Source organism: Sparus aurata, chromosome 13 (assembly GCF_900880675.1).
Source record: "Sparus aurata chromosome 13, fSpaAur1.1, whole genome shotgun sequence".
NCBI lineage: Eukaryota > Metazoa > Chordata > Actinopteri > Spariformes > Sparidae > Sparus > Sparus aurata.
In genome coordinates, this window is record NC_044199.1 from 13,060,679 (window position 1) to 13,298,517 (window position 237,839).

A 237,839-nucleotide genomic window follows, 5' to 3' on the forward strand; every position below is an offset into this window, starting at 1 on the left:
TGCCTTTTCTTTCTAGTGATTCTTTATTTGCATGAATTACAGAGCATGGTTACTGAGGCAGAGGTCAAAGGTCGTGGATGGCACCCAGTTGGAAGTTGTTGAGGAAAAGGAGGAAAGCTGAGCGAGCCAAGGTTATTCAATCATTCCTGCTCTGCAAAAGTCCTAATGGACTCCATACCTCTCTCTACTTCATCCCCTCTCCTCTGTTTTCTCTCTCGATCTGTGTTTCTACAGTAGGCGACTGCAGCGGGAGAGCTGGTCCTGGTCCGACTGCCTGTCAGCCTGTTAGTCCGTGCGGATTGTCGGGATGTCAGCAGAAGCTCTCTCTGAGTTCAGGATAAGGTTTAGAGTCCTGACTTGCCTTTTTCGTCCTTTCATTTATCCTTCTGCATATAGTTTTGAAAGCTCACAATTTCTCCATTTACTACTCGACGACACCGCCCTCCCTCTCGCGCGCTCTCTCCTCTTTGCCTTCTTTATTCACGTCCGAGATGTGAGCCAAAGGTCTGACACAGATACCAAACTTAAGAAAACACTCGTGGCCCTCAATCAGGAAGGTTAAACCAACACTGCAGGCAGTGAGGAAAAGTAACATGACAACAAAACCACTTCTTTCCAGCCCTGCAAACAAAATCTGAGCTAAACTGAGCCCTTTAAAAGGGAAAATTTGTGATTGTGGTGGAGGTCCAACATGTTTCACATTACAAGCCCAATGCTGATTTAAGATTGATGGATTGATAGAGACAAGATTTTTCTCAGATGGAAAATTTTCTATATTCTGCGCTGAGCATTTTCAGCATTTTTAAAACACAACCGTTGGCTACTTATTTCCCCGTGGCTCTGCATATAACGTACAGACCTGATGTTTTCCCGCTATGTGTGGAGCATATCCCAAATCTCTGTAAGGAGGTGTAGGTCGCTGACCTCTCACTGTCAAGGAAACATCAGGCATTATCCTCTGCAGATTTTTCAAATAAAAACAATAACGGCAAGCTTTACTTGTGGGGTTACAACAGGCATTCCATCTGGATTATTCGTCTGCTACTCGCTCCTGAGCAAACTCTCACGCACGCAAGCTTTCATAATGGATTCAATAAGAGCAGAGCAAATCAGCAGAGACATCCGATCTCAGAGCATTCACTTATTGTTTTGCATTTTGGCCGTACACAGCGAAAACAATAGCAGAAAAGTCGTCGCTCAAAGTCACAGTGTTCTCTCCAAGTTCATTTTTAATTAATTTTCCAGTTTATTCTAATCTCCCATGACTTCTATCTGACAAGAATGTATTCATAGAAACACAATCCATGCATAATAAGCTTCCAGTAATGAAGGAGCTTGTTTTGTAGCAACTTCTGTTCACGCAGTTCTATTATGATTCCGACTGTAACTATTTGATTTATTCTCCCGCATTTGTAAACAGCTTCTGTCTTCCTAAACATGTACATTTTCTGGCATGTGCCCGTCAGCCTGGTGCAAGAGTCTCTCCATGAGACTGTCAGAAGTACATCTGTTTTATGATTTGGATTACAGTACATGTTCTTAGAGACAGTGGCAGTCAAAAGTTAGATAACCAGAGACGCAGCCAGTAGTTCACCCTGGAATCATCATTATTTCCCACCGACAAAAAGGTTGTGTTTTCTGTTTGATTGTTTTGTGGTTTGTTGGTTGGCTTGTTGGTTGGTCGGCTGGTTGCTTGGTTGCTTGGTGGGTTGCTTGCTTGGTCGGTTGCTTGGTTGGTTAGATGGCAGGTTTGTTGGCTTGTTGGTTGGTTGGTTGGCTCGTTGGCTGGTTGCTTGGTTGGTTGGTAGGTAGGTAGGGAATATTGAATGGAACTTGATGAAAAAAATCAGGTGTGTTTAGGTTGCTGGCATGAGCACAATTTGGTGCAGATCCTTAATCTGGGTGCCTTAAAGTACAGTGTGGTTAAGCAGTTATGGGTGGTTTCAACTTTAGAGTGATACAAGGCTCTTGAGTTTGATGTTGGATTAGGCTCTACTGAATTTTGGGCATTGGTGGAGCTATGCGCTCTACTGATTGCAATTCTAGTTGAACTTTGAATATCCAGTTCTTCAACATCAGACCACTCAGTGTAAGACACCGAGATGCCCTACATCAAACCACACAAAGCTTAACTTTGAAACTCTCTTACTTTGATGACTGCCCATTGTTCTGACAGCCCAGTATTCAGAAACCCGAATAGTCAGAAAAGAACCACCCAATGTCCCTTTGATTGGTTAAAGTACGTAGCTTGGTTAGAGTTTGTTTTAGATGGTTGGTTAGATGGTTTGGGTAGGAAAAAGAACGTCAGAGTAAATCAGAGGCACAGCAGGGGGTTAGGGTTAGGGTTTTTGTGGAATATGGGTGAAAGAAAAATAACATTGGGAATCACTTTCATGACATCCTTGTTGTGTGTTCATTTGCATTCAGATTTACTGTACCATTACAGCCATATTTGTCAAATGGAGCAGATGCCTTTTTGTTCCCTACGACTTTTTTTTTTTCCACATTATTCATGATTTCTCACTCCTTCGTCTGTCTTTCTCCAAACCGTGTCTCATGTGAGTTACATTCATATGCAGCTATTTTGCAGCAGTGATTTACATTCGATGGCTGCGTTCACTGTCAGCAGCAAGCAGTAGTCTGATATTCATACAACCAAGAGCAAGAGGGAGAAGGCTGCACAGGACTAAGTCAGTAACAGAGTTATTGACATTGTTCATGTGCTATGAACAATGGTTCAGATTTCCTTGTTATTTTTGATTAATCATGTTGTCTTTAACCAAAGCAAAACAACTCTAGACTGTCTAAAGTTATCGCAATATAATTGAAGTTCTTTGTTTGAAAATGAAACATTGATTCAATATAATATAGTACTTTAATGTGTCCTTTCTGTGTTGATTATGGAAACACTTATATATTGACGTATATATTTAGAAATTCTGAATATTGCTCATGCAACAAAATGAATAATTGTTGTTTTGACAAACTTTACAGATCAGAATGTGTTTCAGAACTTTTTCTCACTCGGTCTGCTTGTCTTTAACCAAAAAGATAATCCCAGCAAACCTCCTGTGGCTGATTGGACAAGAACTACTCCATCTCTCTGTCTGCAGTATGGACGAGTCTTATAGCTTCAGACAAGTCTTCCCAAAGTGGAGAAGTAAAACAGGGAATTAGGGAGTATTTACAGTAAGAGGGAGATCAGTTGTATGGAAGGTTTTGGACGAGAAGGGACGCGGCTCAGGCTTATCATTGAGACAAGCCAAATGCTTGTCGTCTCAGCTTAAAGCATTGGACTCCTTAAGTACTGTAGGCATGAAAAATGTGCACAACACTTTGTTTAGATTAAGTTGGAAAGAAAAAAGAATTGCTAAGCATGATGGCTTATATCCACATTATTTGCACTTAAATGAATTGACTTCAAGTTCAGTAGGATTTTTTTCGTTTTGACAGACACTCTTTGACAGAGCGGGAGCATCGCGCTCCTCTGAAAGTCTGAGTTGTCAGCTGAAGAGTGTGAACTGCTGGCTGGCGTTATAAAATATGAGCATTATGTTTCGTTTTGAGCCATGGAGCAAAATCTAACACTATTTTTTCTCTTTGAAAATTATAATATTATCTGCGTGGGTTACATGTAAAGACAGCAGTGTATTTTCTTTAAGTACTTTCCAAACTCCCAGCATGGAACACATTTAGTACAGCTAATGCTTATCTCAAGGGATTGGCCAGTAAAGCTATATTGATCTGCCAATTACAGCAAGAAGAAAAGGTTATCCTTACCATTAATGAATATGTTTAATGTTGCTATTAATTATTCATAAATGTTGCACAAATCACACCTTTTACCATAAACCATAGACACACATGCCATCTTCATTTTTCATCTTATCATTTCATAGCTTTCTGATTGATCAGCAACTGAAAAGACAACAGCTAACAGCTAATATTAGCATTAACGACTTCTTCTCTAACAGTACCGTTAGTAATTCACTCTGAAAAATAACCCACATCTTGGACACATTTATTTTAAAGAGGCTCAATGCAACAATTTGTAGTAATTTCCAGGTATGAGTCACTTTTTTATTGGCCAGATGTTGGACGATTTTGACGTGACGAGAAAAATAAGACCCTCTCCATCTCTCTCAGTTACCAATACAGACACTCTTGGATTGTGGGTTTCTTTTTTTGTGATTAGAATTATATTGAATTTTTGAACATTTACACCTTCTGGTTGGCAGTTCAAAACACTCTCATATGTAATGACATATGATAATATGATAATAACAGTGAAATAATCTAAGAAAAAATAAAGCAAACAAATGCAAACAAACAAATGAATAAAACAACATTTTAAATTATTTTTAAAAATGTATAAATTAGCACCGTGGTCTAATAATATTTACAGTACACCAATCATTTCTACTCTCCATAAATATCAAGAGTGTAAAACTATGCCCATGGAAAGTTTTTTACTTCAGGAACCATTCACATTACCTTTCTGCACATTTTTGAGTGCCTTGTCTCTGCTCTGCTAACAGGGAGCTAAAGTAGCTAAAGTTTAGAAATGGAGTTCACTAAGATAAACTAATGACTGGCTTCCAGTACAACACAGAAGTGAAGTTCCACAGGGCCCCTTTAAGTGACACAACCAATGTAATCAAGCTTGCAATGTAGCTAACTACCTGCCTTGCTGTCTTTTACCCCTTCACTTCAGAAATGTTCTGTTGGCTGTTGTCTCATTCTAGCTAATGGGTTAGCAAAAATGTTGTTTTACCTTGAAATATGGCCAAATTCCCTCTGGATTTCACTAACTGTAATCTTTTCAGTTGTTGATCAACCAGGAAGTGGTGAAATTATAAAGCTGTTCAACAGTTGGAAACAATTGAGCTCCCCACTCTGAGCAATTAGTGAAAAGGAAAATGGCCACCCTGTGAATAACAGTTGCTGCCATTTTGTTTCCTCTTTCTCATATTTTGTGTTGGTGGCAACAGTAGAATTGTTGACAATTCAATCAGACATTTGGGAGCCAATGGGATGGCTGGTCCACATCCAGTGAGTAGGTGTGGTCATGATTCATGGAAGCTAAACCCAGGCTAGGTCTGGCGAGTATTATCAAAGCCCCCGCAGTTCTTTGAACATTTTGTTTCCGTGTCACTCCTGTATTGATTAAGGTAAGACTGATGATGCACCGGAATGTGGCACCACCTTTAAGAAACACAGCAGGGAAACTGAGTAGTCCAGAGTGCTCATTATATAATAAATCATTACCGTAAATGGCAGCCAAGTGTTTCTTTGACAGGGCTGAGTCACTGCAGCTGTCAGTAGTAGTAGCAGCTGAGTCAGGATACTGTGGTTCCTGTGTTTGATTATAAGCCAGTGTCTCAGGGCTCCACATGTCTCCCATGGTGTCTCTCACAGGCTGTTTCTGTGAGTAAAATACAAAAAAAAAAAAAAAAAGAAAAAAAAAAAGGACAATCTGTTTTGGCCCACTTGAGTAATGAAACCACATTTCTTTTCTCTTGCACGGAAAGGAGTGAGAGAGGGAGCAGAGAGAGAGAGAAATCATATTAACAAGGTTTACGGTTTTGCGACTCCCAAAAATGTTGTTTTCTGGCTGATAAAAACCTGGCTCACTTTCCCTGATTTATAACGATGCTGAACTATAGCGTGAGGCTTATTCCACAGCCGCGTACGTGCCTGAAAGGTCAAACAACCAGAGTGGACTGTCCCCGTCGAAGTGGGTGGCAAGGCTGGAGATTAAATGAGTCAGATTTAAACGAGGTTGTTGTTTTTTTTCTTTTTAGCCTTATAATGAATGGTTAACCTCCGGAAGAATTGGTTTGGCTTCTTTACCGATGACAGCCGCAGACCCCGTAATAGAGATATCAGGCATAGCGAGCTGTGAATGATGAAGATTTACGGGGGCGCTGTGGATAACTTGGAGGTGTCCCCCATGGCTCCCACATTTCCTGTCATGTCCAGAGAGCAGACTCCCTCCGCAACCTGAGCATGAGAGTTCACTCTCATCACTGCCACCTCCCCTACTGTGTCCTCTGCTGTTGACTCCCTTTTTCCCCAGACTGATAGTTATAGAGATTTAGATAGATGCATCAGGGTATTGCACCTATCCAAAGCCCCTTTCCATCATACTTACAGTGCTCTGTCATTTTGAATTATATCTAGCGAGGAAAAACACAGCCTGAAACACTTGCTGATTGAGGAAAAACAAGAGTTATCTGAATCCGGTGGCAGACAAGGAAGGAAAAAAATGTTACAAGAAAAATTGAGGTATTTTTGGAAGTGACTGTGCTGCCGGCGATGTTCTGATCCATTCTTATCTCCTTCTGATTCACTGCAGTCGCTCAACACTGGTTGGTTTCTCTCAGCCCATAGTTTATTTTTTTAAATCTTCACGTAATGAAACACAGTACCGGTCAGTGCTCCAAGGTTTGTTTTCCAGCAGTGTCAGTGTGAAAGATGGCAGCACAGTAATTCTTTCCCTGGAAAAGACAGGGGAGATTTGGACACAGGTTTCGTTGGCTTAAGCATTTGTAGTGAAGCATAAATATGTCTTAGTGCCATGGGAGTGGACACACAGTGCTCAGAGGTCCATGTAGCTATTTTATACTTGATTAAACCATTTTGTAGGTCAGGCTGACACGGAGAAAATGGGAAGAATATTAATTTTCTCAGTTGACAAAGCAAATTCTTTCTCTGGAGGGAAACATTACTCTTTCACCTCATTAAACCCTTGTCCTCAACAAATCCTGTTTATTAAAAGGATTATTTAGTGTATTGATTTATGATGACAGTCCTGAGGCCTGTACGACGAAGCAGCTTCAACATACCCAGTCTGCCCAGGTTTTCCAGTTGATTGTGGATTTATCTGACGAACTACGTTTCAATCTCCATGGGATCTTGGTGATAATTCAACTTTCCAAGAGAACTGATTAGCAAGTATGTGGTGCTTTTCAAGTGTTGATCTGTAATCTGAAACATAACCGAAGCAGGTTAGGTGTGCAGCATAAAATACCATGATGATGTACCCGGTAAGAAGCGCACCACCATCATCGCAACCCGGAAAGCTCAGAGTTAGACTTGAAGTTACCTTGCTAACCACAAATCCTGCATTGGTATACAGGCCTCTGGTGTTAAGACATATTACAAAGTAGCACCTTTCAAATGGTGCAACTGAAGGAGTTGGTCCGTCAGTAGCAGTGTGTATTGATTCATGTTCAGATTTGGCCTGACATAATGTCAGTTTTCATGTACACACAAAGAGCCAAATCTGCTGTATTGAAAGGTCAGAGGTCTGAACCTGCGACTCTGAGACCCTGAGAGGATAACAGTTACTGACCTTCCGTGGTGACCCGCCCACAGAAAAACAGCGTGATCTTAAAAATCCATCGTCGTGGCCAAGAAAGGGCACCGTTTGTCTCTTGTATCCTTCGGTGTTTCCAGCTTTAAAGCAGCACTGACTTTCTCTGTTGGCCTCTTGACATTCCTTTAAGCTCTCTCTGCTCAGTGGTCGGAACACTCAGCACATGCGGTTACTATTTGTAGACATACAAGTAAATACAAACCACTATCTCCCCGAACATTTCAGACACACTGCAGGGGGGATTTTTGACAGGAGGCGAGTTTTGCTTTGGCTCTCTCGCCCCCCTCTTCCTCTCGCCTCTCCTGGCCCCCCTGCTGTGAGAATCGCCCAGGTTGTAAAGGATACGGTTTGTGGTTGTACATAGCTCAGATGAACTGAATTCCTGGCAGCGCGGCATGTCACTCGGAGGAACAGTAAGATGTCAAGGCCAGCGAGCCTTGAATGAAGGAGGGAGAGAGAGGCAGAGAAACGTGCCCAAGAGGTTGAGTGTTGGAATAAGATGGATGAGGTGCGAATTCCATTTCATTACAGAAGCTGCTCAGAGAGAAACTGTTTAGTTTTTTTTCTTCCTGCTTTTTTGACATAAAGAATTTTCTGCCTACTGTGACTTCTTTCCCACATCTGCAGGTAGCGAATGGCAGCTTTGTTTCAACATCATGCAATCTTAATCAGCTTTCAACGTTCGATGCAAGACGCAATGTATTCCACTGACTGATATTTGTGATGGCTGCAGTTTAAAGCTCTGACATGTTGAGAAATACGTGCTTTTTTTTGCTTCACTTATGTACAAACTACTCCAAACCAAAAAACACAAGCTATATAGTTTGTCTTTCAGCTTTGTTGTCTTCTCTACTGCTCCAGTGTTGGTAGTTATGTATGATCATTTCAAAACGCAGTGGATTTATAAGATGCTACACAACTCACAACCCCAGGTTTGTTGCTCATACTACACCCTGTTATATTTGGATAGGTACCACCCAGTAGTTAAAAACACTTACACATTAAGTTTTTAACTCATTAGTTTAGTTGAACTTTAAATGTCTGAATTCTTTGTCTGGAAAGATTGTTGCTCCACTTGTTCCCTACCCAGACGCTGCATCTTTTAAAAACGGTAGAAGTGCAGAGCAGCAGCTAAAACCAAGGCTGGCATCACGCTTACGCTGGCCTTTTGACACGGAAAAAATGATTGAGGGTGAGGGACAGTGTAATCCTCGGGGCAGCAGACGATGGGATTTGTGAGAAATGCATATCATGGGGTTGATGCTTGAACTGGATCCAAGTCTGCGGACCTTGTGAATAGTACACCGTGTGAAAAAGAGTTGGCCTGTATGAATAAAGACACGGCAACAGAAAATACTTTATTCTTGTGCTCCAGTGTTTTCCACTGAATAATGGGCAAATGGGGAGGCCGCTCACAAAAGAATGGCCCGTGCCATTAATCACTGGCTAAAAATAAAACTTGCACAAGCACAACTCTAAGTGATGGAGAAGGTGACCAAAACAGTGACTCTCCAGAGAGTACAGCCAGAGATGTTGAAAACAGCTTAATCATCCCTTACAATGTGTGTGTGTGTGTGTGTGTGTGTGTGTGTGTGTGTGTGTGTGTGTGCGGCTACACAATGCACATACAGTAAATGCGTGTTTCAGAGACCCAAACTTCCAGAGTAGGACAATCACTCATGGCCCAGCGTATGTGTGTTCAGAGAACCCAACAGCCGCTGATTGTACTTCATTTACAGCCGGCTATAAATACATATATGGATCTTTTTACAGTCAGCTCAAAACTGAAGGCCGACTCTGAGACACCCACGCACTCTTCACTCTCAGGCATCTTAAATGAATGGGAGTACGGCTCGCCTGTCAGATGGAGGATGCAGAAGGAGTACATATCGTAGATACTTGTTTTTCGGGATCTCTGCGCGCTGAGATCACGCACTTGGCTCGCACGCTTTGTGCAGCTCCGTGCCAGAGTGCGTTTTGCATTTACACAAAGATAAATACGAGGGTTGGTTATTTCCCCGACTCTGCTCGTCTGTGTCACGTTGCAGATGTTCATGTTGCAAACATCATTCTTGTCATCCGAAGGGGGGAAAAAAATAAACCGCCTCAGCATTGTAAGCTGTTACTGTAAGTTATTGTCCGGCAACACTGTCAACTGACCTCTCCTGAACCCTCGCTCGGCATTGTTTAGCTGAGCCAGACATCTTATTGTTTTTGCTTTTGTGCTTTCTCTCACGCTCGCCCTGTCACTGCAGAGGGTCTTTCCAGTACCACCCTGCTGACCTCACACGGCGAACTCTCACTTTGTTATGAAGCATTTCTCTCCCTGAGCATCTTTGCGCACATTGCAGGGAATCGCTCTAACGTCTGTGTGCCAGCGCTCGTACCTAAGTTCTTGTAAGCACAGGCAGGATTTGTGTGTATGTTCCTGCGTGTGGTTCGAAAACCTCGTGTTGAGGGCCCAGAAACACAGGTTGGAGAAAACTGGAACGGGCTCAGAAACAGCGAGCAGAGCAAACACGCGTCCAAGACTTCAAGTGGAAACTATTCCAGACGAGAGTCCCATCTGCTTTCACTTTAGAGTCTGAGTCCTAAACTAAATAAAGATCCCTCCTCAACACTTTTATTGCCCTTCTCTTTCTATCCATCCTTCTCTCTCGTCCGAGTCTTTCGCTGTATCTCCTATCACGATCATTGTTACTATGAGGGAACTTCTCACAGTTGACTTGAATGCGAGCATGCCATACTGTACCGGAATTTTTTTTTCAGTCGGTTGGGTTCAGGAAAACCTTTTGGCTTGGGTTAGAATAATTGCATCACCTTTGTAACTCCCATTCTGAATGTAAATACAGTATGTTGGGCACGTAGCTTAACGGCGTTAGAAGTTTAGTTACGGCATAATATGGTAAAATTGTGACATCATTAAATTTCCTGATCCGATAGCTACCTTAGACTTAGATTTCAAACTGGACACTAACATCGGTCTTCCTGTGCTAGTTCAGTCCAAACTTTTAGAGGGTGGCGCTTATGTAAATATAATATAAGCTGCTTTTCCAGTCAAAGTGATCATGCCCAGGTCACATGTGGCATCATTTTATTTTCATGTTCAAATTATAGTTCACGTGTTAGAATACCAAAGGAGCCATTTCAATTCTGGCACGGTTTTCCACAATGCTCTTAGCCTCGCACCTTCTTAGCCCCAGGATAAGAAGAGCTCTCGGCTAAGCTAACCCTAGAATAAAGATGTGCTGCGTGAGTAGCCCTTACGTTTTAAAAGAATGCCTGTCACATATGAATGATTGGAGAAAATGTAAATTTCAGGTGGACACTGAGGTGAGTTTTATGTGAGAAAAAGCCGATCGCTTGTGAAAATGTAAATTTCCCGCGTGACACTGTTTTCTGTTGACACGTTGAAATTTGCGTTCACATGTGAAAATATTCATTTGGACATGTGAAATAGAAAAGACTTGAGGGGCAATTCAAAGAAAGACATCTGCATTCTAAATTCTGTCACACTTCATTACATTCATTTCTTTATCCTCTGATCATCCTGCTTATTGAATAGTAAGTGATTGGCAAAATGATGGATTGTTCATCTTCGATTGTCAGTATTTGTGCATGTGTATTTTATGTCAGTAACGACAGCTTGCATTAGTAAGCACTCATTTTTAAATGTGATATGGGAAGAGAGGGGGGGAGCAATATAAGGATGCACTAAAAGACAGATGCCAAGAAACATCTGAATAGTCTGTTTGTTTGTTTTATGATGCATGAGTAATCGGGACATAGAAGGCATGTTTCATGTGACAAACACATTATTTACCATCCCTTTATTTAAGTGCCTTGAGGATCATTATGTGATTAAGCGAACTATTATTCTCCGAGGTTGCATCATGCAAAATGCTTGTCTCTGTGGCCAAGACGACATTTATCAAAGACACATTTGTTTTTTATCTTTGTACACTTCCCGGCAGCGCAAGCGGCCACGGAGTAGCACGGCAGCATTAAGTCTTCCAATCAATTCAGCACACAGAATTGCTGAGTGCAGGCCGGGCTCGCAGGGCACTACCATAATGAATACTCACCACACTAAACCAAGACCATCCGACTGAGTCAACACCACAATTTTGAGTCCCATTAAATCCTTGCAGGGCTGCAGCTCTAGTGCTGCTGGAGGTGGACCAAGAGCCGCTTGAATCCACGTTTAAGTGTCTGTGTATTCTACGTCAACCCTGGGAGCTCCTACACAGTGAATTATATCCATCTGCTAATTTCATTCCAGCGCGCTGCCTCTCCCTGCCTCTCGCTGCGTGGTACGGTTTGGATTGTCACACTCTGCAGCCAATGCAATCATTGGGCTAGCTCCCAGGCTACGGCCCGTAGCCAACGGAGGCCATGTTTTTGTTTGTCTAAACAAACACTGTCCATTTTTGATCTTAGGCTTGTTTGAGTTTCAAGCAGCAGACACCAAAGGGAGGGAGTGGAGCTGTTGGGCACTGAACAAAGACTTCTTCGTCCATACAAATAATTCATAAAATGAATAAAGCGCTCCTGAAGTCTGCGCGGGTCTGGGGCGACTTCAGCTGAACAAAGAGCTGATGATGAATCAGTGGTCGGCTGCCTGTCCCAAAGAGACATTTACTGTATATTTATGGGGAGGTAATTGTGTTTGCTGATGTGCCGTCTAACTGGCTGTCTCTGGCTAACAGGTCAGTGGAGGGCAGACTGCGTTCAGAGAGCGTCTGCCTACTAGCTGACCTCATGGAGTACACTGCCTCCCATCTAATTCTTCCCGTGGGACTCTAACCAGCCACACAGGGTGCATGAATAAGTCATGAAGTCTTTTTAGTCTGAGACGACGCTCCTCTGTGTGATTGCTATCCTTTACTTTCATTCTTGCGCATATTAATTCAGAAAGACAGCCTCGCTTCATTAAAGCGAAACCAGCCCCTGCCTCTGCGGTTCAGCGCCGGCTTTCGTTTAAGAGATGCACACTTGCCCTCCTCTTTCCCCTCTCCTCTATTTCTCCTTTGGGTCCAGTTGTGGTGAGGAGAGCGATTTATGCATATATTGATTTACTTGTTTGTGTGTTAGCACCGTGCGAGGGAGGAGGATTTCTCTGCGGGGTTCTCGATTGGCTGCAGTGAGCCCACATCTGGCCGGCGGAGTCGGATCAAATAGGTGAGCGAGTCCCCTCTGAGAAACACAGAAATGTGTCGCATGCAGTGACAAATGACGAGTGTGTATCAACGAAAGAAGAAAAAATGGTGAGAGTCTCCTGCCTTTTGCTTGTTGCTTTTTTGTCCCGTTTCTTTATTTGAATGAATTTAATTATCTTTGTCCTTCTGTGCTTTATATTTGAATCCTGGGGCCTAGCCTTCCCCCGGGGGATGAAGGTCTGCGTGATGCGGGTCGAGAGGTCAAAGGTCAAAATACAGAGTGCTTAAGAGGAGTGAGAAAGGCTTCAAGGATCTGCAATCTCAAGGAACATGATTGACTGTGAGAGAAAAGAAAACAAACTAATATGGTGACCTGATTTGACCAGATTTGTGTATAAAATGTGCAGAAAGTCAGAAAAAGCATTGAATACCTCACAGTTTAGACTGCAGCACTGACTGGAAATAAGAAATTCTGCTCCAGTACGTTCCTTTTTAATCATAAATCACCTTGAACATTTGTTTTTTTTCCTCTACATCACATACCAGAAAAGACCTCACATACCTCACTTCTGCCCTCACATATTGCTGCTCTCACTCTTCAGGATAATCTCTGCAAAAAAACCTGAGAATATCAGGGCATAATGAGGGACTACGGGGAGTTTGTTGGATTAGTGCTGGCTTGGAAATGTCTGCGATATCTCTGGCGCTTTGACAAACATAAAACAGATGCACATTCACTTTACAATCTGAATCCAGATCCTACACAGAGCAGATTTCCACACGAAAAAGAACAATTCACTGTTGGGTTTCCATCCAGAATAGACAAGGAGTGAGAAATGTATTTATTTAACCAGACTTTAGTGTCATATAAAGCTCTCCTGCTGTGTGGCCTTATTTGCATTTGTGCTGAACTCTCTGTCATCCTACAGATCAAATTCTGCATAAAACGACAAGCAGGCTGACAGTTTTGAGCGGATAGGTCAACGCTACCATTTCAGTGTAAAGTCCTGCCGTACATTGTTTAGAAAGCTTTGGTTCTCGTGACTCGTATTCTTTTCCGAACCATTTCAAGATAAAAAACAAAAAACAAAAACACATCAGCAAGATACAATCATACAAACAGAGAAAAACCTTCTTCTCTTATCCACTAAATCCAACTCAGTATCATATTTGCTCTTAAGCACAGTATAAGAATATACATGATTAAATGGCTTTTTCATGCTCTTATCTTTCAAAAACTCTCTTCATTTCACAGCAGATGCCATTATCTCTCTACACCGGAGATCCTGAGATGGCAGCCACCAATTGGTGATCATGAAGCAGTGTTGTGTCGGTCGCGAACGTGTCGTTCGTTCGAACGAATCTTTTGAGTGAACGAAGTGAGCGGAATCACTTCATGAACTGATTAGTTCCTTTCTCAGTTCAGTTGAGCTCCGCCGCGAGCATGCCGGCCGGGAGTGGGACTGCCGCGACTTACACAGAGAACTGTGAGGACGTGATTCACGTTCGCGCTGTGATTCGTTCATGATTCGCGAACCTACTGCACACAGAGAACTGTCGCTGAGGACGTGATTCTCGTTCACGTACTGTGCTGAAAGTGGCACTGTGTCACTCACTCACTCACTCACTCAGGGCAGAGGAGTTGATTCATGTTCAGAAACCGTACCGCTAAAATTAGCGCTGTGTTGCTAACATCCATGTAGCATCATGTTAAGTGATTTTACTGCACAGTAAAAGTTACTCACGTTTGCGAACGTGATTCATGTTCACGCTGATTCAGTGACAGCGCGAACGTGATTCACGTCCTCAACAGGTCGTTCACTAATGAGGGACGCCAGGACGTGAATCACGTTCGCGCTGTCACTCACTCATGATTCGCGTCGCTGAGGACGTGATTCTCGTTCACGTACTGTGCCGAAAGTGGCGCTGTATCACTCACTCACTCACTCAGGGCAGAGTAGTTGACTCACGTTCAGTAACCGTACTACTAAAATTAGCGCTGTGTTGCTAACATCCGTGTAGCATCACGTTAATTGATTTTACTGTGCACAGAGGACACTTTCACCATGTAATAATTTTAGTGCATGTATATCACTCAAAGCAGCGCTGCGTCTCCCGCGAATGATTGAGTACTATAGTCCGTGAACGCACCGTCCCTCAGTAAGTGAACGTGAACCTCAGGGCTGATTAATGAACTGAATGACCGATCGTTTGGCTGCTTATCAGTTCAGGGAGTTGGAGAGCACTGAACGATTCAGTGAATGAATCTTTTGAATGAATCATTTTAATGAACGGATTCTAGAGATTCAGTACAGTAAAAAGAACTGCCGTTCCCATCCCTATCATGAAGACAACTGACTCGCGCTCTCTTGCTTCTAATCTCTCGCCTGCCTCTGGATGATTGATGCACCGTGTAGCCAATGAGATTTCAAATCTAACGAGTGATATATAGTTTTTATCATAATAATAATCCTAAACTGAGTAGGCTGTTTTTGTTTTTTTTTATGCATAAAAGTTGTGTTAATAAGAAATTAAAGAACTGTAGTTAATTTTCATCCCTGTTATTCGCAGGCAGGCAGTATTTTGGATCACAAAGTTGCATTTTTTTTTTTTTTTACTTTTGCCAGGAGCATTGAATTTGTCTTATCTGGGCTTGGACCATGTAAAACATGCAAGACCCATTGAGTTTTCCAGCTAATAGGGGCAGTCGCAGGTCATCTGTAGGCTTATTTTTGCATTGAAATATTTTGTCAAGAAGATAAAAATAAATCGCTGTTTCAAACTCTTGTATATTAATACCCAAAGGCACTTACAGAGCTTCTGACAGCAAAACAAAAATCTTTCAAGAACCCAAAACCCAAGTCTATATTCCAAAATGGTTCAACATCAACTTTATTCTCTCTGGGCTAAACTGGGATAGATGTTTGGGATCATTTTAAATATATTTCATGGAATAAGAACAGGCTAAATAGAGATTTTTGGATCAAGCAAAAAGTAATATGAGCATGGCAGGCAGAAACGATAATGCAATAATCAATCACTGGTCACAAATCTGGCCTTCCTGACACGCAGCCAAAGCAAAAAAACACGGAGTCATCAGACATCTATTTTTGGTTGCAAATATTTTTGAGTGTGACTCAAAAGTATCAACACAACACAACCTGTTTTTCATATTCATGACATTCAGCCAGCCGGGAAAGGGAAAACTTGCATTGGCTGTTACTTGTGTTGAGTCTGTCATCGACAAATACATCACGTCGTGCGTGCTTGTGTCTCCCACGATGCACTTCTTCAAAAATCTGAAAAACAGGAGGACGAGGAGAGAGAACAGTTGATAAAGGATGAGGATCCCAGAGTTTTCCGACTCACAAACATCCGCTGATGGCTGATGATGTGCGAGAACAAGTGGAAGGGCCCCAAGAAACAAACATCCTTTCATTTACAGAGGAACGTTCGCGCTCGTCAGCCGATAAAACTTTTTCCGCGGCGGATGATTATGTGTATTCAAATTTTTCCCTTTTGGCCATTTGACACATTTCTGAGAATGACAGAAAGACGGAGAGAGAGGAAGAGTCCACAGAGGGGGTTTAAAAAGAGGACGCTGAAGTTTACTCGATTAAAATTCAGGATGAAGAAAAAAAAAACACTTCGCTGTATCTCAAAGCTGGCAGTCTAAATCTAGCTGAGCTTCAAGCAGTCCAAGGTATTAAAGTGGTTCTTAAGCTTCCACAGATGGATACACAATAGTAAGACCCTTTTTTTCTGGTTTACCCTATACTGTTGAGGTGGATGTGGACGGGGGCACATTTAACACTGAGCTGTGAAGGACAGATGTCTCAGAAACATCGGCAGGACTAAGATGAGCAGCTTTCGCAGTAAGCCACAATGAAAGGCTGTTCGAAGCTGCGCTCACCCAGAGTAAAGTTGAGGCTGTTTTGCTTCAACTTTTTCTTTCTGTAGTAGGATGAGGATTTGTAAGAGAATGCGGGGCTCACTCTGGTTTCCTGGCTAGTGTCGATTGGTTTCATCTCCACGGTTTATCCAGCGAACATCCCCTCTTTGTGGAGTTTTAGAGGAAGGAGAGGAGAGTAGGAAGTCTGAGCTTGAAGAAGAAACCACTCCCTCACAGTGAGACCTTTATGGCACGTGGAAGACGACGTTCGGACGGATATGGACTCAGACTAGGGGTGTCCAACACCCCAAAGTCACAAAATGGTGGTTTGAAGTTCGCTAATTATGACTAATCTGTGGAAACAAATGAATATACATGAAACAAATGCCACAAGTTGACTGTGACACAGGTCTTGATCAGCTGTGAATGACTACAACCCTGCACTCAGATGACACACTGCGGTTGCGCAATCATCCCGACGGCTGCCAGAATTCACTTTGTGGAGCTGCTCCGGTGTCTTCTCCTCCTTTTAGTCCTGCGCTAACCCGAGTTCACAGGTTTTCATAAACTCTCTAAACACACCGGGATTTAGTCCAGCCAGCAGCTCTGGGAGAGAAATAACACCAGGACCATATAAGGACATAATGTCTCCTGATCTGCAATCTCAAATGCAGCTGTGTGTGTGTGTGTATGTGTGTGTGTGTGTGTGAATTTGTACTTTTGAAGCAGTTTTAGACCTTGAGGGTGCGTGAGGACATTTTTGCCTGACTAGAGGCAGTTTTCAGGTCAAAGCGAGGCTCGAGTGTGAAGGTTAGAAACAGGATTATGTATCGGTTCAGGTCAAGTGACGGTGAAGGGTCATGTGGTTGCTATTGTTGGGTTTCAGGGCTGGGAAGAGAGAAGAGGCCAGGAGAAGGTATTTTTATGATGTCCTTGTTGTGTTTATTTTTCATGTCAACATATGCTGAATATTCTGACTGTATACTTTTGGCTGTTGCCAGATTATTCTGACAGTGAGAGTGATTAGAGAGCTGCTAAAGTAGATTATGTAAACACTAGGGATGCATTATTTGCAATTTATTGGCCGATAACGAAATTATAGCTAAGAAACTGTTCATCAAAGAAAAAGAAGAAAAAGAAAGAGAAGAAGGCGACAAGGAGAAGAGGAAGAACAAGAGGAAGAAGAAGAAGAAAGGGAAGGAGGCGAACAAGGAGAAGAACAAGAACAAGAAGGAGGAGCAGGAGGAGAAGATTAAGGAACAGAAGGAGAAGAAGGAGGCAAACAAGTAGCAGAAGAACAACAAGAACAAGAGGAAAGGAATGGAACAATCTACGCAATGACTGGAGTGCCAGACATGTTGTTGCCACTGTGTTTGTTCTATTATAGTTTTCGGAGGAACACAACAGGATGACAATTTGTTATACATGTTCCATAAGGGTTTGGGAGGAGGGAACACAACACAAAACATATTAAATGATCCATCTACTTAGCCTTACCCACACTTGTTGTGGCCTTCTTTTTAAATTCACACAAATGTGAAATTATCTTTCATCTTATCTTAAGTGGTTATCGGCTGAAAAAAAAATTCCATATGGTGCATCCCTCAGAAATATAAAATAAAACTTAAGCTACTCATTGAGATTAGTTTTTCCCCCTCAATCAGTGCAATATGTTTTCATCGCATACAATAATATATCAACTTTATTTTTTTATGAGACGCTATTTGAAATATCTTGTCTCTCTCCCAAATAAAACATTTGCGTAAATCCTCGGTCTCTGCATGAGTGCCCGAAAGGGAGTCAGTGCAAGCTCTCGTATCATTTCTCAATCTTTGCATTTTTACAACGTCACATGTGGTGCTCTCAATCCAAACGTGTTATATTGATGCCGTGATGTTCGAAAAATGCAACAATTTCTCATCTTTAGAAGCCTTTCTGGATCCCTCTGCAGCGCACTGCTCCTTTAAAGGAGTCCGGGGATGAAACATGGAATTGGGTTTGGAGGGAATACAAGAATGAGAGGAGGGGAAAACGGAGAAAGTGTAAAATCTGCAAGAAAGCAGGTGGGCCTGAGGGCCCACGTCTGACCTGTTAAAACTCTCGGCGGCCTACTGTGCCAAGTCTGACTCGCTTTCACTTCACGCTGGGGGTCACAAATGTGCTCGCCCTGAGTTTCACACAGGAGGAGAGGGACAGACGGAGGCAGACACAGCGACACAGACACAGAGGTCAACGGTTTTGAATCTCTGGAATGAGCTTGCCCCATTGTTGGCCTCTTATTTTAAAAGATTTGACGGGTAAGTTCATTTTGATGAGCAGTCTTATCCTCAGCAGAGAGGCTTAAGAAGCGGCTGTTTGGGTGGCGGCGGCCCCCTGCATGCCTAAATCCTTATAAGCTGTCTATAAATTAAACCCTCTTGAGGAATTCACTTCCAGGCGAGATTATATTTGAGGTCCCCCATGACAGGTAACTGAGTGAGCTGTCTGTTTCTATATGCTGCTGCACGGGTGCTGTGTATTTGTAGTTTTTGGCCAGTAAAGTGATGGATTTCTCTTCTTTAAGGTTTGTTGTTGACTCTCTGGACTGAATAATTTCAAAACCATTAACGGCATCCTGTGTCTGCGGACGGATGGCAGCTTCTCTCTCAACGGCAGCTCTGGGAGGCAGAGGTCAACAACTGGCTTTTTGCTTTATGCGCTATTTTCCCCGAGATTGTTGGCGCTGAAATCGGGAGGACGGAAGATGAGGAAAGTAAGGAGGAGCGGGAGAGGTTATTTGCTTACTTTTGCAGGTAGGGGAAGTCGGACGTGTCATTTTAAAGGGGTTTGTGAGGGGATGTTTGCTCACCCTCTTAATGGCTTAAAAGGACTGGAGGCATCTATCTTTCTCTCAGCGCAATTCAGGAGAGGGGGGGGAAGCCCAAGAGGAATGGACCAATTCCGCCCCGTGACTGATTGCACGAACTCCAACAGATATCCCCCCCAGCCTACACGGAAAAACACCATTATTAAAGTAAATATCACATCGGAATTCCCATTATGCCGACACCGAGGGGAGGATATAGTCCATATCAATAAAATTCCATAAAACCAGTTTACATTCGAATGCACTCACAAGAAGTGCAGGAGAATGGGATTTTCGTAGAACTTAACAAAACGCTCGGTCTTTACAAGTACTCATCGCACTGCAGTACAATGTCGCATGTGAGCAGACATCTTTTCTCACCCATCTCTTGCGACTGAGTTTGCGTGCATGTTGATACAAACTACACATTTACAGGATAACTGCAGTGCCAAAAAAGACTAAGATGTCTCTAGCGCAACACATATGGTCCAGAGGAATGTTGATGTGCATGTGTGTTGTGAGAGTGTCTGTGAAAAAGGAATGAAAGAAATGCCTGTGTGAAAAAAATACAAGATGGTAAAAGATGATGTCAGGAGACTGTGAATGCATCCGCATGCGCGTGCAGGGAAAAAGATCACCCTCTAAATCATTTTTGCCAGCCGTCGCTGACCGTGACCGGTGACAGCGGTCTGTCTATCAGGCCTCCCTCATGTGCACGGCGCCTGGCACCGGGGGCTGACAGTCTGATACACGAAGACCAAATGAAGCTGGGGGTCTCTGGGGGTGGCTGGGGAGGATCTTTCTGCACCTCCATGTCCAAACATCTGGCCTGCTGCATTGCTGCTACAGCTGCTGGTACAGAGGGGGTGACAGAGGTGAAGGGAGGGCAACAGCGGCGCATTCACTGGGACGAGAGATGCAGCTGTTTTGTGATTTGTTGCTTTGTTTTCCTGTGTGGATTGTGAAGGTTGAATATGCATTTGATAAGTGGTGCATTTATCCGGAGAAACGCAGGCTTCTTTGTCGTTATTTATGAGGACGTATGCAGTTGTAGTGCCTGTAATCACAGTGGACCTGTCAGCGGTCCGTTTGACATAAATTTGGACATTACCCCTAAAACACAAAAGCTCCAGCGAGGCTCGTATTGTGGCGTTGCCTTGTAAACAGACACATTCTTGGCGTGACGGGCACATTACTGAATGCAACTTTGGATATCGGATTAAATGTAGCCACGGCTCACAAAGGAGTATATCTTTGGACTGCCTGTACAGGAGTAAATGTTGACTTTAAGCTTAGTTGCCACTCTTTCTCCTTGCCAGATAATGTCCTACGGTTTTAATTATCCATCTTCTGTGATGTAGCCTCGGAGCGGCTACTCCTACTGTTGATGAGGTCATGTATTTTAACTTTGGCTGTGGGATGCCTCCAAGACGGAAAAACACAAGACTCTCGCAGAGCTTTATAGAAACACTTCACCCAGAAAGGGAATACGGTCATTATCTACTCATCCTCGAGCTGATGGAAAGTTGGGTGGAGGTTTTGTTGTCCGCAACACATTTTTGGAAACAGCTAGTGACTTGTTTTAAAACCTAAAAACACAAAGGAAGAAAAGTAACACCTTACAATAAGGGTACATTAATTAACAATAATTAATGCAGTCATAAACATTAATTAACAGTTAACTAATTTGTCTAGTAATGATTTACTAATACTGTTCATGTTAACAAAGGTATTCATTTATACTTGCTATAACATGCTAGTTGATACAGTAACACACATTGATTAACACTTAATTAATGCAATAATAAGCATCAAGTAACTGTTAACAAATATCTCATGTGGGTTACTTAGGGTTCTAACAAATAATGGTATACGGTTGATACAGATGTTGAATAACATGTTGCCTGTGTCATGAAGTTCACAGCTAATCCACTTTCATTAGCTTTTTGGATCATTAGCAGTAAACCGTTTGTTTATGTAAGTCTCTTATTCTACTTCATCATCCCAAAGATTTTCCTTAGCCTAACTTGCAAACTGTTGTGTATTGCTTAACCATAATTAACCATTCATTCACCGTCTTTGTCGCGCTAATTGTGAATTGGAAAACATGTAGTCCTTGAGTTGAGTTGAACCTAATAAATGCAGAATAGTGCTGATTAAGCATTAGTTAACCCCAATTAACCATTCGTTAACTCTCTCGGTGTCTCTTATTGTGACGTTGAAATCACGTATTCCAAAAATAACACTTTGTAAATGTATATTAATAATCTTTGTGTAAAGTATGACGGCTGTGGCTCAGAGGTAGAGGCATCATCTTGTTATCGGAAGGTCGGTGGTCTGATTCCCCTGGTCTGCACGTCGAAGTGTCCTTGGGCAAGATACTGAACCCCAAACTGCTCCTGATGTGCTGGTCGGCACCTTGCATGGCAGCCACCACCATCAGTGTGTATGAATGTATGTGTGAATTACTGTAAGTTGCTGTGGACAGGAGCGTTTGGTAAATGCCCTAAAATGTAAATGTAAGTTAATTTTCTCCTTTAGTAACACTCTATAAATGGAGGTGGAAAATGAGCCTTACTTAACCACAATTAACAATTTATTAACTCTCTTTGAGACACTTAGTGTGGAAACTTCAACCCAACCCAACTTTCCATCGGCATGGCGGTGAGTAGAGTAGAACTGAATTTCAATTTGGGGCAAACTGTTCCTAAGTTCCTAAGCTCTTATTCCTCAAGCATCTGTCCCATTGTTCATCTGCCCTATTTCTGTCTTCCTTCTCTTTTTTTCTTCCCTACAAGCATTTCCCCATCAGATCCAACTGACCAGCGTAATGGAAAGCTCCACGCCGAACCGGGCTGGAGTCGATGCACGTTGCCGTCAGCCTAATGGGTCTCTTAAGGCTGAATAGTGTAAATGTCACCGAGGAGCTCAGACAAGAGACCACAAAGAAGAAAAACCAAGAGTGCCAGCGTCTGAGTGTGTGTGTGAGTGTGTGTGTGTGTGTAGATAGGTGTGTGTGTGTGTGTGTGTGTATGTGTGTGTGAAAGGATTATATGAGAACAGAGCTGATCGGTGCTGCAGTCACAAGTGGATCATGCGTAGAAATATGGAGGTATGAGACATGAAGCAGTGTCACAATTTTTAACCCCTTCTCCACAAAAATGCACTTCAACTCATTCACTGGACTTTAATATGGTAGGTTTATCAGACCAGTTTGATCACAGTGGACTAGGAGTAAAGACATATTTTCAAGACAAAGACCAGCGTGGAATGTCTGTGGTAAAAAAAAAAGGTGTTTCCTCTTTCATTGTTAGTGGTCGACTGCATGTGACTGCCTCATAAACCCAGTGAACGCTCCGTGTTTTCTGCGGCGGCTTGTTTGATTACAGCCCATTTCCCCTCTCCCACAGCCCCACCAGGTGGCTGCCCGGCTCCCCTCCTCCGCTGTCATCCAAGCCCACGGTGATCCCGCGGCGCTCAAGTGTCCTGAGGGCCCCTGAGGTTAGTTTAGGGGCTTTTTCGGGCTCGCTGCGAAAATTGTGGGTTCGTTAGAAGACTTTCAAAGAACACTGGGATGTACAAAAGAGATCAAAGAGGTGCCTTTAAGATCCCCGATTTTGAAAAAGGACTCCTCAGACTACACAATATGTTGGAGGTCCACGAAACTCCCAAACACTGCATTGAAATATTGGTTTGAAAGGAGCCACCAGATATGAGTTATTTTTAGTCATCCTTTGTTGATCATGTCATTTTTTTCGCAACTCTGCAAATTCATTTTTTGTTTGTATCTTGCTCATGGAAAAAAAACTATCAGAAACGAATATTCTTTTTTTTTTATTGGCTTGAATGATCTATTCTGTGCCTGCTTATCATAAGATTGTATTTCTCTTCATTTTCACCGGACACAAGGCTACATGAGTTTATTAATCCGATAATTATGGCTGCTGGACAGATCTTTTTGAAGACAAATCATTTCAGTCAAAACAAAGCTAGTTTAGGAGAAGACTATTGACTCTCATTAACTCCAGATTAACTCCAGCCGGCGTACGTGTTTAGAGGATAGCTCTTTTTTATTTATTTTTTTCATATGCATTTTCTCCCCCACCTCCACTTTCATGATCGGGTCTACATGTATCCCCCGTTTCCTGCCGGGATTAGTGTGCCCGCTTTGATGTGGCTCATGTCCTGCGTAGTGTGTGTGGGCAGACCTCTCACTCCTGTGTGTGTGTGTGTGTGTGTGTGTGTGTGTGGCAGGGTTGAGGTGAAGGGGTACATGCAAGCTCCCCTTTTTACTCTGGCAGTGTTTAGATGTAGTGCGTGACCCTGGAGCGCACCATAAACCAGCAGATCCAGGAACAAATGCAGCTGTAAAACACCAATCTTGGCAACCGACACAAACACTTCTGATCACAGCTGGCTCTGTGTGTGTGTGTGTGTGTGCGCGTTTGTGTGTGTGTGTCCCATTATGCGAATGTACATTGTTCGCGTGGATTTTTTAACAAGCTACGCTGTGTTCTGCCAAGTGCAGGTAGCTTGTTTCAAAAACAAAATAAACTCAGGAAGCATTAATAACATCTCTGGCTCACATGGGACCATTGAATGCTTCCAAAATTGCAAAAGCCTCCGCATGAATTACTAATTCTACAGTGGGAGGGACCGACCTCAACAATATCATGTTCAACAGGCGTCCATATCAATACTTATCACGTGTGAGATTCATTAATGTTGTTAAGAAACATTATTATCAGACTGTCAGTTAAGGTTTAAAAGTAAAACACAGCTTTGGGTTAAGGCCCAAGTGTTCAGGCTTAAGATATCCTGTTGAAATAGTGTTTTGGTAATAGAGGGGAACCCATATGAATAGTACTTGAGTGAAAGTCTTAAAGTATCTGATATTTAATATATTTAATTATCAAAAGTCATTTTGTGCCAAAGAAATCCCATTTTTAAATGATCCGAATCAGTGTTTTTTTTTCATCCATTTATTTCCATTCCATTGCAGATAAAATAGATTAATCTGAAAATGTACATTTTGACTATATGCAAACTACCAAGAAACTTGAAACGACATTATGTAACTTTTTCACCGCAGCTTCAAAATCATGCTGATGGTACGGAATGGTGTCTCTGTCCCTGTCACTTGTGTCTGCACTGTGTAACTTCAGTGAGATGGTAGGATCACGGCGTTACATACATGTTAAACTTCAACGTACAAGTTTTCAACACATAACATTTTTATGACGTGATGAGTTTTGTTTGTAGTCAAGCACCTACGTTACTACTGACAAACTGTGACAGACCTGGGATTTGTATCTAAGACCACTCAGAAACTGCAGGGGGGGCACCAAATCCCACAGAAAGGCCAATTTCTACTAAATGTTGCTTGACATTGACGTTATTAAACAAACTTCATTGAGTAAAAAGTGGATATTTGCCTCCATAGGTAGTGCAATGGAGGAAAAAAGTAGTAGAAAATGGAAACACTCGATTGTACAGTTCGTGTTGAGCATGCATATTGGACAATTACGTGTATTACGTCGTCCATTTAAAGTTCAGCACAAATATTTAAGCTCCGTTATCAGTTATATCCAAAGTGTTATCTAAACTTTAGCTTTATATGTATGTAGCAGCATGAAAGCTCATTCTTTACCTTTAGAGTAGTTTAACAAAGGTCCACTCTCTGCCTTTACCAGAGATGGACTTTTGCTCAGGTTGTCATAGTAATATAGTAAATAGATGACGAATGAGCTGATGTGTCATTTGCTCCTGCAGATCGTTTGGCTCCAAGCAGGAAGAATGTGTGATGTAGTAGAAAACTCTGGAAAAAAAAGCTGCTGTCTTAGTGTATTTATCCCGTAGACTGTAGATGTCATTGTTATCTGGCTGTGTTCACGTTAAGGATTTGGTGCCATCATGAGGCCATCGTGACTTAGAGACTCTGACCGACTCAGCACTGCCATTGGGGAAGCAGGTGTGATGCAGTCGAAAACTCTGGAGTGAGCTGGGAGATGGGCTTTTGGTAACAGTTCTTTGTTAAACCACTGTTTCCAAGGTACGGAATAAACTTTCATTCAATTATTTTTTACATGGCGAACTTAAGATGTTTAAACCATATGAAATTCGACAAACCCGAAAATAAAATCACCAAAATATGTAGGATTATCTGTTTGAAATGTGTATCTAACTGTAAAAAAAACAACTTTTAGTCACTCGTCAGTGGAAATGGAAGGACAGGATTAACACTAAGGCCCCCATGAAAGCTCCTGTGCTAATATTATAGCTCTGCTATGCACACGCTTCACAAAAACAGCAGCACGACATCCTACAAGGAGAAAGGAAAAACCTTTAACGGCAGTGACCTGTAATATTTACCCAGGGTGACTCCTGAATGGCTCGCTCACAGCCACAGAGGGCCCCGCAAACCTCAGGGCACAGGCCTGTGTTTTCGTTGCTGCTGATGCAGAACAGATGAGAAGGACTTTTTTTTTGGGGGGGGGGGGGGGGGGGGCATTTTTTTAGGTTGCTATTGAAGACTGGAACACCTCCGCCTGCATTCGGTAGCTTCGTGGTTGGTCAAAATATTTAAACAGTGATATGACCTTAAATTGCGGAATAGAACATTTGTGTGCGCGTGTGGGTACTTCACAGCAATATGTCTACAGCTTTATTAGTGGCTCACACACAGCTTCAGCGGGAGGTCACACACTCTTTGTTTGAAAAGAGGTCGGTGTGTCTCTCCACACTGTAAACACTTCAATAGTCCATTAACAGCATTTCTGATTAGCTGATGAACAAAGGCAATCAAGGCCGGTGTGGTCGCTCAGACCATACATCAGTGTCATCCACTCAGGGCCTGGCGGTGATTGGCATGTTCATTAAGTGTCCTGTTTACAATAGGCTGAGAAGCCCACATGTGAAGCCCTAGAAAGGATGTTAGTCATCTCATCGATGATGAAGACGATCGCAAAGGCTGCTGTGGTCGACAGTCATCTTTCCCTCACAGAGATGATATCCAAGCTGATTTGCCTCATCAGCTTTTGAACTAATTTCTTTGATGATAAGAGCTGAAGCATCTTGTTAGTCCGCAGAGGCTTGTATTTGAAGTCTGCTCTTTGTGTATGTATACTATACTGCAGATGAGATTGTAAATTTGGCGGCATCTATGTTTGGGATTTGGTGCCATCATGAGGGCATTTCAGGTATAAAATGGACCAGAAATGCTTTTTATTGAGTGTTTAATGATTGTGCGGAAGGGGCGAAAATTGTGAATCGCAGCGATATTTCCCATTTGTGGAGAAAGTGTGTGTGTTGCCTGTGTTGTAAAAGTGTCTGCAGGAGACTTTCCCCTGCATGTGCGTGAGTCTTTGTGTGATTCAACAGGTGAGTCTGCTCACTAATGGCTGAGTAAGGAATAACATCCCCCGATTCCAGTAACTAGTCCTTCTTCGGCCAAACTCACGCTTCCTGTGGTCGCTGACTAAAGACATCAAAAAACTTTCTCCACCACTTTCTACCACCATGACATTTTACAGAAAAGTACGCACTGACCTCCTCTGCACCTCACGCTGCTAACTCTGCATTTTCCATGGAGGCAGTGACACGTCACTGCCCTTCCAGTACTCTGTGTTCCTGCTGTCCTCACATGTTTTCCCTCAAGTGCTGAATTTTCACGATGATTGTGAAGGACACCGTTCTGGAGTTTAATTGATGTGTGTTTTTCTACATGAATATGCAGTGAAATTCCTCCATATAGGACTAAACACAAACCCCAAAAAAGCAGCTATGAATTATGGTCCTTGATTTGTAAAATGCAGCTGTTTTTTTATGGCATATCTGTTTTTTAACATACCAACCTGCAATTGTGTGTTCTCTAGTTTTTCGGAGACAATAAATGCGATTAACTTGGATTTTGACACTCTCTGCACAGCAGCCCTGCATCAGCACCAGTTCCTAGTGTTCTTCTAGGATCGGCTTCTTTCCTTTTTTCTCACCTGTGCTTCCCCACCTCTCTCCATCTGCACCTCATCTCCTCGTCAGCTTTGTTTGCATTCAAGTCCAGTTTTCATTTCATTCTTCAGAGCCATCTTTTCTGCTCACTCGTTCCTTTGGTTTATTTTGAATAAAAGTTGTGCCATTGATCTTGCCCACTTGTCGTCTCTTGCATTTGGGTCCACCCTCTAGCTCTTTCAGCGACAACAGATGCCTTTTGTTTGGACATTTCTCATACCAAGGAATCTATGAATACTATTACTATTGCTATTCTGTCAAGTATCGCAGTCTCCATTATCATGCGTAGAACACATGTAACTAATATTTCCTATAGCATGTGTAGTGGAATACTTAATACTAATAATCTAGTGAAAATTATGAATAGAGATACACCACGTTATAAATGAATCACAGTCAGAAGAATTTGATCGTAGCTGGCAAATCGGGAGCGATAGTGTTTATCGCATAGACCAAGGTAATTATGGTTAACTAAAACTAAACCAAAAACCATAGGCATGAAAAATGTAAACTGAAATAAAAAATTAAGACTTTGAAAAAAAAAGGGAAAGTAACTCAATTAACATTGTTAACAAAAATAAAATAGAATAAAAACACTTTAGTTGTAGTCGTTTTGGCACTTTGGTCAAAAACCGCTAACACCCCGCGTCACTTACTGAGACTGACACATCTACGTGGCTCCTTAATTGTCTTTACAAATACCACTTCCTAAAAAGAAAACCAAAATTTATACATAGACTAATGACAAACAGCTGTAAAACTAGATAAAATCATTGAAACTAAATCAAAATAAAAAATTGAAAGTGAAATAAAAATGTGTTAAATATATAAACTGTAACTCTGCTGTGGGCTACAATCTGGGGTGGATCACACTCTACACACATATCTGCAGAAGCAGCAGCTGTGGCTCACGTGTTAGGTGTGATTATGTTTTTAATGTTTGCAAGATTTTAAACATTTTAGTTGTTTTTGTCAATCTATTTAGAGAAGAAGAAGAAATTGCATGACACCGCGCATGTTCACTGGGTCAGGTGGTGTGTTTTGTGGTGCCAGTCTACAACACTAACAGCTGGAAAGTCCATACGGCATTCAAACACACTTCCATCAGCAAAACGTTCCCATATGGCTTTTCATGCCCCCTCTAAAACATACCACGAGAGTTTCTTTTGGCTCAGCGCTTCTTTCGGCGTCCAATCTTATTCATTAATAAAATGTTCGGTCTTTCCCTTCCCACCTCCTTCCTCAGAATCTGAGTGACTGCAGAAGCTGTGTGACTCCCCTCAGCCCGCCAGTGTTTGTAGGACCTCTTCCAGCACTGCTGACATTGTTCATAGTGGTCCATTCATACTCGGGCGCAAAAGGTATACGCTTGATGTGCCCGTGTTATGTCTCTGTCATCAGTCACCTCGAGGCTGAATCAGACTGTGGTCATGAGCTGTAACATCCAACAAATATAATGCATTGTTCTCTGGCATGAGATCTGTATTATGACTGGGACAGAGGCATGTGTATAGTGGCTGTTACCATTCCTCCATTCAAACATGACAGATTTGCTTAAATTCCAAGCAAATGAAAGGATTCGAATGATTTAATATATGTCAGCATGTTCGTGACCTCAGGACAGAGTTTATGGACTATTAGAACTTGATATGTTTTAATTGTTGCCTTGTGTGTGATTTAGGGATCTTTACGGAATAGCTCAACAAACTGAAGGAAAAGCCTCAAGACGAAGAGCCCCAGCAGGAGATCACATACTTAAATGTACCCACAGGAGGGCAGTATTGAAGCTTTGTCATGCTTTAGCCACAGCCTGAGGTTTTTAAGTTAATGGCAGGATGTGGAAGACCAAATCACGCGTGATGGAGATAATGAATAAGCAACCTTAAAACACCACTGAAAACACGTTCAATTAGGGAAAAAAGGGAAAACAACTGAAACAAATTTTACAAATACATATGGGGAGTTATGTTTGATTATGTCCCCACTAATGTGTTTTCAAAACATTGCAATTATATGTTGCTATGTAAATAATATATGCATGTATCTAATTCTTGCGCAAAAGCATTTCCCCCTGCATACCCCCCTCTGCACTACACCGATTTCCCTATTCCCCATACAAGCTACTGTATGTAAATTATAAGCTGTCTCTTTGGGCTGGGATGGGCCGTTTACATGTTTGGTGCTATACAAAAGGCATTCTCTGCAGGCAGTACAGCTCTTTGTTGTTGCAGCATGCATTTAGGCCATTTTTGAGGAAACCTACAAATATACCAGATGGTGAAGAAGCAAGGCAAGGCACAGCAGATTTCTGCCACAATGATGATGATGATCATAAATGAATTCACACCTTTTGCCTGGGGGGTAAAACATGTGTGTACCAAAGACTAAGTCAGAATGCCCCTTTGCTGCATGTGTGCGTCACCCTCTCACTTAAAGCCCCCACAAATCATTTAAAAAGAGACATACTGTATACTATACTATACACTACTACATAGGGGGCAGGGTTCCTTGGAATAATACCTTTTTGTATACAACCTTTGGATTCAGGGAGGTCATTAGTCTTACCATGTCTGGAGGTACAATTTAAAGAGCGCCTAACTCACACTCACCTGAGTTAATGTGCAGCCACCAGCACCTGGCTGGACCCTGCACACATCACCTGCAGGATGCTCCCAAAGATGGGCTGCAGCCGAAAGATGGAAAATCCAAGAGCTCTCACTCAGCTACAATTGTTCCACTCCTTTTGAAACTGCTGAAGGTTGCCTGCACACACATAATTAACCGTGTTAAATATGTGTAGAAATCGATTGTTCACACTAGACTTTGTGTTTAAAAGTTCACTTATGATACTGTCAGTCACAATCGTTTTTTAGTAGCCGTGGCTTATGAATTATCCCTCAACGCATATATCATAAATGCAGTGGCGGGCAAATAAAACAGTTGCTAAGATAGTGCAGATTGTTTAGGCTACTAGTTATATTATAAACATATGCATTATAACTAAATACATGTAATATAAACACACAAAAAGGAACATTTTACAAGCTACTCTGAAATGGCAACTCTGAAGGTTAGCACTAGGTAGCACCGCGGCAGTTTTGCCCGAGTGATCCATCTTCTTGGAAATAGACGATCTTTGAGGGAGCGCGTCTGCAGAATGAATTCCTTGGTGTCGTCAGTTCCGTAAAGCGTTCCTCTTGGCATTAAAAAAGAAGATAGAGGATTATTTACGAGGAGTCAGAGGACAAACGCACCGAGAACAAGACTTTACCTGGCTGTGCCATTAATATATTCTCAAACAAGAGCACTAGGTTGTTTTCCACGGACAGTTTTTTCCTCGGACTGACAAAAGACACATCAGTCTGCACGAAGCCGCGCAGGAACTGGGATGCACTGCCGTTAGCCTGTTATTAGCTCGCTCGCTAGCTTCCCCGAACAGCCCTGTTTTTACGACGGGACCAAGCACACCGTAAGTCAAAGCGTTTGGAAACATTTCATCTTGTCTGGTTTAGGGATTTTTACGTGTCTACCTCTGTTAACAAGCCGGCCAGGCGGAGTAAACTCAGTGGGTTGTTTACCATTTGTTAACCTGTCTCCCCTTAACAGCTGCATGTGTGAACTAGAAGCAGGCCTTTTTCTAGAAAGCAAATTCTTCTTCTTCAGCTCGAAAAGCTGCTTCATTGTAGTAGACATTTTCAACCAGTAGTTATTAAGGTATGTTATTTTCCCGGCTTGAATAAACCCCACTATGTTGGGCAGATTGAACCCACCGTGGGGGGTGGGCTTCATCCAGCCCTGCCTGCCTGCTGTGGAGGCTGTTACACCTGTGCTGGTGCACCTGTCACGGCTCCCACGATGTTTAAATTGTGCAATTGGTTTCAAGTCAAACACTCTAGTCTGTCACTATAGAAGTAAACCATTATTCACCTTACCTCCCTTTAGGTGTGACAATAGATAAGAAAGTTCATTATCTCTGTTGTAGCACATTCAAGGCTGCTAAATGGATATTTGCAGTTATTTGGGAAGCTGATCATTCCTAATATCACAAGTGGTCAATAACTAAACACCCTGTTGCCTTTCACATTGACAATATACCACAACTACTCTAAGGCCTATTTCCAATGTAGATGTTATGTAAAGCAGCAAACTTGTGTGCTCAGACTTCAAGCGTTAGTCTCGTAAAAAGCTGAACTGAGTGCCTTGTACCGTAAGTGTAGAAACTCAGTTCAATAAGCAGATTTTTATCTGCATTTCCAGGGCATACAACTTAATCAGTTTTTGGTCAGGTAGGCTAATATGAAGAAGAGGTCAATCCTAAACTGTCTTAGAAGAGTGTTACTGTGTTGAGGATTGGGCAAGAGAAGCACAACTTCCATTGTCCAAAGTAAACAGAGATGTGTCACTCCTCAGGAAATGGATGGCCAACTGTGTGTTTGTGATTGCAGAGCCCTCCTAGATGAGGTCAGAGCAAATGTAAACAAACTGTGCGAGTACCTCCCTTCATCAGTGCCAGCAAGTCACTGCTATAAACCCGCCATATAGTTGGGTGCAGAGTCAGTCAGCCACGTGGAGCAAACATCAGAGGGACACCAACCTTTTTTTCTCTGTTTTTTTTTTTTTTTCAAGCTTGAATTAGCTTGCTTTATTTTTCTTCAATCATACACATTTACTACACATCCATTATTAGTTACATGCTGCATATAAGTGATGTCTTGTAACTCCTGCCATGTTTCCTGCTTTTCAGTGGTGCTTTAAAGTAAAACAACAGATTGAGATGACGCATCAAATACTAATAACTGATAATGTAAACATATACTAGTCTTGTTTAATTACCTTTTATCAGAATTTAATCTTAAATTAAGAACATAAGCTAATAATGATTATAACAACATATTCAGAATTACATTGTGAAGCCGTTGTTGAAAACATTACACATTTTTGAAAAGCAACAAACCAACGTTGATTCCTCTTGTAGCAGCCACTTACATAAATGTGCAAACATGTTACATTTACACCTCTCTTTCACCTAAAAGCAGCTTTAATAGTCTGAATAAAATCAACATACATTACTAATAACTATTGTTCCCAGGCCTTTTTATATTGGCCCTAAGAACAAAAGGCCACATAACACCCACAAGTGCAAAATGAATCACCCACTGTATTGTTGGCTTTTATATTTCTCCCTATGCAGCTCTGCTGTTGTACACGCAAGACTTTTATCAAGGTGTAACGTTTACCTGTTTAATCGACACCCTGATCTGCAGTGTGAAAACCAGGATAAACAACATATATTAGACATTCAATTTGGCCTTCATTTTGGCCTTGTCTCCCTCACACATGTATAAAACATTGGTGTTTGTGGGAGTGAATTGATTAAGCTCAGATTTCATTATTCCCCTCCAAGTCAAAAATAGGAGCTATATTACTGCTTGTCCAGCATTTTTCTTGTTGTTGCAAGTGTTCTGCATATACAAATGTATAACATGAATTGTGTGAATGTGGAGCAGACGAGCTTGCTCTTCCTCCTCTAGTCTGGGTTTTTTAGGGAGTGGACAGACTAAAATATGGAGCTGTAATCGAGCTGTAGAGTAGAGTGGCCACTTCAGTACGACAGCTCATTGTAGTGCCGCACAGGGTCCTTCAGAGAGGTGTGCTGTTTATATGCCGAGCGGTAGCCTTGCTCTTTGAAAACCACCCTACTCGCCTGTTGGTGGCAATTATATTCCCATCTGCCGAATAATGATTTGGTTGTTTTGACTAAACTGTTTGGTCTCTCCTCTTCAAAGCAGCATTTAGGCCTCACTGTTTTTCCATCCCTGCCTTTTTCGCTTGCAGGTGTCCGTTGTATCCACATTTCTTTCCTTTTTTTTGCTCTCGCAGACATAGTGCATTATGACAGACAGCATTATGAGTAAAGCAGCCACGATGGAGATTCCAATCAACAGTAATGGTGACACAGGGACACTACCAGAGGACGACAGCCTTGAACAGGTGGGTCAGGTCGGCAGCTGAATTTGTTGATGCGAAACATTTTGACACCAACCTGTGTTATTTACACATTTAAAGCTTTTTGGACTACACCTGGAAACAAGGTGCATTACAAGCTGACAGAAGAACATTAACATACCCAAATCCAAACTGCAGCTAAAAGAAGGGAGAACAGAGAATACAGAGTTCTTTAATTTCCTATTAATTTCCTTTACATTATGAAATCATTTTGATCATTTTTACTGTATAAAAGAAAAGCTCTGATTCTGAAAAGACATTGTTGACCCATTAAAGACTTCTATCAGTTTTAAGCACATGTTTCTTGTGATCTTATTGTGTGTTTTTTCTCTTAAGGAATTTCTAACAATAGCCTTAACTTCATGTATTCAGCGATGCATTCAGTGGAACTGTACTATCCCTAAAGGTTGTATCATTCACGTGAAGAGCACATGAAGAAAATCAAACCGACATACTTGTGCCGAGCTGATGTCATCACGCGGTATTTCTGGTGATAGGTGATGTGGGGTGTCAGTTGTTTGAAGTTGACATAGTGGTCACGGGTACAGTTCTCAGCCGTCACGAGATTAGCTAAGTGAGTTGGCTCATTTAATACCATTCTAACTGTTGCATCACTTTGCGGTAATATTTAGTACTTCTCAGCAAACACAGTCTGGAACACTGGCTGTGTGAATGTGGCCAGTCACTTGAGGTTTTCACTCACTCTGCTACTGTATATCTGTATTCAACTGCTCAGAGACAAATGCATTTTCATCCCTTGTTGTGGACATGAATATCCTCCTTCTGCCTGTGTTTAACTAGTGTTGTATTCCCTATTGTCAAACATTGCTAGACGTATGTTTGTCTGCTTGGTTAGAAATGAGGAAAAGGATCGTACTGGGGAATCAAGTGTTACAGACCATCTGTCTCTTTGTAAACTAGTTCTTCCCTTTTGCAGCTCATGTGGCCTCTTGTTCAGGATTGTAAGACACATCTCTGGTATATTTGATTTAACTGAAATAACAACTCAGATGTAGTTGCTGCTCGCCTGGTGGGGACTGTTCATTTAAGGAAGCGCCTCTTTCGAAGGCTCCAGTGAAGCTATTTTAACACTTTGTATCCACAGTTTTCAGGAGTGTCTCAGTCAGAGTCAGTTAGAACGAAATAACAATGGAGTTGAAGGGTAAGTTGTGAGGGACGGGTTGTTTACACTCCTTCGACCCAAGGCACTCCTCGTTGGTCAAACAGAAGATCCTGGATGAAGCACTGGCAGTTGATTTAGTTATTTGCTCACCAAACTATAAGTGGCTCCACTCATTAGTAAAACAAATTCATACCCTCTCACCAAGCATGCACAGTGAAGCAAGTATTCAACTGTTTGGTGCGGCTACCTCCAGTCTAATGTGTTCATGTAAGGAGTGTTTAGCTGCACCGTTTGGAGCTGAATATTACCCGGTTGTCATGGCAACTCTGCAATTAATCTGAAACTGGCTGTGCTTTGTCCTTGGGTGAAAGCCCTCTGAAATCAGATTGATATCTACTGTGCAGCGCTTTTAGTCAAAGCTGCAACAGTCCGTGACGCTCTTGCAGATAGAGATGAAGACTGACAGGTGAAGGAAGAGCAGGAGTCTGGTTTCAGATGTTGTTGCATTGTGATTGTGTCAGAGAGGGGAGGATGACTGGCAGCTTGACAGCGACAGAGATCGGATCGACTGCCAGCAGGATCCTGGCAGAAGCATCAGATGCTTCACTGGAGTCTGCTCAGTCAATCAACAGTGTTTCAAGATGTTTATGCTGTTAAACACAAGTTCTCAGATGTGATTACTTTATTAATTTGGAGATATCCCAGTTGTGTTTTTGTAGAATTGCAAAGCTGCTCGGTTATTTCAGAAATGGTGGTTTGTTCTGTTTACCAGTCTGTATCCATCATGTCACAGCTTTCTATACATGAACTGGCAAGAGATTTTTATAAGCCGTCCAAACCTCACTGTAAAGATACGACAACCACATTTTTTTATGATGACTTAAAGGTGCTTTAGTTTCCTTCGTCTCAGGCACCAGGCTCTGTGTCAACATGGCATATAAAGAGTATTCTGTGTCCGTGCTAGTTTTCTTCCTCATTGAACAGATGCCACAACATGAGGCAGATCTCTAAAAAAAGATGCACATGGAGCGAATGAAGGAGAAAATGTTGTTCAACAGGCCTTGTCCTTCTTTATAACTAGTTTGTGGTTGCTGGTTCACAGTCTCTGGTTACAATATCCCCAAATTAATGACTAAAATAGCTGATTATATTTTGGGCTCTCTGGTGTTTTTCTGTTCTTTCTGATTTATCTTTGTTAAAGTTACTTTAAATGTCTTTACATCATCTTGTAAATGATTGTCTGAATTTTTGCAGTGTTGCACTTGAATCAGTGTTCAGACAGTGATGGAAAAATATAATTGCAAAGCTGAAGTAAAATTTTCACACCCAGTGGATTAGATGATCTGCTTAAAACTTAACACAAAACAGTTAAATCCTGACCTGCTGTGATATCACTCATCACTGTTTTCCATCCTGCACCCCTGCTGTCTGTGGACATTACAATGATTTTTCTGGGATTTCTTTTACATCGTTCTATCTTGTTTCATGATTTCAGTCATGGATTTTTCTTATTTGTCTCCTTTCCTTTTCTATTTGTTTCTCCTTTTTTGTTGTCGTTCTCGTGTTTGTCGATGTCCCCTCCTCCATCTACGTGCAGGCTGCAAAACTGCAGTGGAGCTTAGATGAGAAGTTAGGGAGCTCCAGAGGCACCAGGGTGAGCAGGCCATTTGTGCATGTGTGTGTGTGTGTGTGTGTGTGTGTGTGTGTGTGTTTATGTTGGTGTGTAGTACTGCTCAGTGGTTTGACTGTGTGTGGCATTAAATTGCCTCGCATCACTACGTTGGTTTAAATGTCAGACATTTCATCTTTATGGCAAACCACTGTGCAGCTGGAGTTGTGCTGCCTGTTAACTTGACTCCTACTAACTCTAGATAGAAGGAATCTCTCATTCATATTTTGAGAGTAACCCCTCTGATTGTGTAGTATTGACAAAATAGCTGACAGCTAACACATCTCATGTAACAGTCTGTTTTCATTCAATTTTAAGATTGTGGTGAGCTAATCTAGCATAGATTCCGTGTGCACTTGGGTGATGTCTGAGTGTGATTCCGCTATTTTTGGGGGTGTTGGTTGACAGAGTAAACATGGTGTCATACTAATAATCATCCTGTCATACTACAGCTGGAACATTGGTGTTTTGATATCATGAAATGTAACTGTGTTTTGGCAAGGAGGTCAAGAGAGAGCTGACCATGACTATGAACAGATGAGGCCCTGAAGCAGAGCAGTATAGGGGTGGGAGAGAAAATTGATCTTTAGAAGCGTTGTTATTCTCTCTTCAAAATTGTTAAGACTGGGGCTGTACGTTCTAGAACTGCAACTTAAAATTAATTTCATTGTTGATGAATCTGTCGATTATTTTCTCAATTAATCGATTAGTGGTTTCATTTAAAAAATGTCGGGAAATGTTGAAAAAGGACAGTGCCTCCCTAAGGCCAAGATGACATCCTCAAATATCCTTTTTTTTTCTTACTTTTTTTTCTTTAACTTTATTATTTTTTAGGTTTATTGTGATTAGGAGTAAAACATTTGTATCTGTTGTTTAAAACTGTTTTCTGTTATGAATACATCTTAAAAACAATTAAAAGACTGATTTATTAATTATTAAATTATTATTTTAATAGTTGACAAGTTATTGATTAATCATCGCAGCTGTAATATGTTCCTTATGGATGAACCAATTGGCTGGTGAAATGTGACAACATGTGCGCCTGGTTTATATTCTAAGGTACGCTATTTCTTGAGTTTTGATGAGGATGACTGAGCAAGTAGATTAGAGAAGTTCAAGTTTCATCTTTTTTTTTTTTTAAGTTATGGATTATTAAATAAACAATGTTTTTAAAGTTGGATGTAGCCACACAGTGAAAAAAAATCCTTTATGGAAATCAAAAAGATTTAAAGCATCGATAATAGCTTTGTAATCACTTAGTGGCACTCTGAATTGGAATCAAATTGTGAGGTGCCTGCAGATTCCCACCACTTACACACATCCAAATAGTTTGTGTCATGCTGATTGTTTCCTCAGTGAATGATGTTAAGCAGCACAAATAACAGTAGTTGCATTGTTACCTCCTTTTGGTAGCATCAAGCATACTCTATGAGTTTACTTAGAAAGAAGGAAGCAGCCACCTCCCTTTTGGAGCTTGGAATTCCCTTATCACAATCTTACTGAGCATCTAAGCCCAAGGTTTCAGGAAGTAGCCTATATATTATAATCTTGTTTACATTTTACGATATGGATCTTTGCCCATAGTTCAGTCACTGTGCAAGTGTTTGTAGAGAATGAAAAAAGAGGCGTGTTCACGGCACAGGCAGGTTTTAATTCAAACCTGCTTATTGTAGGTTCATATAAGGTTTTGCAAAAGTGAGAAACCTGTTTCTGGATTTTCTTTTTATGAATACCTCACCAAAGAGCTGATACTTGAACAGCAAGATAAACAAAAGAAAACAGTGAGGTAGAATAAAGGCAAAACGCCCAAAGATGGATTGTGTGGCTTTTATCACATTTCACCTCATTATGCAGAGCTTTACGGAAGCTTTTGGTTATTTCAGAAGGAGAAAATAGTTTGCTGTAGCATTTCCTGTGGCATCGATCAGGACTGACTGTGTATAACGGCTGCTTTTGTGGTCCTCTTTCTTGGTCCAGTGTCCTTAGACAGGTTCACTATTAACTGGGCACTGAAGTGGTGTTTTCTGTCTTGACTTTATAAAACTTTATTGTTTTCCCTGTAGATAAGTGGTTGTAGTTAGACTGCCTTGTGTGTGCTCACTAACCTCTCTAACACAGTGGTGTTTGTCCCCCTCTAGTGACTGTCTTTAACTGACATTGTCTAAATTTAACACTCAAGTCATAATCTCCTGTCTATTGTGCATATCCCTACCCAAAACCCTCTATCCTTCCCTTTGTTCTTGTTTTTTTGTTTTTACTTTCCCCACTTTGCAGGATCTACAGCAGGTGATGGTATCAGGTCCCAATCTCAACGAGACTAGCATTGTATCCGGGGGTTATGGTGGAACAGCAGAGGGTATCATCCCCACCAGCTCAATCAAAGGTAGAGTCTTCCTTATTTTGTCTCTCTCTCCGATATATTGCGGGTCATCAGCTGTACTGTCACTGTCGCAGTTTGACTTCTTCTGTTGACTCTGTGCTGCGCCTCTGACTCAGGAGTTCATTTAGAGGACAAGTGTTTGATTACTGGGGCCTCCAATAATTCTTCCCATGAGATCATGCTGCAGTTAATTTTGCTGTAACTGGTGGCCAATTTCTGTGCTGATAAATCCCTAGCTTAGGCCTCCACTGTATCTGAAAATGGGCCTTAGTGGCTTATCTTCTATGTAGAGATATGGAAGAATGACCTGTCGTGCCAGATGGTCTGTTACACAAAACCAACTCAGAAGTCCCCCTTTCAGACTGTTTGGAAAAGGTTACGCACTTTCAACAAATACTTGACAGATGATTGTACGAACTATCTATCTGTCACTGTCTATCTCAGGACTAACTTCAGATTAATGAACCATATGACATAGTAGGAAAGCCCACCAGCGGAGCCAGTTGGTAAAACTAAGTTTAAACCGAAGCCAGACAAAAATAGCAAAAGCAATTTTTGCATGGAGATAAAGCTGCTAGTGCTGTTCTCTGCTCTGGTTTTGATTAAATATACTTTCCAGTTCTGATATAACAAATGTATTAGCATATCCACACATCTGTGTTATCATCACATAAAACCACCTGTGAGTACCAGTGTTTAGCGCAATAATAAGGCATTGGCTTGATTTATTACCAAACTGCATATTTGAAAAAAGAGATGGTTTGTTGCAGAATTAATATTTTGAGCCCTAAAACTCCTGATGTCTCACAGCTCTCCCCCCAAAACACAGCCCCTTCTTTATTTTAATGGTTTGAATACAGTATTGCCTTAGAAAAATGCCATAACTCACAGCCATCTTAAGGTTCCTGATATACTGTACCATTGCAACAGTACTGAAAGAGTCATCCATTATCATTTGTGTCAGTGTTTCTACTGTAAATGTCAGGCAGTGGTTTGAAGCCATATCACGTCAAGAATTCTTTCGTTGCCCGTCATCAAACACAGTTCCCCCCCATTAACCATTATAATGTTTCTTGGTCTTCTTTACCAGGCAAGATTATGCTGTTAAGTTAACAAAATAGCTTCATATTGAATGATTAATAAGTTCAGTACTCAGTGACCCATGGTTTCTTCCCCTGTTGTGTGATACTGAAGTCCCACTGAGGGATTAATGTACTTCTCTGTTTCAAAGCACTGACTTGAAGCTCTACACACAGTGTCAAAGGGAAATAACTCTCTTTGTTAATTATTTGAAACTAATATATCTGACTCTTTGTCCCGCTCTCTCTCTCAGGCCCTGCTGTGCGCTACAATGCAGAGTTTAACAAAAGGATCCCAGTTTCAGCATTAGGTGGCTCCTTAGACCTTAATATTATTAATAATGGAGAACTTGTAACCAAAATGAGACATCCAGTCTGTAAATATGGTTGAATTTAACTGGTAATTGAGAAGTTTTTCTCTACTACAATTCATATAATGTAGCTTTGAAATCCCTTCATTTTAATGGATAATTCTCACATGATGGATTTCTCATTTTGCAAAGATCTTTTTTTTTTTTTTACCAGCTTCTCTGTCCTTTTATCTTCACAAGATTTTCCCTTTAGCAGTTATGAGAAGGGCAGCACACTCACTTCTGCTTTCTGCCTTTGTTCTTGGACATATTGGGACTTTTTCTATTACAGCTTGTTTGTTTGTTTTTCTCTTTTTACAAATTATTCCTTTACTTTCTGGTTGGTTTCTCTTATAGTTTAAGCGTCCGTTAAGGAGCCTAAGCTGATTTTTTTTCCGTATAACTCACTAAACTGATCTCTGAACTCCATAGCAAAACTGAAACAATTTTAACGTTGATCACGGTGTGTATTTGTATCAGAAACTAGGTCAGATGTTCTTACGAGAGCCTTATTATGCGGGTCCTCATTTGTCTCATGTTCATCATTTCCATTTATTGTTATTTATCGAAAGGCTGATCCAAATGCTGCATTTCATACTGCCCCCATCTTCATCATTACTCATTTGTCTGCATTGTTCACTGAGTGTCATGCACTAAATGTTGTCTTTTCATCTTGTCTGTCTCTGTCCTCCACCTCCTTTCCCTCACCATTCCCTCCCACATCCTTCTCTTCTCTCTTTTGTCATCTTGCTTTTTTGCCTTTTATCTGAATCTCTCTGCTCCTCCCCACCATCTTCCTCCTATGTTATCATTCAATTTTTTTAATCTAAATAAAAACCCAATATAAATCCCATTCCCACTCCCTACCCTGATTCATACACACCCTTAAATATTCCTTCACCCACACCCGACAATCCATCCACTGTCACAGACCTGCGTATGAAGGCCAGACGAAGTAGCGTTCCCTCAAGCAGTTCTTTCACCTGCCATATAGCGAGCCAATCACATGAATACAAAGGTACTGGGAAGGGAAAGAGGGTGAGGTTGAAGGCTCCAATAGGCTCATCATTGAACAATCTTATTGCCAGTTTAGCAGCGACCCAATATATCCTTGAAGTCTACAGTATATTCACTCTTTAACACAGTCAATAAAAAGATTAGTTTTTTTATTTCTAAGTGTTTCCTTCTTTAGTGATTCTCTTCATTCTCCTGGTATTTAATCACTCGTATTTCTCTCCTGTGCATGTTTTACAGTGCTTTAAGGGCTTGCGGTGATAGCAGGGTAACAGACAGATTTCAGAAACTATTTTAAGCACAGTTGTGATGCACTAAAAGTAGTTAAGAGTTTTCTGTTTTCTGCCTTAGGTGCTTGTTTGCTCATGTTTATTTATTATGTTCTTGCGTTTCTACATTTGGGTCTTATCTCTCAGGTTCCAACATGCACCACAGCAGCAGCAGCTCGTCAATGACGGCAGAGGAATCGACCCGGGGTGTCGCTGTTGAAAAACTAGAGACGGTGAAGAAGTGGGGCATCAACACTTACAAGGTATCCGAAGCCAACCCCTTTTGTTCTTACGCTGTGTGATAAAATCACAGAGAGGACTTGCATTGTGTACTAATGTCCTCCGTGTCTTCCTTCATTGTTTCAGTGTACAAAACAAATGATCTCGGAACGTTTTGGTCGAGGTTCCCGGACTGTGGACCTGGAGCTGGAGGCCCAGATTGAGGTGTTGAGGGACACTAAAAGGAAATATGAGAGTGTGCTGCGATTGGCCAGAGCGCTGACCAACCACTTCTACAACATGGTGCAGACGCAGCATGCACTGGGTGACACCTTTGCTGATCTCAGTCAGAAATCTCCAGAGCTACGGGTGAGACCTCAAAATCTATATAAGTTAGTTATAGCGAGTGGTCATACTGGTTACGTTGATGTTGACAACCTTTTATTACATTAATACTTTTCTGTTGTTTTTGCCTTTGTAGGACGAGTTTGGCTACAATGCAGAGACTCAGAAGCTGCTGTGTAAGAATGGGGAGACTCTACTTGGTGCCATTAACTTCTTTGTGTCCAGCATCAACACACTGGTCAACAAGACCATGGAGGACACCTTGATGACAATCAAGTTGTATGAAAATGCCAGGTGAGGACCAGGTGCATCCGAGGAACTGGATTGAGACCCTTAAAACTTAAACACATTAATACTGATATTATCATGCAGATGCTCCTGATGTGTGTGTAGTTTTATTTATGATGTTTAGAATCATTATTCAGTCTTAATCTTTGAAATATACCAACCTTTTTCTTAAAGCCCCTAAACTTAGTTCCAAATTTCAAAATTTTCTCGATAACAATACATTTAACAATACACAAATTAACTTTTAGCATTTTGTGGATTTGGCTTGATCAAATTTGATTAAAAGTGACCAAACTACCTGCAGACATGACATTTTTTCAATGATGACATTTCACTTCCTTTCAAAAGCATCACAATACTAATTATAACTAAACTTTTGGAGGGAAAATTTACTATTTTCTTTCAATAAAGACTGAAACTTAAAACCTTTTCCCTCCCTCTTTCGTAAGCAGATTGGAGTTTGATGCCTACCGGTCAGACCTGGAGGAACTGAGTTTGGGTCCGAGGGACGCTGTAGCCATGGCTCGCATCGATGCTGCTCAGCAACAGTACCAGCTCCAGAAGGAAAAGTATGAACGCCTCCGCTCCGACGTCATCATTAAACTCAAGTTCCTGGAAGAGAATAAGGTTAGTGAGCATGGTCGGCTCAGGTGATCATCAGCCTTCACAGTGAAAAAAGCCTACATCGGGTAGAGATAAGCAAGTACTCTGCACCAGTATGTGTATCCGTTCAACTTACCAAATAATTTTTGAATTCGTACTCATGATGTGTGAGCTTAAAACTGAGTGGGTGGGACCTGAAATCAATATTGATTGATCAGAGGTCTTATATTTAGTATTTATTAGAAACTTATTTAGAGAACAGCCAGAGAATTGAGTTTCAGATCATTGTAGGAAAGAGAACCTTTTACAGAGCACATTTTTAGAAACTTGAATGAACTTAAGTAAACTACCCAGTGAGAATTTTCTAATCGACATCTTTTACTTGGATTACACTTGTACTAGAGTAAAAGAACATTATCTGTACTGGATACATGTATCAGCCCAGTACTAGCTTAACCCTTACAACCAGGTGTGACTTGACGTAGTCTCTAAGCTTCCCTGTTTCTCTGTAATTTAGGTGAAGGTGATGCATAAGCAGCTCCTCCTCTTCCATAACGCCATCTCGGCCTACTTCGCTGGCAACCAGCAGCAGCTGGAGCAGACGCTGAAGCAGTTCAACATAAAGTTGAGGCCCCCAGGGGCCGACAAGCCCTCCTGGTTAGAGGAGCAGTAAGAGGGTCTGCCGGACCTCCTGCAGCCTCCTTCTCAACCACCTTCACCTGTTACCTGTTGAAACCCCCTACTTACAGAGGACCACTACATAGGGATACACCTCCAGATGATTGGGCGGATGAAGATGAGAGATGAGTGTGTGGCTGGATTGGACAGATGAATTGCAGGGTATTAATGATGAATGGGCCTCAATGCAGCAGGAAAACAAGGCCAGTTTTATGAACAGTCTGGGGGCTTTTAGTGCCTCTTCCCAACACTCTTTTTTTCACTCTAACCCTCTCTTTGTGCTTTGTTCCCAGAGAAACTGTTCGTCTCTCCTTTCCCTCTCTCCTATTCAACTCAGCCTTCTATCTCAACACTATTTTGCTGTGTGAGCTTGTACTAGTCATCTTCATGGCCATTACCGTACTCCTCAAGTGCTCCCAGTGCTCTGAGTTCCTTCAATCCCGCGCCATGTTATTAACAGACAGATAAAACACACTCAAATGTGACCAAACGCTACATCAAAACTCTTCCAGACCTTATCGCTCTCCTAGTGTGCCTCCTTACATATGAGCTAATGTAATAAATGAACATGTGGCCTCGAGGGAAGAAGGATAAGTTAACTAAAAGATTTCAAACTTTACACAAAGGGGATTTGTATGGTACACTGGAAAGGAATGTTTAGACATTTCAAATCAATGTACATTTCAAATTAAGTACTGTTTCACTCTTGAAATGAATATTATATGATTGTTTGTAGCTTCTAAAGAAACACAATGATGTGTTTTAGTATAGTTTTTGCTTAATTTGACTGTTATCTATGTTTATTTTGTAATTATTCCACTTCTAGTCAGCTGTGTGTCTGATGCTTCAGACTGAAGGACAGTATACCGTTTGGACCAAGTGATCTGGTTTTTTCAACTGCAGTACTTGGTCTGTAATTATGAGAAATGATACAGTTTTCAGTCTTAACCTGAAAATTCTTTTGACTTCAATATGCAACAATCATTTTAAGGAACACTGCCACAGCTTCCCAAAGTCATACTGGTTGGGGTCTTCACTAATTTTTTTTTTTTTTTTCAATTTACCCAAAGAGACGTTTATTGGATGATGACCCTTGCTACGTTTTCATGTTTTTTTGTTTGTTTATTTTTAAAGGAACATTGCTTGTTCAATTTCAATGTAGACTGAGGAGACTTTGAAGGACCGTGTCAGTGGGTATGTCAGTCAGTTAAGATCCAACAAATTTGAATGGATTCACTCCATTATTTAATTGTTTAATTTGAAAGGAATTAATTACATGTTTGCATTGATGTATTGACATGTGTTTTTGTATTAAAGGGCACTTTGTAGTTTTTGGGAAGAAACTGAAACTCAGATTTTTTTTAATTTACATTAATGGGGTAGTAAAACAAGCTCAGAAGTATTTATTTTTTCTATGATTGAATAAAACAAGCTATTCTCAAGGAAATATGGTCCTCAGAACGCTGTTTGAGGCTAGAAAGATGGCAGGGTCCGCCAAACATAAACAAAGTTAAAAAGTATGAAGGGTCAGTTTGTTTATTCAGTCATTCAGGCATAAAAAAAACAGTCAATGAAGATTTTTCTCTTTCGATAAGAATTTCTTCTCCAAAACTACAAAGTGCACCTTTTTAAAGGTGCAATATGTAAGAAATGTATTTAAAAACAATGTATTGACGTTTTGACATTATGAAGTTGTTGTTTTGTGTTTTGCATTTTTAGCGTGCTAACCAACTAGCCCCAGTCCATCCTGGTCCAAAGCTGAAGTGAAAACGCAAACAGTTTCCTGTGGCTCCAAGCTCCAAGTTCAGACTGCTAGCTGCACAGCTAACTGAGCTAATGGCAGTTAGCAGTTTACTATGGTGATATGCCATCTCCTGTTTGTGGAGAGAGTGAATAATGAATTCAGCTGGGGGCCAATTCTTACATATTGTACCTTAACGTTTGTCTTTCTCAAGTTAAAAAGGACATATCGACGTAAAGGGTCATATCTTTAAAGCCCTCCTGAAACAGAATATGTGTGTCTTTGGTTACCTTTCTTCACACTGAAGATAACAGTAGCTGTCTAATATTACTAATCCAGATATTTTAACATAGAATCATGTAAATTAAGTTGGGGAATGGGAGACCACTAATGACTCATGATTTGTTTTATCTCCTCTAGTTGAAACATTGTCTTAGTATAATGGTAGTAAACAATCATCCGTTGTTGACATTTAAGAGGATGTCTTACAAAAAAATATCAGCGTGGTATTGCATCTGTAATGTTGAATTGTTATTCATCAGTGTATTTCTTACGTTCGTTATCTGTGGAATCAGCATACTGTACACAAAAAACATCTGGTTTGTGCAAATTACTCAATCTATGGGTATGGCATTGATACATTTTGCAGATGGACATGCCTCAGGATAACCAAATCTCTAACTGTTCTACTCCGAAACATGTATTGATAGAAAAGTGTTTTAGTTTCCCAGTGTAAACCCTCTGTGCAGTCAAGTGAAGATAATCCAGTATCATGATTGTTTTACCATGCTGAATTTCACTCATGTAACCGAAGGGAGAGCTCTATCAGTTATTGGTCCTTTGAGCTTCATGCGTCCTCTGTATTTGCATGGCAGGCAGCGATCCAAAGTACACGTGCAGATATGTGTGAATGCACTGATGCTCTACTCTTGGCCTTCTGCGTTCCAGCTCGCATGGACTGGCACATCGCCATGCTTATGATTTTCAAAAACCGGCTGAAGCAGAATCCAGGATGTGGATTGATTTAAATGCTGCACTTTTAAAGACGATTATAAAAACAAGTGGATTTGATGGAAGAAAATGGATTCTATGGTGTATTTGGCTTGTGTTTTCAGATTTTTCTCACGTGTGTCAGCATGTCAAATGGGTGTATTTTTATTCTGGCTGAAAGAAAGTCACTCGGAAAGATGTAAAATTGCAATTTTGCTGGCCAGCTCCTGGTCTGTTTGACCGCCACACAGCAATATTAACTAAATGTGACTCCTCTTTTTCCAAACCTGCCCCTTTGAAATTCCTAACCCCAACACCAAGATGAATGGCAATAGGATTTTTATTTTGACTCAAAGTTGTGAAACCTTCAGTAAAAATGGGAAAAAAAGCGTGATAAGAGTTTAAAGTCACTCTGCTAGCAGTCTTTACATTGTTGCCAAGAGAGAACCAAGATTTATAAAAGATTAGATGTTTTATTTGTGTACAATCAATGTTTTCTAGGCTGAGCTGGTGTGTTGTACTGTATGTATGAATGATTGCACATAATGGTATTTAAAGACGATAAATGGAGCCGTGTCATTGATTGATGTGATACTCTGCCTTCATTCCTCACTCAGATCCTGAAAAGTCCCACCCCACCCCGAGGGAACAAAATTAAAAGTACACATTTTCAAATGCTCTCTGGCTGTCTTTTTCTCTTTTGTTCCTCCATGTCATGATGTGTCGCACTGTAGGCCACTGGGATTTCTGTCGCATGAAGCAACCATCTCGATTCAGTCGGATAAAACTTTAAGCTTTTGATTACGATTGTACACAGATAACAGTTTTAACAGTTTTTTTTAACAGTTTTTATATCAACCATCATTATATGTGTCCCCTGTAAATAAATACCCTTGTTTTATTATCAAGACAACTGTCACAGGAAACGGGACAATAAATCAAGACATCGTTATTGTGATATGAGACTTGTTTTTGAGTTTAAAACTTGAGTTTAATTTCTAACCATTTTAACAAGTTTTGCTGCAAATTACAATTTTTTATATTTTTATTTTATTTTTATTTTTTGTTTACAGGTATTAGAATCAGTTGAAACTACGTCGATCACCAAATGGAAGCAAACAGTTACCCATCTTTTCCCTTGCCTCCTTCCTAAAGGGCGTCCCCCATACCTGGAAGCTGCTGCAAATTAAATGGGTTTTTTTTGCTAAGTTTGCACATCTATAAATATATGACCACTTTTTCCTCTGACCTTCTTCGTGTACAGAAATACATTTCATGGTACATGGTAGTGTTTTGAATAAAATAATTTGAGCAAAAGTGTAGAAGGTCTGTTTTTCCCATAATCTACCCCAACAGGATACATTACAAAATATAAATATTATATTTAAATAGAAAATAGAAAATATATATATATATATATAATTTAGTTTTTATTTTTTGTTTACAGGTATTAGAATCAGTTGAAACCACGTCGATCACCAAACGGAAGCCAACAGCAACCATCTTTTCCCTTGCCTCCTTCCTAAAGGGCGTCCCCCGTACCTGGAAGCTGACTTGATTGTGATTGGTGGAGGCGATCCCGTCACCTGTGACTGCTGCTGGTGAGGCAGGCTGACTGTGGGTGCTGTGCGGGAACACGAGGTCACATCTGAGTGAGGATCTAACCTGAGAGCTCGCCTACGTTTTCAAAACACGGTGAGTAACATTCATCTGTGTCACCGCCGTCCCATTTTTTGTTGCCGGACGATCGGTTCAGCGAGGGGATATTTTTTTTGGGAGGATGTAAGCCCTTCATTGAATGTAAAGAATTGGGAGCGAAACTCGGTTTGAAAAATGTCAAATTAATGATGCCGTGTTCGTCAGAAAGCGCACAAACATATTTTGACAGCACTTTCGGAGTCTCTCCCGTCAACATTAACAATCGGCATACAACATCCCATCACACAGGATGTGTTTCAGTATGAACGCAGTTAATTCCAGTTGATGCGCCTGTCATTTTCTGCAGCTTCCCTTACCGTAAATAAGCAGCAGATATCAGCGTCAAACGGTGTAGAAAGTTACGTTTGTCTGTCCATGTATTCTGCTTGCTGGATGCCATCTATGCCGAATACACCTCTTGGTTCTATTAAGTAATACAAGGTATAATTCAAGTTGTTTGGGGAATTAACATTTGCTGTAAAGAAGGAAATATTTAAAAACGAGACTTTCTTTATGGAGTTTCGTATTGCACCGACATACGGAACAACCATAATTATGGGAGAGGACATTTTATTTATATCTTAGATCGAGGAAGAGAAGAGGGCAAAACGACACTGAACATGTATTTCTATGAGTGAGGTGAGATAATACAATGTTGACAACCTTCAAAAAGTCTTTCAAAAGAATAACTGAATTGTAAAAGAAACTGATCAAGGAAATTCTTTGGTTAAATATTTAAATTACTGGATTTTTGACAGAGAAGTTAGGGCATTTTGCTGAAATCAAAGAGGCTTTGGGCAGACTTTTGAAGCACAACGTGATGTTTATAATGTTTTGTTGATTATGCAGTTCCATCACTTGGTTGTGATGTTGATATATGTTGAAACTGAATAGCCTCCATGGCTTTAACAGCGGCACGTGCCTCATACATCTGTGGCTGTCTGTTGACTGAAACACTGCATATTTCATAGATGTGTGTCTCTCTGTCTCCTCAGATCTGAGTGGCAGACACTGGGACACTTGCTCCTGTCACCTCCTGGATTTGAGACATACAGATGGAGGGAGTGCTTATTTTGAAATCTGCTTCGCTTCCCAACTGTTCTTCTTTACCTTCTCCGCCGGATGCTCGGGAAGATTCAGATCCCCAATCATCTTCGTCATCTTCCCCTGAGCCTACCGTCATGTGTGTTACCAATGTACCACCACCACCTCCTCCTCCTCCTCCTCCTCCACCTCCACCACCACCACCACCACCTCCACCTCTTCTTCTTCCTCCCCCTCCTTTTGACTCCCGTAGTGACCGGCGACGTTCCATGAAGAAACTGAACTGGGACACTATCCCCAGCCAGCGTGTGCTGGGCAAACTGAACGTCTGGACGTGTAAGCGGCAGCAGAGGGACCTCGTGCTGGATATTCGGAGCATGGAGGAGCTGTTCAGCCACGTTGACAAGCGGGCTTCGCTACGCAACTCGAGGGTCATGGGTCTGAAGTGTGATGGAACAGAGATTCCTCAGGAGCCTCAGGTAAACGGGTGAAGGCCGCACTCAGGCCATATTTGAAACTTTGTTAGATAACGGTGAAGGTTGAGTTCCAGTAACCGATACTGACCGTCCCAATGTTTGGTTGGCAAAGGGAAGTAATAAACACACAAATAGGAACTGCTTTTTAAAAGTTCCACACCAACCATGTCGTCACTGAGGAACTCGCTGAAGTGAAAACACGTCTGGGAGTGCTTGTGCTTCCTCAAACATTATGTGCAATGTACAACTGAATATAGACTAGTAGTGTTTTCCTTTTTTGCTCCTTTTGTCTTTAGGTGACGATCCTCGACTCGAAAAAGAGCATGAATATCGGGATCTTCCTCAAACATTTCAAGAGGTAAGGAGTGCCGAGCTTCAAGCTAAAAGACGGCAATACAGATGGAAATGAGCGATTCAGTGAAAGAGCACGTCAGATTTACAAACAAAAGAATGAAACACATTGACAAAACGACATGTCTGTCACGTCAAACGCAGAGTCAGAAAAACAGATCTTGACTCACGTCCACTGTGCCAGCCATTACAGCCGACAGCTCTTTTATCTCGGTGGACCATATTCAAATAAGTGGAAATGTCTTTTTAAACGTCATTTGAGAGCTCTCATTTGTAACATGGAGAACAAAACATTTGTTTTAACAAACATGACCGACTCTATTAATACTTAAATGATAACGTGACCTAATAATAGGTGAGGCTGAACAGAGCAGAGGTTAGGGAAGATACGTCCAGCAGAGACGTAGCCCTGCTTCTTCCTATGTAGCAGTCGTTTCCTTTTAAAAACTGCAGTCTCTAGTGTAGCAACAGGGGAACAACTGCCTGTTGGGTCCCCACTTAACCACTAACACAGTCGTTTGTGCTCGCCAGGGCTCAAGAACCAGTGATGGATAAGTGTTTCCTTTGCATCTCCCCTGTGCCCCTTCGGTTATGTGTCTTGAGTTACGACCAGTTCATTTCAAGTTCAAGGGGTCAGGTATCCTGAATACTGAATACTGATGGTACTTGCTAATGATTTTGCATTTTGTGGAAAATACAGAGAGGTGTTGTGAACTGTTTGCACTTTGCATCGCAGGCGAGTGTGTAGGACTGGTAGCGGGATGTCAGGAAGACACAGTTAGAGCCCGGTCAATATATCACTCAGCTGATGTTTGACTGTGAGAATATGATTCTTGGGGTATTTATCATCTTGATTTTGTGAGCTGGTTGTTAACAGAATTCTGTTTTAGATAGATTTTAACAAGTTAATAAAACAAAAACTGCAAAGGTTTGATGAGGGGGGACAAAAATAAGGGGTCTTTCAGACATCCAAACTGTGATACTACAAATGACAGTTGCGTTTAGTTGCCGAAAGTATCGAGGTATATTTTTTTTAGACGAGGTTTCGAGTTAAGTAGAGGGTTTAACCTACTTTACTCAACACTGGACTTTCTGTGTCGGAACCTTATCAAGATGATATCACCTTCAGCGCGCGGTTCACCCAGCTCCCCAATTTGAATACCAAATGACCTCCCAATGTGTGTCAACACCCAAGTACAGTGGTGATGTCTGCTTCGGCATCTTAGTCAAATTCAAGTTGCGTCAGTTTCATTGTGGTACTGACGAAAGCGCGCTTTCGATGATGCTGTGTGAAGGCTTTTTGACATTGGATGGGCACAAAAAAAAAAAAAACCTGTGACGTGCTGCCTGAATATCTCAACAGGCATTCAGGTTTTCCCCGCTACGTCAGAAGAGAGTTCCTGTAAAACACAACAGTGAAATGTAAAAAAATAAGTTAATTATAATTAAGACAAAGACCACATACATTGTTAGGGCAGCCCGCTGCACACATTTGCACAATGAAACTAAAATGTGTAACTTGCCACACTCTTTTGCAGCGGAAGACAACCATGAAGTTGCAACATCCAGTATCTAACAACTTTTTGAATGCAATAAGCCGCGAAATTCCTACAATTATTTTAATGACATCCATGTTTGGTCGTTGTCCGTCTTCAGGGTTTGACCTCGTGACTGCCGTGCTGTTCAGCAGCCACCTCTCTATTCTGAGCTGCACTGCAATGCATTGCACTTCAATACAACACCCTGGGGCCTTGCTCATATCAGTGAGTGGTCTGGAACCACATCATAGAATAGAAAAAATAAAGCAGCACATGATTGTAATTTGTTTTTTCACACTGCTCTGAAATGAGCGGAAAACCAGTGGCAGCCAGCAAGGTTGGAAAAACAAACGGCGTGACTTCATGTTCGATAAGTGGTGATGGTTGTAGCAGTGTTTCGGGCCGCACAAGTTGCCGCTTATGACTGCCGCTGTATTTTGTCTCCCTCTGCAGGCCAGTGGCGGAAATGGTGCAGGACATCAGTCAAGGGAACTGGCTCAGATTTGGGACGGGCAAACTCAAAGAGCTTTGCAAACTGCTGCCAGAAGAAAGTGAGGTGATGACAGCTCCAGTCTTCTCTGCTCATCTTTTTTTTTTACTTTGGTGTAGTATGCATTAAATAAGTTTAAGTGCCTTGGAATAAGAACTACCACAGCCTCCTGGGTTGTTTGTAGATACTACATGTTTCTCTATTTGAAAGAAAAAGATATTGGCCAGAAGGATCTGTTTGCTATCACTGTGTAAAAGTATATCGTGTCCATTTCTGCCAATGCTTCATATAGGTCAGTCATGCTACCTGCCCTGATGACCATCTGATACTCACACACCCCAGTTCCCCTTTTTTCTACAGTTTCATCCTGTAAAATCTACAGGAGGGAATGTTAACAAAACTGTGTCAATGCACAGGTGAAGCGGCTGCTGTCGTTCAGTGGGAACCTCTCCGAGTTAGCCGAGGCCGACCGGTTCATGGTGCAGTTGGTTAAAGTGCCGGGGTGAGTGTGGATATTTTTTCCAAAGGCCTTTCCCTTTTTGAAATTGAGTACGCCACCCTTTTTTTAGGCTGGTGAGCCACCTTGATGAAGGTAACATATGCTTTTAATTTTAGTCAAACTGAAGCTCACACGGATAATTTGCGCAGAATGAGAATATTTATGAAATATTTAATTCCACGTTCAAATATATATTTGACACATATTAACACTTCTTTTCGTGAACAGTGAACATGTGCATTCTTTGAGGAAATCTGCGCTGTGTGCATGATCTGACAGTTTTGAAGATTTGAACTCGTCTAAATCTATCTCGACTAATAACGGTCAATAAAACTGATAAAAGGACAACAGTTTGCTCCGTTGTGTTAATGTGTCCTTCTTCCAGCTATGAGGAACGTCTGAAAACGATGGTGCTGAGGGAAGAATTCTTTCCTCTTATGGAAGAGGTAAAGAGCTCTGTTGCTGTCATGACCAAAGGAGCTAATGGTAATGTTGCACATACGTCCACCAAAGCTTTTACAACCTCCAGTTCTCATTTTACAGTTATATAAAGGTTTTTTGTCTCCATCTTTTTTTCATTCTCTCCGCTCAGAGCTGTTGAACTGTGACGACCTCCACTCAGTAATTCGGCTGGTATTAAAAGCCGGGAATTACATGAACGCTGTTGGTATTTTTCTTTAAGAATTATGTTTTTTTCATGGCCTACATTGATGTCTTACATCTTGATACAAAGCCGCCCCAGGTGTTTTACTCTGCATGTCTTATACCGATGAAATGACTGTTGGAATATTTTTTCATTCAGGGTGGTTACAGCGCCAATGCCATTGGGTTCAGAATGGCCTCTCTGCTCAAGCTGGCAGACACAAAGGCTAACAAGCCTGGCATGAACCTCATGCACTATGTTGCCAAGGTGAGGAAGAGGAGGAGGAGGAGGAGGAGGAGGAGGAGGAGCCCTGGGACAGATGCTCACTGAATAAAATATTTCTGAAATCACTGAAACACCCCCCCCGCTATCATGATATGTCCTTGAACTGTTTTGTACCAGTTGTTCTCCTGCCTTACTCACTTTTGCTATACCTTCCTTTATCTCTCACCCACAGCAAGCAGAGGACATCGACGCAGAGTTGCTGACTTTTCCCAGCCAGCTTGAAAACATCGGGCCGGCGGCAAGGTATATATCACGAGTACCCTGCACTGCAAATAAGGGTAGCCAAAAAAAAAAGGAAAAAGGGAAAAAAACACTAAATTTGAGGAGAAAATTATTATTATTAACAAGAGAAATTATCTGTCCATGCAGCAAGTTAAATTTACTTGGCAAGAAATCTTGAAATAAGATTGTTAAATCTAAAAATAAGAAGGCCCTGATAAGTATTCTAAAGGGTTAAAATAAGCAGAAATGGCTGATTATTAGATCAAATTACTGGAAATCAAACTTCCTACAGCACAACAATAAGTGAAATATACTGAATATAAGCAAATAATTCTTGTTAAAAAAATGTTTTCTTAATTTTAGCAAATTAAGGCTCATCTTGAAATAAACCTAAATCCATATTAAAACTAAAACCAAAACCTTAAAACCAGTTCTTGTTCTTAGAATATACATGTTAACTGAATCACAACCAGGATGGCAAGTATGAGTACCGTCAACATTTATTAACGGCATATAATGACATTCACTGTACACCAGAAACAGTGGGTCAGGGTTGCTGCACACTTTTTATGTCAAATTTAAGACGATTGCTTTTTTTTAAGCAGGGTTAGGTACATGAGCTCATTGATTACACTTCATATTTTTCTATCATCTTCACAGTGTGTTTGTGCCAATAAAATATAGTCTTTGTGATATTATTGCCCATAGAAATGGGCGTGAGGATGTGTAATTGTATCATGAGTTGTGGTTGAGGTAGAGGTTTCTCTTCCATTTTGTGTGTACATGTGTTTTTAGAAGTCTGAGGCTTTCTATTTAATACATGATATTTTCAACAGATGCTTTATGTCTTATTCTTACATCAAGTAAATTGAGGTTGCTGCTGAATCTTAAAACAAGTTTTATTTTGGTGAGATTTTTGGAGAGAGCTAGAGCTAGAACTAAAATAGCTTATTTTAACATTTATTCACTCAATTTTAAGATTCCTGGACTAGTTGAGACAAAAAAGACATGTCCATGATCAATTTAAGATTATACCATTAATGCAAAGATTAAAAACAAGTAATCTAAGATTTTATATCTTGCATAATTACTAGCAGTGTGACAATCTAGCCGGATATTTCGCTCAGCGTGGTTTGGTTTTCTTCAATAACCACAGTGTCAGATGTTTTCATTTCTGATGTTGACTCTGGTCGAACAGTTTTGTAATGCCAATGACGTGATGCTGCTCGCCAACAGAATTTGCAAAGACGAGGTAATCACAGACTTTGAGAAAGAGATCAAGAAGATCGAGGAAGTGAAACTGTACAGCGGCAGACAGCCTGGCCTCTTACAACAAATGGAAACATTCCTCATGGTAAAGTTTCTCCCGTGTTGTTGGAAAAGCACAAAGACGAGCTGCTGAAATACTTTGTTTTCGGTTCTTCTTTATACGCTTTCATGTTGTCATTTTCTCAGAGGGCTGAGGCCAAGCTGGCCGATGTGGGGTCCCATCTCCAGGAGCTGAATGCTCTGAGCAACACTGTCGCTGAGTACTTCTGCGAAGACCCTGCTACCTTCAAACTGGAGGAGTGCTGCTCCATCTTTCATTCATTTTGCAAGCGGTTCGACACAGCTGTACGGGTAAGTATAGAGAGAATTATACTGTTGTTTTTTTAAATTGAAAGCAACCCTGTGTTCATGTCTGGAGGAAGGTCCACTTAAACTGGTCACCAGTTCATCACAGTGCCCATAGTTACATAGTGTTGCTTAAAAGGTCCAGGTGTGTAAGGTTGATGGGATCTACTGGCAGAAACGGAATATAACATTTATTATTATGTTTCCATTGGTGTGTAATCACCTGAAAATGAGAATCATTCGTTTCCCACACACACTGGACCCTGTATGGGGTACTCTGTCATGAGTTAGCACTTTCTTGCATCTGATATGTATCCTCTCCTTTACATGACTGTAGGAAAACAGAGAGCGGGAGGCAGCAGAGCAGAGGCGCCGGCGGTCGGAGAGCATGCGTATTTCAGTGAAACGACGCTCCACAGTGTCTTGCCCAGGACGCGTTCCTGATCAGGACTCGAGTTTGGAGTCTGCCTTGCACAGCTTTCTCTCCACCATTCCAGGGGGATTAACCCGATGCAAAAAGAACACGCTGCCTCCAGTCGAGGGATCCCCCTCTGAACGCAGATCTCTGATCACTCCATCAGTAGAAAAAACGGCGGCTACAACCCCTACTAGGCAAGAGAGGCCCGAGAAGAAGCAGCCCAAACTGCAGAAAGAGAATGAGCAGCTGGACAACGAGGGAGAAGCTGATAAGATGCGTGAGATAACTCGGAAGGTGCTCCGCTACCAAAGCAGTAGAAGCAGCCTGAATGGAACCACAGTCTCAGGCACGCCTCCTCGGTCAGAGAGAGAGCAGAACACACCAGCTACCCCAAGCACCCCTCAACCTAGAACCAGAGACCACTTCTTCCCGCACAATGGGGATGCAGGGTCCCCGTGGACTATCCTGAGTCCCTTGACCTGCTCCCAAAGAAACCAACTCCAACAAAACAGACAAGCTCACAGACGCAGACTATCCTCAATGTCTGCTGGAGATGACCCCGATGATGGAGTCTGGGAGAGTGACAAAGACAATCATCTCCCCACTTCCTCCAACCGGGACAATCAAACATCCCCATCTGTCGGTTCCGCCTCTCTACCCGAGTGCCCCAGTCAGAGAGCTGTGTCACAGGGTCCAATGCTCAGGTCGGTTTCCATGGATGAAACCAGGCCATCTCCAGCATCCCGCTTCCGGCTGGGACACTTGTTCCAGAGAAGCATATCCCAACGGTCATACTCCTATGGATCAAGGACGGAAAGTATGAGAGAGAAAAGAGCAGGAGTCTCTCATGTAGACGGGCAAGTGAGCACTTCAGGGTTTATATCCTTCTTCAGGCGCATCGGAGGCAGAAGTAGGCCTGGCAATGTGGAAGAACGAAACTTCAGAGGATCTAATACCTGATTAAAACTTTGTATTCAGACAGAGTCCGAACTTTGTCGTTTTTTTGTGTTTTAGATTAACATGTGTTTGTCTTTTTTTTACTGTTTTTTTCCTTCAATGGAACCAAGGCAAATGGGGACTTGCTTAGAACTGTAAAGGTTTGTGGGGGGTTAAACCATCTTTTTCTCTTTTTGTCTTTTTTTGTCTTTGTCTTGTCTTGTGCAATAAAGGGTGACTTTCTACCTTTTTTTAATTGTACATGTATATTAAATATGCTCTTCGTTCCTCTGGTTGAAATGACTCACTTATCCAACCCTTTCATGTTATCCTTGAAAGTCTGACTTGCACTCGTGTCTCATTAGTGCCGCCTGCTTAGTTTCCAGTACTTGCCTTTCACTCATCTATTATTTCTTTGTCCTGCCAGTCTGGCTGGAAGGCAGTTGATGGGGTGGCAGAGGATTTAGGGTATCAGTCAAGGCTAGGATTAGTATTAGGGTAAGGGTTTGAACATTTTTAGGATTTGGGTTTTAAGGTTATGGTTTTAATACTTTCAGGATTTTGGGTTTTAAGATTAGGGTTAGGGTTTGAACACCCAAATCTTGACTGTTGCTGAGGGTTATGGTCAGGATTAGGGTTCTAGGGTTAGGGTCCTAATACTTCTAGGATTTGGTTTTGAACACTGATAGAGTCAGGATTAGGATTTTAGTTATGGCAAGGGTTTGAATATTCTTAGGATTTGGGTTTTAAAGTTAGCGTTTGAACACTTTTAGGGTCAGGGTTAGGATGGTAAATAGGGTAAGGGTTTTAACGCTTGTATGGTTGTGGTTTGGATTTGGGATGTAGAAATGTAAAACATTTAAGATATGTACAACAAGACAACCTTGAAGACGAAAGAAATCACATTGAATTTTATTTAAAGGACAAACTCTTTGCTGCTGCTGTCCTTACAACAACTTTAAATAGGACACGTTACCGTTGGTGATCCCACAGTGGGTGTTGCTGGCCCTTCCTCTGGCCTCTAGTGGCTCTGTCCTTCCACCACTGTGCCACCCTGATGTCTCTGCTCAGCAGTGGCTGTGATTTCGAATGGGAAGAGGAGAAAGAGACATTCAGCTGTGTAACTTGGGCAACAGGGTTTGTTTACAGCCATTTCATTTGAGCCCTCGCAGTGTAATAATACTCTCTTGAACAAACTGCTCAATACAAGCTCCTTTCTGACTGTTCTGTTGTCCTCCCACATCCATCCCTCCCACTGGCAAGCGCTCAATAGGGACATTTTCAGTCGCCTGGCATTTCGAATCAACGGGGCTCGATGAATAGAAGAAAAGAGGGGAAAATATGGGCTGCTTTTTGACAATGAAAGTGAGATTTTTTTCACATAGTTATAAGCATGTAATCTGTCCTTGTTAGTTAAACACAATCTTAAAGTACAGCCTTGTGCACAAGCAGAGATAACAGCAGTCTGGAACTTGGGGCTGAGCACTGCGTCAGCAGCGACTGACCTGTTAGATGTAAAACGAGAGCTCTAGAATACAATCAGGCCATTGTGATACAACACTGTGTGCTGCTGAGGACCGTCTCATGTGAGTCAGCTCCTGAGGACTCGAGGTGACCCGCTGTCTCTCTCAGTCACCGGGGTTATGCTAATCAGCTGTGCGGTCACAGTCAGTGTGTCCGTGTTCCGGTGAAAGATGAGAAACGGGCATGAATAGAGAAGAGAAAGGCAGTGGGGTGGGGGAAAACTTGGACCAAGAGAGGGAGGGAGACTTGCAAGTTGTATTGTGGGAAAGCATTTAAGCAGAGAGCAAAGAAGAGCATGTGAGAGGACAGAGGAAGCCAGTGTCTCAAAGACAGAGGAAACACGGGAGGAAAATGAACAGGAGCTGAGCTCAATAGGATTTACAACAGTGACAATCCTGGATACTTTTTAAAGTGTGAACTGGCTGCCGCAGCGAAAAGGTAGATTCTTATTGTTTTCAAAGACCACCTGTGACCTATATTAGTAAACTTAGTAAACTCTTTCCATGGTTTTAGTCTGTGTGCATCTAAAAATGACCTAAAGCAAATTGTCTTTCAGGAAAAGGGTCTTGTTTCAAAAAGCAGGCCTGCCGAAATGTACCTCCCTGCTCCTTGGTATCACAACAGCAGACCACAGTGTGCTGTAAACTTAATCCACCATGACAGCCACAGTTGAGGAATTGGGCTGTTTAAGTGTTGTAATCAGATTTGTGGTTGGAGAGAATCCACTCGTGATGCGCTGAGAAATGTTGCCAAAGACGCATTTTAAATCACATTTTGGGTTTTCAGCCGACACTCCTAACTCCACTGAAGTGCGCAGCCTCTGTGATACACTCTGTGATACCACCCACAGACATTGTTGATATAGACATACATATATAGATAAAGACAGATAGATATAGAGCTAGACAGATAGATATAGACATAGACATAAACACATATAGACAGATAGATATAGACATAGGCAGATAGATAGATAAAGATATTGACTGATAGATACAGACATTGTTTATATCTATCTATCTATGTCTATGTCCATCTATCAGACATAGACATAGTCTAGATACATAGATTTAGACCTATATATATATAAATATAGACAGACAGATGTAGATATAGACAGATAGATATATAGACATTGACATAGATATATAGATATAGACAGATAGATATAGATATAGAAATAGATGGATATAGATTTAGACAGATGTAGATATAGATATAGAAGTAGATAGATATAGATGCAGAAATAGATGGATATAGATATAGACAGATACAGATATAGAACTAGATAGATATAGATACAGAAATAGATGGATATAGATTTAGACAGATGTAGATATAGATATAGATAGATATAAGATATACAAGATAAGTCTTGCTACATCAGGAGAAGTTTGGGGTTGGGGCAATATGTTGGCTGCAAATAGTGTTAGCAAAGATTTCTGCATTTGACGATTTGCGTCCAGATAACCAGCTGATCGCCAAAGCTTTCATTTCACTTGGTAATGAAATCAAAGATTTGACCCCGACGTGATTTGAACACGCAACCTTCTGATCTGGAGTCAGACGCGCTACCGTTGCGCCACGAGGTCTGGTGCCACATAGACAAACGACTGATTATACCGGTTGAGTCCGCTTCTGTCCATTCACTGACGCACACCAACTCCGTCCAAAAATACCACAGCGCAGGACATTTCTCAGTGCTCCTCTCAGATGTCAGGACATCATAATGTTCAATCTGTCTGCTAAGACAAGAGATTTTTTTTCTTCTTACAGCTCATTATCTTACTGAATTACATTTTAGCGTTTACACATTTCTAGAAACAAGACGAGCCAAAAGGTGAGATCACACTGCAGATTACACGCACAGTACACAAGAGGACAGACCCCAGCAGCAGGTCCGCTCAGGAAAATGTTAAGATGCTGCAGCAGGTGATGAGGCCCCCATTCAGTCACTAGATGGTGCAATTGAACAGAGGCTGTTTCTGATTTGGTCCACCAGCTTCTGTCATTCCATTTTTGAACTTCTTGCTTTTACATCCACAGAGACCCTCCACAGAATTATAGTCGGCCCTATACAACAGTTATTCTGACTCTCTTTCATGCCAGGGACCCTGGAACCGACACAAATAGACCATGTGGGCCCCTTTTATTGGCCCAGGGGTTAGGGGCCCCATCTGATGATAATAGATTTTAGATGTTTTTATCACTGCAAGTGTAAGAAATCTAAGACCGTGCATGCCTTTTATCATCGTGTCACTTCGAGACTCCAGGCCATAGCTGTGAAATGTGGACCGAAGTAATGCATCTTATGAAAGGAAGCGTGTGGCGCAGTTCATGTTCAAGAGGCTGTGAAATGAGTCCACGGTAGAGCGGACAAACAAAACTATTTACAGAATTCCTGTGTTCCTTACACTGAAATAAATCTGTGCAGTTTCTTTTTTTTTTGTAATTAAGATTCTTTCTGGTTTGCAGGTCTGTCTGTTAATCCATCCATCTCCTACACAGGCTGGATGAGGAGCATCTGGAGAATCTAGGACATTTACCTGCTAACCTTCACTCAGCCGGTTCATAGGAAAATGGACGGGTAAGTGTGCACACACACACACACACACACACACACACACACACACACACAGAGGATGTGAAAATCTGTTGTCTGACCCTGTTCATATACACAGGCAACATCACCAGTGCCTTCTGTAACATCTCCTCTTCTCACAGTCACGTGGTTTGTTGTCACTCAGGTGACATTACACATTCACTGTATTCATCATTCCCCTTGTAGACAGTCTAGCCATCTCCATGTTGATGTCCTTCCTGCTTCAGCTGTAGCCGCTCTGATTAGAATGCACGCTGTTTTCTGTCTACGCTGATGAGACGGGCTTGAGCACCGGGGAGCCGGAGCAGCACATTGATTAGCAGGGTAAATGTCACGCTGCTGCCAGCAAGGTGAACGGACGGCGAGGCTGTCAATACGCACGTCTTTCTCCACGCAATTGCTCTGATTTCACTGCTTTTAAGACATCGAAACGCCAGATTTGCTTCCCGTCAGTCGATAGATTTAGCAGGCAGCCTGGAACATGGGGGTCCGGTCTGAGATTTGTGTGTCGCGCCTCTGCAAGGAAAGAAGCCTCCTGACAGTGTTCACAGCGGTCAGACTGTAATGTTTGTGGTTTATCATCTGTGGTCGGCTTGGTGGAGCTGATTGTTTTAAGGTCACAGGAGCTCGACAGTAGCGGCCTAACTAGGCATGAAGACGCCTGCGCCTGTCTGTGTGCGTTTGTTTTATCACTGGACAACAGGAGAAAGCCTCAGGGCCACATTTAACCACTTACTTATTGAGTTTTCCGTCGTAATACGTGTTAATTAAACATCTAATTTACTAAGACAGTCCCTGGACTGAGCCTGGTACTGAACCCCCACGATGCACTCTGCCGGAGATTATATATCCTGTATGAGATCGCTAAGCTAAGAGAAGATAACATGGTAATCTTGATTACAAAACATTAACACTGACTCCATTTCGACTCCACCTATTGGACAAAATATTGCTCTGAAAATTATGATATTATAAAATTTCACATTTACTAATAATACTACTATTTTGGCTCTGGCTGTGGCTCAGTGGGTAGAGCAGGTCATCTAGTGATCAGAAGCTCATCAGTTCAAATCCCGGCTCCCCCTAGTTGCATGTCGAAGTGTCCTTGAGCAAGATACTAAACCCCAAATTGCTCTTGATGAGCAGTTGGCGCCTTGCATGGCAGCCTCCGTCATCAGTGTATGAATGTGTGTGTGAATGTGGCATGTGTTGTACAGCCCTTTGAGCTGTCGTTTGACTGGAAAAGCGCTATAAAAATGCAGACCATTTACCATTTTATTGATAACACATTAGGAGCAAACACGTACATGGTGAGCAAAAGGGAGACTAAAGATGCACAATATGTACATGAGGTACACACACTATGGTAAGTACAGCTAAACACACACTGAAATGCCTCAACTGCACAAGGAAAAATACGTTCTGTTCTGTTGAGCCTAATTGCTTCATTTTTGAGTCTAATAATAAGGTTTTTGCATCAAATGCGTGAAAAAATAACTTCTAACAACACGTATTCTCCTATCATTCGAACATTACCTTCCTCGAGTGACGCGCCCCTCGCAAAGGCCTCGCGCAAACGACGCCAAACTAGGCCTAGAAACAGAGCAAGACGTCTTAACACACCCAGTTTATACAGGCTCCCACACACACACCTCACCTACCCTCTTTCTGCCGTGACTAATACCCATCTGACCACATTCACAAGGGTTTTAGCCCGATTTTAAAATCCGCCATGATCTACCAGCAAGTCCCGCTCTCGTAAGTAGCACAGCAGCTAATAAAAGATTTCCGAGTGGAGACGGGGGGGGGGGGGGGGGGGGGGGGGGGGGGGCAGAAAGCTGCCACTACGTTTGAGTGGCGGTGTTACATTAAACCTTTTTATATCTAAAAGAGAAATGTTAACATTGACATCAGTTCTTATTTCTGAACAACAACAAGACCGGGGCCTCTTTAGGTCACCAGTGGTTTCGTATATTTAGGCCCGTTACCTGCAAATGGCTTCACGTTGCTGCTGAACATTTTCCCAAAGCATATAAGACATTTTCAACTGAGGCAACATGTAGCCTACTACAGTATGTACCATTTTATATAACTTTTAAGGCAAAACTATTTTTCTGCCAGTTTTACATTCAGGCCACAGACATTTATGAATGAATGCAATGACATTCAGCCAACTGGTCGTAAATGTTGTCAAATTACCGAAGTTAATATTCATTGTCAGTGAGTTCCATTTATATCAACAAGGGTTTATTTGTATATCACGCGGGGACAAGCTGCGTTAATAAGTGGGAAGTGCACATGTGGAGGAAAAACTCATTCATGCCATAGGCCATAAAATATGACCACAAATGGCAGATATAAACTTGACAATGAACAATGAAAAAGGGACAAACACAAATTGGATTGAAAATAACTTTACGGATAAATAGACTGTATTATAGTGTAATTAATTACATTATTTTGCTGTGTGTGTATATCAACAGTTTTCAACTGTTAACCGTTTTTAAATATATCACTACAGAGTTGAAAATTGTTCTTTTGTCCTTGTCCTTGGACTGTGGGCTCCTGTCAGCCTTTTATATATTGCTACGCCAGCAAAGTGATGAGTCAGACTTAGAGCTGAGTTTGCGCTGAAAAGAAACGATTGGCTAGGGAAGATTCAAAAGGCCGAAGAAAGACAAACAGTAGATTGAGGTTACACGTTTCACAACATTGTGACATGAAATCAAAGTGCTGTGAGACAGTTAATCTGAGGCCGCTTTGCGCTCTGGACCACCGGTGTGGAGGTATCGATTGAACCACGGTGTCTCTGCGTCACCTTTACTGCTCCAGCCATCACATTACAATATGCCCTCTCAGACTGCATTCAAATGAGCTTCGCATGAGCGGCAATCGCGACGAAGATGTGTGCTTTCCGAATGATTATGAGCACTCCAGATGATTCTTTTGCGAGGGTAAGTCTTGTAGTATTTCCTGTGCAGTTTCTCGAAATCACAGGAGATGGACGGACCTTTTCTCCCCTGTATAATATATATACTTGTCTTCATGCTGAGTCAAAAGCTCGTCTGTACCTTTTTTTTTCTAAACCTGCACCAGAGAGCAGCTTTTATGATTTTTCTGGTCAGGGATGAGAGGCAAAACTGGACTGTTTCAGAGAGAGAGAGGCAGAGAGAGAGAGAGAGAGCAGCCATCTGCATGTTCTGCTGCACTGGATGCAGTCTCCATGGCAACATGGTGCTCCCGCAGCAAAATCCTGGGAAGACGGTTTGGTCCCCACCCCCATGCGCATGCACACACTCGCCCATGCCTCCGCTCACAGGCAGCGCTGTTAACAGTTGTCCCTGTCCACACACACACCCTCCCTTTGCCACACAGGAGACGCAAACTTCACAACATCATTCTTACTCATCCATAACTTCCTCAGTTATTTCTCTGTCTTTTTCTTTGAAAAGCTCCACATTTGTCGTTTGAGTTACCGGCCGGCTTTGGTCATCTTTCTTTCTCTCTCTCGTTCCTCCCATTAGTCAACCTGCATCTACACTGTCTAAAGAGAAAGAGTGACTGGGCTGCTTTTCCCGTTCATCACACTGACTGACTGGTTCTCTCATGTGGAGCGTCATCGTTTTTTTCTTTTTCTTTTGTTTGATAGTTTCAGCTTACACACAGATCAAAAAAAAAAAGGGAGGGAAGACAAGAGAGGCAAGACAGACTGAGGGCAGCAATTAGAAAAAAAAAACATAGAAAAACCTCTGTCTCTTTGTTGCCATCTCCCCTTCACTCTGCTCGTCTCTCGCGCTATTGGTCAGTTCAGCCCCCTCCCATTTTCACACCAGCCAGTCAGCTCATACAATCTCTCTGTATCTCTTGCCTCCAAAGAGCCTCTCTCTCTTTCTCTCTCCCTCAGTCTCTTTCCCTCCCTCCAGCACACACATTCAAGCGTTAAAGCCGGATCACACTCGCTGACACACACACACACACACACGCCCTGCTCCTGCCTCCCCTCCCAGACTCTCTGCGTGAGGTGCTCTTTCTGCAATAACGATGTCGGGTTCTGTGGACGGATATGGTTCCCTGTGGAGGAGAGCGCGCTGAAACTTCCTCGCACCTCTCCCCTCATCTGTCAGGAACCTGCTGTAAGTACACCCTCCTCCCGTCCTCGCTCTTTCCCCCTGCCATCCCCAGCGCTCATTCCTTCATCCTCCACTTTATTCCCCATCTCACACCCTTGGTCCCCCTTGGCGGAGGGTGCCAGCCTTTCCCTCCTCTCGCGTCTCCCTCTCCCCTCCCACCTGGACTTCATCATGCACCCTATGCAGTCTTGTATGCCAACTAATGCCTGTGGGCCTGTGCTGGGTTTGGATCATGCAGCATAAACTGTAATTGTTTTCCTGCTTGTGAATGTTGGACGCGCTCTGTGGGGCTGACCTGGCTGTGATTATAGATGAGTGGAGAGATAGGCTGCAGCTATCTGTGCTGTTGAGGTGTTGTGGTGATGGGGGGGGGGGGGGGGAGACACTTGAAATTATGATCTGCAGCTTGATGCAGCACGTCTCTCACAAAGTACTGGTCGCGTTGAGTGTGTAACAAGAGCATTTAGACCATTTGATATCATTTAGTCCGCTTTATGTTACAGAAAACTCCATTCAACACCATGACAGCCCCGTGAAAAACCCTCCAAGGTCCATAGGTTCGGTGATTTCTGTCATTTCGAAGTGCATTCACTGCACGGATGAGCAAAATTCTGCAACCTGTCAGCCCCAGAGAAGACCTTCCAAAACTCCTTGGATAGTATCAATTATGCACTGACATCAAGCTTCGAGCAAGCTCTTACCTCATCTCTCACAGTTCCACTGTTTCACGGTACAGTCTCACACTCTAATCTGCCAACATACAGTGCGATGTGAGCAGAGACCTCAGGCTCGCGTTTTAAATAGGACGCCGACAAGACAAGACAAGAGGTGCGCACTCTTGTACATGTGTGCAGAAAAGCTGCTGGATGTTAAACAAGGACATTTATAAAGAAGAGAAAAAAAAGCGTTGAAATCATGATCCAGGGGCACCTCTGGTCGCTGTGGGGGGAAGTGGAGACTGGAATGTCCAGCTGGCATGGGAGGAATGTCACAGGATCTGCGCGGGAGGGGCGAGAGTCAGTCAGGCCGGGATGTAAACTGTAAACCACACACTCAATGATTAACTGATGAGTTGGTCGCCAATACTGTAACTGCTGGGATTTTCTGCCCCATTTGTGTCAGAACTGTCCCACACACACCACTCTGGCTTGTTTTTTCTCTTAAGATGTGGGTGTCATTGTTGGAGAGTCATCAGCACGCTTGGATTATCAGACAACTTGATGCACATCGGCCACTGTGTGCCAACTCAGCTCATGTTAGTTCTTCATTTTTTATTCCCTTGTCACAACATTGTGTTATGCTCTGGTTAGGTTTAGGCACAAAAAAACGCTTGGTTAGGTTGAGGAAAATATCACGTTTTTGCTCAAAATACCTGTTGTGGTCGCCGCAAACACAGCCGGAGATGTTCCGAGGTCTCGCTAAAAACACCCGGTTTCGTTTCGCCACAATCTTGACTGCAGCTGACCCGACTTCCTGTTTCTTTATGTTGCGACTTCACTTTTCTCTTGGATCAGGTTTTTGTTTTTTCTGTTGTGGCAATGCTATGCGCATGGCCCAGGTTAGGTTTAGAAAAAACATTGCCAAGATCATGTTTTGATTTAAAATACTTGTTTTGTTTCTACACAAACACAGCTGGAGCTAGCCCTACTTCCTGTCAATTCCTGTCTGGTCTGCGGCTAAAAATTGCCCCGAGGGTTTCCTTAAAATATCCTGTGGCGTCACCTTTACAAATGTTGGAACGCAGACTCGAACTGTGGTCACTGGCTTGCGGACCTTGTCCCTTTCCACCTCCTGATATGAAAGTCAGGCCATGAACATGTGATGCAAATGTTACATGACACGTTTTGTAGAAATGTCAATGTGGCACTAGGACAGATACAAATTTGTACATATCCGTGGTTTGCTGAAACGTTAACTGCTAACATCCATTAGCCACGTCACTGGGATGTTGGCGCAATTTAAAATGTTGCCTTCAAATGCTTTTTCACGTTAAACACACATTCTTTTTCATGACATCTTCCTGTAAGTGGATGCAATATAATAGTGGCATCCAGCACCGTGACAAATTACATGACACCAGCAGCAATAACCCCGTTTGGTTGTGACAGTTGTAAATTGTGTATCTGTGAGGGTTTGCCTCTCTCTTCGTCGTCCTCGCTGTCTCGATCAGCTCTAAGGTGATCATGTTGCCATGGGTAACAGCAGCAGGATTCCTCCTCCACTCTGCATGGTCAGGCAAAATATTTGTGCAAGTGTTAGTATAGATGTAAAAATGAATTTTCCTTTTATGCTGCTTTGATATGAGCCCATGAGAGAAACTTGTACTCTGGCACAAAAAACAAAAAGGAGCAGCTCCGACTCATTAGGTTTAAACTTTGTGAAGTCTGAAGAAAAGAAAGTCTAAAAGCTCGAGGAGTTCCTCTGGGAGATGTAACAGCATCGGCAGGGAACTCTGTACGAGTCTGGTCGGAAAAACACTCCGCTGTAAATGCTGTGAAGGCGACTATAGCGTTAATGACTTTTCTTTATTCTATTCTAGTTATTGATTTTTCCAAACATCCCAATCCAACTTTTCTGTACCATTGTATCTAACTGTCTTAAGTTCGCGGTCGTGTTGAAGTGACTGTAGTGATTACAGGCTTGTTTTTTCTTCCACGTTATGGTGTCAATCTCTATGCACATTGTGCTGTCATAGGTTGTGTTTTATGTGCTTCACGTTCAGCTTTGTGTGCACTTGCTTTAACGTTTCAGTTATGAAAGATTCCGCAGGCGCGGCTGCTGTCTGACTATAACGTCACTCGCCTCGTTGGTAACGAACGTGCCTGTATACGTGCAAACACAAACATGTGTGTTTACGTGTAGAATAAATATGCGAATGCATGTTTGCGCTCCGGCTGTGGGGCATTCAGGGTTTTCCAAAGCACGCTCAGCCATGTGGGGGGGGGGCCATGTGGTGAAAGCTTAGAGTCCGATGCTCAGAGATGCATGTGGATATATTTAGATGGATCCCTCGGGGGGGGCTCAGTAATAGCACTGGCCATATTGCGCCTTTTCTTTAGTATTTCATAGAGCGTCGGTGATGAAAGAATCTTGTTTTACCTTGTTTGGTCTGTTTTTTTTAAGTCAGTTAAACATTTTATTAAATGCTTTAGGGACTGATTTGCAACAACAAACAGGATAAATCTCAGTACAGGGCATGAAAATGGCTAAATGCACAATTAACTTATGGGCTCAGGTTATGGCTATGTATATTTCACATTTTAAATTCTTAATTCAATCATCTTTGTGCTCTTACCATATAATTTTTTTTTTTACATCAGTATTACGCATTTGAGAGAAATTTGCAAGAAGTTGGCATTTTTGGTCATATTCGTTCATCAGGGAGACACCCTCCTGCAATCCCGACCTTTGTGGTTTTATATAGATTTGCGTGTTGGCGATTCAATTTAATTAACTATGGTTTAAAGGCCCTAGGGGATGTTTAACATTGTATAGTATTTCCCTGGCCTGTGATAGTGGAGGAGGTAAGGCTATTGTTCTAAAGGATAGATTACTTACACTCACTGATCTGTTGGAACAGCACTATTGATGTTCCTGTGTTCAGTGTCTTGATCGTAATCCTTGAACCAGTCATGTGTTGGTTCATTACTTCCTAGAGGAGGCCCGCTGTCCCTCATGTTGGCACTGAATGTTCCTGTTAGCGTGGAATAATAGCATAAAATTGGGTTCTTGATCTCCAACCAACCCAGCTGCCAGAATGAACGTTTTGGCTTACCTGGTTTTATCTCTACAAACCCTGCTGGAAATTGTCCCGGTATCTTGTTAAAAACCACCAGTTTTTTCAGCTGCAAAGGTTTCAGCTGTGTCATAAAAACTACCTGGTTATGTCGGCGCTTTCAAATGTTGAAAGTCCACCTGGAGGAACAGAGGTCTCTTACTTGGCAGCTGTCTTGCTCAGGTGTCAGGCTAAAACATAATGTATTGTAGATGCTGCTATGATACAAATTAAACGTAGATATGTAACCTATAAGGCTATTTCAGTTGTTTCCTGTCCATTCCAGTGTTTAATATATGATTCCTGTGCATATAAAAGATCTAGAAACTCAAAAAAGGTCAAAGTCCGCACGTCACAGAAAACACTGCTCCTGATCAACGTGTCGTCAGTCATCTCGCCTTTCATTCCCTGACAATGTGACATCACACTATGTCACCATGTCACACACCGCTGCTCGTTTTGCACGTGAGAAATTCATTTCGTGCAGCTGCTCTGTTGTTGATAGCGGTGCTGGGTCAGGTGTGTGTCGGCTGACCAATAAGAGGACACTGGGTATTCAGATGCAGGGCCTTAAAGAGACAGGGGCTAAAACAGAGCGTTTCAGACAGAGGGGGAAAACAGTGCCGCGTAAAATGATGAACCTGGAATTGAGCATAATGTGTCTCCTTTAATGTATCTGGTTTGCAGAAATGAAAAGTGCAAAAATGATATCAGTAGGACTAGACATTAGAGAATCGAGACTGTGGTGATGGGCCTAAATTTGGCTGAATAAGTCACATCCCAAGCAAATATAATGTGATGTGTTTGAGGCGATGGCACAACAAGCAGCGCGTTTAAAAAATCCACAGGGCAAAGGAGGTTAAATAAACAGAAAACTTGTAATGTAGCCATGTGCCGTGGATTAACGATGATGTTTTGGAAAGCCCGAATGCCATTTTGGGATCAAATTAAAACCCACTTCCAATCAGCTTTAATCAAACCTCTTTAAATAAAAATAAACCCTGTCGCCGTGCTGCAATCTCAGCCGGGCTAAAGAAGAAAAATGCAACAGATTTCATACGAGAAGGCCCTGTAACTGAACTCAGTTTCTGTGTTTGGGCAAATCCTAATTTGCTCTCTGTGCGTCCATATTTTTCTTCCCACTAACATGCCTCTGTGGCAGTGAGTCTGAGCGTGCACCTGTGTGTCTGTGTTGTGTGTTCGTGTGTGCCTGCGTGCTGGAGTGTGAGCCGTGTATTAATATGTTGATTCAGGCGGTTCCTGTGACACATTCCTGCCCAGCTTGGCTGAGATCAGGCGAGCTGATAATTTTAGCCGCGCTTATGTCAGTCGGTCCCCGCTGTGTGAGGAGAAGGTAGCACTCCACGACGTTTGTCATCCACTACATCATCCTTGCCAGAGGACTATACGGACTGTGCGTTGTAATGTGTTAGTCAGCACACAGGCCTCCCTGCTTTTTTTTTTTTTTCCCCCTTCAGAGCAGCATTTCGGTGCTCCGTGCACACTGGATATAAGACAAACTGCACTGAATGTTGAATGACAAATGGTGGGTTTATTGTTAGGCAGGAGTGGCACCTTTCCCGCTAAAAAAACCACTACCCTTGCAAACAATATTTACTTTGTGTTGAGATCAGAGAGTTTTTTTAATCAACTCCAGGGTCATTTTGGGGCCTTGCTGGATTGGATTGCATTATATCAGAAGGAGTATCTTAAAGTGGTTTAGGACTCTGAGCTCTGCTGGTTCACGCGCAGAGGGTTGACGGATGTGCGAACCATAAATCTGCTGACCCATCGGCATGACGAACAAATGATGGAATTTCTAATCCCCTTAAGTAAATGAATTTCCACCCTGTTAGGAATACGAGCTGCAATGCACATTTACGATTCGACCAGGGCCTTTTTTTTTTTTCCTTTTTTTTTTCACAAGGCCTGATTAGAATGAGCAGCATGAGAAGAAAAAAAAAGAGCTGACTTTTTACACTGAGACATGATATTCTGCTCCTTGCAACTCCGGGGCATGTTACATAAAAACAAAAATGTATTTTATCTCTGACATCCTTCGCCATGTTTGATTTGTGTGTGTGTGTGTGTGTGTGTGTGTGTGTCTGTGTGGCTGTGTGGCTGTGATGTCAGAGTAATGTGAGCAAAAAAAACTGCTCATGGCTAAGACTTTTCTATTCTTCTGTTGAGATCGTTCTCTGAGTATTTGGCCGTATCTTTGACCTTTTTTTTTTTTCTTCTTCCTTTTTTTAACTCCCAAAAAAACACCCAGATGATGACAAACACCACCTTTCCCACACTCACACGAATAGATACGCCCCTCGCACGGAGACACGGAAGGTCTGTTAAACTTCACCCCACCTGAAACGCCATTGTGGTTGGGGGGGTTCTGTAACGCCCAGGCGACACGGAGCTGTTTATGTTAATATATGTTTAGCTCAGAGCGTCTATTCCCTCAGTTATTTAAAGAAACAAATTATTTCAGGATCAGCTCCCCTACCCTCTGGCACATGCTCCTCTTTCACTGAAATAATTCTCTCTGTTGGGTGAGCGAGAGGGTCGGCTAGGATAAGAAAGAGGGTGAAAAAAAAAAAAAAAATCTGTGCGTCATGTAATATTCCCTTTGAATGTATTTAACTGCTAAATGTTTGAATTTGCGCTGTAAACGGATTATGTGATCTGTATATTTTCCCCTGCTTCTGCTGTTGTTTACAGGCTTAGAACTGCCTGTGCAAAATTCTGTTTATGTTGAAAAACACAACAAATGATGAATTCCAGTGTCGAGTGTTTGATATTCATAATGCAGCACAAATGTGAGCAGAAAGAAAAAAGAGACTGCTGACTTTATTCCCCGCGAATTTGGTCCGATTTCAAGAGGTTGTGACAGTGTGAGAGTGTGAACACACTGGCTTTGCGTCAGGATGTGGAGGGGGGGGGACCGTGTCTCCTGATCTGAGCTGCCCGTGCATCCATTTCTCAAGGCTCAGTGGAGTCGCGCTGCTGTGGGGATGCGCGCCTTGATGTTATTCATGTAAGGCATCTCTTGATGAAGTTCTGTTTGCAGCAGAGTGGAAATGAGGAGAGATGAAATGCTTCACTGACCGCACAGAAACACTGCATTATGTCTGTGGTTTATCCCAGAGGTGTGAGACGAGAGTGGTGTGATTGAGATCTTAGTCCTTAAGAGTACTTAAGAGTTGCAATGATTGGTCGATGAATCTTTTGTGATCTAGTCAATTGAAAGGAAATGAAATGCCAACTAGTTTGATAATCGGCTAATCATTTAAGTGATCTTTCAAGCAAAAATGTGCTGATTTTCTGTGAGTCTTTGCTTTTGGACTGTTGGCTGGACAGAGGAGGCCATCTGAGGATGTCACACTTTGTGAATCTGGGAATTTTTCAAAAATTTTGGGGGCATTTTATAGACAAAACTGTGGCATTCATACTCAAAACAAATAGGGGGCGGCGTATCGCCAGAGTAACTGCTAACTTTTGCCAACTGTAGCTGCCATTAGAAAAGTTAGCTTAGTTAGCCTTGCAGCTAGCGGTTCAGACTGGACAGACGAGGGGCCAAGGGGGTGGTAGTGTTCTCACTGCTAGCACCGGAGCTTTGAGGCCAGGATGGGCTGGGGGAAGCTGGTTAGCACACGTACTCCAGTTGATCACTAAACCACAACACAAAAATGTTATTCCTTCACATTCTGATGATAATTTTAGTTAATTTGGAACGTTTTCAGCAAAAATCCTTACATATTACTATCACTATGACATCGTCGAGGTGATTTTCTCCAACTTCAGAAAACCCGCTCCAGAGCCACAGAGGACATTATATAACTGTATGCGCGGGGTGTACAGGGCTCATCGCGACAATTTAATTGGACTTCAAGCCTACGATCACTGAATTGCTCCTCAAATGATTTCTGTGACACACTTTTACTCCTTAGTTTAACTCTATCTTTACGTTTCTACACACGATTAATTTTTTTACTTTCCTTTTTTTTGTGACCTCGACGCTTTTAAACTCAAGCCTGTGTGTCGGTGCGCTCCTCCTCTGGTCTGTTTCGTTTGGATGTAAAGCATCGGTGTGGAGAGGAGCACTCGGCACACAATTTAGCCTCACACACCTGCTTCCCCCGAGGCCAGCTGCGGTGTAAAGACAGCTGGGGGAGCTGTTACGGCTTTTGAAAGGAAGCGCCAGTGTTTTCTTTTCAAACCATCAATCAATCAGCGATTTGCATGCACAGTAGACCTGCGTGTTTACTACGAGCTGCCAGCAATAAGCCTCTTCTTTACAGGAGCGCGTGCGTCGTCTCAGGTGTCTACACAGCCCCTTAATGTGTCTGTATGATGTGTTTGCTTATCTAGAAAGCTGACAGTCCTTAATAAAACACCAACGTTATAGAGGTCAGCCTTCTTGTTTCGCGCCGAACAGTGCATGCAATGTGTGCATCACATGTACTGGAGACAGGAACAATGTAAACGTGTACGTGTGCACCCTTCTCGAGTGTTTCAGAGTCATTACTATGCTGGTCATCTGAGGTTCCCTGCACCCTTTTCGCAGCGTGTGTGCAGCTCAGAGCACGTGCCTTGCCAGTGGTGTGAAGCGGATGAGAACTGATAGCTCTATATATAGAAGTATATGTATGTGGAGGCTTAAGACTGGACGGCGCAGGAGAAAAGGGAGGCTTGCTGAGCATACTAACGAGGGTTACGCATGCTGCTCCATACGTGTCGTCTATCTGGGTGTGTATTCCGCTCCTTCTGTTACGTTTTGCGGGGCCCAAATGAAGGTTTAAACCCCTCAGAGTGTGGGTGTTTTTGTGTGTGTGGTTGGTGCAAGGAGGACAGGCAAGAGGTGAGGTATAACGTAGACCGAAACAGCTCACTGACTAGGTGTGTGTGTGTGTGGGATGGTTTCATGCCCCAGAGCTGTCAGACTTCAGCATCATCATGGTATCCCCAAACTTTTTTCTCAATCATACCCTGTTACGCAAGGACCTTCTCGTCACTCGGTATGCTTGCGCTTGTCATCACCTTTTCCATGCTTTTCCCCTTCACTTTTCCCCAGTTCACCTTCTCTTACGCATACCAATCGTGAGGGTTTCAGAGCACGGCAGGCAGAGGCAGACGAGAGCTACATCGCTCATATAACCCAAGATCAAGCAAAAAGAGGCATCAGCGCGAGCGAGCGCAGCGGCACCCTTTACCATCGCCACTCGCTCTCGGCCTTGCAGAACCTTTTTCTTGTCACATTTCATTGCCGTGTGACTTCCACAAGGCGCACAACAGCACATGTAAAACCGGCCCGAGGTGGGTGTGGGATCTCTTGTTGGATATCCCGAAAACATCATTGTTATTAAAATCATTGCTGTTATTGTTCCGCCTCTTACTGGAGAGACCCTGGGGCAGAACGGTTACTTTCGCTTGTTGATGTTGCACAACAGTAAACTGCTGCACTGCGCTTGTTTGGACCTTTTTAAGTTCCTCTTCATTATATAGCATTATTTGGAGTTTGAGCCATATGTTGCTGGAGCCTTTTTTATTATTCCTATTTAGAATAAAAGGGTAAATTAAGGGGTAAGCCCCGGTAGGCCGGTTTGGTAGAGCATGTGCCCCATGTACAGAGGCTGTGTCACCTCTGCAGCGGTACAAATACCCTTTTTCTGCACGACATCCTCCCTCTTTCACCCCACTTCCTGTCTCTCTTAAGCAGTTCTATAAATAAAGCCATGAAACATCTCCCCCCAAAAAAGGCAACATTGTGTTGTGGTGATACAAACCTTTAAAGGAAAAGTTTATCCAAAAATGAACATAAGGTCGTTATCTACTCACTGCCACGCCGATGCAAGGGCGAGCCAAGTTTTTCGCGGTCCATGAAACATTTCTGGAGCTTCACAGCAAAACAGCGTTACAGCATTCTCCTAAACAATGAATGTGATTAGACGATGAGTGAATTTTAGAGTGAGCGTTTCCTTTAATATCGCAAAACATGTAACGTAACAGTTACAATTACATATTCATTTTCTGATCTGTGGCCTCTCGGTTCACATTATGCGCTTCAGTTTCGGGAGACTCATCGCGGGTGCCGCTGGTGGTCCATCCTTCCTCTCGTTTAATAACCGCAGGAGTCGTACATTGTGATAAAACTGTCGTTTCAGCAGAAAGCGCAGCGGTAAGCCAATAAGTGCTCACTGCAGGGATGACTACAGTCCTCTTCGGAGTGGCTGCCCACGCTGGAGCGCTGCATTTGGTATACTGGTTATGCCTTTCTCTCCGATCACTTTCTGTGGAGCACGTAAACAAGACATCCTTCAGACTGGCCGCTTCGACCTGCTTGTTTGTGAGTTATTAGCAAGTTTTCGAACCACAGTGGTCTTCTACTTAAAACAGTGGAAGTTGCTTAAGGGGCTGCTGCAATATAATACATGCAAAACACCGCCGCAAATGTCTGTACGGGGGAATCAAGAATGAATCCACTGCGGACAGCTACTGATACGCAATTCTCTGAGTGGTGTTTTCATCCCCTCTTATCCTTTTATGTCCTGTTACACCCACCGCAGCAGTGTGGCTCGGGACGATGGGATTTTTTGGAAAAGGTGCGCGTGGGCGTTGAGGAAGGAGAGCCGGAAGCGCGGGAGGGATGGAGGGAGGGAGGTAGGGAGGGAGGGCTGGACTCAATCCGCACAGATTAACTGTAGAGATTGATGTTTTTGTCAGAGGATCGTCACCTCCTGCTCCAGATTAAACTCTGACCACCTCCTACGAGACGGGGCGTTCAAGGGATTGGGTCCAACAGCGAAAAAACAACAAGAAATTTTGCTTCAAATTCAAAATGATAATCTCCTTTTTGGTATTAAGGGTGTTTTCTTAATCCATGCATGTGTGTAATTCGATACTATAATGCTGGATGGAGAGGCATATGCTACAAAACACTCATTTGGAGGTTTTTTCTTTTTAAAGGTGACATCATGAGTTATATAACTCTGTGCTTTGTTTGGCTTGCGTGTGTGTACTTGGCTGACAGAGAGGTGACGTAATTCTTCATAACTGTAACTGGAGGCCAAATGAGCCAAACCTTTTTGGATGATTGTCACCCGTCATCTGCCGCGTCTGATCGTTATCAGAGTGAACGCGTTGAATAATCAGGAAGAGAACGGCGGGGGGGGGGTGCTCTGTCCTTCCAGCCTTGACAGTTGTACTTTTCTTCTTCTTGTCTCTTTCAATCCTCACCTCTCGCTCCCTCTGGCCAGCACTGAATTGCTGGCCCATGACGCAATCCCTCATCCCTGCTATAGTTTAGGTTTCCCGGCCAATCGGAGCACGGCAGTAGGAGGGTACGCAGTCGGCTCGTGCTTGTAAACAGCAGAGGCGGTGGGAGGGACTTTAAATGTGCAGTGCCCGCCCTCTTGCTGTCATCACTGTTTGGCCTTTTTCAGCGTGTGGAAGAGGGAAAAAGCAAAAGAGAAGGGAAGGGGAAAAGGAAGAGTGGTCAGCGGGGCTGAGGTTGGGGGGGAAGTGGGCGTTTTCGTCTGTGAGTCAGGGTGTGCGCTGATTCTTTAACACTGCCATGGAGCCTTCAAGACTGGTCCACTCCACATTTCTGACAGTAGGTAGTCTTTCAGTCAACTCTCTCACTATCTTGTCCTGCATCTGTGCATGTTTGACTTTCAGCATGAGCTCAGCTGTTCACCAGAGAGGAGTGTGTGTGATTTTTTTTTAATTTTTTTTTTACGTTTGTCCAAGATCTTTTCTTTGTTGCTGAACAGGTGTGTGACGGTGAGCAGAGAATACAAGAGCCGCTCAAGTGTCTCTCTTTCCCTTTTTTACCTGCCCTCCTGTTGAACTGCAAAGAAGACATTTAATTTCCTGTCTTGCCTACTCCCTTCTTCTCTCCCCCCCCCACGTGTGTGTTATAGGAGATACACATGAGCTGCGGGGATCCTGTCGTACAGTAAAGCAAAAGCCGAGGGTTCCAGCGCTGAATGAGACAAAGAAAACTGTTACTTTTGTGCTCGGTAAAGCCGAGCAGTGAATGGACTCATTGTGCATTAGCTCCACGGGTGTTGAAACATGCTGCACACACAAACACACAAACAATTTAGATACACATGCAAACACTGTAATCCTGAGAGTTTGGGGAATTATCCAGGCTAAGGTCACCGGAAGCATAAACGCTGTTACTTCTGCACAGATAATAGTCAGGAGAATTATAACACATTTCATTTTGATGATTTAAGCTGACAGCTCTCTGCAGGATGCGTCCTCTCGTGAATCATTTTTCGGAAGCTTCCTGCAGTCCTGCCTGGGCTTGGTTTTTATCCCACCCTGCTGTCTTTAACTGCAGGGCCCCAAATTCAAAATCTGCACGTCCTCACTCGCTCACTTCTTTTTTCCTTTTTTTTTTGCATGTCAAGTTAGCCGGTCATGGTTACTTTACAGCGTCGACACTTTAGTATCGTGGCCTACTTAGGAGCTAAAGCGGGCATGAATGAAGTCGGGAAGCATTTCAAAACACAGTCTGTTGAATTCACCGTACTGTACACAAGCACACCAGCACCCTGCCGCTCATGTGCATACACGCATGACTGTCACGTGCGTCTGTTGTCCGTTGTATGCGCTTTAGGTTTCCGTCAACTTGATGGGAGAGCTGAAACAGACAAGAGAAAAAGACAAGCGCTTTGTTATTGGACTGTCATGCGTCAAAGGATAGGTTTAAGAAGTTTTTCCTGTTCATCCTGAGACTGTCGAGTGACTATTACATTTCAGGTGAAGTTTATTGTTTGAGTTGTCATTTTAGACAGTAAAGTTAATTGTTAAACTGTTAAAATAGCCTGCCTCCATTATATATTTTTAAGTGTTTGATAACCACATTTGAGGGATAGCTGAACAATACGTCGGCTGATATACTGACATTGGAATCTACAGTGCTGGAGCCATTGGTGATTTTAAAAAATCACGTTTGTTTGGTACAAATCCCGACAAATGTCACATCATCGTGACAGTTTTTTCGGCAAAAATCTCAATTGTGATGCAGACAACGGATCGCCAATCATATAGCAATGATAATGTCTGTCAAAATAATTGCAATCAGGTTTTATTTTATTTTTTTACCGCATCATGCTTACCTGGTCTATAAAATTCACATCTTCAGTTTCTGTCTTCTGTCATAAATAACGAAGAAAGGCAGCAAAGTAAAGCATTTGAAGGGGCGCTATGCAACATTTTGTATCAATTTACCCTAATGTTTGATGAATGTAGATTTCTTTGTGAAGGACTCGGGTCGGATTTTCAGTGAGGATGTGACTTTGTTCGCTGGAGGGCCTCGTCTCTGTGCCTCTCAACATGTAGAAACAACTTGCTTCCAGCGCAACACAACAGAAGTTCCACAGAGCCCCTTTAAGGCGCTTGAATTTTGCTCGAGACAATTATAAAAACTTTTGGTTATTAATTTTGTTTCAATAAATGTATTGACCAATAGCTGCAGTCGTCTCCAAATAGACGGGCTTGGAAGTTTTTTTTTCATCCAGTGTTTTGTGAAAGAATTCTTCGTTGGGATCTATCGGACTCCGGATTTTTCTTTTACTGTGATCCACTCAATGAAATATGTGTTTTAAAACATAACCAATGGTAAACAAATGGACCCAGGCACAGTCCTAAGATCCCTGGTCTTATTTTAGTTTCACTGTCATTGCCTCCTGGCCTTCCCACTAATGCACTGTCTAAATTTAGACAGACGTCATTCCACATGATATTAGTATCAGTGTGTTCTAGTACAGAAAGAAAATGACAGAGAACTGTGAGAACTGCACGCACATCCCGTGGTTGATCCCTCTTTAGTTCCACGCTCTATTGACAGACATTCAAGCCTCTTTTCATAAGAGACAACTGGATACTCTTGAAGTGCCAGTTTGTAAGCGCAGGGTTCTTAGAGAACAATGCACATTTAAATGTAAACAAAACATAAGCTACTTACCGGTAATCATTTCCATCAGACAACCTGCCTGACCCTAAGCACAGAGTGAATGTGACATGTCGGTCATTCTCATGGCTGACAGATTGAAAAGTGACCTGTACCCTACCAGTCCAGAGATTGTATGTCATTGGATCCTCTATGTGTGTGTGTGTGTGTGTGTGTGTCCAGTGGGCAACAACAGACAATAGGACATGAGCGGAGATGGGACATAGGGGATTGAGTGCTGCATGTAGTAGATCCTGCCGTGACAGATGTGCAGATAGGGGGGGTGGGGAGGGGGATGATTACCGGTGCCTGTTTTTTGTTCTCAAGTGTGTACGTGTGTGTTTGTGCGTGTTGGTGTCGGTGTGTGATTGTGCGTGTCTGTGTGTCCTTGTCATTGATTGGATTAAGTCCATAACTGCTGTATTTCTTAAGGCCAGCCATGTTTGTTTGAGACACATGCTGCTATCCGCTCATCCCCTGCAATTTGTATGAGCGTGTGAGCGCATGTCTGCGTCTGATACATGAATAATACAAGTGTTGACCCAGTGAGAATCTACAGTGCTGGAGCCAGTTAGCAACCAGAGATAAAAATGGCACTTGGGGTATTTAACCAAAGGTGACGATTTTAAGCCGCAGGGCCAGTGAGGCGTAACAAACACATGTTATCACAGCCACTTTAAAAAGACAGTGTGTCGATTTTGTCTTTCCATATTTAACACCACATCTTCCTACTACATTTACACATTTGACGCATACTGTAGCAGTGAAAGGATGCTGTAGTAGCATCTTTTTTACATACCACTGTAATTATTACACCAGATGTGTTTGGGCTGGCACTAATTAATGTGAAAGTGGGCCACACTGGAACCAGCATTGGTTTGTGTTGCTAGGCAGAATATCCATACCTTGCGAGCTGCTGTACTTCCATAACGGATGAGGTTATGTAACAGGGATCTTCTCAGTCCTGATCAACTCACAGTTTTTTGGTACTTATCCACTTGTGTCACTGACATGTATGCATTGGCATTCATTCAGTGTCTTAATCGAAATGTAAATATGTTTTCTAGATGAAGTTGAAATCAGTTTTGCATATTTTTTTAACACTTAAAGCAACATTATGTAACCTTTTAACTTGGCAACAGCATCAAGATCTTGTTGATGGTTCAGTGTCTTGTAACAGGGTGAATGGTGTGTCTGTCTCCGCCACTCCACCCTGCTGTCGCTTGTTTCTGCACTATGAACTTCAGTGAGAGAGTAGGATCACAGCGTTACATAATCTGTGTTTAAAGGCAATATGATCTCTTCTCTGAATATGAGCAAAAGAGTTTCCAACTGCTCAAATAAAATGCAGGACTATAACCTGTACTTTTTATATGCGTCAAGCATATTTTTCACCTATACGTCAAATTCTTCCGTTGAATATATACTGCATAATAATCTGTGTGTACGTAAATTACTGATTAGCCTTTTCATTACCAAATGCATTATTTTTGTCACATTTGATTTCTCCGCGTTGGCTGAACGACATGCAAATAAAGAAAAACATTTTCCGAATATTTTGACAGATATGGAGATACGAGTCGCGGCTTTAGTGTGAATGGTCATTTTCGCATTTCATTTTCACTGACAAACTGTCATAAACCATGATAACTTGAACGTAACGTGGGTCTGGAGAAGACTAGTTGTAGGCCCAGGCATCTCAGTACCACCACATTGCTTCATTTATAATGGTATGTTGGGGATACATTTTACCTTTATCACTCCTGCAGTTTCAATATTGCCCTTAACAATTATACAATTTTGATATATTTTCAATAAATTGTGAAGCCCAACTGTAGACAGTTTGCTCTGTTGGTAGATTACAGTGTGAACCAAAACAAAGTTTAGCAGCTCTGACACCTCACTAGTGACTTGTAAATATAAACAGAGTGACAAATATAAATAGAAGGAAACATAGACTCTACTCAGCAAATTCTGGTTTTAGTCAGACGTCTCTGTGTGGGTGTGTACTTGCTGCATAGTGAGGACTGAAACAAGTTTTCTAACCTGTAGAGTGAGGACATTTGGCAAAGTGGGGACCTCTTGAACGGTTTTCACAACTTCAGAGGGCTGTGTGAAGGTCAAGACTTGGTTTTAAGTGTCAGAATAGAATTGGGTCGCAGTGATGGCTATGGTGAGGGTTGGAGGCGTTTGGTTGTGATGTTTAAGGTTAAGGGCTAAGGAATGCCTTATGTTAATGGCGGTCCTCAAAAGCACATAAGTACAAGTATTTGTGTGTGGGTGTAAAGTTTGAGGAGTGTTTATTTTTAGAATGTTTTTGAGTACCTGTGAGGTCACTAAAGCCTGTGTGAATGCTTTATTGTGGATTTTCTTTTATTTTTCTGGTTTGGCATCAGCTAAGAAGTTAATTAAAAGCCAGGCACAAGGCTGTACTGGTTTGTCTACATCTGCTGCTGGCTGTACACTCAGGACTGTTACATGATTCTGTTTCACAAAGTTCTCTTTCAGCTGGCTTTTGTTTGGCATTAACACAGAAATTACAATGGGTGCGTTTTTTTTGCGCTAATCAAGGAATTAAACAGCTTTGTCAACTCCGGTTCCTGGTACCTCCTGTCGAAAGTTTGCTGAGCATTAATGGTCCTGAAAGTGACACTCTCAACAAAAGGTTTTATAGACAAAACACGGGCAAACATTCAACGCATTTTTTCTTTGTCTCTCCGCAGGTCAACCGCTGTCATTGTCCGTGGCTTTAAATGTCCTCTGCCATGGCGAAGCACGAGGCTGGGAGCACCAGCCCTGTGGTGCGTCAGATAGACAAGCAGTTTCTAGTCTGCAGCATCTGTCTGGATCACTACTGCAACCCCAAGGTCCTGCCCTGTCTGCACACCTTCTGCGAAAGGTAACTAACATTTGTGCTGTCAACTTCAGTGACAACTGGCAAAAGTCCTAATCACCTAGCGCTCCCCTCGAGCAAAACCTGACTCAAACCCAAGTCTCCACACGCCATCTGCTATGTAGCCTGGCCCCCGCAGACAAGGTGGGACAGCACGCTTTGTAAACGTAGCTCTTTCCCTACCAGTACTGATCCTCCTGTCCTATTACTGAAGAATTCTTGTCATATTTACATGTCTCCTAATAGAGGAACCTCATCTATTGCAAATCCCTTCCCTCAATTAAACAGCTCAGAGCACTTCTCCTCACTGGCTCCTGTGGATGAGTGCATTCCCCAGCATCAGGGACTGCAGGCTGAGAAAAGACTCATTGTTGGTAGACACAATCACAATGACTCAATCTACAGTTCCTCAGAAAGATGACTCCCCCTCAGGCGATTCTTAGTGGGGCCTTTCTGTGCCGAGCAGAGGAAGCTTTTGGAAAGCTTGTTAAAGGTTAGGGTGGGAGGATGGAGAATGACGATGGAGGTATGTTGGGAGGCACTTGGGATTATGCTACAGACTGGTTTACTTCTAAACCTACCATCAAACAAATATTTATGGAAGAGCCACACAGAGAATGCAATAAATCCTTTTTCCATGCAGTGTGAGGGGCATTTTGCCCACCGGAGGGCAAGTTTAATCCCCGGTTTAACTGGATGGCATGTGATGTGGAGCCCTGCTGAGGTGAACAGATTTTTGTCTGGAGCTATACATGATGTTGCCAGACAGATGTTTTAATACCGCATGGGTTGATGTAGTTTTAGGGGGTTTTAGGTCTGAGCTGGCAAACCCATGCTGGGCCTGGTCTGCTCGGTGATATTGTGTCTCTTTTAATTTTGCTCCCCCTGTCCTCTCCTGTAATTATCTGTCATTGGGCACGCAAACTTACAGTACAGCTGCTTCTTGATATCCTAATTGCGTGCACACTATTAAGGGATCAGGATCATGGGTTCGCTGTGGGTTATGTTACTCTTTAAAATCATGCCAAAACAAATGACATTTTCCTACAGTAGAGGCATGTTACGACTTGTTTTCTAAGTCGTGATCATGGGATCTTACTTAAGGATCAGTGTGCCACAAAAAAAAAAAAAAAAAATCACTTAATTGAGGTAATTGACTATCGATGAATTTGATTTGATTTCCTTTTTCCTCCTGTTATATATCATTGTGAAGTAAAATACTTTTTGTCTTTTTCAAGGAACACTCAAGTATGTTGTGTCTGTAATGGAGATAAAAACTCTTATTACACATTTTCAATATAGTTGATTTATTGGGAAAGCAGTGTGTCTTTTCTTGCGTTAATGCCATTTGAAATCTTTAAAAAGCAGCTTAGATGATGGTTTTCATTCCCATACAAATGAGTGACAGGGAAGAGCAAAGGAAACGATGCAGTGACTACACACTACATGACTTTGATATCAAATTTCTAACCATCAACCCAATGTTTAGCTTCTTCCACCATGTTTCAGTGTCATATGTCGGCAACTCATGCGCCAAAGTATATATAAGGGCAGTCTCTTATATTACCCAAGTCGAAAAAACGTTTCTTTTCTCCGATGATTCTGACAGTACATGAAGGCACAGTTACACTGTCAGCATAGGAGCTTTGGATTGTGAAGAGCGAGGGCTGGCAGGTTAGCATGCCAGCTTCAGTAGATATCGCTGCCACAATCCATAGAGGTTATAAAATCATACTGTTATTTCTTAATGTTGTCAGCTCAAATTCTTACATATTACACCTTTAAGGATTTGAACAAGGTGGTGTATGCATTTATGACATACATCTTTTGCATTGGCTGACTTTTTTACGTGTGTGACTCAACAACTTTTGTCCCCAGGCTGGCGCTCCACAAAATAAAATTATGGTTTCACATAAAAGCTGTGACAGCGTATTCAAGCAGTCGCAAATAAAGAGATAACTCACGCAGCGTTGAAAATAATCATTAGCTCTTGCCCCACCGGCGCCCTTTCCACCACGTACAGTAACTGTTTGAGCCCGTGCTCCCCAGCTGGTTGTGCGTCAGACAAAGCAACAGTAATGTATCCAGGCCTCAGAGCGCTTCGGTGGTGTTGACACAGCGGTAGGTAGACAGAGACTTTTGTCAAAGCCCTCCGTTGTTCTCAAAAGCTCACCACTGCAGTTTACCGAGGCTTGGTTGATGCTGGCCTGTGTGGTGTCATAAATTAAACAGAACGGTGTTAGCTCGCAGCCCGAGCAGCTGCCAGACATCCTTGTGTACAACGACAACAGAGGATTATCCCCGACACTGACCTCAGGTGTCTTGCGGCATTAACAAACAATATAGTGATAACAGAACGCCATTGCATCACGTGTTGGATGGCAGCCGGGCGGTAGGCCAGGAGTGCGGTGCAATCTGCATTATTGCAGCTGAACTTTTGCTGACTGCGGGTTTGGTTGTGGCTTGAGGGTGTCTCATGTTAAATAGATTGCCTCATGAGGGCAAATTTAACCTGCAGTGCATCCTCGTCCTGTAGAGGGTTCGGTGGGATGGATGTTCGACTGCTGCCAGCATGAGTCAGACCTCCTCAAGCATAAACAAAATATGCAGCACACAAACATATTCTACCTAAAGTCTTCTGTCTCTTTGAGTCTCTGTTAGGCAGACTATTTAGCCAGAGATTCACTCACTGAAAGAGGAAAAGTTGTGTTTTCTCCTGAGGCTGTGGGTCCCGCGTATTGACTGATTCACACTTTCCCAGAATTTGTTGTGACAGGAGCACTATTTAGGCACTGCCTCTCAATTATAGTGATAAGGTGACAGCTCTCTCCCTCTAGTGTCCCCCTCGCCTTCTATCTCTGCTTCATTGCTAAACTGGATGTGACTCAGGAAGATTGTATATACTAATTCCTGCTGTCCTCCTTCCAGTTGTCTCCAGAACTACATTCCCCCGGAGTCTCTGACGCTCTCGTGCCCGGTGTGTCGGCAGACGTCCATCCTGCCGGAGAAAGGAGTTTGTGCTCTGCAGAACAACTTCTTCATCACTAATCTCATGGAGGTGTGACTCTTGATATCAGTTTATTTATTTTCTTAAAACTTCAAGTCAGACATAAATTGCGTGGAATAAAAGACAGAATGCAGATAAAACCCAAACAAGGAAGCAAAGATTGCTTCAAACGATTACAGACAGAACTCAAGACGGAGAGTCTGTGAATGTTTTTGTGAGTACCACTCCTGGTGTAGAACAGAGGGAGGACATTTTTGTAGAATGAGGTAATTGTGGACAGTCTTTTATTCTTCAAGAGGCTTAAATGGAGGGTTATGTGGTTTCTGTCAGGCATGTAGGGCTGATGATTAGGGTAAGAACGGGGTAGATAAAATTACAACAAGGATGTTTGTCCGCGTCATGGAGAGAAAGAACGCAACAGCCACCTACAAGGAAATTCAGACAAAGAGAAAAGTATTTATGGGGCATAAAGGTTAAGACACATACCATATACTGTTATTGTAAAGTCCCCATCTCAGCCCTACTCACTCTCCCTTTGTTCCGTCACCATTCAGTTGTCCACTTTCAGTGGTATGCAAAACCGCTCCTACAAAAACGCATAAAAAGGGAACGTTCATTGAAACTTCCTCATTAAAAAAAGTTTCAACTGTTTTTCACCAGGTTCTCCAACGAGATCCGGAGTGCTCGCGGCCAGAGGCCTGCAGTGTCCTGGAGTCAGTCAGCGCTGCAGCTGCAGGGAAGCCCCTCTGCTGCCCAAACCATGAGGGAAAGGTGAGAAGTCTGCCTACCTCTTTTGGTTTTTTTAGCAATAACAAAAAAAACTGCCTGCAAAGCCCAGCAAGAGTGAACAAGCATTTTTGTCTCCCTCTGCAGGTGATGGAGTTCTACTGCGAATCGTGTGAGACAGCCATGTGTCTGGACTGCACGGAGGGCGAGCACCGGGAGCATGTGACTGTGCCTCTGCGGGACGTCGTCGAGCAGCACAAGGCCGTGCTGAAGACACAGCTGGATGCCATACGCAGCAGGTGGGGGCTTGGTACTTTGATGACGCTCTCAGAGTATTTGCTTCACATCAGGTGTTTAGAAGCTTCAACATTTGGCCTAGATTCGGCGTCGGCCATCAAAGACCGGGGTTGGGTGAAGTACTCAGATGCTTACGTACAAGAGTAATACCACCAGTGTTGAAACACTCTGTTACAGGACTTTTAACTTTCAAGACTTTTTTACATGCACAAGAACCTTTATAAAACACAAAAAGTTCTAATTTCTTTGTGTTGTGTTTTTTTTAAAACATTTCTCACATTGTGTCCTCTCGCAGGCTCCCTCAGCTGACAGCAGCCATCGAGCTGGTGAGTGAGATCTCTCGCCAGCTGAATGAGAGGAAGACCGAGGCGGTCGTGGAGATTACCAGTACGTTTGAAGAGCTGGAGCGGGCGCTGCATCAACGCAAGACGGCCCTCATCACGGACCTGGAGAACATCTGCAGCACTAAGCAGAAGGCTAGTTACGCTTCCACACGTTCACATTTACAGAACATGCACTCACTGTGTCAGGTGCACTTGCATCTTTGCACGCACGGGCATTTCAACAAACAGGTAGCGGAACATGACCTGCCGCATGTCTCACATTCCCGTCAACACACTTCTGCCGACCGACCTTAATGGTTTCGACTTCCTCGCCCTTCCCCTCTCCTCCCACTCTTGCTCTTTTGTGTCCCTTTCTTTCCCTTATCTTCCACTTACCTGAGTGCAGGTCCTGCAGGCTCAGCTCTCATCTCTCCTCCAGGGGAAGGAACACATCCAGAGCAGTTGCAGCTTTACGGAGCAGGCTCTCAGCCACGGGAGTGCTACTGAGGTGGGCTGGCAGACTAATATGTACCAGCAAGCTAACAAACAGGTTACAACACATGAGGGAGTCGGGTACTGAAAGTGTTCCAGCAGCGAAGCAGGATTTTAGCTCATCTTGCAAATGAACTGAATGTTATGACATAATAAGAGAATGGCTTACACCGTACAATACGTGTCTTCTTGCGAGTGCAGGTGCTGCTCGTCCAGAAGCAGATGAGTGAGCGGGTCACAGCGCTGGCCAGACACGAATTCCCAGTTAGACCACATCAGAATGCACACCTGGACTGTCAGGTACCCACCGTTGTTTATTCTGGTACATAAGATTTCTATCTAATAATCTCATGATGAAGTTGGTTCGCTGGGGTCCAATCGTTAGAGAGAGGAAAAAAATGATATTGACATCAAAGCAATTTATACATTATTTTCCAAAAGAATCTCATAATGACACCTTAGAGGGTTTCACAGGTATTTTTACACATGGGCCCCTTTTAAAGGGATCTAAGGAGCTAGGATCTAAATGACACATACAGTTTACAAGGTCAAAAAAATCAGTGCAATGGGTGCAGTAGATCGACCAGTAGCCCATTTTGTGGCAGCAGTGGCTAAACCTCTCTTAGTAATCATTGAAGGCAGTTGCGCCATCAGAGTAAGTAATTTTGCCACAAACATGCTCGGATTGTCGTCTCACAACATTATTGACAGGATCTCCACAGAGACAGACCTCTCGGTTGAAGATCAAGGTCCTTTCTGTTTAAACAGAAACAGTCATTAGACTGTCATTAGCTCTGTTAGCCACCAGACTCCTTTGATGAAAGCTGTAATTTTACATGGGAGTTCCCTTGATCAGTGAGACCAGAAGTTCTCAAAAGCAGAAATCTTAACCGAGACAAAATCTCATCACATGGGGTCCTTGGTCACATTTCTTGTCAGTTTTTGGGGTCCTTTGACGAGTACAAGTGTAAGAGAACCACTGAGTCAGACATTCAGAATAACAATCTCAGCTTTTCGGTGGCAGAAATAAATCTTCTAATGGACTTACTCCGACAGTTAAAGTTGCACTCGAGGATACTTTTCCTGTTTTGCCGATGCAGGCTCAGGCATGTACTGGACCAATTCCAAAACACATGAGTTATGTGTAAACACAGGTTTAAAAATATGTTATAACCCTATGTAATTGCAATATTCTCTCTCCTCTTAACTCTGTTTTGCAGTCCTTAGCTTATAATAGATGCTCGACTTTCTTCATCAGCTACAGGTGTGTCCCAGTGGGCAATGGAAACTGACGTATCGCGTGTGTGTTGTTTGCTCCAGGTGGAGACTGAAGGTCTGCGACGCTCCATCCAGAACCTGGGTGTTCTCCTCACCACAGCAGCTGTGGCTCACACCTCCGTCGCCACGGGAGAGGGCCTCCGCCACGCAGCGACCGGACAGCACCACACGATCACCGTGACGACAAAGGACAAAGTACCGTCTTCAAAATTATTTAGCTGCATATTTCAGTTCAAAGTTCATGTTTTTATTTTTTCATTGTGTTCTATTTCAAGAAGTCAGTTTTTTTTTTAAGGTGGTCAACAAGGCAATTAAATAGGATTATCACTATCAAAAACAAATGTGTCTGCAGCTTGTGGTGTGTGTGTGTGTGTGTGTGTGTAGGTGTGTGTGTGTGTGTAGAGGCTGCAGCTATGTGTTTTGTGGTTTTTATTGTCTTCATTTGGTCTGGAATTGAATCAATGACCTCTCTGCAGGATGGGGAGCTGGTGCGGACGGGAAATGCTATTTTAAAAGCAGAGATAACGTCTGCGGACGGGAGCCGCGCTGCAGAGACAGAGATAGCGGACAATAAGAACGGCACGTACGAGGTGGGCTACACGGTCCGCTCTGAGGGAGAGTACTCGTTCGCTCTTATGCTGTACGGCCAGCCGATACGCGGCAGCCCCTTCCGGCTGCGGGCGGTCAAGCCCTCGGATGTGCCGCAATCTCCGGACGACGTGAAGAGGAGGGTGAAGTCTCCCAGCGGGACAGGGGGCCACATACGGCAGAAGGCAGTGCGACGGCCTTCCAGCATGTACAGCACCACCAAGAAGAAGGAGAACCCCATCGAGGATGAGCTCATCTACAGAGTGGGTAAGAAAAGGGCCTCAAACAGGAGAAAAAGTCCAAATGCAATGTAGAATGTCACAGTGGCAAAAGCGCAAAACGTCCTCCATAAAGCAAGCCCATGGGTTGTTTCACATGTTTTTTTTAATTAAACTTCAAGATTGGCATCTTCTCCTTTAGGCATCTTCTGTTTTCATGTCATGCCAGTAGAACACAAATCAGCCTGCTGTCACCAGATAAAGGAGTTGACTTCCACAGAAAACACTGTATTCACAACCTACAGTATGCAAGCAGAAAATCAAAGGCTTGAAAACAAATGTGGACGTCTAACAGAGAGAATCTAGTAGCTGCCTACTTCCACAAGCCATAAATAAATGAAGGCGCAGCAACATTCTTAATTCGGAGGATTTCCTTCCTCAAACAGGTCTGTCAAGTCTTTGCGGTTCACGAACCCAAACGTTAATTTATCTGCCTTTTGAAGTCTTAAGTTGTTGTTGCAGTGCACATTGTGAGTATTTTAAGTCCATAACCACTGGTACGAGCCTTTAAGCACGAGTATTACGCACTGAGACAAGGGTGAAAATGTCAAAAGGCACATTTACTGACTGTGTTACGACTTATTTGCCAGGTACTCGCGGCAGAGAAAAAGGGGAGTTCACAAATCTGCAGGGAATCTCAGCCTCTAGTAACGGCAGAGTGGTGGTGGCCGACAGCAACAACCAGTGCATACAGGTGAGGTGCACACAAAGGGGCATTTCAGTGCACCCACGCACAGTCACGCAGGGTAAGACAATACTGCTGTAGTTCTGGATGAATTGCACTCGTAAAAGGGGCTCTCTGAACAAACTGGTTACAGGTATTCTCCAATGACGGCCAGTTCAAGATGCGCTTTGGGGTCAGAGGTCGGTCTCCGGGGCAGCTGCAGAGGCCGACGGGCGTCACTGTGGACATGAACGGTGACATCGTGGTGGCCGACTATGACAATCGATGGGTCAGCATCTTCTCCTCCGATGGGAAGTTTAAGGTGAGATCTCAAGTATTCCAGGGTAAAAATATCTTACTGCTCCTTTAGTACCTAAATAACAAAATATATTAAAAAGGGACATGCTGCACGCTGGTGTAAAAAGTCATTTCCTGCTAAAATCCTGCTTTGTCTTCCTCCCTCCCGCAGAACAAGATCGGTGCGGGCCGGCTCATGGGTCCCAAGGGTGTGGCCGTGGATAAAAATGGACACATTATCACTGTGGACAACAAGGCCTGCTGCGTCTTCATCTTTCAGTCCAACGGGAAGCTGGTGACTAAGTTTGGAGGCAGGGGGACGTCTGATAGGCAGTTTGCAGGTGAGCCTGAACAGACCACTTGTTGAAAGGGAGCTCACGATGACCCCCTCTCTCAACTGACTTCCACATAACATTTGCCATATTTTGCATAATGTTTCATCACACAAACCATCACATGAACCCTATATATAGTATTTTGGATTTTGTTTTATATTATTCTTGTATTTCAATGTCTCAACAGTTGTCTTCCTCAGTGACCACACCATTCAGCCCAGTGACGAACTGTGTGTGTGTGTGTGTGTGTCTCTCCACTTTTGTTTAGATAGAAAGAACAATAATGTGTGCTTGATCTTATAAGTCTGACTCTCTATCAATACATCCCATCACATGCTACAGTCTGTGAAAAAGTATAAGCCTGTAAACATTTCGCTGGATGCAAAAACCCCGGCGACACAGCGCCCCCTTGCTTCCACCCCCCCCCACACACTGCGCCTGTGCTGAGCGACCTACTCTATTTTCTTCTTTGCTTATCCTTTATCTCTGACTACCTATTTTTCTTTCTTTCTGTTTCTTCCTCCTGTGTTTTTTTTTTCAATCCAGACAAACTTGGCCCAAACTTTAATAAATCTGGCTCAGTGTTCAGTAAGTACTAAGTGTGGCCTTGCTGCAACCTTAATCCCACAGTGCGGTGCCCTCTGTCTAACCCGACTCCCTGATTATGTGTCTGACCTCCTTGACAACCCAGATTGTTGGATCGAGCTGTGCCTGTACATTAATAATCACAGATATGTTGTAATAATCACCTGCTATTACAATACTCAACATTTTGTCACGTTGTGCGTTGTGGGGTTTTTTGGGGGATGTAAATGGCGATTGAAATGATCAGCACGAATGATTGTCACTGCTCCGGCTCCAGTGCCATGAAACTAACCAAGACAATCAGTATTATTAGAGCTCAGCCAATAAGATTTCCTTTTCAACCCAAATTGCTGCCTGTGATTCATTTATTCTAACCGTCTACATCTGGGACAACAAGATATGCTGTTGGGGATTTTAGTGGTGTCTTTGACATTCTGAGGAAAAGGGGGAAACAGCTCAAGTTAAAGCATCTACTGCATGAATAGAATGGCGAAAAAAACAGAACTGCTAACCGTCTGATTTGAACAAGGTTTTGTAAACGCAGCTTTAGGCACCACTTGTTGTAATCTGTGTTTAAACGGTCTACTAACAGTGAAGGGAGCGGTGCAAACTACAGGAACGTGTTTCCGTTTCCGCAATAACCGTCCTCTCTGTCCTCGTCCAGGTCCGCACTTTGTCGCAGTGAACAACAAGAATGAAATTATCGTGACCGATTTTCACAATCACTCTGTGAAGGTAAGAGTATGCTGTATTCCTTCATAAGGATATACAGTCCATCCATTTTCTGCATTGTTTGGATCGAAGTGCGCAGCGACATTGTTGACAGAATATTTTCACTGACTTTCTGTCCCAGGTGTACAGTGCAGATGGAGAGTTCTTGTTCAAATTCGGCTCTCATGGGGAAGGCAACGGGCAGTTCAATGCTCCCACTGGTGTGGCTGTGGACGCCAACGGAAACATCATTGTAGCTGACTGGGGCAACAGCAGAATACAGGTGAGACAGGCTTTATTCAGCCTGCCTGCTGTCAACTTAACTTTGACGGCTCAAATTATTTAAAACTTCCCATAGTTTTTTTTTTAACAAGTTACTATGGGAACTATGGGAAGTGGCCGATACCGGTTGGATTACTGATAATGTCATATTTTTGTATTCTAAAAATGAAACGTGAACATGAACGTTAATGTTTTTTTCCTACTCCAGGTGTTTGACAGCACGGGCTCCTTCTTATCCTACATCAACACATCAGCAGACCCACTGTACGGTCCCCAGGGCCTCGCCCTCACCTCAGATGGACATGTGGCTGTTGCCGACTCCGGCAACCACTGCTTTAAGGTTTACAGATATCTGCAGTAGGCTGAGGGAAGACATCGCCAACACAACTCCTGCTTAGACAAATTAACATCACATATTGCTTTTGGATATAGAGCTGCGGTGTGCCAGCACACTTTACAGTGGTGCCAGGTTTCCACAAATCAATTTAGTCTGTATATACTTTTGAACATAATAACATTCAGAGCTTGAGACCAATACATTTGAGAAACATAAACAAACTCCAACCCCAACAATTTAAGTGTAAGTAATTCTTTTTTCTTTTTTTTTTTTTACATATAGATTAAATAAGCTAGGTATCCCAAAAATTACTGCAGGAGGTCCCATTAATTCTAGAAGACCATCCTGGTGAAATAAAGATTCAAAACGAAATTAAAGTTAAGCATCTAAGGAGTAAAAAACATGATTTTAACATTAGATATTTTCTTATTGGGTCACTCTTCTGTCCACCTCAAACCCTCAGTACCTTAAGTTTTTAACCACACTTGTAACAAGACGTTTCAGCTCTAGTCCTTAAAAGTGGGGCCTCAACAGTAGATAGTCTGCCAGTCTGACGCTGTTGATTTTTTTGAGGCGGCAACACAGATGGGCAGCTCTCCCAGCAACCAGCAAACAAAGCGAGACACAGGATGATGATGATGATGATGATGATGATGATGCTTTGTGATTGAACAATGCTCAGGCCTTTCATTGAACACCGTCGCATGTCCGTGTGTGCTCCAAAAAAAAGAAAAATGACCCCGCTGTCACTGCCTTCAATTTCTCATCAGTAAACACAATGCAGACAGGATTGTGTTGTTATGCTCATTCTGCACCTTATCAGTCTGAGAGGATTTTTTTTTCTTATTCTACTTTTGAATCACAACATGAGTGATATGCAAGTCTTTTTGGGGTTTTTTTTTGCGTCGGTACCCAAAGACAAGCGTCAAGAAGCACAACAGTTAGTGGACAGTTTTTTTAAAACCAGCTCTTAACATTAAGTTTGGTCCCTTCCAGCTCGTCTTTCTCTTCTTTCTTTCCAACCAAAACACGATTCTTATATCTGACCCCACTGGTTCTTGCACTTTTGTGTATTCACATCTGCCACCGTATGTACTTGTACATATGCATATTTAGGTGTATAGATGGATTCAGTGTCCATGTTCTTCCACTATAGAGCCTACGTATTCCAGCACTTAACCAATCAAGGATTTCAACACTGGAACATGGTAATATAGCGGAGGGTCATGCCAAGTAGTAGCCCGCTGAATGACATCAATGGAGCAAAGTTGTATACACATTATTTGCTGTGTTTTATTTTTTCAAAAGGACTTAATTTATTTTTTATTTTATTTTCTACATAATTTGTTCTACAAATTATTTTTCTAATTGGTGCATTTGAACTGTCTCCTCTTTGCCAAACGTCGTTGTACATAGGCCTTGTAACTCGTAGCACTGACAGCCGCTCTCTCTCTCTCTCTCTCTCGTTCGCCTCCTCCCACAAGCTCACACCAGTAACTTCTCCCTCTGCCAAAACGTATTGTTGTAAGTTGATGTTGAACATTGCACAAAATACAAATATTATAAGAGTTATATAGTTTGCAAGAGTAATATATGCCTCTGTGTATAGTTATCATTGAACATAATCAAAAAAAAAAAAGAAAAGTGTACTGTATATTGCAATCATATTCTTGTTGTAGCTGAGAAGCACCTTTATCATGGAGTTTTGTATTCACATGTCGGTTGAGTTCAGTGTTTTTGAAGGTTCCTCTGCACAGACGAACACCGGCGAACGTGCAGTGACGGCAAAGTTTCTCACCTGTGTTCTATGAATAAACTGTCCGATTGATCTGTAATTCGCTCCCTATTTCCGTCAGCATTTCCCATTTCATTGGAAAACTCTCTTTAATAATGACAGATTTGACTTTCTCCCCCCAATTTAATTTGTCCTCTGCCTTACTACTTTTGTTCTTTTATGTCTGCCTCTCATCCTGTATCTGACCCACTCATATCCGTGTGAAATAAAGGAAGCGCATATTAATGAAACACCACATCAACCATCTTGTGAAGCCTACTGTATACAACCAGAGGCGAGTCTTACAAGACGTAATCATTTATGTAATCATGGCAAAGGTATGATTGTAAATATTAAATAATGACACTATGAACTGTTGTGCAAATGATCTTTTTTGTGTAACAACGCTTTAATTAATGCATTCCTTTTTTTCTGCCGAGACGAGAATCTGAATATTCACCTGCCTTTTAAAGTAGATTAGCTTCTGAGTCCCACCTATCAAACCTTTTTGGGTTTTTTTTTTTGTGAAACGCCATTGCTCTCTAGTGGCTATTTGAAAAAACTGTCAAGTTAGCTGCAAACATGGTCAGTTATATGATGTAGAAATTTTTTTAAAAAGTAATGGGAACTCCACTGAATCAGCTTGTTCAAAAATGTCATTTTTTTTCAATTACAAAACACTCGAACGTGAGCAGCCACTTCAACTTACATCTTTGGTAGTAATAATGGTGACCTCATCTTTTTTAGTCATTTCAATCAGGAGAGACCGAGTGGCATGAATAAGTGTTTACTGCAGTATGCGCATCAGATGGGAGTCTTTTGCAATCAGGCCCCATTGTGAAGTCCATTTTATTTCAAGTGGGAGGGTGATCCTAGGCCTCAGTGTTGGTGATGGGATGGTTGTGATGGCTCAAGACCGGGAAACGATTCGGTGTAGGTGAATGGGCTGGAAGAAGGTCACACCGATTTTGCAGTGAAATGGCGGCTGACAGCAGCGAAGAGGAGGCACCAGTGGTTTTCGGAGAATTTACCATTACACATTGTCCCTGCACATACTGTGACTAGAAAGGTTGCCAAGCAAAATACAAAGCTAACAGAAATGGATGGACTAAGACATTGACAGTTTTTCACACATACTGGCAACTATTGGAACTTTTTCAGGTTGTTAATGTCTTTATGGAGGAAACAAACACTTGGACCCAAACCCAGAACATATACACGTCTCACAGAAACTCTAGTCAAATATATTTAGGGAGTGTAGGGAGTTGATTGGACCTCTCCCACAAAACCTCTGTTGTAGACCTGTAAAGAACATACAGTGCACATTCACACGCGAAGCAAAACTCATAGATACATTCAAACAGACGCAGGTAAGAGACGAGGAAAAAGGTGTTGACCACAAAACGCACAACGCTAGAAAAAATTCTCAAGGGTGATGACCCATATTACAGATAAATGGACATAAAATATACCCAGAACGTTTACTTGTTACACAGTAACTGCGTCAATTTTTTTTTTTTTTTATCTGTTTCATAGAGCTCTATAAGTTTCTCAGCCTCTGAAACTTGGTTTGAATGAGGAACTTAACACAAAAAACCCTTTTTAATGGGAAAAAACAGGGAAAAGGAGCAGAAAAGCAGAGAGTATGACAATTAAGAAAACTGTGAAAAATGTATCATGACACCTCCCTCGAGAGACCTCCTAAAACCCCATTAATGAGGAAAAAAATGGAGGGATAGTTTGGAAGACTTGCACAAGAGGGAACCTTCTGCCAAGGATTGAAGGCATCGTGACATTTGAAATAACAGAATTACAACAGCGAAATGGGGGAAGTAATGCAGATCACGACACCACTTTAAAGTGAGCAAAGATCAGCTTCCAACACCTGCATTAGTGAGCAAAGTTTGAAAGCTGCTTTGGGAAGATGGGCAAAAGAGAATGACCCTCTTCCAAGGTCTGCAGGTGCCTTGACATTAAAAATTTGAGAAACAACTCACAAAAAATCCTTAATTTGAAGCACCTAGCCATAAAATGGAAAGCTGTAACATGAGAATGACCCGAGTAAAGCTATACCACACAAACAGTATGTTACAAGAGCACAAAAACATAGCAAGTGAAGATAAATGAATCTTCACTCAACTTTCCATCGACATGGATGGGGGTGAGTAGAAGATTAAATAACTCAAGATTTTCATTTTTTGGATAAAACTTAACCATTCACTTCTAAAAAGAAAACCATCTGATGCTACATAGTTGAAATGAGAGAAAGAGACAGAGGGGGAAATTATGAGAAATTTCATGGTGTGTGCATGTGTGCGTTTGAAAAGAGAAGAAAGTGGCAAGATATGAAAACAGAGAGCAGCAGTTTAAAAAAGATGTCACATGGTTCAAATATAACACAACCCACTCAAAACAAGTTAGGGGTATTATCGAGATATGGGTGCATATAGGCATGTACATGGATATGCAATAAAAGTCATATGAAATGTGCCACAAAACACAAAATGGCAGTTCAGATATTTCACAGAATAATCAGGTGAAACAATAAACTGTCCCAATATCCCGAATTCCTTTTGAGCAGTGTAGTTTAGACTGAGCACGAAGGTCCCTACCTCTGGGGAGGTGATGCTCAGGATTTCACAGACAGGCTCGTTGAAGAGCGATGTGAAGTCCTGAAGTTTGTCCAATTCCTCCTGCTGTCACCTCTTTTTCGTTTCACCCACCGTTTTCCTCCGTGCCTTCCACTTGGCGGACAGCAGACGAGATAGAAGTCGGAGAAGTCGAACAACCGCTGAGCCAAACTAGCAAAAATACTAAAATGACAAAAAAGCTACTCCTGGCAGTCAGAAAATGCCCAAAAAGGCACCCTGTTTTTCCTCCTCAAGGGTTGTACACATCCCCGTGTGTCTCCGTAAAAAAGACAGGCGAGAAAAATCATCCAGCAAAAATATTTTTCAGTCAATCTTACTTTTTCTTCTCTCATTCCATTCAAAGGGATTTTTTACAGAGGAAATTCAAGTAATGTGCAATATTTATGAGGTAAAACTACAAACTCTTTTCCATAACTGGATAAACAAACTTCTCGGGCGAAAACTGAGGCCCCCAGTACACTGCCTGAAGCTAGATAGGTGGCAGGGTCCGCCAAATGTAAACAAAGTAAAACAGGTCCATTTGCTTATTCTTGATATACAGTCGTGAAAACATAAACAAATCATCGGTCAAGTCGAGAGTCTTAATGTTCCCAATATAGAGAAAGTACATTAGCTATTGAGTTCCTTGTCAAGCCTTTTCACATTAAACAAGCCTGCCCTCTAGTGGAGATCTGAAATACTGTCAGCTGCAAACATGGACTGCTCCAAGCTGTAGAGACTGAAGAAGTAATGGTCGTTTTAAATATATGAGTTGCTACAAAACACTGAAACATGAGTGGCCATTTCAACTTTTCACTTTCTTTGGTCAGTTTGTTTATTAAAAATAGTGACATTTTATAATTGACATCATTAATAAGTCACTGATCTATAGTTAATTGGGCTTTAGTCAATAGTTGACAAGCACTGAAATGCTTTATAAACCATGCTGTCTGTTGCAACTTCATGACAATTTAGATTAACCACACATCACTTATTAACCATTTACAAATGATTCTAAATATCCATTGGAACTGAACACAACTGATTAACAAATGTCTTATAAAGCATTTCATTGTCAACAGCAACTGCTACCTTAAGTTTGAGTAACAATAAGTTCACCATTAATTAATGGCGGTTATAAGTGTAAACATAAGACTCCGTCCTCCCTTTGCATGGTTTATGATTTTTGCAGTATAAACACTACTACAAAGACACTGAATATTACTGCAAAAACCTACTATTTTGCATCTTCATTTGAAATGTCAAGTCAGTATCCATCTTCTGAGACTGTAAACCAAATGAGTCATAAAAGACTGAGGCTCAAAATCTGTTGCGTAAGGTCACCATTAGAGTGTGTGCTCATTGAAATGCAGAGATGTTTTCCTGTCCTACACTGCGGGGACAGTGCTGCAGCTTGTAAAACATAGCTTCGATCCGTCTAATAAGTAGACATATCATTCATGTTCGTGTATTTGTATCACATTGTATGGTCGACTATTTATACGGCCCTTTGTTAACACTGCATCTCTGAAATGAGACTAGGAGAACGGTCACTACTGAGTCATTACCAAAGCAGGAGGAGGAGATGATGGAGAGAGCCGTTTTCTCACCTCCTCCTTAAATGTTCCCGCAGTAAGAAAACTGAATCATTAACGCCAAACTGTCTCAGATGGTTAAATGCGGATGCTGGACCAGAATAGCAAACAGGGAGCAAGTCCTCGCTGCAAAGACTCAGTTCCTTTTGTGATTCTGACAGGTATAATTTGGGACTTCAACAAAAAGCTACTCAACCATATCAAAAAAGGTTAAGAACTTGGTTTATAAATCACAAAAAAAATTTAGACCATCTCAAAACCAGTACATGGAAATGGTATAAGTTCAATATTTGGATGGTGTAAAGCATGTAAAAACCAAAAAAACGTAACGCCTACTTAAAGACAACACTGAGTTGGTTACAGTATGTCAATAATTCAAACCAAATTACAAGCCAGTAATACTCTGCTATAATAGCTGAAAAGAGAGGTAATAATGATGAGAAAAGTGGGTACAGCAAGTGGATAATAGTGGCATTAAGGGAAATAAAACACAAGTCTTTTTCCTCTTTTAATCTCACTGTAAAATCGGAGAAACACGAAGCACAGTTATAGCAGGTTTTTTTTTTCTTTTTCAGGGGGGGGGGGGGGGGTCACACTTAAGACGAAGCCCAAAAATTGCTAAGCTGAATACATTAACGGAATTTTGCAGGGAAAAAGTATGTATAGCTTTTCAATGAGGTATACAGTCTCAGACAAAACACATATCAGCAGATACGCAAAAGTTAACAGAGTTTAAGTCCAAACACAAGAACACCTTAGACGCCTAAAATTTTACAAAAAAAAAAAAAAGGAGCAACTTGAGCTTGGCTGCCGGGACCACCATTCTGTTAATAATAATCACTGCCCATGCTGTAAAATGCTTCTGCTGTGCTCCTTGGTACAAGATTTGAAAAGGAAAAAAGTAAATGCACGACCCTGTAAAAACAGTAGGCATCTTACTTGTGGGAACTGCACAACAAAAATTTAAATCTGTCAAGTTGATAACACTCAAATAAGAATGTTTTAAGCATGATTATGAAGGCAGAACAAAATATAATTGTCCTAATACACGTATTGTTTACATTCAAAAATCTAATAAAAACAGCATTGATTGTTTTAAAAAAATAAAATCCCCCTGGACAATCATAGCCCAAGCAGCACGAAGACCAACTCAGTTATTATCAAATCTAAAAGCAAGATTACTTAAAACAAAAGTTAAGAAAGTAATTGCAAAAAAGAAAAAAAAGGATGAGCATGTAACAGAATCATCATTCAGCTTTCAACAGGGTTTTGGTTGTTTAAGTCCACCTGGCTCTTGGCTGATAATGTTGGAGTCTTCTTTTATAAAAAAAAAAAAAAAAAAAAAAAAAAAAAAGTACATGACATCTACAATTTTACCCATCGAAAGACATGCCTGTCAGCTTTACCGTTAGCTTATTTGAAACTGTTCACTTTTTAAAATCTGCTTATTTCAGGCTAAAAATACCTGAACAAAGCCAAACGACATGATTTCATAGCTTCAGTATGACTGCATACATGAAATAAGGTTAAAATGTGAATATACAGGACGAAAAAGGAAAAACTGTAAATATATATATAATTTAAAATAAAAAGGTGACTTTAAAAAGGCTGAAGGTAAAATCATCTACACTGATGTTGACAAACAACCCCGAGCAAATTGTTCCTGGAACCATTTTCTGAGAGCCTAAATCCCAGTAAACCGGACAATTTCAGTCAAATAATCCCGATAATCAGCAATTACTGTCTGTTCTTCAGTCTTGAATTATTGAGGGAAACTAAACTGTCAACAGCTATCAATGTGATAACTATGTCATATGTCCTTCACATGTCCAGTGCTGGACTCTGCCCTGCAAAAACGTAGTTTATGTACAGTAGTATGGCATAGCAGTTGCTAATAAGATAAGAGCTGTATATGCTCTAATCAAGAAGAGCATCTGAGGCATCTGCATCCCAGCAGACACAGTGATATAAACAGCAAAGCACCTCACCTAACTCCCAGCCACAGTAGTCAGGGGTATAAGCCTACAGTGAGTGTGTCTAGGTTATAAGATACCAAATTTAAAATGTTCAACCTCAGAGACACCTGGTAAATCTTATCAATGTAACCCTTACTTTTAAGTAGTACCAGTAAGACCAACAAGAAACAGCTCAAATGCATACAATATACGACTCCAAGGGTCAACATCACCCTGGCAAACAGCCCCAGCTGTGAGATTAAACTCAGCTGAACAGTAAATCTGAACAACACTGGAATACATTAGTAAATTGAATCAAACCCATTAAAGCTCCATTTCTCAGTAATAGTGGCATATCTGCAGCCTGCTGCCAGGATCATTCTTCCCTGGGCTGAAGAAAGGGTAGACAGGTTCCTCGAAGCAGGTGTCAAACATGTACAGTCTCTTCATTGTCACGGCGTCGTAGAAACTGAGACGCCCGTTGTCGTAGTCCAGATACACGCCGACCCGAGGAGAGTTCCAATAGTCGGCAACAGGGATGCGCCCGTGCTCTCCGTTGGCATACAGCCGGTCCTGCAGACACAGGCTCCAGTACCCTGCGGAAGGAGTGAGGCTGACAAAGCCCTTCCTGTTGCTGCACTCAGTGGTGACTCCGAGGTACCAAACACCTTTGTCCCTCACATCCACCTCCCAGTAGTGCTGGCCACTGGCGTACTGGGCTGTGGCGAGGACACCGCAGAATCGGTTGAAGCGGGCAGGCAGGTCTGGCTCCTGGTTGCGAACACGGCCCTCCTCCACTTTTGTGTCAAAGTCTGAGATGAGCAGGTTTGGGTGAGCGGTGTCTGGGTCTAAGGTGAGGTTCTGAGGCACTAGAAGACAAACAGGGAGAAATTAGTTCACCTTGCTCATTGGGCTCAAGCTGATCAAGCATTTATTAAAAAAAAAAAAAAAAAAAAAAAAAAATCCAATTTGCAAATCTGCTAGTTCTCTTGGATGAAAATGTCAAACCAGAAAGAGCTGCACTTATTGTTCAGTGCTATAGTGCAATTAGGCTGACCGGCCAGCTTTTGTCAAAAATGTTTTAACACCGCCTCCCAGCCGATGATTGATCGAACTAATGTTATATGATTTGACTTCATTGATTTATCTGTGGCCGCCCACCACAATAACATAAAAATATGTGGCAGTCCATTTAAAAAAATTAAATCTCAAAAAAGTTATGTGAAACAAAGTAAAGCAATGGAGGTGTATATAGACCTATTATATGATATTATTTAATAATTTAAGAATGCGTGGGTGCACCTCCTTCCACATACACACCGCCCCCAACAGCACTCATGACTGCATCAGGATACTGCCGACAAAAACTCTTCCCTATATTGACAGCATGAGACTTCAAATGGCAGCACTATTTGTTCAATGCATGCCTCTGTAAGTAGAGTAAACTCACTGGTATGCAGCACATGCATCATCTTCTTCCACATAATAAGCTGGAAGGGCCCTGAGAAGTCTGTAAATTCAGTCTGACAGTTAACTGGCTCCAGAGATGTGAAAGGCTTGCAGTGGATGGCCCTGTGGAAGAAAAATGTTCAAAGTTTTTAAAGGCCAATTCCAAATTGGATTTTTAAGCAGTCTACATTAAATACATGGTAAGCTACTTACTCATTGAATGTCTCAGCAAGGCTCTGTTAGAGGAACAAAAGCATGTTTGATTACAGTTGAACAAACTTTATAGCATTCTTATAGTCTCAAGAGAACTTTGTTTACATACAGTCAGTGGTGGATTTAACATGCAATTCAAACACCAACATGTTAATGAAGCCTGAAGTTATGCCAATAGGGAGAGAGAAATGCCGAATACAAATGTTCCCATCTACCATTTGGCGATATTTTGAAAGAGAGCAATCAATGCATTACCATATAAACAACAACAACAACAGTAAAGGGTTATCTATACTGTAAAGCTCATACAGAAGCACAGTGTAGAGAGTTAAGTCACCTCTGTGAATCAGGAAGCTGACGTGTTGACTGACCTCAAAGCTAGTTTTCCCACCGATGTGGCTGTGGATATTAGATATAGCTTTGTCCACATCTGCTGCCTCCTTTTCCACAATCTTCAAGTTGTCGTCTATGACGGCCATATTAGCCACTTCCTCTGCGTCAAGGCTCTCGAGCAGGGAGTCCCTTTCATCAAGCAAAAACTGGACCATGGCACCGACATCCGCCTCTATCTTCTCCTTGAGTCTCTGTTTCTTCAGCTGGAGGACAGAGCGGTTCAGAGGATAAAGAATGAAGGATTTGATGAGAAGTGCCAATCGTGTGCATATTCAGTTTTAACATTTCAGTGCAAAAATCAGGGAAAATAGAAATGATTATCATTCGAACCAAAAATTCAGTAAATTAAGGCTTGGCCAACAAACAATGTTCACCAGCAAAAAAAAAAAAAAAAAAAAAAAGGCCACCTACCCTGACTTCATTCTTGGTGCGCTCATCAGCCGTTATAACTTTCACACATTGAGACTTCTGCCAGTTGAGCTCCATCAGCCTCAGTTTCAACTCCATCTGTAACAAAACATGTACATCAAGACACATGCACATGAGAAAACATAAAAAAAAAAAAGAAAAAAAAAAAAGACAAATATTCTAGATGTAGTGACTAGGCTGTGAAGCAAAGGTCATACCATCTCCAATCCCAAATGTGCACATACCAACACAGACGACTGCATCTAGACTTACCTTCATATCATTAACAACTTCTGGAACTGGTGCTACCTCATGGTGTCTGAAATATAAACAAATGGCCAGGCAGTTAGTGGTTTAAAGAACAATTTGTTCTACAAACCCAAAACACTCAAGTTCCCAGCCAAACAACAAGTATGTATCTGTGAGTCGAACAACCAGTGTCGAGTGCATTTCCTTCATCGCAAAACGTCTGAAAAGCAAAAATTAAGTTGCAGTGTTCTTCATTGGCATCTTTGCTGTTCAAGTACTACGTTTGTTAATGTCCTAACGCCTTCTGTGGAACCACCAACAGGATGTGAACTGTACAGTCAAGCTTGTGCGTTCTTATGCACAATACAAACAAAAGGGGGCCCACGCAGGGAAACACTGCCACCATTAAGTGGTAAAAACTCCACAGGGTACCACACAGGAGTAATTTTCCCAAGATGCATTTTAACAATTGTGGATGCATGATGATAACATGCGAGTAAAAAACACTCCATGTGGTCGGTTGCTTAGCAATCGGTTCACCCTTGACAAAATTTCCCCAGCCCTGACATTTGCCAAAACTCCTGGATTGTCCATGTGAATATGTTTATAGAGATATCAAAAAACCTCTGCCCTGGAAAATGCCTGGATCTTTAAAAATATTCTTCGCCCAATCACAGACAGCCACAGTGGCTGGCCTGCATTGTAGTGGAATGCAGTCAAGAACACATTTCTTAAACATGATAGTGAAAAGCCAAGGACAGTCAATAACATTGTGTCTAGATTCAACTGGGTTGAACGTATACTGTACATTATTGTAAAGTCAACTTTCTCTTTAAAAAAAAAGGAAAACATCTAGACTTAAGAGCATGCTCCCCCCTTTTTGATGTGAATGTCAGTAAATGGCAAGATTTATACAACGTCTACACCTACACAGAGATAGTTCAAGATGAAGCCGATTCTGGCTCCTGTGTTGTGTATCAAGCTGCATTCTGGCTGAGGATAAGTGATTTTAAGAGCAGATATGTATAGCAGACAAAAAGTGCAATGCAGTTGATTTCAGGAGGATTTTAAACCGACTTTACATGACCATTTGTTTTTAATACAATCTGGAAGTTTTACTAAAGGCAACAAATCAAGGCACAATGCGGTGATTAACTGTTGAGGTTTAGAGATTTTTAAGGAAAAAAAAAACCTCTACAGTTCATAATGCATGCAAGTATTGCCCAAATGAGGCATGTTTGTGCACCAACTCTCACATTAATATTTGGAATGACAAGGTCTACATTGGTACCCTGACCTAAGCAATCTCTATGACGAGTATTTACAACCGGTTCCGATTCTTAACGAGGTGTGCAATTGACCCAAAAGTTGGTACATTTTCCATTCTTGCATTAAAAAATAGGTGGGAACACGACCAACCTGTGTGCTCTGGATTCCCTGCAGACTACACAGATGGGCCTCTTGTCAGTCTGGCAGTACAGTTTCAGCTCTTCTCCGTGTTGGTCGCACTTTCCATCGACTTTAACGGGCTTAGTTTGTGCGGGACAAGAGCCCAGACAGTCCAGATCGTCCAGTTTGGCAACCAGGTTCTGCACCAGGTAGTTTTTGGTGAAGCTCCTCTTGCTGAACACCTGAGCGAACAAAGAAAGCAACGGAGAAAGGCGCAGGAACCTGCTTGTAACCGAGCCTAAAGTCAGCATTACACCGTTTACAGTTACGTTACGTTACTCGCTGAAATACAAAGTGAGGTCGCTGTTGTTAGCTAACGTAGCCGTCCTGCTGTTAATTTACCGTTAGCTAGTTATCATAGCAACGTTAGCCACAAAAAGGCACTGCGTAGCCAATGTCATTTTTTTCAAGGACCGTCCAAAGGCTTGTCAATACTGAATAAATTCACCAGCATACAATTCAAGGTGATATTGTCGCAAGTGAACCGATATAATTTTTTTGAAAAAAAAAAAAAAAAAAAAAAAAAAAAAAACCTGGTGGAAAACACAGACAACCTACATAAACTTACCGTGCGGCACTGGGGGCACTGATAACCGTAGTCTCCGCCATTTTCATCCCAGTGCATGCAGATGCAGAAGCGACAGAAATTGTGCCCGCATTTCAGTATGACCGGGTCTTTGAAGAAATCCAAACAAATGGCACACGTGAGCTCTTTCCGCAGGTCGTCTCCAGTTGCTCCAGCGGTAGCCATGTTGACAAGCCGAAAGCCGCGCAACACTTCCGCAGCTGGAAGTGGAAGTTGGAGGAGGAAGGAGGGAGGAAAGCGGCCTCATTTGTGGTGCGTCATATTCCCCCTTAACCAATCAGATTTCCCTCCTCCTCTCTCCCTCTGTCTCTCTATCTCTCGCTCTCTCTGTATTAAAGGCTTATAATCAGTAGTACTCGTGATAATTAACTCATGGGGAGGAAATACAAGTACAAATCAACTTGAAGCACTCTGTTCCTAAAAAAACAGTCCTGCATTGAAAATGGGTCATTCAATGGAAACGTCCATTTTTCTGTCCCCACCTTTCACAAAAAAATGACACAAATAAATCTAAATGATCATTTCCCCTTGTAGAGAAGTGAACAAATAAAGGATGGGTCTGAAAAAGACGGCCTTTTGTATTAATTGATGAAAATAGAGAAAAGCAGATTAAATCTGTTTCAGCCCAAAGATCAGCGCTCTGCACACCAGGGTGTTTCGGGGGAGTCTGTCAAAAGAGCTACAGAGGAAGTCACAGTGTATAGAACACTGTGACAATAAGACAAAAAAAGGGAGGTTCAGAGCGGAAGATGAGATGGCCTTGAAAATACCCCAGTACCTACACTGAACTGACATCCACACAGGTCTAGTAAATTAGCCAAGGTCACATCTCACCCCGTGTCAGATTGTAACCTACATAAATTCATGCCCAGGTCAGGCCTACCTCCCTTAAACCTTATACATTTTGTCGCAATCTGATAAAGAGAGAAGAGTATGTCTTTAAAAAACACTGTTATCTGTTTGATCAACAGGGCAACTGGAAATCTGGAGCCTCGCGCCCAAAATGTCTTGAATGATTGCGTGCCTGCACCTACGGGTAGCCGTGGTCTGACTATTTGTCAAGCCACCTCCTGTGTGGCACCAGTTCTGAGGACTGAGCACTCTGTCCGAAGGCTTTTGGGGGTTTAGTGCCTAGCTGACAAATTTTGTTTGGTCGTATCCTTTTAATGAACCTACTTTCTGATGGAGGAAGTGAAAAGGCTGTAAGGCAGAAGGTATATAAAGGGAGACAAGAGTGACATAAGAAACACCCTGTTTTCATCATAGAGCTTTTGCCTTTGTGACCAACAAATCCCCAGTTTGGTTTTTCACTTTTTGCATTATTCATAACGTCTAAAATGTCATGTCTTTTACATTCTGAAGACCATTGTGGTTCATTTTTGAATGTATGAGCTAAAATTGCAACTTTAATAAAACAATTAGGCTTTTAGTTTGTTGTTAGGGTTCGCAGGGGATATGTAGCTGCTCCCATTAATAAACCAGAAAACTCCCTCAGCTCACAGAGTTCCTTGAGTCTGACCCTTTAAAGTAGAACGTTCTTATTGTAAATTTAATGCTGTACAACCTATATTCCACACACTTTGTTGTTCACTTAGCAATAAGATATACTATTATTGATAAGCTCTGAAATGTGTGTTATAGGGACAGCTGGTGATTACAGAAGCCAGGCTGAACTAGTCTCCCTATACCTACAGCACATATAAAACAGATATGTAGTACCTCAACTTTTTTCAGCAAAGTCAGGTCTCGTGACCTTGAGGGCAAGTTTCATATCCATAACAAGGCTGACCATTAAAATGGAAATACTGGACCAACTGCTTTCCACGGGCAAAATGATCAAATATTAAAGGTCTTTGTTTTGATGTGCAAAGCCTGCCCATTTCCTGTCCGTGCATTATTTATTTTTCATTTATCCAAGAATGTACCGGGTCAAAACATGAGATTAGGATGTTGTTGCATTCCAGTTTCAAGCGAAGCCTGGTCATTTAGTCCAGTGGAGTCTTACGTCTCACTGAAATCCTCAGATCTCAGTCAATCAACAACAACCATTAAGCAACAATATTTATTCTTAAATACATATACATAAAAACCCATTCATAAAAAGACACAAACTGAATATCAAGTTTGATTGTTTGTGCTAAAATTGTCATACACATGGGGGTAACTGGCTGTGGGGTTTACATTACATTGCATAGCTCGGATTGGCATGTGGGGGATGTGGCTCAAAAAGTGCATTCAATGTCAGATATGGTGTTATTTTCAAATTCATCAGGGCCAAAAGAAAAAAAAAAAAAAAAAGCCCCAGCCCGGGCGTCAGCATGACGTTCCTCGCTGAGTTGCACATCAGCTGATGTTCGTTACATTAGCTCGCCCTGATAAATACTGGAAATAATTACACAATGATGACTGACGACACCATATTAAGACAAATATTTAGGAAACACTGATCTCAGCATGTTGTATATCCAAAGCAGAGTAAGACACAGGTTTAACAACACATGTAAACAAGAAATTCCACCAGTGATATCAACATAAACGAGACGGCAAGATTATATCAAATGCTTTCAAACGTAACATCTCCCCGTGGTGACATACGGATTTGTAAGCAGCTATTTTGTTTGCATCCTTTGTTCTGGAAAAAAAAGACGACTCAGAAGAACACTGAAATCCCACACAGCACTAGTGACAAATAAAGCTTACAGGAACATAATGTGAGAAGAATACGGGGTCACTGGATCATTGGATGTGAGTACAGTATTTGTTGCATGTTCACAGCACCACACTTATTAGCAGTGTAACACAGAGGTGAAAAAAAAGTGGCTCTGCAGAGACTCGCTGCAGTCCACAGTAGTAAATTGTGTTACGACTCACAGTCCATTCGCCGTAAAAGAAAGAACTCCTGAGATGAGTGTCTTTACACACACATACCTTTAACCAGTGTTGCTTAAAAAAAATGCATCATTTTGCTTTGAGTGTTGATAAAATATCACAGGAATACACAGTGGAGCGACGACACTGCGAGGGTGGATAGCAGTACAAACATTGTGGTGATACATGACAACGTAAATAACCGAGATACAAAAATACAACCAATATTAGGAAAAAAAAAAAAAAAACAACGGGGGAAAAAACCCAAACTCAGCAGCAACAGACATGCTCAGTACATCCAGGAAAACATTCCTCATCATATGGGATACAAAGTAAAGAAGAGCAGACACAGTGAATGAATAAAAGGATGAGCCGGTATATCTATTTAAATTCTGACAGCAGTGGTGTTCATCTCCTGTACTCTGGTAAGTGAGCTCTGAAGGTTGATTAGAAACCAGTGGGGTTTACTTTTTTCATTACGCGTCGTGAAATCCAGATTGACTGTCTCAGCAAGTATCCCCAGACAAAATCGAAGGCCTGAAGGCACACTTCGTCTCCCAATGAGTACCTAATGTGGCGCAGTCTTAAAGGTTCAGTGTGCAGGATTTAGTGGCATCTGGGGGCGTGTTTGCAGAATGCAACAAACTGATCACCCCTTGTCCCCTGTCACCCCTACTGCTAAAAAAAAGGTGAAAACAGCTAAAGGTCCTCTGTAGAGCCAGTGTTTGGTTTGTCCATTCTGGGCTATTGTAGACTCATGGCAGTGCAACATAGCAGACTTTGTGGAAGAGGGCCTGCTCCCTCTGTCGATGTAAAAGGCTCATTCTAAGGGAACAAAAGCACTTCAGTTCTTAGCTTTGACGGGATTTTACACTTAAAGAAAACATGTAAATGCCCCCAAATCCTGCACTCTGGACCTTTAAATATTTTTTGGGTTCAACATTTATAAAAGCGCCAATGTCAACTGTTAAATCCCGAGTATTTTCCTTAATAATATTATCCTGGCAATGGATGAAAAGCAGGTGATTTGGGCAATTAGAGTGGAAATGATTTTGCATCCATAATGAAATAAGTTCTTGTACTATGTTGCACAATATCTGACCGCAGATGGTCTTGTTACTAATAATATTTTTGAGAGACAGTATGTCAGAAGTGCCAGTAAAGGTTCGACCGACACCGGGGCAGGTTGATAACATCTGTGATTCTGTATGTACCCAAGATACACCCAGACTACTCGAGATAAATCCAAGACTTGGCCTGTGTGACACTTGCTTTATGAGAAATATGCTCTCCGTGACCGGGACTGTCCTGAAGGGATATAGCTGCTTCAGGCACTTTAACACCACAAAGCCAGTGTAAGAGGGAAAGGAAATACCACGTTACTAGCAGCACAAGGTGGAATGTTTAGTGGAGACAGCGCACAGGACTGGCGTGCTATTTCCTGTTGCAGTGATCAAGGTACGTAAATGATACGGTAGAAACCCCCCCCCACTAACAAGCACACGCACACACTTAATAACGCATATGATCAATCTCAGATTTTTGGTGTTATGAAAGTAATTCAATACCAGTTTTAAAAAAAAGGTTTTACAAAAGCCCCCACATCTTCATCCCTTTGTCCATCTGTCCATCCACGCATCCATCGCTCAGACCTCTGAGCTGTTGTGGCAGTCTTGCATCCTCACCACCAACATGGGCTCTGTGCTGACGGACCCTTTCACCACTTCCTGGACCCCCTCGCTCCATCCCTCCTTCCCATCCTTCTGTCTGGATCTCAGCACCAGGATAATGGTGACAATAATGAGGATGGTCAGCAGCAGCCCAACCAGCGCCCCCACCACAGTCACCAGACCCTCCTCCTCCACCACTGCGTTCAGCTCGCTAGGTTCCAGCCCATTGGTAAGCAACTCATTTGCCCCCCCGGCCCGGCGCTTGGTGCGGTCCAGAGCGATGTGCATGATGTTGGTGCCGCGGTTGTTGTCTGCTCCGATATCCTCAGCGACCTGTGAGACTTCATCGCCAGCTGACCTCCTGGCACGGTGACCCTTGCCACTCGATGGGGCCAAGGCGAGCTCGTTGCCTGTGGCAACAATGGAGTGGTACTCTAGGCTGCGCTTTCCGATGCCTCTGTTTGCATTCTCTTTGGAGCGCACCGTGTAAATGGTGTGCATGTACCACTCACGTCCTGCAGCAACCTGAGGAAATCACAAAAGTATGAATATCTTGCAATTATTTGTTCTCCAAATTGAGTACATCTGGCGAAAAAGAATACATTTTTGATGAGTTGGGACCTGAGGGCGCTAAACTGACTCATTAATAGACTTTGGATTCTTGGCAAAAAATGCATCTTACCAAACTGGAATTGACTGAATTTTTGTGATGATTAAAAATACAGTAAGAAGTAATCAGTCATCGGGGATTAAATAACATTAAAGCTTAATGTCTCATTTCCATTTTGGCCCTCCGGCACACAACAAAGGGCACAAAATAACATGAGAAAAAAAAACAACATGGAGCGAAACATGGCGCATTGATGGAGTGGCATGTTCCAGGGTCTCTCCATATAGCTGTAAAGCTGTTTGGATTTGCAACTGTAACCCACAATAACACAACAAAGCTTTCTGAGGTTCGATATATTCAGTGGCAGTTACTGACAACTCTGCTGCTGGTTCACAATTAACAGTCATTGGCTACGAGGAGCAGTTAGAGATACAATACCTGGAACATGGCCGTGGAGTCCAACCTAAATCCATCAGACCCCGGCTGTCTGACGAGGGGCAAGGCCGATGGATCGTCCACTGCCAGCGCAGCGTTGAAACTGACATCACCGAACGTGCGTGCCTGGGTCTCCGGCTGAGCTTTGTCCTGGTGAGGTGTGTCACATTGCGGAAAATCAAGGACAATTATTTTACTGTGTTGACTGCATTTACTGAAATCGCAGTTATCGTCCAAAAACCTGAGCAAACTCACAAGAATCTTGAATCTGTAGAGCAATGACGGGGAGTCAGCCAGGCAGCCAAATTCAAACTTGGTGGGGTTGTACTTTGGGACATATCCGTCGGCACCGGTGCAGAGGAACACCTTCTCTATGCTACAGAAGAAAGAGTCTCCCAGGTTCTGCACAGGATCCACCATAACACGACCATAGATTGTATCACCTGAGATGAGAGGAGAAAACATTATATTGATAAATCCTAGAAGGACAGGGTAACGTACGTGCCCAGACAGGCGGTTTTGTACGTTTTAGCCAATGAACTACAAGTCTGCATGTTTATACCATACCGTTGCTAATCAATTTATTTTCTGCCTTCCATGTCAAGACAAAAAGTACCAACTTCACATCAATGTTTGCGGTACTGGTTGTCTTACATACCACCTTTTAAATGACCACCCCAAGATTTTCTGTAGCCCGTGGCGATGGCTATATTTCTCCGTACGTAGATTTTCATATCGTCGCGCTTTACGACATCGAGATCAGTAATGTAGCTAATGTGATATAAGCGTCTACGACTCCTGGTGAAGTCTTTTAAATCGTCACTGTACAGGATAAAAAAGTCTTGAAGTCTGGCAAAAGGGGAACTCACCCTCAGAAAAGGAAATATCACTCTCCTGTCCGAAACCCATGGAGCCATCAGAGAGCCACAAGCTCCTCTTGGACAGCAAGAACATCTGAGTGTTCAGACTGAACTCCACTGCCACGGGGTCGCTCACCTACAGAACAGTATAAGGAAAGACATCCAGTAACAAGGAAACACTCCGCTACTGGATCTTAAGGGTCAAACAAAAGGTCGCCTTACCTGCTGGAATCTGATGTCTAAGTCGAAGGTGACCGGTTCTCTGGGACTGCAAACAGGCGGAATGGCGTATTCCATATTCTGGGCTGTCGTACAGGGGATCAGCTTCACTGTGTAGGTGCCAGAGTAGTCCCTCACCTGAACGGAGCAGAAGCGGCGGACGCTCAAACGGCAGTTGAGCACACAGACGTACAAATGCAGATGTTTTAGTGTGTGCGTTCACACTTACAGCAAAGTCGGAGGTGAAGGTCCACTGCTGGACCGGCTGGTTGTAGGTGGGCTCGCTCCTCATTAAGGTGAGGTTGAAGGTCAGGCCGGGGTGGTCCACGCTCATCACCATGGACGACATGGAGGGAGCTTGGTAACAGAGAGGGAGAAGTTGATCACTCACATGTCTACATGTGATGGTGATACCCGCTGAGGATTATTACGACTGATCTCACCAGCTCTCTTTATTCTGCCTCCGGAGTGAGACTCCACAAACAGGCCCCTGAAGCGAGCCTTCGTGCGGAAGTTCACCACCAGACGTCCCTGTTCATTGATGCGCATACTGGTCGGATACAAAGCACCTGAAAAAACACACACACACACACACACACACAAACCCACCGGATTCAACACGAGCAGTTTTGATTTATTATTCATGTTCATTTCTCTCCTCTCGGGAACTTACCCTGGAGCTCAGCCTGCGGGGGGCTGCCGATGCCATCCGTCCAGAGAATGGCAGTGTCGTACACGAAGGTGAGGCGCAGCTCTGACTGCAGGTCAAAGTGCTGCCAGCCGCCGGTTCCCACGGGGGAGTGGAACACGTAGGACACATAAAGAGGCACGCGCAGGGTCACGTAGGACTGGACCAGGTTAAGCACCTGTGAGGATGAAACGGTTTGTTTTAAGCTCGTGAGGTGTCTGGATGGCAACACATTCTGATTTTTGAATTTACTTAGTGTAGATTAAATGATGACTTTCAACTGGTGAAGGCTAAAGGTTAGTAGACGGCAGGCCATCATAAAGTACTAAAACCTGAAGTTGGCCCCCACCAAATGGTGGGAGATGCCCAAACGTTTATGTTCCCATAGAGGGATGGGGAACCCATCTGGGTCATTTTGGGGACAAGACCTACAGTTGACCGCAGCCAGGTCAGATGAGTTAGGGGAGAAGAGTAGAGAAACAGGTCAACTCCTCTTTTAGGCTATTGGATAATATGCCAAATGACCAATTAGAAGAAGTGGGTGTTTACTGGGAAAGGGGCTCTAAAGGCTGGTGCAGGGAAAGAAATGGGGGGTGGCACTTGGAAAACCTCCTAAGAGCAAAAGGCTGAGGTTTTGAGGGAGCAGAGGGCAGAGCATTTTTTGGCATTGTTTTGTCCACAGATTTGATAATATCAGAACACGGCCGCTTCTGATCAGGACTCAAGGCGCTAGATTTTGTTTCAATAAAGATTGCTTCTTCATTCCACCCGCCTTGACTCCGCAGACTCCTTTTATGATCAAACTACACGCCGACACCTTAAAGAAGAGAAGCCCAGAAACCACACTCATTATGTACTCAGAAAATAAAAAGCATTGATGGGGTGAAATAGTCATTTACTTGATATTATGATGGAAGCTGTAAGCTCAGTATACAGAGCAACAACGGTCTTATCCTGTCAGATTAAGGGGTGACTGCAGGTCGATAAGCTATAATAAGTACTGAGAAGATGTAACAGATGAACACATTGTTCTCCTCCACAAGGTGCTTGAACTCTTCCACTCCTACTCAGTGTTGTCAAAGATGAAGAGAAGTCTTCTCGTGTTGTACACGACAAACCGCAGTGGGCAGTGATGTAGGCTTGTATTGTTCTCCTATCATGAATTTAGTTTGTTTTAATTTTCGAAAGTATTTCAAAAAGTCGATTATTGGTGCTGACCATCACTGAAGCACACGCCTTATCGACAAAATAAGCACACACCACGATTTGGTAAGCTTTTTCAATACGGCACAACGGAAGTCAATGGACGGATCGGTTTTCATTGATTTCACACAAAATGTGGTCAGTGACTGTGTGACTTTTGAGTTGTTGACCAAAAAAAAGTAAAAGTAATTACCCTTAGTTACTTTTACAACAACGTAATGTATAACTTGATGCAATTATTTTCCTTATGGAGGTTGAAGGTTTAAGTTCCTCCAGCCGCATGATCATGACTCATCCCTCTTGGATAAAATGAAAGCTGGACGTCTGACCATTTGTGCAGAGGATTCTTTCGCGGCTGTGTTGCAGAGAGAATTCCATTTGTTGTAATGGAATCTTGGTTCATAATAAATGAATGAATGAATGAATTAAGTGACTGAATAGATAAAATCACACATAAATAAATATATTTCAAAGACAATAATGACACATTTTAATGCTACCTGCTGCTGCTGGTTTTATGGTCATCGTCTTATGAGTGGCAAAGCGTTGTCAGGAAAATCGTGATTGATTGGTTGACTCTGAAATGTGTATCCTGGATGAGAGATGAACTGCATGCCAGTAAATATAACTGTTTGAACAGGTTTTAGTGAAGTTAACCCGGCGTAGAGAAATGTGGGTACGCAACTGCACAAGTCTTCCCATGTCGTCTTAGTGGTAGCTCCAAAAAGCAGCCACCAGGTGTTGCTGTTCGCCAACATTACTTGAACAGTCTTGTGCCAACACAAGTTTGACAAAGCCAGAGAGTTTGTCTTAAAAACAGATTGAAAAAGGCACCGAATTATGTTTGTTTTCCTTTGAAGTGAAGACAACTGTCGATTTTTATAATTATCAAACTGAATTCTAGGCCGGAGATTAACAGGCAAGGGAATCTGAGAAAAGCAATTTGGCAGAAGATGTTTTTTGTCAGCCGTTTTTCATCACTTGAACACACATATTGTGACATCCAAACTCATTTCCTGAAATAACTTTCAAGCACCCCGCATTACGGGTCTTGTGATATATATTTGCAAACAGAGAGCATCTCCGCTGAACTCCTGCGATTCGCTGCACACACAGCTGAAATCCACCCAATCCATCTCAGCGGCTGTGAGGTCTCAGTAGAGTAAGTTGTAGAAATTGCTGAATCAGCATCCAAATGAGAAATCAAATGACTGGTGGCTGAGAGAAAAACTCAGCTCTAGGGTATGAGCCATATTTTTACTATAATAAAATAAACCTATACCAGAACTGAGTAAATATTCACAGATTAAAACGATCATTTACATTTTTCAACTGAGTTCGACTTTCCAATTACTGCATAAACTCTCCAGACATAAAAAAATAACGTTACAGTCAGAAGAACATTTTTTAACATTAATGTGGTCTTTTGTACTTCGGAGGTAGCTGAATTGTTTAATTCCTTTTGTGCTTTTTGATATGTGCACTCTGGTGCCGCTGCAAGGTTCTGACAGCTCCTTTTTTTCTTGTGACAGTCGTAAAAAAAAAAAAAAAAAAGAAAAAAGAAACTCGCCATAACCTACGTGACAGTGTGACAGTGATGTCCCCTAACGAAGTGGACTTGAGGTCTTGCGGATGACGGGCGTTGTGTGCAACTGTGTGCAAGCCGTTCTCACTGTGACCGGGGGACAAGTAAATTAATCCTTTACTTCTGCTTCTCCATCCCCTTCGCTCTCATACGCACACAAAAAAAACCTGCCGCACACACACACACACACACACACACACACACACACACACACAGTCAGCGGTCCGATTGCCAACAAGAAGTACCCGGATCAAAGGCTGGAGGAACACAAAAGAACAGCGGGACACGAGTGGAAGAGCAAGGGGTCGGTCTACGGAGCCACAATAACAACAAGGAGCATGAGAATACTGCGGCTCTGTACAGTAGACAACACAAACAGCATTTTCGACATCAGCTGGAATGATGCAACGACGGCAAACAGCTACTGGCAGTTGTTAGCGTCTAACTGACAGGCGGACATTACATTTAACGGCACACTCTGACTCTTCTCTGGTGAGCTCAGCTGTCATACCACCAAGTCGGTTAAAGGAAAACTGAGAAACCCGCCTGATAGAGAACTAAGATTTCCGTTCCAAACCTTGACAGGATGTAGGTGTGCTCAAGATATCAAAGAATGAAAGCGACTCTTCCTTTCAGGACTTCACACATTTCTTGTTAATCTAAGCTTTAATGCTCAGCGCTGATAGCGCCGGTGAGCATTAAGGGGCCGGCTGACAGGTTTGGCAGTGCTTTTGTTTTGAGTGCGTGCGTTTCCGCGTGTGTGCGTGTGTGTGCACACACTAAAAATCTGTCAATCACAGAGCTGGCAAACACACACACACACATACACACAAACAAGCCGATGAATGAGATGTAAAACGCTGGCAAACAGACACGGTGCCGTTCTGTCTGTGCGAGCCCCTCGTTCAGAGGGCTGTAAACGGACTGGTGGACACACACACACACACACACACACCCAAACAGATGTACATACAAACCCTAGATTGGAATTTATGCACTGTGGACATATGCACACAGAAACGCACAAAAAAAGACAAACACACGCACCTGTCCGTCAGTCCCTATGGTGCCTCCGCAGTCGGTGAGCAGCTCAGACATGTGGTAGTAGCTGGTGAACTCCCACAGGCAGGCCTCCAGGTTCAGGTTCCTGTAGAAGCGCAGTGTGCTGTTCCCCCGCAGAGAGCCGCTGAACTGATAGGGCGCCGCGTCCCCCATGCTTTCGGGGCTGCGCGTGGAAGCGGTGATGAAGCTGTGACCTGTGGTGACCTCGTTGTAGTCGAGCAGGTTGGAGCAGCGGTGGTTGCCGACCCGCGTTCCGTCGGGGCTGAGAGTCAGTTCGAAGTTCATGAGCGGGCGGGTGGAGATCACCGGGAGCATGCCTGCGGGGCGAGAAGAAGAGGACGACGTGATTCCAGCTGTGTCCGACTACCTTTGATACCGAGATGAATTATTATTATTCCAAAAACATGGGGGGGAAGAAACCGTTGAGAGGTAAAGAGAAAAGCAGGGGAGCAAGGGAAAAAAAAGGAAGAAGGAGACCTGGAGGAGACGAGGAGGAAGGAAACTGATTAAAAATCAAGCAGGGAATGTTAAGTGGGGGGGGGGGTTTGCTGGAGGGTTTCTAGCGGGGGTTCGATGCAACGTGGTGAGATCTATATTCTGGCTGTCATGCTCCTGAGGATCCCCAGACGTGAATATTACACACACTACATTACACTTCACTTCATCTGTGGTACGAGCCCTGCCTCCAGCGCCTACCTACCATCTATGTGAGGCATGGTGACAGTCACTTTGATGAGGTTGGGGTGTTTCGGGTCTTCTGCTCCAGTGTAGCGCAGCTTGGCAGAGAAAGGCTCGGCGCCGACGGTCCCCATCTTGCGTGGTTGACACATACCTTTATACGACAGAGAGATACTGAACTCAGGGACAGGCCGGAAGCAAAAAAAAAGACACACCGAGTGTCCCTACAGTTGATTATAAAGCAACCAATCCACCTGAAGTTATACCGTATTACACAGTTAAATACATATTTCTCATGACTCCCCCGGACGATTACTGAGTGAGGTAGCAATTTCCACATTTCCAAGAATACCTTGTGACCACCCTGAGAGAGTGTGCCTGGTGCATTCAAAATGTGTAGGTGGAGTGAGCGCGGTAGAAGTGATAACATGGCAATGGCAAACGACTGAGCTTTTACTTCGTCATTTGAGAAAAGTGTGAGTCCCTGACTCTTTATTAAAGTAATTAGCTCGAGCGTCATTTGATTATGAAATGAAAATGGGGCCTCTGCCTTTTCTTATAATGTTGTGAATTGCTAAATGGTCTACAAAGTCTTTTTGTTGGTCTTTCAGTCCGAGGCCCTGACACTTAATGTCCCCAGCTGAGAGTAATGAAGTACATTTACTCAAGTATTGTATTTAAAGCGTAACATCAACAATTTCACACATTAAAGTGTGTTTACAGGTCTTGTGGAGTATATCGCATATCCGCATATCGGAATAAGTTGCGTGAAATCTGACACATTGCCTCCAGTGATGTCACTCAGTGGCTAAATAGCATTGTGGGTAATGTAGGAAGAAGAAATGTCATGTCTCTGGTTTCGCTGTGTCAATGTGGATCATTTGCTTTTTTAAGTGTCCATAATCAGTCCAAAGGTGCAATGCCAGACCAGAAACTGCTTTTCAAAACCTGGTGCCTACATGACACACGGTGCAACTAAACCATCAGGTGACATCATTGGAAGCACTTTGTCAGATTACAGGCAGCTTCCTCTGGACCCACAAAAGGCTTTAAACTGCTTGTTTCACACATGCAGTTGCAATCCCCTGGACCGTTGCCACACTGGAATTACCCAATAAGAGCAAAATGGATGAATTCCAGCCTATAATACTTGAATGCAGGTCTGTTACTAAATTGAGTACTTTTTACATTGTGGCATTGTTGCAGGGTCTGAATACCATTCCACCACATTTTGTATCACTGAATTTAGTCTTAGTCTTACACAGCATCATCGATACCTGTTTTCCAGTGATTTAGGTGTATTTTTCCTATATTGCTGTGCAGCTGTACCCGACAGTAGGTACTCTTCGTTCAGAAGTACCACTTATGATGCCAGTGAATAGCCTCATTGCTACAAGGGGACCAAAGCTCCATTTAATTCCTCCTCAAGAAACCTGGCAACATATGACACAGAAATGGCTGCTCATTCATTCATTGTTCTGTCCTCACCTTCCTCCCGGCTGACGGTGACAATGGGGCTGCTGAGCTCTAAGCCCTCGTCCCCGTTAGAATTAACAGCCCTGGCAGCGCATTGGACCCTGGAGCCTGCCTGGAAGTAGACTGAGTCCAATGTGATCATCTTGGAGGATGTAAAGAAGGTGTCAAAGTCCACCTCCCTCATGGGACTGGTGACGCCATCGGGGCCAGCCGGGGCGCTGATGAGCCAGCGGTAGCGGGTCAGGGTATTGTTGATGTGCTCGCTGACACAGATAGAGCCTGTCTTGTCGTAGTCTGGGTATTTTGTGTTGCAAGCCTAGAGGACGGAAAAGGAAGGGAGCAGGAGTGGGTGGGTGGGTGGGCAGGGACAGCAGAGAGATGGGAAAAGATACAGCAGATGCCAGAGGACAAAAGGAGAGAGAGGAGCAGAATACAAAAACGACTCAGTGACTGTTGCCAAGGACATCCAGATGTTTCAGGGCGTCAAGCTTTCGTATTTAAGATCTTAGATTTGCTTTTTTAGAATTAAATAAATAGGGAGCTGGGATTGAGCTGCGAGCTTTTGACGGGTAGTCCGTGAATATCCTTTTTATACCTGTTGACACTGAGTCTCCTGCTGCAGCGCTCGCCCCTTTTTTACGATTTTGACAAGACAACTTAATTTTGTCTGTTTCGGACACACACACACGCAGAGACAAACAAATAAACGGACACAGCCGCACACGGCAGTCGACTGAGAGGCAAATGTCTTAACACATCAAGAATATCCATGTGTCTCACCAAGCCTGTAGTGTGGCCTGCTAAACTGTGTGACACATCTTTTAAGGGTGGACCGACCATCTCCGGAAGGACATCTTAACTTTGGCTGAAGAAAAAGTATGGGTCCTGAGGGGGTTACAATGTGCCCTTCACTCCCAGAGGATGTGGGTCCTGATTAGGTCCTGCCTCCTCATTACAGAGAAATCCCACACATTGAACCCAGTGGTCCGTCGAGTGTGCTGCTTTTGTACAGGAAGAAATTGAATTTCAAAGATATTTCCTGAGCCCCTCGAGTGCCTGGATATCATCTTAAAGATATACTATTTCAGGATTTCCCTTAATTCCCTCTCAATCATCACTTTTGACCCAGTAGAACTGTGTGGTGGAGTCTGTATCTAAAGAGACCCTCCCCTATGCCTGTACTATCTTATTCTCTTACTATTTTACCGTATTTGGTGGCGTCTCTGGGTCTCAGCCATTCTGGAGGAAGATGGTTGATCTTTGAGTTTCATTCCCAGTTGTCAATCACCAAAACTTTGGGCTGTTGGATTGCCACCCCAACCAATAGGGGAAGAAGAAAACTGTATGTACTGTTTTCTTTAAACCAATCACAATCGCCTTGCATGGTGCTAAACATGCAGCAACGGTACCCCTGCAGAATACCATCCAAGGGGGGGTCTTTATTGCACATGGGAAAGCGAGCCCTGGCATTAACATGGAACAATCCACGGCAAAACAAAAGGTAACAGTTGCTGTTTTCTTTAGGTGTGTGCCATTGGCGACCAGGTTAGGCTAACTAACCATTTTCAGCATGTCATGTCAAGTCTGACTCACGCGATGTAGACTGTGGGTACAATGGCTCATTTATGCTTAGATTCGTACATGGATAATAAGGGTCCTACACAACCAAGAAGTTTAAACCATGGCGGATATTTGAAAGTACTGGAAATTACACTCATCGTCGGGTTCTCTCATTGGTAATATTGGTCCGTCCACATGTCGGTTTTTCCTTTTTTTCTTTGAACAGATTTTGCAATTTCGCTGCCATGGCTCGCCTCCCCACCTGCAAAACAAGTTCCCCTTACACTCCTCTATTTGCCTCAACCCAAGACAACTGTGAGTGGTTTTCGAGAAATACAGGGCGTTGGCAAGCCACCAACCCCAAAAGCTTTGGTAAACGATGATCTGGGAATGGAGCTAAACAAGAGAAATCCTACATAGTGTGCCTTTTAAGTTTGACTCACGGTGACACAGATGACGGGGTAGCCAGCCGGTGGGTGGAGATTATCAGATGTCCTGGAGACTTCGTCGTAGTGGAGCAGCGACACCACGTGAGGCAGGGAGGGGAAGGTGACATCAGCCATGCTGTTGGTCTCCTCAATGTAGACGATCACTTTGGTTACCTGTTCCAATAAAGGAGGCGAGAGCACTAATGAGGCGTGGCAGCAAAACGATTAAACTCCTCACAGAGCTAGATGTGTTTACAGTCTCACAGTCACGGCTCATTCTTGGCTTTCCTAGTCACCAGTCCCTCTCATTTCTCCCATGCTGCCTCTTTCTCCTCTGCATGCTGTTTTGTTTTCATAAGTGATCTATTATTTATCGAGAAGTGTTTTCATCGCTTTTTCGGCTGCAACTACAGTAAAGTGCTGCTGTTCTCAGGGCCAGGACACCCTTGTAAAAGAGATCCCTGATCTCAGAGGGAATGACCTGGATAAATTTGGGTCAAGTCTGAAATAAAAAAAGCTATTCATCTCATAATTTTTTCAACAAGCTGACCTTCCATGAAGGGGATCTTGTGCGATTGTTTTGCGATGATTAGACATGAACACATTCCTGACCTGAGTCTCGGCCACCATGTTTTCATCAGGCTTCAGGTGGAGGGTAAAGGCTTCCCTCATCTCTCTGACACCGTCGAAGAGCACCTCCACCTCCACCACATGCTCCTTATCCCCCTGTTTGAACTCAATGTCTGGACACACAAACACACACGTGGCAAAAATGTGATCACATGTTTATACAACACACAATAAACCTTCAAAGAGATCAACATTGGAACAAGTGCAATGTATCGATGATTGATGAACTTTTGTCAGGTGGGAAAAAAAATAAAAGTCAGGTAACATTCAGGCCAAGTTTCTGTCTTTTTTGTGCTGAATTGAGTTTTCCATAAAAAGAAATGAAAGAGGCCTCACCGGTTCACACAAATCATGTTTTATTGCTTCAGAGGAATATATCACTTAGCTAAAAAGCATTGCAGGTTTCCATTTGCATAGTGTTAAAGGTGGCTTTATCTCCTTGCGAGATAAGTAACAGAGCTTTGCATTGGAAATGTGCTGCGCTGAGAAAATATTGGGCAAGAATGAGAAATTCAATGCTGTGTGATTCGAAACTGCTGGGAAATTGCCACTATTTGAACGGTGGGTGGGCAGGTATGATTTGAATAGACTGAAAGTATTCGCATAAATATTTCAAGCCTTGATGAAGCCAAGGAAGGTTCACTGCCCTAAAAGCTGGGTGGATAGAAAGGGAAGATTTCACCCTGCTGACAAAGCATGAAAAATACTGAAATTCAATTAAAAATTACATGACCCTCCACTGGACTATTGCAGAAATTACCTTTCCCCATTTGGGATGAAATTAGAAATCAATGACCCTCACCCAGATAAATCCCCATGCCTGCTTTCATTAATTTCAAATTCCGTTGGGGAGCCTTGTTTCAAAACCTCTCCTTAGCTGACACAAACACTTAACAGAAAGATATCAAAGGATATCTGAAGGCCAGTAATAGAGTAAAGGTAACGTGTCATGCTGAGTGTTTGACCAAAGGTGGTTCTATTTTATGAGGAAGGACATGAATTCAACATTTTTACAAAACATTACGTAACTCTTTTCACCTTAAAATAACAGCTTGAAAATCGTTTTGATGGTACAGTGTCTCGTAATAGGGTGAATGGTGTCGCTGTCTCAGCCACTCTGCCCTCCATTACTTGTCTCTGCACTATGTAAGTTCATACTATGTTACATACATGTTTACTTTGAGGTAGACACACATACACATACAATTGTTATGATGTCATGAGTTTCGTTGGTAGTCAGCGCGTACGTCACGTCTGACAAACTGTTACAGAGCTGGGATTTGTATTCACGACAATGGTGTGGCACTCAACAACTCTGGGGGGCGCCAAATCTCACAAAGTGCCAATTTCTACATAATGTTACTTTACTGTGGCGTGGTCAGTTCTTGGAAGTTACACGTTACACTGTTAAGGAGAAAAGGTTTTTTTTTTGTCTTTTTGGTTATCTTACTTATCACAGCTTTAAAAGGGTAACTAGTAATCTGTAAACTATTACGTTTCAAAAACCTACCCAAAACTGGCCATGTTTAAAAGATTTAAGTAGCCTGTATGTAACAATAAACTGCTACGATGTACCTGTAACCCTGAGAGCCATATGAGGACATGTGTATGTTTACCTTGAGACACGGGGTAGTAGTCCTCTCCTGAGATCGCTGACCCGTCCTTGGTGTGAACACGGACCACTGACACCTTTGATGTGTCACCCACTCGCACCAAGGGGATCCTCACAGTTGCCACGGCGCCGGCCTCCTTCGGTTCACTAACGCTGAACTTGGTCTCAGAAAAACGGATGATGGGTTCTGTGGAGCACAGGAAAGGAAGAAAAAATGTAGCACAGCGCAAACACACTGACCTTTAAATATCACTTCCTTAATAATCACTGCTGACGACGATTATGAATTAACGCCGAAGCTGCTAAAGTATTCAGACAAATAAGAAGCTGGATTAACTACTTTTTTTCCCACATCTGTCTCCCGCCTCTTCATCACACTTACTGTCAGCCGTGTCCTTGATTTTCACTAGGGTCTCGTTCGGAGCTCCCACTGATGCGCCAAACTGTGAGTTGCTCTTCGGGTTCCCTAAGACCAGACGCAGCTCTTCTCCTTCCTCGTACAGTGTGTCATCAACCAGTGACAGAACACACGGCTTCTCTGCCTCGCCTGGAGCGCACAGTGAGATGGTGATGACGGGGCATGTCAAAAAATGTAAGTGGAAGAGAGGATAGAATAAATTCCACAATAATTCTTTTTTTTTTTCTTTACTTTACACAGCACATAACATCTTATTTATATATTTTTTTGTCTCTCTTTGTTCTGCTCCGCCAGAGTGTTTGGAAGCTGTTTGCACGCGACAGCTCAGTGGGTAATGTGTGGAACATCGTGCAAGCGCCTGCAATGTCTGCAAGGCACTATTGACTTTGCAAAAATAGTGTGACCAAAAACTGTTTTGGAGCTGTTTATTGCATTAAAAAGGTGTAAAGGTGTCAACAATGAAGACAGAAGGTAAATTTTTTTTAAACACACGAGAGAGAGAAAACATGTGTTATGTGAGCACTGAACCACCTGGTAGGAAGGTGATGATAGATGCATCCGTGTTTGGTCGCTCATCAAAGTCGGAGGCGACCTCGGCAGAGCCCTGACGGGTGTAGCAGCGAACGGTAGATTTGTGTCTGATGTCGCCGCTGCGGTACACGGTCACTGTGATCTGGCCGTCGCTCTCCTCTCCGGTGTACACTGGCTCGCGGAACTGGACCTTGGGCACTGTCAGGATAATTCCGGAGGGTTTAATGGTCGCATACAGTACGACAAAGGGAATAATCATGTCTCCCTTGCTGTCTGGGCTGAGTTTTATCTGGCTGAATGGGTTTTTTAAAAAGCCAATCAAATAACATAGCTGTCGGAAGCGATTTCTGACCGAAAAATCGGTGATTAATGTTTTGAAACTGAATACATGGTGACAGAAAAGTGACGGATAAATTGTTGTGTTATGTTTAGCTGCCACAACAAGCTAGAAAAACACTGCAGCCGTCGGCCCTTTTCAACACTTAAGGAAGTTATATTTGGTAATTACAATAATCCGGATTCACACATAAGACGTTGTCGTCGTTGTTTTTTCTTTACCAAATCTTGTGGTATATCATCCCAAAAATGTCAAGAGTTTTCATTAAAAGCAACAAAAATGGGAATCTGCTCATATAACTGAAGAAAAAGGTCATATTTGTTGCTCAAAACTAAATAACCCACCTCACTAACATCCTAAGCTGATAAAATAAACAGTAAAAAACCAACAGGTAAAATTAGATCACATCACTTACAGTCAGACACGGAGTCATTAATGAAAACTTTAGCCTTCCCAGGTTCCCCCAGGATGCCGTTCACTGGCATACGCAGGACAAGCTCAAAGCTCTCAGTCCCCTCCAGCTCCGGCTGTCCCAGGTCATCCAGAATGGTGACCCTGAACGTCTGCATGCTGACGCCCGGGGCGAAGTCCAGGTTACGACTGATGCCCACGTAGTCGATGCCAGCTGCAGGAAGGACAGAGGGCAGGATGACGTTGAGTACTGAGGGCCAGCGGATGATTAATCCTTTGGAATCAAGCAAAAGCAACAGCTGACCGTGCGACTCGGAGCTCACCTTCTGCAGAGACGGGCTCAGCTTTGCGAGAGCGGACAGTGATGGTGCCAGTCTTGGACAGATCGGTTCCAGTCCTCCACACTTTGACCTCTAGATATCCATCGCTCTCATCTACATGATACTCTACTTCTCCTAAGTAAAACACTGGAGCTAGAGAGCAAAGAAATCAAAAAAGGAACAATTAAATACACGGTAAGTAACTTCTGCTGCTAGGGTTCTCTCAATAAAACAAAGTACGCAATGGTTATTTGTACATGTGCAATAAGCAAGAATTCTAGTTTAAAACATTCTAAAATGAACAAAAATTATCAACAAAATGTCAAGAAATAACAATTGCGACGTTCTCACTGAGCTAACCATGCACATATTAAGATACCTGGATACAGCACTGGACACGGACCCCATTTTTTCCGAATATACTCAGCTATTCCGCATTCTGGGGTCCATAGAGCGTGTGCACTACAGGCCGACCGACGTTTGGCCACACAGAAACTGGCCTCAAAGCTCGGCGCTCTTCCTGGGGATTCGGAGCTAACTAGCTAACAGCAGCTCCTGTAAGTAGAAGTTATGTGTTTGAAATTTGACTTTTCGTCAGGTGGCCAAGTCTTACATACTGCACCTTTAATTTCATGCAGAACTGTTACATCGTATATATAACTACATGTAGATGCTTGTTCTTTGTTGATGCCATTTTAACTGCTCCGACACCCTGCCGTGAATTTCACGACTATCTAGAACATTAAATATTCTGCGAGCTCACACTGATCGGTACACGTTTGGGAACTGGTCGCCGTTTTAGTCTCATGTTGCCCTCTGCGCCTGACAACTCTAATTAATGAAATCCAACCTCATCTGACCCACCTCTTGAGCAGGGCTCATATTTGTGGCCGTGTTCCCTTACTTTTTTGTTTAGTGTTAATGTTACTTGTCTCCTCTCGTTACGCGTGCACCTGCGGTAGCATTAGGGCAGTCAGCAGCCACCCGCAGCCTGACATGATTCGCTTGTAAAAACCAGCAGCCGGACGCGGGGGTCAAACAGCGACAGCCCATTAGTCTGAAGTTAAACTGCAGGGAGGCGTGACCTTTCAACCCTTCCTGGCCTTTCATCCCACCTCATTGTTACCATTCTTCTGACAGGAAACACTAACTACTTTCAACAGAAAAGGGGATGCTGTTAGCCCTGAAAAACAAGGTCTCTGTGAGTGTGTGTGTGTGTGTGTGTCTCTTTCGCTGAATGTGGCATAGTGAGATGGTAAGACAGAGAGAGAAAGAGGCCCCCTAGATGGCTCAAAGGCTTGTTTGAACTGGCATTGTTTCCTGAGGCAGCAAAGTGGAGGCAGTCCAATGTGTATTTGACAGCTTCATCTGTCTCACCCCTCCCTCCCCCCACCCTCCCGACCGTCAAGTCCAAAAAAAAAACCAAATACTGACAGAATAAAAGTTTTGGTGTGTCTGTTTTAAGCTGCCACTCTCTTTTAACTCTGCTTCTTTCTTATATCCTGGCACATAATCCAAAAATAGCAGGCGTGTTATAATTTTTTTGTGTCATGATCAAAGACTTGCAGCAGTCCGGAGATATTTTCCTTTCCTTATTCATTCACATGACTGATATATACATATACATATATATATATATATATATATATATATATATATATATATATATATATATATATATATATATATTGTATATGTGCTTTCATATTTTATTTATGTACTTTAACTGGGCTGGATAACAAAGGCTAAGAACATAGCATAACTGAAGGAAAGAGAAAATTTACTGCGGTTACAGTTTTGACTCTCAACCGAACTCGAGTAAGTGACAGCCCAGGGCAAATCTATTCAGCGAGTATCACAGATCAAATGCAGCCTGAAGTCCTCCCTCTGCATCCAAAGACTTTTTTCTCAATGCATCTATCAGTCTTTTCTAGCATATGTTCCCCCCTCCTACACACTCACTCCACCTAACAGATGCAGCGCTGGTTTGTAATGCAAATAGAATTTGCGCATTTGCACAAAGCCGGAGTAAAAGGAAAAAATTACAGATTGTGTAGGTGGGAAAAACAAATGGTTTAAAAAAAAAACATTGAGGGAGCTGAGAAGTGTGTTGTTTTGGCAGGATTATAATTGCATTAATAATACGCTACGATAATAGTAGGGGAACATGTAGCAGGTGTGTTAAAAACTTCTGCTAATATACACGTCTGCATTCACACATGTCCCGACAGCGCCCGGGGACAAACAGATTCTTGACATCGCGAGGGGGACGTTGAGTGATGTCTGATGAGTGAAAAACAGCGTCCTCTCTAACCCCTCCGGGGCCACGCCTGCGGTTTAGCACTCTGAAGCATGTGTGAGGTCTGGGGAAGGTGTAAAGCCAAATTGTGATAATTACTACGTGCGGGCAACTGTAGCCATTTGTGTGTCACTGCGCCTTTAAGTACAGTTTACAGAGCATTCTCAGCTGTCCTGTGGGGCAGGAAAAGAAAATATCACCCTGAGCCCGTGGTGCTGCGTAAACTTTCATACAAAAACATACAGATAAGGAACTGGGCTATGAGTAAGAAGAGACACGGCGAGGGAATCATTGTTTTTTCATGCATTGGTCAATGTCTTTGTTCTGTAGTCGATAGAAAAACGTCACTCATGCACGTTCAGGTCTTCTGACTCAGAATTCTGTTCTGTAAATTTGAGCATATTGGTGCATTTGAATTGAATGGCCTCATGTACATAGTAAACATTCACACACATTCACATTCACAATCAACGGCAGAGGTTTCGTGGTGATATCTACTATCCTATTCACCAATTATGTTCTGAAATGAATGAGATTTTACCTTAAAGCTTTTACGTCCTCCGAACAAGTTGGGCTTTCATCTGTGTCTGATTGTTTGTTGGTTTGTCAGCGAGGGTTACACAAAAACTACTTAACGGATTGCTGCAAAAACATGGATGGATGATGAGCCTCAGCCCAGAGTAGACCCCATTAACGTTTGGTGCCGACCACATAAGGGGATGGATCCAGGAATAGTTTCTCAGGGAGTAATGCACAGATCTCGATGACAAAAATCCAATCTATTTATGCGATTGGTATCTATGAGTGAGTACAATTTGATGCAGATCCAAATCAAAATCCAGATCTAGCAGATTTAAATGCGTCTACCGAATGCCATTCTGACTTAAATTTCTTTCCTGAGCCAGAATTTCCACTTCAGTAGCAATTACGCTCATGCATCAAACTTTCCAGTTTTATCCCAATCTATATTCTGAAGGTTTCTAAGGAGGGGTTTGCTCATATATCATTCATCGCCTCATTTACAGAGCATTTTATTCGTGACATGTCGAAAAACATTGATTTCTCATGGCTGTTGACAGTATTTTCTGATTTATGGAGTGAAAAACAGTAGCCAAAATTCCCTCTGCAGAAAGTTTCGATTCTGAAATGTGAAATAGAAGTTTGCACCTGGCTTTACTGAAGGTTTAGAATTATTTTCTCAAAATATATGCACATCTTTTTTAAAGAGTCCCCAGTCAAACAGGATTGGAATGATAATCTAAGTTGCGTTGATGTTGGTAAGCTTCCCACGAATGGGTAAAATGGATGGATTTTTGTTTCACTGGATGGTGATGTGCGAAAACGTATTCATTTTCCTGTCCTTTTCAAATTAAATTTGTATGCTGCATGTAACAGGAGGCCAAATTAAGGGAGAAAATGAAAGAAACGTTTTTGCTGCCCGTAAGCTAATTCAGGATATGTGGTGGAAGATGCCAGGTATGCATAATATACAATTTAAATATTTTGGTTTCAGTATGTCATGTGTTGCCTATACAATGACCGCTCTAATCTACCTCCCGAGGTGAGAGTAAACCCACTTTCAATCAACAGCGGGTACAGAATGTACAAATGAGCAACAATCGAGCAAATCCGCCCGCTTTGGGGAGTGTAACCAAGAGCAAAGCTGCCCCTAACATTGAAATGAAGGACGGGACTTTCAAGAAATACTCTGAGCTAATCTACAATTCTACAAACTCAGCTGCGGCCATATGCACCAGGGCTGAGAGGGCCTGAGTCGTCCTCTCTCCTCAGCGGGGCAGAAGGAGATGACAACACTCACTTTGAGTCAGACTGTGCAGCCATGCGGCGCGCAACACTCAGGGAGACAGGTACTGTAGACTTTAATCTGATAAAGCACTAAATCTAGCAGACACCCCTGGGTCTTTTTTTCCATCCAAAGTGAGCATGCGTGTGTGTGTGTGAGGGAGAGTAAGTGGTAGCGGCGGTGAAATAGATGGAAGAACAGCAAACTGAACTTGACTTTGACCTGGGGGAAGGAAAAATGGGGCTAGAGAGAGCACCAGCAGTCACACGAGTGCTTTTCTCACCACTTCACTTTTGCAGACTTTCGAGGTTCAGACATTACCTCGGCCCGCGCACGCGCATAAACACACGCGGGCACAGGTGGCCGCGCGACACAAGCGCACAGGGGGCGTCGCAACTCTCTTTTTCGCCCGTTCTCCTGGGTGAGTTCGGTTGGCGCCGAAGCGAAGGAAGCCGCGGCGTGAGTGGCTGGGTGCAGGTATTAGAGCACTGTCAGACACAGTATTATCCTCCGGGAGGCAAAAAAAAATGACACATCGTCTCTCACTGGAGCCGGGCGTTCACAAACACATTTCCATTCCTTTGAACTCAGCACCACGTATGAAAGCCTTCTGACAATTTATGAACAATCAGACTGCGTGTCATGTTTGCTGTAAACTAGCCCCGAGACGCATCCACACACACGCACACACACACACGCATTCAATTTGGCACAATTTCCTGTATCCCTAAATGAGTTCCTCGGTAGTAAGTCGTCATTGTTTTATTTATTCCAGTCTGCAGTTCAGTTTTGGCATTAGCATGACAGCCGCTCTCTCACACTATTCTTTTCCGCTTTAAACAATTCAGGACTGAATGAAGGCGCTGACAAAAAGGAGGACTCTGACAGGAGAATGATCAAATGTCTGTGAAAGAGTTCTTACTTTTTCGAAGATTTTTATCCGAACTTGGGAAATACAGCCTGGCCCACATACAACGAAACATGTGTTGCTGAAGGCTGAGCTAGTATTTTGATGATAACAAGATCCTCCATACTCAGCTGCTACCTTATTAACCAATGCAATATTGTTCTTTTTCTGGTGTACCGGGCGTAATGAGTCTGTTTTACCTATTTCCAATCTGAAGAAGGCACTCCGAGGTAAAAGCCTCCGGTGGAATAAGCAGTCAGATCTTTCCTGTAAAAGGTAACACCACCAACATATCAATGTGCATTTACAGGTCTTGAGAAATAGTACTGCATAGGTGAAAAAGTACTGTAAAGCTTTGTGTAGCTTCAGAGGAAGCTGCATGTAATCTGATAAAATTTGCATTGTGGGTAATGTAGCTGCCATATTGTGAGAAGCAGTCCTATAACACTATTGTAGTTTTAAAAAAAAAGATCAAAATCTAATCAAATCCTGGTGCCTACTTTTCACACAATGCAATCAGCAGCTGAGCCAGAAAAAAAACTTATATATTACTTTTTTTGGAGTACTCCCAAACACCTGTAAACACACATTATAATGTGCAAAATTGGTGGAGTTAACGTTTAAGTAAAAGTAGCAATACCACACTGTAGAAGTACCTTTTTACAAGTCTATTTGTCTACATAAAAGTCTTCGATAAGACCTTTAAGTTATCAAATAGATGAGTTAACTGAGTCAAGAGTATGTGGAGATGTAATGGAGTATATTAAAACCCAACTAAATTATGTACATTAAAATTGTACCTGAGCACAGTGAAGGCTTTAAATATTACTTGTCTCCTTGCTTTCCCCTAGAGTGCCTGAAAAAACCTTTTCCTCCTCTGTTCTGTAAAGTTATTTTGGATGGCAACCAACTGCAGATGCTACGGCATATGACGAGTAATGAAGTAAATTTCCACTTGTAGAAATAGAAAAACAAAAACAAAACATCCATATGGAGCGGCGTGCTCGGTGAAAACAAGTCATTCACACCCAGTTGAAATAGATGTAGGTCAACCAGATCTTGTTTTTTTTTGTTCATATATCTTTCTCAGAACTCGTCATAGAATATTGGCAAGCGCTGTGGGGCTTAAAGTCTTACTCTGAGTCTAGTCGCAGACAGCCAGGGCATAGTCTACAGTTTGCATTTTCCTAGTAAAGACGCCAGAATGGTGGGTGAGCTTAGAAAGTCTGTACGATGAATTCCACAGTGGATATAAGAACAGGGAAGAATTCCTTGGCGTTGTCTATATGGCCTTGACGCAGAGCTGCGTCGCTGGTGTTTGACAAGCGCTCCCTTGAAAAACTTTTACTGTAACAGTCTATAGCATGGAAAGCCGGAGCGGAGACATTCAATTTCACTAAGTCTACAAAGAAAATCAATGCTGAGTATGAATGAAAATGTTAGTGAGGGCCTGCAGATTGGAATAGGTATTTCCCAGCAGGCCTCTCCTTCCCCCTGATGAATCCTCTATGCATTTCTCTGCCTTTCATGAGGATGTAATCTGTTCTGTCCATGTGATGCTCTAACAGGATGAAAGCAGACCAGGGGGACATGAGTTGATAATGTAGTCCCACCGGACTGCCGCGTGAGTCTCAATTGTAATTAAAACCTGCCTGACTGACAGCGAGACGGGACTTTGATTCCATCTGTCTGCTGGCGGGCGTGCCGTCTTTGTTAAGGTGTTTCCTCGCATCCCGTGTGCCTCCACGGCTGGGAAAAAGTTGTAAACAGGCTTAATTGAGAGATCTTTTCGCGATATAGAACCACTGATGACAATTTCGGAAACGGCAGAACGTCTGGCACTGTGAATTCCCCGCCGCCCCTTACCGTCATCCATATCTTCCAAGATGTTGACCTTCGTCGTGGGGTAGTGCCTTCCCAGGCGGCCCCCGACAGGCAGGGACAGGGTGACGTTGAAGCTCTCGTCTCCCTCGTACAGGGAGTCGTCGATGATCATCACGCGGCACTGCTTCTCCCTCTCGCCCTTGTCGAAGCGAAGGATGCTGCCGTGCTCCTCCGGGCGGGAGATGTAATCCGAGTAGGACAGGACGGTGGTTGGGATCGTACCTGTGGCGGAACCTTTGAGAGGGAACAGGTGAGGACAGCGAAACATACGTTTTAAAATGTGCTACTTATCAAAAGCACGTGTGCGTAAGGAGGCGTCAGAAAACTCGAGCCCTCCGTAAAATACGTGACAGTTTCCCATCTCTTATTTTAGGAATGCTACGTGATCAGCCTCGGCTAATTTGTTTCCCTACAATGGATCGGCTTCCCCTCCATTGAATCTCGTTCACACCGCTAATGCAGCCATTACCGTTTGTGTGAAAATGTAAGCTTTAATTACAGTAGGACCGTCACATGAGTCAGCGGATTAGTTTTAATGCCAGGACGCCATGGGAACGGACCACCCCCACAGGTCTCCTCAAAATCAAACCCCGCGGTAGCCACTACAGTCTCCTGGCATTTAACAACAGTGCCTTCATTAGAGGCTTATCAGTTTGTGCATTACGCCCTCGTGTTTGTCTAAATCTGTTCCCTGGCATTTATCTGCACGAGGATACGCGCACACATTGTCACTCTCACCTGCTCGGAGAATGAAAAGCAATTTGAGCGTCGGCTGGGTGGCCTCGGTGGGGGTTGTATTCTCGGCAGCGCCGACGCTACTGAACGATCACAGAAACATCATGGGAGTACTACAGGCGGCGGTGTGTCTACATAATCCTCTTACTCTTACTTTGATCAGAACGGTGACACTATTCTATAGGCCACACAGGCTGCCAAATAGCAAAGAATTGAGTGACTACACTGACAGGAGGATTGGACTGTGAGGAAAAAGAAGGCACGGCTACAAATCGCCAACGCCACGGACAGCGCCATGGACTTATCAATACACAGCGTAATTAAAGCTACTGATATTTCAGAGCCATGGTCGGAGCCATTGATTCTAACAAATCTATGGCCCCCGTCTATGGATCAATGACTAACATGTACAACTAGACGACAACCTTGCCCCTGCACGAAGGGAGGGGGGGAGGAGATGCCAGATTAACAAGGTTGAGGCTTTTTGGTCGTTTTGCTAACAAGGGCGATAACCCCCCCAGCACATCTCCCCCTCAAATCGCCTTTTGGATAAGCATTAGCATTAAAACGATATGTTTGCCGCAGATTCCAGTTAGCTGTTCTCACTTTGCATAACCTATGTCACGTTTTAATTCAGCGCATGTGGTCAAACGTTGTTCAATAAAAAAAAAAAACATTCACCGTCAGATGTGAACAGCCTGGCCAGCAAAGGCAGCAGGCAGGCATAGGCACACTGAGGGTTAACAGGTTAGATGAGGTGAAAAGAGGCTAGTCCATACCCTGCTGCGTGTAGCAGACCACCATGAGCTCCTGGCTGATGTCTCCACTGCGGTGCACCGGGATGAAAAGCTCTCCCACATCTTCCTCCACTGAGTGGATCTGTTCCGGGAAGAACACCGTCGACTCTGTTTGGAAGAGAGGCGAGAGCAAGCAGAGGGAGTCAGAGGGGGTAAAAATAAAAAATAAAAAGGGTAATGACATGTATAACAATCTGCAAAAATCCACAGTACATTAGGCCATCCACGGCTGCGACAGGCTTTTGTTCCTGCTCTGCATTAGCGAGTCGCAGCTGACATTTTTAATTTTTTTTATTCATTCAGATCCACTGAAATGGGTCCTGTGGCGTGCTTATTCATATTCGAAAATAACTCCATATCACGGTTTTTCAGTTTGATGCAACCAGAGGTGCTCTTCAGAAGAGACCCCCTCAGGAAGTTTTTCTCACTGCCTGGTGTGTCGCAGACAATTACACATGCAAGCTCCTCAGAGCGAGTCAGCTGGGAGCTTCAACATATCGACGACTCCTCTGTACTCCAAAGGGTCAGCCAGACCATCCCTTGTATTTTTCTTTTTCTCTCTTTTTCCACCTCCTCTTTCTCTCCGTCTCTGAGAGGAGTTTGTGATTGAGGGAGGGACTGAGAGCCAGTGAAAGCACCATCTATCAAAGCGAGGAACTTACTGGCATTACAGAAACAATAAGTGTTGGAGCTACTTTCCACAGACGCACAGGGACCAATAAAAATACTAAAAGAGTGGACTGCGCTTTCGGCTCGTCCCAGATCTTCTCGCGACTTTGTTCCCCCGCCCTCCCGCGCGCTCTCTCTCTTTTTTGCGTGAATGATGGGAACCTCAAAACACTTGTGGCTTTGCTTGTGCAACAAGGACTTGCATTAAAACGGCATGTGGCGGCGCGGCGATAAATAGGCGACAACCAGACAGATTTGGATGCCCGACTCAACACCCAGCGTAAAAAGAAAAAAGGGAATCAACACCTGAGATGACTCTTCGGGATGAAGTCATCAACATAAGACAATCTTACGCACCGCGGGGAGCCAAACATTTCTCTTCTTGCACGGCAACGCTCCCTAAATGGTTCTCTCTCCTCTCAATCTTCTCCCCTTCTCCTCCAGCACTCTTTTCTGTCACTGCCCACAATCTGTCACTCCCCGGGGGGGTACAAGGGACTCATAGCAGGGGATTGGGGTCCACTGCTTACCTATTACACACGCGTGCACACACACACACGCACACACACACACACACACGTCGCTATACCTTGATTTTCTTCTCCCTCTCCCTGCACATACACCGCACACCTCCTTTCCTCGCAGCACTATCGCATTTCACCTGACACTTCGCTCTCCTAGTGCCTCTGAATCCACACAAGATTCAGAAAAAGCAAATTTTTTTCAGCCAAGTGGGTCAAGTTCACCCTCCTGGAGGAAAACACAAGAGTCGTTTTAAAACATTCATGGAGGGGGGGGGGGGGGGACAACACACGTGCTCTTACAGACGGTGTTAAAATAAAGTATAGTTTGCACCTGATCTTGCTGGGGGTTCCTTGGCAAAAACAATACAAAAATCTGTTTGGCTTTTATGTTTATGCCTAGAACTTCTCCATTATTGATGGTAATTTCATGAATATTCGATGGAACAGTTTCTACTCTCTGCTTGTTGTTCCGATAGCTGTGCATCTCACTCAAAACACCAGCTTGTGAAACCGGTTACGCCTCCCTTAAAATAAATAAATAAACTGTAGATGTAAAACAAACAGGCCTCTGGAAACCTACAGCGGACGGCATTATCTAACCAAACACGGCGCAACGGCGACCTCGCAGGACATGGTCCCCTATTTGTCGCAACCCGCCCCCACGCCAGTAAGGAGAATTTTTACATCTTAACTGAGACAAAGCTTTTATAATTACACAGAGATGCGCTTGAATGCAGCTGGCCTCGAGATTCCAGCAGGGGGGAAAAAAATTACAATGACAAGACAGACCACAGTTCATCATTTTGCAAATGACCTTGGTGCAAAATGCAAGAAAAGTAAAAGCTCCGCTGATGTATAGCATCCCCGCTGTAGAGGAAGTAAGAGAGACATCGCTGTAGCGAGATGCCGGGGCCGCTCGCAGCAAACACTCAGACAGCGGGCTGCCACCTTCATCTTTAGTCAGCACTGTGCATGGATTATATATGAAAGCGAGCCATAAAGTTTTGCAGGAGGAATGCTGGGCTATCAACACTCTGTAATTACACAGAGTTTGTGTCTTCTGCAGTACTTTAAGTGGGTGTACCACAGGCAAGCCAACGCCGAAGAAGAAGCCCGTGCCCTTGTTAATAATCAAAGTTGCAACAGGCCAACAGAGAATGATAGTTCAGCGTACACATTTTTACAACTAAGACAAGAAGAAAACAATAAAGAAGAGCTCCGGGCACCGAGGGACCGTCCATGCTGTTAGAACCAACTCAGCTTATTACGCTCGCCTTAATTCTGGAACGCTTTTTGGTTGAAGCTTGGCGATCCTCTCGCCGCTTCTCTCGAGCCATTAGCCCAGCTGACACGTCCCCCGGGGAGGGGGAATCTCCCGGCTAACCAGGAGACCCGACAAAGCCAGTTTTCATCATTAGAGAGCGAAAGCGGGAGTACAGCTAACACCACAATCATAGCCAGAGCCCCATTAGAGTACAGAGTGGCACATCTCTGTCACATTAGACAAATCCCCCGGAGATGACAGAAAACAAAACAGCCCCTGCCCTCCGCACACACACCATAATTAACCCACAGGGGAGGATGGATTGAAGAGCGAGAATGTGAGGGGGAGAGCGCACGCAAGAGAGACAGATCAAGACCGAGTGGAAAAGAGAGAGAGAGAGAGACAGAAAGAGAGAGAGAGAGAGAGAGAAGATACATAAGAGGGGGAGAGCAATGAGAGCAGCTGTTGCGTGTCACCATAATGGAGGTTTCAGTGTTTCCATCTTTGTTGCACATCTATAATTACATAAAAGTTGCACCGAGCAGCGGAGTAATGCATACCACAACAACAACAAAAAAAAAAAAGTGCAGGGGAGTAAGTCTGGCCCTGATTGAGCGGAGCAGCCAGCCTGTCGCGCTGCTCAATATTCCATTAACATTTCAATTTGCAGGCGCAGGCACAGGTGAAAAAAAAATGGCCGATTACAAACTATTCATGAGAGAAAAAGCAAAAGAAGTTTCAATTCTTAACCATTAGAGTTTGCCTAATGTTTACCATCAGAATCACTCCAATGATTGTCTTCCATTTGTCCGATGATTACAGGCCAAGACAGTGATCGCACTTTTTTTTTTTTTTTTTTTTTAAAGAAATAAGCATTCTCCTCAGCACTTCTGGCACTGTAAAAAAAAAACAACATTATCATTAATCTCTACCGGCCGACATGTCAGAACTGAGTTTCCACTCCTTTTGCCAGAGGGCAGATTTGACATGACTCTATCTACTGTAGTCCGTGTTTATATTGACTATTGCTCAGCCTCTTTGTGCCAAGCTGACTGATGCCTCACACAACAAATGTGAAATGTGGTAAAGGGTGATGTATTTTTCATCGCTTTGTAACAGGAATAGCCTACTTGAGTGGCAGCTGGAACATGGGCCATGTGCATTATGAAGGCATTCGCAGTAGCTGCAGTCTTATGTTTCCCTGTCAAGTGAGTAAAGCAAACAGATCTGCTTTCTATAGGTTCTATTAACCTGTGTGTTCAATCCCCCTGGCTGACTGTCAGCGGAGATTGCGTTTTAATATCATTTTCTATCAATGGATTTCACATTGAAAAGAGACAGTAAACTGAGCCAAAATATATTCATGATGAGTTCTTTCCTCAAACAATAATCTTTTTTTTTTACAATCTTTGTCAATCTAGTTCCTCATGTTGACGTGTTGAGATGAGATGGAACACTTTGTATTCTCCATCTGTACTCAACATTTAGAGAACGATCTCTTCCGGGACACCAAAACCCTCTGAATTATCTGACTAAGTTTAAGATTTTGTAGCTGTGGAAGAAAAACACCTCCATCATATTGCGACCACCACAATTACTCAGATCTTTTACTATGCAAAGTCCCTCTCCTGTCAAAAAATGCGTGTGCAGAGTTTGACACTCGAAGGCTGTTTTTTACGTTCACCACGCCAGAAATGACTCAACATATCAATCACTTATAAAATGTAGCTCAACTCAACAAGTCTATTCATAAGGGTAACTTTCACTTTCACCGAAGTAATGTTTCAGCAAAATATCTTTATCTAATATCTTTACTTTTACCCAAGTATGGTTTTTGGATACTTTTGACAAGACTGTGGTATTCAGTGTATAAATTATTTAGATAAGTGCATAAATTGTTACTGAAGTAAAAGCAGTGTTAGAATCTTAATGTACTCAAAGTAATGCCCTTTTCAAATTCATATATTTTAACTGGATTATGACGACCGCTGCATTAATGTGTCTGCACGACTCAAATGTTACAGCTGGCAGGGGGAAAGCTAAACATGTTGCTACGCTAGTGGCTAGTGCTAGTAGCTAAATCTACAATATTATATCACAATCTTTTTGTGGATTATATTTCATATTTATAATTTAAATCTTTAAAGTAACTTTTAACTTTAACTGTCAGTTAAATGTAAGAAAAATGTTTTATACCCTTAAACAGAGCTGTAAAAGGTCATACTTTAGTAAAATATATTATGTTATTGTTAAAGTGTGTGAAATTAAATGTATTTCAGTATCAAAAGTTAAAGTAAATTAAGCATACTATTTCAATTTATGCATATAGCTGCTGTATACACTGGGTCAACCAATGATCAGCCTGGTAGATATATTTAGCATATCTTCTGATCATCTGGATCAGTGTTTCTTTATTCCGATTTGGCAATAAAATAAATGAATTCGAAAATGCACTACTTGGGATCTGATGCGGCGTGCAATCTGCAAAGTAACCAGTAACTAAAAATATCAAACGAATGTAGTGGAGTTCAAGTTCAAAAGTAGCATAAAATGGAAATACTCAGGTAAAGTGCAAGTGCATCACAATTATACTTGTACTTGAGTAAACCTACTCAGTTAAATTCCATCGCTGCATAATGTAGCCTAAAGTAGATAATGCAGTACTGACCGTCACTCGGATCCAGGATCTCAACTGTTGCTGTGGAAGGGAACTCCATCACTCCCATCACCGGCTCGGACAGCAGAATCTGGAATGTCTCGGCCTGCTCGTACTTCCCGTCGGTCAGTATCCGAACCCGCCACGTGGCTCTGGTCTGGCCCGGGTTGAACTGGACCTGCCTCTGGGACTTGCCCTTGTAATCCTCGTCCATCTTCGCGCTGCCGTCCTCGGTGCCGATGCCTGTGGAGACGGAGACATTGGCAGACGTGAGGATAAAATAAAAATGATGAAAAAAAGGGGGATGGAGAGCGGGCCGGGTGATTGCAAAAACGAGACGGAGAGGAGGAAGAAGAGGAGCCGAAACAAAGAAAGCGACCATGAAAGGGGGGTGACAGGCAGGAGAGAAACAGATGAAAAACAGATTAGATATTCACACCCTTTAATGTTGTTCGGAGAGTGGTGCGAAAACGAGCGCTGCGTCTATTTTTCTTCACTGATCACTAACAGAGCCTGAGGAATGTGTGAAATGAATTTGTGACTGAAGCGTTTAAATAAGCATATTCCACCTCACTGAGATGGATTAGCTCCCATGATTATTTCCCGAGGGTGAGGTCTGCATCCGTGTGTGTCTCTGTGCGTGTGTGTGTGTGCATGTGTGTGTGTGTGTGTGCACCACCTTCTTTTCTCTTCAAGTGTCTCTTTCATTAATAATAGCCCTTTCATGTGAATCCACTTTACAACAATCCATCCAACATTCATGCTCATCGATACACCTCCTTCAAAGTCGGGGAGCTTTACTGGTGCCACTGGGTTTTACATCAAACACACATCAAGGAAGCCCAGGTGGCAGGAGCCATACAATAATGCATTACATCTGGAAATACGCTGCTCATATTCCTTTGTCTACACTCACGGTGCCCCGCGAGAAACAAGCTGAGTGGAGCAACGCGCCGGGGCCGACACACGGGGCTGCAAATGAAAAAAGGATTTGTTGTTGTCTTTATTCTGACGGGGAGAAAGAGAATGTGACAAACGCATGCAGATGAGACCGGTTACATTAGATCAAACATGCAGTGAGATCTGAGAGGTGAGCGCTTGTATGCAACAATATGAGCTGAAAATCATCGTAGGAAAGGAAAGGAACACACCTTTTTTACGCAGTCGTGCATATTCGGGATGCACGACACAACATTTTGGGGAAATCTATGTTATTGGCTTGTATTGTATCGGTGAAATTACAGGCGGGTAATGGAGCCAATAGTATGGAGCCGAATAGGATTCACTGACTTAACAAGCTCAGCATCCACACACTCCGATACAGTGGGTGGTGGACTGAAGACGAAGGAGATGAGGAAGGAATACGAGAGGACGTCAAACTGCTGCGGCTAGTAGACTAGAGAGCCAAACATGTAGTCGCCGGTGTGGACGTTTTTTAAGGCTTCAGATGACGACAACATAATTGCAACACATCTTCTTCAAGGGTTTTCAACAGGAAGGAAGAAGTTCTAGCATAACGTGCCATTAGAGCTGAGGAATATCAGATCTTTGCTCTTTTACATCTTACCCTCAGGTTTGAATAAATTAGAGGTTTTAAATCATTTTTATAAAACCAAAATGCTAAATCATCGTTTAACTTATTGGTACTGACCATGACGAGCAGGAAAGTGTTGGTTATCATTATCAGCTGTGTAAATGACCCCCATGCAATGTTTATGATGCACCTGTATGTGCTCTTATTTTGCTACTTCATGCAAAAGCTGGATTTTGGAAGGACTTTACAGCACACGTGTAAAAATGCTGAACACAGTGCAGATATCTAACGGCGATAAAAGATGTACAAGGTGGCTGGAATAAAGGAAGTCCAGCTTCAGTCGAGTCATTTCTGTCCAAAAGTTTTGTGTTTTGTTACTTTGCTCACTTTTCGGTGCATACGGAGCACTGCATCATGTTGATGTGTGCTCTAACAAGCAAGCTAATGTGTTATTTCCTTCTGTTGTTCAATTTCTGTTTAGCTCTTGCATTGCAAGAAAAGAAACGTCATCAGACTACCAGGCTAACTTCTTTCAGCTGTAATGCTACAGGCCGGAAAAAATCCATACCGTGCATCCCGACTTTCACCAATTACATCCATTAACGAGCCACAGGACGAGAGGTGAGGCCTCAAGGTGGTTATGAATTATTTTTGGAGTTAAGCCTTGGATTTCTGGGTCCATCATTTGTGGTAGTTTGTTGTTCTGTTTTTTTTTCCTTTTTTTCGCAAAGAATCACTTGCCGGATACAGCTTAGAATAAAGTATGCGGGTGTTGGGTTTGACTGCGGTTACTTCTACAGCCGTACCACCAAAACGTCAACAGTCCAGCAAAACCCCCTGCAGCCCATTTTTTTCACCCCAGCCCACCGTAATGCAATGTTGCGCCATTTCACATTCAACCTGCAGTAAATTACAACACCCTTGGATAGCTGCGGCTCAGGGAATAGAGTGATCGCCCACCAATCGCAGGGTCGGTGGATCGATCCCCAGCCCCTGGAGTAAACATGTCCAAGTGTCCCTTAGCCACTGATACTGAACACCAAATTGCACCCGGCAGTTCTTCCATCAGCGCGTGAGTGCGCGTATGAATGGGCGAATGCTGACTTCTGTCGTAAAGTGCTTTGAGTGGTCGCTGAGACTCGAAAAGCGTTTCATAATTACAGTCCATTTACCCTTGTTCACTTCATTTTTTGTTCACAGCTTTGACAACAACCACACACGGCACACCGAGGCATTTGTTTTCTTGACTCGCTCATTTTCTCTGCTTTTCCTCAAGAAATGCCATCATCGCTCTGGACTCTGAAATGTGGCTGAACTAATACAACACTTAAAAGAAAAAGCGTTTCAGGGAAATCTTACGACACAGCTCATGGAAGAGGGGATGAGCCGTCCTATCATCTTAACCTGGGCCAAGGGCCCTTAGATCACGGGTACATCAAAAAATCTTCATTATGAAATGAAGACTTCATTATGAAATAGCTGCGTCCTTAATCAGAGTGAAAATATGTTGTTGTAATGTTGTTGGGCATAACTTTGGACCACACCAAAAACATCAAAAAAGGCGCTTCTCGAGGCATACATCAGAAAGTGGGAAAAACTGCAACATCCCCAAAATCACTTTATGTAAAACTGGGCATGAAACTGAACCCTGAATTCCTCCTGATAGCTGTTCTGTCGCTATTTGAGTGTGTGTGAATGGGTATACAGCAATACCGGTGCCTTAGATATAAATTGCTGTATTGCTTGCTTGTGTGTGTGTGAATGGGTAAAGTGCCGTGTGATACAGAGCGCTTTCGAGTGGTTGAAAGACGAGAGAAGAGCTATCCTAATACAGTCCATTACCATCTCTTTAACCAATACCACACATTTAGGCTATGCCATGTGCGTCATGTTTTTTCACATCCATTCACTGAGCTCCCCTGGTGCGCTCCGCCTCCCACTTCCCTTCTCAAACCTCTGGTATGGTAAGGGGGAAAAGCACAGTCCCAAAAAAAAAAAGGCCACCAATAGTCCTCCTTATGATGCAACTTCAAACTGAAATAAAGTTAAAGAATTTTGTCAAACATCCTGCTCTGATTCAAAGAATTCATCCCATGGGTAGCATAAATGTGCTTAGTAAATTCCATGGCGATCTGCCATTGGATTTTCATATTCCTCTTGCGGTGATTTAAATTTCATCTCGACTGTGGTGCTGGAGAACAGGTCAGCACAGTCGCCTCAACGAAATAGATTAAAACAACGACTATACCGACAGCTAATTTGGTTGGCAATTCGTGGAGAAATTGTTGGATATTTCCTGTGTACAAGTCCTTCGGTAAAAACTCTGGACTTACATACAAACACAGGTAGGCTGATGATTTTTATTGTCCAGTCATTAATAACTTCATCATTTGTTCTTTCAACCTGTAAGACAGTAAGTCTTAACTTTGTGATAGCTGAAAGTGATCCTCATGATTTCAGTCCTGGTTGATTGGTGAAACCTGTATTTACTGGTGAGGATGGCATACACATGCAGTATAATAGAAATGTAACCAACGCTAAAGGTCGACAGTAGACAGGAGACAGACAAGTGGACAGCTGCCACAGTATGGAGCCAGAACAGTGTCAGTGAATTTTGGCTTCGAAATGAATGTTTGTCATTGGAAGCAAAAACCCGAACTGACAGGTAACACTGGCAATGAAATGTCTGTATTTTGAAAAAATTGTATTGCCACTGATACAAATACTTGGCACTGAAAAACATAAAACACAGACATCTAAAACTATTTCTTCTGTTTGTTTGTTTTTCCTCTTTTGTCTTTTTTCAGTGAGAGGAACTTTCATAATGTCAGTATTTTTTCAGTGTGACGCAACTTTCTGTCACCGTTTTACAGTGGAGAGTAGAAGTTTGAGGGGAGGGGCGACGAGAACGACGTGAGTGAGGAAACGTGACTCCTGTGGACTTGAGGTCCGCTCCGAGTCCGACCCCAATGAATACAGCAATGGCTTCAACGAGTTCACCTGAAACTCCCAACCGCAAGCATGTTAAGTCTGTTTCTGTCTGATATTCATGTACAACTGGGCTGGGTCATATTCGCTAACCCCGGCCAGACTGGGAGCTCGCAGCACCAGGAGATCGTTGGTGTTGTTTACTATTGGACGGTCACCTCTTCAGCTGGAATGTGGCTAGAGGCTAGTTGCTTAGCATGCTAACTTCAATAGATATCCCTGTGACAAAAGACGTCTTTGAAATAGTGGCAAGACTGTTGTTTGTTTCCATTCTGCTGACAATTGTAGTTCATTTTGCACTTTTAACATTTTAGTTGAAGCAAAAAAATGACCGAAAATGACAACAGGAAAAAAAAAAGTTAGCTGATTTGATGTTGCTAACCCAATGAAACAGTGATTGGGCCTATACGTGCCCCTTGCATGGGTCCTTCTTTAACTCCTGATCTTGATCCTGAGCGCCAAAACGTCATGTAAGTAAGAGGTAAATGCATATGGACCCACAGTGTGCAGCATTTCTTTCCTACTTTGTACAGCACACACATGCACACACACACACACACACACACACACACACACTCCAGAGTTTCATTCAACAAGGTGTGCGTAGTCTGAAAAAACACATGATTCGACATAATGAGAGCCCCTAACTTCTCGAAAAGTTTCCCCATGGCAGATGGTTTCTATCTTATCTTTCTTATCTGCCCATCCTGACGATCAGTTATTCAACATCAAATAAAAACACACACATACACACTCCTGGCCCCGAAGAAGAGGTGATCTTAAAAGGGTGGAGCCCCTTATTGTGCCACAGTCGATGGACTCCCTGGAGGGAAGGGACTCGCCTCGCCGGGGGTCGCACTGGGGTTGCCTCTCAGCAGGTGGAGATATATATCCACCTGAGGGCGTTTGATCTCGATAGAGCTGTTCCTCAGAGCGACAGTCTCTTTGTGCTTGTGTCTCCATAAAACCGGCATACACAAACTCGCAGATACAAACGGGGCTGCTCCCAAACACACACACACACACACACACACACACACACACACACACACTTTGTTTATAGCTGCATACTTTCTTTTCTTTTGTTCCGTACTGTAGTTTATTCCACACGAGCTGAATGTAAAATATACAGTTCGTCGTAAAATTTATGATTGCGGGTACCTTTCTGCTCATTATACCATAAAGGTCATTTCACATCAAGGCAGCTGAGGTGGAGAGCTGCAGGAAAGGAGGGTTCGGGAGGGAGGAGGGAGCAAAAGTTTCTATTCTCTCCTGGCAAAATTAAATGACATCTCCATCTACCCTGCGTGGTGACAATAATGAGACTGGAATGCGTCCCACGGGAGATGATTAACCTGGTAAATGTACATCTTGTTAACAATCCTCGATTTATCTCCCAGAGAGAGGACAGACCAGAGAAGGACACTGCGGGAAGGGGAAGGAAAAAAAAGTGAGCTTTTACTTATGCAAGGAGTGAAAAAAAGAAGACTGACAATTCAATTCTATCATTTCTCTCCATGGGGTTCCTTATAGTCCTCATAGGGCCAAGAAGAGAGGAAAGGAAATGGAAAAAGAGGGATATACGTGGACTGTGTGTGCAGGGTGTGGGGAACAGAGCAAGACGGTGGGACAAGACAAAGATGGAGAGGAACCAGCAGCGATACACCACGATGGGTGACAACCAAATAGAGGATGTGAGGAAAAAAAGAAGACAGAGCGAGAACAAACAGCGAACAAGCGCCGGAGTGAGACAGAGAGAGACGGCAGATAGGAGACGACTGACAAATGGAGAGTGGGTGGAAGGAAGGATATAAGACACAGCCTATGGCACAGACCGTGGGCTATGAGGCAGTAAAGGGAGCAGGGAGAAGAGAGATGGCGTCTTTGATGAGGAAAAGCAGGTTAGGCGCAAGAGGACCGAGCGCTGTGCACTGTGAGATGAGGTGAGGAGAGATTACGGATGAAAAGAAAAAGCGGGCGAGACAGGTTAAGTGGGCCCGACGAGTCAGTGGGACAGTGTTGCAGGAGTCAGGGAGACGTGACAGGACTCAATTAGAGGACGACACAGCAGGTTGAGGGAGAGGGCACACGCCCATGAAGAATTAGTCATGTTTCTTTTTTTTTTTTGCTCTTTCTCTCTCTCACAAGAAGTGAGAAAGCGAGGCGTAATCTCGAACACAGTGGTAAAAGAATCCAATCTGATCCTTGTGCTCTCCAGCCCCGTTCTGCCTGAGCTCTGCTCCGCGGGGGCATCTTTGAACCCTGATCTTATCTCCACGTTCCTCCGCCGCTGATCCTCTCTACCTGTACGTCCTGTTGTGATGGAGCATGTGTTGCAGCGCTCCTCCACTGTTGCCAGGCATCGCGGCGGCTTTCATCAGCTAGCCCCTGTAACGGGCGGCAAGCCCCTGACAACATCAGCGGGTGTATCTCTCCCTGCTTTTCCATCCCTGTCTAATCCCATGAAATCGATCCGTCTATCCGTCTATACATCTACACATCTATCTGCAGCGTCTACACCATTTTGTCCTTTTCTTAATTTTCTTCCCCTTAAATATTTACTTTTTCCTTTTTCAATTTTCTTTTCATTTGCAGCTCCAGTATTGTCGTGATCTTTCTCACTCCCATCCATTAGCACACCTCACACACACAAGCTTGCACATTGAGTGAGGAAACATGACTGAACCCACATTTTCATTGTTTTGCTCAACTTCAGTATATTGGACTTGAAATGAAACAACAACTCAGAAGTGTCGCTGGGCTTTGAAGGTGTTTTGGGGGTTGATATCGACACTGGCTGAGCAGATTTTGTGGCCCTTTCAAGAGCTGAATCCATTACCTGGTTAAACAGTCAGTCGATACACATAAAAATTAATTGGCAACAATTTTAGTAGTGGTTAAGTGTTGAACAAATATTTGCAGCTTCTGAAATGTGAGTATCTGCTGATTTTCTCAGTTTAATATCATGTAAATTGAACATCTTTGGCTTTTAGACTGCTGGCAGGATGATAAAAGTGACTAATGATGTCATATTGAGTGTGATGGGCCTTTTTTCCACTATTTTCTCACATTTTATTCACTTTTTGTTATGGATTTTGGCCGCAGAATCCTAAAAACACACACCAGGCAGCTTTTATAGAAATCACGAGCAAGACACCAAGTCAATCATTGACTGAAAAGGATTTGCAACCTCAGATCATATATGATGACTTTCCCAACGTTTGTGATTGTTGAATTACTGCAGGGTTGCAGTTCTTACACTGTTCTTCTGATATGGGTCTATAAATAGTATTATTTACAGGGTGGCACTTCACAATGACACCTCATAGTTATTGCCTAATTTCAAATTCAGTGTGCTTTAAAAATGTGTCTCTGTCAGTGGTAACATGAATATGTTTGTAGCATGGCAATGCATTTAAAATAGTCTTAAATTATACGGATACATTTACAGGAAATACCCGAATGTTTCTCTGTTATCTGTTTTTTTTCATGTGGCTCTCGTTTATTGAAGTTGCCTTTGCAGCTTCGATTATGGTCTTAAAGTTAAAGCAGCTGCAAGGATTCTGGCGGCACCAGTAAAAGGCGTAACTGTGTTTAGACACTGGGGGGTCTGTATGACAACCCTCCCTCAGACTATTTAAGTGCATTTTGAACACTTCTGTGATATATATGTATATATATATATATATATATATATATATATATATATATATATATATATATATATATATACAAATTTCCTGTAGAAGACGATGGATGTGAGGTTGGAGTATGACAGTGTATAAAGAATGTTGTATAGCAGTCAGGGTACATTCGAACCAAATCCAGCAGTGCAGCAAAACACGCAGTTTGGTGCAGCGGTTTGTGTGGGAGTGTCACTCCATGGTCTGTGTGTGTGGACCCCCCCCCCCCAGTCATCTTGCAAAATGACAATGCTGCTTTGTTTTTCTACTCTAACATGCTGATCGTTTGCCCTCACTAATGGCTTAAAAATAACAGCAACAACCAGGATGAGGCAGAGTGTTGCAGTGTTTTAAATTGTGGTCCATGCTAAATAACATGCTGAAAAGTTGCTTTTTAGGTAACGTTAGCTAACGTTTCAGGTAACGTTACTTTACATTTGTTCACATTTGTTAAGAACAACTACAATAACTATTTAGAAATGGCTGTTCTTCTTGTTAATGGCCTATTGAACATACTGTATCAAAATGTGCTTCTGTTGTTTTCTCCCTTGACCTGTATATCAAAATTCCAATGGTAATGACACACATGAGTCATGTTACAACTACCAGCTGACTGTCAATCTCCGATATCAAGTTGAAGCGGAGGGCCAGTCGAGTGCATCCTTCAGGATCACAGCAAAAGGTAAGCACCGTGGCAAGAAGGAGGCGCAGAGCCCCAACAACACTGACGCTTAACGAGACATTTTTATAACAGCGACACAGACCACAGCCTTAAAACGAGTTCCCAGCAAACATCAATCAAAAGTACCATTACTGTGGCAGGGCTGTATTGGATTGCATTATGCCGTGTGGTGTTCCTGCTATTTTGTCCACCTGAAGTATGTTGCCACTCTGTTATTGGTTCATTCGCTCCTTTCTTCTGTTCACCCGCCCAGCAAATTGAAATCTATGAAAGCTATTAGGCGACTTTTATCAGTTTAAATTTTTCATTCTGTGTTGCCCTTCACCATGTTTCATCATCAAGGCCTGAACACACAGTGCACTTAGAGGAACAAATACACAGAAATGAGCACATAATAGCATATATACACATTTTGTTCAGGTTACCAGATGAAGTACTGTGGTCAGAGCGACTTCAGTTTGTTTCCTCGCAGAAAGATCAAATTTTTTTCAAACGTTGCGAGTAAATATTCCTCTTCTTTAATCTTCAACTTCAAACCGTGCGCTTATGCATAAAACTGCCTCAGCTCAACAGGATGGAGCTACATCGGCCCAGATGGAAAGCCCTTTCGCGCTGATGCGTATAAGCACCACGTCGACATATCATGTGAGGCGCTGTTCAAAAAGAGGGCTTGAAAGTGAACGTGTGTGTGTCTGAGTTGTGCTTGTGTGTGTATGGTCAGAGATAACCAGGTGCTCACACGCCGACTGTGCAAAGAGATGAGAGTCAAGCTTTCATGTGCTTCAAGAGAGGAATCACACACAGGTAGATAAGTCTTAAAGCTAACACAAACTGCTTCTCACACCTGACCCAAAGATTAACAAGTATCAGAATGACGATGAGAGTCAAAAGCTGCTTACAGCCGCTGCCTCTCCCAGGGCGAACTCGCTGAAACGCGACAAAGTCAGGGCTAAGAGGAGCGTCCAGGGACAACATCATCATCATCCGTTTAACCTTCGAACCCGCGCTAAACGCTCGGACATAGGCAGAACAACATGCTGGGCTGTTGTTTCTACCACAAAATCACTTCCATCTGCTGGTCAAAAAAGCCTATTAAAAACTCTGGCAGTGATGTGTGCGTAACTGGCTGGATTCGAGAGTTTGAGCAGCACAGAGCCAGCAGTGTGTTCCCTGCCCACTTTGTGTTTGTGCACTGACGAGCGCTGCAGCCGGCATGATGCTCACTTTGGTTTTTAAGTTTTCTGGATACTCACTTATTGTCAGTGCGCTAGAAACGTTGAGACAGTCTACTTGGTGAACTATCGCTCCGACTGATGATGAGCTGAATTTTAAAAACAGGTCTCATTTGGAATGAAATGTACTAGCTGCTTCGCTCCTTCTAGTTTAAGTCTCCCAAGGAAATTTTTTCACAAACCAGATCAGTATATTTGTGGATGTAGATTTGTATTCGATCTGATTTAATAGCATCTCAATCTTTTTACCTTTCTCTTCACATAAAAAAACGCTTGACAAAGACTGACTGACACATTGGCCTTCTTCGCACATCATTCTCTGACCAGCATTGAGGGCAACACATTTCTGTAATCATATTACATTTGTCTGTAATGGACACCGAAGTACACATGTTGTGCTTATTTGTTTTTTCCTTCCCTTCAGTGTTTTCTGTTCTTGTGTAAGTAAAAGATCTTGAAAGTTAAAAAGGTCAAAGTCCTCTCTGACAGAAGTGCTTTTCTCCCACAGAAAACACTGCTCCAGAAATGCCTCGTCAGTAGTCCCGCCTTTTGCGTGACTTTGTGACATCACACTGCGTCTCACTGTCACACATTTGCATTATTTATGCCTAGAAGCTACTTTGGGAAATGGGAATAAATTTATCACAGCTGCTCTGTTGTTGTTAGCGGCACTGGCTCAGGCATATGTGAGCTGACCAATCAGAGCAGACTGAGCATTCAGGAGGGCATGCTTTAAAGAGACAGGAATTAAAACAGAGTGTTTGGTGTTTTTGTTGTGGGTGTTTTTTGAACATTAAAGCGTGTAAACCCCAAAATAGTATAGTAACCCAAAATAAAATCAGGAACCTGAAAATGAGAATAATATGTCTCATTAATTAAACAAGTTACTGGTCCTAAATTAAGTGATCGCATTACAGTTGCTAATCAAAAAATGATGTTGTTACCTGATGTACATACTGTACATATTGCCAAAGTTTAAATCGTGGTAGAAGCGATGAAGAGAAGCCTCGTGGACAGTGCTGACTAGGGCTGGGGGATTTCTGCCAAATTGGCATATGACGATGCGTATGGTGAAACATCGTGATGGACAACGACATTGTTGTTTAAGAATTTGCGACAGCGTGTCCCCTCAGTGTTGTCATGAGGCAGCAGTTGCATATTGGCTCACGCCTGTAGCTGCCACTGTTCCCCACCGTTGCTCTGACATGAATATCCAACTGTCTCACCCTGCAGAGGAAACTATCTCCTGTTTCCACTGTTTTATATCCCTGTTCCCAGTTTAAAAGCATCCCTGTCTCCGCGTCACATGTCCGTAATTTAGCTCTGTTCAGCCTTATATGCATAAAACAATGTTGGTCGACTAGCCAAGTAAGCTAAGCTAAGAAAACGATGCATAAAAACGGCATGATGGCCTGTCTTGGGTTCATCTATCTAAGCTGGTCTAAAAACAAAATAATAAATGGGACATGGAGACATAATGTTAGTGCACTGAGCAGCAACAACTTTTCATTTCCTCTCCTCACATATCACAAACAACAACAACCCTTATTCTACGGTAACTCTGAGGGGACATGGCGCCTGTTGTGCTCTCTGGCGGGGAACCTTTTTATATCACAATGCTACGATGGTCAGGGATTAGTGGTCGATGGCCGTCAACCATCGGTGATGGACAATGACATCGTTCATAGGGCAAACCCAAGTGCTGACCACTGAATGTAGTGCTTTCCCCCCATGAAACAGACCCCCGCCCCCAGCATTACTGGAGGACTTGTTTGCTTTTCACGAGGATGATAAAGCTTCCTTTAACTCTGACAGTCAGTACGTTTACATGCACAGCTTAGTCCTATTACAGTAGTACGACTATGCTACTCAAACAGACAACTGCAATTGTCCGAGTATACATGCCTGTGAGAAAATTATTGGCAAATTATTGGCCAAAGAATGTCATACTCCGGTACGATAGGTGGCACTGTACCCATTTCAACTAGTGGTAATAGAGCCACCTCCGGCTGACCTCTTTACGTCACCAGCAACAACAAACTCTGCCTCGGCATTCGAGAAAGATGGTGTACGAAGAGCGAGATGAAGCTACATCTTTGTACATTTCGTATATGGTGTACATCATAATTACACAAACTAGATGCACAATGGCGCTCTTGCTTGTGGTTATTTCGGAGGAAATCTCGAGCCTGCGCAGAACGCAAAATCCGATCCGATCTGATGGAACGTATACATGCACGAATAATGCGAGTATCAATCGAATAATCAAGTCAGACTAAGATGTATACATGCATCTTAAAAATCCGATCATAGTCGGACTAACCCAATAATTCAGTTTTCTTGAGTGTCATGTAAACGCACTGAGTATAGTCATTGATTATTTAAAGTCGAGGTCAGAGATGGAACAGCCACATCCATGACATTGAACACAGCAACGATGACTGGAGCACCCGTGGAGTGGCTTTTTAATCTGGGCAGTCAAGTCTTAAGTGATGAGCACATCAAATCAGCCGGACTAGTCTATTCTAAAACGGTTTGATGAATCACTGATTTCCTTTTAAGTCTGTCGTCATGCAATTGTATTAGGAAGGTCAGTCTCTTTTGTACATTTTATTTATTAATATAATAACTTAAGGAAATTCATATTTGGACCAGGCTGTTTCTTGGAAGGGCAACCTTTGTTCTGTATGAGTAAAAGAGTAAAAGGGTTTTTGGGGCTTTTTTTCACAAGCCTTGCTGTCGGCTTTGTGGTATTAAGGAGCATACAAGAAAAGATCTTATGTACATCCTCCTCGAGATAAGGATTTGTGCTGATATGTGGGCGAACATTTGAAGGTTAATCATTTTACATTGTTAACATGCAATTACATTTATGCAACTGCCATAACACTGCAACTGACATACATTGTGCTACACGCTGTAAAACACAGCCGAGAGGAAAGAACGTTAGCCATCCATATTTTGACACCAGGAAAAGACAAACTACCTCAACCTCATAAGAGCCAACAGTGGCAGTCAAACTGTGAAGCGAGGACTGGCTGTCAGCTCGGTATATAGGAGCCCTGAGGAAGCTCAAGTCAAAGAGAAATCAACACATAAACTCTTTCTTGTTAGCTTTTCTTTACTTGATGACGAGAAAATGACAGGGTGAGAATGATGTTAATTGTTAGCGCCGCTTTGTCAACTGATGATATTTTCTCTATTGTGTGATCTAACTCCAGTAATCTCGGCAGGATTTACACTCTCGGTGTTGTCTTTGTTGATTTTGCTGTATCGAGATGGTCAGCGCATTGTTATTGATTTTAGATTTCCAAAAATGCTTTTCATTGACATAGCATACCTGTTTGTGCCGGTAAGCAAAGAGTCATGCCGTCTCGTCTAACTTTCTCAAAGTGGAAAATTCTTTATGCAGACTCTGAAATGGCTCAAGGCCATACTGGTTCAGAGAATAAATCTGGTGAATGTGCATTGGACAAAAGAGCGTTTCATTTGCTTTTCGGCTCCATTCTGAGATTATATTTGGTCCGTATTTTTGTTGAAGAGCAGCTCTTCAAGTAAATGGGAGGCACATAAAGCTCTGCAATGAAGCACATGACTAAATTCTGTGTGCTATACAACCATCACACAAGGGAAGAAAAGTAGAAAAAAATCGGTCTAGGTTTTGTTGTGTTATTTAGAGAATTTCACTGCATTTTGACATTATTTTTGGGGCACTTTCAGAAAGAGGAATGCAGAGCCAACGGAAAGCTGATATTCAAAGTAACGTAGAAAAAGCATGTTCAAACAGTCTTGATGGCAGAACAGCAAAACAAAACACGTGTGATGATATGTTGCTACGGTGACAACAGTTAAAACAGAATATATCAAATCAAATTATTTCTTGTCTAGTATTTAATATACAGTAGCTATAGCATGCAGCATTCTATTAACATTATGCTGCAAACTTAAAATGAATTTTAATTTCCCTCTGAAACATAAATACCCTTCAGAATAAATATCATTTCCAACCTTACTCTCTTGGGAAAATAAGAAGAAAATCATAAAAATGTTTCCAAATATGCTCGCCCGCCAATAGACCTGGGTGGCACACCCAAGTAAAGTCTATCAGTAGGTTTACATGCACAGCTTAGTTGGATTACAGCTATAGTTCGACTATGCTACTCAATCAGACAACTGCAATTGTCCGAGTATACATGCCTGTGAGAAAATCGTATTATTGGCCGGAGCATGTAATACCCCGGTACGATAGGTGGTGCTGTACCAATTGCAACTAGTGGTAATAGAGCCACCTCCGGCTGACCTCTTTACGTCACCTGCACCAACAAACTCTGCCTCGGCATTCGAGAAAGATGGCGTACAAAGAGCAAGACGAAGCTAAATCTTTGTACATTACGTATATGGTGTACATTGGTGTAATTACACAAACTAGATGCACAATGGCGCTCTTGCTTGTGGTTATTTCGGAGGAAAGCCGCCGCCGCCGTACTTCCAGCTCACAGGGGCTGCCGCCATCAGACTAAGGTGTATACATGCATCTTAAAAATCCGATCATAGTCGGACTAACCCAGTAATTCGGTTTTCTTGAGTGTCATGTAAACGCACTGTATGTGTGGGAAACACTGCGCCCCTTAATCCCAGATAATGCATCACAAACACTAAATGCTAACATCAGCTAACATGCTCAGGATGAAAATGCTAATGCACTAGACTTATATGATGTTTAGCAGGTGTAATGTTTACCACGATCGGCATTTTTGTTTAGCATGTAAGCATGCCAACATTTGTAAATTCACGGAAGACAGTACAACTGACGCTCATGGGACTTGTATTAGCGTTGTAAGTACAACAGTTCAAAGACAACAACCAAATAATCGTCAAACCATCTCAACCATGTCTGGGGTCCGTGAACATCCGTAGTGTGGCTAAAAACAGATCAGAAAGGTAGAGACAAAGGAAGACTAACCAATGAAAGACGTCTCCCCCAGATAGCCTCTCCGCCTGAGCACCACCTCCAGGAACTTGTCGTCCTCATCCACCACGTAGTACTCTTTCTCCAGGGAGATCCAGGACCAGTCCAGACGGAACTGCTGTCCCTTCAGCTTGTTCCCACCTGGACAAAACACAGTAAAAATAAAACATTAATACATATTGTAACTTTTGGCTGTGTTTTGGCAAATCTTTCTTTTAATGACCAAAGTCTCTTACAGCAGTTTGGTATTTTTCTGAATCTTTTCTGAGCGCGTTTCTGCTGTGCACAAGTCAACATACTTTTTATCGTAAAGGATCTCTGTGGGGAACAGGGGATGTGCTGGGGTGGGTCCGTGCCTATTTATTACCCTGATTTAAATACCAAATGCTGAGATCAATATTCTGTAAAAACTGGGAAGGGAAACCACAAGGAAGGATACTGTGACCGAAGGGGGCAATTACTGTAAAACTGTAATGAAGAAGAAGTGTTTTAATTATGTCCAATGTGCAATCCAATCGTTCACAAGACATCTGCTGCGGAGTTTGTACAGATTCATAAAGAAACTGAACCGCTTCCTATATCTCGTCTCTTCATGTGCCCCGTAATGAAACTCTGAAATTGCTACAGTGTCGACGTGTAGTTCCTTTTATTCTAAAAAAGCACATCCAGCCAATAGGTGTTATCAAAGAGGGGTATGCGGAGTAAAATGGTCTTTTTAGCGCAGGACTAATTGAACTACTCAATAGCTGCCACTTGAACAAGCAGGACAGGAAGGGCGCTGCTTTGTGTGGCTAATTTTCCCACCTGCGGGGGGAGAAGATGGAGAACATTGTAAAAATGGAAAACAAAAGAGGCGGTGAACAATGCCTTACTATTCGTGGCATCCCCGTGAATGCTCACTAAACCTCTCTCTGTGCGCGCGTCTCGCTGGCAGAGGGAAAGGCAGAGGTGGAGGACTGTTTGTACAAACGTTATGTGTAGGCTGTCAGGGAGGAAATCTCATTTAGCTCCATTGAGGACGATTTCAAAGCTGTTTGTTCTCTCAAGTCATTTGTGCCTCTTAAACGCTGAGCGGAAGCAAGGCCATTAACAGCGCACACACTGCATCGCACATTACCTCCGTCATCACGGAGGTCATAAATGGCCGCTCGAACATAAATGTGCAAAAGAAGGTGTCGCTGGTCTGTGACTAAAATAGGAATATGTCACTATCCAGATCAATCAAACATCCATAACAGTAGCACAAGGAGTCGAGATGGTGCCCTCCCCCTCCTCAACAATGGGCACTTAAAGCACAGGTGTCAATCTGTGCTCGAATGAACGATGGTGTTGAAACGCAGCAGGGGTGAAAAGTTCAGCACATTCTGGCTTGGCAGACACAGCAGCAACATGCTGAGGTGAGGAGACAGCTAATATAATCAGAGCACATGTATCCTCCAAAAAGCCTGTAGGCCAAGTTCTGGCTTCACTTAGCAGGCGCAAATACAGAATCGCGCACAGACGCCCACGCAAATACTTCACACCGCTGCAACCTTGACTTTCATCTCAGCTCCCTGATAGTAAATACGGCATAAGCTGCCTGAAATCTTTAGTGCGTGTTTGTGTGTGCATGTTTGTGTGTCTGTGTGTGTGTGTGTACCAGCTGTGCACAGACAATAGGGATCTGAGTCAATGGTCTTCAGACTGTCTTTTCAAAAGGATAAAAGCCCTCTCACTTGTGCTGACCATACACAAAAAAAAAGCAGCTTTGAAATCATCCTCAATAGAGCGAAATTCACTTTGCACCCTCTTTCAAAGGCTTTCCTGACAAAAACTCACCATAAGGAGTCTTTTTGAACCAATTAGGGATCATAGTTTCTGTTCTGAAAATTTCAAGGATCAGGACACTCGGAGAAATCTGCAGTGAAAAAACTTTGATGCCGGCAGTTTTGATGCCGGCGTGTGATGTGTTGGTTCTACTTTACGGAGTTTTCTCTGACAGCAGTCCAGCGAGAAGGAACGTTTTACCATTACAAAGCGTTAAAATCAAAAGCAACCTTAAGGTGTGGTAAGAATGTTTGTCACAGCTGCTGGTTTTTACTTTGTGTTCAGTAGCCTGCTTTAAGTGAAGAGTTTGACAGGCATCATCATAAACCATATTCGACAGCGCTGTGTTCAGTGCTGGAGATAGTTCTGGCTGCACCAACTCTTGTTCTGGTATATAGTGGAAGAAACGTTCTAACTTAAACCGATCACAGTCCGAATTGCAGCAACGGTGCCCCTGTAAAATAGTGTCAGACGAAACTTGGTTTGCACGTGGGGAGGCCGTCCGCATTCAAATAGCAAAAAAATGGGATTTTCATTGGATTTTGGTTTGCGGTTGGGTGAAAATTAAAAAAAATAAACATCCATGTGTTGTTCAGCAAGATCATCTTTGCAAATGAACACCACCTCTACCACACATCGCTTCAATGTCACCACCGCTAAGCCTCTCACTACACCATACACACTTGACTATGAGTTGATGAATCCACAAGACAGAAAGTTGAAATTAGTGTGTCTGGCGTGGTGACGTTTAACGTCCCACACAGCCATTTAGCCTCATCTAGCCACTAGACACATTTACAAGTGGGGTATTTTCGGAGTGCTTTATGTCTGAGAAAAAAAAAAGATTAAATCTCTTCAGCTTCGGTGAACCACGGACCTTATTTCCGACATTCAACTGAAAACCCATTCAATGAACACTCTGACTTCGGCAGAAGGGAACTGGAAGTCCAAAAATACAAACCTATTTCACTCTACGGTTTTGAAAGATTGGTAATTGAGTAAGCAGAGTACTGCCAATTTGGATTATTATCATTATTTATTTATTTCTAGGGTTTTCAGTTTTGGTTTTCCGGACCACAAATTACTGTATGGTAATTAATTAAAGACTTAATCTTATTAAAGCTGCAGTCAGTGACATGTCAAAGAGCTGATAAAGAGCTCTGTACTCCAACAGTAATCGCTGTTATAGAGTATTTGGTCAGTCACCTATGTCTTCCCTCATACAGTTAAACTAGAAAAAACATTTTCTGCCTACTTTATCCAATCAGGACAGAGAACTCCATTAAGAAGCGGTCCTGTCTTCCCTGTGAACGCGCAGTGAGAGCGAGTTCCTTTTAAGGCTGCGGAATCATGTGGTAGCGCGGAGGGTATTGTTAACTGCAAAAACGGACAGGAAGTTAGCTAAAATAACGACAACAATTCCAGTTGCTTTAATGTCAGTCCACCTGTCCAACACCGAATGGAGCCGGAGGGTTAAGTGAACGATAAACGAGCGAGCAAAAACATCTAAGTACATTTCTCAAAAGTTAGCGGAGACCTCGCCAGAGCTGTGAGGAAAGCTAATATTGGATTATCTCTCAGGTGCCCTCGGGTGAAGACGACTCTTAACTGTATGCTAATGCTGCTACTCGCCCGCTGCAAGTAGATTGATCGTTTATGGCTCCCATAACACTTTATAAGGCAATTATCTCTTTCAGTTTATTTTAGAGGAAAAAGTTTGATAAAAAAAATTCCTCTCAGGCAGCCCGAGCAGAAACACTTTGGTGTGCAGCCACAATTAAATGCTGCAGTGTATTTACAGATCAAATAAGATGTCGGCTGGTTAGAGACCAAAGGAAGAACCATTCTTATTTCTTAGTGAATTCAATCATTTCATGCAAAGACGATCCGTGGCAGCTCTCATCCCCACAGTAAGCAAAACCTCTCTCTTCTCTCTAACCTTCTCTTTCTAAAGATATGTACAGCAGATCCTCCGCTCATAAAAGAAACCTTTCCAAGTAGGTACAATCATTCATTCGAATAGCACATAAAAACACGTACCTCTGACCTTCACAGAGGCCTGAATATTAGCTCTGTTTATGAATATGCCGGGATGCAGCAACCCAAGATTCTCACACATGGGGCTCACGGAGAGGTTTTGAATCCTTCAAGTCATAAAACCCCAGGCTACGTGAAGTCGAGAGATGTTAGCGCAAAAGTCAAAGTAATTTTAGATTTTGTAAAGCAGAGTCTGTCATCGAAGTCTTGATCTGAGGTGAAAGGCAAACTTAAAAGTTTAAAAGTCTAGAAAAGGGAATGACTGAATAAGCAGTGCAGTAGGAGTGGCAGTGGGAGATATCTATATCTGAGCCGTATTGGGTCTCGGAGCTCGCCAGCCGCATACGCAGTCAGACATCCGTTTGTTTGTTTTCACATACCGTGATGCTCATACTGTGTAAAAGCCCAGCAAGCAACACATGAGGCTTTTCTCAGCTTGTTGTTATAACCACAATTACTGCACCAACCGATCAAATCACCAAAAAGAAAACTCCCCTCTCCTGTACACACTTGCTTATTATCTACATATTATGTTTGAACTTATTTTCAGCGGTTCGATTGTGACGTGTGCAATTATTCACGTACTGTACTTAAAGCAACGTCATGTAGAAATGTTGTGTGATTGGTGCCCCCAACGCAGTGTCTGAGTGCTACGCCACTGTCGTGAATGCCAATCCCGGCTCTGCAAAAGTTTGTCAGATGCAATATAGGCGCTCTTGAGGTAAATGAGCTGTGATCCTGCCCTTTCACATAGCGCACACCATTCGGGCCATTACAAAGCGCTGTAGCATCAACATGATTTCTAAGCAGTTATTTTAAGGTTAAAAAAAAAGTTACATAATGTTGCTTTAGGCATAATAAACTATTTAAAAAACCCTCTTGGATTCACAAAGCTGAAAACGAGCCCTCAAGACCTGAAGATTTTATGGAACATGATGCATTGCTGTAGATTGAAGCAGCATAATGTAACCTCTAAACGACCCAACAGTATATAAAGTAGTTGGGATGGCTTCAACAACCACAGCAGTAAAAAAAATAAGCATGATGTCGTATTGACACTAGAATACAAGTAGTAAGACCTCAAGTCTTATCCAGTATCATACTCCATAGCCCTGTGTCATTCTAAATTTCAAACCACAAGTAACTGCTCAACCATACTCAAAGATCATCAGACAACCATTAGGACAACTAAACAAGATCAGATTCAACCGTAATCTCTTTTGTGCTGTGGAACATTAAAAGATTTTTATGAGGATCTGAATTGCCTCTTTTTCCATCAAGATTTCTTTATTATTCGCTGAGGAAAATCACACAAAATTAAGGGCAAATTTCACCATGTGAAAGAAAGTGAGAAAAAATACTTCCTGGATCATCTGGACTTGTACCAAAAGTTGATTGGGGGGGGGGTCTTCTGTTCTGGGTTGAGACGCATCCTCCATTCAAGTTCGACCAATGAAACTTTCATCGAAAAACATATGGTACAAAGCCTGACAGGAAGCATATTTTCTGCACTATGAGTACTTTATATGAGTACCCCCCCCCCCCCCCCCCCCCCCCAAAAAAAAAAAATAAACTTTTACTTTTTGTATTTTGTGGTAACAGCACTTTCACAGAGCCACACAATGAATTTCCTTCTTGGGACAATAAAGAAATCGTCTAACAATAAAGAAATAACAGAGTCTCTCGAAGTCCATCACAGCAAATTTGACAGCAACCGTGATTTAAACGTTTTTTTAAACTTATTTCCAACACTGACTTGTGCTTGTCCCATAAACATGACTAGCATTTAACACACACAGGAGCGGAGAATGCGCCTTTTCCTGTATGAGGTCACCCCTCAAAACAGAGACAGCTGGAGCATATACTGTAACAACCTGCATTTAGATCAGACACATCACTGGATATTAAAAAATAAATACAGATTTTCACCGACTTCATTTTGTCATTTAAAACAAGATGTGAGATTAAACCATTCGCTTCAGTCCTACACACAAAAAAAAAAAAAAAAAATCATGCCTGTCTTGTCTTTTCAGCTGTGCGCCCGAGAGTGTGTGCGAGTGTGCACATCTGAGAGTTCACACCCAAAATCAAAGGAGATTTTTTTTTTCGCAGAAAGAAGACGCCGTCTGCTGCTCGGTGCATCTATTCTGCTGCTGGCGGCGAGGCCCTTCCCTCATTGTTACGTCTCCATCTGCCTCTTTTTGCAATCTGAGTCCCTGACTCCCAGCGCACGACAACTGAACACATAGATGCGACCAACACATCTAATGATCAGTCTCGGCGTGAGAAACCTCTGAAAAACGCTGGACTGAGGAAAGAAGGAATTGCTAAATCTGCTGTTTGTTCAGCTGGCAACGCATTCCCTTTTTTTGCAGAGCAGGTAGCATGTGAAGTGCTGCGACACCCCGCTAAAATAGACTTAACAGTTATATTTCAGTAGTAATAGGAGCCCACGCACCACCCTGCTGACAGGAGTGCCTCTCTACATGATTTCTGATGGTTGACAAACTACAAATACCTCACTCTCCCCCTTCAGGATGTTTCAGTACCTTTTAGTCGGTCCTGATAGATGTGCGGCAGCCACTGTACCAACAGTGGGAGGCTTGATGCGTGAGCAACTGGTGGCACAAAAGATTACGAAGGCTTCGGCACTCAGCTGTTTATTCCTTCTACAAAAAGTGTGTGCATGTGTCTGCGGGGCTATGCATATATAGTGAAAGCAGCTATTTTCCAGGTCTTTCAGCAGCCAATTAACTGTAAAAGCTTGTGTACTCCTTCAGTCGTCCTGCGCACAGGTGCATGGGAGGAAATATCCATACGATGTTTCAGACCTGAGAGCTTCATCGGATAAAGTTTTACCAGATCTTTATAGTGACATTGTGACTTAAGCTGTCCTTGTTTTTTGATGTGTGAGCTCAGGCCAGTCGCCAGAATAAATGTTGGTAGTTTATGTTTCTGCAAACAACAGATATGGTCAAAGTTGCGCATAAAACAGCTGGGCAAGAAGGCTGCCGAGCCAGTGACCACTGTTCAAGACTCGTTTCAACATCTTCCAGCCGCGTTTGGGCAACAAGATCAGATATTTTTGACAAGATGTAGGAATATATCCAGCCGTGTTTCTTTTTTCTTTTAAGACATAACAATTTTAATAAGACATCGGGGCATTTGGAGCCGTGCCTGCGGCAAAAGATACGATATCTTTGACGAGACATGGGGGCATTTTGAGCCTTGTTTGTGACACCAAATAAAGGAGAATTTCTGACGACACATCAGGGCAATTCTAGCCATCAAAAATAATATAGATATATTTATATTTTTAGACCAAAAAATTGTGTGTGCAAGCGTTTGTGGCGGCAAAACCAGGTTTGTTTCTTTTGCCCAAAACATTATGTTTTCCTAATCTTAACCCAGTGGTATTTGTGCCTGAACTTAACCAGAGCATAAGCACAGCGTTCTAACACCATAAAACTGAACATAAAGAAAAGAAAAGTTGGAAAATATCCGTGGTTTGCAGAGTTGTACATTGCCAACATTTAGTCTGGTAACTGGGTTGGTTTCAGCAAGTTGGTGCCATGTTGGAAATAACTGTTTACAAAGGACTTATTCTTTGTATTCTTTGTCTTTTTCTCTGTCTGATAATCCGTTAATCAAACTAATCAATCAGGAACTGAAATGTTTAATCTCAAATAAAGTTCGCTGCAAGTCAGAGGAGTGTGCTGGAGTTCTCTATTCTCCTGCCTATATCTTCTTAGCAGCCCCATAACGTGCATCTGTGTGTGTGTGTATTCTGTGAGTGTGTGTGTCACTACATTTACACACTTCGCCCAAGGCAATCGGCATGATAGCAGATATCTCCAGAGGTGTGGTGGATATCAGTAGGCTGACCAGGAATTCATGGCCCTGGGCAAACTCGAGCATTTAAAATGCCGCTCGACTCGAGGACAAGTTAAAGATGCCGACGCGGGCATCGCTTCTTTGTTGTTAATTTAACAGGATCAAGTAACATTTTGACTGTCTGGCCCGCTGCTTTACATGTGTGCGGGGATTATTTTCTTGAGTCAGTACGTTTGATCAGCCGCTTCACAGGGTGTCAAACCAAATCAAACGCCAGGATGAATCTGCTGCTGTTTGTATCGGGGAGTGTTACACACGCTATATGTGGCGGTGCCCGTGTGTCTCTGTGCATGCCTGTGGGCAACAGAGGAAGCGGAGTCCACATACATCCCCCCCCCCTCCATCCCGAGGAGATAAAAGTTGCGTGCCACAGAATAATGCATTGTTTCCTCCCTGCGTTCAACAGCCATCAGGCATGACTGTGCTGTGGGAGCACCTTAAGCGACCTCGCACATGAAACCATAAAGAAACTGAAAATCCAGGGCAGAGGATCCTCGCCGCTTTGAAGTTCATGTGATACACTTAATAACCGTGAGGTTTTTCCACTGATGTCTACAAAGACAGCCATATATGACCCTGGGCGTCGCTCGAAGGGAGAAGGCTCGAGGACAAAGGAGTGGCGGCTTCCTCGAGGTGTGTGCGTCTGCGGCTGCACTGCTGCGCGTTTCAGTGTGTGAGCGCCTGCGTGACGGTGACACCTAAAAGCACACTGCAGAAGTCGATCGCTCCAGCTCCGGCACTCAAGGCTCCCCATGCCACCGACATAAAATTGAACATAGGGATGGGTTTAATGCATCTCGGGACAGTTCCTGGCACTCGTGAAGGCAAACGAGTGTCTGAGAGCAGAGATTATAAACGACATACTGAATACTCTGGGTCCTCCATCCCACTTTTTTTTTCTTTCTTTCTTTTTTTCCTGCTCTCATTTCCCTCCATTATCCCCTCCAACTGTGCAAAACTCAATTCTGCTTTGCCAGAAAGTGTTCAGTTTCGCTTCAGCGGCTTCAACGCTCAGCTCCTAGATGTATAGTTTTTATTAAAGGGGGTTTTCAAAATGCAAACAATAAAGCTGGGCTCACAACAGCTCCCGAGTGCTTTTAATGCGGCGGCGTGAGCAGAGGAATGCAAATAAAGACACCACCACTTTAAGCGATGTTTAAATGATTTAAATTTGGATTAAAGGTCCATTAGGATCTATTAAAAATGAAATGACAGGAGGTGAGGAGGACATGCAAAGAATGAGATTATATGTGAGCCGGGATTGTCACTTTCCTGAAGTTTCTTATTTTGATTGGAGAAAAAGTAAGCCGGAGAAAGGAGTGGGATAAAAAAGATGGAAGAAAGAAGAGAAGCTATAGATCATAATCAGGAGCGACATATTCATACAGTCGAAGAGTGTTAATCAGAACAATTTTTTGGCAAACTAAATGCCAGAAAGCTCCACTTCTGTGTTTATTCTTGAGATTAGAGGGTGCTCGGTCACGCTTGCGTGTTTACACGTGGAGCGTCGGGGGCTGTCGAAGCATGGAGAAACACAGAATCAAAGATGATTAACATGATGAAAAAAATCCCGTCACATCGCTTCAACAAGTCTCACACCCTCATCTCGGCGCTCTAATGAGATGCAGATCATCGCGAGTGACATCTCGCCGCTGCAGAAATTTGCTGTAATCCCACAACAGGCAAACACGGCAGGCAGGGACAGACAGCGGGAAAAAGACAAGCGAGGGTGTGACAGTAAAACAGAAATCTTGATGCCCGAGACAAAGTCGACACTTGCACTTTGAGATTAAACCGGGCGAGACACGAGGGGGGGGGGGCAAAATATTAAGACTGTACATCTGGAAAGGAAAAGGGGACGTTGACAGACAAAAAATAACGCTAAAGAGGGAAATGTATAATGAAAATGGGGTACGAGAACGGGAAATGAATAAAACACATCCCAACAAGATCTAAGTCTGACAGTGTGAGAAGGGAGAGATGAAGAGGATAAAGACAGGAGAGTCGGGGCCCCGGGAGAAGTGAGTGACAGTAAATTCCTGAACGCCGACAGATGAAGAGAATCCTCTCCTAAAGCCAGGGGACGTGTTGGCGTGTGTGTCGGTCTGCGCTGCATGCTGATGTGTTCACCTCGCAATTTCCGTGCTGATCAGGGAACTTCGCAGGACAGGTTAACGGCAACAAAAAAAGGGAAGGTCAAGGGGATTAACCTGCTCCATTTGTGGCCATGGTGACAGCCACTTTAAGCCTGTAATTGTTTGTTATTTTTAGCTTTCCTTTTTCGCACCCGAACTCCGAGACGGGTTCAGAGAGGATTGGGGAAAAGTTGTCCCACAACAACTGTTTCTGCAACCCTGGAAGCAAATGAGAGACAGCCCTTTTCAAATTCCAAAAATTTGTGGAAACCCAGACGTCTAAAAACCGGATTAAGCCATTTACATTCAGCATATTCGGGGCTCGCAGTGAGATAAAGAGTTATTCGAGTTATTACAGCCACGGTTTTTGAAACCTATTTGTTTCCTTTTTTTGGGGGGGGGGGGGGGTCCGATTCGCTTATCGCTTAACAGAGAAGAGGACAACACAAGGAGGTCATTTCATCTCGAGTGTATGGCGCCGCATTTTATGAGGAGGCCTTTTGAAAGGCAGGAGACAAATAGCCACAGTGACGGGGCAGATTGACACTCAGTCACACACCATCCACAAAACAAGACTGATGACTAAGAGCCGGTGCCCTTGCAAAGTAGCCTGCAAGAAGTTACAGACAAAGTAATTCCGTTATAATCGAGACATGTCAGTGGTGTAATGTCTGTTACATGCAGTGAAAAGTGGGAATATAGAAGCCGCATGGGGTGTTTGAGGGGGATTGTTGTGACGCCAGATAAAGCAGCGGTATGTCGGGCACAGCTCATGGGCAAGGAAGGGTGAAGATGGGATGAAATGATTCTATTGTGACAATCAATATTTTCGGCGGTGGGAGGAGGAACACACGGGGGGAAAGGGACGAGACGAGAAAGAAGAGAGGTCAGGAGGAAAATTGCTGTTCTTCTCAGAAAAGATCTTTGCGCGCGTGTGAATGTACAAAACACCTCTTGCATTGCAATTACATGGAAATTACAAATCATTGCTGTGATATATTGTCTTTTTAAGCAGCAGGGTTATTGTCATGCAAATTTCTCCATATTAAAGGAAAAAAAGCCGGGTGAGTTCTCGCTCACCCTCAGTGGAAGAGAGCTTTGGTCTTATTGAAATATCCATCTCGGAGGTGAATGGAATTTTTGTTTGTCAGGCTAACAGCAATGAAAACATCTCTTTCCAGTCACAGTGTCCAGGTGTCCTCTTTATTTACGGGGGCTGCATCTTTGGGAAAAAAAGTTGTTCCAATAAAAAACCTATCGACACTGGGATTTGTGAGAAATCCTGAGTATCTGGGACACTGACACAATCCAACTACACCGTTTCGTGTCAGTGGCAGAGAAATCTTAGAGGCGGATATTAAAAAACTTGGACAAATACACCCACTGGAGATAAGAGAGAAAAAGTACCAAAGCTTAAAGGGTATCTACACCAATCTCACACATTAAACCATCTTTACAGGTCTTGTGGAGTACGACTGCATATGTGAAAAAAGTAGTATAAAGCCTTTTCTGGCTCCAGAGGAAGCTGCATGTAATCTGAAAAATTGCCTCCAGTGATATCGCTCAGTTGCATTGTGGGCAATGTAGGCACCAGGATTGAAAAAGCAGTCGACTAAACTACTGGACTCATTAAAGACAGTTTGGAGAAAAAACATTTAAAATTGATGCAGCGGAACCAGAGATATCACTTTTTTATTCGCCTATATTACCCACAATGCAACTTATCCACCGACATTACTTTGGGCAGTTTAAAAGACAACATGCTGCTTCCTCTGGTGCCACAAAAGGCTCTACACTTCTTTTCTCACACACGCAGTAGTACTCTCCAAGACCTGTAAAGACACTTTTATTTGTAAAATTGGTGAACTTAACATTTAACGTAGAACTCAAACAATTAGATAATCAATCAATTAGTCAAACAACTGAAAACAATCACAAGTTTCCTAATAAGCATTAGATCCATTTAGTCATTTCAAGGAGAAAAGCACGAATAAAATACGATTTTGAAGATTTGATGCTTTTCATTTGTTTTGTTTTTTTGTTTCCATGAGCTTCAAATCTCCCTCCTTGTAATTCATGTTGTCTTCCATTGCTCCGTTATAACTATCCAAACATCTGACAGCCAGAGAGAAGCCTGGGAAACAAGCTGTGTGCCGGCCCATTACAGTTAACCATAGTGATCCCAGCTGGTCTTAACCTGGGAGAGAGCGCATCCTGACACTCTTCCCCTGTAGATGAGCCTGTAATAGGGTCACATAATTACCAGTGGCAGCCCCGGAGCTCTGCCCAGCTCAAACGCCCAGGGCTCTCATTACCCACAATTCTGCCTGGGCTCTTAAATATCAAACACCTCTTTGTGCTGGAGGCCTGACAGGCTCCTTAGCCTACGGCTACCCCTCTGTGCTCTGCTGTGCATGCATGTGTGGGACTGCTTGCGTGAGTGCGAGCCAGCGCACATCTGGATAAGTGACTTAACAGGTCTTTATAATATATACTGTACGTAGGTGTATCCGCTGACATATACATTAACTTGTTACAAGAACATAATGCTCACTTCCTCTAAAATAGAGGCTTTCATGCAGGAGGAGTCGATTTAAGCGGATCTCCTCTGAAAAGCCTTGGGCCAGAGAAAAAGGAGTAAAAAACCTAACAGGAGCATGGACAATCAATTAGTCAATGTTTCTCCTTTCATGTGCATAAAGGAACTGTTACTCTTCCACACATTAGCACTTGCTTCTAAGTGCATTAGCACCACAGTATAAAAAAATCGCTTCTGACAAATGGGTCTATGGTTAATTCACAAAGCCAATGTTTTCAGACTTTGTCAGACTTTCCTCTTGTCTGACATGTGGGGCACACTTAATTGTCGAATGTGGGTCGTTTAAACCGGAGGATACAACCTCCATTTACTTTTAAACCCCACTGTAACCGATGAGCAAACGCAGCCCCGGTCGATGTAACCTTGAAAAAGCGACCCACGTTCTCAACACTTTATGATACATCGTCTCACAGTCCTGTGATTCGCTGAGAAAGGGATGTGTTATTAAGCTGAGTTTTCTGAATGTGAGTCTGAGAATTTTTCTCCGCAAAGTCCATTAAATTTAAATACCCCGATGATGGGAGGCTTACGAGGCTCTACATCAATTGTTCTGCGAGTGCTTAGTGTTTAATACGGCGCCGTCGTATCTGATCATACAGCAGGGAGAAAATGAACGAACAGAGGGAACTAAGAGTCTGGTGCAACTTGTTCCAAATGCATTCTGTACTTAAGTGTGTGATCTCATCTCTTTTTTTTTTTTTTTTTACTGCATATTAAAGAGAGGACTGCACACAAATAGGTTCTGTGACTGCTGGAAAAGAAGTTGGTGCAAATTTAAAGGAGAACTCATGACTTTTTTTCCCCTTTCCTTCAGGTTCTTGTAAATGTAAGAGATCCTGAAAGTTAAAAAGGTCCAACTCCGCACCGTCAGAAGCTTCTCTCTCCCACTGAAATCACTGCTCCTCAAACGCCTCACCAGTAGCCAGTTTGGCGTGAAACAATTGATTTATGTCCGTTGTCGTCAGAAGTGCTGGCTCAGGCGTGTGTGTGAGCTGTCCAATCAGAGTAAACTGGGTATACAGGAGGGATGGCCTTAAAGAGACAGGAGCTTAAACAGTGCGTTTCGGTGTAAATACAGAGCTGCAGGACTGGACAGCGTGTGAGAGAACGGACGTGTTTTTTGAGCACTGAAGCATGTAAACCTGTTCTAGCAGTAACCCTAAATAAAATGATAAACCTGAAAATTTGCATAATATGTCTCCTTTAATCAACCTAAGTATTTTTTGCAGCGCTTCAAAGCAGAGGCCAGTTACAACTAAACCCTTTTTTTAAAGCATTGTAAGTGTCGACCAGGGATTGTGGCTCATTGGTCGTGACACAAACCACGATGTGAGGGTTTTATGAACGCATTCATCATGACCGCTTTATTACTTTAATATGAAATCTAGACATCTAGTCATTCCATGTGCTTAATAACGGCATTGCTTTACAAACCTCACTAATAATATATAGTCATTAGGTTTATCAGTCATGAAGGCCCCCGTGGTCATATTACCACAAGGAAACCAAGGGAATGTGCTTCTAACAAGACTAAAACAACAAGCCTTTTGTATGGGTTTTGCTCTTAGGGCCTGCTGAAATAAACAAAACATGTTTGATGTAAAAGTCTTACTCCGTTAATGATCGTTTCTGCTCCACTCTTGCAACGTTTGGATTTCTTTCTGCAACCACCTCCCAAGTTTTCCTTCACCCGCAGAAATTTCCTATACGAGACTCGCAGAAATTTCGTATACGAGACTCCCAGTCGCTGATTGCTTAATTGGCCGGCGCCCTCGGTAAATGGATGCTGATTTCACGCACGTATGGACCGAAATGCACGGAATTTAAAGTGGCTGTCTCGCGTGCATAAATCAGGGCGTGATTGACGGCTATATCGCATCTGAAGACAGTTTTTAACGCACGGAAATGAAAGCGCGTTGTCTGTCTTCAAACCTCCCGAAGGCAGACGGTTAAAAACTGATTCCAGCACAATGAACTGAAAGACGGTTTATTTTCAACTAAAATGTATTTCGTGTGGCTTCGTCCATACATGTACTTCAAAGTATGCTCCTCTCTCCTGAGAAATCATCCTTGCATCAAGACAGAATACACACTAATACTTCTTGACACATCCTGGAGTCACATCCACAAATTATGCAGGCAGTCTCATTAAATCATCGAACTGTGAAAATGATGCGCGTTAATCTCCGCACCACCAAAATAAATTTTCTATATTTGATCGACCTGGAAGTCTTATCACTTCACCGGTACGCTAATATGCTGTAGCATCATTTGTAGTACACAGATGCAGAAGATGGACCTCTGGTCGGTGCACATTTTTGTCAAAAACTGATATTCTGACGCACAGCTGCACCGCTGCCCTGAATGGCAGATCACTTTATAGGCGCTTGGTGAATAAAATTAAGTCCGCGCAAATCATCTGAAGCTGACAGACAGGATGGCTTCCATTTAGCCCGGTGATTATGCATGAAAACAACATAAATATCACAAACATCCTTCGTTCAACTGTTTGTAAACTCTGCCAGCAACAATGGACAAAATTAAACCCACTCGGAGCTGAAATATGAGGCCTGACAGCCGACACAGTCATGAGTTGTGAGTTAGTGTGCGAGCAGTGAGCGATTGTCTGAACCCCTGACATCTACGCCAGAGACTCAACAAGAAGAGAAGCGTTGCAGATTCAACCCCTGGAGACGGGTGTAAAGGTTAGAGAGGCCATACGGTACTCAGAAAGCGTCAGGTTTGATCTTCACCTCGGCCAATTTGTAGCTATCACCATTTTGCTGAATTGTCATTTGGGCAACACTTTCAGGACCTTTGTGCTCAAAAAGCGGCTGAAATTTGGATTCAACTACGAAGATGAAATGGTTGAATCTTACCGTTATCCTCGACGGAGAAGTGGAAGAGATCAGAAGTTGCGTTTTCTTCATTTCGCAACACGTAGCAGATGTTCAGTTCATCAATATCAGCTGCAAAAGAAAATAAACTTCAGTCTTTTGCAGTGATTACACAGTTATACACAACAGCACAACGTGGTGAAACCCTGTCACCTCGAAAGCAACAAAGGGACACAGGCAAAAAGTCAAAATGACAAACAACAGCGAACGCTTTTTTTTAAATTAATGACAGAATGTAAATGAGGGCCACTCTGCTTTTTTAAACTGCAGGGTTAAGCTGTCGTGTCAGTGTGAGATGAAGCATGATGAAACTTTTAACAATCTCCTTGCTCAGACTTAAGGCAAGGTGATGGCTAAATTACACATTGTTTACCAGAAGGCTTTGCCCTTGTCAAGATTAAAAACACATACTTATAAAAAAATAAATAAAAAAAAACATTAGCATTTTAAGATTATAATAAAACATTCACGCTGGTCACAGAAATAGCCTCGGATGCACTTTGAAGTCGCATTAGGGCTTTATGGCCTGTTCAAACACTCTCTCTGTCGAGTAATTGTTCAAAGACGGGAGCTGTCCCGCCTCAGCACCGTATCAGCCGCAGTAACAGCAGGTCTCTAGCATCACACTGATTCAGTTCCTTATCAGCACTCAGCGTGAACAATTTTCTACCAGAGAGAGCATTTCTGAAAGTCATGCATCTGTAATCCAGGATGATAAGGGCCGCAACCTCCAGTACGAGACAGCTCGAGCTAAACCAACAGAAAAAAAAAACAAAAACGTCAAAATCCTGAAACCTGCCTGCTCTCTGAGTCAACAGCCCCCGAAAAAAAAAGAAAAAAACAGGTGACAGTGGATCTTTTAATGACAGACGGGGGCAAGAATGTTAAAAACAGGACTGTGGCGGGCACCTACACTTCCACAGCTGTTTCCCAACTTGTCAGAATTACAGGGCTCTACCCGCATTTTTTTCCACCGTTCTCCACAAATGTCTATTGCAGAGCAGAAAAAAAAACAAAACATCGAGGCTGTGAAAGGGCTTGGCCCCTGCGAACCACCTCACTCAATAATAGATGGCAGAGGAAGGAGGTTCATAAAAGTATAAACCCTTGACTCCTGGCTGGGACCCATCTTAAACCTCTTAGGTGGCTCCCTGTCACTCCTGCCTCTCCTTCTTCCCTTCAACGCCGGAGTCGGACCAGTGTGTGTACCAGCGCGACCGTTTTATATTTATACGCGGTGAGGATTTTTCTCAGGGCATTGTTTTCACATTAGCGAGCATCGATCTGCGGAAGGGAAGTGAGGGGAAAAAGACGTTCTCCGGAGTGTTGTCACGCAGCCTTGAACCCGAGGACCTTGCGAATATAGAGTCAACACTGTGAACCAGGGCCACGATCTTCATCAAATATTTAAAGCGAAAAAGCCTCCTGGGATGTGCCCTGGAAATAGGATGAGTAAATAAAGAGCCGGGGATTGTCTCTTTCACCTGACTGATTCTTCAGACGAGCCTGTTTGCTCTCTCTCAGTCACTCTCTCACGCCCCTACCCTCATTCTTTATTTCTCTCATGCCACCTACACCACCCCCCTGCCTCCGTTTGCCCCCTGCCTCAATTGCGCTCTCTCCTACTTTACTTGCTCTCTCTGCCCCCTCTCCTGCCCCTTCCAGTCTCTCTCTCGTCGCTGCACTCTCATCTCATCTGCGCCCCCTTTTTTTTTTTTCCTTTCCAGAGACCACAGCCGCACAGCCATTGTCAGAAGTGTCTGTCTCCTGCAGACTGAAGGGCTCTTTCCCCTTTCTGTGTTTTCCCAGCCGCCGTCGGTTCTTTTCTGCCGAGCCGCAGTGCGAGCACGTGAATTTTTCGCACTTGTTCGCGTAATTGCCCCCAGCGTGATGTGAAATCCTGCATTGATTGCACCGCTTTTAAGCCTCAATCAGCGGCATTGTTCTCCAGCTACTGCCTTATCAATAAACAGACATGCACACACGCAGAAATGTTTGCAAATTCAAGGCTCAGGTGGCAAAAATCTCCCTCTGTGCGTCGGCGGTGTGTGGGAAATGTACCATGCTGAGAAGTTTCAGCGCTTTTTATGTGATTTTTTTTTATTCCTAATGTCCTGGTCAAACCGCCTGAACGCGCTACAACTCAAATGCCATCCTGTCACTAAAAGGTCTGCACTGACCTTTTCACATGATCCTCTACTTCTGTCCTGCTTCATTTAACAAACCACCGTGGAGAACATCAGATGTGAACACTTCCCCCGAGATGCAGAAACGATAAATTATTCATCTCTAACCGTCTACAAGACATTTGCGCGAAAAAAAAAAAAAAAAACATCAGCCTCTAACTTTGGTCTGCTAATTATGATTTGATGAGCAAGGCACATCTAAATCAGGCCCAGAAAATTAACTATTGAAATTCCCAAGCCTGCACTTGTCACACATATGAATAATTATTACCCCATAAATTAAAATCTTTGGTCGGAGGTGTGAAAAATTAATCAAAACTTGCAGCTTTGCAGGATTTTTTTTTTTTTTAATACTTTGTAACTGAACATTTTCTACTGAGGTTATCACATGACACATTAGGGGATTGTAACGTTTTAATCAAATGATGATTAAAAACCGATTCTTTTGGCCAAATGAGCAGTCTCTGCAAGAACTTTAAAGACGTTTGAGTGGCGCAAGGCATTCGGTAATTCTGTAATTTTGTTTACTTAAAATAATTGGCAATCATTCTTGTTATATTTGAGGTTGTAATGAGCTTTCGTAATCATTTTGTTTTGAACGTTTTTTTCCACCCATTAACCAATGAACAGCACTGGAGGATAAGTTCACTCAAAAAATTAAATCAGTCATCATCTAATCACCTTAATGCCGGTGAAAAGTCGCGGGGAAATGTTGTGGTCCCCAAAACATTATTGGAGCATCACAACAAATTAGTGTAACAGCATTCTCCTAGACAACTGAAGTAGATGGGGGACTTGTTTTAAAACATAAAAAAAAAACAACAACAACAAAATAAAAACCATAAATGGCTCCATGCAGTTTTTCTTGTGTAATCAAAGTTTCGGAAACCCAGATTTTCCGGAGTTGATATGAAAAGATGTTAAGTACACCAATGATGCGCGGTTGATCTCATGCACCTACTTAAGACAGTATGGGCGTTACAGTGAAGATTTCAGGTAAGAAAAAAAAAAATGCGTAAATTATATCTTTTGAAATCAGTTTGGGATCTTGCAGCATCGGTATGGAGCCCTTATTATATATTTTTTGGGCGTTTTAAAACCAGTCCCCCTCCACTTCAGTTGTTTGGGAGAACGCTGCGATGCTGTTTCGCTGTGAAGCTCCAGGGTATGTTTTTGCAAAAACGACTTTACGAAATGTCACCTGACTTTCCGTCAGCATAGGGTTGAGTAGATAATAACTGAATTTTTCATTTTTAGGCTGAACTTATCCTTTAACTATATCCATGTCAGTTGATTTCATTATCAATGCGCAATGTTTATACAGAGGGCACAGGAGTGGGTGTTTTCTTTCAGGGCTTACCTTGGCTAAATGTGTTGATGGAGTTGTTCCCGTGTCCCAGGTTGATGATGTAACCATGTTTGGGCTGCGTGGTGATGTGGAACTTCAGGGAGGCCGGGCTGCTGTCTCTGTCCTCCGCCCTCAGCACTTTGGGGCTGATGGGGAACCCCAGGTGACCCGTGGTCAAGGCTTTCAAAGTGGGTGCGCCTTTATTCACCACAATCTGGGGCACGCCGTTGTCTATCGCCACAATGGTGATCTTCATAGTTTGAGGGCGCCGAGTTTCGAACACAGTGTCGGGGAAAACATAAAAGTCAGTGTGTGTGCCGTCACTGACGGTGAAGGAGAAAGAGTCCTCTGAGGATTCAGTTCCGTCGTGTTTGTAACTGATGAGGTTTTCATTCAGGTCTTGTTTGGTGAAGCTGGTGACGGGCGTGGACCGGTTGTAGAGGAGTTTGCCATGAACAGGCAGCTGGGTGACGGTGAATTTCAGCAGCTTCTCTGCTGTGTCCTGATCCTCAGCAGTGAGCTCAAATGGTGTGATCAGCTTAATCTGGCCCTCTGTGACCACTAAACTATTCACCGTAACAACAGGTTTTTTATTATCGACATCCACAATAGAGACTCTGAATGTTCTGAAAATAGGATTGTAGCCGTCAGTGACTTCAAACTCAAAACTGTCCATTTTCACCTCATCATCTGAGGTGTGGATGTAGTAAATCTTACTGCCAGCCAGCTGGAGCTGAGTAAAAGACACAATGGGCATCCCAGGAGTGTCTGTGCACTCCAAGTGGCCTCTGACGGGGGCCCTTGTGACGGTGAAGGCTAAGTTCTCATCAGGGCTGTTGAGGTCTGTCGTGCTGAGAAGATCTGTAGTTAAAGTCACTCTGCCACCTTCTCTCAGAGCCACGCCTTTACTCACCACATCGGGGAACACCATGTCGATGCTGCCCACAGTGATGTAGAAATAACGATCAATCAGTGGGTTCATTCCATCCGTGACGTCGAATTTGACCAGGTCTCTGATGCCCTCCTGGCCATTGTGTGTGTAGAGTATAAGCCCTTCGTCGAGCTCGGCTTGTGTGAAATTCATGCCAAGCGTGATGTTCTCCAGAGACCCAGATGGGGCTTTCCTCTGCAGGAGACCCTGACCAGGCCCGAACCGGATGATAAATGTGAGCGTACTGTCGTCTGAATCCAAATCTGTCGCTTTTAGCATTTTGTTGTCGATCTCTTTGGTCTCCCCGATTTCCACCTCCAGACCGTCGTTGATTAGCATCCTTGGGGTCTCGTCGTCAACAGGAATGATCAAAACCATGGCTGTTTTCTGCACAGAGTACTTCCCATCCGTCAGAGTCACATCAAAGCTGTCCTCTGTTGTCTCTGAGTCATCGTGCTCATAAATAATACTTGATGCCTCCCTAATCTGCTCTAAAGTGAAATTAGTCACCAAAACCGAGCCCGTGGGTAGCTGGTTTAAAATGGCGCCATGTTTGGGGGGTTTGGTAATGGTGAACATCAGCTCCTCAGGTGGAATATCGGCATCGGCGCCGTTCAGAATCGGGGTGTCGATGACGATGTTCATCCCCTCCATCACAACTATCTCCCTCAGATAGATCTCCGGCTTTTCATCATTGGCTGGGATGATAACAATGGGGAAGAAATGATTCTCGGAGAAATTGATGCCATCAGAGCACCTAAATGTGAACCTGTCCTCCACCGGCTCGACGCCTTTGTGAATGCTCTGCACATAGTAGATATTCCCCTCCCTGATGTCTCCGATGGTAAAAGCACTGATGGCTGTTCCTGATCTGGACTTTTCTGAGCCCGGGGCTGGCGATATATTTTCCACATAGCCCGCGGTGGGCTGGACGATGATGGTGCAAAGGATATCATCGGTTGGAGTGTCATTATCATCAGCGTTCAAGTGCTGAGGGCCGATGCCGTACTTCTCCCCTTCAATGACACTGAATTGAATCCCGACTCCGACCTCGGGGGCCTGGCTGTCAACAGGAAGGATAGTGACTCGAACGTGCACCCCGTTGACCTTATTGCCACCGACTGTCCAATCATCGGACATGTCTGTGAGAGTCAGATTGAAGCCGTCCTGCTGAGAGGCGAGACCGATCTCGCCTCCAGTGTGTGCATACACAACCACGCCGTTGATAATATCAGCCTGCGTAAACCTAGTGGCAGGCACTCCTTTGACTAGTATCTCACCCATAGCTGGGGGGTCTTCCACAATAAAGGTCAGCTGGAGGTCATCTGTGTCATCGTCATGGCCTTGAATGACATTAGTAGTGATCTCCGTGGCTCCGTTCTCCAGCACGTCCATGTGAGAGCCGATTGTTCCCGCGGGAAGGCTGACTGTCGGAGTTTCATCATCGACAGGCCTTACATTAACTTTGACTGTCACGGTTACCACATGAATCCCATCACTGACATCCAGCTGAAATTCATCACTCGTCGTCTCCTCCCCGCCATGAATGTATGATATCTTCCCCTCCGAGATATCCTCTAGTCTGAAAACCCCTTTTATATCTAGGTCAGTGAATGCAACCTGAACCTGGCCATGTTTAGGGAGCCGGATGAGAGTGAAGGTGATCTGTTTGCTATCTGTGTCGAGATCCGCTGCGTCTAGCTCCGCGACACTTATGACGTGCATGCCTCGCTCAAACACGGTGAGGCCTGTGTTTGTCATCTGAGGGGGTTTGTTGTTGACAGGCTGCAGGTAGATAGTGAACGCCCCTTCCACGCTGTTCCCAGCCGTGTCTTCGACCGTGTAACGGAACTGCACCACGTGGGCTGTGATGCCGAGCTCGACATCCGGGGGGCCGTATGAGATCTTGTGGTGGTTGATTTGGGCTTGCGTGAACTCTGTGACTTCAGTGTCGGGGCTGTCCGTCAGAACCAAAGAACCAAACGCAACTTGGTTGTTTTCATCTGTATCGATCGGCGGTTGGATAACTGTGTATTTGAGGTCGCGATCCTCAGAGTCCAAATCAGTGTAGCGCAGGACTTCTTTGCTAAAGTGAGTGAGCTTGTACTCCTGAACTGTCATCTGCAGGGTGGTGCCAGGGAAGAGCTCAGGGGGCACGTCGTCTATAGGTAAAACCCGGATCATGAATACGGTCTCTCCTGACTCGTTGGGGGGGTCGTTATCATCCTGAACTGTGAACACAAACTGATCCATGACAGTTTCAGTGTTGTGAGGGCCTGTGTGCTTGTAAAACAACTTCCCGTCTGTGATATCTTTCTGAAGCCACTCTGTCACCTCCTTCTCGTACACTTCGTCCTCGGCATTGAACTTCCAGGAGGAGGGGTCCTCTGGGGCGTCTGACTGTCTCAGCAGCAGGGTGCCGATTGTAGAGAACGGAGGGACGATGGTGAATTTAATAGTCGAGTCCTCCGAGTCGATATCTGCAGCGCTGAGCATGAGCGGAGAAATTGGCATCATCTGTTTTTTGAACAGCACCAGGCCAGTGTTTGCATTTATGATCGGCGGCTCGTCGTCAGTGGGAACGATTGTGATGGGAAACAGGAACTCTACCTCGTTTTTCCCATCAGACATCTTGAACACGACGTTGTCGCTGTATGTGTCGCTGCCATCGTGCTGGTACACAACCACCCCCGTTGTAAGGTCAGCAGGCGTGAAGAATTTCCTGTGAGAGCCCAGCACCATGAGGTCCCCGTGGCGCAGCCCGTCCACCACTGTGATTGTGACAGCATCCAGGTTGTCTTCGTCGCTGATCTCCAGGTTGTGGGCTGTGAAGAGGGGCCGAGACTGCCCCTCATACAGCAGCTGACCCGTGTTGCGCGTCACGACGGGGGCCAGGGAGTTCATCGGCTTCACGACTATCATAAAAGCGAAGGGGTCTGAGACGGCCCCGTCTGTGTCCACCACCTCAAACTCCAGCTGGAAAATCCTCTCTGTGTCTGAGTCCAGGGAGGGGGGCTTGTAAGCGATTTTCAGATCACGCAGGTCCCTCTGGTAGAAAGACGTGATGGGGAGGTTTCTGTCATCGGTGCTGACTATGTAGCCCTCCTCGTAGGATAAGGGAGAGGTGATGTTGAAAATCAGCTCATCTGGGTCTGACTCTGCATCCTCAGCAGCCAGCATGTCAGGGGTGAGGGCGGTCATGACAAACTGGCTGATCTCCATCATCATCATAGACACAAAGCTGGGCTTGGGGGCAGTGTTTTCCTCCCCCTCTCTGATGCGGATCATGAGATGGAAATACTCCTGTTTCAGGAGGTTTCCCTCCTTATCGTGCAGCTCCACCACCATGGGAACATAGTCCCTGTTCGGGGACTTGCGATCAAACGTGTGCTCGTAGCGGATGTCAGCTTGTGTGAAGTCATCACAGTCCATCATTGTGGAAAGTTTCCCCCCGTCGACGAGTCTCCCATATCTGGGCAGCGCACTGCCGCTTGACAGGGACGTCACCTCGCATTTGTGAGCGTCTCTGTCGTAAGTAAACTCCAAAATCTTCTTATCAATGGGGTTGCTGATCCCTTTCAGATTATCGACAGTGAGAGGCATGTTTTTGGTGAGCAACTCTAGCTGCGTAAAAACTACTTCCACCTCCATCATGAACGGGATAATAACGGTTTCGGTTTGCGCGTCATACCTGAGCTGCAGCCTCACTCTGTCTTTCGACGGACTTCTCGAGCCGTAGTGGGAGTACGTCACATCGTTGGGACCGAAATCGCACGGAAACTTTTTGGGAGAGAGGTGCCCCGGTCTCTGGGAGAGCGGGTCGTTGTCCAGGACGGTGATGCTGCAGCGGTCCCCCGGCTGCGTCTGGATCACCAGATCGTTGATGGGATCGATGAAGACCGACCTCCCGAAAGGCACGCGTATTCCGTTGTTGGCCACCAAGATCGCGTCCTCTGACAGCTCAGATCGGAGCGCGTAAAATAGTCCGGCGCTGTCAGGCTGCGCGGAAACAAAACCTGTTACTGTGAAACACAGGAGAAGTCTGTAGAACATCTTGGCAGCGGATGCGATCCAAACCATCCGAGAACAGTCACTCTGCCGGGGTGATGCTGAAGAAGATGTCCGGTCCTTTTCTCCTCTTCTTTTTTTGTTTTACCTCGAGGAGGTTAAAATCCCCAAAGTGTTGGGAGTCCGCTGGGTGTCTACACGGTGGCTCCCACGCATCTACCCGTCCGGACCCTCGACATACTCAGCGAGAATAGCGCGCAGGAGTTTTAACTTGAGACACTTGAGAGCCTGCGTAAAGGCGCCGCCGCCCATCTCCGCGCATATTGGAGGGTTTTTTGAGGGTTTTACCTCAGACCTCTCGCCAATGGGCAGGTGAGCTGGCAGTCACGGAGAGGCGGGGACTGGAGGATGAGCTGAGTTACACAGATGCGATTCATTACATGTAGCCCTGTCGCTGACTTTATCCTCCCAGACTGCGCTTTGTAAGATCTTACAAGGGATTTAAGACGATATATTTGCCCTGAGGAAAAACGGTTTAGTATTTCTCAAAATACACACAGATTTTAATTCTGCGGACATACACACACTGATGAAACTATGAGAAATGTCAAACATTGTAACCCAAAAGGCTGCAGAGGTTTGTTTTCAATGCCACGTCTGAGAGAGAAAATAATTTTTTTAATCCACTTGAAGCTTAAAAAAATATGAAAAAAATTAATGAATGATTTGAACAATGCAAAAAAAGAAAGAAACAAAATCTTATAATGATCATTTCCAACAAACAAAACCTCATTAGTCTCTTGCACATTGTTAGAGATAGTGAAAGCACCAGCAGGTAAATCTGTCCAAACGTTCATTTATTATTGTTACAGAAGGGCTATTCATTTGTACACCTTCAAAAAAAAAAAAAAAAGCTCAGGAGCATCTGAGACACATACGGCTTAACTGCAGCGTTCCAGTGTGATGGTGGATCACTGCTGCATCTGTCTCTGTCAGCTATTAAAATAACACTGCGAGTAGACGTACAACTTATCAATAGGTATTCAAATTTTCTGTTTAAAAACCAAACAAACTCCTTCTCTGTTCTGCTCAGTGGTGGTGGTCACCTCTCCGGACCTTCTGCCCTCTGCAGAGTTTTGTGGTCTTTGTGTTTCCTACGTCAGGGGTTTCACTGAGATCAGGCAGCCTTACTGGCTACAAAAAAAATGCAGATTGAAGGATTTATTCGAATTGCACTCAGCACCCAATAACGATTTGAAAAGTGACTGAGTAGATTTATATTTAAAGACCTGAAGATATACTCAAAAAAAAAGACTTAGCAGCTGTAATTTTACTTCCACCTCTCTGGATAAACCCCCCCAAGCGCTCACTTATACATCTTCCTTGACTCCAGATGATTGTGCATTTCTTGATATTCCTTGAATTATTAACAACCTTGAGTGCAATTGAAAAAAAAAAAAAAAAATCCATAGAGCCTCAAACCTCCTGTTACAGAAAACTTTCCTCCCCACCAAAATAAATGGTTTTAGTATTTTGACCGTGGCGGTAACGAGACCCCTAACCGGAGAATAAAAGAAAACGCTAGTATGGGAATCGCTTATATTCAATCTATGGTTAAAATGTGGATGAGATACTGATGAGAAGGGCTTCTGTTGAACGTCTGCGTTGAGCTGGAAGCCCGTCCCTTCTTTTTTTACGTTGGCGGACTTCATCCGTAAGCTAACGGTGGCTACTGTACTGCTCTTTGCTGTGGACTGTTGCAGGAATTCCAATGCTCACAAAATATTCCAGACCAGCAGGATTAAACAACCTAAACCCAATCATCCACAGGCGTGCGTAGGCGGCAGAGAAAGATGGGAAGGTCTGATTTTTTTGCATCATGTGACAATCCTCTTACATATGGCCAATAAAACGGTGATTAATACATGTAAATTACTATAAAGTGTGACAAAGAGCCCTGCAATAAAGCGACACAGTGATTAGCCTGCTTGCTGGTGTAATCATCCTTCTCTAATGTTCCTCCTAATTTCCTTCAGTTTGTATAAGTTGGCGGTAGTGAGAGACCGGGTCGCTTCAGTTCCTATTCATGAATGCATTCATCCATTTATTCATTTTTGTCTGTTTATTTTTGCAGTGATTAAGCGGTTGAACGCAGGCCTCTAAAAACCACACTGACCTTCCCTCAGGCAATAAATAGACGATGCCTGAGCCTCCGAACGTCCGGCAGGCTGGAGAATAGAACCGAGCTGCCCTTGTCGGTCTAGATCAGTAAAATATATAATAATGCAAAAACAAAATCCAGTCCACAATGTTGCCATAAGCGGCAGCAGTAGAAGCTTTGGGAGTGAAAAAAGAAATGAAAGTGCTGGCAAATGGTTTCTTAAGACTAAAAATCTATCCTGCTAGACCTTGGAGGGTCCTAGGGGGAAATCTGGGCTGCAAGTTGGAACATCTGTCAGGCCTACTGTAAGTCATGAGAGGATAAACCCTCTTCGCTGCCCCTGCTCTGCAAACTGACTCTGTGATGTGATCAGTTTTCTGCCATTGAAACATTTTTGTTGAATTTTTCTATTTTTTTTTTTTCATGTGACATTTAGCATTTAGAGAGACATTTGCGGTGGCTTCGGCAAACTGTTGCAGTCAGATCAAAAAAACAACTAAACGCGCGGCAGTCATTAATCATATACAGGTCGGCTGGACATTTTCCATCAATTTGAAACAGTCTGGAACTTGTATAAGTTTGTCACAGCGTCAGCACTGTGAATATGCAACAATTACACGAACACCATGCTTCCTTTAATCCCTTTGAAGGATCTCTCTATCGCCATGGAGCTGGTTACAAGTTTCCGACATGAATATTTGAGAAGTTCCACGCTGTTCTTACGACCCGGACAGCCTCGAGTCCTTAAAAATCCTCATGCATACTGTAAGCCTGAACCGTAAAGTACTACGAGTGACTCCTTTTTGTTCTCGGCTCAGCACCACCACCACCAGCAACAGCAGCACCACCCACGTTTAAAAACGGCAGGTGATTAGAGGGCTTCTAGTGCCTTGTTATTTCTAAGTACATGGCAGCCACGGCTTTTCCAGCTGTCATACTACTTTTATATGTTGCTGGAACCTTTCTTCTTGTGTCTTTAGAGAAAGCGTTCAGATACATGCGTGTTAGATCTGCACAGCGAGACGTGAGCACATTCACAGGGATCAGACTGGACGCGAAAGTCTGATGGGAGACTGAGGGGGCTGATGGGGAACAAAGGAGGGATGTAAAGATCATTATTACGTCGGGCATAATTAGAGGCTGGCGAACATTTTCACCTGGAACCTTAAGCTGCTATGTTTGTTTCCCACAAAATGAAAATGACGAGGTAAAATGATTATGGCACGATGAGGGGCCCCGTTCGCATTGTGACTCGGCGGATGTCTATTTCACAAACATTTGCTCCGCTCCCATTGGACTAATTAGCGCTGAAACTACGGCTCATCCCTGCAGCCCATTTCAATCCCCAACCAAGTGTGCTGAAACTTTTGGAAAGTCCAGCTTTGGATTCATGACATATTCATACGGTGTGGGATATGGGGCTCCGTCTGCACAGCAGCTGCTCCGCTGTGATAAGGCCACACATGGAGATTCTGGGGTTTGAGCCTATATGGGATGGTGAAAGATTCAAAATGGTCAGGTAATGAGACAGGAAGAGGGTCGGGCAGCCATCAGATTGTCGCATTTGCATATCACCTTGGCGCAAGCATGCGTGCCGCAAAAAACACTGCCTGCTCATCATAAAAGCTGATTTATTTGAATAGACATTTTGTGATGAGCTGGATCCACATTCACTATTAAAAGCCAAATGAATATTCACCAATGTAGCACACATTGTTATTCGGCAGCGGGAGCACACTAGAGCAGATTGGTCTAAAACAATCTGACATATTTGTGTCAGTTTTAAAGGTGCAACATGTAAGAATGATACTTATAAACATTAAAAAAAATGATCTACAATTAAAAGTGCATGCAGGGGTGTGAGGGCCTGTTCGTCACTGCTTGAAGTTAAAAATGTAAAGGTTGACAGACTGTGACTGTTTGACACGCTTCTGAATTTCCATGCGCAAAGGAGGTCTGTGTAATTTCTTGCATCCTCTCTGTGGCACTGTCGGTCAGGTTAAAGCTGGACAGGTTCTTTTAAGTACACGAGCACTAGAAAAAAAGTGGCTGACTTCCTGCTGGCTTAAGTCTTGGCCACTAGACACTTTTTTGTAGGTCTCTGAGCGATACACATGTGTAACAAATTTCAAACCTGTAGGTGAAAGTAGACCCAGGGGCTATGGTTTAGGGGGCACTAGCAAGCCATTTTGCCCGCCCCATGGTCGGAAACCATAGCTACATACATTTACAGAACTTTTAAATGTTGTTTAAAGTTTAATGAGTTTTTGAGCATGTTTCAGCCCTCAAAAATGAGATTCCTTTTGCAGAAGAAGGAGGAGTAAAGTAATAATTCAATTTCAATCGGGTCCTTGCACAGGTCAGTGTGCTAATTGACCTAATGAAGTTAGCATGCTAATGAGCAAGCCCTGGTCTATCTCAGTCAAACGCTCCTGTGCTAGCGGTTGTAAACAACAACAACACTCCCCTGCGCCTCCGAGTTACCATTCTGGACAACAAGCTGCACTGCTAAATGATCAAACTAGGTAACAGCTGCTACAGTTAGCAGCAGTTAGCGGTTACTCTGGATATAACCTGCCTCTTTTTTGTTTTGAGTGTGATTTTGACAGGTGGGCAGTTCCTACATATTGCAGTTTTGACACAATGACTTATTATGTTACAGAGATATTTACTGAAGTTAGCATGCTAACCAACTAGCCCTGGTCCGTCCAGGTCAAAAGCTCGTGTGCTAGCAGTGTAAACATTAACACTCCCACGGGGGTTCCGAGCCCCGAGTCCAGACAGCGAGCAGCAAGGTTAAATGAGCCAACTCGCCAACAGCAGCTACAGCGAACAGCAGCTAGCGGTTACTCCAGGGATATGCTAATTCCTGCATATTGGACCTTTAAAGTCAATATTAATATGGTTGTCTGCACCGTGAAAGTATACATCATGTTCTGTAATGTTCGGTTAAATGTTTATTTTGTCTGGGTACGACGAGGAGGAAGTGCTAATAAGCCATCAAATACTCCCGAAACAAGGAACAATAATATAACAGTATAGATTCTCAGTGTACGGCTGAGCCCCCCTGAAAATGTGACTGAGCACAGCTCTGAGAAGATTTGTTTGTAGACACTTGCCACCCACACACCTTTGTCCCAACAGAATTAGAAGGTAGGAGTTTTTAATCTGTGATGCTGCAACAAAGCTGTGTGTGACAGAAGAAATACACTGACGTTTTTTTTTTTTCTTCTTTCTTTCACAGCACTTTTTACGCTTCTGATTGGTTTCATATGGTTGTTTCAGATGTCCATGCACAGCTCATCATCCAAGGAGAAGCTCCATATTTTACACTTCTACTGCAGTGAGTCTGTTGTGTTGCTGTGGGGGAACATGTACTTTTATTTTTTTAATTAATGACCCCTAACACCAATGAATAATGCACTTTTTGTAATGTATTCATACAGTGAAGAATATCCTACGCATACACAGTGGTAGAGATAAATCAAGTACACATCTGGGTTACTTGTACTTTTACGTATTTTTGTGCTACGACACCCAACTCCCAATGTTTCCAAGTGTTGTTAATGTTGTTGGACAAGACGAGGGCGATTGCTTTCCCGTTTTCCTCAGAGCAGCGACAATCTGCAACACAGGACGAAACATGGAGACATGAAGCAGATAGAAAATGGTGCCAGTCTGCCAACATGCCTTCATTCCCTGGGAGATTTTGTGCCCAGTGGCGGACAAAATCGCCCGGCGACAGCGAAACAATCTTCATTATTGTACTGCCATTACGTTGTGCAATCAACATTTGCTTCATACTGACACATTAGAGCAAAAAAAAAAAAAAAAAAAGGGAAAAAACTTGTCTAACTTGTCTATTGCCAGTTTAAGTACAGCTCCGATGGAAATGAGACACTTTTATTCGGCTCCATATTTGAACAGATAGGGTATCATGAATATTTTAAACGCAAAGACGTGATCATTTTAATATAAGATGTACTGATATGATTTAAACGCTTCAAATCATATAAAGTAGTTAGACTTAGTTTCTACTTGACCCTCTACAACATTATAATGCAGTTTAGATATTAATGCATCATGAATAATAATAATCCAATAAAGTGATATGGACCATTCTTCAGGAGTGTACCACTACTTTTGATGGTAAAGCACATTTTACTGATACATTCCTACTTTCACCGGAGTCAAAAGTTGTACTCATAATTGCACATTGTGCCGCCAGTGCGTTTACTCAAGTAGTGGATCTGAATGCTTCCTCCCCCTCCTCCCCCAACTCCTGCGTATCCATCACACAGCTGTTACTCTCAGGCTTTCAGCGCCACCACATCAATGAAAGGAGCCTTCCTCCTGTCACTCTCGGCTCTGTCCTCGCCGTCTCCAAGAAACCTGTGGCTTCTTGAGGAAAAAACACCCTGCACATGAAAGCGACGGCTCGACATGCAAAACCACTGATTTCACCCCGCCGCTGCAAACAACCTGCAATTACATCCGCGTCTGGGTCAGCAAACAGCGTAATGGGAAACCCCCTCCTCACCCCTATACTGAACACACACACACACATTCACACAAGGACATATTCACATCTGGTCCTTCTTTGTTCCCATATTACAGCAGTGAAAAAGAGAAGGCACTCAGAGGACACACCAGGAACTCTCTTTTTTTCCCTTTTTTTTCAGACAGGCATTTGTGTGTCCCGCCGCCGCTCTGTAATCATCAATACAATGACCGTGTGAGTTTACACAAATTGCCATTCTGGTAAACGTTTACCGTCTGGTGAAACTGCCAGTTTGTTCCTGCGTCTCATTTACATTGCAGATGACAATGCTCCTGCCTTTCAGTTAGAGGGGAACAAGGCTGTTATTTGGAGTTAGAAGGGGGAATTGGGTAAATATCTGGTGCGTCTTTGAATCTGTTTTGAGATTAATTTCCCTAAAAGAGACATTCTTCAAACCGCTCTGCCTGGCTCTTAAAAAGCCCCCACATTTGCTTTTCTCAGGTTTCCCGTCAGGTTAATACTCTCTGGTGGGTCTTTTTACATTAAATCCAGAGGAGCCTCTGATCTGTTGGGAATTAATGACTTGTTTACAGCCTGTGTGTGTGGAAGCCTTTTTTCCGGCTGGTTGGCTTTGTGACATGCCCCCCTTACGGAGTGATATTCTCTCTATTGCGTGTGATTTCACAGAGGTGATGGGTCTAATAAGGGGACGAGGCCGCCGCGCCGACATCACGCACCAGACAAAGGCCCTCAGCCCCGCAGGCAGTGTCAATTTGCGACGGTTCGTTGACAGCTCTCGTGGCTTGTCGGAGGTGAACATCTCTTGCAGCACTTTTGCAGCACGGTAGGAGGAAGAGAAGAGAAGAGAAGAGAAGAGAAGAGAAGAGAAGAGAAGAGAAGAGAAGAGAAGAGAAGAGAAGAGAAGACTTTTTCAATCAACAAAACATCATTTGCTTCTTCTCTCCATCTTCTTTCCGAGACTTCCCCTCTAATTGTTTACTATTTTTACACAAACCTTGGGAGCGTAGTACAGACAAGAATAGAAGATCCACAGAGGAGAACAAATTAAGCCGGCTTTATTCTCGGGAAAGGAAATATTCAAGAAGAAACGTACTTACAGCTACTTACACAGCAGAGGCAACAAAGGAAAGAACACCCCTCCCTCCCCCTGTTCCTTCTCTGTTTGAATACAGCAGATCAATTATGTAAATGTGAGCCATCATTTCCATCTGAATGGTCATGAGAAAAAGAAATGGTGTTATTATTTTTTAATAGGCTACTGCTCTCTGGTGGCGAGGAGCGGCAGCAGCAGCAGCAGCAGTCCAGGAATCAGCTCCGAGTGCTAAAAGGTTAGGAGGTCGACTGATGTATGGAATGTATGTCAAGCTGCGCTGACTGCATCACGCTGGAATGCCTTCAGCATCACAACTGTCTTTCTCGGGGTCCTGTCAGGCACGCTAATGTTGCGTCCCGGTGATTTACTTCCTCTGATCGTGACACAGCAAGTTTTTATTTTGCCGGCTCAAGGCTAGGAGCGTTAAACAGAATTAGAGGGGGGTACCACTCTCTTTCCACAAGTACAGTGAGGTACTAAGAAAGATATATTGTAGACGGGGCACACCGCAGGGAGATAAATCTCACGCAGAAACTGTGTGAAAGCTGCAGTTTGAAAGGCGGGGGGGAAAAAGAAAAATGAGAGAGAGGGAGAGAGTGTCGGCGCCAAATTAAGTTTCAGCCGTCAGAGTCGGAACAAAGGGTGCAGCTGGTTTGAAGGTTCACAACCTTTCCCGTACGACTCCCTTCCCTTTTACTCTTACTCTGTTCTTTCCTCTGCGACAACAAGCTGTTCCACGTCCGCCAACACCTGCTGCACAGACACACACACACACACATTTGATATCAGTGCATCAGTGAGATCTCTAATACTGAAGGATATCCTCTCAGGGCAGTAACTTCAGTGCTTTTATCTTATCAGCAGTCACATTAGAGTTCACTGTGCGACAAATGGACTCACCTGTGTGAAGGTTGTACCGCTCGGGGGAATTCCTAACGAAAAATGTCCCATGCCACTGTTTGCCTTGTCACATGTGACAATCACAACTCTTCTGGAGCCCGACTGATATCAGTGGACCAACATTATCACAGACGGGTTGATATTGGATTGATAACGGTGCACATGTTGTCCGATATGAGTTGACACAGAAGACTTTTGGGTCTTTTTTCAAATCATACTGCAGGAAAAGATGCACGGGGTACATTTTTAATTCTTAATTTCTAAGTGAAGTTTACTGTTTTAGTGCACTGGTTTCATTTTAGACAATGAAGTTATTTGTTAAACCGTAAAATATCCTGCCGGAGTTACACATCTGTGTTAACCACATCTGAGAGATAATTGCAAAGTTGTGTGAACTAACATTTTGACTGCATGTCATTTTTTTCCACATGTAAATAACTTTTCAACATGTTAAATAGGAAACAATGTCCCATGTGGATAGGAGATTTTCACAAGTGAATAGCTTTTTTTTCACACATGAATGAAAATGACCACGTGACATTTTTATTGTACATTTTCAAAGTATGTTTATCCACTTTTTTTCTTTTTTTTTCAACAATACCAAACAGCTCAGCACGACATTGGACATTGGACTCAGCACAACCATCACGTATTATTGTTGTAGTGGAATATGGGCTTGCTTCACCATTCAGGAGAGATGATGAAAACTGAGAGACACACTGATAACTTACGCTGAAGTATTTTATACAAAACATGATCATGGACAAACAAAATAACGCCACAGCCATATGCACAGTGCATTGTCAAGTTATATCCTCTAAGCTCAGGAAGGAAAACCTCGCATACATGGTTATCTTTTAAACAACAAATAAGTGGAAAGTTACTGCAGAGCTTCTCACCTCTGACTTATTGAGGAATAGAAAGAAAATGGGTAAAAGACAATAAGTCTGCTACCATAGAAAGATCGAAGACCACCCTATGAGTTTACGTAAAGGACAGCCATATCTACAGCAGCTTCTAGTTTGGAAAGATCACAAGCGATATAAACTCATAGACCAGACGTCACTATACCCTCATCCATACCTTATCAGGCCTAACCTTCATGCACAGTACGTGCGACATCTTATCCCGTGGGACCAGAATGTTCTGTGCCGTATTTCTTTATCTCACAATAGTTACAGAAACGCGCATACGTACATGAAATGAAAACAAAACAGTACAATGTACAGAAGCTTTATGTTTTGGGAAAAAAAGGGGGGGGGGGGGCACAGTTAGTCAAGGAGAGTATTTGCAAGTGTTGAAGCCACAGTGGCATTTGAGAAATGGAGTTATGGAGTCTATATTCTCGTAAATTGTCCCTTTGAGGAGTGAAGCAGACATTTCTTACATTTTCACATGACACTCATGTGTGATTGGCTTTTTGTTTACTTCAAATGTTGATTTGATATTCAACATGTGAAAACAAAACATGGCACATGAAATCACATGAAATCACATGATATGTGCTTCATTCACCTGTGAGATCCAAATTTTCCACCTTTTCACCAGCGATCGGATATTTTTTACATGTTAAATACATTTTAACATGTGAGAACAGAGTAGCCTACTGTGAACTGAACATTTCGCAAGTATTTGCTTTTTTACGCAAATGAACAATTCCACATAAGAAAATGTATATTCTCATACGATATTTGCAGGTTTATAATTTCCAGATTGTGATTGTGGATTAGATAAATACAACCAGTAAAATCAGACGTGTAACTTGTACGATACTGCTTAAGGATGCTCTAAAAATAAATTTAAAGTGATGTTAACATTCATGCTACATTTAAAAGAAGCAAAAGACACAAGATGGCCAACCCTACAAAGCTATCATACCTCCTATCACTTACCTCAGACACCCACTGACAAAAAGGTGACCTAACCGGGATGATGATAAAGGAAAGCATGAAAGTTGTCCGTGAAAAAAGACTTTGAAAGATTACTCCGACCGTTTACTATTGCACTTCCACAAAGTTGGGGGAAATTACAGGAGTCAGATTAAAAAGAAATAGTGGTGAAAATGGAAGCAGCCGAGGCAGAGACATCATGACTTCAATAGTCTCACGAATGGGACAAGTTACAAATCCGCTACATACCGCAAGTCCCCAGATACAGCTGAATAATGTCTTTCATTCGATCCATCCTGCCTCCTTTTTTCTTTAAATTAACTCTATACACAGCTCCTTCCTAAACCAAAGGAGACATTACACACCTGGTTGCACAGGCTGAATAATATTCGTGTAGGTAAACTGAACATCAGGTGTGAAATCGCTGCAGTGGCACTCATCAAGTTTACTGAAAAATGCTATGAATGAAAAAAGTTTTAGGAGGATGATTTATAACAGTTGCTGTAGTTTATTTGCGAGTGACACTTTGAGAACGACACCTAGGCTCCGACTGGAGAACAACATATTCAGTCCTTGGATAAGTTCCCATCTACTGACTTTGATGCATCGCCAGTCCAGAAATACATAAAGTAAATAATCTGTTGGCATTTCAATTCAGATCTGATTTCCTGACCATAGGGAGAGTAAAAAGATGTGAGTTTGATGCTTCCTAATGATATATGTTGAGAATGTTTAGCAATAACTATTAATACTATTTTCAGCATTATTAGTAGTTTTGGTTGTAAAGTAATGGAAAAACTAAAGACGTGGTAGCAGTATTTAGTATCCAGTTTAATTAGCTCTGTCAAGCTTTAGAGGCAGCAGTGCTTTAATGCTAATTTTTGCATGCTAATGTGTTCACAATAGCAATTCTAACACTGATAGCAGGTATACTATTAACCATATTTGGACCATCTTAGTTTAGCATGTAAGCATGCTAACACATGCTAATTAGCATGAAACACAGTACAGTGCAGCTGAGACTGATGGTATTGTCAGCAGTTTGAAAGGTACCAAATTTGACGTTAATCCCTCCAATGGTTGTGATGTTTCGATATAGCCACCAATGTCAATAGATCCCCAGCTCGGCTGCTTAGAGTCTTGATTAGAGACCGTCTGGAGAATACTCACCTGGAGTCACTTCAGATTCTGTTCTCATCTGGACCCATTTAGTATCTTCACTCCTGTTTATCAACCCAACTGCAGCAGCGATCCACGGAGCCGACCTCCGTTTACGTTGGAGGGTCAGTCCGTTGCCTAACTCCCTATCTCAGAAGTGGCGCAACAGGTGACCGGCCGCAAGCAACGTACTGTACCTTTAGTACACTTGTGGATTTCTCAGTGTTTGAGAATTGTTGGAGACATTTTGGACAACGTCAGTACACAGCTCAACAAAATACAACGTTTCCTTTAGAGTTTTTAATGCAGAATTCGTACATATTTAATCTCAATGTTTCACTAAAAAGCCATTTGATGACAACTTCACTGTTGTTCCAGAAAAAAGTCAGGGGGTCACCAGAGTCGGTAGGATTCATTGTTTGGGGACCATGACTGTTCAATGACTTGAACAGTTGAGATGTTTCAGCAAAAGAAGACAGCGCAACAAAACAGAGCTAGAAGGTAAAGCTCTACAGTATATCCCTCCACACATGGCAGGCCATCACTGAGAGAAAATGAGCTGCTGCTGCAAAAGTAGAGCTTCTAAGTCTTCTACTCTTTCTGTTTTGACCCGGGCATTGTGGATGCAGCACAAACAAGCTAAACTCAGCCCATGGCTGTCCTTAAAATACACTCTCCCAGTGGTTTATTATTACTTCTCCCACCAGCCCTTTAAAAACATTAGTAGAGAAAAAGTTGGTGCACACAGAGAGAGAGAGAGGACACAAAGAAAGAGCGGATTATAAAAGATTAGCTCTAGGAGTGCCTCGACAGATTTAGGAGACCACTTTAACTCAAAGTAGAAAAAATGTTTAGTGAGGCGACTTTCCAACGCTTTGAAAACTTCTTCGGTTTTCTCTTCTGTGATTGAGAAAAACACAGATGCGGTAAACTCACAGCGCATTCTTCTCACTGGACGTGAGCCGGAGTACGTCCAATGAAATCAGCAGTTTATTGTGGTCCGTTGTTGTGGCTCATCGGCCCCTGCTGAAGAAGACATTGACCTTGAGCTACATAATGTGAGCTTAAGTTTACTGTCACACATCATGTCAGTGCTGCTGAACAACCTCATAGGTTGAAATACATCAGTACACAACTGGAACAGCGGGCTACATGAGAGCAGTAGCTCGACAATATCTGCTACAAATGTGCGAATGTGGGCGCTTTTGTCTCGAGGCTCACGGAGCCTAAGATGAGAAGAGCCCCAGGTGCTTGTAACCAAGGTGAACAGTCGAATCACAAAAGGGAAGGTTGAACACTACAAAAACTAAAAGGAGGCTCTCCAGATGCATAAAGCATTATTTGTTCATTCAACTTTATGGTGAACATTCAGCTCTTAGACGTAATTCTAGAGACTTTCAAAAGAGCCATCAGACAAACAGCGGCAGCAGAGAAAGAGCAAGGCGGTGAGAGGGAGCGAATATGAGGCGAATGAATCACTTTGCCTCCAAAGAGCGTGCATGTGGACCTCTTTGTCTGCAAGATGGCTAGTACAATACATGTGGGCAGGCAGGGTACCTAAACTGAGACCATGTCAGGACCAAGACCAGACCGGCATGAGTCCCACGCTGCGTTATGGTAACATTTGGAACATGCAAATATTAATATTCTCATTTTAATAATAATACTGTGTGTGTATAATTGGACTGTGCCCTGAGATATGTCTTGATTAAGCAATCAGAAGGCAAGTCAAAGTGTTTATGGTCATATGCAAATGAAATGTTAAAGAAACAAGTTTCCTGTGCAATTAAAATCTTCCCTCTTCACTGTTTTATCACGAAAAAACACAAGTTAAAACTCTGAAAAATACCACAAGTGGAAGAGGCAGAGGCAGCAGGGTTAGATCTCGCTTTTCGATAGAAAGGCTCTCTTCGTCTAGAGGTCCTGCTTTTTCACACTCGTGTACCTCCTACCAGATGGCAGAAGCATAGGTGAGTGGAGTCCTTGATTATAGAGCGGGCCCTTTTCTGTTGGACTCCGCAGCGGTAGGTGTCCCGCAGAGAGGGTGGGGGTGCGAGGTGCCGCAGAGGTGAATTCTATGTGTGGGAATTCAACTTTGTGTTCCATGAGCAAATAACAAACCAACACTTAGCAGCTCAAATCAATGAAACCTTTTATATATATATATCTAGAAAAAAGAAAGAAAGAAAAAAAACGTGTTATACACAACACTGTTTTTTTCGGTGCCAGCATCAGGTTTTGTGGGCGATCAATAGAAACCATCATTATATGGAACCCCACCACCCCCCCAAAAGAAATGACGAAAACTTGAAAAAAGCCTCGATAAAGTAAAAAGTTAGAATTATGAGATATGTTTACTTTTGACTACATCATTTTATTTTGACTTTTTGTCTCATAATTGTGACTTTAAACTCATAACCCTCATAATTACGGTTTACCATAGGAATAAAATTTTTAGTCAAGCTTTAACTGATGTAAATGGGCTTTCCTATCATTAACTATACATGTTGGTTGGATATCAACATTTCATTTTGAATTATTAGAGGAAGGGAAAAAAAAACTCATACACAAATAATCTCTCTAAATCACCACTTATGACCCACTAGAAGCGTGTGGCGCTGTGTGTCTGCAGAGAACCTCTCCTCTGCCTGTATCCTCTTATCTTCTTAGCATTTTGCTGTGTTATGACGCGTGTTAAGATCTGCTCGGCAACACTAAGCGTCAATGGAACTCGACAATCAACTCTCCTCCAGAGTCGCTCACTGCACCTTTGAATCCTGTGTTTACAGACAGCAACCAACAAACCCCACATTGCATCTTAAATTAGAAAAGAGAATGATGGGTTTGTGTGTGTTTTAATATTTGAAAGAGTATTAGCGACAAAGAAGATGAATTGCAGCATGTCTAAACAAGCTTTGTGCCTAAATATCTACTGTATACTCAATCAAGGTACATTTTTTTTATGATGTTCTGCAGAGACAGTCCCAAGCACCTCCGTTGGATTTTCCTCCAGCTGCTATTCTAATTTCAAGACAGGAGGGGGCAGAATTAGGTCACTCATATAATTAAATAATCTTAAAAGTGGAGCCTCGCGTGGCTTCTCTACATTTAGCAGCCTCACTGAGGTGTGATACCACCTGGCCTGTGTGGCGAGTGGTGACTTGTGGGTTCCAGCTCATTTGAGACACCGTTTGCACACACATGCCCCCCTGTGTGTGTGTGTGTGTGTGTGTGTGTGTGCTGCACATGCCTGAGTGACAGACGTGCGATTGCGAGTTGAAAATGAGTCGGATGGGCTGTCAAGAGGAGGGCTGCTTCCATTCCCCTGTTCCCCCATTTCTTTATCTAGCTCACTGACCTGTGGCGCTGGTCTTATCTGCGCTGCGTCTGTGGAGGACCAGCAGATCTCATTTTAGATTGCCCACCTTTAATGGGAGGCCAAAGAGCACGCTCAACATGTCATTTATAAAGCAGCGGGGTAGTGGGGGGGGGGGCACACAGAAGACAGAGGAGTCCACGGGAAAAACAATTTTAAAAGCGAGCGGGCCTTGATTGCTCCGTCTTTTCCTCACACACGCACCGCTGCTACGATCAGTCAGCAGCCCTGTGTCACTCTCATGTCAGCAGCCTGCTTCCCGTCTCCCTGCATGTCCTGTCGTCTTCAAGCTGTTCTCTAACCGTCTTAAAGGAAGACTTCACCCAAAAAATGAAAAAAAAAAATGTAGTCATCATTTTCTCGCCTCCATGCCGATGGAAATGCGGGTGAGGTTTCCCAGTCGACGAAACATTTCTGGAGCTTCACAGCAAAACAGTATTCTCCTAAACCACTGAAACATAGAAAATAAGCAAGCGAAAGAAAACATGAGATGGCTCCATGCAGCTAGTCTTGTGTAATCCAAGTCCCCAGAAGCCCCGTGATCATTTCCTTGTGTCATTAGACATCAAATATTTTGCTTGAAAAAACATATTGAGGCTTCAAATCGATCAATTTGAATAAAACCACAAACTGAGCAAGTGTTTCAACAGGTGGCCTCGTGGTTCACACGAAAAGATGGGGTGTATGGATGTGGCTGGTCTCATCTCAGTCATACAAAAGAAAGGTTGAATATTGGATCTGACATTCCGAAAGGCCAATAATCAGTTGACCCATAGTGTTTAGTAGATACATGCATGCAAGTATATGTACAACTCTCTTATAATTCCACTTTTGATACTCAATTTATTGCCAGAAAGAATCTTTTGGTACTTGAGCTTTACTCAAGTTCTATTCATATGGATGACTTTCACTTTTCCCCAGAGTAATATTCAAACACAGTATCTTACAGTGCACACTACCTGAGGCTGGGTGGGAGCACACATCCACCCACACTGCTGCACTTTGAGGAGATCTGGTGATTAAGACAAATACAGAAGGGCTGAGAGCAGCAGAGGACAGCCCTCCCCACACTCACTCAAATGCAGCCCAATTGATCGCGAACTAAAGCATTTTTCTTTCCTCCGTTTATCACCACAAATGTTGAATCACCCCCGCAGCAACTATGTGCATTGTCTGAACTCGACTAAAAGACTCCCACAGTTGGTGCAGAGACTCTCAGCCAGACGACAGTTTCACCATTTGTCTCCCTGGAAGCTGCCTGAAAAGATGTTTTCCTGGGAGCCATGATGAATCTGATGGATCTGCTGAATCCTGGAATGGTGCTGCAGCCGATCCGCCATCGGATCAGAAGAAATTTCTCTTCTTGTGCGAGTCCCGGTCAGGCGACACTGTGCGAGGAGAGGTCTGGGCCGTGCAGCCTGCTCACCCTCCGCTCGGCTCAGGACCGAGAGCTCAACCTGAAATGTGATTATGGAGCATCTTTCTACTTCGCTGCTCGTACAGATTAAACCGCAGCACTCGTTTTTTGTTTAAGTGTGAGATTTTAATTTCACGCCCAAAAGAGCGCAAAATCAGTGGATGTGATTAGATGAGCTCATTTCCTTCTTTGTAATGAATCCATGTTTTATCTTCTCGCTTGCACTCAGCCTGCATTCAAATATTTATATACCGGCCCTGAAAAAAAACCATAAGCCTCTTTGACCTAAAAAGTAAAAAAAAAAAAAAAAAAAGGATTAAAATTTTTGGGGATCAAGAATGGCCATTCCAACCACATAGTGCTTTGAAAAACCTATTATTTGTCATATAGCTGCAGTAATTAAGCATTTCTAGGCCAACGACACGACGCAATCAGCCTCCATGGCACTCTGCGGCCATTTACCCATTTCAGGGGTAAATTTCTGGTGAATGTGCCCAGCAGTGACTTTGATTAGAACAAATGAGAAAATCCATTTGTGATGGCACCCTCCCCCCACTCCCTGCCTCCGAGTCTGCATCCTAATGGATGGTGAGGCACAACGGTGGGCTTTCTCTCGCGTATGCACGCTCCATTATTCTCTGCAGCCTATTTTTTTCTTTCTTTACCGAGCGCGCGTTTCTTGTTTTGCGAGGGTGGAGAAAAGGGGGGACCAATTCAGAAACAAATGATTCAGACCTTCTCAGATGATATTGATTAATGTGGAGGAGATTTCTGAAGCGCCTTACCTCATTTATCAGTCAGAGAAAACAATAAATGCACATTTCAGAATAAACTCCCGGTCTGGTTCATGGTTGTGTTTTGAAAAAATAAAAGAATCTCAAAACTCAGAATTTTAATATTTACAATATTAATGAGGTAGTAGTTTAAATCAAAAAAATAGGTATTGTATCCATAATAATAAGCTAGAAAGGTGGCAGGGTCCGCCAAATATTAACTGCATGAAATTGTGTTGTCCTTGAGGTGTCTATTTAGTTTGTTAGGCATAAAAGAATCAGTCGATGAAGACTCTTTCCCCCAAACTACATAGTGCACCTATAAGCTAGCAGTGCATATTAAAAAAGTTAATGCTCCTCAATCTAATCATTCAATATTTACTGTGTGAGGATGAGGCATAATGCATGGCTTGAAATACAGAGGCCAGGCTCTTGGGTGAGTACAGGCTGATGTTAAGACATACCCTGACAGAGGGCAGCAAAGATCCACATCCCTGCACAGTTTGACGGATGAATATTTCCTTACTTGGCTAAAATATGGTCCATAACACATGTTTAGTACAGATCCATGGTGCAACTTTATTATTTGTCCGACATGAAGAAAAAAAAAAAAATCTAATATCGACGTTGAACATTTGCTGTATCAATGGTCCTTAAACGCAGGTTGTACATGTATTTTGAAATCACCTCTCACATTACCACATTCACAAGGGTAATACAGACAAACACTGCAAACAGGCATGTGTTGTTGTTAGTCATACTGATACTGTTTATTTTCATTTACAAAGATACAAAAGCTCTAACTGTCAACTCGGTTGTTTGTTTAGCTTGACATGAAATATTTCCCAGGATGCCGCTGCTGTGTTTGTGTATATTAATTACTCAGTACCTCTGGGTACGCCTGATGTCACTCCCGATTTTTTGATTCAACTACACTTAGGAAAAAAAAAAAAAAAAAACTTGACTGAGAATGAAGAAGCAGGGGAGCATGCAAGTGTGAGTGCATGTCATCGTCAAGTTTAAATATATACCAATCCTCATGTGAGTCATTGTCAGTTATGGGCCAGAAAATAAATATGACAACACGCCAAGGTGTTTCCTGGGTCTCAAGTGTTATATGCGTCTGGCGGTGGGTGAGTCATTTAGCCGTCGAAGAGGAAACGCAGCGTCAGTCTCCCTGTCCTCCCACTCTGTCTCTGGGAATGATGCGAAGCTCCGAGCCGTGTTTTAGAAACACGTTCCCTGCAAACACAGGACAGAGCGCCACATAAAAGATCACAGTTTATACTCTGCGGTGGTTAATAAGGGGTTTTACTGTCAATAAAACTGATATGCTGCAAACAACCTGTCAACTCACCAGCTGGGAGGGAAACTTGGACTTTAGTCTTAAAAGAGACAATTTCTACTCTCAGACATGATGGTTTGAATAAAAATGCTGATGAAAAATGTTAAAAACTTTTTGATTTTATTAATAGAACTGTATTTGAAACATTCTTGATTTAATACTGATGCCTCTATGTGACCAACATAAGCAAAAGGGACCACCAGCAAGAAGATTGGTTATTTCTGAAAGCGTATTATAGTTATTTTTAATACCAGTCACTGGGTTCCATTGCGTCTTATCCAGGTTGGATAAGTACTAAAGTTCTATTAACTGTTTTCATGGGGAAGCTCTGAGGGTGTTTACTTTGTTTTCATTTGTTTTTTTTACATAAATAGAGGTGGGTATTGTCACAGATTTCTTGAATTGATTTGATTTCCCATTCAATTCTCTATCGATCCAGGTAGAGATATTTCAGTGCCAGAAACCCTCTAACCTGGTGCATAATTGAAAAAAATGGATGTTAACATTAAGAATTCCATTGAATGGTTTCAGAGATTTGTAGTTGAAATATGCCTTTAGAGAAATGGTTGGGATATAAAATTAGATGAGATGATTATGTGTCTAATAAGTAAAATTGCTTCAGTGAAAGAACAAGACAGTAATGACTGTAGGCAACCGTAGGCATTATGCATTTCGACAAAAGAAAAATGATTGAAGCTTTCCCATTTTAAACAACCTTTGCGGCCATTCAAGTCTAGATATCTGGGTTTAAAGGAGTGCACTTGAATGCACTTTGAAGTCCCCGTCCCTGTGCCGTGTTTGTGAAACTCCGACACAGGCAGACAGCAGAGGACAACAGCGACCCACTCGTATAGAACATCAAAACGCAGTAGAGACTCAGCATAGTTGTGAATCATGATTATTTTGTACCCTTCAGAGTCTTACCCGCTAAATGGAAAAAGACACATATGAAAGATCGATCGGATCTTTAATATGCGTGGATCATTCACATGACGATCGATCTGAAACGGAATCGATTGGAACCCAGCCTTGAATATAAAGATCGAATAATAACTAAATACAATCAATAGATTTATATCATGCATAAAGTTGCAGACTGTTGGATTGTTGAGATTTCTAAACAAGGTCAAAAACGTCTAGACCGAGGGATAAAATGATTTCCTGACGCCTATATTTCACACTCTGTTTCCCTCTGCAGTTGTTCAGACATCAGGTGGGATTTTTTTGGGATCTCACACATAGCGAGTTCATTTGAATAATTTACAACACTGCATTATGGAACCAATTTATTCATTTACTCAGCAATCATGCTAAGATCTATCCCCCTCTTACCAGTACTGGTGATATGCCACAAGAAAAGTATATAACATTGGGCTTGTAAGGATGTGGGGAGACGAAGGGATCAATTTCCACCGTGTACTCAACGCTGTGAACATGAGGCAGAGTGGCTGCATTGGGTGAAAAAAGGCAGTCTGAGAGAGGTGTCTGAACCGAGGCTATTCTTGGCAGCGCACAGCACGAACGTTACGCAGATAAAAAGCCGCTGCGAATGCCCACCACGCTTTCCCTTTCTTAGCAGAAAAGACCAAATCTTTGCCTTCAGTCAAAGCAGACGCCGCGTTATTCTTCTCTATTCAAAAAAGCCAGTCATCCGTTACCCCTTTTTATCGAGGATGATGACTTACATAAGAAGAGGTGGGGATAACGCATTCAGTATGAACCTCAGGGAAAACACCAACGAGGCTGACACGGAAGTAAAAAGTGATTCACCACAAGAATGTATAGTTAAGCGATTTCTGACTAAACCGCTCTGGTTCGCCTCCAGTCAGAGTTAATTTTTTAATTTACTTTAACATTAAATTCATGCCTTTCAGGGCGTTGCATCTTTATTCATGAATGAGTAAACACAATTTACATACAAACAAGTGTGAGGGCTGCTCCAGCACAGAGATGGCAGCTTAGTTAGTATTGGCAGTATCATTTTAGCGACTCCACTCGAACTTTGACCAGGGCTACTATTGTCCAACACAACACTGTGCACCAGCGACTTTATTTTATTCTGATTCTCCACCAAAAAACAATATATGTAAATTGTTAAACAGGGACCTCCTTGGGTTGAACAATTTACTAACCAGATTCCCCCAAAAGTGATAATTTGTTGATCCTTTTTTCAAATACTCAATTGAAAATAGGACAAAGACAATATCTTAAATGATTAACACTTTCAAAAGTATTATCATATACATATATTTGCTTATTCTGAATCGGATAGCAGCAACATTAGATGATATGTCTAGTAAGACTGGTCGCAAACCAACATGACGGCTAAATGTTGGAGTACAGCACCACCAGGCTCATGATGCTGCCTGGTCTCTAACTTCTGCACTTCTAAAAAACAATAATAAATTGGCAATTCCACTTTGCAGGACAATTCGGAGTGCAGAGAGAGAAAAGATAAGAGGCTTAGTAGACAAGTTCAAACCTTGCCTTGGGTGGTAGAAACTTTTTTATAATATCGGCTTATTTCCTCTGTACTATTCATACATTTAATTTACAATTGTAATCAGTTGTCCCTGCTTCGCATCCTGACACCTATTTAACTTTACCGTTATAACCTGAGTTATATATACACATTATATTAGCTGGAACTGCTTGATCGCAAATTGATTCATCTCATCACCTCAAGTAAAGCCTTTCATACAGAGCCTTGCATTTCCTTGTGGAACCACCCACAGAAGTCTCTGCTTCTGGGGGCGTTGACAAATTAATTTTTTCGACTATTAAACACAATGCCACCAGCATTACCAAAGTGCATTATGAAACATGATTTATTCAAGTTCTGTATTAATGCCTTGGGTAATGAATGCTTGGATGAAGGCAAATGACACGTGGCAAAGTGCTTAAAAGAAAGCACAGAGGTCTATTATGCTGCCAAGCACCTTAAAACATTTAAATGGAAGGAAACAGCATGTTACATCATGAAGAGTGGCTTTTGTGGAGGGTTAAGAACACCTAAAATGTCATTTTTGTTTTTGTGGAAAAAGTAGCTTTTAACAGATTATCCAAGACATGAGCTACAAAACAACAGAACAACTCACCTGCTGTCTGGGCAGGGTTGATTCCTATTCCGTCTGCAAGGCAAGCATGAAAAAACACAACATCACTATGAGGACCGGAAAAAGATTGTCATGCAAATGAGCAGCACATAATTCTGCAGTGATACAAACTAAGGCTCGTGTTTGATACGGCTGTCACAAATCTCATCTCTGTGTTATTTGGCAGCGCTCATGATTCAGAAACTTTCCCACACCAGCGTAAAAATGCCATCCTTTTCCTGACTAAGTGGCAGCTCGTGTGGAAATGCATCCGGCATACTGATTGTGAATGTTCCCTCACTTTCCTAACAAGGCAGAGGTAGACAAAAACATCATCAGTTTTTATGGGGCGCAGCTCCATCTAATTACGGGGAACAACAATGAGCCTACAATTTCCCCACTAACAGCCACAAAGACCATTTTAATGTAATTTGTTCCGGTGATTACTGTGACAGTGGTTACAAGTGTTCTATACGTGGATGAATCCAGCTGAATATTGTTTACATTTTACATTCTCAGCGTGATTTTAGACATGTGTCTCTTGGGTGGTAGACTGCAACTCTTGGAGTGTTATATCTTTTTAGTTCAAACTGCTTACTTAAATTCAGCCTTAATACTCATGTTTCAAGTGCAGAAATCAATAATCATCATCATCTTTAAACTGAATGATGAGATAATAATGACCACTGATAACCATTTCTGCTGTGTAAAGGCTGTGACTAAAGCCCTAATGTGACTATTAAATGATAGGCCAATGTGTATAAGTGGATTTAAGTGGGATGAGTCAAGTGGGATGAGTGTTCTTTTAGTTTCTGCTGGGTATCAATACAGAAAATGAAGGCCACAGATTACTTGACATCCCTAAAGTAGCATTAAAAGCAGAAACAGAGTACTGCTTGTACTGTGTGGGTTCAAAGGAAAAGAAACAGCAGTTTTCTCCTTTGAAACTTCAGGAAATGGATTCAAAAGAAGTCAATTAACTCGCAATGTGTTCCACATTGGTGCTTGTGTATTGTTACGTATAAATCCTCCTCTATGTCCTCTTTTAGATTCCATTTGAAGCAACATCATTTATCTTTTTACCTTAAAATAACAGCTTCAAGATCATTTTGATGGCACCGTGTCTTGAAATAGGATGAACTGTGTCTCCAAGGACGGGACTCGGCAATGATCTAGCACCAGAAAGTAAAATCTGAGACAACATTCACCCTATTTCGAGATCATTTTGATGGCACCGTGTCTTGAAATAGGGTGAATGGTGTCTCCAAGGACGTGACTTGGCAATGAACCAGCACCAGAAAGTAAAATCTGAGACAACATTAAAGGTTTGTTTCTCCAGTCTCACTGTAGAAAATAGGGCAATAGTGAGGCAACTATGATGATCAATGAGTCTCTCAATACAAATGAACCACATGATTTCACTTGGATTTGGCAGTTACCATGTGTTTCAGACATACTGTATTTCTTAAAGCGAAATTTAGTAGAAATTGGCATTTCGTGCGATTCGGCACCCCCCCACAGGTTCTGAATGCAACACTGCTGTCACAGGCCTGAAACAGTTTGTCAGACATAATGTAGGTGCTGACTACAAACAAAACTCATAACATCCTAACAATGCTGTGTTGAAAACTTGCATGCTGAAGCAAGCAAGTATGTAACACTGTGATCCTACCCTCTCACTTAAGTTACATGGTGCAGAGACAAGTGATAGAGACACCGTTCACCCCGTTACAAGACACTGTACCATCAACGTGATCTGAAGCCGTTATTTTAAAGTGAAAAAGTTACAGAGTGCTGCTTCAAGTAAAACATTTTGACATTCAGCAGTACAAAATGTGCAAATGAATGAGACAGGACTTTGAGGTGACAATTTGTAGGTTTGCATCGAGCTCTCATTGATCATTATGTGACTTGACAGTATTTCATGCGTCAACTTATTTCCAGCATCATTTTGTCAGAGCTTCAGATCTTCTGTTGTGGTTTCTGAGGCTTCGGAAACTCGGCCGAGTTTCCAAACACATCTGTCACAACACATGGTGTGCAAAAGAATGACGCTCTCTCTTCATAGCTGTCAAGCGGGTAAACATGCCACTTTAGCACGCAGTTTGCCAAACTCACCATTCGTTATGATTGCGCTGGTTGCTGATGGCACTTTGAACTGTGAAAGAAAAACGAAGCAGAGAAAAATGATCACATTCGGATCCCCATTAGAGGAACTCAAAACAGAGGCTACCGTTTGACATTTCACATATTTCCACATCACGAAAATATTTTGGTTGAGTAATCAGGGACCCAATTCCACTTGGCCTGAAGACACAGTTTGAATAAATCATCAAGAAAGAAAGCTTCATCCACCGAGTCAGCGCAAAGATATTCCCTAACTATGTCGGATGACAACTTCAAAAATAGGATCATCCGAAACAAACACGGTGAAACAAGCGAAAAGAAAAATGCTGTGTAGTGCATTTTCTTTTCACTCATTTGTCTTCCAACTTTCACGCTTGACAGACACACACAGGTTTTCACACAAATTTAGACTTCCCCACAGACAGACAGACAGACAGACAGACAGACAGACAGACACACACACACACACACACACACACACACTCATGCGAACAGTTAGGAGAGAGCCTGAGGCACAGATAGCCACGCTTGAATTTCTGGAAGAAAATCACTCGGCATGGTCACAATACATGTCCTACTTCAGGGTTCGACAGAAGAGGATGTGCGCTTGCTGAGATTTGCAGTGGAGGGAGGGAGGGAGCAGGCTGTCGCCGGGGAGATAAGGTTTAAAAAAAAAAAAAAGGGCTGCTCACCAAACTGCTGCCAGGTATGACATGGGAAATTCAGTTTTGGATAGGGAAGGAGTGATCTTTGCTTCATGTAACAAAAAATCGGTGGATAAAACGCAGGTTATGAGGGAATACGGTAAGAACGCCTCCACGTCACTGGGCTTTGAATCTGTTGGCTTTGTGGCATCTTGTGTTTTCTCTCTGTCCAACACAACGTCTACCATTATAAGGAGGAAGACTAATCACAGTTAATTCTACAAACCACTTTGCTATGTAAGCCTTTGGCAAAATAAGACTATTCCCCAGGTAGATACTGTGTAAAACTACTTTTTAACAATGTTTTCATATGAATAAATGATTAACAAAATCCAACTCAATGGGCTAGCTCTGTTGGATTCATGGAGCAGCCAAATCTTAACTGTAAAAAGTCAGATGTGATAATTACGTTCCATCAGTGCAGTGGTTTGTAATAAAAGCAACTTAACGCCCTCTCTACATGCTGTAAGAGCAGCACATCAGCACCTCATCATCAGCTGCTCCAGTCCTCCGTCAGTATGTGTTCACCCACAGCACTGAGGTGCATTTGGGTGAATAAAATAGTAGAAAATAGACTTGGAATAAAGAGGTCGCAGTTGTGCGAGTGAGGTGCGCATGACATGCAAGTAGAGCTCTAATGATTAGCTGATTGAAAGAAAATTAATTGCCAATGATTTTCATACTTAAATACGCCTGTCAATCTTGTTTCAAGCAACAACAACAAAAAAAGGGCAGAAAAGATTTGGATTTGCTGCTCATCCTTGTCATCAACCAAAGTAAATGAAGAGTCTTTCGGTTTTGAACAAAAGAAGCAATATGATGGCACCATTTTGGGCTCTGTGAAAGTGTGATGTGCGTTGTTAACATTGTTTGACATTTTACTGACACACTAACGGGCGATAAAGATGATTTTTTGGAGCCCTACATGTCAGGCTTATCATGGCCTGCTGCGTTGTCATGTGATAGCCAAATGTCTGACTTCGATATTTGATACCTTGTTCAATACCACCGAAAATCTGACACAACATGGAGGGCATTCAATTTTAAATTGTTATCAAAAGATGTCTACTGCGCTTGAGAGAGCCGGCATCTAATGAATTTACTTCTGGAGGTGGTGGGGCTATGTGGGCTCTGCAGCGGCGCCTGAGTCAACTCGCTGTCGGGGAGGAGAGCGGAAAAAAAACGCAGCTTGTTATGGTGTATGGATACTGCAAAAAAATAATTAAAACTGTATACTCAGAAAGGCTATATGTATCAATTTTGTTTGACAACACTAATGGCCTGTGTAGCTGTTTTGATGAATATATAAGCATCCCGAAAAATATAGTAAGAAGACTGAATTTGAGATAAATAAAGGTCATGTGTAATTGCTGCCTAATTAGTAAACTATGCAGGTGATATAAAGGCAAGAGCCCGACCAATACTAGTTTTTTAAGGGCAATACTGATATCGATATTTGAAATTTTCTTTATTGGCTATTGCTCTTTTCTCATCATAAACAAAAACATAAAAAAAAAAACCAATTTCTAATAACTGAAGAGGAACATGGAAAACACGCAGTGCAGGGGGCCACCAGGTTGCTTTAGTATATCCATATGTCATTTCTGCAGAAGACTATTATCTTTAGAGTTTTCACACCAGTACACATGCTTTTTCTCCCTGGTTTAACCTTGTCTGCAATGTAATTTTCCTGCCTCTTTATCCATACAAACCAGCTTTTAATCTATAAATGTATAAAGTGTCTTTTTATGAAAGTATGTCAAAAGACTTTTTATGTTGTATCCGTGTAGAATAATACATAAATCAAAAACGTTTTTAAGAAGAATTGTGAAACCTGAGCAGATGAAAAATAAACTTGTCAGTGCTCTTGTCAGACTTGGACCACAGTCAGATTCATATTTGACTACATATTTAAAGTATCGCGTTAAACTTACCTCCTCAGCTGCAAACTTCAAAACTGCCGTGAATGGCGTGCTATCTGGAACACTTAGTCTGTAACGAAACAAAGCATTGAACAGGATTTTTAAAACACCATAAAAGCCAGACTCTCTTTCCCCCCCTACGTTTTTACTTGTGAACCAGGGATATGACACAGTTTAATATCACCTTGTAGCCTATTGACCTGAGCTTTGATTGACAAGTACCATGGCTGCTTAACTGTTGTATAGCAAGTCCTTACCGCTTAACAGCTCCCTACCTGCTGCAGTTCTGCAGCCGACTGTTCACTTTGACTTCCGTGGAGAAAAGAACCAAAAGGAACATTTCCTTACGGGGCTCAATTGAGTGTAACATTACTTCTTTTAGAGCCGTTTCTGTCAGAGGATATAAAACCATTTACGGCGTAAATAGTTGTACTCTTCCAGTTGAATGCTTCTCCAATGAATGCCGCAGTGCAGCTTTTTCAGAGCAAAAGTGGAACCGATTCCCCCCTCCCTGCCATCCAGGGTTATTTTGTTGAGATGTGAGATTATAAAAACTCAAGATTAGAGATGCAATCTCAAGTAAGGTAATGCAAAAAGGAGCTGAGGTGATTGAGGGCAAAATCAATGGGCATATAGTCAGTACAGCAGTGAGAAGCAGGGAGAAGAGCCTTCCGCATGATGAGTGAGAGTGAAGGCTTGTCAGATTATAAAGACCACCTGACTATCTCAACTGTCAGTGAGTGCTTACTTGTTTCAATGTAACTGAATGTGATAATGAAAAATAAGCAGAGAAGACTGACGGTGCGCACAGGTTCACTCCTCTGCCTCATTTACTATCATTAAAATCTCTCTGTTCATGTTAAGACATTATCAGCTACAGCGAGACCTTGTCCGACCTCATCAGAGAATCGAATCACTGTCAACGATGAAGGCGAGAAAAGTCCGCATGCCCTCAATGTGCAGCAATTTATTCACGATGGCTCAAATCAGAAATTCCGCATTTCCCTGCTGGGAAATTTGACCATGCATTATGCAATAAAAAATAGCTGTTTTAAAAACATTTTCAAAAGCTGAGTTGATATATTGTGTCTGATTTTCATCTCTAGTCAATATCGGTTTGACTTATGGCAGACATGCTTTATTGCCTTCAACAACATGGCTCGCTCTAGCACTGTGTACAGGACAAAGACAGACATGAAAGGGATCCAAAACATGGAAATCCAAACATAATGCAAATTAAGTAGGTTTTTACTGTTTATCTCTAAATGAGTACTCTGGCTAAAAACAAACCTAAAAAAAAAAAGGACAAATAATAAAAATAATTACGGTAAAGCCTTCTTGACAGTTATGCACACCATGAAATACTACTCAAATTCATTTTTAAAAAATTGTAAACAAAGTCCACATTTAGAATTCATTTATCACTGTGATATTTTATTGAAGTCACAGCTGCTTCATGAACACTATGTATGGTCAATCGCACAGTGGCTCCTAAAGATATAGATCAAGAAGAATTTCTGCCCATAAGCAAGTTTTCAGAGTTCATACTTCAATTGCCAAATATTTTAACGAAGTTTGGTGTGACAGGTTATTTATAATATACAAAAGGTTAGAAAATAAAAGTGGCTCCTCTTCTTTGGACCACAAACACATTGCTGTAACAGGTAACGCGAAAGTAGCTGTGAATCTTCGAAGTAAATTGACTTAATCTGAGTTGACAAGAATAGGTTCAAAGCAATTCAATTGTCATTTGGGCACTGTGATGTGCAGGATTATGCAGAGTTTGACACTAAAAGGCAGTTTTCAAATGAATCCACTCAAACCTTAAAACTGAGTGGAAGACAGTGTACAAGCTCAACTTTATGACATCACCAGAACAGTCAGTTTAAAAGCCTACTCTGGAGTGGAGATTTGAAGCGATGGCAATTTTAAGATGCATGTTTTTCCTGTGTTTTCCTTTCCTCTTTTTGGTGGAAAAACCATATCCTGACACAAATTATATATAAATCATATCTCTTCTAACATGTCTGTGCTCTAGCTTGACGTAACACAGCAGACATGGATTACGGTGTGCAAACAGTGGCACTCCTATAAATCACTGGTCCTGCTTACAAAGAAATTACCCTCGAGTGAAGTTATTAGTCCGTGTTTTTAATGCCAGTCTGCAAGCACCAAATGCATGTCACAGTAGCAACTTGTTAATCTAACCGGACAAAGTGTACTGCTCATAGGCTCACTGAGAGAGTTTAAACTGCTAAAACAATTCACTTTAACACGCCCACGAATAGTTTTGACACTCCTGTCTGTCATTCATTTCCGGGGGCTCGACTGATGTGGCTTTCTCAGTGCCGATACCAATAATTAGAATCAAGAAGACTGAAAACCGATATTTGGGGCCGCAGTACAAACAACCAGTGATGAAATAAACAATAATAAAGTACAATTTACTCAAGGACTGTTCTTAACTTTCAATTTTGAGGTACTTTGCTTGAGCATTTCCATGTTCTTCGTCTTTATACTTCCTCTCTGCTACATTTATTTGATGAATCATGTCACCTTGCACATTCAGATTATTCAATGTTTACAGGCTATTAACTGTGACATGTTGTCAATCAGATATTGTTGGGTGGGCGGATGATTGTGTGAGAGGATGCTGCATTAGAGCCAAAGAAGCGCATTTGTACATTTGTTTAATTCATCAGAAATCTGACAGAAAAATCACTGATACTGATAATCGGAGAGTGCTTAATATCGGCCCTGATTATCGGTCTACCCCTGGTCATTTCTGCGCTGATCAGAGCACATCGACTCAAAGAGAAGCTAGTTTGTGTTAGTGCTAGTAGTTATTATCTTTGATATATAAATGAGCTGAATGACAACGTGACATCATTTTGAATTAATCAAAGAGTAGGCTGCCAGGTCCATTTACTCCCTAATATAAACTCACAATAAGCTGCCGAGCTAGCTGTATGAACTGTTTAAAACGGAAGGTAATGGTGATTTATCAGTACTGTCAGCTGCTATGACTGTTATTTAGCGTCAGCATGGGAATCACAGCTTTACACCGACAGATGTTCTCTTCCTGCACACATATTTAGGTTGCTCGGGTTGAATACGTCGACAGAGGTTTCCACAACAGTATCAGTACAGAAATGTGCGTTAGCGGTAAGATAAAATGTAAAAGGAAAGGTTGAAAAACTAAAAGGTGTCAGGGTGTAACGGTGAGCCTGTGAATGATGAGCTGTCAGTGCAACGTTACTCACACTTTGTATGGGAGCCGGGGGTCCGACGTCAGGGTGATTTTAAACGTTACTTTAGACCTAATGGAGAGGACAACAGGAGCGTTGTTAGCACAGCGATGCCGCCTGATAAATATCGTACACATTCAGGGATAACTTAAACAGAAACAAGGGTATAAACTCACATCTTTACGGAGAGGAAATTCCGCCTGCCGTCTGTTTATGCACACCCGGAAGTCCAAAGGACCCATACGTACACGTCATCGGTCTAGCTCCGTTTTTGATTCATATCTATGCATGTTTGCTGTTTTCGTGGGCTTTTTTATTGTGTTTTGAAAATTCTGACTTTTCGTGCTAAACATGGTGCAGTATGACAAAAGAGCAGAGGCATATTTTGTGCTAATTATTGACAGGCATTCGCATCAGACAACTAACATCTGCCGTAAATGTCAACAAAAGGCGCACACATCCATGTGGCGCACTTATATTCTTTATGGGCGAGTCTTCCAATAAAGATGGACAAAAGGCACTCTTTACTGACACTGAGGTAAAACGTAAAGTACTGTTTTTTTTTAACTTCAACTGTCAGGATACTGACTTTGTAGAAGTGTGAAAATCTGCACGCTGACAGTTGGATACTTCTAGGCAATGTGAATGTGCCGTGATTTATTTGGAGGGAAAGTTAATAATAATAATAATAATAATAATTATAATAATAATGCATTTTATGTAAAGGCACCTTTCAAAGCACTCAAGGACACCGCACATAAGACCAACAGTACAACAAAAACAGGAGACAATTTAGTGCAAATGAGGATATATAAATAATAAGATAGATAATAAGAAGATGCAATTACATAGTGCCAGGAGCTCGGCACAGAATTCATACTCCACAGTCCTCACCATACAGGAAATCAACTGGACCAGGTTAGATGAATAGTGGGTGAGAATAGTGCAGTAGGGTGGAATAAAGAATAGGCAAGAGTGCGATTATATGATTAGTCTAATACAGAGTAAGCCACTTGGAATAAGTATGTTTTCAGGTGAGATTTAAAAGTAGAGACAGTCTGAATATCTGGTGGGAGAGAATTCCAGAGGCTGGGGGCAGATCTGCTGAAAGCTTGTGACCCCATGGTGGTTAGGTTGGCAGATGGGGCAAAGAGCTGAATGGCAGAGGAGGATCGGAGAGAGCGGGAAGGGTGTGCGGATATGGATCACTTCAGTGAGATATGATGGTGCCAGGTTATGAAGGATCTTGCAAGTCAGGAGTAGAATCTTGAAATCAATGCGGGATTTGATAGGGAGCCAACAGAGTTGCTGCAGGGCTGGAGTGATGTGTTCAGCAGAGGGAGTTCTGGTGATGATACGAGCAGCTGCGTTCAGAACCAATTGAAGTTTAAGGAGTGATTTCCGAGGAAGACCATAAAGGAGAGAATTATAGTAGTCCAGACGAGAAGTAATCGGGGTGTTTACGAGAATAGCAGTGCAGGTTGGTGTGAGTGAGGGACGGAGGCGGTTGATGTTGCGTAGATGGATGTATGCAGACCGGGTTACATTATTTATGTGGGCTTCAAAGATTAAGGTACCGTCCAGGATGACACCCAGGCTCCTACCTGGGGTGATGGTGGGACAGGTGAATTGTAGATGGACATAGAGAAGGGGTTGTGCTTTTCTAAGTTGGATTTGGTACCAACGAGGAGGACCTCGGTTTTGTCACTGTTCAGTTTAAGGAAGTTGAGTGAGAAACATGATTTAATCTCCAGCAGGCAGTTGGATAGAGCTGTAGGTGGTAGAGTGGAAGTAGGCTTGGTGGAGATATAAAGCTGGGTATCATCGGCATAGCAGTACAATTTAATATGAAATTTCCTGAGAAGGTGTCCAATTGGCATAAGGTAAATAGTGAACAGGAGGGGGCCAAGGACAGAGCCCAGGGGAACACCGCTGGAGACTGGGGAGGAGCAGGATCTTAGGTTCGTGAGTTGGACAAATTGTGTGTGACCAGTGAGATAGGATTTCAGCTAAGCCAGAGGGATGTCAGTGATTCCAATGGAGGCCAGCCTGTCCAGGGGGGTGTCATGAGGGACCATTACATAACTTGCTGCATGTGTAATGCAGGGCTCCAGACCAAATTTTACTTTAGTTGCACGGTAAATATGCCAGTGTTTCTTTTCTTTCTTTTTTACACTGGTACGTGGAAGGGGCGAATCAACGAATCTGGAATCTGGAATGACAGGTGGCAGGCCATTGTGTGTGAGAGGGGCAGGGAATGGGGAATGGCACTGTGGCTTATGTGTGGAGGGGGAGGGTCCTAAAGTTGTTCCGAGCGCAGAAGAAAAAGGTTACACTTTTAGCGGACAATGGCGAAACAAACTCTTGACGCTACATGTCCGCTGCGTGGCGAAGCTGATAGGTTTCACTTTAATCTATATGTTAACTTCCACTAGGTCCGCTGCGCTGCGTATCTACTCCATCCCAGCTCCAGCAGTCTGGAGCCCTCCGGAGTAGATACACAGGACTTCTATTTTGGCGGATGCGGGAGCAGGATGCAGCATTTCAGCTGAATTTAGCACAGAGCAGACAGGAAGTCACATACGGAAAACAATATAACATCCGGTTACTTTTCAAAATAAAACACTCCGTGTTGACACCAGCACACAAATCTCAAAAAAGAGACAAATACAAGCTCTTCTACTAATCCTTTGGTTGGGAACACTTTGTGTTGTTGTTTTTATAACACATTACTATAACTATGGTTCTGCAAAACTGGATCGGAGCAGTAATGCACTGGACACGTATCTGATGGAATCTAGGGTTAATCTGGGGTTAATTTCTCCTCGATAAGCCCAGTACTGTGCCAAAGTCAAATCCTAACTCAGAGGATGAGTCCGAGTCTGAAGACACAAGTGTGGCAAAAAAGGGCAGAAAATACAGTTTTCGTGAAGAATGGCTGCGCAAATTTGAGGCTGAATTAATATTTAAGTTTAAAACGCCTTTTTCATTGCCAAGGAAGAACTAGCCTTTACCAAATATAAAGGCCAACTTGCCCTGCAAAGAAAGAATGGCGTGAAACTGAACTCAACATATAATAATTTCTTCATTTTTATATGATATAATATAATATTTTATACATATGTATATATATATATGTATATATAATTGATTTACGGTGTGCACCCCCTTAATTTTGTGATTGCGCTCCTAAGATTTTCAGTTACGGGCCACTGTGCTCCTAGGAAAAAAGTTAGTCTGGAGCCCTGTAATGTAACTGAATGTAATTATATAGATTAAAAAAGTTGTCACAATTGTATATTTATGTTCTGTGGTGTAAATTAGACAGGTTTTCTACTTTTACAAATCTTTTTTTTTTTGTAAAATGAAATATTTGGATATCGTTTGTGTTAGGTTTTCTGAAAACACACACTTTTTACTGTATGCACAATTCACCTGCCCTTTTATTTATACAATCTGTTAATAATACATTTTGTATATTGCATTGACTGCATTGTCAGTTACCTGTCTCATTCAAGTGCCTTTCAGTGGACGAAGGGTGAATGATTAAGGAAGCCATTGTGACTTAATTGTTCAGCACGCATGTCAAATGATGACACCAGACCGAGGACACACAGGTGAAACTTCTGAAAGCAAGAAAAGGGGAGATTATGTAACTTTTTCGCCTTAAATAACAGTTTCAGAATCATGTGGATGGTACAGTGTCTTCTAATAGGGTGAGTGGTGTCCCTGTCTTAGCCACTCCGCATGTGAATATTTCCTGCCTTCTTAACTCCTCTATGAAAGTAAACTGAATGTCTTTGGGTTCTAGACAAAACAAGATATTTTAGAACGTCTTCTTGGGTTTGGTTGATATTTTCACAATTTTCTGACATTCATAGACCAAACAACTGATCGACAAATCTGAATAACAATGAAAAGGATCAACAGTTGCAGCCTTAGTAAGTTCAGCTCTTGGTGCTGTGCCATCAACAGAAAGCATGAGACAGAACTGGAGACACAGAGGGAGAGGGAGGGGGAGAGGGAGAGTGATGCAGCGTAGGCAGCACAACGACAACCGGCAAAGGGAATGGGAGCAGACTTATTATGATGACTCAGAGTTACAGTGCAGACACCAAGGCGCACACCTCTGAGATTTCAGCGGTGGGTCGACCCTGAAAGAAGTAAAACATGCAGAGGAGGATGTGGTAAGGCTGGAAAAAGAACAACGGATGACAACATTTACGGTAGCATATGAAAAGAGAAATGTGGAGGGCTGTGCCGTGTAAGCAGAGGGGGGCAAAAAATGTTTGCAGGTAAACTATTTTTATAGATAAAATCTAGGCATTGAAAAAATCTCAAAAGCAGACACATTTTGTTTAAATCTTAAACTGGCATGAAAGTAGTGATTTAATTCAGCGTATTCAGGACACAAGCAGAGCATTTTAATTATGTAGTGAGACTGAAGTTCCCTGCTTCATCTTATTCTCCTTGATCATAAAGAGAAAATTACATAACCTGGGAGAGGTTCAATACAGAGTCAGATTTTTCATGGATTGTCTGAATCCATCATTGTGGCAAAGAGGAAATATTTGCCTTAAAGCGGGGGAGAATGCGATAGAAAACTATGACACATGTTCATCATCCTCTTGGAGCGGGTCTGAGCGTATTCAATATGCAAAATACAACCGCTGCATCCAGCGCATTGAGCAGCCTCCATTGACAGAGCTTATTAACATACCAAAAGCAGGTCCCGTGTGTGGAGGGAGAAACATGCCAATTACCTGCAGAAGAACAGTAATCAATGCTAATACAGCCACTGTTTATGTGAGCGTGCATGTGCATACGAACACAAACATGCATGCACCTATAGATGTACAGCACATGCATAATACATGTGCTAAAGTGCATGCAACAGTCAGATTTTGGCTGATCCGAAAAGGTCACAGATGAGCCATTTGTATTGTTTTTCACTGAATCCACTGGAAAATAGACATAATCGCAACGCTCAGGCTCTGGAAAAATCCAACAGTTATCACGGCGATCCTGTAAAAAACCAACCGAGCGAGGTGCGCATCGCCGGTTAGCAGTGGTGTGTAAATGAAAGTCAGTGTTGGAGAACTCTTACAAACACATATTGTTCTCTATTTATATGTAGGACATTCTGTTTCTACAAATATTCTGCAACACCCCCTCAGTAATCCCTTTGAGTTCCAAGTTGTTTGATTTGTGTGCGCCTCCTTTGATTCAGAGGTTTTACATCCCTGCTTGTTTTTGTATTTCTTCTCGCCACACAATATCAGTCAGCATGGCTTATGTAGATGGGTTTGAAAGCTGCACGGTCAAAATTTAAGATGCAATATAGATGTCTGAAAAGACTAAAATGTCCATCCATTCATCTCCTGAACTCAACCGTCTCCACACTGCTGATATTGCTAGAAAATAAGATATTATGCTGCATACTGCTGGCTTGTATTGGTTTAAAATCAAAGTTTTGTCATTGGATTTTCCAGCAAAATCTGCTGCTCTAGATAGACGGGTTGAATCGTACTTACTGCATTAATAAAGAGCTGATAACCTCTTAGCACCCTGAGATATGATTTAAAGCCTGGGCTTAGCTAATCAAACACCATCCGCAACACTGAAGCAAATAGTCATAGAAGAGCTATCCATTTCATACTTTAAATACCTAATATGTTAAAGGAGAAATAAGTGTCCCTCAAAAATTATATTCACAAATAATAACAGTATACGTTGAAAACTAAAAGCTTATAATCTGGGATAATTTTAAGTTTATCCATCATGGCGTCTCTCTGCTGCTACTCCTCCGAAACACATGAACATGCACTGTCCGTGACTAAACAAACCCCAACTGCCCCATAGCTCCTGATGACCAGCTGGATGAAATGTTAGCAGCCAGTTTGCTACGTTTCACGAGCCCTCTTAGATATGACTTTATTATGACTTTTAATTAATGGAGGTTTTATATTAAATATTTTGTGATGTCATCACAAGGCAAGACCACTGGCAGAGCAGGAACTGGCGGGCAAGCAAGCAGAGGAAACACTGCTACTTTTCTCGGGGGTGTACACACCAGGTAAGCAATTCTCATTTGACTGAACAGGAAGCTATCTTTGCCTTCAGCATGTAGTTATACGATTAAATCAATAGTCTGTTGCTGTGTGTGTGTGTGTGTGTGTGTGTGTGTGCGTGTGTGCGTGTGCATGTGCGTGCGTGTGTGTGGGCGGGATACTACAGGTGGACAGAAGTGGAGCTATCCTGTTAGTTGTTTTGTTCAAAGCAACAGCATATTGTTCAATTGCAGTGTATCCCCTTGATAATATAATACAACCCACATAATAGAGCGGCCCCTGGTAATTAACCTTCGAAGACAGCGTACAAAAGGTCTATTATGAGACCTTACGCTGTGAGTCAGTGTTGTCCTGTCACAAGGAAATGAATGTGCGGCAAACAGTGTGATTAAAAACTTCTTACTGACAATATCTCTGAAGTGTTTTTTTTCCCAGTGATAAAAATGCTCCACGTTTTCCACACGTGCCAGTTTCTGCCAATAACAAGCTCACAGTGCAACTGGAAGATTTTAAGTATTGTTATCTGTTGTCTGAAAGGCTCACATAACCTATCTATAGCAGATTATCTTCCCACAGCTGTCATAATGCCAGTTTTTTTTAATCCACACGCAGTTTGCATTTGTATCATCTGTTTGACTTGACACTTAAAAAAAGAAAACACATCTAATCCTCTTATGCTGTGCTGTGTAGATACCGCTTTTACTTGTTGCGCCACTGAGTCGAACAGATTTGAACACCTACAAATCATGATGTGTGTTTAGCTGAGTCGTAGCTGAGTTAATACCAAAACCTGGCAACACATGGTATTTTTTTGGATTGGATTTTCTTTGATACAATTATAGTTTTGTTAGATACAGTAGGGTCAAAAAGTCTGAGACCATACGTGAATAACACTTCTATTTTGCATTTGATTTGAATGTAATACAGATTTTGCCATTACAATGATAATATCAGCTTAGTTTGAGGGAAAAGTTAAATATTTGATTCAATTTAGTGCTTGATGTCCCCCTTTTGCTTTGATGACGGCAAATACTCGAGCTGGCATGGACTTCCACAGTCCACTCGACCTCAACCCCACTGAACATTTATGGAGGCTTGGAGACTGAAGCCAAGCATTCAGAAGTGGCTCTTTGGGTTTTGCACAAACTTGTGGAGTCCATGCCAGCTGACATACTGTCATTAAGGCAAGAGGGGGATACCAAGTGGTCTCATACATTTGGTTCCCATTGCATGTTCTATAAAAAGGAGGGGTCTTATATGACTCCGATGCATTTGAAACTTTATCTTGTTAAAACATGCAGTTTTGTTGGATGGTATCCACAATGTAGCGCTCTGAAATTGACACTGATAATCAGCCGTGGAATACATTGAAACAGCGCTCACCCACACGAAACAGGTGACCATGTTTGGTAAGGTTATTACGAAACATGTTGGTGAATAATGATCTGTGAGAACTAGTACCAAGAGACCTCAGGAGACGACCCCGTGTGTCACTCTTAATGTTTGCTTACTTTGCATAATCCCCAGCACAGTGAGTCGTAATTACATTTCAGCGGAGGAATATGTTGCCTGGGCTGTGTTAACGTGGAGAGGGCACGATAAGCAAAGCGCGAAAGCAGCTTTTCCAAAATGTGTTCGAGGGGGACACTGTGCAGTGACACAGTTACAGGGCACGCTGTTTGTATACAGTGAATAACTCCCAGATATACCACACTGCCCCACAGTCTCTTACTGCTATTAATATTATTGATAGAGCTATTTAACCTCCCTTCTTGTTAATGCATTCCCCAGATGCTCTTCGGAAGACAGGTCATTATCCTGGTGTACACTGAGCCAAGCGAAATGTATCGCAAGTGAAAGTAATAGGCCACACACATATATATTTTCTAAACAGTCCCCGACAAACACACAGACACAATCTCCAAAATCTAATGATGCGTGACAGAATGATTAAGTTAGGTGTATGCACTGTGGGTTTAAGCAATGAAAACCAAACGGGTATAAAAGCATAATTTTATTCATTTAATATTTCAGTTCAAATACCATTTCACATGCGTAATGTTATGTTTTCCCCTTGATGGCTGACAATTCTCTGTGTAAAATGTACATCTTACCTCCCAGCATGACCTCTCCTTCTAATGCGCAGTGCATATTTATAATCTCCGGTAAACAGCGCTTCACTTCTCCTGACAGACTGGCGCTCAGGTAGCAGGAGAGTAGTTGTCGAGATAGGAGCACATCAAAGGGCAAGTGCCAAGAGGAGATGAGCATCCGTTTTAATCACATCCTTCATTCAGGATGGATCGATTTCGTCAGGAGAAGCTCCCGCCCAGTGCGGAAGGAAGGAACGCATGGGTACATAAAAGTAACGAGGCGACTGATGGCGATGGGGTACAATGTGAAGCTCAAGCGGCGTAAACTGAAGAGCAGCGTGTGGAGAGAAGACGGAAAAGTGACGAAAACAGAAGGCAGAAGTCAGCGTCAAGGACGGTGGTGAAAATGTGACAAATCTGGAATGATGTGTGTGAATGTGTGTGGTCGTGGTAACAAATTAACTACATACCTGTAGTTGGGTTTTTTTCTGCAAGTAATTTAGTACCTCATGGTACCATACAGTATTCTTTCCATGTGACTAGGGCCAACGATTCCTGACTTCACCAAGGGGGTTATGTCTTCACCTGTGTTTGCTTCCTGATATTCTGATGTAGCGGTTGTTGTGTCTGAAGTTGGTGTAGACTGCGTGGAGGATAGTGGATACGGCAACCTCTAAACACATTGGTTTGACATTTGAAGATGGCCTTTAAATAAGTTTGAGTATTTGCCGGTCGAGGCAACGTTACACCAACGCTTTTCATAGCCAGTTTTACTGAGCACTACTGAGCATAAATGAGGTTTGACAGATGATTCAAAGTGTATGGGGTCTGTAAAGAAGTCCAATATCCAGTTGCAGAGTGGTACCCAAGCCCAGAATGTTTTTTTCCATGCTGATCAAAAGTCATCCACAGTCTCGTTGAGCTGTTGTTACTTTCAAAGTTTGTCTGACGACTGAATGGAAGACAGTGGATATGGCATCAATATTATCAAGTACTTGCTAGTCCAGGCGAGGTTGAGCGAACAGTTTTCATAGCCAGTTTTATGTTTTAGGATTGACAGAGATCTATTAACCTATGCATGTTTCCCCACTTGTCAATGGCCTGATTGGTTTGTCTCTTGTTGTGTAAAATGCCCAAAGTGACCCCTTCAAATTGCTTCTTTTTGTCCAATCAACAGCCCAAAACCCACACTCTTCATTTATCATGCCGAAAAAACAGGAATTCCTTACTTTGAAAAAGCTGCAAGGAGCAATTTGTTTTTACATTTTTAACTTGAAAGCAACTGAAACGATTAATCAATTATCAAAATACTTGTAAGAGTTCTTGACATAAAAGATTTATGGGACAAAAATGCATTTAATCTTGCACGACACGTTGCACCAACATTTTCTGTGTACCAAAAATAAAAAAAATGATCTTCCACTTGCTTTATCCTTCACCACCATCACCTCTTTCAGCTTCTCTCCCTCACCGATGCATCACCGCAGCTTTCCAGATTTAGCACCACTCTCCCTCTCCTGTCTCTGTTCATCTTTACAACTCTGCATCCAATTTGTCATTTACCCGTTTTTCTGTCACCCTTGTCCTTCCTCAAAGATTGAATCGGCTGTGCTGCTGACAGTCAAAGCGGCCTCCCATTGAAGTCAAGCGTAACCGCCTTAAGGTGGCTTTACTGGTGGCTTCCATCTCCTTAAATTTCTCGAAAGGGTGAACCAAAGCATTGACAAGCATTGAATCAATACAAAATAAGACCATTATTTGTGACGGATAGCTCTCAGAGGTTTGGAGAAGCAGTGGAAACCCGCAGATTGATCATTATCATTATCAATCTTTTAAATTATAAATCCTCCAGTACTAGATGTTTGTACAGCTGCCTACCCATCATGTGCATTGATAACGTGTATGTGCGCCAGTGTGTGTGTGTGTGTGTGTGTGTGTGTGTGCGCGCGCGCGTAACGTCTGTTTGTGCCTCAGCTGCCTACACTACAGAAGATGAGGCCTTAAGCACTAATTAGAGTGTCTATGATTACTGCTCAATCCCTTTCTTCTGCCATCACACACTTCCAGACACAGCCAACTATATTTAGAGCGGGAAAATCAGTGTTTCTGCCAGAGAACACTGAACCACAATCAGTCTGGGATGTGCATGGTTGGCATCTCTAACAAGGTAAGTGTGAAGCCAAAGTTAAATTTTTCCAGTTTTTTACCGGTTTTGAAAGGCATCCATGAGCTGAAGGGTTGCAGGATCTCGCCTACACACACGATCCTTCAATTTATGTTAAATGAAGAAAATCAATAGGAGCTGCACCAGCAATGTTTTTATCCCCACCTGACCCGTTGGACCGGATTAATTTGGCCAGGAGTGGCAAGGCCTTTGTGAAATCAATACTAACCAGCTTAGTGGGTATCATTTGTTACACTGCAAGGAGCTTTTTAGGTTTAAAACAGCTGCTTTTAATCACAAACCTAAGTTCTGCATGGTTTATTGGCCACAGTTATAAAGGTAACAAAACCTGCCAAATCTGCTCTGCAGAATCAATCCAATAATTACACAACCTACTTTTGAAGCGCAAGCAAAAGGCAGTTTCCTCTGCAGGATGTCAGTGGCATTTAAAAGTGAAAATAGATTGATTAACAGCTCGATTTCCATTATCAGTCTCCCTCTTTCGATGTGCAGGGACAGTTCAGCCATCCAACACATTTCATTCAAGTTTCACTTGATGCATGGAGAATTACTGAGCAGCTGTGGAGGAAGCTATAGGTTTTGAGTGAAAGTTTCAGTCCAGCAAGAAATGGCGAGAAATGACTAATTATCTTTATGTCACCGTTTGGGTTTTTAGTTTGGTGGTTTCCTGTCTTATGTTGAAACAATTTCCCCCCGGGGATTAATAAAGTGTTCAGATTCTGATTCTGATTCTGAAAGTATATCGTCGCGTGTCATGTTTCCTCTCTTTGTCTGTTTTCCTGCTTTCTTGTCTTGTTCATGTCCACGGGGGCCCCATTTCAAACTAGGCCATCTGATGCTTCTCAGCTTTGCCAGTGAAATGTGCTTCTTAAGACATTTTAGGCGAGAAATAAGCCAAGCATTTGCAGAATCTGTCTTTGTTTTCATTTTCGACAATATTTAGTTTTTATGGTGATGATTCGGGAGTGTCGAGAGGAGTTGCGTCGCACGTCGCTGGTTTACATGAAGTAGCCAGAATTCAACCTTATGCAAATTACAAGCGAGCAACGCGACACCCCTATCTCTGGAGACACAATGGATTTCTCCCAGAATGCATGGTTTCCTACATAGACAATGAATGGGACGCATGAAAATGGCACATCCTGTGGACACATACCTTTAATCTTCGTTGGTTCGTCTGTTATCCTGTGCTCCTGTGCCTGTTCTCTGATCCTTGTGTGTTGCCTGTGTCCGTGATTTGTTCCCTGTGGTTTTCTGGTTTGTCCTTTAGTTTTTTTCCTTGGACTTTCCTTTGCCTGCCTGACGCTTGCTTTTTTCTGATTTTGGACTTTGTTTATGAGCATTAAGTTCACCTTTTGTCCCTTTACCTGCCTGCCTCTGTGCGTGTCTTGCGTTTGGGTCCATTTTGGTGTAAACCGTGATGCTTTATGAAATATTGTTCTGATGCAGAAAAAGGTCTGCTTCTGAAACATTTAAACTCTCTTACGCCAAGAAAACAGATTGACGTGATAAAATTGCAGCGTGTATGTTTGATGCATGTTATTATGTAAGCTCATCGTCACTCATGTGTGAAGGGCGGAGGACCCGGATCTGACAAAAAGGGGAATTTTGTGTTCTTATGGAAAAATGTAGGTTTGTTGCAGCAGCACAGAAACGTCTAAAAGATACAAAAACAAAACGGCAAGTCGACCGTGTCATTGAGTAGGAAGATCCTATTTGTCTCAGAGATTTGGCGAATCTCCAAGCTAACACATATTTACGATAAAGAGAAGTACAAAGTCAGGACCATGTATCAGCGGGATTTGAAAATGTACAAAGAGGATGTGCAGAATTGTTTATTCTCGCCTCTTTGCTTTGAAGAAAAATGCATTAAAGAAAATGTGTTCAAGCATGGAAATGTGCGTGAACTGCATCATTATCCGATGTACAAATAGAGGCGATATGTGAACAAAGCTGTGTCACGCTAATTAAATGTGTATTGGTGGATCTCCAGTTTGGAATAGGAATTGGATAGGAATGACATGTTTTGGAGATGGGCATTATCAGATGAATGATGTCTGTGGTCGTGTGCTCACGGTCAGATGGATTCCCAGTCTGGCCTTTTGCAGTGATGAACCGGTGACTGCGTCTTATGGCTGAATGTCTGTGTTTAGCTCTAATCTGTCTGGCACTAATATCTCTCCATCTTCTGCCTTACAAACACCCGCCAGTCATTGCAGATGGCCGATGTCCTGTCTCACACACTCCAAATATCTCACACACGCACATACACACACATGCACACACAATCATATGAGCGCATGCATTTCTACCACTCATTAGCGTGAGTAATTATTTTCGTGACGCTGTCGTGGTCATAATTTATTTCACGGATGTCATTTCAGCTCAGTCAACCGCCTGTTGCTCTTGGCTGCAGCCTTACTACACGCCCACGCTTGAATGCACACACGTATTGAATGCCGAATGTATATGTAATGTGTGCGGCCTATCATATATTTTGACTGCTGTTGACTATTTCTCGTTGTTCTATACTTCAGTGCTCTGCCGCTAATGTGTCTCTGCACCAGTGCAACCAAGGCACACATACTGCACACCTATTGTGTTTGACATATAATGTTAATATGGCTCATGTAGGGCACAATGTACCAAATTGCTAGAGTGGAGAAGGGACTTATTGGAGTCATGGAATGCATTACTTGACAGGAGTTACGTGGCAGAACTACAGATTTTTACGGTGAGAAGAGCTCGAGCTGTAGGCCCTGTCAGAGATAATGCGATGCAGTACATAGATACAGCCCAGACAGGTGGGGGGGGAGACTCATCTTTATGCCATGCCCTCCAACAGGTAATCTGCTTTATCGCAAATTCAGAACTGTGAATGACGGTTCTGGTGTTGCTTTGGCGAATTTTGATTTGACAGACAAAATTAGAAACGTATGAAAGCGGTGCTCCGTTTGTTGCGGCGAATATAGAGGATGAAAACAGAGATGAAAGGCCTGCGGCTCAGTGGTGCAAAGTGCACATCAAAACATTTTGGTGCAAACAGTGACTTAAAATAGCACAAAGCACCATAAGTATATCAAAATATAAACTGATCCATCGTTGTACCCTGCTCATGACACGACATGCCTCATCAGACCCCGCTGCTACAGATAATTACATGTATAGTCAGCTGTGGAAATATCCAGATCATTGACTTAAGCAAAAGTAGAAATACCTAACTCTAGAAATACTCCACTACAAGTACAAGGCCTGCATTCAAAACCTTGCTGAAGAACTTAAGCAGTTTATTTTTACAGTGACAGTGCAATTAAAAGCTAGCAAGGGATTCGCATTTGTTGTCCCTAGGCAGGCAAACAATAAAACACAGAGCAGCAAGTACACTACCTAAAAAAACACAATGCATAGAAGTACATATCACTGCTGTAAATATTTAAGGTTGAGCTTTTTAACATCTTAGTAGTAGAAATTTCTCAACCAATAAGGAACCACTTACAGGGGGATTCTGGTATTTTTCAATGCATGTCCTGGATTTACATGTTTTGGTGTGCAAATGATTCATAGTCGGTGGATTCAAGTTTTGTAATCAGTTCAGTAGATTGTCTCAGCTGGTGACACAACAGAGCGGCAATTTTGGTAGAGATTAAGATCCTTCTCGTGAAGTCACGCTCGAGGAGAAGTCTCGCTCTGAAATCTTGCAAGATGAGTTGTTTCAGATGTGACCTTATTTAGATTGTCAAAATATATATACATACATCTCTAATATACCTCTGACATGTAGTTTCGCCAAATTGTACAGATGCATACAGCGGAATAACATGGGTAAATTGCTATCACCTTAAGTGCAGTGAGTAAATGCATGTTGTCACATTCCCCCACTGAGTATAGCAAATAGCTGACACTCTTGTCAAGAGATACCTCAATCAGTTTAACTCAAATAGCAGATATGTACCAAAGTTCATAGAAAAATATAATGTTATAAGGTACACTTTGAAATAAGGTATATAATATGTGCGTTGCCTGAGTAGCAACTAAGTTATGAGTAAAAAGCAAATGAAAACGTATCCAGCTGTGACCTGCTTTTTTTTTTGTTATCAGCAGTTAGGTCCCTCATTGTAACGCGTAGCTCAGAATGTTTTATTTCAGAGGGGTGGGAACTGTAGATATGATTCAGTTGAGGAGGAGGATGTTGCATATGGATGAGATTTTTTATTTGTGAACAACAACAAGATAAAAGTAATCCCATCTATCCTGACAGTAATATGTATGTATGTAATATATACAATAACATATGAAAGGAGCAAAGAACTGATGTTTTTAGTGTGCCGTCTTTTTAAATGCCTTGTACCGCCGGGGCAGGGATTTTAGGTTGACTGACTCTACATTATCTGCTTGCTCTATTTTAAGTGCGTTTCCGAATATAACAGCAAATTTATTCACAAAATACATTAAAAAACACTTGTTTGAAGGGTTCGAGTTGAGATGTAATTCGCTCTGCATAGCAAAAGTTGCTTCTCGATTAAGCTGTCATGCTTCCAGCTCGGCCGTGACATCAGTCCTTTTTCATACTTTTCTCTTGTTTTTGTGTGTGAACTGGGTGCACGCCAAGCCGTGATCTAATGCGGGAAAAAGGATGATAAAACACTCAGACAGAAACGTAACCATATTAGTAAGAGAGAGAGATGGTGGGTGCATGACAAACAGTTCACAGGCTCTGAAGCTGGTGAAGATCAGCCTGCTGTTTCTGCCACCGGGGTGTCAGCACAGAGTGTACCCAGGGCCCCCTTCAGCAATCAGTGGCTTAATGGATGACTGGCCTGGCTAACTGCGGGGGCTATTATGAAGTGATGGAGGTCTGACTGAGGATGTGCCTGTCTCACATGTATAGGCTCACACACACACACTCACACACTCACACACACTTATGCAGACAACAGACGGAGGGCTTGTATTTCGCCTTTGGTCCCCGCTAGAAAATGTGTTCTCTCAGAGAAAATTGGGCGTTATTTGCACAGCACATGGTGGAAGGCTGCAGTTTGCACTGTGGATGATGGTATTTTGTTTGGATGCACGCACATTCTGTTGACAACCTGAAAGTCCAGAATTTGTGATCTCAATACCCAGTTGGTCATTTAGACCAGTGTCACAGACGCAGTCAAGACCTATGACATTTCACGGCTTTAGCAAATAACCCACTTCCAACCAGATCCTATTGCAGAGCTATTCAATTACAAACCTTCTTGGTTTTGCTGACGTTGAGCAGTAGATTGTTCCTTGTTGTTTATAATTTGGCCGATTATGGTGGTGTTGTCCACATACTTCGCAATAAAGGTGTGACATTGGTACTCAAGCCCGGAATGTGAAGTTCTCCAATCAGCTTCATGGGTGAGATCGTATTAAATGCAGAAACGAAATCATCAGCATTCCGATGTAGCTGTCGACTGAGTGGAGGACAGTGGCTATGGCATCCATATTAACATGTACTTGACATTCCAGGCAAGGTTACGTCGATGTTTCAGGGATGACAGAGTTATATTTAGAGCAGAGCATTTCCACACTTGTGTCAATAGCCAGAGGTTTTTAAAAAGAATGGTCAGAAATGATTCACATGATGAAAGGCATCCTGCCCGATCGGTACAGGTGATATGCAACTCTCAAGACAGATAAAGAGGAAGCCATATGGATCACTCGTTAGCTACCACCATCTTCAGTTTCTGAAAAAGTCCTAATAAAGGGATGGATCCAGGATTTTTTGTTTAAATATTCCATTAACATTGCGGCATGAAGAGTTTTTCAACATTTTACCTAATTTCTCTGGGAAAAATGCCTGATGAGAAGTTTGAGATCCGATTAGGCTTGATTACATTAAATGGGATCGTTGGGTGTTGTCAGTGGCGTGCGCTCCTCTGAGTGCCATTCTAGTTCAGAGTATTATTGATTACGATTATGATATGTATATGTATATATATATATATATATATATACATATTTTTTCATATAATATTTATGCAGATTTATGTATACTGGGCCATTTGGAGTTTGCTTCAGAGCCAGATGCCAATTCATGATACTGTATTTTAGGCAGTTTTAATTGGATTGCAACTTAGCTTCAAGTAGAGCATAAAAAATGATCAACTCATTCTGACTAGATGTGGCGGTATGAATGAATGTATGAATGTCAACAGTCGAACTACCGTCATGTGCCGTGTTGCATATTTTTGCATGAAGTGAAGGTGCCAGTGCCCTGCAGTTGTTATGAGACTTATGGCAGAGTGCTATTCCTGTAGCAAAGCTGTCACTGCGGTTCACCACTGCATCTGTTCGGCTCTAATATAAACCAACCATTTCTGACTCTGGGCAACGGTTCTCCCGGGAGCAGAGTAACTCAGTAAACAACAGTGTTCCTCTTTTCTCTCTAAACTAATTTAATTTAAGACGCCACATATTAGCTTGTGTTTTTTTTCTTCTGCTCATTCAGCGCGAGGATATCAGTTTCATCTTGGGAGAATGTTTTGGAGGGGGTAAATCCCATGCATCTCTTCAGGGATGCACAATAACATACCCTGTAAAATCTATGGAAATGTAGTTTTTACTGATTTTTATCCATAAGTTTTATGAATTATACATGGCACGTTCCTCATTAGCAAACGAGCCACCTTTATTTAAATGAGAAATAAAATGGGTACAGTTTGTCGGTGCTCTAAAACAAAAAAACAACACTTCCCTCCAATAACTTCGGCAGAGAAGCAGCAGTTATCATTACACGACTCTCCAAACCTCGGCCCTCTGGTCCCCCCAGCTGGCTTATTAAAGCAATAAACTCAAGAACCGAAAGCCACAGTCAGTTATTACAATAATATGGCCTTGATGATGACAAATTGTCCCTATTTCACTTTAGTAGTGATAAGCAGGCGGATTGTGCGAAACTTGTTAAATCAATTTTGGATTGGCTTATTCATTTTATCATCCCTTTAAGAAAAGAGGTGTTTTATTCTCATTGGGAAATGATGTAATTTTAGCTGCTGGATCAAGATCAATGAGTCACAACATTGTGTTCATGGAGATAAAAGAGCTATGTGTGCAGCTCTTCGGTCATATTACGAGCGAGTGGCCGCCGTCTTACAGTGGGTTGCTGATCACAAATTTGTCTTCAGGTGCACACTTAGCGCCGTGATGGTGTGCGACCCTCGAGGACGCCGCTTGTTATCTTCACCAGCTCGCTCTGTAAATATTCATTTATGCTAATGGTTTGCGTTTCACTTTGTCTTTCGTGCTATCCAGCATTTTGAATGCTCTTACCCGTTCATCTTAATCGACTATTCTACGTGTTTTGCGGTGCCGCTCCTCCTCCTTGCTGTTTGTCATATTTCTGTCTAAACATGTTTGGATTCTTCCAAGCTTACTTTTACGAAAAGCTGAAGAGATCCCTGATACCCTAGGGCCTCCTGAGGCCGAGTTTTGTTCACGTCGTCACGGTGCTTGAGTTCAGCGTTTGTCCCTTTTCAAATACACAAAAAGGCTCAAACATAATGAGCACTTGCGATATAACGTGCTCCTATATGTCGCATGCCCTGTAGGAAGACTAACAATCGCTTAAGAGGGGCCAGAGATTAGGGAGTCTGTGCATACATGCATGTGGGTCGGAGTGTACGTTAATGGATATTGCAGTAGATAATGTACGTAGAGAGGCAGGGAGCACATATGGATTGGGAACAAAGCTCATTTACCATTTTTTTTTAATCCTTCTTATGGACAGACTCCCTTCATGAGACGCCATCTCCACGAGGCAATAACTCATCACATAACCGAAACGCATGGGCACACTATGGAGAGATCAGACCTGGTCGATACCTCAGTGCACCCATCACTGCACCTTATGTACTGCAGGTAATTGGAGGCAGAAGAGGGACAGACAGGCAGACAGACAGGGTGGGAGGGAGGGATCACACAATTAAGACAGCTTAAAAATGAGACACCAGCCAGCTATTGACATTATCCATCGCGCACCTGGTAACCATGGAGACGAGTTTTGGCTCATTTGTCTGAGGATGAATAATTTTACCGTACAGTATATTCTGCGGTCAGCCCAGGAGATGAAAGAGAATATGATAGGAAGCAAGAGAAGGGAAAGATGGATTTGCAAACTCATCGTAGTAAGTGATGCGGGATGAGTTGAAGACGTCGGATATAATGTGGCCACCTAAAGGAGACACACCTGTGCTTTATATGATGGAGATCACCATCAGTACTCTAAACCTTGATGCTCATGAACATCAAATATAACTCAGCATAAGAGTCCTGTAAACTACTTTTCTGTCATATCATCTTATATATTTTCACTGCGCATGCTGTGTATCACCATTGCTCATTTTTGTAACGTTTTAGTTCCCATCTCGGAAGAATTAACGGCTGGGTGAAGGTCAGCTGAAGAAATCTGCAGGAAATGTTATTAACTCTGTACCTTGTTTCCACACGCACTGTCGCACAACTGCAGGCACTGACATTCTTAACTCACAGAGGCGATCATTATGTCATTAAGATGCTGTTTATGTATTCGACCCCATTTCATGGATGCCTATCAATACACATAACATCATAAGAAAATGACAAAACAACTGCATTGAAAAATCTTGATTAGAAATATTGACAAATACCGATACTGAATTTTGAAAATTTCGAAATATTATGTGAATAGTCATTTTCCACATTATTGGTACTGCTGCCACCTGTAATTTCCCGCTCTTTCTTCTCTCCGACAGCACACAGCTGCAGTGTCCTGCGTCCGCCCAATTACCTCAAGTGCTGTTCTGCTTTACACACAGAACACAAGCACACACTTTTTTTATATATATAAATCTTACATTTTTTGCCCTCTGTGTTATGTCTCTTTTTTCTCCCCTGTGGTATCGAATACATTATCAATCAAATGTTTTCAAGGTATGGTATCCAAGTTAGTAATTCTAACATCTTGACAACACTCATCAGAGCTACGATTCCGAAAAGTTTGTTATAATTATTTCTGCTGCACTCTGAAGTTAAATGTCACTTGGAAGCCCGCTTCAATGAATTGTTTTAAGACGTCTGGGATTCTAGTGCAAGCTAGAGCGATAGGCGGGGATGAAAGATTGCTTCAAATTGTGTCGATGTCAGTTAACATTTACATAGGGGTCAGTATCATTTGAATTTTGGCAATACTACTACTCTGCTACTACTGTTTTAAAGATAACAGCTTTCCAAATCACATTGGTGGCACAGTGTATTGTAACAGGGTGAAAGGTGTCTCTGTCTCCATCACTTGTTTCTGCACTATGTAACTTCAGTGAGAGGGTGGGATCACAGCGTTACGTATGTGTTCGCTTCAACATACACGTTTCCAACACATAACTCTGAGTTTTGTTTGTACTCATCCTAATTTACATCTGACAAATTGTTACAGACCTGGGATTTGTGGTGTTGCACTCAGAAACTGTGTGTGGGGAAATATGCAGAAATGCCAATTTCTGCATAATGTTGCTTTTAAGAAGAGTAAATTCAGAACATGTGTGGAATTGAATGTTTGAAATATATTGTTTCTAGAGCAGCAAAAGCATTTCAATCTCAATAATAACTGACTGGAAAAACAATGTGGTCTACCAGGCATGAAGATACTGAGTGAAGTTTCGAAAGAATGTGGGACAGAGATAACAGTCACTGCCCTGTATGTGTGAAATGAATGCATATGGAACACATGTGCTCATGCATGTCACTTGAATTGGATTTTTAGGTTGCAAACAATGTGTGATGCTGATCTGATCCAAACAAATATATCTGTTTATATGGTGGTTTAAGGTTTTTACAATAAAAATGAGTTGGGTACTGCATGTGCAAAAACATGTGGACACAAATAGTTCCTGCACTTGTTGCCTGAATTTACTTCAACATTAATTTACATTCTTTGACATTTAATTTCCATAACATCTCATATTAGTAATTGAACAACAACAATCATTACCACTCATGTTCTGCAACCAGAGAGTGTGGGTTGAAGGCGGTGCAGAGGTTCCGTGCTGTGAAACCACATCAGGCCACATCTTCTCACCCACTGGAATTGGTTACGTGTCCGGTGAGTCAGTGGTTTGTCAGGGGGATTAAGTAATGTGTTCAGATCGTCCAAAGGCGTTGATGATACATAGACTGGGCAGTCTACAAAGCTCAAGGCTTCCCCATCTCGCCCCCCTCGAGCCAAACAGAAGGGCACTCCAGAGTTTAGTGAACAGCCGTATCTGGAACAGAGTGAAGCGAATCCATCCCTTTGTGCTCCATGAAGCTGTAAATACTGCGTGGAAAATGAAAAGTGGCACGCAGACACACTTGTGTGCAGCCAGCCCCATCGCTACTCTCCCACTCTCCACACAAAGCGCAATGAAATTCACTTTTTTTTCCAGCTTTCTGTCGGAGAGGATGTTGAAAAACAATACCCCCTGTGATTGCAGTGATTTTCATTCTCTGTCCCGCCGGAAATCCATCCGTCATCTGCCGTTATGCTGTGTTCCATATACCCGAACTGAAAAAAAAAGGTGTTGCTGCTTGATGACACTGACATTCGATCACAGTCTGTTTATTCGGATTCAGAAGTTTGAACCCTCAGCTTGCTCATTCTGCCTATGAGAGGTGAGATTTTAGAAGATGTGTGTGTCATGATCTGAGACCGATGCAGTCTGCTGAGCGTCGCCCACTGAAATTAATGACGATAATTAGGATGTCATAACCACTCTGCCATCAGCGGCGATGACAGCAAAGCAAGCTGTGCGAAATGTATGCAGAAGAAAAGCATTGAAAGATTTAAAGCAGCATATCAGAGTGGGGTCATCTATCCTTGGCGCGGTCAAGCGTCGGCACACAACAGATGGGAATATTACAGGTGGCACGGTTTCATTGTTCACCTCCTAGACCTCGAAGATAAGCATGATTAATAGAGCTCACGCCTGCTCAATTAGCGTCTTCAGAAATGTACACCTGCTCGCTTCAGGGGGAAAGATAATTACTCCTGTCTGTAAATCAAACCAGAACCTTTCCTGCTCGAAGATTGATGCCATGTTCCCCTTTTATAATGCACATCTGTTTGCGGACCACTCCACATTAACTCCCCCATAGACTCTGCTGAAATGTTTGGCTGTTTGGAGTCAGACACCTGACATGATGGATTTTTGGGTGCCTGGGTATCGGCTCCAAAATGTCACCGGCTGAATATTTACCAGCGCAGGACATTTCGAGAAGTCGACTCCCTCTTGAGTAAAATACCAAGTAACATCAGTCTTCCGCCGAGCTCCGTTGACGTTTCATATAAAGACTTTATTAAAGGTCACCTCACCAATGGGATGCCGCAGTAGGAGCTGAGGCTGTCGTGAGCTATGGTCTTTTCAGCAAATGTTTGCACTTACGATGAAGTGAATCAGTTCTAGTCCAATTTACATCGCTATTGTGCAGCAGCACTCTCACAATATAGTACTTTTATTTCCTTTGTGCAGCTGCTTGTGATTGAGTTCAAGATGGTGGGCTTGAAAAGATGAAAAGATTGTTTCCTCCATAAAATGCATGCATCACAACGTCTCATAGCCAACAATGAATGAACATGTGTTTACAGGGACACTTACCAAATTATGATTTCTACTAAGATAATGAGGAGATGTTAATAGACACACCTGGCAGGTCACAAAAAATGTTGATACTGAAAATAGTAGTTTAGTCATTCTGACAATGTGCTATCCCCATCAAAATGTTTACGCTTAATGTTAAGACACTGGCAGTACTTTATGTTGAGGTGAGGGTATGATCCTCGTCTGCTCTGACATGAACCAATTTCGCAGTCTTTTCCTAACTGCTCTAGTTGCTTAAAGACGACCAGGGACTTATCTGAACTTACAACCTGTATTCTGACGTGACGGTGGCGCGCACAGTGGCGTACGCCTGCCATCAGCCACAGCCACCTCCTTGCAAATTTCAGCGTGGCACATTTCAACGTTCCCCATTCAGGACAAACGCAATCATAAAAACAATTAAAGAATATTCAAACGCAATTTTTGAAGAGTCAGGATCAGATAAACCTGGTGGCGCCCTATGTCTAAAACAATGTTCAAACCAAGAGGAGTCTGTGAGTTTATTCAAAGTTGTGTTGTGTTTCAATTGTCCCCTGTCGCTATAAAGACTGAGGAAGGAGGTTGAGGAACGAAACGAAATGCAATGTGAATGAACACAAGATTAAACATGACCTCTTCAGCGAACGTTGATAGATTGTAATCAGCTCATGGTGGTTGTTTAGCAATGAAGACAACACCTCCCATGATCCCGATGTCAATCAATGCTGACTTGATAGAAAGTAAGGGATCGAAATCTCCGCTCGTGTCTGTGCAATTTGCTAAAAAACGTCAGAGTTTTTGCTTATGCAGTTGAGAGAGTTCATCCCTAAACTCTTATCTCAGCGCAAGTTTATCCTCACAAAAAGCAGCAGGTCATTTTCTCTCAGGCAGGAAATAAACCCAATTAAATGCAGTGGCAGCTCGACACTTCTCCTGACACCATGCTGCATGTACTGTCAGACCGGCTCAGCTGAGTGCGTCCTCTTGGCCCTGGCTTTTTCTCCCCAGTGTATATCTTAAATTATGGGGGTTTTTCTAAAGCAATTATTGCCATAGGGGATGATGATAAGCGCGATGGCTCAGAGAAGTCTTGTGAGATCTTATGAATATAAAACGTATCTTCTGATTAGGCGGTTCATTGTAGAGTCAGAGGTTTCCGCTGCTCTGTATCTTTTCAATAGAAAGGATGTCGTAGCGGCATGATGAGTGCCAGTGGATAGATGTTTTCTGCGATATCCCCCCCGCGCGCACACACACACACACTCACAAGACGCACAAAACGTAAGTGATCCCCTGTAAAATGGAATGGTTGACATTGATTTCCTGCTGTCTCGAACAATAGCCCTCTGCGGTGTGGAGTTAAAAGATGTGGCGGCAGGATGGAGCGCTAATCTAATTCGAGGCATTACTTCCTCAGGAGGTTTTTATTCTCCCGACCAAGAGGGGATGTTTTTCCAAGTGGCCGGGCTCAAGTTACGCACAGCCAGTCAACTGTAATGCCATAATGATGTTAGAATACACAGGAGGGGAGATCAAGTGTGTCCAGCAAGAAGCTTATTCCCCCAATTTAGCCTTATCCATGGGCGTACCAACTTTGAAAATCTTCCTACACTGCGGTTTTATCTCTTCATCTCCTTCTACTGAATCTTTCCTTTTATAGTTCAAACATACACTCTAACACCAGCTGGTCTTTGCTGGATGAAAAGACAGGCCTTTTCATAATAACACTCTCTTTACTTCACAAGGCGACTGATATCACAGATATCTTTCGCTCCGCTGCGAAGTCCCGCGGATTCCTGACCATGTCTCCCATTGGAGAGTTGCACCACGGTACAGTGAGCCCATTATAGAAGCTTTTAATCATGCACATTTATAAAATACAGGTATGGCTATTCTAAATGACTTTTATTTCCAAATGTGCTTCCATCTCCTGCCCTCTGTTGCAATCACGCCGTAACACTGCCTCAAATGGTTGCCAGTTTGTTGGACAAGCTAAGTTGCTAAGAGACGAACTAGAAAGCGCCAACGTTTCTAATGCTGGCTAATGCTAACACTGCTAATGCTAGCTGGCTAATGTTAGGGAACAGTACGCTGTGGCCATACTGAGGAAAATAAGCCGTTTTTTACTTTGGCTTTATCATTGTTCACACTTGTAATGGTACAAGTGACCCTTTTTAAGAATAGATAAGGGACACATGTGAGCGCTTCTCTCATTTTTGTGCTTCTTACTGTAGCTCACTTGTGTCATTATAATACAAAATGAAAAGACATACTGGGAGGAGACAGTGACGGCTTTATCAAAAGCCTCCGGGCAGTTGCAGGAGCGCCTGAGGATGATAAATGAGACGGCTCTATATTGATTAAATGTTAGCAGAAGTAAAAAAAAATGAATAAAAAAAAAAGGATGAATGCAGCCAATGATGGATGACACTTTGGCCAGAATCTCTGGATAAGAGACTGTGTGAATTGATGGCAGTTTGTGCTCTTTAAGAGCAGGGAGGTGAGGAAGACAGCAAGGCCAACCTATTAAACCACAAAAATAAAGCTCTGGGTGAACTGTAGAGAGTTCAGGGTCCTGAGCTGCCTCTTTCTTCCACCACATTCATCTGCCAATCTATTGATTATCTATTCTGAGAGACGACTGTACTGCAAAACCATCCTGGTAAACGGTGAATCTTAATCTGAATCATCAAGCTTTCTTCTCATCATTTTCCTAGGCAGTATATTAGCATCAGACCTTGTAACCCCCCCAAAAATGGGGGGATTCATTTTAGCCATGATTGACAAAGGCAGATGTTCTCACACATGTTGTCAATCAGGATTTTTGTACCGAGAAGGAAACAAAGCTTGTTATGTTGCGCTGCAATGACTGTCGATGGTCGCGCCTCAGGGTGTGTCTGTGCTGACACACAAACTGAATTTAAAAGCCAGTTTGAAACATGGCCCGTACAATTAGATGCTGCACGAGAGATGGCTAATGCTGCTGTGCCATTTGCCACACGGAGAGGCTTTAGTGCCTGGGAGACATCATCAAGGCTCGCTTCCACAAAGTGAAACGTCAATAACGAGGCATTAATATCATGAGCATGAGAAAGGAGATGTGGTCAAAGAAATGTGTACAATAAGTGAAAATGTGAATCAATGATTTAATAAAGGAACTTTAAAAAAGCTCACATCTGAAAAAATGACATTTTTAAAATGATGCAGTAATAGGACTACCGGGCTCTACTCAGTTTTACTCTATGAGGCAGCAAGGCTTGGCTGTGATTTTGCATTTCCACCACAACTGGTCTACCTGCTTCAAGGTGTGTCTTAAACCAGTGAGGCACTTGTCGAAAAAGTATCGCAAAGTGGCTCTGCTCATTCATTTACAAAGACGTCCCATCATTTAGTCATTTAAAAGCTTTCACTATGAAGCAGCATTACAGTAAATGTAGTGTCTTCATCAGCAGTGACTGAACAGGACTCCTGAAACAGATGAAAGCGAACACGTCGAAACAGTAAAACACAGCAGATATTTGAAAAAAACAAAGACGACGAGAGGAACTAAAGAGGTTTTGTCTAGGCAACAAAAACAACTGAGAGCTGAACACACTGACTTTTAAAAACCTCTCTCCGGGGCGCCGTTTAGCTCAGTTGATGGAGTGCGCGTCCCATGTGCTGAGGCTCTGCAGTGGACCCGGGTTCGACTCCCGGCCTGGGTCCCTTTGCTGCGTGTCACTCCCCCTCTCTCTCACCCTGTTTACTGTCATATCTTCAGCTGTACTATCAAAAAAGGCCAAAAAAATACTTTAAAAAAAGAGGTTGTCACCATGGCCCGCTTGGAGCAGGTCCATCGTCGACGTCGCGCGGCTCAACTCAGCGAGGTAAAACCGGTGATGGAGAAGCAAATCAGCACGGTTCGATTTGACTCAGCGTGTACAAAGGTGCCAGTGGAAAAACAGCAATACTGTATCAGCCTGAAATGTTCACAATTAATCCCAAACCAGGGGACAGGCTAAACAGTCATTTCAGACAGCTGATGCCAAGTACAGTACAGTACTCGGTATTCAGTCTTTAAATATGCCCAGTCCAACAAGCTGAGGATCAAGACCTGAAGTCACATTAAACGCTTCAGAGAGCCTGCAGAGTGTCTGATACCATATGTCAAGAGATCCTCCACTATATGAAATATCCTCATCTGAATGTTACTATTATAACTCAGCAGAAAACGGGCATTTACACACGACACTTGAGTAATGCACACTGGTAAAAATTTTGATCACACGTCAGCAGAAGCGGTAAGATGCCGAAACACGAGAATGGCACTCAGGAGAGTGCATACCTCTAACAAACCCCGACAGTCCCCTTGAATCAAACCTAATCCAATTTCAAATGAAACATTGGAATCTGCCAATTCACTGATTTTTATGCGGATCTGCAACCGTTTATTCTCACTCATCACAGATACCTGCCGCCTAAATGTGCCTGATTTTTTTTTTCATCAAGATCCATTTGTTATGTGAGAAATTTAAAATAATGGGTTTTTTAAATCCTGGGTCTGTCCGTTTATCTGTATCCACACAAAAAAAAAACTAATGGGGTCTATTCTGGACCTCACTGGAGGTAATAATTAGCATATTGTTTTATGATGTTAACTTTCATCCTTCGTTTTATTTTGGGGTTTTCTTTGTTTCTTCTGAGGCTTTTTAGCCACCTGTCAAGTTCTGTGCCGTCGAACTCAACTAGAGGCACAAACAGCCGATTCTGTCTCGCGGACACAACGATGCAGGATCATTTAACATCTGTTCACTCTGATTTCTAATTTGACTCCTTGTGTTAATTGGAAACCGGGAAGTTACAGTCACTTACTTACTGATGGGTGAATGCCTTGTGAGAAAATTAAAAAAAAAAAATGTATGAGTATGAGTACCATTTCCATTTGCCCCTGTGCTGCTTTTCTGTGGCTTTTCCTGTGGCTGTTTGTTGTTGTGGGCACAGAGTCCCTTGTGGTGTTTTACTCAGTCCCCTGATTGAAATGCTTTCAGCCTTAATGGATTTAACAATTTCTCCATGGCTTCCTCTCTTTGTGTCTATAACAGAAATCTGACATAAGACATGAAAGCACATCTCCCTGTTTTATTGCCATAGTTTGTGCCTTGCTTACGTTGACGACAAACAACCTTTTCTCATGTACGAGGCCATTTTAATTACAGACAATAACAATTTAATTTCTCTTTCTCTCTCTCAGCTGATCGCTTCTCTTTGTATCGTACAGCTGAATATCATCTAACGTTCGTCCTTTATGACTATGATAATCTTAGCTTCTTGCGAACACATTTGATATGCTTTAACATATTATATCTGCTGAAATCCATTGTGTTACTCACTTGATCGGTCTCATTCCATTTGGCGCGGCCCCGTATGGTTCAGTGAGCACAGCAAGCACTCTTAACACCTTCGGTCCGCTGAGACAACAGGTACAGCACCACATGCTAATGTGACAGATGAAGTGAAATGATTCAAGTGGAAATTAAAAAGTGGACTAAATACAAATCTGTTGGTTTTCCCTTCATTGTTTCTGTGATTGCGTACCTTGCCCTTTTACAGCCCACACAGTTCGCAGACAGTGTATAAAAAAGACGAGGGGGGGATGCGGGCTCAAGACTATGTGTGTGGATGTGCAGCTAAATGCTGTGACATTCACCGGCTTAGCCCCCGGGGAGCTTAAGATTTCTCTTTCGCTCTTGAATGTGAAGAATTAAAAGCCTTGTAGACATTTAGTCCGACCTCACTCAGCGGCTGTCTTCTTACTGCTGCATTCATTTGTCCCCTATTCACCTCGTTCCCACATTTGCTGCGAGCAAGTCCATTAACCTGCCGTTAATAGCGGCTCGGAGTGACACCGCCGCGACTTCCAGTTCGGCTTCCGTGCACAATTATCAGATCACTGTCGCGTCTTAATTAGACATTTCTTACATCACGGTTATTTAGTTAATGTTGGTGGCCGTCATGATAAACTGTTGATTTCAGGGTATGTGAAAGAGCTGTTATCATGTGTCTCAGTGACCTTTTGGCTTGTTATTGACATGCACATGATTCGTCCCTGTACTTACCTTGAGGGAAGTAGAGAGATGGAGTGACCTTGGTGCAGAGCATTATCGGTAATAACAGTCAAACCTCAGCGCCCACTCCAGTCAGTTTGCTTTTAAAGACATATACACACATTGTGACAACAGATAGTCTTTTTAAGTGAAGTTGTCAGTGTCAAATATATATCCAACCTGGACTAACATATATCCAACCTGCGAGCAGTTGCCCCTGAACGAAACATGCTCTGCTCTAAGAGAATGATGTCTTTTACTCTGTGGGAGTGTAGCGAGTACCGGCTTGGTCCCCACTGACAGATATATAGATAATCCTCTGATAGGAGCCTGGAAATACAACACAGAAATCAGCGAAGCAGGACAACTGTTGCTCATTCTCCATTCATCTGGATTATTTTTATTCTCACATTCGTTTTAAACTTTACACTGCAACCATGAATTACTTCTGTTCTTTGTCTGCATTCAAGCACTGGTATAAACCATTTTTAGGTAACATTCACATTAAATGTCTATTTTTCCATATTTTCATGAAATAAACTTATCACAATTTGTATTAAACCAAAGATCAACGTTTTCCCTTTTAATCATCTGTCTATCATCAATCATGTCTGCACTTCGGCCATCATCTTCTTCATCTCATAGAAATAGTCTTTTCTTTATATAACTTTACATGAAGTACGTTAAGTACATTAAGTGCTCGCTTAATCTAACAGAATAAATCCATTTTACAATTTAACTATTTTACATTTACACTTTATGAACACAAACTTGGCCTGACTGGCCAATAGCTTGTTGCTTTAACCAGTAAACTTGAACGACAGCGTTGTTGACAATTTATGTGTGTCCTCCACCCAGACTAGTCTTAAACATTAGCATTAGCATTAGCGCCAACATTTCTAACAATGCACTACACACACAACTGATTTCCACACATACAATATTAACCCGCAAAATGCCCAGGAGCCAAAAGAAACAAATAACAATACACACTTGGTTACGGCGCTGGACGCCCTTTTCTCCACTACTTTTATCACGTACCGTGACACTTTACCTTATTTACACGCTTAACCAGCGTTTAGCTTATGGACCACACCTCACCGGGGATTCCTATTAACTTAAAACCATCTGAAGTCTCAGAAAAGATGAGTTACTAACCTGGAAATACAACACAGAAATCAGCGAAGCGGGACAACTGTTGCTCATTCTCCACTCATCTGGATTATGAGCCACACTTCCGCGACGCATTGCAAAGAGTCCCAGTGACGCTGCCGGTGCTGTCACCCAGTACTGCCACCCAGTGTCCATTTCCCGCAACAACAGCACGTCATTGTGTGTTTCTCTGTGTGACTTCTCATTCTGAATTAAACAGACTATAATAGAATAATACAATAGCAACAACCTTAAAAGTGACTCTCAGAGGAAATAAAACAATACTAATATCTCAACAAAACACTTATTTTGTGAGTATCACAGGAGCAGCCATCACGACGTGGAGCAAGTAGAAGAAGAAAGAGGTAGAATGAGCAAGGTGCGGCGTCGACGGCAGGCCCATCCTAAATGACCTGGAGAACATATCTCCTTAACTTTTATTTTCGATTAAAGGAGCCCAATGTAACAGTTTGATTTTCATGTTTGTATCACTTTTAATGCTGGCCTGTGTGAGTGGATTGCAATGTTACACACCCTCTATATACAGAGGCTTCACACATAAATGCACACACTTAAGATACACTATGCTAGATACTGAGCTCCATCACTCCATAAGTTAGTGGCTAAGTGCCTTGCTCAAAGACACCTTAAAGACGTGATAAATCAGGTCACTTTTTCCAAAACGTCACTTTCTGGTGCTCTAAGTGCTTCTCTCTGCTCCGCTAACAGAGAGCGTAGTAGCTAACGGTAGTTTCGCTATCATAGACAAACTTCCACAGAGCCCCTTTAATGAAATCAACATTTAAATACACGATGAAGACTAATTTAGGCTAGTGGAACCCAGTAACAATGTATGAAAGACTGGAGGAAGGGCTAAATTCTTGCCTGCTGCGATTGTCTCTATAGGCCTGCTGCATTAAAGGCATATGAATGGTTTATATTGAAATAAGCTTGTAAAGCGCAGTGTAAACCCTCTGTTGTCCCTCATCCAGCAGTTGATCTCTCTCGTTCCCTGCAATCAGCGAGTAAACAAATGACTATCGAGTCAGATCACTCAAACAAAAGGGTTCCTCATTTAATAATATCAAAACGTCAGTGTTTTAAACATTAGCTGTTGGGGGTAAATACAAAGCTTTCCTGGCGCTGAAACTGTTTTTAAAAAAGAAGGAAAAGTGTCATCATCAACCAGACATGCTCGTTGCCTTCCACAGCATGATACCTCTTCTGCTTTAGTGAGATTGGAGACCATAAAGTGAAGGCAAACAGCATCAACATCATAATCATAATCACCCAAAATGGAAATTCTTATTTCTTTGCTTGGAATAAGCCACAATCGCTACAAAAAACTAAGAGTGGTAGCTACAGAAATACACACTTAACAAAAAACATGACATACAACTGACTCTTACATGAAGCGCTTGTGTGTCAAAAGCCTTCAAACTGAAATCAATATATAGCTTCATGGAAGCAATAGATTGAAAATGTATCCTTAAAATGGCATGGTGTATTCTCGCCACGCTTTCCTCTAAGGTCAGCCCTTAATCTTTTCCAGTGGATTTCCATTATCTGCAATCAGAAGATTAGTCACCGCTGTTATGCAGACGATACTCTTCTGTATATGTCTGTCAGAACAGCTAATTTTCATGCTATTGATTCATTCACAATTATCATTGCTGACCGGAAGGATACATTTCCTGAAGATAGGGATGAAACTGTTATAATGGTCAGATGTAGGTGACAGGATACTCAACATACCACTTATAGTCGCCATGAAGAGACTTATCAACGTCCATTCAAGAATGTGCCAACCAACCTTGCACGGTGCTGAACATAACTTTTAAACCTTTGACTTCGTAGAATTTCCCAAGCTGGTGTACCAGCAGTGATGCATTTTAAATCAACCAGCAAAGATTGGTTTTCCAGAGCTGACAGGGCAAATAGTAGTATGGTATCATATGCTTTTTATAGAGTTTTCCTAAAATCATTGCCCACACTGCAAACTCTGCAACTCAAGATAACCTTCCTTTTTGGTTGATTTATGAAGTATTTTTTATGAAGGGCCCCATCAACACCAAAGACTGTTTGGCAGTATGTTGCAGGTATTTAAAAAAAAAAAATTTAAGTGTTATTTGCAGCCTAATAATCATTATATAAATGTTTAGTAAGTTGGATTAATATCCAAGATTGAGTAACTAGAGAGGACCATTTAAAAAGTGTCTCCTAAATACCATCAATTAGCCTACAAGAAGGAGGTCGGTTATAGTTGGAAACCAATATTATAAGCACTTCTGCTACATTATTTTGTAGGAAAATATCCCCAAGATTCCCCTCTGTCGATTTTTAAAACAATCTATTTATAGTTACTGTTATAGTTATTGGTTTTGGTGAAGATGGTCGTTTTAGTCTAATTCATTTGGAGCTGAAGTTCTTGTGTGGTCAGTGCTGCTATCATGTGGTGACTGTTTCCTCAGCAACTGAAAAAGAAAGAATCACCCCTTACAGCCACGGAGATGACGTAAACTATCAGTACACAATGCTTTACGAGTAATGAGGGGATGCATGTATCATTAATGTAATAATATACTGACAAAACAAGCTATACACGAATGAAATAACAGGTCATTATATCCGTCTTGTTTTAATGTTGTGGTTATTCCTGTAAAGCGCTGTGTGATTTATCCCATCCACAGCTCATAAACTATATATATATATAATACTGACATTATTTTCTCTGACTCATCTCTCATACATCCAGATCCTCTCTGAAGAGAAAAACACAATGACAGTAAATAATGGTGTGTTTCTA

The 237,839-nt window shown here is 42.6% G+C and overlaps 6 protein-coding genes and 1 non-coding gene across 14 annotated transcripts; 3 read left to right on the top strand and 4 right to left on the bottom strand.

The window, feature by feature from the left end:
- The first annotated feature begins 30,430 nt into the window (after positions 1–30,430).
- Positions 30,431–44,350, top strand: arfip2b (ADP-ribosylation factor interacting protein 2b). 3 transcript variants are annotated; one of them, XM_030438134.1, is made up of 10 exons: positions 30,431–30,753; positions 33,165–33,275; positions 36,011–36,067; positions 38,357–38,465; positions 39,796–39,852; positions 41,322–41,437; positions 41,541–41,762; positions 41,875–42,032; positions 42,479–42,653; positions 43,147–44,350. In XM_030438134.1, exons 2-10 carry the CDS (start codon positions 33,177–33,179, stop codon positions 43,300–43,302), a joined length of 1,149 nt encoding a protein of 382 aa, XP_030293994.1. In that variant the 5' UTR covers positions 30,431–30,753; positions 33,165–33,176; the 3' UTR covers positions 43,303–44,350. The 3 variants fall into 3 exon arrangements, with proteins under 3 accessions (XP_030293994.1, XP_030293992.1, XP_030293993.1); XM_030438132.1 differs by lacking the exon at positions 39,796–39,852; XM_030438133.1 differs by lacking the exons at positions 36,011–36,067; positions 39,796–39,852.
- Positions 44,351–47,550: 3,200 nt separating this feature from the next.
- Positions 47,551–56,503, top strand: fhdc3 (FH2 domain containing 3). Its single transcript, XM_030437206.1, has 12 exons — positions 47,551–47,733; positions 48,732–49,259; positions 49,553–49,614; positions 51,599–51,701; positions 52,052–52,137; positions 52,520–52,620; positions 52,727–52,797; positions 52,937–53,044; positions 53,235–53,305; positions 54,521–54,638; positions 54,740–54,904; positions 55,236–56,503. The coding sequence occupies exons 2-12, from the start codon at positions 48,792–48,794 to the stop codon at positions 56,274–56,276; spliced, it is 2,394 nt and encodes a 797-aa protein (XP_030293066.1). The 5' UTR covers positions 47,551–47,733; positions 48,732–48,791; the 3' UTR covers positions 56,277–56,503.
- Positions 56,504–58,000: 1,497 nt separating this feature from the next.
- trim3b (tripartite motif containing 3b) lies at positions 58,001–93,481 on the top strand. 6 transcript variants are annotated; one of them, XM_030438122.1, is made up of 18 exons: positions 58,001–58,214; positions 60,252–60,363; positions 80,965–81,140; positions 84,063–84,192; positions 84,802–84,912; positions 85,015–85,166; positions 85,460–85,640; positions 85,894–85,995; positions 86,181–86,279; positions 87,300–87,452; positions 87,734–88,112; positions 88,714–88,817; positions 88,942–89,109; positions 89,257–89,425; positions 89,966–90,007; positions 90,669–90,739; positions 90,858–90,998; positions 91,206–93,481. In XM_030438122.1, the coding sequence occupies exons 3-18, from the start codon at positions 80,995–80,997 to the stop codon at positions 91,356–91,358; spliced, it is 2,301 nt and encodes a 766-aa protein (XP_030293982.1). In that variant the 5' UTR covers positions 58,001–58,214; positions 60,252–60,363; positions 80,965–80,994; the 3' UTR covers positions 91,359–93,481. The 6 variants fall into 6 exon arrangements, with proteins under 6 accessions (XP_030293982.1, XP_030293986.1, XP_030293988.1 ...); XM_030438126.1 differs by having other exon boundaries at positions 60,285–60,363; XM_030438128.1 differs by lacking the exon at positions 89,966–90,007 and having other exon boundaries at positions 58,003–58,214.
- Positions 59,297–59,368, bottom strand: trnaw-cca (transfer RNA tryptophan (anticodon CCA)). Its single transcript has one exon. It is a non-coding gene; the product is annotated as a tRNA-Trp (tRNA).
- Positions 93,482–97,642: 4,161 nt separating the features above from the next.
- On the bottom strand, positions 97,643–104,292 carry trim47 (tripartite motif containing 47). The gene is made up of 8 exons (XM_030438962.1): positions 104,018–104,292; positions 103,420–103,631; positions 102,025–102,070; positions 101,755–101,850; positions 101,322–101,546; positions 100,951–100,973; positions 100,739–100,860; positions 97,643–100,157 (listed from the first exon to the last, which is right to left on the bottom strand). The coding sequence occupies exons 1-8, from the start codon at positions 104,198–104,200 to the stop codon at positions 99,628–99,630; spliced, it is 1,437 nt and encodes a 478-aa protein (XP_030294822.1). The 5' UTR covers positions 104,201–104,292; the 3' UTR covers positions 97,643–99,627.
- A 1,791-nt stretch (positions 104,293–106,083) lies between these two features.
- frem2a (FRAS1 related extracellular matrix 2a) lies at positions 106,084–176,364 on the bottom strand. The gene is made up of 24 exons (XM_030439043.1): positions 171,178–176,364; positions 167,614–167,703; positions 152,258–152,404; positions 137,188–137,418; positions 132,045–132,170; positions 130,513–130,764; positions 123,640–123,789; positions 123,321–123,530; positions 122,569–122,766; positions 122,002–122,166; positions 121,624–121,806; positions 119,990–120,120; positions 119,393–119,551; positions 117,402–117,705; positions 115,936–116,067; positions 115,221–115,552; positions 111,371–111,563; positions 111,141–111,266; positions 110,927–111,054; positions 110,701–110,835; positions 110,488–110,614; positions 109,874–110,061; positions 109,622–109,768; positions 106,084–109,098 (listed from the first exon to the last, which is right to left on the bottom strand). Exons 1-24 carry the CDS (start codon positions 176,174–176,176, stop codon positions 108,550–108,552), a joined length of 9,402 nt encoding a protein of 3,133 aa, XP_030294903.1. The 5' UTR covers positions 176,177–176,364; the 3' UTR covers positions 106,084–108,549.
- Positions 176,365–193,947: 17,583 nt separating this feature from the next.
- Positions 193,948–206,151, bottom strand: ufm1 (ubiquitin-fold modifier 1). The gene is made up of 6 exons (XM_030439036.1): positions 206,011–206,151; positions 205,850–205,906; positions 202,599–202,656; positions 199,952–199,991; positions 197,837–197,869; positions 193,948–194,635 (listed from the first exon to the last, which is right to left on the bottom strand). Coding segments are annotated over exons 1-6 (264 nt in total). The 5' UTR covers positions 206,013–206,151; the 3' UTR covers positions 193,948–194,561.
- Between the last annotated feature and the right edge of the window lie 31,688 nt (positions 206,152–237,839).

Bases quoted from the DNA above. Each gene is read 5' to 3' on its own strand.
- arfip2b (XM_030438134.1), top strand. From the start codon at position 33,177: ATGACAGACAGCATTATGAGTAAAGCAGCCACGATGGAGATTCCAATC. The intron at 41,763-41,874 runs GTGAGACCTCAA...TTGCCTTTGTAG, and splicing joins AGAAATCTCCAGAGCTACGG to GACGAGTTTGGCTACAATGC. The intron at 42,654-43,146 runs GTTAGTGAGCAT...TCTGTAATTTAG, and splicing joins AGTTCCTGGAAGAGAATAAG to GTGAAGGTGATGCATAAGCA.
- fhdc3 (XM_030437206.1), top strand. From the start codon at position 48,792: ATGGAGGGAGTGCTTATTTTGAAATCTGCTTCGCTTCCCAACTGTTCT. The intron at 49,615-51,598 runs GTAAGGAGTGCC...CTCCCTCTGCAG, and splicing joins TTCCTCAAACATTTCAAGAG to GCCAGTGGCGGAAATGGTGC. The intron at 52,798-52,936 runs GTTGGTATTTTT...TTTTTCATTCAG, and splicing joins CCGGGAATTACATGAACGCT to GGTGGTTACAGCGCCAATGC.
- trim3b (XM_030438122.1), top strand. From the start codon at position 80,995: ATGTCCTCTGCCATGGCGAAGCACGAGGCTGGGAGCACCAGCCCTGTG. The intron at 88,818-88,941 runs GTGAGGTGCACA...AACTGGTTACAG, and splicing joins GCAACAACCAGTGCATACAG to GTATTCTCCAATGACGGCCA. The intron at 90,999-91,205 runs GTGAGACAGGCT...TTCCTACTCCAG, and splicing joins GGGGCAACAGCAGAATACAG to GTGTTTGACAGCACGGGCTC.
- trim47 (XM_030438962.1), bottom strand. From the start codon at position 104,200: ATGGCTACCGCTGGAGCAACTGGAGACGACCTGCGGAAAGAGCTCACG. The intron at 102,071-103,419 runs GTTGGTCGTGTT...TTTATATTTCAG, and splicing joins AGGGAATCCAGAGCACACAG to ACACCATGAGGTAGCACCAG. The intron at 100,158-100,738 runs GTGAGTTTACTC...TTTGTCTTCTAG, and splicing joins GATGCATGTGCTGCATACCA to TGCCTCAGAACCTCACCTTA.
- frem2a (XM_030439043.1), bottom strand. From the start codon at position 176,176: ATGGTTTGGATCGCATCCGCTGCCAAGATGTTCTACAGACTTCTCCTG. The intron at 122,167-122,568 runs GTGGTTCAGTGC...TGTGCGCTCCAG, and splicing joins TATCATCACCTTCCTACCAG to GCGAGGCAGAGAAGCCGTGT. The intron at 120,121-121,623 runs GTAAACATACAC...TTGTGTGTCCAG, and splicing joins CTACTACCCCGTGTCTCAAG to ACATTGAGTTCAAACAGGGG.
- ufm1 (XM_030439036.1), bottom strand. The intron at 202,657-205,849 runs GTGAGTAACGTT...GTTTCGTTACAG, and splicing joins CCCCGGCTCCCATACAAAGT to ACTAAGTGTTCCAGATAGCA. The intron at 197,870-199,951 runs GTGAGTTTGGCA...CTTGCCTTGCAG, and splicing joins CAGCGCAATCATAACGAATG to ACGGAATAGGAATCAACCCT.